This window comes from Heptranchias perlo, chromosome 32 (assembly GCF_035084215.1).
Source record: "Heptranchias perlo isolate sHepPer1 chromosome 32, sHepPer1.hap1, whole genome shotgun sequence".
NCBI lineage: Eukaryota > Metazoa > Chordata > Chondrichthyes > Hexanchiformes > Hexanchidae > Heptranchias > Heptranchias perlo.
The window spans coordinates 17,936,623-18,218,017 of record NC_090356.1 but is presented as its reverse complement, the minus strand read 5'-3'; the positions used below and the strand labels follow the sequence as shown (position 1 = coordinate 18,218,017).

The window sequence follows — 281,395 nt, the reverse complement described above, 5'->3', positions numbered from 1 at the left end:
GGGCACTACAGGAGAAGATGGGAAAAGCAAGAAATAAACCAATTTACACAACAACAGTAAAAGGCAGAATGGGGCAAACCTCCAGTCCGATGTCAATGTGCTGGTTGTTGTAGGAAGCAGTACTGGAGAAATGGGGGCATGTGTGGTGAAGGATTGCAGAACAATTTTATCCCTTTAGCTGTTTAAAGCCAAAGGAACATTTCTTTCTACAGTAAATAAATCAGCAATTCCTAAGGTCAGTTACAATATACAAATCTCCAGTGCCAGTAGGTAAAGAAATGGTTCTTCCAGTGAGATAAAATTAACCACGTCTGCTCCAAGAAAATCAGTCTCTGTTCGCCCTCACCTAATCTCAACAACAACAACAACTTGCATTTATATAGCACCTTTAACATAGTAAAACATCCCAAGGCGCATTACAGGAGCGTTATTAAACAAAATTAGACGCTGAGCCACATAAGAAGATATTAGGATACGTGACCAAAAGTTTGGTCAAAGAGGTAGGTTTTAAGGAGTGTCTTAAAGGAGGAGAGAGAGGTGGAGGGCAAAGAGGTTTAGGGAGGGCCTAGGAAGCTGAAGGCACGGCCGCCAATGGTGGAGAGAAGAAAATTGGGGATACACAAGAGGCCCGAATTGGAGGAGCGCGGAGATCTCAGAGGGTTGTAGGGCTGAAGGAGGTTACAGAGATAGGAAGGGGTGAGGCCTTACAGGGATTTGAAAACAAGGATGAGAATTTTAAAGTTGATGCATTCCTGGACCAGGAGCCAATGTAGGTCAGTGAGCGCACAGGGTGATGGGTGAACGGGACTAGGTGCTCATTAGGATACGGGCAGCAGAGTTTTGGATGTGGGAGGCTGGCCAGGAGAGCTTTGGAATAGTTGAGTCTAGGGGTAACAAAGGCGTAGATACGAGTTTCAGCAGCTGAATGTTTTAATTCATCTCATTCAGAAAAGTAAACGTCCCTTTATAAGTTCGGACAGGTTTGTAATCCGACTGATACCTTCTCCTAAAGTTTGTCGGCTGCTGCTGGCCCACTGTGAGAGTGATATTCTGGAGCTTTCTCTCTCTTTTTGTGCTCTCTTTTTCAGAGTCTCTCTCTAGTGTGGGTTCCTGTGCAACATCTGTTCAGCACGGGCCTGTTGGTGCGGGTCACAGAGCAGCTTGCTATGACTTGACTGGGTGTGGTGATGTTCTCCAGGCAAATGGCACTGATCCACAGAATCTTTCTTTCACATTGTAATATGTCTTTATTTACTGTGCGTTCGGCCCAGCTCTCACATGCACCGTTGCAGTTTTAAGAAGAAAAATCATGGCTCTGTCCATTCGCGCACAAAAAAAATAGCTTGCAGGCACAATACAGCGGTGTGCAACTCCCAGAGAGAAAAACAACTGTCTGGGGGTGAGGTCGATTCTCACTGACGGGGGGAGGAGCTGGGAGGTCTTGGAGTGCCTAAACATCCTTAAGTACTTCACACAATGAATTTGTTTTTGTCTGCAGAGACGGCTGTTTAGTAAACACAGTCCTACATTGCGGATTTGCATGTAACATCTACTTTCCATTTCTTGTAAGTGTGGTAGGAAATTATGTAAAATTAGTTTTGTTATTAATATCCAGCGGCCCACACATGTCTGAAGCACTTGATCAGCATAAGTTACGTGACATCTGGTGTCTCACCCACGCTGGGATAACACAAATAAAATCTGCACCTTTGCTGGGAAATTACGAGACAACTGCACCCAAACTGTGATGAGATCAGGGCTCCCTGCGACTGACTGCTGTCGTCGCTGTGTGTAATGGCATCATAAATGCTTTGACGAAGATTTTCTTTGGTAGGTGTTTCATGTTTGTGTTTAGGATTTCACTAGAAACACAGACCAGAGGATTTACAATGTCCATACACATAGCGGCCTCAACAATTCATTGGGCCACGGCTCACAGCGATCTATTGGCCCTCTGTCTCAGTGATCCATCAATCCTTAACCTCAGTGATCTATCGCTCCCCAGGGCTCACAGTGATCTGTCACTCCCGTTGCTCACAGTGATCAATCGTCCCCGGGGCTCACAATGATCCATCACTCCCGGGGTTCACAGTGATCCGCGGTCCCCGGGGCTCGCGGTGATCGATCGCCCCCGGGGCTCGCGGCGATCGATCGCCCCCGGGGCTCGCGGCGATCGATCGCCCCCGGGGCTCGCGGCGATCGATCGCCCCCGGGGCTCGCGGCGATCGATCGTCCCCGGGGCTCACGGTGATCCACGGTCCCCGGGGCTCGCGGTGATCGATCGCCCCTTGGGCTCACAGTGATCGATCGTCCCCGGGGCTCACAATGATCCATCCTCTCATCTACTATTATCTTCAAGATTGAACCACAGATCACAAAAAGAAAGGTTCAACAATATAAATACAAACATGTAAGGTCAGTGTGACACACGTACTTCATATATTCCAATAAACTCAAACTATGCCTTGCACAATCCATCAAACTAGCAGTGCCCAATATTTTTGTTTCCTTATGTTGCTTAGATGCGTTTCATGGAGACACAGGTCATATCTAAAGTTTACACCCATGTTCCCGTTAATTTGCACAATAACTGACTTTGATATTCTGATTTTGGATTTGTTCGTCAATGAGGCAACAGCACTAAGAAAAGCCCTTTCCAAACTTCCAGACTCACGAAATTCAAGCAGGTCAAGCCAGCGAGTAAGAAATACAAGCACAAATACAAACTGAGTTTCCTGGGCTTTGTCGGCTGGATTACTGGAGCTTGGTTCGATTGCCAAGGTTCAAGGCCGGATTGCCAGAACATGTGGGCTGGATTGCCACGGCTCAAGACTGAATTTTCTGGATTTGGGGACTTTGTTACCAGTCCATAGGCTGCACTAAACATAAACAAAAGAAACAGCAAAAACACAAACCATTGTCTATATAGTGACACTGGGACATCAGTAGTGTAGACCTCCCCACTTTTTACATTCACCAGTGCACTGTCTGTCCTTGTTGGAGGGCCAATAGGAAAGAGCACTGTGGTTTCTACAGCTCTGGGAATTGTTTATGATGGACCTAGGAATGGGTGCTGGTAGGAGCAGCACCTACCACCAACATAAAATGCTTTTATTGTGTGGAGGCAGCATTTGGTGATAACAGATAGGGCGCGGAGCCCTAGAATTTAAGAACAGTAAAATATTTGGGAACAGGAAAAGGCCATTAGGCCCAATAATCCTGCCACTTTCTCATAGATCAATCCCAATTACCCACCTTCTCACCATACCCCTCAATCCAACTCCCCATCTCCTCATGACATCCCTCTATCCCTTTTCCCTCCAGATAGACATTAAGTGGAAAGCAAACATAAAACGTTATCAGGATCTGGAAATCTTAATGTCTTATTCACTCCAACAGTAAAGCAGCCTGGTGCTAATGTAGAGCATGATAGTTATAGGTTTAGGTGTGTTTCAGTCAGTTTCACAGGATGTTCTCGAACCCTCTACTTCTGACCGCAATGAAGCATCGAGAATCTGTGTCTCATTTGGCGATCTGTTTCCTGTGGTCCCTGCAGCTTTTCCCAGCACATCTGAAAGCCCCACCCCGTACAGTTATTCCTCATGCTATTCCCATTTAAGTGAAACACTTTCACTTCTGACTTCTCATCTTACCCCTAACTTTCTCATTTTAACTTCTATATCCAATACTTGAATCCTTCACCATAAACAAGATCAATTTTGTCTAGTTCCCTTCTTAATCCTGAAAACTTCAATTAAACTACCTCAAACTCTCCTCATGAATGAATTAACAGTGAAATCAAGAGTGTTGATTTCTGAAACTGCAAACTACAGTTGGATCTATTCTGAAAGCTCAGGTTAGGATCAGCATGTAATCACAATGATAAGTTAAAATTGCACAATCACAGTCATCAGTCTATAGCCCTGCACCCGGTATTGGGTTGGAAACAGATTCTGATCATTCCAACCAACTTAACTAAAAGCAAGAATCATTAGGAACAGATTCAGGAGGTGCTACATTTGTTGTTGACTGGCCCGTCACAGAGGAAGTGACATAATGAATGGCACCAACTCAGAGACATTACACTAAACAAGTTAAAGGTTTATAAATAATTAAATGAAGGCTCCCCGAATTTAGGAGACAGAATATCTAAACATGACAGTTACTGGGACAATAGTACAAAGCATGTATACGATTCAGGGATGTCCACTATCGAAGACGAGGAAGATTTGACTGCTACTATTGAACATTTACTGGAAGTGTCCTGGTCAATCAACAAGGCCAATCATCTACTGAGGACCACTAAGTTCAGGCTTTTTCCCAACACTATTCTGATGTTACTGCCTATATGAAAGTTTGATAAATGAACCGAGTTTCCTATGAACCAAAATTTGTACCTTAATTTTCTGCCATGTATGGGTTAACATAGTCCAGATCTAACAATTACCTCCAAATCACAGTAAATCACTGACTGAAGAATATGTGGGGTGTCTCAGTGGGCAGAAAAAATATCAGACCGTTAAACCATCTCATCCAGACAAAAAAGCCACTTGTCTAGATTTATGTACAGATAAAATTATACACAAAAGAAGAAAGATTAGCAAGATACTAATACAGTACAAAAAAACAAACTTATACTAAACATAAACTAAGTTAACTCTTTAAAACGACACAAACATGGTCCAAAATTCTTACAGTGCCTATCAGCAAGTTTTTGGGAGCACAGTCTTAGAATGGTAAATTACATGAGATGATTCCTCACGGAGTTACTTTTAGGGAGAACAGCAAATTGAAGACCATAAGAGGGTCCCTGGATTATCAGAATGCCCTTTTCTTTTTTCTTTGAAGATCGATTTCTGTGCAATAATCAGGCAAAGTGTTCGTTTTACACTTGGGAAATCAAAATAGTAATAATTGATGGCCTCATTTATACATTCCATGAGATCAGGCTGCTCACCCGATGAGGACTAGAAATTATAGAGGCGATTTTCCTGGTGTACACTCAATTCCCTGGGTCAGGAAAAAGAGGTGGAGACCTAGATCACTGGTCTTAGCACCTTTAACATTGCCCGGGAATTTCCGGGGCTCCACTGGGCACGGGGGGAGGGCAGAGTCCGGCCTGCGGATGCGTCTATAGAAACATCCCAGTGGAGGGATGCTCAAGAAAGTAGGTCCTGTGGTCTGCTACTGAATCTCCATCGACTGGAGATGCCGTGGAAGTCCTGGAAGCAGGCTGAAGATTCGCAGGTAAGCCTCATTTCATTTTTAGACCCTCCCCTCCCCACCTTCAAGATCTTGCAGTTCCAATCTGGACCTTCTGGCTTTCAATGGAGAACAGCAGCCAGAAAATCCTGATCATTGTGGCCACACATAGCTGCCGCAAATGTTCCTGGTGCTAGACTAGAGTTGCCAACCCTCCAGGATTGCCCTGGAGTCTCCAGGAATTGAAGATTAATCTCCTGGATACTGCGGCTAGCAACCCTGGAGAAAAATCATAGGGGCATTTAAAAAATTAAGTTTTTTTCAATTTCTTTGAACACTTTTGTTTATTAGTTATAAAAATATTGGAGATGGGGGAAAAGGCTGCTTTACTGAGCGAGGCAGTAGGAGGCGGGAGGTCATGTGATGAAACCTCCAGGAAAACATGCAATGTGTACCATCCACAGGATGCACTGCAGCAACTCTCCAAGGCTTCTTCGACAGCACCTCCCAAACCCGCAACCTCTACCACCTAGAAGGACAAGGGCAGCAGGCACATGCGAACAACACCACCTGCATGTTCCCCTCCAAGTCACACCCAATCGCGACTTGGAAATATATCACCGTTCCTTCATTGTCGCTGGGTCAAAATCCTGGAACTCCCTTCCTAACAGCACTGTGGGAGAACCTTCACCACACGAACTGCAGCGGTTCAAGAAGGCGGCTCACCACCACCTTCTCAAGGGCAATTAGGGATGGGCAATAAATGCTGGCCTCGCCAGTGACGTCCACATCCCATGAACGAATGCAAAAAAAACATCCAACCAGACTTATGCTAGGCCCAAAGCTGGAAATGAAAGCGATCCCAGGACTGGATGGGAGCAACGAGCTTTGGATGTGCAGATTTTGTTTAGCACCCAAGAAAATTGCCCCTAATAATTATTCTTTGCTTTCTTTGGAGAACAGAAGGTTGAGAGACCACATGATCTACATTTTTAAAATGCTATTGTAATGTACAGTTTCGCCACAGAGAGTTCTCCTGTTGCCCTGGCCAACATTCCTCCCTTAACCAACACGACAAAAGTCAGACTAACTGGTCATTCATCTCATTGCTCTTTGTGGTACCCAGTTATGTGCAAAATGGCTGCTGTGTTCCCTGTCTAATAATTGTCCTGGCATTCAAAGTCATTCACTGTATGAAATGCTTTGAGATATTTCTGATAGATGTGATAAGGAGCTACATCACGCAAATCTTCCTTTTACTTTCTATGACTGTACTGTACTCTCTGTAACTGCACTGTACTATATAACCACCATACTCTACAACATCACACAATTACTGTACTCTAAAGCTGTAAACTAATACTGTAATGTACTCCATAACTGCACACTATTACTCTACCATACTTAATAACTGTAAGGAATCTTACAATACCAGGTTATAGTCCAACAGTTTTATTTGAAAATCACAAGCTTTTGGAGTTTTCAAATAAAACAGTTGGACTATAACCTGGTGTTGTAAGATTCCTTACATTTGTCCACCCCAGTCCATCACCGGCATCGCCACATCATACTTAATAACTGTGCTATATGACTACTATATTCTATGACTGTACTCTACAACTGTACTGTGTAACTACCATACTCTAGAAATGTACATTATTACTTTACTGTATTCTATAGCTGTACACATACTGTACCATAGTCTATTATTGTATTCTATAATTGTGAAATTCCTATTTGAAAAATAGACCTTTCAAAGTAGATTTGCTTGGTCAGAAAAGCTCATATTCAACCCCCTCCCTTAAAAAATTCTGCCTTTGCCATTGCTATAGGTGTGCCATATTATGCAACTGTATATTATTACTGTACCACACTCTATTACTTTACTCTGTTACTGTACTGTATTCTATAACTGTGTATTGTTACTGTACCATACCCTATTACTGTACTCTATTACTATACCATGGTCAATAATTGCACACTGTTACTGTACTGTACTCTATCACTGTACTGCATTCTGTTACTGTACTGTTCTCTATTACTATACTCTATTACTGTCATATATGCTGTTACTGTACCATACTCTATTAATGTACTCTGTCACTGTACTGTATTCTACAACTAAATACTGTTACTGTACTGTGCTCTATTACTGTCCTCTATTACTATACTGTACTCTATTACTGTACTGTATTCTATAATTGTATACTGTTACTGTACTATACTGTATTACTGTACTCTATTATTGTACCACACTCTATTACTGTACTCTGTTACTGCACTGTATCCTACAACTGCATACTGTTAGTGTATTACTGTACTCTATTAATGTACCACTCTTACTGTAGTGTGTTACTGTACCATATTCTATAGCTATGTACTGTTATTAAACTGTATTCTATTACTGTACTGTATTCTACAACTGTATGTCATTGCTGTACCAAACTCTATTACTGTATGCTATTACTATACTGTATTCTATAACTGTATACTGTTACTGTACTGTACTCTAATACTGTATCATATTCTATAACTGTGTGCTGTACTCTATTACTGTACTCTATTACTGTACCATATTCTATAACTGTATACTATTACTGTACATTATTATACTATTATTGTACTGTACTCTATTACTGCACCATACTATATTACTGTAATCTGTTACTGTATCATAGTCTATAACTATGTACTGTTACTGTACCATACTCTATTACTGTTCTCTATTACTGTGCCATATTCTACAACTGTATACTGTTACTGTACTATACTCTATTACCACACTCTATTATTGTATCATATTCTATAACTATGTACTTTCTTACTGTACTGTACTCTATAAGAACTCAATAAAGTACTGAATGATAAGAGCATTTGGCCCCGCCACCTTCCAATGGCCCATGCATTATTTGCTTTGTCATAGATTCTTCTTAAAATGGATTCAACCTGCTAAGTGAGACAATTAACTGCAGGTGAAACTCTCAAAAAAAACTATAGAATTCCTACCTTACCCACAAAACCAATCCAGTGAGAACTATGGGATACGAGTCTAACATCACTCAATCATGGTCACTCCATAACTAGACCTGACCACTGTTTAATCTATTTACATGGAAAACCATCACACTGTGTTTAGCCAGATATTTGTCCAGCTCCTTTTTAAAGGAGTAATTTGCTGGCAATTTCTTCAGGGCTTCTCCCGCTCTGTTGGCGTAACTTTGGCAAAAGTTCAGCGGAAGCCCCATTTATGGGCCTAAGTGGGATTTCCCCCCAAAGTTATGGCAGCAGGCTGGAAGAAGCCTCGAGAAAATTCCCGGCAATTGCGTTGTTTCTAGCTCAGCAGCTCACCAGATACGCTACACGAGGCATCACTATCAGGTTCTCTATGAATTCCGATGTCAAACCCTAACAAGGGCTATTGGAATGCTTTTTAATGTTTCTTGGGATGTGAGCAACACTAGCAAGGCAGCGTCCTTATCTGCCCCGAGGACATTAAGAGTGCACTAAATAGCTACATGTAGGCCAGACTGGGTAGAGGTGGCAGGTTCCAGAAACAAGGACATTAATGAACCAACTGGGCTTTTACGACAATCCAGCAACACTCGTGGTCATTGTTTCTGGTGCCAGCCCTTAATTTGCAGATTTATTGACTTCAATTTCACAACTTGTTATAGTGAAATTTAAACTCATGACCTCTTACTTAGAATTACATGGAATGTACAGCATAGAAACAGGTCATTCGGCCCAACAGGTCCATGCCGGTGTTTATGCTCCACACGAGCCTCCTCCCTCACTACCTCAACTAATCATATCAACATACCCTTCTATTCCTTTCTCCCTCATGTGTTTATCTAGCTTCCCCTTAAATGTACCTATGCTAATCCTTGTGGTAGCGAGTTCCACATTCTAACCACTCTCTGGGTAAAGAAGTTTCTCCTGAATTCCCTATTGATTTATTAGTGACTATCTTATATTTATGGCACCTAGTTCTGGTCTCCCCCGCAAGTGGTCAGTTGCTAGTCCAGCAGCATAACTACTAGGCTACCATATCCTGAATGTCGAAGGTATCACTCTGTCTTTGGGTCAGCCATCAAGAATATCACTCCTTTTCTGGACTGATTTGTTATGAAGCCAAATTGGTGAGACCAGAGAGCAGGAGGTGTGACTGAGACGGCTTTGTGCTCATTGCGATTTCCATGAGCTTGATGTGATTGGCAGTAGTGATGCTGATCTGTAGTTGGCAGAGGTGCACTTTGTGGGTAGGCACACTTCTTAGCTGCTTTCTGCACAGATGGAGCAGGGTCAAGAGGTACAGTTGTCGCACATCAATAAGAAGAATAAAACGTGTTACGTTATGCTGGGCTAGGCTGCAATGTTCTGGGCTAGGCCCTACATCATAGTGGGTTGTGTTATAGGGGGTTCTGCTGGGTTGGGGTGTATTATGTTATGGTGCTTACTGTATTATGCCCAGCTGTAAACTTCACATAGAAACCATGGTGAAGTCTTTATTTATTTATTTACTTAATTATAAAAGATTTTCTGAGGGTAAACAGTAAAAGATTGTCTCCAGTAGTTGGCGAATTGATAACATGGAGCCAAAGACTTGGGATTATCACTAGAAGAACAAAGGAGAAAGTTAGAAGAAAGTTTTCATACAGAAGGTTATTAAAACATGGAATGCTTTATCACAAGTGGCTATTGAGGCAGAAACTATAACATTGTTTAAAAAGGAACTGGAAAAGTATCTAAAAAGGAAGAATATAAAAGGTTACAGAGAAAGGGCAGGGAAATGTGATTAGAGTAGATAGCTCCAATTGAAGACCTAGTACTGGCACAGGCATGATGGGCTGAATGGCCCCCTTTTGGTGTACATTCTACGCAGCCAAAATTCCTAGGGTTGGGGAGGCCGAAAAAAGGTGAGTTCTGACCAAGAAAAGAGGAACCTGAATCCACTGGGTTTCGCCCGTTTCCTCTTCATCCCAGTAATAGAGGCACTATAATTGACCTCACACCGCTGGGCTAGGGAGGGATAAATGATTCAGAGGTTCCTGCTCTTGATCGCTATCTAATAACTGCTGCTGGAAGCACGTGTATGAACACCAGACAAGGACAGGGGAGGAAGGGCAAGTCTTCCACCTGCTCCCCTTAAATACACTTATTTGATTGCTTAGAATGTAGAAAAACATTTCCTCACCTTTTTTCTTCTGCCCTTCCTGGGCCTCAGGGTCTCTATCAGAGAGACAAAATGGTGCAGGCACCTCTGATGCATCTGTACAGGGATGGGCCACCTGCTCCAGCTAGCCCAGGAACATTGCAGCCTAGCTCAGTGTATTGTAACATTCTACTGTCTATTCTCGTTGATGTGAGGCAAGACTGACCAGCTTGCCTCTGTTACATCTGTGCAACGGCCATGGAATCCCATTCTACTTCCAGCAGTGGAGCAGGGACTCTGGAATTTCAGGGCTTATGAGTCTATCATTTTCCCAGTGTTAAAAGTAAATCTGTATCTTCCTTTGGTGCAGACTGACAGAATGTATCACACCATCAACAGCAAGACAAGAAGTTCTGGAGTTTGTTTCCACACAAAAAAAAGCAGCACTCATGGGCAGTCTAACACACAGGCAGGGCTTATTTCTTAGTAATATGTGGCGATGTGTAGGTGTATGTGATTCATTTCTGGTTTCTGAGAGAAAAAACAGATTGCATTTGCAGTGATCTTTGGCAAAGATAATCATCTGGCATCATCCTAATTTTTGTTATTCTGAGAATGAGAGAATGATTTTGTTCAGCTAAGAAAATAATAAATCAGTTCAGAAAATACTGAGAATGTTAAAAATGCTGCAAGGCCTTAACTTGTAGCTGCTCGACTCTGATGTCAGAATGGTGCGATAAGTGTAATATCCTGAGACTCATACAGTGTTACACTAACACTGGAGATGGGTGAGACTAATCCCTTGATGAGGCAAGTACAGAAACGCCCTAACCTGAGGTACACAATGTTGACCTATGACCTGCATTACCACAAATTACTGTTGTTGTCAATTGAGAGAGAGAACCAAATTGGGTAATTTTGCAGCAGAACACACCATGCGGGTGTTTCCGTAATTCAAAGAAAACATTTTTCATTATTGGAATTTTCTTCATTTTTATTGTGAGTAAAACAACCTGTGAGAGAGGCTGAGTGAGGGAACTAGCAAAGGACATCAACAATAATTTAACAAAGGGAGTGCATGACCAAACGTACGGCCAGAGAGGCAGGTTTTTGAAGGAGGGGAGAAAGGTAACAAGGCAGAAGGAGTTTAAGGCACAAAAAACACTGCAGTATAAAGAGTAGAATGAAGAGCATTGCCCTCATCAGGCTGAACCAGACTGTTGATAACATCGGCGTCCTACCCCATATCCTCTCCATCACCAAGACCATCTACTTCCTCCTCCGTAACGTCGCCCGTCTCCGCTCCGCCTCATCCCAACTGCTGTTGAAACCCTCATCCATTCTTTTGTTACCTCCAGACACGACTATTCCAATGCTCTCCTGGCCAGCCTCCCATCATCCACCCTCCGTAAACTTGAGCTCATCCAAAAGTTGGCTGCTCGTATCCTAACTCTCACCGAGTCCTGTTCATCCATCACCCCTGTGCTCACTAACCTACATTAGCAATGCCTCAAATTAAAAATTCTCATCCTTGTATTCAAATCCCTCCATGGCCTCGCCACTCCCTATTTCTATAACCTCCTCCAGCCATACAACTCTCCGAGAACTCTGTGTACCTCCAGTTCTTGACACCTTTGCACCCCCGACTTCCATTGCCCCACCATCGGTGGCCATGCCTTCAGCTGTCCAGGCCCTAAGCTCTGGAATTCCCTCTCTAAACCTCTCCGCTTCTCCACCTCTCTCTCTCCTCCTTAAAATGCCCCTTAAAATCTACCTCATCTGTCCTAATGTGTTCTTTGCCTCAGTGTCAATTTTTGTCTGATTACGTTCCTGCGAAGAGCCTCAGGATGTTTTACTATGTTAAATGCACTATATAAATGCAAGTTGTTGTTGCAATGCTCTTAGGCACCTTGTTGGGTGCTGCCAGGAGGCACTGCCAAGGATCAGGGTGTGCAGGAACTGTTGGGCGGGTTAGTGCAGACAGGAGTGAGGGCAGCGGGAGGTTCAGATAGTGCATGGAAGCCTAATAAGGTGGCAGCATTGCTGATCCCAATCCTGTCCTCCCCTGAAGTCCATACACTTGCTTCCAGCAGGAGTTATTAGATAGCGACCAGGAACAGGAGCTCTAAATCATTTATCCCTCCCTAGCCCAGTGATGATGAGGCCAACTGTTGTGCCCTGACTATTGCCACCCCAACTGAGGTCCAAAAACTCAGCACTGACTGAGGTTGGAGCCTGAGCCCTTCAAGCCTGTAAGGCTCAGAACCATATTGGGTGGTTTATTTCCTATTGAACCATCAGAAGAGCGTGACTAGAACCTCAAATAGTCATGTCTGCACCCTCACCAGTCCTTACCTAGTCTGTGTACCTCGCTATTGTACTGTATCATCAATGCCTTTACTCAGCCCAATGCCACAGCCTGCACACATTTGAAGAGTTTACACCCCTTTTTCTAAAAGCTTCCCAGCTGCTGACAAATGAAGTGCTCAGCGCAACCGATCTGGCTAGACAAGGGGTTGGGGAGGAAAATCATACATGACAACCAGCAGCGTTTACGGGGATCAGTCCCTTTGATGACCAGCCCCCTCACCGCCAAGTGCCAGCTGCTAATGGAAGTGATTCCGTCCCCTGCATACTGCAGGCGGGAATTTTCATGAGAACAGGAATTTTCACTTACATTACGCAGCAGTCAGAATCATTTCCATTAGCAGTAGCCAGGGGCGAAGGGGAGAGAAAATGAAGGAGAAAGGGAAGTGGGAAATGAATGGCAATTAAGGGGCAAGGAAAGGGGAAATGAAGAGGAGGGGAAGGACAGGGGGCTAAAGCTGTACTTTGAGGGGAAGAAGGGAGAAGCCTGGAGTGGTGCTTGGGTATGGGAGAGGAAGGAGAGCACCCGCATTAACTGGGGGGGGGGGCGGGGAGAGTACCAGTTAGAATGGGGTAGCGGAAGGATGGGATGAAGGGATTGTCAGGTTGAGTTGAGGGCGGGGAGTGGAGAGAGAAGGATTGAGATATGAACTGGAAAGGCTGGATGAAGAGAGTCTCTATGATATGGCGGAGAGTTGGATGGGATCCAGACTTTCAATGAACTGGATATGCACAGGGATAAAGAAATTAACAGTGGGAAAGTGATTGTTGAAGTAACTTTTGGGGAGTGGTGGTCTGTTTGATGTACTGAAAATACAGTTGTCACTTTGCTTTTCTCTTTTTTAGATTAAAAAATCTATAAATTGTGAAATCTAAAAGTACTTAAAATTAGCCACAGTGCATAATTTTTAATGTAAAAATGCAAAACCTTTGAGGGGAGTATGCTCCTGGACCCCACCATATAAGACCATAAGACCACAAGAGATAGGAGCCATTCGGCCCCTTGAGCCTGAGATCATGGCTGATCTGATTTTTACCTCAACTCCACTTTCCTGCCCTTTCCCCATATCCTTTGACACCCTTGCTGATCAAAAATTTGTCTAATTCAGCCTTGAATGTATTCAATAACTCAGCCTCCACAGCTTTTTGGGGTAAAGAATTCCAAAGATTCACGACCCTCTGGGAGAAGAAATTCCTCCTCATTTCCGTCTTAAACGGGCGACCTCTTATTCTGAGACTATGTCCCCTAGTTTTAGATTCCCCCACGAGGGGTAACATCCTCTCAGCATCTACCCTATAGAGTCCCCTCAGAATCTTGTATGTTTCAGTAAGATCTCCTCTCATTCTTCTAAACTCCAATGAGTATAGACCCAACTTGTTCAATCTTTCCTCATAAGACAACCCTTCCATACCCGGAATCAACCTAGTGAACCTTCTCTGAACTGCCTCCAATGCAAGTATGTCCTTCCTTAAATAAGGGCACCAGAACTGTACGCAGTTCTCCAGTATGCACCACCAATTTTGTCCCTACTATGTTTGGATTTTCCTCTTCAGTCTTTCAAGTGTTTATATTTTTTCTCCTCCAGTACGAGTGAAGAAATGCTAAGTATACCTACAATTTAAGGTCCAAACCCTGCGAAACTGCTGGTTTTCACTTGTGATAGGCTTATAATTAGTGAAGCATCAGCTTTTTGATGGTTGCATCAGCCTTTCTCAAGCTATTGGTCAGCTATCTCTAGTTTTCTAGGTTGGCATGTTTGGAAGATGCAGCTCAAGACTGCCACCTCTACTGTCCCAGCTACCTAGTTACACCTAGTCACCAGCGTCTTGGTGTTGTAAACCTGTTTATCATAATCTCTGAGCCCTGATTGAATATCTCAAGCAAATGTCCAGTAACAGTTTACACCCGGACTCAAAGCGTAAACCAGGGAATTGAACACTTTCCATATCAGGCACTCAGTGTCAGCTCAAGCACTACCAGGTCAGGCACAGCATGGGTTAGAAACAGAGTAAAGATTTGAATAAGTTGTTGCCTCCCAAGTGCCAGAACATGAGATGTAACGGAACAGGTACAAAAGATTTTGCAGAGGGAAGGAAAACGGCCAGATGTCATGGTTCACATTGGAACCAATGACATAGGAAGGAATTGAATTGAGGTCCTGAAAAAGAGACTCAGAAATTAGGAGATAGATTAAAAGACAGGACTTCCTGGTGCCACACACCAATCAGTAAAGGAATAAGGGATGTAAATGCAAGGCTGGAGAGATGGTGTAGAAGTGAATGGTTCAGATTCTTGGGTCACTGATGTTAATTGTATCCATATAATTTATATCAATTAGTGTTAATTTTATTCAGGTGAGGTGTATCAATTGGGGACTCTCGTGTCCATTTATATGAGAGTTTATCCAGGGTGTGGAGTGGGTAATGTGGATCTCTGTGAATAAAGGTTTGGAAGCAACTGAAGATCAGGCTGTAGTATTCTATCCTTCACCGTGCTATCCAATTTATTACAATTGAGACCAGTCCTAGGAAAGCAGAGCCTTCACCTGAACAGGGCTGGGACCAATGTGCTCACTGCGACAATAACTTGTGTTGTGAGGGAAGATTTAAACTATAATGGCACGAGGGGAGCACAAAGTGAAGAAACAGAGAGGAAAGCAAAAGGGGCAAGAGGTTTAGGTTAAAAAAAGAAAAACAGGAAGGCAATAAAGAACAGATCAAAAAGAGGAGGGATTAATACGGATGAGACAGCCAAATGGGCAAAGCCAGTTTGAGTTCTGATGGCTTGCATCCTAGAATGCCGAGAGACGTAAGAGCAGAGGCTCTGACCACAATCTTTCAAACGTCGTTGAGAGGAAGAATGAGGAGGAAGTTGTACCAGAGGACTGACAATGTAACATCTCTGTTCAAAAAGGGATAAATCAGTTAACCAGTCAGCCTAACATTGGCAATGGGTAAGCTTCCAAAGACCATAATATGGGATAAAATTAATACTTACTTAGAAAACGACATGGGTTAAGAACAGCCAGCGTGTACTTGTAAAAGGCAAGTCATGCCTGACAAATTTAATATAGTTCTTTGAAGAAATAATGGTGTGTATTGATAAAGGAAATGAAATAGATCTTGTGTTCATTGATTCTAAAAAGGTATTAGATAAGGTGCTGCATAGAAGGCTTGTTAACAAAATTAAAGTTAAAATACAAGATCTTAAAGGGAGTGTGGCAGCCTGGATAGGAGTTGACTAAAGGACAGAAAACAGAGGGTAGTGGGTAATAGATGTTTTTCGCACTGGAGGAATGCAAACAGTGGTGTCCTCCAGGAGTTAGCTTTAGGACAATTGCTCTTCTCGATACATATTTAGGTATAGGGGGCACAATAGCAAAATGTGCACATTACACAAAAATAGGGAGAATGGCTAACTGCGAAGAAGATTGTAAGCGACTTCAAGAGGACACAGATAGATGTTAGTTGAAATTTAATTCAGAGAAATATGAGATGATACATATTGAGAGGAAGAATAAGGAGGAAATAGACACCAACTGGTAAAACTAGGAGTAGAAAGGCAGAGAAACTTTAGGGGGTCAGATACACAAAGCTGCTTTTAGAAAAGTGAAGCAGATCCAAGGTTTTATAAATAAGAGCAAAAGCAAAGAGGTGATGTTAAAACAATAGAAATCATTGGTTAGACTACTGTTAAAATATTATGTACAGTTTTGGGTGCCCTACTTTAGGAAGGATATCAAAGTCATGGAAAGAATACAGAATAGATTTACCACGATGACACCAAGGATGAGGCAAGAGAAACTGGTTCTCTTTTCACTAGAACAGAGAAGGTTAAGAGGAGATATGATAGAAGTGTTCAAATTTATAATGGGTTTTGATAGGATAAATAAGGAAGGATAAATAGGGAACAATTACTGGTAAGTTGGTAACTAGATGGCATAAATTTAAGGTCATCACCAAGAGAATGAAGGGAGAGATTGAGAATTTATTTTTACACAGAGGGCTGTTAGGACATGGAATGTCCTACCAGAAACAGCAAGTTTATAATAGCTTTTAAATGGGAAGTTGATAAATATTTGAAAAATTAAATAAAGGGGATGGGGAAAGGGCTTGAGATGGCACAAATATGATTTGTACACTGTCCCATCAAACATTCCTAAATGCAGCATGCGTTAGATACAAAGTAAATCTCCCTCTACGCCGTCCCATCAAGGACGCCAAAGTTGGTTACAGCATAGGCTAGATGCAGAGTAAAGCTTCCTTTATATCAGGGACATCCAAGCTTTGTCTTTGTCGACTGCATAGGTGCGTACCAGGGAATCTTGAGTGTCGCACATAAACTTTAAACCTATATTTTCGTTAATTTGCATATATCCTAACTTGCTGCTACCAACAGATCTTAATATTCTGATTTAGGATATATCCACCAATGCAGCAACAACATTAAAAATAGCCCTTTCCAAACCTCCAGGCACACAACATTCAAACAGGGCAAACCCGGAAATAACAAATATAAGCACAAATAGGACTGAATTGTCTGGGCTTCACGGGCCCGATTGACAAGGTTGAGGGCAGCTTGTAGCCCCTACTCAATTGATCCATCAATACTCCCAGGTTGGATACAGAGTAAATCTCCAAATATTCTGCCCCATCTAGGACTCCAAGGTTCGGCACAACATGGGTTAAATACAGAGTAAATATCCCTTCCCACTGCCCTATCAAGGAGTCATAGGTCAGACACAGCACGGACTAGGTACAGAGTAAAGTTCCCTCTGAAAAGCCATGTCAAATGTTGTGCTCTGTGCCTATGTCCACTAGGAACTGAGTTGAAACTGTCTGAAATTATTGCACAGGTAAAAACATTATGCATGTTGGAAATCTGAAATGAAACAGAAAATACTGGAAATAAGGAGCTTGACCTCCAATACATTTTCTGTTTTTATCCAAAATTATTTTGGTTATAATTCTTCCAGCTGGCAGAGAGGACTGGGTCCTAGAAGTGAATGGACAATGCAGAATCCACTGCACCAGCCAGTCTCCTGGTACTGAATGATTTAATTATGTTGGCAATATAGGATTGGCATCCAAGGTAGGGATGGAAGCCAGCCACTGCTGAGCATAATGGCAGCTGCCTGAAGACTGATCTTCCACGTATGTCACCTGGAGACCCTACCTGGCAGCCTGTTCTCATGTAGAAAAATTTAACATTTTCCGTCTGCCGGTGGACATTCTACACTTATTTTTGTTTCCAATATTTGTGACAGGAATGCATTAAAGGGAAATGATTTTGATAGATGTCGCCTTACAGATGTGAGAGCCTCAGCTTTGTATTGCACCACAACATAATTTGAAACACCAGGTGCAAATGAGGTGTAAATAACCTTGTGGTTGAAAACTAACCATAAACACTGGTGCTATTGGTAAGATTTTACCAAGAAAACCTCTTCTATCTTATACAGCAACTCATACAAGAGCTATCCTTTCTCACTAATTTTTGATCATTGTTCATTCATATTCTGCAAAATAGATTTGAAATTCCTCCAACAGCTTGGCGATTATGAAATTTCCTCAGTCTTTGCAGTTTCCATCATGGAATCCTTATGAAAACAAGGGTGAGAAAAGACCATCAGGTCCATTAATGCCCCCACCTGGTTGGCAGTACGACCTTGTTTGTCACCCTCCCCAGTCACTTGTAATGCTAATTCTTGAAGGAGGGGAGCAAAAATAGAGAGGAAAAAACCGTGGCCAATTTCAGGAAAATTTCTGGGAAATCCCTCTCCATGAGGCAATCAAGGAATCTCCAGGAGCCCGTGGCTACCCATGACACATCACTAGATGTATTTAACTAACCCACACAGCGATACTGCGATAAATTAGATCTGTGCGATTAAGCCTGTTAAATGGCTCATAGTCCTCTGCAAAGTTCGCCTATATTTATTTTGCCCTGCCATGGACATTGTGTGGGCTGAGGCGCGTATCCCACCCTCCTCCCCACACCAACTGCACTTTGTCCAGGCCCAGGTATTAGAGTTTACAAGAATCAGGGATCATCCAGATGTCAAGTTCACTTGGGTGGCAATTCAGCAACATGTATTAGTGGAATATTCAATGGGTCATGATATTTCAGTTACTGGCAGATCAAATTGCCATTGGAAGACAGTGCTCATAAATCATAAGAATCTATATCACTAGGGTGATTCTGTTTTGGTTAAGGAATTCCCCATCCATGTCTCAGAGGGCTGCTTCAAGGTGGACCTCTAAGAAATGCTTCTCTTATCTGGGTGACATTGCCTTCCTAAGATCACTGGATGATCACCTCTGAGATCTAAAGATGGTGCAAGAGGTGTAGAGGGTGCATGGTTGGTCCCGTAACATGGAGAAATGCATTTCCGCACACAACGGGATAAAACTCATGTCACTGTCGGAGTAGAAGGAATGGATCCTGATTACAGGTCTATATGCTATCAATGAGTACCTAAGAACAATAGAACATGAGTAAGCCATTCAGCCCCTCGAGCGTGTTCCGCCATTCAATTAGGTCACGGCTGATCTGTATCTTAATTCCATTTATCCGCCATGGTTCCATATCCCTTAATACCCTTGCCTAATGAAAATCGAACAATCTCAGTTTTGAAATTTTCAATTGACCCCTAGCCTCACCAGCTTTTTGGGGGAGAGCTCCAGTTTTCAACTACCCTTTGTGTGAACAAGTGCTTTCTGACAGCACCCCTGAATGACATAGCTCTAATTTTAAGATTATGGCCCCTTGTTCTGGCTTCCCTCACCAGAGGAATTAGTTCCGCTCTATCTACCCTATTAACTCCCTCACTTATTTTAAACACTTCAATTAGATCACCCCTCAATCTGCACTGTACCCCTTCCAAGGCCAACAGAACTGAACGCAGTACTCCAGACGTGGTCCAACCAGAGATTTTTACAACTGTAGAATAACTTCCAAACCTTTGTATTCCAGCCCCCTTGAGGTGAAGGCTAACATTCCATTAGCATTTTTAATTATTTTTTGTACCTACCCACTAGTTTTTAGTGATTTCTGTACATGGACCGCTTAATCTCTCTGTTCTTCCACAGTTCCTAGCTTCTCACCATTTAGAAAATACTCTGATCTATCTTTCTTAGGTTCAAGTGGATTACCTTGCACTTCCCCATGGTGAAATCCATCTGCCACAGTTTTGCCCACTCTATCAATGTCTCTTTGCAACTTTTCCTCCCATCTACACTACTTACTGTACCACCTAACTTAGTGTCATCAGCAAACTTGGATATACGGATCTCTATTCCTTCATCTAAGTCATTTCATAGAATCATAGGAAGTTACAGCACAGGAGGAGGTCATTCGGCCCATCGTGTCCATGCCGATTTAAAAATATAGTGAAAAGCTGAGGCCCCAGTACAGATCCATGGGGGACACACTATTCACATCCTGTCAATTGGAGTACATACCCATTACCCCTACTCTCTGTCTCCTACCTCCTAACCAATTCCCTACCTAATGAAATTATGTTGGCAATTTTCCAATCCAAGGGGGCAGTTCCTGAATCAAGAGAGTTTTGGAAGATCATGACTAAAGCAGCTACAATTTCCTCACCTACTTCTTTTAATATCCTGGGGTGGAAACCATCAGGTCCTGGAGATTTGTCTATCTTCAGTATCATTATTTTCTCCATTACCATTTTATTAAACTTATACTAAATCTAGTAAGTTCCTCCCCTTGATTTATTTTCAGTTTTCCTCATATTTCAGGTACTTTATCCTCTTCCTCTACTGTGAAGACCGATACAAAGTAATTACTTAGCAGGTCTGCCATTTCCTTATTATCAATTACAATATCACCTGTGTCTGTCTTTAAGGGGCCCACATTACCCTTTTCCACCCCCTTTCCCTTAATATACTTGTAAAAAACTTTAGTGTTGTCCTTGATATCCCTCACAAGTTTTTTCTCATATTCCCCTTTTGCAGCTCTTACTACTTTCTTTATATCCCTTTGCTGTTCTTTATATCTCCCCAATCCATAGGATCTCCATTATTCTTTGCATTTGTATAAGCCCTTTCTTTTAATTTTATACTATCACTCATCTCTTTTGATAACCAAGGTTGTTTAAATATACAAGTAGAGCTCTTGCCCTTTAGGGGTATGTGCTGGTCTTGTATTGTACCAAGTACTTCTTTGAACACCTCCTTTTGTTTATCTGTAGTTTTATCCATTAACAGTTCTGCCCAGACTACCGCGGTCAATTTCTGCCTGATCCCTTCAAAGACAGCTTTACCTAAATTTGAAACCTTGGTTCGTGAATCATCGTTCTCCCTCTCAAATCTAATATCAAATTCAATCATATTATGGTCCCTGTTAGCTAGATGTTCCCTTACCATTAGATTGTTGACAAATTCGGGCTCATTACTCATCACTAAATCTAGTATGACCTATCCTCTTGTTGGTTCAAGAACATATTGTTCCAGAAAGCTGTCCCGAATACACTCAAGAAATCCTTGGGACTCGAGCTGTTCTGCTTCTCACAATCTATGTGAAAAATCTCCCTTTATAACCACTCTGCTTTTGCCACAAACTGATCTCCGTGTTTACGCATCCCGCTACTTTATCACTGCTATCAGGAGGTCTGTTGACAACTCCCACCAAAGTCTTGCATCTTTTTCTATTCCTCAATTCTACCCAGAGCTTTTCTGCTACCTACTCATCCTTACTGATATCCCCTCTTTCTAATGCAGTAATTGAGACCTTTATCAATATTGCTGCTCAATTCCCAGTTTCCCTGTCTTTTCTAAAGACCTTATAATCTGGAATATTTATCTCCCAGTCATGCCCAACTTGTAGCCAGGTCTCAGTGATGGCCACTACACCCTTTAAGCTGGATTTGTGCTTTGAATTGGTTTTATTCCTTATGCTACATGCATTTATGAATAGAACTATTATTTGGGCAACACTCCCTAGCCTGCCCTTTAGCCCCGATGCTGCTTTTCTCACACTTTTTAAATTATCACACTTCTTGTTTTTCATCACTCCTGTTGTATTTTTAATCAGTTATTTTGTTATTATTGCCTATATTTTTTTCTGAACCTGAAATACTTATATTACCTTTAACACTATTTATCATCTGGACTTTGTTCTCATCACTTTTTTTTTAATCTTTAGGCTATTTTCACTTTTATTATTATTTCTGCCTGAACTCTCCCCCCTATTTATCCTTTCAACTAGGACCTTGGTCCCAGACCGGTTCAGGTGCAGGCCATCCGAGCAGTACAGCTCCTTCCTGTCCCAGTATTGGTGCCAGTGTCTCATGAACTGGAATCCATCCTTCCCACACCAATCCTTCAGCCATGTATTTACTTTCCTGATCTGTTTGTCCCTATGCCAATTTGCAAGTGGCTCGGGTAGATTATTACCCTCGAGGTCCTGCTTTTTAATTTAGCTCCTAGCTCCTGATGCTCTCTGAGCAGCATCTCCTCACCGTTCTTTCCTATGTCATTGGTCCCGACATGGACCATGAAAACTGGTTCTTCACCCTCCCTTTCCAGGTTTTTTTCCAATAGCTTGAAGAAACCTCTTACCCTGGCACCAGGTGGGCAACACACCCTTCAGGACTCTCGATCGTGACTGCAGAGAATGCTATCTATCCACCTGATTATCAAATAAAGGCCAAGGAAATAGAGGAATTCACTGGCCTGTGTGATTAGTTTGGAGAATCTGTTCACAATTGGTTGAAGCTGCTGAAGTGACTAATGCACTTCATTATTTGGGAATTGATTGTGGAAGCAGAATGTGTTATGAGATGCCAAAATAGCATTAATGACATGAAGAATGCTGGACTTCACCAGCTTTCAGAGACCTCTTGATCTTTCCATTAGATGACAGTAATGTAAAGTTTAGGACAGTTCCATATCAGGAAGAAGCAGGATAGAAGAGAGTATAGCTGCACAGCAGAAAGGAAAGAAAGGTCTTGACTATAACATGGTCCATGTGAAGGTTCTGAACATGTGGAAAGCAGGTGGTGTCAGATCACTACTTGTTGAAGTAACTGGGCCAAGACACCATATTGGCAGACTGTGGAGTTTGACCCTACTATTACAGGAATGTGATTCAGGTCACATAACCCACTGTATGTTTACAAAGAATTTTGCTGTTTAGGTATATGGTGGAAAAACAAGTGGCAGAACAGGTGATGATGGTATGTAATATTGGTGGAAATATGTCAGTTAGAGTTCAAGCCATTCAGATAGGATAAACATGCTAGGAAACTAGTGATATTCCTAAGATGGAAGGAAGCCTAGATAGTATGCAACAATGTGAAGATCGAGGCAGATAATTAAAACCGACGGGTTTGTTGATGTACAGTAAGGCCCAAAATCTCTGGTCTACCTTGGCTTTGAGTTAAATCTTAAAACCATTTTTTGGGGATTGGGGGTCATAAACAATCAAATTTGTATTACCAGGTATGGCTTTTACCAGCAAGGGTAAGAGGGAAACAAGGTGGCTAATCCTTGGGTGACAAATATACTTCTCCAGGGAGCTGACTATAGAAAAAAGAGCAAAAGGACTTGCATTTATATAGTGCCATTCATGACCCCAGGATATTCTAAAGTGCTGTACAGCCAATGAAGTACTTTAGAGGTGCAGTCACTGTTGTAATGTAGATGAAAGGGGAACCAAGAACAAAGCCTTGCAATATTTCACCTTCTTCCACAAAACATTTGATTCGTAAGACTGCTCTGACGCAACTTGGGAAGAGCTCAGAATAAGCAATTGGCATATGACAAGAAGCAAAGGCAGGTCCAGCTGGACCCTCTAGCAACAGATGCCAACTGCTGCCAACCGGTAACTCAGCTGGGGCATAGCAGAGACAAAAAGCGTCTTTAGGAATATCCATCTTTCCTATTTTTAAAGGGCCAGGCACATCCAATGGCAAATTGGCTTGAATGGAATTGAATTCAGATCTGTACAAACAAACTTTAAAAAGCTTATTTTGTGGCTTTGTGTTTGAAGCTGCATTTTTTTGCCCTTTGACCCTCTTGCTTATAATTACGTTTCTTTCTGGTGGGAAGATTAAGTTAAAAGGTCACCAGTGATGAGTCAAACTTGGATAGATCTGAACTCGGCCAACTCAACCACAGACCGGGACCACAATAGGGCCACAGTAATCCTAATTGGTTTCAAAGGGATACCTCAGATACGACAAGCAATTTAATTAATACATTGATTAAATACATTGAGTCAGACACTGAGTCAATTTCTCCATAGGGAGGAGCTTAACCAGGGAGGATTAAAGAAAACTCAATCATAGTGATCAAAATCCTCATGAACGGTCCCTCGTTGAGCTAACTCAACAGCTCACTTTCTGGCGTGGTCCTTAGCCAGGTTAGGAAGGTTCCAGTTCAAACCCCGGACTGTGCTGAGTTAGCTAATCCTCAGCCAACTTTGGCGCCACTGGGTTAGGAAGGCGAAAACCAGCCAGGGTTTCTGCTCCTGAGAAGTGTGTGTGTGAATACGGAATGAGAATAGAATCATCCCGGCCGTATAACACATGCGTCTCTTTATACAGGGGAGCGGTTACCTGTCAGGTCCTGGCTGTATAACACATGCATTGTTTAGACAGGGGAGAGGTTACCTGTCAGACCCTGGCGGTATAACACATGCGCTGTTTATACGGAGGAGAGGTTACCTGTCAGATCTTGCCTCTGTGGTGTGCACATTAATCTTCCCAAATCTCAGCCTATACCAGCTCACTTCAAATTCGCCTAGTTTATTTTTTGGTGAGTAAGTGAATCGTTACTTTAGCTGAGTGAAGTTCCCTGGAATCACAAAGTAAGGAAATTGTCTCCATCCCAAACAAAGGCTCCTGCAATCAGTCACATTGAGTCATTGCCCATGTCTGCAGGCTGGAGATGAGAATGAGCTGAGCCGAGTCCTACCTACCGAGCTTCCTGATCAGCAGGGCAGAAGTTCATGAGTCCTAATTTCTTCTCCGACTTTGTATTAGCTGAGGCTGAAATAGGGCCATATTTTACACAAATTTCACCCCAATCCTCAGACCAGCTCCCCAATCCTCAGACCAGCTCCCCAATCCTCAGACCAGCTCCCCAATCCTCAGACCAGCTCCCCAATCCTCAGACCAGCTCCCCAATCCTCAGACAACTGTTGCAGCACAGTCTACAAGATGGGCTGATTGATCCTGGAGTGTGGCTGTCAGAAGGGTAATGACAGGGCCAATAACACGGCTAATATAAATGAATTACAGCCAAACAATGATACACATGGTCTCGCCTGGTTCAGAAGACTGGCTGCTCCTGACTGGGAATGATTAGTCTGTCTGACAGGACCCATTACTTCTGTTTAAAGGAATCCCTTCTTCACAACAGGGTAAATTGAAATGTCTAAATTTCAGTGATTGCTTACCTCTTAGACGCTGTCGTTTCCTGCCTTTCTTGATCTTCCTGTGCCCCAAGTCCATTTCATATCCTGTGCCTGGGGTATGTTGCGTCGATAACTCCTCAGCAGTTTTCCGTGTGATCCCTAAAAGTCCCCATACACGTTGCCGCTTTAGCACTCTCCCGACAAACAGCGAGACTGAAGCCCAAAACAAACAGCTTGACCGCCTCCCAGCAGACACTCTGACATTCCTTATCTACAGACTTACAAGATCTGTGTTCTCAGCACCTGCTGCTTGGTCCAAGGGGAGGTTCTCTCTGCCTGAGGCAATCCCCGAGCTCTGCTTAAGGAGCCGTTTCTCGCTCTTTGGGTTCCGCACAAGGCAAGAGACTTGGTTAGAGTGCTGTGCTGACATGCCTAGTAACCTCCCACTGAAGAGTTTCAAACAGGTTCTACTGGTGTGGAGCAGCACAGGCATAGAGAAAGAGAGAGGTCCTGTTAATACATAATTTGTAAGTAACATTCAGAGCCAATTAAAAGTCAATCCCCACAGGACATAACGTAAATAATGCAAATTAACTTGTCCAAATAAGTAATAAACACAAAAACTTGACTCTAACTCTGATCAAAAACTTGACTCTAACTCTACCTCCTTCCTCAGGTGAACCACATCGTTCACCTGAGGAAGGAGGAAGCCTCCGAAAGCTTGTGAATTTAAAATAAAATTGCTGGACTATAACTTGGTGTTGTAAAATTGTTTACAATTGTCAACCCCAGTCCATCACCGGCATCTCCACATCTGATCAATACAACTGTGGAATAATAATACATTCCACCATGGCTGCCAGATCAGTTCTTTGAATAATTTATGGACTAAACAAGACTTCACTTCACGCCCACTCCTGATTCTATTTGGTTGCCATTTGGAATTCTCCAGTAAAGAGTTTATACAGAACTATGAAGTTGTGGCTTTTATAGAACCACAGAAATTACAGCGCGGAAAGAGGCCATTCAGCCCATTGTGCCTGTGTGGTGCTAGCTCTTCAACTAAAGCTGTCCATCCTAATCCTTTTTCCCTGTGACCTTTTACAGCAGAATTTTAGCATAACCAACTGTTGCCTCTTTGATAGCAGTGCTCAGCACCACGCTGCAATCTGAGTGTCAAATCTGATCCTAGAACTGGTATCAGAGCATGAGTCAAATAGCTGGGAATTGGTTTAATTTGGAAATGCCAGAAATTTACAAACTAGGTGGAATGTGTCCCATTCGATGATAAGGAATGATTTGCATTTATATAGCATCTTTTAACATCTCTCAAAGCACTTCACATACTATTAATTACTTTTAAGTGCAGTGATTATTGTTATGCAAACACAACTACCATTTTGTGCACAGCAACATACCGCAATTAGCAATGTGATGAAAGACCAATCAATCTGTTGGTGTTGGTTGAGTGAGGACACTAAACTTGCCTGCTCTTCTTCAAATAGTGCCATGGGATCTTTTACATCCATATGACCAGGCAGCCAGGGCCTCAGTTTAACATCTCATCCAAAGGACAGCACCTCTGACAGTGCATTGCTCCCTTAGTACTGCACTGAAGCATCAGCCTAGATTATGTGTTCAAGTACTAGAGTAGGGCTTGGACCCACAACTTTCTGACTCGGAGGCAGAGTGTTGCCAATAGAGCCAAGTTAGCAAATGGTAGCCGGGACATAGGGGTGTGCATTTTATTTGATTCTGTCCCATAACAACAAGCTGCAGCAGGAGATAGCTGAGAGTCAATTCTCACAAGTTTGATCCTAGTAGTTGCTAGCCGCACAAAAATCCTTGAAGGAATTGCAACTTGGATATTTCCCACAGCCTAATGGAGGCTTCAGCAATCCTGGTCCCAGCAAGCAATTGGTGACTCTGATTAAATGTCTTCCGACAAGGGACAAGAGATGAAAGCGTCTGGGAGAGTGAGACAGTTGGTCAATGCTGTGTTGCTGGTTATTCCTAGTAGATTTTTATGGTTTGATGCAGAATACCGAGATGTAGCTGCTCTTGTGTTCCTGTTGTAAACCTGGAGGCTGGGCACAAGCATTGGCAACTCTTCAACTTCTGCTGGAGTCATGGACCTGTAGAGGACCAGGAGCTCCGGCACATCTCTCCACTGTTATAGAGGAGGGACTCTGGCAGAGCGTAAACCTTCTTCACCTAATCTGCTGGTCTCCACAGCTTTCAACTGTACTCAGGTTAGGAGCAAAAGGTAGGTTTGTCCGCGGCCTGTCACACAGGGCTGCAATATCCCATCACTGGACACGTATGGGTTTGTAAAACAATGACACTGTAATGGTGACCAGTGGGACTGAACTTTCTTGAGGATCTTCACACTGAGCAGCATTTTCAGGTCCTTTCCCTGGCTGTTGTGTTTGACCCAGTATAGCTCAGATGTAATTATTAACCTAAGGAGCTGATGTCTGTGAGATGGGTGGGCAACATCGCTGTTGGTTTTTATAGAGTTACTGACCTGATTGCAGTACTGAAGTTTTCCCCATTTACCTGCTCGATGCCCAGTTCTGTCTATATTTGGCTGCAGTAGCTCAGTCCCAAATTGCCCAACGGGTGAGGAGTTAACTCTTGTTCCTCCTAAGCTGAAAACACAGCATCCTATTTGATCTTCTACTCCCTACATCCTCACTGTGTTGGAATCGAAACTCTTTGCACTATCCGTTATTCTAATTCATTTTTCCCAGGACCTCAAGACTGTGGAACTTCTCACCTCCTTCATTCTTCCTTTCCTCCTACAATCTATGATGTGGAGATGCCGGTGATGGACTGGGGTTGACAATTGTAAACAATTTTACAACACCAAGTTATAGTCCAACAATTTTATTTGAAATTCACAAGCTTTCGGAGGCTTCCTCCTTCCTCAGGTGAATGTGGAAATGAAATCCTCGAACCCTTCACATTTATAAATCACAGAACAATACCTGGTGATTACAGAAAGTCTTTCCAACTGCCCGTTGCCAAGGCAATCACAATTTGCTGTCTTTCTCTTCCTTCCGGATGTTTCTATGTTTCTGCCTCTCTCTCTCTGTTTTTTTTTGGTTGTTTGTATATTCGGTGGCCATGTAGGTAACACCTTTCTGTCTGCACACTGTGATTGCCTTGGCAATGGGCAGTTGGAAAGACTTTCTGTAATCACCAGGTATTATTCTGTGATTTATAAATGCAAAGGGTTCGAGGATTTCATTTCCACATTCATCTGAGGAAGGAGGAAGCCTCCGAAAGCTTGTGAATTTCAAATAAAATTGTTGGACTATAACTTGGTGTTGTAAAATTGTTTACAATCCTACAATCTAGACCACTTTAAAATCCAAGAAGACCTCATGTTCTGTTCTACTCTTTTCAACATTGTGCTTTCCTGTTGGTCTTGATCCTTTACCCTGGATTTCTCAAATTAATTAAAAAAACATTCTTGAGGACATTTTCAGAAAAAGAGAACGATACTTTCAACAACGCATCCCAAGTAACATGGATGAAGAACAACAGACAATGGATATGAGAGAGCGTGAGTGTCAGTGTGAAAGTGTGTGAGTGAAACTGTGTAAGAAAGTACAAGTGAAGAGTGCTCATGATCGTGTGAGAGTGCGAGTGTGTGAGAGACAGTTTGTGTGAGAGAATGTACGTGTGAGAGAATGAGAAGGAGAGAGTGTATGTGAGAGAGAATGTGTATGTGTGTGTGCGCATGTGTGTTAGCGAGCACGAGAGTGTGAGTGTATGTGAGTCTGAGAGTTTGAGAGTGTGAGGCAGCATGAGTGAGAAAATGAGAGTCTGAGAATATGTGTGTCGAAGAATATGTGAGAGGGTGACAGAGTGATTGTGAGAAAGTGCATGAGAAAGTATGAAATACGACACAGCACAATACAACACAACACAATGCCCAGTGGCAATTCTACATTCACAATTTTATTCATTTTCAACATGAATTTTGGCAGCAGCTAAATTAGGTACTGATAACACACTAGTACACAGTAATATCATTTTCCACGTGTGAAATAAATTCTAACAGTGTACTGGTGAACAGAGAGCACCTTACAGAGAGAAAGACACAATGTGACAGTAATGAGTGAATGAGGAACTCCACACTCGATCTGATCAGTGTTATAGTGAGTGAATGAGGAACTCCACACACTCGATCTGATCAGTGTTATAGTGAGTGAATGAGGAACTCCACACACTCGATCTGATCAGTGTTATAGTGAGTGAATGAGGAACTCCACACACTCGATCTGATCAGTGTTATAGTGAGTGAATGAGGAACTCCACACACTCGATCTGATCAGTGTTATAGTGAGTGAATGAGGAACTCCACACACTCGATCTGATCAGTGTTACAGTGAGTGAATGAGGAACTCCACACTCGATCTGATCAGTGTTACAGTGAGTGAATGAGGAACTCCACACTCGATCTGATCAGTGTTATAGTGAGTGAATGAGGAACTCCACACACTCGATCTGATCAGTGTTACAGTGAGTGAATGAGGAACTCCACACTCGATCTGATCAGTGTTATAGTGAGTGAATGAGGAACTCCACACACTCGATCTGATCAGTGTTACAGTGAGTGAATGAGGAACTCCACACACTCGATCTGATCAGTGTTATAGTGAGTGAATGAGGAACTCCACACTCGATCTGATCAGTGTTATAGTGAGTGAATGAGGAACTCCACACACTCGATCTGATCAGTGTTACAGTGAGTGAATGAGGAACTCCACACTCGATCTGATCAGTGTTATAGTGAGTGAATGAGGAACTCCACACTCGATCTGATCAGTGTTACAGTGAGTGAATGAGGAACTCCACACACTCGATCTGATCAGTGTTATAGTGAGTGAATGAGGAACTCCACACTCGATCTGATCAGTGTTACAGTGAGTGAATGAGGAACTCCACACTCGATCTGATCAGTGTTATAGTGAGTGAATGAGGAACTCCACACTCGATCTGATCAGTGTTATAGTGAGTGAATGAGGAACTCCACACACTCGATCTGATCAGTGTTACAGTGAGTGAATGAGGAACTCCACACACTCGATCTGATCAGTGTTAAAGTGAGTGAATGAGGAACTCCACACACTCGATCTGATCAGTGTTATAGTGAGTGAATGAGGAACTCCACACACTCGATCTGATCAGTGTTACAGTGAGTGAATGAGGAACTCCACACACTCGATCTGATCAGTGTTATAGTGAGTGAATGAGGAACTCCACACTCGATCTGATCAGTGTTATAGTGAGTGAATGAGGAACTCCACACTCGATCTGATCAGTGTTACAGTGAGTGAATGAGGAACTCCACACACTCGATCTGATCAGTGTTACAGTGAGTGAATGAGGAACTCCACACACTCGATCTGATCAGTGTTACAGTGAGTGAATGAGGAACTCCACACACTCGATCTGATCAGTGTTATAGTGAGTGAATGAGGAACTCCACACTCGATCTGATCAGTGTTATAGTGAGTGAATGAGGAACTCCACACACTCGATCTGATCAGTGTTATAGTGAGTGAATGAGGAACTCCACACTCGATCTGATCAGTGTTATAGTGAGTGAATGAGGAACTCCACACACTCGATCTGATCAGTGTTATAGTGAGTGAATGAGGAACTCCACACACTCGATCTGATCAGTGTTACAGTGAGTGAATGAGGAACTCCACACTCGATCTGATCAGTGTTATAGTGAGTGAATGAGGAACTCCACACTCGATCTGATCAGTGTTATAGTGAGTGAATGAGGAACTCCACACACTCGATCTGATCAGTGTTATAGTGAGTGAATGAGGAACTCCACACTCGATCTGATCAGTGCTGTAGTTTATATGGGGAGGGCGTCTTGGTGTTGCCACAGAGGAGGTTACACCTTTCCCTGTCCCAGTTCTTGAGCTGTCGGGTGTGATGTGTTGACCTGGGTACATGACTACAGTATCCGCCTATGAGCCTCATTCTCAGTCTCCCAGGTAATTATAACGCATGAGCTGCCACTCTTAACATCTCTCGTTATCTTTCCTTCATGTCGTCTTAAATTTTGTAACAGCTCCATTCATCCTTATCATCTCTTTTGCTGATTGCGTGATACTGAGTAACATTGAGTAACCTCATACCGACAGTGAGTAATAGTGAGTAATTCTGAGTATCCCCAGCAACACCCAGCAATACTGTAGGATTTGGAGTGACCCCCCCCCATACCTGGTGAAACCCCTGGATGCTAAAACATTTGGATGGACATTAGATCATGCTACAGTCTAAATTAATTCATTCTATTATTACCCCCACCCCCAGGAATGGAAAGGTAGAGCAACATATGAATGGATGTGAAGGTTGAACATATCTGTATGATGCAAGGATATTCTTAGTGGAGAGTTCGTGGCTTTGAGTTGATTTACACAATGTTTGTAGATTTAAAAAGCACATTACTGTCAGTAACATCCAAGGTCTGGTTAGAAAGCACACTTCTGTAAGTGCCTGGATTTTTTTCTCGTTTCTGGGAGTTGATATTAAATAGCAAAGAGATGCCTGTCCTCCTCATACAGGCCTCAACAGGCAGCCAACAGATTAACTTCTGTTGTCTGGGTACCAGCCAAACTCTTCACATCACCACGTAACAAACAGGAAGGGCCGAGCAGAGCTGCTTAAACAGATAGCGGCAACGCGGACTTGGCAGATCCCTCAGAGCCAACTGGCAAGGCTCATTGAAGGCCCCAGTTTCAAGGAATTATTGATGGGACCAAGGCCTCAACCAAAGTCATGGTCCCGTCAATAATTCCTTGAAACGGGCTGTTGAAAACGATCACTCTGAATCCAACAGTTGAACACCCTTAGCTTTTGAAGGGCTGATCTGATGTTTCTTGCAGTGTTGCTGAGCTACAATTATAACGTTAAGTCAAGTGCAGCAAACATTATAAGAGTTTGAACATTGGGCTGATAGAAAGCAAAGTATCATCCAAACCCTGAGATGGTCCCTGGGGCCTTGCAGCTTCAGAGTAATTCCGTGTTTGTTTTAAAATGCCTGCCGTTCAACTCCTCAGTGACTCAGTGGGTAAATGTACTGCCTGTGGTACTGGCCATACAGGCCAGCAATGTCTCAGGTTCCACCTCTGTTCTCTAGCTGCTCGCAGGTGGGGTGACAGTTGGGGTACAAAAATGGGGAGGAGAAAAATTATCCAGGGTTCCCACTTCTGATCACCATAAAGAGATTGCTTCTGGAAAGTGCATGTGTGCGGATGTCAGGTGAGGCCAGGATCCAGGGTCAGCTGTGATGCCGCTTGTGGTAAAATATTCTGCTGACATTCACCGTGTAGTCTCACACATGAAGAAGCCTAACTTAGGTGAGGCACCAGAGAGAATTAAAATTCTGATCCTCGTGTGCAAATCCCTTCGTGGCCTCGCCCCTCTCCATCTCTGTAACCTCCTCCAGTCCTACAACCTCCCAAGATCTTTGTGTTTCTCCAACTCTGGCCTCTTGCGCAGCCCCCATTCCCTTCAAACCACCATTGGTGGCCATGCCTTCAGCTGTCTAGGCCCTAAGCTCTGGAATTCCCTCCCTAAACCTCACCACCTCTCTCTCCTCCTTTAAGATCCTCCCTAAAACCTACCTCTTCGACCAAGTTTTTAGTTACTAATCTATTAATATCTTCTTCTTTGGCTTGGAGTCAATTTTTGTTTGATTACGCTGCTGAGAAGCTTCTTGGGATGTTTTCTGACGTTAAAGGCGAAATATAAATGCAAGTTGGTTTTGTTGTTGCTGACATAGAAAACAGAAGTAGTTGGAGCAACCTGCACAAGTTTGGCTTTGTTGAGTTTTTGTTGGCTGTTGGTTCCTGGCTGTCAAAATTTGTGGTTCTTGCAGAGATCCCTAATTTACAAATGGACCATACCCTTCCCTCAGCTCACCTGGGCTCACAAAGGCTGTGACTGGTGATAGTTCAGCTCCTCAGAGTTCTAAGGAAATCAGGAAATCCGATGAGCAGCCAGAAATACCATCAACCTCCAACAGGACTTTCAAAGTCTGGCTGCTGAATGCCAACACAAAAGGGCAGAGTTCACTCGAATAAGTCGCTGGAAGTAAATTACGATGTTCTATCCATTCAAGCCCCATGTGAATCCCATTTCATAGAATCATAGAATCATAGAAAGGTTACAGCATGGAAGGAGGCCATTCGGCCCATCAAGTCCGTGCCGGCTCTATGCAAAAGCAATCCAGCTTGTCCCACTCCTCCACTCTATCCCGTAGCCCTGCAATTTTTTTCCTTACTGGTACTTATTCAGATCCCTTTTGAAGGCCATGATTGAATCTGCCTCCACCACCCTCTCGGGCAGTGCATTCCAGATCCCAACCACTCACTGTGTAAAAAAGTTTTTCTTCATGTCATCTTAGGTTCTTTTGCCAATCACCTTAAATCTATATCCTCTGGTTCTTGACCCTTCCACCAATGGGAACAGTTTCTCTCTATCTACTCTGTCTAGACCCTTCATGATTTTGAATACCTCTATCAAATCTCTTCGCAAACATCTCTGTTCCAAGAAGAACAACCTCAGTTTCTCCAGTCTATCCACGTAACTAAAGTCCCTCATCCCTGGAATCATTCTAGTAAATTTCTTCTGCACCCTTTCTAAGGCCTTCACATCTTTCCTAAAGTGCGGTGCCCAGAACTGGACACAATACTCCAGTTGTGACCGAACCAGTGTTTTATGAAGGTTCATCATGACTTCCATACTTTTGTACTCTATGCCTCTATTTATAAAGCCCAGGTTCTCGTATGCTTTCTTAACCACTTTCTCAACCTGCCCTGCCACCTTCAAAGATTTGTGCACATATACCCCCAGATCTTTCTGTTTCTGTACCCCTTTTAGAGTTGTGCCCTTTAGTATATATTGCCTCTCCTCGTTCTTCCTATCGAAATGTATCACTTCGCACTTTTCTGCATTAAATTTCATCTGCCATGTGTCCGCCCATGCCACCAGCCTGTCTATATTCTCTTGAAGTCTATCACTATCCTCCTCACTGTTCACTACCCTTCCAAGTTTTGTTTCATCTGCAAATTTTGAAATTGTGCCCTGTACACCCGAGTCTAAGTCATTAATATTTCTACACCGGTCCTCCTGAGACAGACGAGTTTGCAAAAGCTTTACAAAAAGGGGCACTGGACCATGACTGGGTGATTTGGAGCTCTTCAATCATGTGTGCTTATAGAAGTTTTGGTTTGTGTTTCCTAGGTCTTTGTTCTGTTCTTCCCTAGTTAAATTCCCAAGCAGCCCGTTTGATTGGCATCCCATCCACCCGCCCTAAACATTCACTCCCTTCATCACCGGCGCACAGTGGCTGCAGTGTGTACCATCCACAGGAAGCATTGCAGCAACTCGCTAAGGCTTCTCCGACAGCATCTCCCAAACCCACAACACCTCTACCACCTAGAAGGACAAGGGCAGCAGGCACAACAACACTACCTGCATGTTCCCCTCCAAGTCACACATCATCCCGACTTGGAAATATATCGCTGTTCCTTCATCGTCGTTGGGTCAAAATCCTGGAACTCCCTACCTAACAGCTCTGTGGGAGAACCTTCACCACACGGACTGCAGCGGTTCAAGAAAGCGGCTCACCACCACCTTCTCAAGGGCAATTAAGGATGGGCAATAAATGCTGGCCTTGCCAGCGACGCCCACATCCCATGAACGAATTTTTTTAAATACCCAGAATGCACCTTGGTACCAGACACTTATTTATCATGGTCGGTAAATTAGTCACCGAGGTAACTCCTCTCTGCTCACAGCAGAGGTAGTGGAGCTCACATAAGAACATAAGAAATAGGAGCAGGAGTAGGCCTACGGCCCCTCGAGCCTACTCCGCCATTCAATCAGATCATGGCTGATCTTCCACCTCAACTCCACTTTCCCGCCTGATCCCCATATCCCTTGATTCCTCTAGGGTCCAAAAATCTGTCCATCTCAGTCTTGAATACACTCAACGACTCAGCACAGCCCTCTGGGGTAGAGAATTCCAAAGATTCACAACCATCTGAGTGAAGAAATTCCCCCTCATCTCAGTCTTGAATGGCTGACCCCATATCCTGCAACTATGCTCACAAAGAAACTCTTCTCCTCTCACATACACTTTATACATAAAGGACTAAATTTTAGAGAAGAGGTTAACTTTTAATGTTATTGTTTACTTTGTGATTGTAGATTAACTCCGATATGTGACATGACCCAAACCATTATATACTTGCCCTGACACACAGCCAAACCTTGCACACAGTAATACTGATGAAGAGCTATTTGGATGCACCTCAACTGCTGCTTTTCATGGCAGTGACGTCAATTATAGAGCTAGGCAGCCATTACCTCAGGTTACAGTAAACTGGGTGAGGCCATTCGCAACTGTTAGGAGATTATCGAGTTCCCTTTGTGTCGCTCGAAATCACCAATCTGGACAATGACACACTGAAGGGAGATGATTGAATAATTTCAATGTACTTAAAAGATAGACAAAAATATCAACAGATTTTGAATGGTTAAACCATTGCTTAAAGGATAATTCTGACCTTGAGCAGAACATTTCTTCAAAGAAGGTTCTTGATCTCAGGTCTCATCTGGCCGAGGATGTGGCCTGTTCTTGGATTGTAACACAACTCTCACAGGGGTCATCACAGCCTACCCTGATTGTATCGTCACCCAACATTTAACTCTTGCAGGAGTCACTGGATAATGATCAGCAAAGGGAAATTAAGCTGATTTTTTTCCATCCTTAGCAAAGAGGCATTGAGGCCAATTCTAGACCCAACCCCACACACACACTCCATCTCCCCCCTCCTCCCCGCTGCTGAACAGCTAACTCAGCTTTGACCAGGATTTTATCCGGCCTCTATGGTTCGGTACCACACCTGGTGGTGGAAAACCCACCAAGTCATCGGGGAAGCATTGCTTGACCTTTAATACTCCCTTCCTGTATTGGAGAGACAGAGCCTGTGCAGACCTGTCTGTAGAACAGGCTGTAAAACCGACAGCTGCACCACACCTGACACAACACATTCCTGGCCGAATTCGCCACTCCTGCTCCATTTTGCACTGAACACTGGATTAAAACTTCTGCTTCTGGGGCTGGCTGACAGCATCAACCCTGTTGAATGCAAATCAAATCTCGCATTCCATTCTAAGATGTGTGCAAGCTTCATACTGGACTGCCCTGGAATCATTTCTGATGTGACAAGAGGAAAGCTGAATTTAAGTGGGGCTCAAACATAAGAAGAATTCTCCAGAATTACACTGTAAAGAATGGGTTGTGCTCAGCCAATTCCCATCATTCCACCAAGTGACAAAGTAACAACTTGCAAGCAGCCATTTTGACAATATTACAGGTTTAAATGCAACAGACTGCAACACACACCAGGACCCTGACAGGCTAGTGAACACTCACCAAATCTCCGAAATACTGGTGAACACTCACCAAATCTCCGAAATACTGGTGAACACTCACCAAATCTCCGAAATACTGGTGAACACACACCCAGACCCTCACACACTATACAACACACACCCAGACCCTCACACTCTATACAACACTCACCCAGACCCTCACACACTGTACAACACACACCCTGACCCTCACACACTATACAACACACACCCTGACCCTCACACACTATACAACACACACCCTGACCCTCACACACTATACAACACTCACTCAGACCCTCACACACTATACAACACACACTCAGACCCTCACACACTATACAACACACACCCAGACCCTCACACTCTATACAACACTCACCCAGACCCTCACACACTGTACAACACACACCCTGACCCTCACACACTATACAACACACACCCAGACCCTCACACACTATACAACACTCACCGGGACCAACACATACTATACAACACTCACCGGGACCCTGACAGACTGCTGAACACTCCCTCGGACCCTCATACACAGGTGACCACTTACCAAGTCTCCCAATTTCTGGTGAACACTCACCCTGACCTCCACCGCTATACGACACTCACCGGGACCGGGACACACTGGTGAACACTCACCAAGCTTCAGAAATACTGGTGTACCCTCACTTGGACCCTCACACACTATACACACTCGTCAGGACTTTCACAAACTGGTGAACACTTGCACTTGTAATATTCATCAGTGCATTCAAACACTAATAAACACTCACCAGCACTCTCACACAAGTGAGCACTCGCCAGCACTCTCACTCACTAGTAAACACTCGCCAACACTCTCACACAAGTGAGCACTCGCCAGCACTCTCACTCACTAGTAAACACTCGCCAGCACTCTCACACACGAGTAAACACTCGCCAGCACTCTCACTCACTAGTAAACACTCGCCAACACTCTCACACACTAGTAAACACTCGCCAGCACTCTCACACACGAGTAAACATTCACCAGCACTCTCACACACGAGTAAACACTCGCCAGCACTCTCACACAAGTGAGCACTCGCCAGCACTCTCACACACGAGTAAACACTCGCCAGCACTCTCACACACTAGTAAACACTCTCCAGCACTCTCATACACTAGTATACACTCGCCAGCACTCTCACACATTAGTATACACTCACCAGCACTCTCACACACTAGTAAACACTCGCCAGCACTCTCACACAAGTGAGCACTCGCCAGCACTCTCACACACTAGTAAACACTCGCCAGCACTCTCACACACTAGTAAACACTCGTCAGCACTCTCACACACTTGTAAACACTCGCCAGCACTCTCACACACTTGTAAACACTCGCCAACACTCTCACACATTTGTAAACACTCGCCAGCACTCTCACACACTAGTAAACACTCGCCAACACTCTCACACACTAGTAAACACTCGCCAGCACTCTCACACACGAGTAAACACTCGCCAGCACTCTCACACACGAGTAAACACTCGCCAGCACTCTCACACACGAGTAAACACTCAACAGCACTCTCACACACTAGTAAACACTCACCAGCACTCTCACACACGAGTAAACACTCACCAGCATTCTCATACACTAGTGAACACTCACCAGCACTCTCACCCACTAGTAAACACTCACCAGCACTCTCACTCACTAGTAAACACTCGCCAGCACTCTCACACAAGTGAGCACTCACCAGCACTCTCACACATTAGTATACACTCACCAGCACTCTCACACACTAGTAAACACTCGCCAGCACTCTCACACACGAGTAAACACTCGCCAACACTCTCACACACTTGTAAACACTCGCCAGCACTCTCACACAAGTGAGCACTCGCCAGCACTCTCACACACTAGTAAACACTCGCCAGCACTCTCACACACGAGTAAACAGTCGCCAGCACTCTCACACACTAGTAAACACTCGCCAGCATTCTCATACACTAGTGAACACTCACCAGCACTCTCACACACTAGTAAACACTCACCAGCACTCTCACCCACTAGTAAACACTCACCAGCACTCTCACTCACTAGTAAACACTCGCCAGCACTCTCACACAAGTGAGCACTCGCCAGCACTCTCACACACTAGTAAACACTCGACAGCACTCTCACACACTAGTAAACACTCGCCAACACACTCACACACTTGTAAACACTCGCCAGCACTCTCACACAAGTGAGCACTCGCCAGCACCCTCACACACTAGTAAACACTCGCCAGCACTCTCACACACGAGTAAACACTCGCCAACACTCTCATACACTAGTATACACTCGCCAGCACTCTCACACAAGTGAGCACTCGCCAGCACTCTCACACACTAGTAAACACTCGCCAGCACTCTCACACACCAGTAAACACTCGCCAGCACTCTCACACAAGTGAGCACTCACCAGCACTCTCACACATTAGTATACACTCACCAGCACTCTCACACACTAGTAAACACTCGCCAGCACTCTCACACACGAGTAAACACTCGCCAACACTCTCCCACACTTGTAAACACTCGCCAGCACTCTCACACAAGTGAGCACTCGCCAGCACTCTCACACACTAGTAAACACTCGCCAGCACTCTCACACACGAGTAAACAGTCGCCAGCACTCTCACACACGAGTAAACACTCGCCAGCATTCTCATACACTAGTGAACACTCACCAGCACTCTCACACACTAGTAAACACTCACCAGCACTCTCACCCACTAGTAAACACTCACCAGCACTCTCACTCACTAGTAAACACTCGCCAGCACTCTCACACAAGTGAGCACTCGCCAGCACTCTCACACACTAGTAAACACTCGACAGCACTCTCACACACTAGTAAACACTCGCCAACACTCTCACACACTTGTAAACACTCGCCAGCACTCTCACACAAGTGAGCACTCGCCAGCACCCTCACACACTAGTAAACACTCGCCAGCACTCTCACACACGAGTAAACACTCGCCAACACTCTCATACACTAGTATACACTCGCCAGCACTCTCACACAAGTGAGCACTCGCCAGCACTCTCACACACTAGTAAACACTCGCCAGCACTCTCACACACTAGTAAACACTCGCCAGCACTCTCATACACTAGTATACACTCGCCAGCACTCTCACACATTAGTATACACTCACCAGCACTCTCACACACTAGTAAACATTCACCAGCACTCTCACACACGAGTAAACACTCGCCAGCACTCTCACACAAGTGAGCACTCGCCAGCACTCTCACACACTAGTAAACACTCGCCAGCACTCTCACACACCAGTAAACACTCGCCAGCACTCTCACACACTAGTAAACACTCGCCAGCACTCTCACACACTAGTGAACACTCGCCAGCACTCTCATACACTAGTAAACACTCGCCAGCACTCTCATACACTAGTGAACACTCGCCAGCACTCTCATACATTAGTGAACACTCGCCAGCACTCTCACACACTAGTAAACACTCACCAGCACTCTCACTTACTAGTAAACACTCACCAGCACTCTCATACACTACTGAACACTCACCAGCACTCTCACACACTAGTAAACACTCACCAGCACTCTCACCCATTATTAAACACTCACCAGCACTCTCACTCACTAGTAAACACTCGCCAGCACTCTCACACAAGTGAGCACTCACCAGCACTCTCACACATTAGTAAACACTCACCAGCACTCTCACACATTAGTATACACTCACCAGCACTCTCACCCATTAGTAAACACTCACCAGCACTCTCACTCACTAGTAAACACTCGCCAGCACTCTCACACACGAGTAAACACTCGCCAACACTCTCACACACTTGTAAACACTCGCCAGCACTCTCACACAAGTGAGCACTCGCCAGCACTCTCACACACTAGTAAACACTCGCCAGCACTCTCACACACGAGTAAACACTCGCCAGCACTCTCACACACTAGTAAACACTCGCCAGCACTCTCATACACTAGTATACACTCGCCAGCACTCTCACACATTAGTATACACTCACCAGCACTCTCACACACTAGTAAACACTCACCAGCACTCTCACACACGAGTAAACACTCGCCAGCACTCTCACACAAGTGAGCACTCGCCAGCACTCTCACACACTAGTAAACACTCGCCAGCACTCTCACACACTAGTAAACACTCGCCAGCACTCTCACACACTAGTAAACACTCGCCAGCACTCTCACACACTTGTAAACACTCGCCAGCACTCTCACACAAGTGAGCACTCGCCAGCACTCTCACACACTAGTAAACACTCGCCAGCACTCTCACACACGAGTAAACACTCGCCAGCACTCTCACACACTAGTATACACTCACCAGCACTCTCACACACGAGTAAACACTCACCAGCATTCTCATACACTAGTGAACACTCACCAGCACTCTCACACACTAGTAAACACTCACCAGCACTCTCACCCACTAGTAAACACTCACCAGCACTCTCACTCACTAGTAAACACTCACCAGCACTCTCACTCACTAGTAAACACTCGCCAGCACTCTCACACAAGTGAGCACTCGCCAGCACTCTCACACACTAGTAAACACTCGCCAACACTCTCACACACTAGTAAACACTCGCCAGCACTCTCACACACTAGTAAACACTCGCCAGCACTCTCACACACGAGTAAACACTCGCCAGCACTCTCACACACGAGTAAACACTCACCAGCACTCTCACACACGAGTAAACACTCGCCAGCACTCTCACACAAGTGAGCACTCGCCAGCACTCTCACACACGAGTAAACACTCGCCAGCCCTCTCACACACTAGTAAACACTCACCAGCACTCTCACACACGAGTAAACACTCACCAGCATTCTCATACACTAGTGAACACTCACCAGCACTCTCACACACTAGTAAACACTCACCAGCACTCTCACCCACTAGTAAACACTCACCAGCACTCTCACCCACTAGTAAACACTCACCAGCACTCTCACTCACTAGTAAACACTCGCCAGCACTCTCACACAAGTGAGCACTCGCCAGCACTCTCACACACTAGTAAACACTCGACAGCACTCTCACACACTAGTAAACACTCGCCAACACTCTCACACACTTGTAAACACTCGCCAGCACTCTCACACAAGTGAGCACTCGCCAGCACCCTCACACACTAGTAAACACTCGCCAGCACTCTCACACACGAGTAAACACTCGCCAACACTCTCATACACTAGTATACACTCGCCAGCACTCTCACACAAGTGAGCACTCGCCAGCACTCTCACACACTAGTAAACACTCGCCAGCACTCTCACACACTAGTAAACACTCGCCAGCACTCTCATACACTAGTATACACTCGCCAGCACTCTCACACATTAGTATACACTCACCAGCACTCTCACACACTAGTAAACATTCACCAGCACTCTCACACACGAGTAAACACTCGCCAGCAATCTCACACAAGTGAGCACTCGCCAGCACTCTCACACACTAGTAAACACTCGCCAGCACTCTCACACACTAGTAAACACTCGCCAGCACTCTCACACACTAGTAAACACTCGCCAGCACTCTCACACACTAGTAAACACTCGCCAGCACTCTCATACACTAGTGAACACTCGCCAGCACTCTCATACACTAGTAAACACTCGCCAGCACTCTCATACACTAGTGAACACTCACCAGCACTCTCATACATTAGTGAACACTCGCCAGCACTCTCACACACTTGTAAACACTCGCCAGCACTCTCACACAAGTGAGCACTCGCCAGCACTCTCACACACTAGTAAACACTCGCCAGCACTCTCACACACGAGTAAACACTCGCCAGCACTCTCACACACTAGTAAACACTCGCCAGCACTCTCACACAAGTGAGCACTCGCCAGCACTCTCACACACTAGAAAACACTCGCCAGCACTCTCACACACTAGTAAACACTCACCAGCACTCTCACACACGAGTAAACACTCACCAGCATTCTCATACACTAGTGAACACTCACCAGCACTCTCACACACTAGTAAACACTCACCAGCACTCTCACCCACTAGTAAACACTCACCAGCACTCTCACTCACTAGTAAACACTCGCCAGCACTCTCACACAAGTGAGCACTCGCCAGCACTCTCACACACTAGTAAACACTCGACAGCACTCTCACACACTAGTAAACACTCGCCAACACTCTCACACACTTGTAAACACTCGCCAGCACTCTCACACAAGTGAGCACTCGCCAGCACCCTCACACACTAGTAAACACTCGCCAGCACTCTCACACACGAGTAAACACTCGCCAACACTCTCATACACTAGTATACACTCGCCAGCACTCTCACACAAGTGAGCACTCGCCAGCACTCTCACACACTAGTAAACACTCGCCAGCACTCTCACACACTAGTAAACACTCGCCAGCACTCTCATACACTAGTATACACTCGCCAGCACTCTCACACATTAGTATACACTCACCAGCACTCTCACACACTAGTAAACATTCACCAGCACTCTCACACACGAGTAAACACTCGCCAGCACTCTCACACAAGTGAGCACTCGCCAGCACTCTCACACACTAGTAAACACTCGCCAGCACTCTCACACACTAGTAAACACTCGCCAGCACTCTCACACACGAGTAAACACTCGCCAGCACTCTCACACACTAGTAAACACTCGCCAGCACTCTCATACACTAGTGAACACTCGCCAGCACTCTCACACACTAGTAAACACTCGCCAGCACTCTCACACACGAGTAAACACTCGCCAACACTCTCATACACTAGTATACACTCGCCAGCACTCTCACACAAGTGAGCACTCGCCAGCACTCTCACACACTAGTAAACACTCGCCAGCACTCTCACACACTAGTAAACACTCGCCAGCACTCTCATACACTAGTATACACTCGCCAGCACTCTCACACATTAGTATACACTCACCAGCACTCTCACACACTAGTAAACATTCACCAGCACTCTCACACACGAGTAAACACTCGCCAGCAATCTCACACAAGTGAGCACTCGCCAGCACTCTCACACACTAGTAAACACTCGCCAGCACTCTCACACACTAGTAAACACTCGCCAGCACTCTCACACACTAGTAAACACTCGCCAGCACTCTCACACACTAGTAAACACTCGCCAGCACTCTCATACACTAGTGAACACTCGCCAGCACTCTCATACACTAGTAAACACTCGCCAGCACTCTCATACACTAGTGAACACTCACCAGCACTCTCATACATTAGTGAACACTCGCCAGCACTCTCACACACTAGTAAACACTCACCAGCACTCTCACTTACTAGTAAACACTCACCAGCACTCTCATACACTACTGAACACTCACCAGCACTCTCACACACTAGTAAACACTCACCAGCACTCTCACCCATTATTAAACACTCACCAGCACTCTCACTCACTAGTAAACACTCGCCAGCACTCTCACACAAGTGAGCACTCACCAGCACTCTCACACATTAGTATACACTCACCAGCACTCTCACCCATTAGTAAACACTCACCAGCACTCTCACTCACTAGTAAACACTCGCCAGCACTCTCACACAAGTGAGCACTCACCAGCACTCTCACACATTAGTATACACTCACCAGCACTCTCACACACTAGTAAACACTCGCCAGCACTCTCACACACGAGTAAACACTCGCCAAAACTCTCACACACTTGTAAACACTCGCCAGCACTCTCACATAAGTGAGCACTCGCCAGCACTCTCACACACTAGTAAACACTCGCCAGCACTCTCACACACGAGTAAACACTCGCCAGCACTCTCACACACTAGTAAACACTCGCCAGCACTCTCACACAAGTGAGCACTCGCCAGCACTCTCACACACTAGAAAACACTCGCCAGCACTCTCACACACTAGTAAACACTCACCAGCACTCTCACACACGAGTAAACACTCACCAGCATTCTCATACACTAGTGAACACTCACCAGCACTCTCACACACTAGTAAACACTCACCAGCACTCTCACCCACTAGTAAACACTCACCAGCACTCTCACTCACTAGTAAACACTCGTAAACAATTTTACAACACCAAGTTATAGTCCAGCAATTTTATTTTAAATTCACAAGCTTTCGGAGATTTTCTCCTTCCTCAGGCAAATGTTTCAAGATCTTGAAACATTTGCCTGAGGAAGGAGAAAATCTCCGAAAGCTTGTGAATTTAAAATAAAATTGCTGGACTATAACTTGGTGTTGTAAAATTGTTTACAATTGTCAACCCCAGTCCATCACCGGCATCTCCACATCATAGTAAACACTCGCCAGCACTCTCACACAAGTGAGCACTCGCCAGCACTCTCACACACTAGTAAACACTCGACAGCACTCTCACACACTAGTAAACACTCGCCAACACTCTCACACACTTGTAAACACTCGCCAGCACTCTCACACAAGTGAGCACTCGCCAGCACCCTCACACACTAGTAAACACTCGCCAGCACCCTCACACACTAGTAAACACTCGCCAGCACTCTCACACACGAGTAAACACTCGCCAACACTCTCATACACTAGTATACACTCGCCAGCACTCTCACACAAGTGAGCACTCGCCAGCACTCTCACACACTAGTAAACACTCGCCAGCACTCTCACACACTAGTAAACACTCGCCAGCACTCTCATACACTAGTATACACTCGCCAGCACTCTCACACATTAGTATACACTCACCAGCACTCTCACACACTAGTAAACATTCACCAGCACTCTCACACACGAGTAAACACTCGCCAGCACTCTCACACAAGTGAGCACTCGCCAGCACTCTCACACACTAGTAAACACTCGCCAGCACTCTCACACACTAGTAAACACTCGCCAGCACTCTCACACACTAGTAAACACTCGCCAGCACTCTCACACACTAGTAAACACTCGCCAGCACTCTCATACACTAGTGAACACTCGCCAGCACTCTCATACACTAGTAAACACTCGCCAGCACTCTCATACACTAGTGAACACTCGCCAGCACTCTCATACATTAGTGAACACTCGCCAGCACTCTCACACACTAGTAAACACTCACCAGCACTCTCACTTACTAGTAAACACTCACCAGCACTCTCATACACTACTGAACACTCACCAGCACTCTCACACACTAGTAAACACTCACCAGCACTCTCACCCATTATTAAACACTCACCAGCACTCTCACTCACTAGTAAACACTCGCCAGCACTCTCACACAAGTGAGCACTCACCAGCACTCTCACACATTAGTATACACTCACCAGCACTCTCACACATTAGTATACACTCACCAGCACTCTCACCCATTAGTAAACACTCACCAGCACTCTCACTCACTAGTAAGCACTCGCCAGCACTCTCACACAAGTGAGCACTCACCACCACTCTCACACATTAGTATACACTCACCAGCACTCTCACACACTAGTAAACACTCGCCAGCACTCTCACACACTAGTAAACACTCGCCAACACTCTCACACACTTGTAAACACTCGCCAGCACTCTCACACAAGTGAGCACTCGCCAGCACTCTCACACACTAGTAAACACTCACCAGCACTCTCACCCATTAGTAAACACTCACCAGCACTCTCACACACTAGTAAACACTCGCCAGCACTCTCACACACGAGTAAACACTCGCCAACACTCTCACACACTTGTAAACACTCGCCAGCACTCTCACACAAGTGAGCACTCGCCAGCACTCTCACACACTAGTAAACACTCGCCAGCACTCTCACACACGAGTAAACACTCGCCAGCACTCTCACACACTAGTAAACACTCGCCAGCACTCTCATACACTAGTATACACTCGCCAGCACTCTCACACATTAGTATACACTCACCAGCACTCTCACACACTAGTAAACACTCGCCAGCACTCTCACACACGAGTAAACACTCGCCAACACTCTCACACACTTGTAAACACTCGCCAGCACTCTCACACAAGTGAGCACTCGCCAGCACTCTCACACACTAGTAAACACTCGCCAGCACTCTCACACACTAGTAAACACTCTCCAGCACTCTCACACACTAGTAAACACTCGCCAGCACTCTCACACACTAGTAAACACTCGCCAGCACTCTCACACAAGTGAGCACTCGCCAGCACTCTCACACACTAGTAAACACTCGCCAGCACTCTCACACACGAGTAAACACTCGCCAGCACTCTCACACACTAGTATACACTCACCAGCACTCTCACACACTAGTAAACACTCACCAGCACTCTCACACACTAGTAAACACTCGCCAGCACTCTCACACAAGTGAGCACTCGCCAGCACTCTCACACTAGTAAACACTCGCCAGCACTCTCACACACTAGTAAACACTCGCCAGCACTCTCACACACGAGTAAACACTCGCCAGCACTCTCACACACTAGTAAACACTCGCCAGCACTCTCATACACTAGTGAACACTCGCCAGCATTCTCATACACTAGTGAACACTCGCCAGCACTCTCACACACTAGTAAATACTCAACAGCACTCTCACACACTAGTGAACACTTGCCAGCACTCTCACACACTAGTAAGCACTCATCAGCACTCTCATACATTAGTGAACACTCGCCAGCACTCTCACACACTAGTAAACACTCACCAGCACTCTCACTTACTAGTAAACACTCACCAGCTCTCTCATACACTAGTGAACACTCGCCAGCACTCTCACACACTAGTAAATACTCAACAGCACTCTCACACACTAGTGAACACTTGCCAGCACTCTCACACACTAGTAAGCACTCACCAGCACTCTCATACATTAGTGAACACTCGCCAGCACTCTCACACACTAGTAAACACTCACCAGCACTCTCACTTACTAGTAAACACTCACCAGCTCTCTCATACACTAGTGAACACTCGCCAGCACTCTCACACACTAGTAAACACTCACCAGCATTCTCACTTACTAGTAAACACTCACCAGCTCTCTCACACACTAGTAAACACTCACCAGCATTCTCATACACTAGTGAGCACTCATCAGCACTCTCACATACTAGTGAGCACTCGCCAGCAGTCTCATACACTAGTAAACAATCACCAGCACTCTCATACAATGGTGAGCACTCGCCATCACCCAGACAGAGTCAATGAGCAAAGCTGCTGTTTTTTTTGTTAAGGATGATATGGTGCAATGGATGAAAAATCACAGGTTGCACACCTGCAATTTCCTAATATGTGCGGCCAAGGGGAAAAACTCCCTGCCAGTAGCACACACTTGTAAAATTGACCCGTGTGTGAGTGTGTGCATGCGTGAGTGTTTGTGAGTGTGAGTGTCTGTGAGAGTGTGTGTATCTGTGAGTGTCTGTGAGAGTGTGTGTGTGTCTGTGAGAGTGTGTGTGTGTCTGTGAGTGTCTGTGAGAGTGTGTGTGTGTCTGTGAGAGTGTGTGTGTGTCTGTGACTGTCTGTGAGAGTGTGTGTGTGTCTGTGAGAGTGTGTGTGTGTCTGTGAGTGTCTGTGAGAGTGTGTGTGTGTCTGTGAGAGTGTGTGTGTGTCTGTGAGAGTGTGTGTGTGTCTGTGAGAGTGTGAGAGTGAGAGCGTGTCTGTGAGTGTCTATGTGAGTGAGTGTCTGTGAGAGTGTGTGTGTCTGAGTGTCTATGTGAATGTGTGTGTCTGTGAGAGTGTGTGTATCTGTGAGAGTGTGTGAGAGTGTGTGTGTGTCTGTGAGAGTGTGTGTGAGTGTGTGTGTGTCTGTGAGTGTCTGTGAGAGTGTGTGTGTGTCTGTGAGTGTCTGTGAGAGTGTGTGTGTCTGTGAGAGTGTGTGTGTGTCTGTGAGAGTGTGTGTGTGTCTGTGAGTGTCTGTGAGAGTGTGTGTGTGTCTGTGAGAGTGTGTGTGTGTCTGTGAGAGTGTGTGTGTGTCTGTGAGAGTGTGTGTGTGTCTGTGAGTGTCTGTGAGAGTGTATGTGTGTCTGTGAGAGTGTGTGTGTGTCTGTGAGTGTGTGTGTGTGTCTGTGAGAGTGTGTGTGTGTCTGTGAGTGTCTGTGAGAGTGTGTGTGTGTCTGTGAGTGTCTGTGAGAGTGTGTGTGTGTCTGTGAGAGTGTGTGTGTGTCTGTGAGAGTGTGTGTGTGTCTGTGAGAGTGTGTGTGTGTCTGTGAGTGTGTGTGTGTCTGTGAGAGTGTGTGTGTGTCTGTGAGTGTCTGTGAGAGTGTGTGTGTGTCTGTGAGAGTGTGTGTGTGTCTGTGAGAGTGTGTGTGTGTCTGTGAGAGTGTGTGTGTGTCTGTGAGTGTGTGTGTGTGTCTGTGAGAGAGTGTGTGTGTCTGAGTGTCTGTGAGAGTGTGTGTGTGTCTGTGAGTGTCTGTGAGAGTGTGTGTGTGTCTGTGAGAGTGTGTGTGTGTCTGTGAGAGTGTGTGTGTGTTTGTGAGAGTGTGTGTGTGTCTGTGAGTGTGTGTGTGTCTGTGAGAGTGTGTGTGTGTCTGTGAGTGTCTGTGAGAGTGTGTGTGTGTCTGTGAGAGTGTGTGTGTGTCTGTGAGAGTGTGTGTGTGTTTGTGAGAGTGTGTGTGTGTCTGTGAGTCTGTGAGTGTCTGTGAGAGTGTGTGTGTGTCTGTGAGAGTGTGTGTGTGTCTGTGAGAGTGTGTGTGTGTCTGTGAGTGTCTGTGAGAGTGTGTGTGTGTCTGTGAGAGTGTGTGTGTGTCTGTGAGAGTGTGTGTGTGTCTGTGAGTGTCTGTGAGAGTGTGTGTGTGTCTGTGAGAGTGTGTGTGTGTCTGTGAGAGTGTGTGTGTGTCTGTGAGTGTCTGTGAGAGTGTGTGTGTGTCTGTGAGAGTGTGAGAGTGAGAGCGTGTCTGTGAGAGTCTATGTGAGTGAGTGTCTGTGAGAGTGTGTGTGTCTGAGTGTCTATGTGAATGTGTGTGTCTGTGAGTGTGAGTGTGAGTCTGTGTGTGTGTGTGTCTGTGAGTGTCTATGTGAATGTGTGTGTGTGGGGGTGTGTGTGTGTCTGTGTGTGTGTGGGTGTGTGTGTGGGTCTGTGAGTGTGTGTCTGTGTGTGTCTGTGTGTGTGTGGGGGTGTGTGTGTGTGTGTGGGGGTGTGTGTGTGTGTCTGTGTGTGCGTGGGGGTGTGTGTGTCTGTGTGTGCGTGTGTGTCTGTGTGTACGTGGGGGTGTGTGTGTCTGTGTGTGCGTGGGGGTGTGTGTGTAGAAGTGTTGATAATGAAGCTGTAAAATGATTTCCAAGCATACTGAAAACCAAAACAGCTGTTTGGAAATGGTTTTTGTCTGTTTTAGAGGTCGGAGAGCTTTGATCAAGAATTAGTCAAGTTAAGGGCTATTTTTGAACAAGAATGGATTATTTTAAATGCTACTTCAATGATAAGCGTCTCATGCAGGAATGTTGTTTGCAACTGTCGTGTGGCTCATGGCACTAGTGTCCCAAAAACATAGCCTATTATTTGATTGTGCTGGGACACATATCAACTAAGTGCCTTAGCACCATAGAACCATAGAAGTTGATAACATAAACCAAGGCCATTTGGCTCATTGTGTCTGTGCTGGCTCTTTGCTAAAGCAATCCAAGACTAATTCCAATGCCATTCCTCTCTCCCATAGCCTTAAATCTTCCTCTGCTTCAAATATTTATCTTCATTTAAATAATGCTCTGACTCAACTACTTTCTGTGGCAAAGCATTCCAGGCTCCAACTCACTCTGCAAAGCAATTTCTCCTAACCTCCCTCTTCAATCTCTTAGTGACAATTTTAAATTGATAATCCCTCATCACTGACTCCCCAAACAAAGGAAAGAGTCTTTCCCTAGTCACCCTATCAAAACCCTTCATAATGTTCAAAACCTCGACTACACCTCCTCTATTTCTCCTTGGGAATAGTTCCAGTGAATCGAGTCTCTCCGAATAACTATAGTTTCTCATCCCTGGGATCAATTAGTGAATCTAAGCTGTATACACTCTATGGTTCTAATGTGTTTTCTATAATTAGAGGCCCAAGAATACACAAATTTATTCTTACCTCTTTGCTCTTGTACTCAATTCCCCTATTTATAAAACTCAAAAAATGTTATAGGCCTTATTATGGCTTTAGTTACCTGCACACGCACGTTCAAGGAATTATGTTTTTCCACCCCCAGTTTTCTCTGCTCAACACACCCTTCAGTGTATACTCCCATTCCTTGTTTTCCCTTTCAAAGTGTATTACCTCACACTTCTCTGAGTTAAATTACATCAGTCACCTGCCTGTCCTCTCTGCTAGCTAGTCTATGTACGCCTGAAGGTTTTTACCATCCTCCTCATTTTTTGCCAAAACCTTTTGCTTTTGCTGTGTCATTGGTAAAATTCAGTATCTCGTTCCTTACGGCCAAGTCCAAATCATTGATATATATCAAGAGCAAAAGTGGATCCAGGACTGATCCGGGTGTACACCACTTCAAACCCATCTCCAATTTAAAGAATGCCCAATTACCCTAATTCTTTGGTTTCTGTCCATCAACAAATTTTCTATCCATGCTGCTACATCACTTCTTACACTATACACCTGAAATTTTGCAATAAGGTACCTGTGAGGCAGTTTATCGGACATTTTCTGAAAATCCATGTACACCACATCTATTGCATTCTCTTTATCTATACAATCAGTTGAATGTGTTTGCCTGTAATCTTGTCACTTCAATCTATTCAGATGTGTGCACTTTTAACTTTCAAACTACTGCGGATTGGGGTGAGACACCACCATTGCTTCAATGCTCGATGTAATCAGGTTGGATCAGTGATATCATCTTTGAAGAAACTGTTTGAATTTCAAAGGGGAAAATGCCCTTATAACCGAAGAATCTTGTAGTGCTCATCAGTTTCTGTTCATTGTTACCGTCATACATACAGAAGGTGGAAAGAGCTCTGTGAGCAGCATTTACATACTTATCATCAGAGACTATTGTCCAGAAGGAATTGATGGACAACAGACTCTGTTGAACGGCTAACACAATTGTAATTAGTGCAACTTACTGATTATGCTCTATTCTATACGATCACATTTTTGCTTCTGTGAATCATTTTATCCATAAATGCGAGATGATATTCTCCTGTCACCTCAGTAGACAGTTAGACCACTGTGTAAAGTCTAAAACTACTTGTCCAGATAAAATAATATACAAAAATAGAAATATCAGCAAGATGCTACAACGTATAAGACTTATTAAAGGCATTAGAGTTAATCTGCATGGATCAATGTACCTTTTCAAAAACTTGTTTCTTACAGTCTCTTGGCAAGTAACAGCTCCTTTGAATGAAAAAGTCAGGTTTCTCTTTCCTTGCCTGTGATTTTTTTGGGATGAACATGTTACTCGTAGTATAAATGCACTCACGGAGCCAGGATAACTCGAGCAGAACTAAAAACCAACAGCCACAAATGTAATATTTATTCCATGGAACTTCTTTCTTGAAAAACCAAATATAAACAGTTTTTGTGGTAGTGGCTTGTAACTGCTGGCCTCTTTTGCATATTTTCTCCGTCGCTCCCCTCCCCCAGCTGATCTTCAACTTGATCAAAATGAGAAATTACAGCTTCATTTGTCAAACTGTATACGTTAACATTTCAAACATGCTTAATTGGCATCAAAGTAATTTTTTCTCAGTTGATTTCCGAACACACAGCTTGCCCCGTTACTTCCTGACTGATGCCTCCTGCCCTCCGTTTGAGATGAATAAAGAGAAAGCAACCTCTCTTTAAATACTAGCGATTTAAAAAAACATACAAAATAAAAGCAGAAATTCCTGAGCTTGTCACAAGCGTCCCGTTGCACAACATGGTTTGTCATCTATATTTCATCTTTTCTCAGCAAATGAGCCGAAATTATGTTTTGTTTGCTCTTTGTATTCTGCTTGTCTTCATTCCAGTACTGAGGGTATTGCTGTATCGTACGTGTAAGGCAGAAATTTGGGGACTCTCAATTATCAATGAATTTCTAATAGAAACATAGAAAACAGGAGCAAGAGTAGGCCATCCGGCCCTTCGGGCCTGCTCCGCCATTCATAATTGATTGTCTAACTTAATACCCTGTTCCCGCTTTTTCCCCATATCCCTTGATCCCTTTAGCATTAAGTGCACTAGTATCCACTAGGAGGGCTGGGAACTTCCTCCACTAATCAAGGAGAAGCCAAGTCACTCAATTCAAATACAATCATGCTGTGCTATTTGTTCTGATGTGTCTGATTGGCAACTTTTTGAATTTAACAGTTATTGAAATTATACATAGTTCTGCATACTGTTTCAGGGAGACTTATCAGCTGGCCTTTCTCAAATCACTGAGTTTGATCAGGAGTCTTTGAGGAAAGGTTGTGGACAGGAAGCTCTGCTGAAAATAGGATAAGCCAGATAGCTTCCATAATTGGTGAGAAAAGGATAAAAAAATCTGCATAAAAACATAAACATAGTCATAATTTTAGCACGAGGTGAACCACTTATTTTCAACTATATAAGGAGTTAGAAAAGTATAACAATTATTGTTTTTGTATGTTTTTGCTATTATCCACTTATTAATTTACTATTTAATAAACTTGTTTGGCATTAAAAGACCAAAACAAGGTCTCGTGTAGAGTTATTCTGCAGTTTTTGAAGATGATGAGAATCCCATGGAGGTATGAGGAAGAACCAGTAACTGAAGGAATCGAAAAAAGGAGTTTTGTGTTCATTCTTCTGGACATGTGAAGAATTTTACCTGGACATGAGGGCAAGTGAAATAGTCTTGAGGATGTAGGAAGTGAAGGCTCACTTATAAGAGCAGTCTGAAACACATAAACCAAAAATATCTAGAATAAAAAGGGCAAAATAAGTAAAAAATGTAACAGTTATCTCAAAGCCCGCCATTGTATACCGAGGGGCTGCAATCAGGGAAACCCCCCCACCCCCGGGCAGAATGTAAAATTCAAATTGCTGTAATGTATCTGTAATGAGTCTGTAATGAACCTGTAATCAATAATCTGTATTGAGTATAATGCAATGAGACACCCCAGAGTGTCATGAACTGTAATTATGCACAATGTGTTCATTGAACTGTACTTGATTTAACCTGCAAATTGTATAATCTGTATTGTGTACGATTGGAATGTGATATGACAACTGTATTGTATGTTTTTGCTACAAATTTTATGAATAAAGTATATTTTTGGAGAAAAAAAAGCATCTGCACTGCTGTATACTAGGACAAAACAGGGAGAATTACAGAATAAAATGTGCAGTCTAACAATATATGAACACTGTTGGTCCTCAAATAAATTAACTCATAGAATCATAGAAGTTTACAACATGGAAACAGGCCCTTCGGCCCAACATGTCCATGTCGCCCAGTTTATACCACTAAGCTAGTCCCAATTTCCTGCACTTGGCCCATATCCCTCTATACCCATCTTACCCATGAACAAGGCATCAAACAAAGTGTTGGTATGAACCAGTTTATTCAACCAAATTAAATATATCCAGGCCAGTCTGCATCTGCAATCTAAACAATTCTGGGAACCAAACATACAACAGATCAAACCAATTTAGCAGTAAATGTATTATGCATAGTGTGATTTGTAGCAATTTATAACACAAGTTTCAGATAATTGCGGCTACATTAAAGAGACAAAAGAACCACATCTAAATATCTTTGTGACTCTTTCTCAGCATTGTCTGAGGACAATTTATTCACACATGATTTAAATAGGAATTTTGTCCTTAGGCTTCTGTCCGAGTGGATCTGCAATAATAATGAGTTGCCTTTTTTTCTTAAAGGATGAATAAGTCACGCAAAATGGCCTGTTTTATATTGATCCTCAAATTAATATTGGGCTTGGTGCAGCAGTGTTGAGGCCAAAGATGTAACAGTCAGAACAGGAATGGGCAAGAGGGGGACTTGAAGTAAGGAGCTGCAAAGAGGTCAAGATGATGCTTATGGGCAGAACAGAGATGTTCACGACAGTGGTCACCCAATTTGTGTTTGGTCTCTCCAATGTAGAGCAGGCCGCACCACGAGCATTACACAGTATGCTAGACTGAAGGGCGAGCTTGTAAATCACTGGTTTACATCAACGGTTGGGGGAATCTCGGCTCTTGACAGGGACATATTTTTCAGTGGGAACAATCATCGTTTTCACTTGTTCAGTAGCATCTCTCAAACCTCAGGGGTACTATATTAATCTGTCTCTGTATCAGCAGTCTCTCTTTGTCCCACTCATTGGACCAACATTACTGAGAATGTGTCATCTTAGCTCAACTGGTAGCACTCTCAGCTCTGAGTCAGAAGATTATGGGTTCAAGCCCCATTCCAACACCTGAGCACATAGGCTAGCTTAACACTCCAGTGCAATACTGAGGGAGTGCCGCATTGTCTGAGGTGCCACCTTTTAGATGAGACATTAAACCAAAACCCCATCTGCCAGTGGTTCAGGTGGGCTTAAGAGATCCCATAGCACTAATCGAAGAAGTGCAGGAAGTTCTCCTTGTGTTCTTGTCAACATTTCTCCCTCAATCAAAACCAAGACAGATTAACTAGTCTTCATTCCACTTGCTATTTGTGGGACCTTGCTGTATGCAAATTGGTTGCTGTATTTGCCTATATGACAATTGTGACTGCACTGCAAAAGTAAATCACTGGTTGTGAAGTGCTTTGGGTCATCCTGAGGATCTGATAAGGCACTAAATAAAAGCCTGCACATCATAAACAAAATATCAGCAAACATATCATAAAACAGACCGAAATGTAGAAACTCAATCCGAACACCAGAGTTCAGAAGCAATATGCGACGTGGTCAAATAAAATAAAGCTTACTCTACCCCAGGAGAAGGGTGGAACATGTGACTTCACAGTTATTGCTGAAGTGTCCATATCAACCTCCTTACAGTACAGAAATGTGCTGGTCTTTTGTTCTGAAATTTAAACATAGAAAATGTCCTGGAAAGAGGGTATGTGAGCATATGTATGTATGTGAGTACGTATATGTGTATATGTATAAATATTTTTAATTTTGAGTTAGAGTCAGCGACAGTGCAGTGTGTCCCGATTTTAACACACTGAACATACAGGATGAGGAAGTGCGTGTTGGACAGAGTATTTACAGCTTAGTAGGAACAAGGGGAAAGTTCAGAGTCATCAGTTCAGAGGGAATTAAGGAGTCATCTGAACTTTCTCCTTGTTCCTACTAAGCTGTAAATATTCCATCCGACACGTACTTCTTCCTCCTGTATGTTCAGTGTGTTAAAATCGGGACACACTGCACTGTCACTGACTCTAACTCAAAATGAAAAATATTTATACATATACACATATACGCATTAACCGTAGTAGTTTTGATAAAATAGAGAGACAAGAAAGGTTGCAATGGCTGGAGGGCAGAGGTGAGGGAGCCAGACAATGAGCTATCCACGTATGTTTTAGATTATACATCATTGCTAAGTATAGGAATCTCCACAAAAAAAATGCAGTTAGAATCAGGATCAGATTACACAAATCATACAGGATTGTTTTGGTCCACATTCTTCATGGAACAATTCTTCAATGTTTGTGATCGATGTTCAATAATGAGGCAAAGTAGCAGTGATACTTATTTGAATAGTTTGATCCTCTTCCTGTTGTCATGTGTCCAAGTGGGCCAGGGCTGCGCTGTTTCCTTGCTTGACTTGTAAATACCAGCCCAGCTTAGCTCAAACAAGACTTAATGCTGAAAGGAAAGTTCCCGCACAGCTCAGGCATCTGGCAGCATTTCCACTTGCATCTGTGCACAGCCCAAGAATGTGATTCAGCCTTTGAGGACTGCATCAGTCTGTTTTGGGGCAGGGCATTTAGAGGAGGGAATTAAGGAGTGGGATTGAGTGTGTTTTCAATTGGAGTCTTTTTGTTGTTGGATTGGAGTTTGAGTCTGGCCAGCTCCAAGACTCCAAGGTAGCTCACCTTACTGTTATTGTGGACATGGAACCCAAACTAAATAGACAAAAGACTTCAGTCAATAGCAAACAAACCCTGCCCAATCTATCTCTCGTCAAATTGCACTCTGGTCATGGTTTTGTTAAGTGATATTTGTTTACAAGAAGTATCCTTGAATATATTTTCTTTTCAGGTATTTTAAGATACTTTTTGTTCATGTCCATTAAGTTCAGTGTGAACTTAAGTTAGATCCCTTTGAAAGAATTGCGTAGTACAAGGCAGGGCTTTGGGGATCTCCATCCTTCCTGGGATTCAGCTACTAGAATATTTCTGGTTCTAAGTCATGCTCAGGGCGCAAAGGTTTAAGGATATTTGACGAACAATTTGCGTATCTGATGCAATGCCGTCCCTTTGGGGGATAGTTTGGCCAGTTGGAGTTATCGCTGGTTGATAATTGTGGGTGGTGGCATTGTTTACTCGCCAATGGATGACACAAAGGGAGAGCATGTCAGGCTGGACCTGGACAAGTTCAGGACAGTAAAGAGAGAGAGTCACTGTGTCAGGGAAATGGAAATCACACAACACAACCTGCAGATAAAACAGAAGTATTTGCAATCTTTAGTGGGGGAGTGTTGGGCGGGGGGGAGGGGCGTGGTGGAGCTCAGGCCTGACCCTTTTACCTGTTGCTAATATGGAGGTGCTGCACAGCCATGCACAGGCAGCTGGTTAGAGTACAACATGCTACATCTGCAGCAGACACCAAACCAAAAGCATTGACTTGTTGGAGCGAATCAACATCATCCTGCTATTCCATCTCCACACCTAAAACCCTTCGGCTGGCTGTATAATAATGGATTCAGCCAACAAGCTCCTTCTTCCTAGGAGAGGGCCAGGCTGCTACTTGCTGGCTTATGGTGCTGCAGGATATACCACTTCCTGTGGAGATATAATCGGTGAAATTAGAGCTAGAAAGAACAGTAAATCTGACAGGAGGTGAGCACAATGTTTGTTATTCCTGTCTCTGTTTTATCCATATTGCTGTGGACATTGCCCTTCCAAATTTTCCTCTATTGTTCCTTAAGCTGTAACTATGCCATCCAACAGGCTCTTTCTCCTCCCTGCATTCTCACTGTGCTAAAATTAAGACACATCACACCATCCCTTACTCATTTTTTTCACAGGACTCAAAACTGTTGAACTCCTCATCTCCCTTAGTCTACCCTTCCTCCTACAATCTACAAGCTTTTAAAACCCAAGACTGAAGTCAACCAATTGCTATTTTCTGATTTACCTTGTCTCATCTCCTACTGTTTTTAAGCTTGCTGGTGTCTTATACAATCGGCCTTGGCCATTCACTGAGACGTCTGAACTTTCAACAAAGTCAATATGGAGGTTACACAAGATGGAAACAGCCTCCCTCATCAGTGACCAAAGCATTCACGACTTCCACAATCACACTGAGCTAATCTCAGACTCAAAGGGCCCTCTTCCCTGTTACAATCATTTAATTCCCATTAGTTATTGGAGTTGAATCCAGGCTCAGTGCAGATTTCCATATATAAAAATAGGGTGTTTCACTATAGCTTTAATTTAACTGCAGAAAACAAACACTGTTACTCGCAGTCCCATACCCTGCATAAGTGCAGCCAGTAATAAGGATAGGAACAACAACATGCATTTATATAGCACCTTTAACGTAGAAAAATGTCCCAAGACGCTTCACAGAGGCTTAATCAAAACAAAGAAAGAGATATTAGGAGAGGGCGACCAAAAGCTTGGTGAAAATGGTGGGTTTTAAGGAGAGGGAGGTGGAGAGGTTTAGAGACACATAGGCAGCAATACACAGATATGATTACACAGGCTCTATCTAACTCACACACACACACACAGCCTGTGCAGGTCCAAATAAAGTGTGCTGATCCATTCAGAATTCAATGGAACAAATGTGGGACTCTCTCTCATCTGTGAGAGGCAGAAGATTTTAAAATAAGACAATAACTTGCTCAGCATTTTAAACCTTCACTTTTATAGTTTAATTGCTTTTCAAACGCCTCCTGCTTTTCTTCCCTTTTCTCCTCTGTTTGTCTGAAGATGCTGACTCACATTGGCGTACTGTTGCGTGACACTGGCCACGTCTCCCTGCCGCCCACTTGTCAGTATGAGCAGGGGCAGTAGCAAGACGAAAATAGTAAAAATAAACATACCGCCAGCTCCCTGCCCGAGCCCCGCCAGATGCCTCAGTTTAGGTGGCTGCCGCTCCCAGCAGGAAACAGGCAGGAGCTTCATTATTCAATGCAAATTGGAGTTCCTGGACGTCTTTTGGACCTCCCAAAGCCATTTTCGTCATCACCGGCAATGGAAACTCCATTCATTATTCATGGCGGTTACAGGGCGAGAAATGGCCAGGTCATGCAAACTTAAAGGGATTACTGGAAGCAGGTGTGGAAATATTATTAACGTCTTGATTTGGCAGTTTTGTGCCTTCAGGATTACCTGAATTGGCCTCTATTTTCCTTTCTAAAAGTCCTCAGCCCCTTAAATTAAGCCATCATTCGCCCCCTGCCTCCCCCCCATCCACCCTCGGATCTATCCAGCTCTCCCCTTTAAGATGCTGCTGCGGGCCCATGTTCAGCGGCTGCTCGGCCAGATTTCCCGCCCTCCCAAAATGTCGAGCGCTCGATTTGCAGGGGCAGCTCGCCAACTACATGTAAATGACACCCAACCATCAAAACGGTTTGAGCCTCTCGTCAGAAACATTGGGTGGGCGCCACGATCACCCTGCCCACCGCCAGCCCGACGTATGGAGTAAGACCAGAACTGGGGCCGTGTACTTTCCCGTAGGAATCACCGGACAGCGTTCAGGAGTGGAATCTCTGGCTGGTTCCCCGCCTTAAACCAGTAACGTTGGGGCCAATTGTAACTGCTGCTATGACTGAAATCAACCAACGCAGCACAGACCAGAAATCAAACCTGGAACCTTTGCAGGTCTCGACAGCTCAATTCGACATCAGGTGGGTGTGTTTGCCCATTGCAACTTATTTCGTATTTATTGAGCTTTATTTGATGCTTTTTCTGCTCACCTTCTTGATCAGTCAGGAGAGTTGTGCCAGAAATGAGTGGTTGAACAAGTCAGAAACAATTAGTACAACTGCAGTAAAATTGTTCAGATGCTTTGTGACTCATTCACTCCTTCAACATCCCTGACTAATCGAGGCACAGGATACAAATTCTAGGTGAGCTCCAGGGTCCACTAGTTGCAGACACACTTGCTGTGGAAGACACAGAATCCTTGCTTGCACACTATGGGAACCAGGAGTACAACCTACAGTTAATTATTAATACTTGTATATTTATGATACTTGTGTATTATCGATACTTGTGTATTATCGATACTTGTGTATTATCGATACTTGTGCCAATGAAGATACCACTCCTTCATGTGTGCCATAATTTATAGGCCATATTGCTGTGACTCTTAACAGATGGTTTATTGATTTTTATGGTCACATATACCAGGTAAACACCCTTATTTGATTGTTTGCTGCATCTAACAGACACACGGCTACATCCCCACTAACCTGGAGAAGCCGAATGCAGACTCACCGACAGAAAAACATCCTGGTTATCTGCTAACGCCTGCTTCGCCAGATACCGCTCCCGCTTTATTTTCACCTCGAGGGATTCTGGGATATCCGGTACCATCCAGTCAATAACACGGAGAATGAAAAACACCACATGCTGCAAAACCGAAACACAGTGATTCAATGACATTAACGACACCGATCCTGCAACAAAGGCAATAGGGTCCAGTAAGTTTAGGAGAGAACCAGCAGGAAGTGACGTCAGAAGAAAGTATACTGTGAAGGAGCATCGGAGCAGGGCCTACAGGGGAAGGGCATCTGAGGAGACTCTAATGGGGAGGGGCATCAGCAGAAGGGGTATTAGCAGAATATGATCAGTACACAGGGAAATTAAAATTAGAAAAAAAAAATTCAGAGGTATATTTCAGGTTTGCTGGGAACACACTCTGAGCTCTAAGTGTAAATATTTTATTGAATATTTTCAAGCCTTTGGATTTCAGAGCAGTGACTGAGGTGCGCTGGACTGTGATGAGATGACTGCACCATGACTGCGATATATAAAAAGGGACCCAACAAGTCCATTGGGCAGCAAATCAAGAATACTGCAATACTGAACACGACTAAAAGTTTCTTTTACTGAAATTACTGCTTCTTGTTACTGCATTACCTCAAAGGCGATGATGAATCCAAGTCGAACAGCCAGCAACTTCCAGTAGAACAGTGTGAGATTCCCATCTGGATCACGGAATGCTTTGTACCTGTCATTACATAGAATCACAAAGAAGTTACAACACAGATAAAGGCCGTTTGGCCCAAGCAGTCTGTGGTAGTGTTTGTGCTCCCCACGGGCAGTAGTATTAATCCCATGTGCCCAACTGTTCCAATATCCCCCCCTTTCCTTCAACACCTATCTAACTTACTTGAATGTTAACATGGTCTCTGCTTCAATCACTAACTCTGATGGTGCATTCCACAGCCTCACAATGCTCTGTGTAAAAAGGTTTGTCCCGCTCTCTGTCTTTATAAATCTCTTACATTTAGTCTTATATCCATGTCCCCTGGTTCTAGACCCCTCAATGACTGGAAATAGTCTGATTCTATCTACTCTGTCCCTTCCCTTCAAAACTTTAAACATCTCTATCAAATCACCCCTTAACCTCCTCTGTTCTAATGAAAACAGTCGTTCTTCATATTTGTATTCCCTCATCCTACACAGCATCCTAGTGAATCTGTGTGGTACCCTCTCTATCCTTCCTATAGCATGGAGCCCAAAACTGCACACAGTACTCCAACGGTGGTCGTACTAATATTCACCATCACATTTGACTTTTATATTCAATACCTCTTGCCACAATACCCAATACTCCATTAGCTTTTTTAAGGTCTTACCAACTTGAGTTGCTGCTTTTAATGTCTTGTTGCCTGAACCCCCATAACATCAATCAATAAACTCTTAAGTTGACTATTAGACCTTAGATTAATAATACTCAGCATAGAGTCAGGGCAGGTAGAGAGGGAGAGACTTGCAGATTGTTCCCCCTTTATCTGCAGCCCTCAAGAGAATTGTCGCTCACTGTGTCTCTGGGTCTCCATTCACGGCCTGGCCGACTGTAGGAGTTGACCGAGCTGGATTCAGTGCTGTATCCTGTCCTTATCTTGCTGCTTGTTTACCAGCTTCACGCTCACCTCTCCCACAATTCCCTGCCTACCACACCAAGACTGCCAGGTCAAAGTCACTAAAGATATTCTCAATGACTACAACTGTGTTATGTTAGCCCTCCCTGACCTCTCTGTGGTGTTTGACATGGTCGATTATGCCATCTTCTTCCATAACCTCTCCTCCTAGGCCTACCTCAGCGGCACTACCCTAGCTTGGTTCCACTCATACAGCCCCAATGCAGCTAGCACGTCTCCAGCCATGGAATCTCCTGTTACACCTTGCGGTCACCTCCTGAATGCCCCCAGATTCCATCCTTGGTGCACTCCTGTTCCTCCCAGCACCACAAAAAGAAAGAGGAACTTACCTCTGAACCAGGAAACTGAGCTAGCGTCATGGTGGGGTTGGGGCAATGAGCAGATGTCCCACCCCGACCATCCTGGGGTGGCTTGAGGGAAGTCCAGCCCCCAGTCTCCAAGACATCCGACACTTCACAGTTCACTGGAAACTGCCCAAGCTTCACCCCCTGCTGGTTTTTGGGTGAAACCCATCTGCACTTCCTGTCCTATCAGTAACACTCGAGTATCCCTGGTTGGTCTCACCTGCACATGGTATAGTTGCTGTTCACATAGCTGTAGGGAGAGTACGCCAGCGTAAAGTTCACGTATCCATCCAGGTTACCATTGTGTTCATACTGATAGAGCAGGCGGGGCAGGAATTCAGATGTGAATGCAATCAGGAAAGCCTGGAGGAGAAAAGGAAAGAAACACAGACAGAAGTAAATGGTAGGACAGTATGCTGAGAAATGTCACTTACTGCACAAAACAGGGCATATATACAAGCAACTGTGTCATGTTAGCCCTCCCTGACCAGGTATACAGAGTATCCACACAGCACAAGAGTTTCCTTCAAAGTATCTGAAATATTTCACCATAAGATGACTGTCATCGAGAGCCTTTTACCTGCAAGACAGACTCCAGCATTAATATTCATCCTATCACTAATTCCATTAATCAGTCTCTAGTATTTATATTCATACTTTCACTAATTCCATTAATCAGTCTCTAGTGTTAATATTCATCCTCTCACTAATTCCATTAATCAGTCTCTAGTATTTATATTCATAATCTCACTAATTCCACTAATCAGTCTCTAGCATTAATATTTATAATCTCACTAATTCCACTAATCAGTCTCTAGCATTAATATTCATAGTTTTACTGATGCTATCACTGAGCTCACAGTCTCATTAATGTTCCTCACCTCACTAGTCTTGCTAGTCTTAATAATATTTTGGCTCACAGTGCTTTTAGGGAAGAGATTTTCTCTGTTAATACTTACCAAAATTGTAAATGTATTTGTTATAAAAAAATTTAAGATCACACTACAAACTCTAGTGTTAAGGTTACTGGGTCTCATCAATGCTTCTAGCTCCACTTATAATGCTCCCAATGACCTACCTACCTGTGAGCCATACAGACCAGGAAGACCCCAGTTCTGATCCTTGGCCTGTGCTGAGTTAGCTGATCTCATGCAGGGCAGTAGTTGAAGTGTTACAATTGGCCTCAATGACCCAAGGTTGGGGAGAGAAATCAGCCAGGGTTGCTGCTCCTGATTATTATCCAGCTATGGATCAGTGGATAGCACTCTCACCTCTAAGTCAGAAGGTCGTGGGTTCAAAGTCCCATCAGAGACTTGAGCACAAAATCCAGGCTGACACTGCAGTGCAGTACTGAGGAGTGCTGCAATGATGTTAAACCAAGGTCCTATCTGCCCTCTCAGGTGGACATTAAAGATCACATGGCACTATTTCAAAGAAGTGCAGTGGAATTCTCCCCAGTGTCCTGGCCATTATTTTTCCCTCAACCAGCATCACTAAAACAGATTATCCAATCATTGCTGTTTGTGGGACTTTGCTGTGTGCAAATTGGCTGCTGCATTTCCTACATTATTACAGTGACTTCAAAAGTACTTAATGGCTGTAAAGCGCTTTGGGACATCCTGAGGTCACGAAAGGTGCTCTATAAATGCAAGTCTTTCTTTCTTTTTAACTCCTGCTGGAAACACTTGTGTGTATACACTGTGTGAGGACAGGATTGGGCATCCCCACAGTGAAATACTTTGCGAACACTCACTATCTAAGCTTATACATGAAGTGGATGAGCTATCAGAGGGCAGATGGAACTGTACCCCAGCAACAGTCACACCTTCAGGAGAGAATGGGAGAAAATTGGCAGAAAAAGGGTGAAAATGACACTGATACACACTGGGTTACCAATACAGACTGACTGATCCAGTTCTCTGTTACTCACATTAATAATGACCGAGAGCTGTGCTAGTGCTTCAAGGATGTTGAACCAGACTCCAATGTTCTGAGCGCGCTCAGCCACTGGCCTCCGGTATTCACAGACAAACTTCTGGGCATCCAGACGAATCTCCACCCAGTTGTTGAGCATAGCAAAGAGAGGAGCCAGTGGAAAGGCAGCCACGAAGATAGTTATGAACCCAAATTGTAGGACTGGCAAGAGGAAGAACGATAGAGAATCAGGAACTGCAGATCTTTATATATTACTGCATGCCCCTGTACCTCCCCGACACTCACTGTGCATCACTCAGAAGTTGTGCTATTTTCTTGCATGAACTAGTAAAGTAAATTCTAGAGCCATTTTTGTTTTAATCACATGGCAATCACACAGCCAATCACCAATTATTATCACCATGACAATCACATCATCACCTGTTGCCATTAGGAATAACTCACAATTTACAGTGTGTTACATGCAGTAATATAACATACTTGGGACTAGGATGATCATAACCTGCACAATATTCCCCCAAAGTTGGTGATACCTTCTCAACCCCTGTGCGTGTGGCTTGCTCAGTATTATTCTGTATAACACAGCACATTACTGCACACCACTTGCTATCAGGGAAAACCAACTGGACATCACTGGCTATCATTGGTTATCACTGGTTGTGATTCAGAAACCAACATTTTCATTCTCTCCAGATCTTTTTATGCAAAACTGTAATACTCAGGCAGAAAATTGCACCACATGATGTAAATGTGGAAATTTACTGGTTCTGTTACAGGATATGACACTGCGCCAAATCACTTATCCTTCTGGATACCACTGGATATTCTATTATCACCATCATTGGATATCGTTAGCTATCACTGATTATCATTATTACTGGGCATTGTTGAATATCACTGGGTATCACTGGATATAACTAGCTATCAACGGATATCACTGGACATCACTAGCTGTCACTGGATATCACTATGACTGGATATTACTCAAAATCATTAGCACCAGAAATCACTGGGTGAGATTGAATATCACCATCATTGGACATCACTAGCTATCACTTTCACTTTATATCACCACCTCTGGATATCACTCCTGTGCTGTTTCAATGGTATTGAACAAGTAATGTACATTTGATTAAATTATATTTGCAGCTGTAATACTCTAGGTAAAAGAATGGGTGTAATTCTATTTATATTTACAGTTGTATTTATAAATTCCATTAAGATGTGGACACTCCAACAGGTAAATGGTTTGTTCCATTCACTCACCCATTTCCAGATACTCCTCAAACAGCCCCTCACAATCGATTAGTTCATAGTCTTCCTCCCATCGCTTGGGCTCCTGACAGATCTGGGAGCCCCTGATGATGGCCAGTTTTCGCTTCTGCCACCAGGCCTTCAGCTTCCTGACAAGTGCATGCAACAAAAGAACTCAGAGTCACTTGCACTGCCCCTCCTAGCTGCATGAAGGTGAGATTGTGGGTTACAGAATGCTGCATCACTAGTGGGCTTGTATTGGCTGCAAAAGGCCCAAGACCTCCATCACTGGACTATCGCAGCTCACTGCCTCCATGGGTAAGATGCATCATTGTCAGACCACCACTGGCCTCCATGACTTGGCTGGACAATGTTCCTTCCTGAAGACTAAGAAATACTTTAGATCACTTCCTGACTTGTCCAGATGTTAAAAGTACAGTTTCAATGCACCCACTGTATGTTTTATAACCATCAGAGTAGATCCATTAATTGCATTATGTCTGTGCTTATAATAGTCCCAAGATTAAGCACCAGTCATGCTTTGAGACCAATATCTAGCCAATTTGAAACACTAACCATCCATGCACATCAAACATGAGTACTTAGAAAGACTCTAAACTCTTCAGTCTCCTGATATTTCTAACTCCCTGTTTTGTCTTCACTGAATTTCAAGCCTTCTCCCCATCTACTCCTCCACCCCAACTCCCCCATTCCATTTTGACTAGTTTTCCCTTTCTGTAATGGGTAACACTTTGTCCAGTTGTATGCAGAAAACAGAATTTTCTTGTATTCCTTCCAGTGTCCTCTCAGGTTATTCCTGGCCAAATGTTGTGTGTGACAAGGAATCAGAAATGTCCACTCACGGGATGACAAACTCCTGAATGTTGCTGATTATCTGTTTTCCCACCATGATGATGAAAAGTTGCTGAGCGAGTTCGATCAGACACCCTCCTGGGCCGCACTGTCAGAATCAAACAGGACAAGTCAATTCACACAGTCCTTATCAGGATGAAATATTACAACAGGCAGGTAGAAGAGAGAGAGGTGAGGAGCAGTGGCATGGAGCAACCAGAACAGGTAAAATAATAATGAGCCAACTCCACAGTTATTTTCCTAATGCATAAATGCCAAGAATCAAAAACAGCATCTTCCAGAGGCTTCAGTACATGCATCCTAAAGACAGGGGACAGTGCTTGAGTCTGGGGATTCAATGCTGTGGGAAAAATAAAAATCTCCTCACTCAATGGAACGTCCGCCCCCCACCCCACCCCGGACCCTCCACCCCACCCCGTCATTTGCCCCGCCCCCAAACCCCCCCCCCCGCCACTCCCTCCCACCCCCAGTCCCTTTCAGCCGGCTTCAGAATCTCCTCCCGCCTGTTTGAGATGCATTCATAATGCAGCATTTCTCCCTGCTGTTCTCACCCTCATAGTGAAAGAGATGATGGGAGTGCTATTGGGAGACAGGACAATCCTCGCCTCCCTTACACTTTCAAACTAGTCTTATCTACAAAGAGAAAAAGGAAAAAAATGCAAATGCTGAAGTAAAAGCAGAAAATGCTGGAAACACAGAAAAGGTCAGTCAGCCTTTGAAAAAGAAAAGGCAGCTTAATGTTTCAGGTGTGATTGCACATCAGTAAGAAAATCATGACACAGGCTCTTGATTTCAGTATATGGAGCACTGTGATGCTGACCACAGATCTAGGAACGGGAGGGAGGGAGTCTGAAGAGGGTGGTCCTGGAGTGCGAGTGTCTCTCTCCCTCTCTGTGGAACAATTTATCGACACAGTCACTACCTCAGAAAAGGAGGGGGAAATTTGGGGATAAGAAAAGATCCTATCCAGATATTCTGCTACTTACATCCTCGTTCCTCATCCCAAACAGCTTGCCATAATGTCCCGGGTAACCGACAAACCTCAGGAGAAACAGACAAGAAATTCTTAGAATGAAACATTCCACTCTCAGTCCTGAGCAACAACAACTTGCATTTATATAGCACCTTTAATGTAGAAAAAGATCCCACAGCACTTCATAGAGACGTAATCAGATAACAATGTTGCAAATTGTAGGGCTGGAGGTGGTTACAAAGATAAGGAGGAGTGAGACCATAAACATGAGGATGAGAATTTTAAATTGGAGGTTTAGGGGGACCGGGAGCCAATGTAGGTCAGCAAGGACAGGAGCAATGTGTGAATGGGACTTGGTGTAAGATAGGATAAGGGCAGCAGAGTTTTATATGAGCTGAAGTTTACATACAGTGGAGGATGGGAGACTGGCCAGGAGAGCATTTGAATAGTTGAGTGTAGAGGAGACCAAGGCACGGATGAGACATTCATCAGCAGTTGGGCTGAGGTAAGGGGGAGGCAAACGATGTGGAAGTGTAGAGGTGGAAGAAGATGATCATTATAATATGGAATTGGTAGCTCAGCTTGGGGTCAAATAGGACGTCAAGGTTATGAACAGTCTGATTCAACCTGAGACAGTGACCGGGAAGAGAAATGGAATCAGTGACAGGGTACAGAGTTTGTGGCGGGGCCAAGGATGGTTGCTTCGGTTTTCCCAATGTTTAATGGGAGGAAATTGCAGCTCATTCGAGACTGAATGTCGGATAAGCAGTCTGACAGCACAAAGGCAGTGAGGGGGTTGAGAGAGGTATTGACGAGGTAGAACTGGGTGAAACGAGCACACATATGGAAGATTACCTCATGTCTTCAGATAATGTTGCCAATGGGCATCATGTATATGAGGAAGAGCAAGGGGACGAGGAGAGATTCCTGGGGTCTCCAGAGGTAACAGTGTGGGGCAGGAAAAGAAGCCATTGCTGCAGATGGTCTGGATACAATTTGATAGGTATGAGAGGAACCAAGCGAGGGTAATTCCATTGAGCTGGACAACGGAGGGGAAGGATGGGGTGGTCGACCATGTCAAAGGCAGCAGAGAAGTCGAGGAGGAAAAATGCACCAAAGTCAGAATCACAGAGGATGTCATTTGTGACTTTGATTTGGGCTATTTCAGTAGTTTAGCAGGAGTAGAAACCTGACTGGAAAGATTCAAACATGGAGTTGAGGGAAAGATGTGATGTCATGTACCCCAAAACCATTATATAGGATAGCTCAGAGCTGTAAAATTAGAACCTCAAATGTATTACTGAGTACTTTGGTGCTTTTTGTAGTGAGAAACCAAGGTGATGGATGAGAGAAGTAGTGATTAGGTGAAACAAAGTTTGGGTTTTAAAACCATGTAGATTGTAGGGGAGGGAGTGAAGACCGAGAGATAAGGAATTCCACCATTTTCAGATACTGAGTAAGAGGGAATTAGAGTAAGAGATAGTGTGATGTGTCTTGATTTCAATACAGCGAAGATAGAGGAAGGACATATAGGACAGGGTATTTGGAGCTTAGGAGGAGCAGAAATATTGATCAATGCATCCCCACATTCCAAAGGCGTTTTCACTAGAGGCTGGACCCTCAGATAATGATATATCCAAATCTTTCTTTACTATCTGTATCTATTGCTCTGGGAATTCCTCACTATTGATTTTTAAATAGTGACGTGCTCTGGAAAAGAGCCAGTGATTATCTCCAAGGATCAATAACCTTCTCATTTGAACCCTAGAACTTTTAATTTCCATTTTTGACTCACCTGCCTTTGACAAATGCCACGTAGAACGGGGAGGAGTAGAAGTTCACAAACTGGAACACAAACACTTTAAAAGTGAAAGCATCATCGAACTGCGTCTGTGTGCGGTGCATCTCTGCACAAGACATAAAAGCAAGTATCAATATGTAGTCTGGGAGCAAGAATGAGCATGTGTGTACATGTGTGTGTAGGACAATTAGTGTATATAAATACACTTGCACCCACACAGAGTTGTACATCCAGTGTGTACACAAACAGGCAGCATACATTCTGACATGCACTATTACACCCCCAGTTTATTCACATACATTCAGGCTTGCATTCACACATAGTCTGCCCACACTCTGGCATACTATGTGGCTACAATATAAATATGATTTACTACTCTAATATAGATGGGTATGTAATTATAGACTCCCTGTTTAATCAGCAGCATTGTTCAGTCGCTTTCAGGCCAGTTTCAGAGGGCATTTTGAGCAGCAGGTACAGGTCAGCAAATCCCATTCAGCTTGTTGCTGATTGGCTTTAACTGGTCCTGTGCAAACATGATGATGTTGTACACTTGTCACTTGTGCAAACAAACTGCTCTTGTTTCAGCAAATTGACCTTTTCAATCACTTTTAACTTGTGAAAGCTTCATTTGTGCCAAAATATTCCACTTATGCAAATACACGTTTCGATTCCACATGCTCCATCCTTGGGGCTTCCCAAAGATCAGGGCTGAGTGCCTCATTTGAGGGCACTTTAAAGTACTGATATATTCCATTGGGAACTGGTAACAATCTAGATTGAAACTGGATAGAATGGTGTCAACTGGGATTTATAATGAACATCAAAGGGGCGATAAGTAACTGTGTCTGAGTTGCATCTGACTTGGTCCTAGAGCTGACAGAAAGGGGACGGAGCCATCAACTTGTTTACACAAGATGGAGACCGACTCCAGATTCACTGTGCAGGTGGCCTGTGATAGCTTCCTTACCCCATCTGGTGAGTTTTTCCGCCAGTGAAGTGTAGATCTGGCCCATCAGCAGGATGAGTACAAGGTTTACCATGGAGCTGCTGATGTTTGCAATGTTTCCAGCCTGTCAGAGATTAATGTGATGCACTGAGTACAGCCCCAACAATCACTACATGTTAGACACGATGTAACACAACAACTATACATGAGGAATGGACACTTGTGAGGAACCAGAGGGCTTCCACCACCAGTACTACCCCATCAACAGTCAGCGCCTTTAGGAGAGGAGGAGAGAAAATTGGATCTTAATGCTGTGTGCGAGGAGCTGTCCTGGTGGTCCAACCAGCAGGTACTTGCTGTTGCACTATTTGAAGACCCCCCGCAACTCCCACCAAAGAGTTAAGAAAATTCAGGATTTTCTGCATGGAAGTCAAATCTGGATATTATGAATACCACTGGCCACCACTGGGGAAACATCAGAAGTGACATTTATCATTAGCATGAGTGACACAGGTTGCAAACCAATTCACAAATGTCAAAATATATTACGTACTTAAACCAAATTGAGTTAGTGACCACCTGAGATTAATCTTCAACCAGTTCCCCACTACCGATCTGCACCTTTAATATTGAAGCCATGCGTTTCACCCAAAGGCAGGACATTTCCACTGTCTAATCAGAATGTCCACCACCACAGCTGGCTTGTACTTGTAGCTTTCTCACTCAAGTGGTACACAGTCTGGTTCTAAAGTTGTGAAAGGCCAACAGTAAAACTGCCTCAAATAGTGCTACATAGGGGTTGCTCTGGAGCACTAAATAAACCTGTACAAGTTCACTACAAGTTCATGTGATAGCACAGAGGAAAGAGCTGGTGTAGCAATAAGGTAGTGTAAAGTGAATAGGTGGAGCTTCAATGATTGATGTGTTTCTTAATAATGTCAAGATAGTTTTTTCAGACTTTCTTTTGTGAATTTTGTGCACATCAAAGTCCTGGATGAGACAGTTGTTCTCCCAGCTCAACATCAGCAATACTGAAGTGTCTTCAGCCTTTGCCACAAGCCCTGCTCCCATGCCACTAATTCCATCCCTCTTCCCAGCCACTTTCTCAGACTAAATCAGACCATTCACAGTTTTGGTGCCTTGTTCAAACCTGAGTTGAGCTTTACATAGAATTACATAGAACTTTACAGCACAGAAACAGGCCATTCGGTCCAACAGGTCTATGCCAGAGTTGATGCTCCACACGAGCCTCCTCCCACTTTACTTCATCTCATCCTGTCAATATATCATACTATTCCTTTATCCCTCTTGTACTCATCTAGCTTTCCCTTAAATGTATCTATGTTTATCGCCTCAACCACTCCATGTGGTAGCGAGTAAAGAAGTTTCTCCTAAATTCCTTATTGGATTTATTTATAACCCAGATTCCATCCACTGTCTGCAACATTGCCCACCTCCAATCCTACATCACTAAAACCCTTATCCACCCCTTTGTCACCGCTAGACTCAACTCCTCTAGTGCTCTTCTTGCTGGCTTTCCACGCACCACCCACTATCTGCTCCAACTTGTCCGAAACTGTGTCTCACGTATGTTATTCCACACTAAGGTTTCTTAGCGTCACTCCCTTCCTCACTGACCTACATTGGCTTCCTGTTCCCTAATGCTTTCAATTCAGAATCCTTGTATTTATGTACAAAATCTATTCATGGCCTGTCCCTTGCCTCATGTCATTTCTGAAATCTCCTCCCCGCCCTGTATCCCCCCCCTGAACACTCTGTTCCTCTGACTCTGGCCTGTTGTGCATCATCCTTCTCTTTGCCAAACCACCAGTAGTGGTATTCTTCTGCTGCCTCAATCCTACTCTTTGGAACTCCAACCCCAATCTCTCTCTCCCCTCATTTAAAAATCACCTCAAAATTCATCTCTTCAACCTAACCTTTGGTCATCCCTCCTAATCTCTTTCTTCCTGGCTCAGCAACTGTTTTCATTATACTTATTTGTGAGACTTCTTTTTACATGAGAGGTGCTCTTTAAGTGGAAGTAATTGCTGTTATTAGAGCTGGGGAACGGAGCATTTTCCATTTCAAACACTCAGTGTCAGCCTCGGTCATTTTCAGGCCAGGTACAGCATGAATTGAATGTACAATAAAGCTCCCTCTACACTGCGCCATCAAGCACAACCAGCATGAGTTAGATACAGAGTAAAGCTCTATGTCCCATCAAAGTCTCCCAGGTAGGTACAGCACAATTAGATGCAGAGTAAAACTCCCTCAACACTACCCCAACAATGTGCCTTTGCCTCAGTGTCAGAAGAGAGCCTCCTATTTCACCAGTGTGACATTTTCCATTTCTCACATCCAATGGCACCTGAGTGACATTGATAATTAGTGCTGTTAGGAGCAGTGGTCACTAGGAACTGGATTTTAGGTTCAAGACATTACAATAAGGTAAATTATTGTGTTTGGCTCCCGCAGCAGAGCTTCATGCACTGGGAGCATGAACATGCAAATTGACCCTAATTTTTTTAAACGGCGTACAGCAATCACTGTACAGGATGGATTACCCTTCTCTCACCTGGGTCATTAGAATGGCATTGCCTGTGTGGTACATCATCATACTGATAATCCCACGGTACATGATCACTGTCACCAGGAAAATCATCACTACAAACAACTGGGCAGGGCAGGAAAAATGTGAAATGGAAAGAGTGATAATCAAGGTCAGAATTAAGGGATAGAAAGAAAGAGAAAGGGTTGGAGGAGAGAGAAACAGTAACAGAGGAGATATAAAATAAAGAGAATGAGAAATGGAAGAACAAGAAAGACAGAAAGAAAGTTGCAAGAAGAATGAGAGAGTGAATGAGAAAAGAGTGGAAAGGAGAAACAAAAAGCCAAAAAAGGAGTGAAGGAGAGAATAGAAATAACTATTAGTATTTCATCAACATTTTTAGAAGCAATAAATCCCAGCTCAATTAAACCAGCAGAGCCCAACAAGCCCCCACCACTCCCATTAAACCAGCACAGCCCAATACCTCTTAGCATCCCCCAATAAACCAGTACAGGCTAGCACAACCCCATTAAACCAGAACAGCCCATCACCCTCATTGAACCAGCAAAGCCCACCACTCCCTCCATTAAACCAGCACAACCCATTATCCCCGTAAAACCAGGAGTGTTCTTTCCCAACAGTGGAAACACAATGTGAAAACTTTCTTATGCCCAGCACTGTCCTTGATCTTAATGAGCACCGAACAGGTCAGATTGCTCCTCTTTTGCATGAAACCCTGTGTGCTGGGCATTAGCAACTATTACAATTCACTTGTCAAGAGCAAGTGCAGCAGTAGAAGTGAATATGTGGCAAAAAAAAAAGACAAGTAATTCAAACCCTTCCCTGTGTATATTTGCTTACGCTCTACCTTCCATTTTAACATTCTGAGCCTGGTATTATTAGTATTTTGGGGTGTCAGTTGATGCATTTACTTTATGTACTGGTGCTAGTGCCAGCCCCAACTTTGGTTAAATGAGGTGGCTCTGCTACGAGCAGTTCAGGGGAAAACCACCTCTGCTAGAACAACAGTGGAAATACATGTGGCAGTCAGTATGGACTGCCACTATTTTATCTCTGTGCGAGTGGGCTGCTTACTTGGCCTGCCCATGTTTTCACAAGTTTTCTCTGTACAGACTTACCCCAGCAAATGGTGAAGGTCTGTAGTCAGGAATGAAAGTCATAATTCTTGGCTTTTAAACAACTGCCCATGAATCTGAGTCTGGACCCCAGGTTCTAACAGACAGGAGCACCCAAAGGCCTAGTTCTTTCTAATAAAATCTGTCCTCTCACCATAATTATAATAACCATGGACCCTGTGACGATCCGGGACACACGGTCTTTCTCAGGGAAATGCGGCTCCTTGATCCCAGTGATTGGATTTTGTTCCATCGCTGGTGCCATTGCTGCAAACTCAGGTCTGGGGCGTTCCTGCAGGAAAAGAGATTCTGTTACTGAGCAGATCTGAGTGCTAGCCTCAACTCTCTGATATCTGGTAATATCATCCTTCATTTCACCCTGTTGTTAACACCCGGTGCCACTACTGTACACAAACGTTGAAAAGAATGGTTCAACAATTGGTTTAGGGGATCATTGAGTGTAATCAGTGGTCCAAACCATGACATTTTTGAGCAGAACCTTTTGCCGCCAAATAGAACAAAGCCAAACAGCAGCTGATGGAAGTCAAGCATTTGCTTTCCAACTGCACGTGGCACATGGGAGAGGTGCCTCTAACACCCAGCTCTTCTTTCTTACATTGCAACCACTAGTGGAGACAGTCACCCACACAAACAACATTCCCTCCTCCTCCCTCAACACATCACTATCGCAGTTTCTGGATCTGATTGAATCCTTTCCTGTCCTTGCAAGGTATATTGTAAATTGGCAGAAATCAGAAATTATGCCATTTTGTCCCCATATTGCCTTCTTGGTATCATTCAGCACTCTCTATTTAGATGGGCTAGAAAGGCCCTGAGTAGCTGGGGATCATGTTTATATTTGGAGAGATTGATTGGGTCATTATCTCCAGGATGCAATGCTCAGCGTGGATTTGTATCAGTGCGCTGCCCCAGAGTACATCAGTTGTCTACAGCTGCTCAGAAAATCGACTATTTCATTAACACAAGATCATCAGCCGCCCCTGCTGGTTATTATGATTTTACGCAATGTTTTTATTTTAATTAGACTGATAAAGCCAAAGCTAAACAATGAGACTGTAACATTGCCCAGAGAGGGGGTAGCTTCCCAAACCACTATCTGCAGGCCTCATGCACCATCCTTCCACTGGGATTATTTTTGTGTCAGCCCCACATCATTGAAATCACCTCAGAAGATATGAAAAATTAGCTGATTTTGCTGTCAGAGGAAATGTTGAACTCTCATGTGATTTGCCTTTAAAGGGAGAATTAAGCTTTCAAGGATCTTGACCTAAACCAGACAGGACTGGACTGGACTTAGGGCTGGATCAGTTGATACTTCATACTTAATTTTTAGTCTCACCTCCTCCTCCTCAAAGTTCATGCAGTCCCAGTGATGTGCCAGAGTGGCATTCTTACGCTTCCAGTACTCCAGGAAGGTCACCGCCCAGAAAGACATGAAGATGCTGAAGAAAACAGTGCCAGGATGGTCAAAGAGGTAACCCAGCTGCAGAGGACAGAGGTAATGAGGCAACAACAGACAAGTCAGAACTATGGTATTTCCCATTAGGAATGTAAATCTTTAAGTAATGTGGTCAATATTGAATTATGTTCTATTAATTAACATAGAGATTATATCTATCAGGAAAGACTGAACAGGCTGGGGCTCTTTTCCCTAGAAAAGAGAAGACTGAGGGGTGACCTAATAGAGGTCTTTAAAATTATGAAAGAGTTCGATAGGGTAGATGTAGAAAAGATGTTTCCACTTGTGGGGGAGTCCAAAACTAGGGATCATAAATATAAGATAGCCACTAATAAATCCAATAAGGAATTCAGGAGAAACTTCTTTACCCAGAGAGTGGTGAGAATGCGGAATTTGCTACCATAGAGAGTAGTTGAGGTGAATAGCGTAGATGCATTTAAGGGGAAGCTAGACAAGTACATGAGGGAGAAAGGAATAGAAAGATATGCTGATAGGGTTAGATGAAGTGGGGTGGGTGGAGGATCATGTAGAGTATAAACACCAGCATAGACCCGTTGGGCCGAATGGCCTGCTTCTGTGCTGTAAATTCTAAGTAATAATGGGTATGAAGACCTGTCAATTTTTAATGGGTTCACAATCGGCATTGGTGATTGTTTGGTGTTGTACACACCTGAGGACAGACTGGTGATGAATAAATGGCAACTTACTTGCCCACAGGACTACCCTGAGGCGGCAATGAGCGAGTGACAAACTTTCTTTATTTTAGCTCTTTCTCTCCTTTCTCCTCCTTAGTATGAAGTGAGAGAGAGAACTCCAATGCCAGGCAACAGCCAGCACTTCCATATAGCAAAGGTGAGTCCATTCCTGTTGTGAGAGTGAATGTGTTATGTTACACAGATAGGGTAGTCCTGTGGGCAAGTAAGTTGCCATTTATTCATCACCAGTCGGTCCTCAGGCAGCGAACAGCCTTCTGTAATATCTGTACAACACGGATACTCCGTGGCACTGATGTGAAAAGCTGTGGGACTCACATCATCAATAAGATATTAAAGAATGTTGGAGCATATATACAGTTGACCTAATGTAGATACAAAAAAGAATAGTTACACAACCATAGGCACCATTATATAAACACATACATACAGTTACACAAATAATAACCACAGTTTTAAAAGACTTACTTCAGCCATGGAACAGATCTCTGAAATATTCCAGGTGTCACAGGTGTCACAGAGAGGACACATGAGGTACTGGCTGTTGATATTACAAATCTCTTCTCTGTAAAAAGGAGAACACATGATTAATGTACAGCTTTGTGTGCAGTCTCTCAGCCACACCACATGTATATTCTGCACAGGTCTTAATGAACAGGGTTGGTAATTGCTTACAGGGGCTGAATGCCTTCTCTTTTCCCCACGTTATTTTTCACCCCAGTTTTCTTCCAACCTTTCCTGAAGACAATGAATCAATCTGGGGTACCATTTCACAGCAGCCACCCTTGGGTACCTCACTCAAATGGCCAATCTACATGCACAAGATTAAATGAGAGTGGGTTACTTGACCACGGTGGACATCCAACCACATCCAAACCTATCCTCACCCAATATATATACACACAGAGCTTGCCAGATAGTGATCAGGAGCAGAAACTGGGCCTGATATTCACCTCCCTCGCCCAGGAGCATTGCCATTTGTAGCACCCCCTTTTCTGCCCCAAATTGGGGATCTGACCCTGGGGCTTTCCTGATCTGTTTGACTCTGTTCTATTCTAGGCAGTGCATTTATCCACTGAGTTACCAGGCACAGCTTTCTTACATTCATATTCTATTTGCCTGATGTTGTTCCAAAGTTTTCAATGTCTGGTAATCCAGGACACCTGAATCTTGTCTCTGATACCCTATATTTAATTATATAACTTTTATGATGTTAGCAAATTTGCTAATTTTACAAACCAATATGTGGTGCTTTCCATTTCTCAGCAATAAATGCTATTTGCGTTCATCTGCTCAGTTGTTAAGCTTTTTATTAGTAAATTAATATCAAAATTTACTACATCTAATAACACAAGTTACAACATCTAATAACACAATTCACTACATCCGCCTCGATTCCATGAGATTCCATTTTAAGTCTCGTGAGGAATTTTATCAAAGGCTTTCTGAAAATCATAATATACAAAATCCACCACACTACCATCATCCATCGACTCCATCACATATTCAAACTAGTTTAATGAATTTCTTGTGATGCCCTGCCTTTATTCTCACTAAATTTCTTTCAAAGGCTCTTCCATCAGAATCAGATCTAATATTTATCTAATTAAAAATGTTAAGCTGTAATTTATAGAACCTTGCTTTTGACCTTTTTAGAGTTTGTGTCACATTTGCCAACTTCTGCTGCTTTCGTACTAAATTTCTGTCTGATAAGATCCACCACAATTCCATCTCTCCACCGTCTCTACTTCTCATTTCCGTTAGAGCCTCGGATGCTTCTATGCCAGTGCTTTATGTTCTGCTGCTATTCACTAAATATCACTCTCATGAATTCACATTGAATAACGAGAGTGTAGGAAAAGTGCTGAAATCTTTTGTTATAGAAATGATTGTGAAAAAAATCATTTAAAAATTCCCCCAGCCTGTCAGCCTCCCAACTTTCATCTCTCTTATCCTTAAGGGGTCCTACATGTTCCTTCACACTTCACACACTTTGCACACACCCAAATAATCAGGTGTTCTATCAGTACAGTGATACCTGGGATATCTTGGTTTAATTCCAGAGCTCTAGCAGATTAAAAGCTGTGATACTTTAATTCTGCTTATCTGGGTTGATTTAGAATTAGTGCCAGTGAGAGTTGTTCATTCCAGTAAATGTGAGGCTATTTTGTTGGTAACTGCATGCAGTTTGGTGGATGTGTTGCTCCTGCAGCTCATTGACTTACGCTGGCTTGTTCGTATTCATTGACATCAGTCCAGAAATGAAAACAAACGTCCCAACTAGGGCAGCAGGGAGAAGCCAAGCGGTGTAAAAACCTGCAGAGAAAGACATGAAAGGTTCCAAGTACATTTGAAAATGTGGTTAACTTTCCAACTGTTCCCATCATCACTTGGATTATTTTGTGTCATAACATGGCCAGGTACTGATGGTCAATACAACCAGAAGAAATCTGCCCAGTTACCAAAAGTGCACTGTCTTCCCCACAATTTCATCATGTGAATTCTGCAAATACTTTCGGGAAAAGGGAAAAGTCACAAAGACTAAAGAGACTCCAGTGACTAAAATGGTCCTTGTGGTCTCTGGGATACAAGAAACACATATGGTAGGCCTTATCCTTCAATCTCTCCTCACCATATCCCTCAAACCCTTCTCTCCAAAAACACATCTAATTGTCTCCCGTCCACTTCAATGGCATTCCCCTTGGGTAAAAAATTCCACCTTACTTCCCTCCTTACTCTCACCTTCTTAATTTTCAATCAATCTCTCTCTGTGGTTGATACACACATTAGTTGAATGATGCTGCCAGGAGTGAGCAGATCTATGAAAATGTGCATTGATGACAGGTTCAGTAATACTTAGCTTCCATAACAAAGTAGCAATACCTGGCAGAAGTTTGTGGTGTATGGCTACAGGAACATTACCTTGATTCAAATTACCTTGCTTAACTCTATATAAAGTGGAGTCTGCTGAGCCAGGCCTTATTACATTTATTGTTCAAATTGCACCCAGTACAAGCCTGGCCCAGATGAGGACACAGAGGAGAGGCAGTTTTGGGCCCATCATTATAAATGTATAACTCTGACTGTTTCTTAGTCATTCCTTACACAAGAAACCATAGAACAAGGAACTCACCCAACCAAGCAAAGTAAATGGCAATCTTTTCTCCAAAGTACTCTCGGATGTGATCAAGTGGTTGATATTTACACCATTTGGACCAACGAGCCCAGTACATATACAGACTTTGTCTTGGATTCAGATCTTCTGGAGGTACTTCATACTCTGGCAACTCATATGGACCCTACAGACAGCACAAGATACATCAACATACAAAAAGAGGTTATGAGTATTGAGAGAGGTCATCAATGCACAACCATGCAGAGGCTATCAGAGAAAAAAAACTAACGGTGGAAGAAATGATCAGACTTAGATTCAGCCTGCAGTTGACAGGCAGCCACTCGCCAGGGATTAATACATTCCATAGTCCCTACTCTGTCACTCAAAATATATTTGAAATATACGTTTCCATTATCCCAATGTTTCTTACCTCATGAAGCGGGAAGGCAGAAGCAAAGACTCTTTCGTTTAGCAAGCGATCAATCCCAATTTCTGCTCTTTTCCTTTTCCCGTACACTGTTTTGGCCAAAATTTCATACAACTGAAACACAGAAAGATGCAGTGACTCACAAAACCTACATTCACATCACACCCCAGAACACCAACCCTACCCCAATGCCCCTCCGACATCTCAATGCATCCCTCTCAAATATTCCCACCAAGTGTCCGCTCTGGTTCAAGAAGGCAGCTCACCACCACCTTCTCAAGGGCAGTTAGGGATGGGCAATAAATGCTGGCCTTGCCAGCGATGCCCACATCCCATGAACGAATAAAAAAAGTCACATTATTTCTCTTCCTAACACTCCACCCAACAACCCTAAACAACTCCACCCCATCCAATACCCCACTCAACATCTCCAAAAAACACCCTACCCAGGACTACTACCCAATCCCAATCAACACAACCATCCAATACCCATACTCATATCACATCCACCCTACACCACCAAACACCTGCAGCCAATACTCACATTACCTAACTGCACAGCACCTGACCATTCCCTTTCACAACACCTCACTGTTCCATTCATAAGCCACATCCCCTCTTACCTACACACTAAACCCCTCAATCCCTCACTCTCCTTTACCACCTCCTCCAACCAACTCACTAATGCATTGCCACAACCCACCCATTGACTGATCTCCGCTCTGTCAGTCCTACATACCCTCAGTCATTCTGTCTCAAGCTGAAACGAATTTCAGACAGAAATATAGTAGTTTCATTATATGCTTGTGCACACACTGTATACACATAATTTTAACAACACAGTAGTTCTTAGGAACAGAAGGCGCCAGTCGGTTCATTCTTTTTTAATAGATCAACCCACCTACCCACTTTCTCACCACATTCCCCCCCAACCCCACCTACCCACTATATTCCTCCCAACCCCACCTACCCACTTTCTCACTATATCTCCCCAGCTCCACCTACCCACTTTCTCACTATATCCCCTCAACCCCACCTACCCACTTTCTCACTATATCCCCTCAACTCCACCTATCCAATTTCTCACTATATCCCCTCAACCCCATTTACCCACTTTCTCACCATATCCCCTCCACCCCACCTACCCACTTTCTCACTATATCTCCCCAGCTCCACCTACCCACTTTCTCACTATATCCCCCCAGCTCCACCTACCCACTTTCTCACTATATCCCCCCAACCCCATCTACCCACTTTCTCACTATATCCCCCCAGCTCCACCTACCCACTTTCTCACTATATCCCCCCAGCTCCACCTACCCACTTTCTCACTATATCCCCCCAACCCCATCTACCCACTTTCTCACTATATCCCCCCAGCTCCACCTACCCACTTTCTCACTATATCCCCCCAGCTCCACCTACCCAATTTCTCACTATATCCCCCAACCCCACCTTCCCACTTTCTCACCATTCCTCCGTCCCTTTGGTCTCCACAAACATATCCCTTGAATCCATTCATGCTGTCTACTTCAATGTCCATCCCTGGCAACTTACTACACAATTCATCTTCCCTTCTGCAGACTGTCATACTGTCGGCCCTTAAGAGGGTACAGAAGAAAACAACAAAGACAATTCTAGCTCTCCAGAATTTAAGTTATAGAGAAAGGTGAAGGAAGTTGGGAATAAAAACAGAAAATGCTGGAAATACATATAAGGTCAGTCAGAATCTGTAAAGACAAAAGACAGTTTAAGATGTTTCGGGGTGGAAATTCCTATAGGCCCAATTGGAACTTGGGCCTCATTAAAAATATCTGTGCAAGAAGCACCTCTGAGGGGAGCTCATGCATTTTAGGAAAATTAATATTGGGCCATTTGCCTTGGCTGCAAATCGAAGATAAGTCCTGGGGGGGGGGGTGCTGGGGTGTGGACCAGCAAGGGATGGGAGGGGTGTACTATGGAGTCGGATGAGCACTACTGCTCCTCCAGGCTCCAGAGCAAAGATTTTTTTTAAAAACTTACACAAAAAAAACTTACCAGCCACTGAAGAATCCCGAGCAAGCTTGGCTCCTGCTCCGCTCGTCACTATCCAATTTTGGTGAGGGAAAAGAAAAATTTTTGAGGTGGCCTCAATGAGGGGGACTGATAAAGCTGATCCAGGCAAATAATTCAAATAAATAAGTTCCCAGGGAAGGTAACTGATGCAGACAATATAAATCGGTTCATGAGACACCTGATGTATTTCTAGACAGAAAGGGATTGATGGGTATAGTGAGAAGATGGTGTCCATCTGTTTAAAAAGTCACAGGTTATTGGGGCCAATGGCCTTTTTGTGTTCCTAAAAATGTTTATGTTCTTACGTGCCACACTGTGAACAGCTCCCACACACAGATACCGTACTGTAAGTGTGTGTCACTCTCACACACACACACACACACTTGTGTCATTGCACATTTACATTCACATAAATTCACAATGAGACTTACAATCCGGTGACGCTGTGTGTTAGTAAAGTACACCTTGTGATTATCGCTTCCCAAAAACCTGTAAAAGCAAAAAGAAAGTGTAATTTTGTCTTGAACAGAAGTGCTAAATATTACCAAAGTCTCAGCACGAACACTGTGCACATGATACTAAAATCGTCACTTCATGGAATCACCAATTCAAATTGGTTTTCATGGCACTCTCTACTTCATAGGCAACAACTTGTGGAGACTTTGGGGAAAACAGGATTGAGCTGCAGCCCATATGCACCAGCCAAGACTGAGAGCTGGTATATAAAGATTCTGAGGGGGCTTGACAGGGTAGATGCTGAGAGGTTGTTTCCCATGGCTGGAGAGTATAGAACTAGGGGGCATAGTCTCAGGATAAGGGGTCAGCCATTTAAGACTGAGGTGAGGAGGAATTTCTTCACTCAGAGGGTTGTGAACCTTTGGAATTCTCTGCCCCAGAGGGCTGTGGATGCTGGGTCGTTGAATATATTCAAGGCTGAGATAGATAGATTTTTGGACTCTAGGGGAATCTAGGGATATGGGGATCGGGCAGGAAAGTGGAGTTGAGTTCAAAGATCAGCCATGATCTGATTGAAAGGCGGAGCAGGCTCGAGGGGCCTTACGACCTACTCCTGCTCCTATTCCTTATGTTCTTATGGTGTCCGGTTGCAATATTTAACCAACATCTTCCTAAAACACAGTGGAGAACAGTTGTAAACAACCTCAAAGCTGTAGCACCCAAAGAGATCAGAGACAATCTCCTTGCTCTTCTTCCTCAGCCTGGGTAGTCTCCAAACATCCACCTCCTCCCATAGTGTCAGGTCTAGTTCTCTTTCTCTCTCACACACACACACACCTTGGGGTCAGCCAACCCCACCTCATTCTGACTCACATTCTTGGCAGCTGGATTTACACACTATGTTGCGCAGTTGTCAGTGAGCGGACACTTCCTCAAAGCTACCAAGGCTTTGCTTTTTGTTGCCATGCAGTAGATTTGCTTGGAGGCAGGCCCCACAAAAACTGCAAAGCCTTTCATATCTGTGCTTTCTCCCATGTTTAGGTCCCATCCCCAAAGCAAACACAAGACAGTCCACTCCTAGATCTCTGCCAAAACTGCTCATGAACCAGTCACTGAGAAGTACACAACGGTGGCGGGACTGACTCAATCTCTTGCTTGAGGAGAAACGGGTTGATGCTCCACTTGGTTTCTCTCCCTGATAACACAGCTGAGACTGGCAACCCATGACAAGCGCAAGTTGCTAGTCCAAGTGTTGACTTTACAGCTCTTTGCACAATTCCACGGTGACCACAAGCACATTATGTCGAGGAACATATCAACATCACAGAATGGAAACACATCACAATAACAATCTCAAGGACCCTTTCCACTCATATATCTCACACACACGCTGGAACTGGAACTATACTGATAAACCCTTGACTGACGAGAAACCTTCTTAGCAACCACAGATCCTACTGCATAAGTAAATCAATTCCACTTCCTGGTGGTCATTGTCAGTATCTGTCATGATTGTCTCTCCTCCTGCTTCCTTACTCAGCTGTGGCTCAGTTGGTAGCACTCTTGCCTCTGAGTCAGAATGTCATGGGTTCAAACCCCACTCCATAGACTTGAGCATATAATCCAGGATGACACTTCAGTGCAGTACTAAGGGAGTGCTGCACCGTCGGAGGTGCCATCTTTCGGATGAGACGTTAAACCGAAGCCCTGTCTGCCCTTTCAGGTGGACGTAAAAGATCCCATGGCACTATTTCGAAGACAAGCAGGGGAGTTATTCCCAGTGTCCTGGTCAATATTTATCCCTCAACCATTGAGTTACGTCGAAACTACAGCACAGAAACAGGCCATTCGGCCCAACTGGTCTATGTCGGCGTTTATGCTCCACACGAGCCTCCTCCCTCCCTACTTCATCTACCCCACCATCATAATTCTTCTATTTCTTTCCCCTTCATATGATTATCTAGCTTCCCCTTAAATGTATCTATGCTATTTGCCTCAACTACTCCTTGTGCTAGCGCATTCCACATTCTTACCACTCTTTGGGTAAAGAAGTTTCTCCTGAATTCCCCATTGGATTTATTAGCGACTATTTTATATTTATGACCTCTAGTTTTGGACCAACATCACTAAAACAGATTATCTGGTCATTATCTCATGGCTGATTGTGGGACCTTGCTGTGCGCAAATTGGCTGCCGCATTTCCTACATTACTACAGAAACTACACTTTAAAAGTACTTCATTGGTTGTAAAGCGCTTTGTGACATCCTGAGGTCATGAAAGGCGTTATATTATTGCAAGTCTCTCTTTCTTCTTTCTATTACAGACTCCATGATGCATAGAGAGACGTGTCAATGATTCCCTCAATAAGGAGCATTCCCCCAATTACTTACTTGTCGAGCTTGGATTTGCGGAAGGCACAGGTGTAGTAATCCACTGGCCTGTTGGGGACATGCTCGGACAGGATATTAGGGATCTTGACCTTCCTCAGGATTTCCTCCGATGAATTCATGCAGGGATTGGGCTGTGCCTGTAGATAAAAGGGAAAATACTGAGCAACTGCAGAACATTCTGAAGCTGGAGGGTGAACAGCCGGAGGTCGTGGTCCATATCGGTACCAACGACATAGGTAGAAAGAGGGATGAGGTCCTGCAGGCAGATTTTAAGGAGCTAGGAAAGAGATTAAGAAGCAGGACCTCAAAGGTAGTAATCTCCAGATTACTCCCGGTGCCACACTCTAGCAAGTGTAGAAATGAGGAGGATAGAGCAGATGAATGGATGGCTGGAGAGATGGTGCAGGAGGGAGGGCTTTAGATTCCTGGGACATTGGGACCAGTTCTGGGGGAGGTGGGGCCTGTGTAGGCCGGACGGATTGCACCTCAACGGAGCTGGGACCAATGTCCTCGCGGGGAGGTTCACTAGTGCTGAGGGGGGGATGGGGAGTGTTTAAACTAATTTGGCAGGGAGGTGGGCACCAGGATGTAACATTGGAAAGGAGAAACAAGGTGCAGAAAGGATTGGGAGAGAAAGATAGCAGTAGAGCAAGAAATAGTATGGTAGTAGATGGGGCCAGACTAAGACAGAGTACAAGAAAGCCTAAAATAGGTTTGCAGTGCATGTGTGTAAATGCACGAAGTGTGGTAAACAAGATTGGTGAGCTGCAGGTTCAATTAGCCACATGGGAATATGAGGTTGTGGCGATAACGGAGACCTGGCTCAAAAAAGGGCAGGATTGGGTACTAAATATTCCTGGATGCAAGGTATTCAGGAAAGATAGGGAAGGGAAGAAAGGAGGAGAGGGGTGGCAGTATTGATTAAGGAGATTATTGCAGTGCTGGAGAGAGAGGATATCCTGGAGGGGTCAAGGACAGAATCTATTTGGTTAGAGTTAAGAAACAATTGAAGTGGCATTACATTACAGGGGCCAACAACTAGTGGGAAGGAGATAGAGGAGCAAATTTGCAGGGAAATTATAGAGCTGAACTTGGTTCTGAGGAATGAGGTGGGCCAAGTGGAGCAAGTGTCAGTTGAGGAACATTTAGGGAACAGTGATCATAGTATCATAAGGTTTAGAATAGCTATGGAAAAGGACATGGACCACTCTAAAGTAAAAATACTCAATTGGAGGAGGGCCAATTTCAGAGGGATGAGAACAGATCTAGCCCAGGGAAATTGGAATCAAAGATTGGCAGGCAAAACTGTAAATGAACAATGGGCGGCCTTTAAGGAGGAGATGGTTCAGGTACAGTCTAAGTACATTCCCACGCAGGAGAAAGGTAGGGCAACTAAAGCCAGAGCTCCGTGGATGACAAAAGAGATAGGGAGTAATGTGAAGCAGAAAAAAAAGGGCAAATGACAGATGTCAGCTTGATAACACAAGTGAGAACCAGGCTGAATATAGAAAGCTCAGAGGGGGAGTGAAAAAGGAAATAAGAGGGGCAAGGAGAGAGTATGAGGATAGACTGGCGGCAAACATAAAAGGGAATCCAAAAGTCTTCTATTGGCATGTAAACAGTAAACGGGTAGTAAGAGGAGGGGTGGGGCCGATTAGGGACCAAAAAGGAGATTTACGCATGGAGGCAGAGGCCATGGCCAAGGTACTAAATGAGTACTTTGCATCTGACTTTACCAAGGAAGAAGATGCTGCCAAAATCTCATTAAAGGAAGATGTAGTTGAGATACTGGATGGGCTAAAAATTGATAAAGAGGAGGTACTGGAAAGGCTAGTTGTACTTAAAGTTGATAAGTCACCCGGTCCGTATGGGATGCATCCTAGATTGCTGAGGGAAGTAAAGGTGGAAATTGCGGAGGTATTGGCCATAATCTTCCAAACATCCTTAGATGGGGGGGTAGTACCAGAGGACTGGAGAATTGCAATTGTTACACGCTTGTTCAAAAAAGGGTGTAAGGATAAACCTAGCAAGTACAGGCTGGCCAGTTTAACCTCGAAGGTGGGGAAACTTTTCAAAACGATAATCTGGGACAGAATTAGCAGTCACTTGGACAAGTGTGGATTGATTAGGGAAAGCCAGCACGGATTTGTTAAAGGCAAATCGTGTTTAACTAACTTGATAGAGTTTTTTGATGAGGTAACAGAGAGGGTAGATGAGGACAATGCAGTTGATGTGGTGTATATGGACTTTCAAAAGGCATTTGATGCCGCATAATAGGCTTGTCATCGAGATTGAAGCCCATAGAATAAAGGGTGCAGTAGCAGCATGGATACAGAATTGGCAAAGTAACAGGAAGCAGAGAGTAGTGGTGAATGTTTGTTTTTCGGTTTGGAGGGAGGTGTACAGTGGTGTTCCCCAGGGGTCGGTGCTGGGACCACTGCTTTTCTTGATATATATTAATAACTTAGACGCGGGTGTAGAAGGCTCAATTTCCAAATATGCAGATGATACAAAACTTGGAAGTGTAGTGAACAGTGAGGAGGATAGTGATAGACTTCAAGAGGATATAGACAGACTGGTGGCATGGGCGGACACGTGGCAGATGAAATTTAAGGCAGAAAAATGCGAAGTGATTCATTTCGGTAGGAAGAACGAGGAGAGGCTCTCTATTGCTCTCTATTCTGAGAACAGCAAACTCAACTAAGACCACGGGTCAAAGCTGGTGCCTTCCTGGCCTGTATGGCTCATTTCAAGATCCCATTGTGTTATTATAAGTCGTGTCTGTGAAATATGAGTGGTTGAAAGTGTTTTTGTGATATGAATGTAAAGTCCCCCACTGACCTGCAATGGAGCCCTCATACACAACTCTTCTGCGTAATACACCAGCACATCCCAGGGAGCGCACAGCTTCAGGTAATGGATGCTTTTCCTCTCACTGACGGTCTCATCCTAGGAGACAATTACATGAAATACCTGTAGATTATTAACCACATGGATATCAGCTAAGACATATAAACCAACACACATATTGTTCCCTAGCTGTACTTAAAGTAGATAAGTCATCCAGTCCAGATGGGATGCAACCTAGGTTGCTGAGGGAAGTAAGGGTGGAAATTGCGGAGGTGCTGTAGATACGGGGGGTGGTGCCAGAGGACTGGGGAATTGCAAATGTTACACCCTAATTCAAAAAAGGGTGTAAGGATAAACCCAGCAACTATAGGCCAGTCAGTTTAAACTCAGTGGTGGGGAAACTTTTAGAAACGATAATCCGGGACAGAATTAACAGTCACTTGGACGCGGGTGGATTGATTTGGGAAAACCAGCACGGATTTGTTAAAGGCAAATCGTGATTAAGTAACCTGACTGAGTTTTTTGTTGAGGTAACAGAGAGGGTAGATGAGGGCAATGCAGTTGATGTGGTGTATATCGACTTTCAAAAGGCGTTTGATGAAGTGCCGCACGGTACGCTTATCGTCAAGATTGTGGCCCATGGAATAAAGGAGGCAATAGCAACATGGATACAGAATTGGCTAAGGGACAGGAAACAGAGAATAGTGGTGAACGGTTGTTTTTCGGACTGGACGGAGGTGTATAGTGGTGTTCTCCAGGGGTCAGTGCTGGGACCACTGCTTTTCTTGATATATTTTAATGACTTGGACTTGGGTGTACAGGGCACAATTTCAAAATTTGCAAATGACACAAAACTTGGAAGGGTAGTAAACAGTGAGGAGGATAGTGATAGACTTCAAGAGGATAGAGACAGGCTGGTGGCATGGGCGGACACGTAGCAGACGAAATTTAACGCAGAAAAATGCGAAGTGATACATTTCGGTAGGAAGAACGAGGAAAGGCAATATAAACTAGAGGGCACAATTCTAAAAGGGGTACAGGAACAGAGAGATCTGGGGTATATGTGCACAAATCGTTGAAGGTGTCAGGGCAGGTTGAGAAAGTGGTTAAAAAAGCATACGGGATCCTGGGTTTTATAAATAGAAGCATAGAGTACAAAAGCAAGGACGTCATGATGAACCTTTATAAAATACTGGTTCGGCCACAACTGGATTATTGTGTCCAGTTCAGGGCACCACACTTCAGGAAAGATGTGAAGGCCTTAGAGAGGGTGCAGAAAAGATTTATTAGAATGATTTCAGGGATGAGGGACTTTAGTTACGTGGATGGACTGGAGAAGATGGGGTTGTTCTCCTTGGAACAGAGACGATTGAGAGGAGATTTGATAGAGGTATTCAAAATCATGAAGGGTCTAGACAGAGTAGATAGAGAGAAACTGTTCCCATTGGTGGAAGGGTCAAGAACCAGAGGACATAGATTTAAGGTGATTGGCAAAAGAACCAAAGGTGACATGAGGAAAAACCTTTTTACACAGCAATTGGTTAGGATCTGGAATGCACTGCCCGAGGGGGTGGTGGAGGCAGATTTAATCATGGCCTTTAAAGGGGAACTGGATAAGTACTTGAAAGGAAAAAATTTGCACGGTTACGGGGAAAGGGCAGGGGAATGGGACTAGCTGGATTGCTCTTGCATAGAGCCGGCACGGACTCGATGGGCCGAATGGCCTCCTTCCATGCTGTAACCTCTCTATGATTCTATGATTGTAAATCAGACACCCATCACACACAGAGGGCTTGTCACATATTGAGTATTTGCAGTGCTGCCATTGGGCCTCATACACTGAGAACCTGTCACAGTCACATTGCCCTGGGCCAAGTATACTGGCAAAATAGAATATATGGGTAAAGTCATCGACCCACACTCCAGTGGGGTGGGGGCTACTGTCAAAGGGAGCGCTGGATGGAGAATCAGCACTTCACTGTTGTGGTCCTATCTCCACCCCAACTCTCTTTGAGCAATTCTCCCCATTGAGACCATACAATCAGTGAGTTTACTCAATAATTTGTAACCATATCACTGGAAAAAAGATGGGGGACTGAGGGGGATTTGCTGGAGAGTTGCACTCATACGCCCACCAGGAAATTCCATTTTTTAATGATAGCACATGCTTCATATAAACTATCTGGATATGTACTTAAAAAGAAACTACCAACAGAAACTCGTACATCAAATCATAAGCATAAACAGTTTTATTCAACACTAGGTACTGCGTATTGAGTCTGTTTAACTACCCTTTGAACCTTGTTTCAGAGAGTTCTGGCGACTCTCTCAGTGGGGTTACATTTACCTTCCATTCCCAGCAGTGTTACACTCCTTGCCTTGCAGTTTGGTCGATGCTGAGTTAAGTCTGTTTCATTCCCCACGGACAAATCAGCTGTTTCTGCTCGTGGTTATTTTTTTGGAACAGTTTTTTTTGAATCAGGAGGTATTCCTTGGGCTGTTTGAAATAGGGTTGCCAACTCTGGTTGGGTATATTCCTGGAGGTTTCGTCACATGACCTCTTGCCTCACGCTGCTCCCCCCCCCAACCCCCACACTCCTGTCATTGGTCCACCCTTCGCCACATCACCTTCCCATGCCAGCTGGAAAGTGAACGGACTCTTTGTTACTAGATTGGATTAATCTTGACTGTTAGCGAAAATTTTCATAACTAATAAGCGAAAGTGTTCAAAGAAAATGAAAAAAAAAACATTTTTTTAAAATTCCCTTAGGATTTTTCACCTGTGTTACTTGCAGCAGTGTCCTGGAGATTGATTTTTAATTTCTTGAGACTCCAGGACGATTCTGGAAGGTTGGCAACCCCAGTTTAAAATTAGGAGGGAGTGGGATTGGGCCTGTGGGCTGAGCATCCCAGAACTAAAGTACAGCTGCTAATCTCCTGACACTGTACCACTACTCCTAGGGGCACAGGATGTTACTCCCTCACCTCCTCCATCAAGAGCCCCACATTCTGCAAATTATTCACGAACTTGTTCCTCCATTTCTCATGTTTGTTGAACACGTTTATTTTCGCCATGTCTTTCTCTTCTTTTTCCATTTCCTGATATGTGCACTTCACCTTCCGCTTTTTTGGCTTTGTTTTTTTCACCTCCCAAATCAGCACGAAATCTGAAATGAAGAAAATCACGCAGTGAGAGACATGTTAAACACGAGGTCCTCGTCAGCTGATGAATGCAGACCACGTACTGGGCACCTGTCTCAAGAGCACTCTGCTCTGATCCATCCAAGCTACAACTGCTAATCTGACCTTGGAAAGGAGTCCCTGGCAATGACTTTGCAGGTCTTGGATTTATAGCTATAGGTATCTGGGAAGATCTACTGGCAGGATCCCTGGTGATTTACTGACAGTATCCCTGGGGATTTACCAACAGTACCCCCTGGCAATTTACCAACAGTACCCCCTGGCAATTTAGTTAATCTGGCCTGTGGAATTTTTGGACTCTATGTTTAGACCCCAAATCCAGTCCATCACAAGACCTTCTATTTCCACCTCCACCCCATCTCACCCCCAATGTGCTGAAACCCTCATTCATGCCTTCGTCATCTCCAGACTCAATTCTTCCAATATCCTCTTTGCCAGCCTCCCAAGCTCCTCCCTCCATAAACTGTAACTGATCCAGAACTCCACTTCCACACAAAGTCCCTCTCATCTACCAACTCTGTCCTTACCAACCTCCATTAGCTCCCCATGCCCCAGTGCATTGACTTCAAAATCCTCATCCTGATTTTCAAATCTCTCCGCAGCCTCACCCCTTCCAAGCTTTGCAACCCTCTTGAGCTCTACAACCCTACCTGCAACCTCAACTCTTCCATATCTGGCTTATTCTGCGGCCACCCCTCCCTCCGCTGTATCATCAGTGGCATAGCCTTCAGCCATCTTTCCCCTACACACTGGAACTCTCCCTAAACCCCTCCCCCTTGCTACAGCTCTCCACACCTTCAAAAATCCTCATTATAACCTACCTCTTTCACTGCATCTTTGGTCACCTCCCCATGTCCCCTCCTACACCTGCTTGGGTCTGACCCCCAATTCTGAAGCACCTTGAGATGTTTTACTATGCAACGAGTTGTTGTTGTGTTGATAACATGAACCCCAAGAGCTGCAGCTTGCCTTTCTGTATCAAACCAAAAAAGTCTTCACAGAATGCCAGCTCTGAATTAAATCGAACTGGATCGTACTCTAAGCCAATGCTGCTCTTTCCCATGTGTGTGTCACATCTCAGAAACATCTCAAAATGCTTCACGTACAATGAATTACTTTGAAATTCAGTGTTGTATAGATAAAATTGGCAGTCAGCTTGTACACAGCAATGAGATGAATCGCAAGTTTGGTGGTGTTGTTTGACGGAGGAATGTTGGCCAGGACACTCAGAGGACTTCCTGCTCATTTATCAATAGTGCCATGGAATCCATCTGAACCAGTCTCATCCAAAGGGAATCTCCTCTGCCAATGCAGCACTGGAGTGTCAACCTAGATTATTTACTCAAAGGCCCAGAGTGGGACTTTAATCCACAACCTTCAAAATTAAAAGTGCAACCAACGGAACCATGCTGACACTGCAATGTAGGCAAAGATAAGGAATTGAAAGACATTGCTATATACTGTTTTATGCTGAATTTTTTGCTTCTTTTGCAACTAAAGAGGTTTTCTTACCCACATAACAGTAGTCACTGCACTCCAAAGTAATCCACTCTATGTGAAACATTTTGAGATGTTTCTGAGAGATGTGATGGTAAGCGCAAGTCTTTTTTAAACACGTGTGGTGAATTTCTGCGGGGGTTCTCCCACTTGTCCACTATTTTTCCAGGGTTTCTGCGGCTCTTCCCCGAAGTTGGAGCAGACAAGCAGGAGGACTGTTGCGAAAACTCACTCTCATGCCCACCTGCCTGACATAACCAACTGTATGTTAGCACACCCTGCTGGTCACAGAGAGCTGTGTATCACTGTAAACTCCATTTCCCTGCAAAAAGCTGGCTCCTGGGAACCAGAGACATTGGCATGAATTGCCATCTGTTTCAAACGGGCACACTGACCTGAGGTAAGGCAATCTTTACTTGAATATACATCAAACCACACCGACAATGCTTACTGCCCTGAGATATAAAATGCATATATTCAACCACCATGTCTACTGTTTCCATAATGGTAATAGGGAATTAAAAAACACAGAGACTAAGGAAAAGGGTCATGGCGGAGGCAGAAAGTGAATTGCATGAATCCAGACACAGTGACAAACAGGACAGGAATGAGACTGATTTGAAGTTCTTACCAATTTTTGTTGTTCCATCCCTGAAATAGTTCCCTCTGCAGCCAGGGCTGTTACCACTATTGGATTTAATATACAAGTCATCATTATCCTCGTTACCCTGCAACACAACAGCAGAGATGGGATTAATCACTTGACACAGCTACCAACATGGGCATGAACCAGAAAGCAAAGCTATTAACCAGTGAGAACAGGTATTAACAAGAAAGCACTGGTGCTAACTAGCCAGCACGGGTATAAAGGAGCATGCCTAAGCATCAATCAGCATTAATCTTGCATTAATCAGTGAGCTTTAGCATTAACCAGTGAGCATGGGGTTTACTCAGTTACCAGAGGCATTAACCAAGCGAACGCAGGTATTAGCCAGTGAGTATAGGCATTAACCAGTGAATATGAGCAGTAACCACAAAGCAGAGACATTAAAATAGCCAGGACTGACATTAATCAGCAAACTTCTACACTAAGCTATGAGCATAGGCATTAGCCAGTGAGCAAAGGCATTAACCAGTGAACACAGGCATTAATCAGTGAGCAAGGGCATTAACCAGTGAACACAGGCATTAATCAGTGAGCAAGGGCATTAACCAGTGAGCAAGGGCATTAACCAGTGAACACAGGCATTAATCAGTGAGTAAGGGCATTAACCAGTGAACACAGGCATTAATCAGTGAGCAAGGGCATTAACCAGTGAACACAGGCATTAATCAGTGAGCAAGGGCATTAACCAGTGAACACAGGCATTAATCAGTGAGCAAGGGCATTAACCAGTAAGCAAGGGCATTAACCAGTGAGCAAGGGCATTAACCAGCGAGCACAGGCATTAATCAGCATAGCCACAAAAGGCAATACACATCTGCAGAAGGAATGGCACCTAAAATTCCCACTTTACAGTTTGGGTGCCCCAGCTTATACAAGAACATACAAACATACGAAAGTGATGGACAGGAAAAGACCAGCTGGCCCACGAGCCTGGCCCACATGGTCATGATACCTTAAGCATCATGATTCACAACACCGCCCACCCATCAGCAGTCGTGTAATCTCCTGGGAGAGGCAAAAATCCAATAAAAAACCAAAGGCCAATTTAGGGGAAAACAATCTGGAAATTCCTCTCCAACCCACTTGGTCGATCAAAACTAGTCCAGGAAACCACATTGACCATAATTAAATTACTTCGTATTCCACCTACCTTTGGTATGCCGTGATCTCCAGCTCCAGCCAGGAACTGGTCCAGCTCTCTTTTGAAGGAGAAGCTGGTGCCTGCTCACAGCTTTTTATCTTTTTCCAGAGTCTAAAGCAGCAGATTTAGATTTTACAATAAAATACACTGCCCAGACCAGAAATATGTGTTGTTAGCTAATGGGGACATTACCATTAGCTTCAGTGTCCAGGGGCTAGAGAAAGGTGGCGGGCGGGCAGGGGGGGGCAGCGGTGGGGCTGGGGGGGGTGTGGGAGAGTGGAAATCAGCCCCTGTTTCTGATCCTGATTGCTGTTCAGTGACGCTTGCTGGGAAATGCATGTGGATGTCGGTTGAGGTCGCAATTGGGCGTGGCTGTTATGTTCTCCAGCCAAATATCCTGCCAACATTCATGAATGATGACTACTTGTCGAGGTACCAGGGGGGTGGAGGTACCTGTGGAACTATACCCCAACAGGTACCAATGCCTTCAGGAGAGGAGTGAGAAAAAAAAGACTGCAGGTTGATGAGGACCAGAGATTTGTCCACAATGACCATTAATGCCACCCACCTCTCTTCAGATGTCACACACACACACACACACACACACACACACAAACACATACACACACACGGGCTGAACTGCCAAACTATCTTCAACCAAAGTAATTGACATAGAGAGGAATCTTTGAGCGGAGGCAGAGAAGGAGTAATGAGGCCTTTGGATAGATGCAGAAAGAGCTAGATTGGTGAGAGGGCTGGGACAGAGGTAAGGAAATTGAACACAAAAACTAAGACTTGCATTTATATAGCACCTTTCACAACCCCAGAATGTCCCAAAGTGATTTACAGCCAATTTAGTACTTTATAAGTGTAGTCACTGTTGTAATGTAGGAAATGCTGCAGCCAATTTGTGCAGAGCAAGGTCCCACAAACGGCAACGTGATAATGTCCAGATAATCTGTTTTTAGTGATGTTGGTTGAGGGATAAATATTAGCCAGGACACCAGGGAGAACTCCCCTGTTCTTCTTTGAAATAGTGGGCCTTAAGAGTCTTGTGATTGAGGATCAAGATAAGAGGTCGCTACAGCACTTGTGTTGATGTCAAGCAGGAGGGGCTGCTACCCTGTGTCGGCCATTAAGAGGCTGGCAGAGGTCTAAAAGAGAGAGAACCAGGTTATATATGGAACAATGGAAAATTGCTGACTGTGCTTGGTGTGCAGTTGGTGAATTGTATGCAAGGAAATTTGGCAGGGAGGGGGAGGGAATCTTGTATTTAAATGCAATTTAAGAAAATAGATTTTTTTTTAACAAACGTAACAAAATCCCAAGAGAGCATCACGCAGAATTTTTAAAATAATTTATATTTTAAATGTTTTTTTCTGAGCTGTGCTGAACACATTCCTGAAAGAGCAGCACGAGAGGGGATCTGCTGTTCCCCCTCTATAGGGATCAAAGTTATTGCTTTGAAATAAATTACATTACACAAATGTACAGCTAATTAGCTCTGATTTTTAGAAGGTCGCGTACACACTGGGAGTAATTGTAAGGCCGAGAAACAGGGCTCTGTTAGCAGGATCATAATTAGTACCGGAACAAACAAGGTAACTTACATAGACAGTAGAGCGGTAGCCCCCATTCTGGACACTTCCGTACGTGTCCATCAAAACTCGGGATGCATCCTTCTCTAAATGCATTAACACGTTCCGGTTCTCCGGAGCCTCATAGCTCTCGCTCTGTAGCATCTTCCAGTCTCACAGCACATCAAACATGGCCGTGGGATCAAAACTGTGAAACACGCAGACCCTATCTTAATGCCTCCAGTCAGTAAAGAGAACTTCAGCTCTTTTACTGAAATGAAACCTCAGCATTTTACAGCCACAAATCTGGGGAAGTGGATCAATGCAACAGTGGATTCCTTTGCTGCTCATACAGATGTGCTGTGCACAGGCGCATTGAACTGCATTAAATCTTCAGCATTCCCGTTTACATTGTGAAAAAAACAGCCCTCAGGGGCTCTCGGCACCTTCAGATTCTGATGCAGTTCTGCCTTTAAAATTCAGCCTTCGCAATGCTGCTCTCCCTCCCCAATCTACGCAAATACTAAATATCCTGGGACAGTTGCTTCATGGGCACTGATTAAATATTAATAACATAATGTAAATATGTAGGAAGAGGAGGAGGCACAATGGAGCTAAGGAAAAAGCTGCCTTCTGCAAAGAGTCAACATGAGGCGGATCCATTGTATTTCCTCTTATTATGTCTCACTGACATAATTAATACTGCATACCTATCTGTCATTTCAACCCATCAATAAAACCTATTTACATTTTACTTTTCTTTGTGTCACATACACATAGCCTGAAACAGAGAGACACTTCTACAGACACACACAATTTCACAGAGACACAGACACACATAAAAATACACAGACACTCCCAGGTATCCACACTCGCTGTAATTCACTCTCAGGTACCTGTTATTTCATGTTTCACTTACTCACAGGGTTCATTACTCTCTCTGTAATTCACTTGCAGGTGTCTGTCACTCTGTGTAACTCACACCTAGGTGCCCATCACTCTCTGTATAACTCGTCACCTTCTGTGTAACCCACTTCTGGATGTCCATCATTTGCTGTGTAATTTACCCCTGGATGTCCATCATTTGCTGTGTAATTTACTCCTGGATGTCCATCATTTGCTGTGTAATTTACCCCGGATGTCCATCACTTGCTGTGTAATTTACCCCTGGATGTCCATCACTTGCTGTGTAATTTACCCCTGGATGTCCATCACTTGCTGTGTAATTTACCCCTGGATGTCCATCACTTGCTGTGTAATTTACCCCTGGATGTCCATCTACGTTTAATTATGCATTTTAGGTTGATGGTATTAAGATTTGAATAATTAAGGGATTTAATCCATATAAAGAGAGTGAGAGTCCAATGAGGAGATGTGGAGCAGAGATAAGTTTACAGAATATGGTGTTATGTTAAAAGCAGCTCTCCTACACAATATAAGAAAACAGAATAAGAACTCCCTCTACACATGATGGCTTGGAGATAAAGTCTGTGGCTTTCTTGAACTATAGAGACTAGGAAAGTCCCTGAAAGGTGAGCGAGGACGGGATTGGACTCAGTTTAGATGAGGTGAGGTTCACAGATGAAAAATGGCCACTTGGCAGAGAGCAACCATTGCCTGTGGGACCATATCCCAATAAGGAACACCTTCAAGAAAGAGAAAAACTCCCTCTAATGTTAATTATAAATTGGGAAACATTTGGTATTGTTGGGATAAAACAGAATTAGCACATTTATTAGAAATTTCATGCAATGAATCATTTCATGAGATTCCTTGCCTCAAGATTGCACGAGTGAAATGTGGTGGTTGTGTTTGTCTACTCATCTATTCCTCCCTACATTTCCCATGTGGACAGATGCAGAATTGGAACTGTTCAGTGAAAGAAAATATTTGGAATTCAGAGGGTGAACCAATAGTCCATTTAAATGAATACTTACTTGTTAACCAAAATGCTTCCTTAAGCGAATGAAATCTCAGTACACAAGTCCTTTACTTCTGATGCTCTGGGGCCAATATTCATCTCCAGCTTAAACAGGGGGAGACAGAGCATATGCCCTGTCCAGCTGATGACATCAGAGGTAGGCCCGATTGATTTTTGTGGTTGGCCTCATTAGCACTGACTAGGTGAGCTGCCAGTGCTGATTGCACTGATTTTTGGCAGTTCGGCCATTTGTGAGGGTGGGAAATCCTGCAGGGCAGACACTGGTCATGGGCCTGCAGCAGCACCTTAAAGGGGAGAGCTGGAAAGATTTTGGGATGTGGAGGTCAATGGAGCAGCTTATTTCAGCGTCAGAGAAATTTAATCAGCAAACCCAGCACCAAGGAGTTGAAATCAAGGAAGCCGTAAGGCTCAAAACTTCCAAAAGAATCAATGAAAAATGAATGACAGACCTGCTTCTAGCTTTCCCTTACTGCAACTACTGATCCCCTTAAGTAGCACTGGAAATGGCCAACTCTTGATCTGTACTATCCATAATTTGTGGGCAGGTTGAGGAAGTAGTGGCAGCAGTGCTAAGTGACATGAAAATTGCATTAATGTCTTAACTGTCATCTGACCCCTTTTAAAATATAATCATTAGACCCCTGTCTGCAGCTCTACAGCACTAGAAGCTGTTTCCTGCACGTGACTTGCACACTGATCCCTTCTCAAATATTTGTAAAGCAAATTAAATTGAGTCGTAAAGCTCCAGCTAAAAAGTATAATGAGAGATTAAATATCATGTAACATACACCACTCTCTGCAATGTTCATTTAAAGCAATCTGTTGTGTTATGTAATGTGGGCATTAACTTTTGGATATGTGGCTGCAATGCAGCTGTAGGATGATAAAATACTAATATGAAAATCTATTACAATAAGGACAACCAACTCCTGTCCTGCACGGATTGAAAGACTTTATTGAGCTTTTCAACAGACTCAGATCTCAAGCAGATTGTCCCACTGACATCCCGTACTTACAGCTACTTAGCCGCATGTAATTTCCATGTACAGCTGTGGCCAGAAGCCCTCAGCTGTGTCTTCACAAAGTACACAACTGTAATACATTTCCATTATCTAGCATGCTGTGTCGTCATTGGAACTTACTGTCAAATCTTTTTGGTAACCTGTTGAAATCAACTAACATTTCAAGCATCCCCGATTGCCTAATGGGTAAATGAAACATTGGTGCAATGCTGACCAATACAGACCAGGAATGTCCCAGGTTTGATCCTGGACTGTGTTGAGTTAGCTGATCCGAGGCTGGGCACAATTAGCCCTTGTCGCTGGGTTTGGGAGTGGGAAAAAAAAATCAGCCAAGGTCCCACTCCTGACCGCTATCGAGTGATACCTATGTGTACACATTAGGCAAGTACAAGATCAGGTTTGACTGTGATGCCCTCCACAGTTGAACACCCTACCAGCTCTCAGGCTCCTGCAGGAAGAAGGGCCACTTGGGAAAGTTATGGGCTATTTGCTGCTGTACCACCATTCCCCAACAAGATTCAGTGCCCTCAGGAGCAAAGGGGAGAAATGGAACCAAAAAAAAACTAGGATCTGAAGATAGTTATCCTTGAAAAAGCAGTCTCCCTTGCACCAGTTCATTTTACTTTATTTGTGTTTTTGTACTGATCAGCAATCCAAGGTCTGTACATTCAGGTCTCTGATAATTGCTGTGCACTCCTGGGTTATGCTAATCACTGAATAAAGTCCAGAGGACAATACAGTGGGAATATTTACCTTGGGACACCCATCTCACTCACCATTGTAAAAATGTTGTGTTTCCATGCAGATGGTGTGAGGGTTGCCATTTTCTAGAGATTGCAAACTTTACTCCTGGCTGCCTGTTTCTTTAATCACACAGCCCCTGTCCAACCCTGCACTTTTAAACTGGGCTTCACAGGTCTGTAACTTGCCAATGCAGGTACCAAACTGCATCTGAACTCAATCCATCCAAAATGTGGTTTGATGGGAAATTGAACAGAAATGGAGAACAAACCTCTTCCAGTCATGGCAATTCACTCTGCAGTTGGCAGATGGACTAAGACTGCTCGAGTGTCAGCATTCATCCATGCTGAACAGATTTTAAGTCATGTTGCCTCGAGATGAAACACTTCTCTTCCCCAGAGTTCTTGTTGAATGTTACCGGCTGAGGGAATGGAGAAAACTTTCACACACATTTGAGCACTGGCTGCCAATCGTGACACTGCAGGAGTAGGAGGATGGCAATGGCTGTGGTACCAACCAAACACATTTAGCCCAGTGTTTACAGGTCACTACCTTCAAGTAGACATAGACTAAGAAGAGTGTCCTCCAGGGGAGAGGCTGTAGTCAGCTCAGCCACGGGGGACCATTTGCTCTCATCGGTTGTGTGGTGCAGGGACAAGTCCTGCTGTCACTTGGTCTTGGTACCAGAGCTGTTCAGCGAGTCCATTCAGTATGTGCGCTACCTCCAGCAGCCCTGCTTTGCCATCAAGAGTCTTTCCATCTGACAACCGTGGACCATTGACGCTTTTTATTCTGAAGACAGGCAGATGCCATGTCTGCTGGAAATCATGAAGTTCCCTCTCGGTGACGTCTGTGTGCATATATTGGTCAAATCTGTTCATACTCCGTTAGAGAAAATTAATAGCTATTAAGTAATACTCTCATATACATCAACACAAACTATCAAAAAGTTATATTTACATTTCCCTAGGATTCTGTGGGTCACAGTGTAGTTACGGTCCAGAAGCCGCTCAAAACCATTATGAAACAGTGAGCTACCTTCCAGAAGAAAAAGAAACAGAAAAGCTATTGAAATCCTACAGCAGTGTAATGGGGGTGTTACAATGGGCTTCAGTGCACCCAGGCTAAGGAAAAAAAATCAGCCAAGGTTCCTATTCCTGATTACTATCCAGTGCCCCTTGCTGGAACAAACACAAGAAATAGGAGCAGGCATAGGCCACATGGCCCCTTGAGCCTGCTCTGCCATTCAATCAGATCATGGCTGATCTTCGACCTCAACTCCACTTTCCTGCCCGATCCCCATATCCCTTGATTCCCCTAGAGTCCAGAAATGTGTCCATCTCAGCCTTGAATATATTCAACGACTCAGCATCCACAGCCCTCTGGGGTAGAGAAATCCAAAGATTCACAACCCTGTGTGTGAAGAAATTCCTCCTCATCTCAGTCTTAAATGGCCGACCCCTTATCCTGCGAATATGCCACCTAGTTCTAGACTCTCCAGCCATGGGAAACAATCTCTCAGCATCTACCCTGTCAAGCCCCCTCATAATCTTATGTTTCAATTAGATCACCTCTCATTCTTCTAAACTCCAGAGAGTATAGGACCATTCTACTCAAACTCACCTCATAGGACAATCCTCTCACCCCAGGGATTAATCTAATGAACCTTTGTTGCACCGCCTCGAAGGCAAGTATATCCTTCCTTAGATAAGGAGACCAAAACTATACACAGTACTCCAGGTGAGGTCTCACCAAAGCCCTGTACAATTGTAGTAAGATTTCCTTACTTTTGTACTCCAACCCCCTTGCAATAAAGGCCAACATTCCATTTGTTTTCCTAATTGCTTGCTGTATCTGCATGCTAACTTTTTGTGTTTCTTGTACGAGGACACCCAAGTCTCTCTGAACACCAACATTTAATAGTTTCTCACCATTTAAAAAATATTCTGTTTTTCTATTCTTCCTACCAAAGTGAATAACCTCACATTTCCCCACATTATACTCCATCTGCCACCGTCTTGCCCACTCACTTAACCTGTCCATATCCCTTTGCAGACTCTCTGGGCCCGATTTTACCAGGCCTGCGGGTTTCCGGCGGGTTGGGTTTCGGGAGCGTGGTCAACACGCTCGGTGAAATTAGTGGGTTGCCCGCGCGATCGTAGCAGGCAATCCACTAATTGGATCCAATTACCTGCTCCTCCGGGCTCCACGCTGCTGGTCTGCGCGTCGGGCGGGCTGCGCATGCGCAGTACGATCTGTCAGCTGGAGGCTCTCTAGTTAAAGGGGCAGTCCTCCACTGACAGATGCTGCAACCAATAGAACACATTACAGCATGGAGCAGCCCAGGGGGAAGACTGCTCCCAGTTTAATGATGCCTCACCCCAGGTATCATCAGGTGGGGTGAGGAGAAGGGGGAGGACAGAGCTCTTCCACCCGGCGGGCGGGAGGAAGCGGCCTGCCTCTGCCACCAAGAAGGCCTGGCTCGAGGTGGCAGAGGAGGTCACCAGCACCACCAACATATCGCCCACCTGCATACAGTGCAGGAGGCGGTCCAATGACCGCAGTAGGTCAGCCACAATGAGAACACGTAGTCTTTCCCCTACACTCCGTCTGCCACAACACTGCCCCCACCCCACATCTCCTTCGGCACCGCCAACACCACTCTGTCACATCACCCCTCATACCCACTCAAACCCCATCCTCATCTTACCTGCACCTACTCACCTCGCGAGTACTCACCCCGCCACTAACACGCAACCCAATCCTCATACAATCTCATGGCTCTATCCCATACGCACCCTCTCGTGCATCTCCCTCACGGCCAGCCTCACTCAACCTGCCACCACCTGTGCTGCAGCCACAGGGCATGCATCACATATGTGCAGTAGGCAGCGTAAGGCAAACGTGTCGTGAGCATGAAGGGGATGCACAAGGGTGTTTGAGGGTTTGTCATGGGTGTTACCTATATTGAATTTCAGAACAACTCACATCACACATTATATTGGCACCACCACTGCCATGTCTCCGCGAATCCTGTCTGTTTTGTGCAATAATGCCCGCTCCTGGGTATCACTATGAGGACCCACCACTGATGCCACCCATTGTGTCACTGCAGAGTAGGTGCAGGTGTATTTGCAGGGCTCTTCCGCGCAGACGACTGAGAGACATCGGCGGTGTACCCGGCTGCACCCTGGAAGGATGCGGAGGAGAAGTTGTGGAGGGCAGTGGTGACTTTGGCAGCGACAGGTAAGCAGATAGTGCTGGGGCCAGCCAGGAGCAGCTCGGCATGAAAGAGGCTGCAGATGTCCACGACTACATGTCGAGTGAATCTGCGCCTCCGTGTGCACTGCTGCGCCTCGGTCTGTGGACCCTGTGGCGAGGGTAGTGCCCTCTGCGACGCGTCTCTCTCTGCGGTAGCCCTCCCTCCTGCTGTACAGGTGGATGTGTCACAGCACTCTGTTGTGGAGCTCCACGTGTCAGAGGTGGACGGCGTGGATGGCGAGGCTGGTGATGCTGTTCGCCCTCCGAGGGGGTCATGACTGCAGCTACGACGGCCCCCATCCGCAATATGTACATCTGAGGGGGTCCGCAAGGTAGGCACATGTCTCCGGACCCTGGGGTGAGAGTGCAGGTTGGTGACTTTGACCGTCAGGAGGGGGGTGGTGGAGGCCACACTTTGTCCCAAGTGACAGAGCGGCCTCCTGCAATGGCTGAGGGTCTCCCCCCACCCCACCTGTCAAATGGACCTTTGCAGCTGCCACAGGCTGACGGCTGCAACACGTCCAGTTCAACTAGGACTGTTTCCCCCAGTGTGTGAAACAGTCCCATGTTTCTCCAAAATCACACACAGTCCCTTAATCAGGTCAGTTAATGACCTGAACAAGCGAAATAAATACTCAAGTGGCATCCCGCTGGCTTTAATTGCCTGCGGGATTCCCACCAGCGGGGGCCACGCACGCACCCCCGCACGTCATCGGGGAACCTGGAAGTGGGCGGGATCGTGGCGCGATCCGGTCACGTGCCTGGATATCGGGATTTTCAGGGGGCCCCCCGCTGGAAACGCACAGGAAACCCGCCGGTAAAATCGAGCCCTCTGTGTCCTCCTCACAGCTTACTTTTCCACCTAGCTTTGTATCGTCAGCAAACTTGGATACATTACACTCGGTCCCTTCATCTAAGTCATTAATGTAGATTGTAAATAGCTGAGGCCCAAGCCCTGATCCTTGCGGCACCCCACTAGTTACAGTCTGCCAGCCTGAAAATGACCCGTTTATCCCTCCTCTCTGTTTTTTGTCGTTAACCAATCCTCTATCCATGCCAGTATGTTACCCCCAATCCTATGAGCCCTGGAAAGAACAAATGTGTGGGCATTAGGTTAGGACAGGATGAGACTTAGCTGTGATGCCTCCACAGTCAAGTAGCCTGCTGATACTCTAAGCTTGCATGTGAAGAACGGCCATTTAGGTGAGCAGGGCTGCTGGTTCCCAGCAAGAGTTGGTGTTTTAGAAGGGGGAGGGGGGCAAAAAAAGAACTTGGAAATAAAACCTTTATTTTAATGTGCAATTGCCCTCCTGTGATAGGTATACAGATTTGAAATTTAGTAAAAGATTAAAAAACACTTCAACGACTGATTAGAGAGCATACAGGAAACACAAGTTAGGTTAAAAATTTTCACAGATTAAGATCAATAAAACATTTGATAAATAATAACTGCGACTTGCTTCATAATCTGAGACACATCAAGGTTTTTCAAATATTAGCAGTCAGCGGAAGCAGTTAAAGTCTGAAGTGCTTTGATAATTAAAGGATACTTTGTACCAATAACAATTTTAACAATCTTCTCAGAATCATGCACGATGCGCGACATTTGACTTGGTAAATCATCGAATGATGACCGATCAGTGAAGGAGAAAAGGAACAAGATGGCATCAGCCTTGTCCTTGCAGGCCTGAGGGGAACAAAATAAACGATTCAAGAACTACTCACTACAAACAGTCAATACCTTAACATCCCACTTTTATGAGTGTACAAGGGCTGGAACATCATAACTAAAACAAAATTCACACAGTGACTTCTGTTCAAGTACACAAGGGAGGGAGTTTTTTTTTAAAAACTAGGAAATCCAGGTGAATAGTCAAGGTCCATAGCAAGGAACATAGAATGGTTACAGCACAGAAGGAGGCCATTCGGCCCAGTACATCACCAAGGTTAAAAATATTAGGAGGGAAGTTGAGGTGCTACGGCATTGTCACTGGTGGAAGGATGTGATTATATAGCAACACAGGAACAGGAGCAGGCCATTCAGCCCCTCAGGACTGTTCCGAAGGCATGCCAAGTTTACATAGGTAGTTTCCATTATAAAAGTGGGCATAGGAATTTATAAAAATAAGGTCAGAATTTATGAATTTAAAATGGGGACTTAATTGCATTAGTGTGCCTGGTCCAATTATGTTCCATCCTCTAACTACTTCACCTGAAAACTACATTGGGTCTTGACTCCGTGTGCAGTACTACCAAGGCCAGCTAGTATATTATTAAAAATCTTGCAGAGTGCAAACTTCCTGTTCATAAACCTTTTTTCCTGTTGTCACAATTTTTGGTTATGCTTTTCAATCAATATTTACCATTATAAATTGCATAAATTCTTATAAGCTGCATACAGAGTGTTAAAGGTTAGGCTTTAAGGTATAAATTGGGTACAAATTTTATTCAGGAAAAGGGAAACAGCAGAATGCTGAATGAATTATTCAAATCAGCTTTTAAAAAATTATGATTCAGTCAAAGTGCTTCGTGTACCTAAGTCATCAGACTGTGTGCTCTGAAGCTCAGTGCACTAATATGCACCAGCTAAACTCAGTTGGTAGCACTCCTGCCTCCAAGTCAGAAGATTGTAGGTTCAAATACCATTCCCAGGACTTTAAGCAGATAATCTAGGCCAACACTCCAAGAGAGTACTGAGGGAGATACAAGATATTAAATGGAGGTCCCTTCTGCCTGTTCCAGTGATTCAGTTGGACGTTGGAGATTCCATGCAAAGGCCAACATTACCTCCTCATCTACTACCACCTAGAAACAGATCAACTGGGTATTCATCTCATTGCTATTTGTGCATCTACAGGGTATCATCTAATACAGAATATGGTTTAAGCCGAGACTCATTGATATTTTTAGTTCCATAAATTCAGGAGCTCAAACCAAGGATGACGTAAAAAAGGAAATAAGGAGAGCAAAAAGAGGGCATGAAAAAGTATTAGCTAGTAAGATTAAAGAAAACCCAAAGATGTTTTATCAGTACATTAAGAACAAGAGGATAGCTAAGGAAAAGGTGGGACCTATCAAGGATGATAAGGGTAACTTGTGTGTAGAAGCAGAGGATTTGGGTAGGGTTTTAAAATGAATATTTTGTCTCCATATTCACAAAGGAAAGGGATGATCCGGATGTAGTAGTTAAAGAGGAGAGTTGTGAAAAATTGGATAAGGTGAACATTATGACAGAGGAAGTATTAGAGGGACTGGAATCCTTGAAAGTTGATAAGTCACCAGGGCCGGATGGATTGTTTCCGGGGCTATTGAAGGAAGCCAGTGAGGAAATAGCAGATGCTCGGAAGATCATTTTCCAATCCTCACTAGATACAGGGGAGGTACCGGAGGACTGGAAGACTGCAAACGTATTACCATTGTTTAAAAAGGGTACGAGGGAAAACCGAACAATTATAGGCCGGTCAGTCTTACCTCGGTGGTGGACAAACTATTAGAATCAATACTGAGAGCTAGGATAAACTGTCACTTGGAAAGGCATGGTTTAATCAGGGATAGTCAGCATAGATTTGTTCAGGGAAGGTCATGCCTTACAAATCTGATTAAATTCTTTGAGGAAGTGACAAGGAGGATTGATGAGGGTAGTGCAGTGGATGTTGTCTACATGGATTTTAGTAAGGCATTTGACAAGGTCCCACATGGCAGACTGGTCAGAAAGGTAAAAGCCCATGGGATACAGGGAAATGTGGTGAATTGGATCCAAAATTGGCTCAGTAACAGGAAACAAAGGGTAAAAGTCGATGGACGTCTTTGCGAATGGAAATCCGTTTCCAGTGGTGTGCCACAGGGCTCAGTGTTGGGTCCCTTGCTGTTTGTGGTATATATTAATGATTTGGACTTGAATGTAGGGGGCATGATTGGCAAATTTGCAGACGACACAAAAATTGGCCGTGTAGTTGATAGTGAAGAGGATGGCTGTAGACTCCAAGAAGATATCAATGGATTGGTGGAGTGGGCGGAAAAGTGGCAAATGGAGTTCAACCCGGAGAAGTGTGAGGTAATACACTTAGGGAGGGCAAACAGTAAAAGGGAATACGCAGTAAACGGGAATATATTGAGAGGAGTAGAGGAAGTGAGAGACCTTGGAGTGCATGTGCACAGGTCCCTGTATGTGGCAGTACAGATAGATAAGGTTGTGAAGAAAGCATACGGAATGCTCTCCGTTATTAGCCGAGGTATAGAATACAAAAGCAGGGATGTAATGATGGAACTGTATAAAACGCTGGTAAGGCCACAGCTGGAGTATTGTACGCAGTTCTGGTCACATTACAGGAAGGACATAATTGTCTGGAGAGAGTGCAGAGAAGATTTGCAAGAATGTTGCCAGGGCTTGAAAATTACAGCTACGAGGAGAGACTGGATAGGCTGGGATTGTTTTCCTTGGAGCAGAGGAGGCTGAGGGGTGACTTGATTGAGATGTACAAAATCATGAGGGGCCCAGATAGAGTAGACAGGAAGTACCTGTTTCCTCTGGCGGAGAGTTCAAGAACTAGAGGACATGGATTTAAGCTGATTGGCAGAAGGATTAGCGGGGACATGAGGAAAAATTTTTTTACCCAGAGGGTGGTGGGTGTATGGAACCCGCTGCCCGAATTGGTGGTAAAGGCAGGGACCCTCAACTCTTTTAAAAAGTACCTGGACCTAAAGTACTGTAAGCTGCAGGGCTACAGACCGGGTGCTGGAAGGTGGGATTAGAATGGGCACCTGGTTGTTCTCCGAGCCGGCGTGGACACGATGAGCCCCTTCTGTGCTGTATCTTTTCTATGGTTCTATGGAGGCTGGTAGCAGACTTCAGGAGGACATTGACTGACTCTTGAAATGGGCAGACACGTGGCAAATGAAATTTAATATAAAGTAGTGTGAAATGATGTGTTTTGGAAGGAAAATAGAGGAGAGGCAATATAAATTAAATGGTGCAATTTTAAAGGAGGTGCACAAACAGAGAGACCTAGGGGTTCACATACACAAATCTTTAAAGGTGGCAAGACAAGTTGATAAGGCTGTTAAAAAGCATACAGGATCATTGGCTTTATAAATATAGACAGAGTAAAAAAGCAAGGAAGTTATGGTAAACCTTTATAAATCACTGGTTAGGCCTCAGCTAGAGTATTGTGTCCAATTCTGGGCACCCCACTTTAGGAAGGGTGTCAAGGCTTTGCAGAGGGGTCAGAGGAGATTTACCAAAATGGTAGCAGGGATGAGGATCTTCAGTTATGTGGACAGACCTTAGAGGCTGGGATTGTTCTCCTTAGAGCAGAGAAGGTTAATGGGAGATTTAATAGAGTTGTCCAAAATTATTAGGGGTTTTGATAGAGTAGATGGGGAGAAACTGTTTCCACTGGCAGGAGGGTCAGTAACCAGAGAACACAGATTTAAGATAATTGATAAAAAAGCCAGGGAGAGAGGAAGAATTTTTTTTTAATGCAGTGAGTTATGAAGATCCGGAATGCACTGCCAATAGTAACTTTCAAAAGTGTTTAGACATATACTTGAAAAGGAGAAATTTGCAGCGCTATGGGGAAAGAGCAGGGGAGTGGGACTAATTGTATAGACACGATTGGCCGAATGGCCTCCTCTGTGCTGCATGATTCTATGATTCAATGGGTATATAACGAGCCAACAGAATTTTGGTTAGGCAACCTGGGCTGACTCTCTTTATAATTTCATTTCCTCCCCATTTAAAGAGAGGCAACTGACTTCACCAAGTACCTTCACACAGCTGGAATCGGTAAGTTAGATCAGTATATGTGGGGAATGGTAGGCACAACCCATGTTTTGAAACAATGAGCTAGTTACAAAATATTATGCCTTTAAAAAAATTAAATTCCCCCCTTTCAAAGCTTCTGACCCCTGGTAGGGTATGGGTTCCATGGCACCTGCCACCCTCCGTATCGTGACAGCTGGTCAGGCTTCATGCGTGAATCTACACAGTGAAAGTTGGGAGGCTTTTCAACTGTGTGAGGCATCACACCCACGTCTGATACTATTCTCATCTAACACTATGCATATGCACTTTTAAGCAGAGGTCACTGAACTACAATTAGCAGTAAGAAACTCACTGATTTATCCTCTTCCTAGCCTAGCAATGCTATGATCAATTGTGGAGCCCCAACTGCAGTCCCTGCTGAGATCAGCCGATTCAGCAAAAACCAGGAATCAAGCCTGGGACCACACCAAGAGATGCCTTTACCCACTGGGCCATTGGGGAGCATATTGCAATTCTTATTAGTACAATGATAGCCAAAGGGGACGTCTGTGCTGGTGGGTTTCAGAAGTCAACCACTAAAAGAAGATTATGCAGACTGGGTGGGAGAGTGAAAGAAGAGATTAGCACCTCACAATAGAACACAGACTCACAAAACTAGACAATTATTTACTGACATGGGGAAGGAAGGGGACCTCTGAGAATGCATTTCCAGCTGCCGAGTTATTTCTTTGCCATTGTTTAACAATCGCTTGTCCTTTTTGTGCATGAAATGAGGAATTCACCTACAGCATTCAATCTATACATTTCTTTTATAAGATGCTGTTGATGCTTTCTTACAGCAAGAATGTGGTCAAACTTCTTCAGTGAGGCTTCGCCACAGTCCCAGAACTGAAAGCGAAACATGATGACTCGGCCGCTCTCCACCAGCTTTCCTGGCCAATAAACAGTCCTTGTCTGAATTCCTGCATTTAAGACAATAATTGGACTTTATCTTCAAAAAACAAAAGTATGATCTTTCACCAGAATCCCAAATTTGTGCTGCTTTATTGATTTTATCAAGTCTCCTAAAAAAATTCAGGGCACAGTATTGTGTACATACATCAACACAGCCAATACAACAAAGTATTCTGTATATATACACACACACAGTCAGTACAATGCTGTATACAGCCAGTACAATACAGTATTGTGTACACATACATGCAGAACACAATACTGCATACACAGCCAGTACAGGCACATTGCTATGTACACACACGCATATAGTCAGTATGGACACATACATACACAAATATAGCTGATCTAGGCTGTAGCTTCACCTGTGGTCTCATGATGAACGCTGGAGATTTCTAAACCGGCGAGCTTGGCAATTGCTGCTGTTTTTCCTACTCCACTCTTCCCAGACAGAAAGATCTTGTAACTGGCAGTGTCAGCTGCAGCCTGTGGGGGGAGCACCGGCCGCTCAAGCAATCCTAGAGGCAAACACATTTCTATCACAAAATAGTGTTATCAGGTCAGACGCTGCCATTAATTGAACTGATTCCTTTACCTGGCAACAGATGATTCTAGCCTGGGCTACATCAACCCACACTTTTGAAAATTAAACTTTCATCAATTACTCAAATATTCCCAAACTTGAACTATCATAAGGACACCAGTTCCTAGGGTAAAATGTGTTCAACCAATACAAATAGCAGTGACACATATAATGAACTGAAGAGCCCATGTCAATTCCAACAAAACAGGATCTGAATGGAAAGACACAATGTGTCGACAACACAGTAGACTACCAGTTGTGTGTGTACTGTACTCATAATCACGAGAGAAAGAGGAGAGAGGGAAAGAGCGAGCAAGAGAGAGATTGAGATTCTCCTCTTGCCTAAGGATATGAAAGTATGCTAGACAGTAAACACCACCCTCCCTGAGTTTAAAAAAATCTGTGGGAAGGAATTAAACAGACTAAATTCCTGAACAGGGCAATCTTGCTGGAGCAGCTAATCTTTTCCTGCCTTTTTTCACATGTTTGTATGGAGACAGATAGTAATTAGAAATATGCCTGTGCTCTGTGACCCCTCTTCAGGTTTGAGGATGATAAATCTTTACTTACCAAACACTTTCCTCTTGTTTCTGCGCAAAATGCTGGCCAGATATTCCCGGCTTTCCACAGACTTGTACCAATCGGCTGTTATTAGAGATCCTGATTTCACAAGAACTGCCATTTTTGGGCATGGAGCTCAAGAACATCCAACTCCCATCAGACAGCAAGCTGTGAAAAATTAAACAAACTCTTGTTTTTAAAATTACATTTGTCGATATCTGCAATTCAAAAATGTAAACCCAGGGACTGGGTGGTGCAGTGGGTTGGATGCTGATTGTTCATCTCTTGGACCAGAGTTTAAATCTAGCCTAAACTAATGCGTGACAGTTTGTTCAATGTGCTGGCTGTAAGAGTCCTATGTGAAATGAGTTAGGGCAGTTCCCTATGGGCATGAGCCCACAGCACAAAGCTGCCCATCTTTCAGCACCAATTGGCAATTCCAGAGTGACCACAGGGATTGTAACATACCCAGGTGTCAAGTCTTATATAAGAACATAAGAAATAGGAGCAAGAGTAGGCCATATGGCCCCTCGAGCCTGCTCCATCATTCAATAAGATCATGACTGATCTTCGACCTCAGCTCCACTTTCCCGCCCTATCCCTATATCTCGATTACCTTAGTGTCCAAAAATTTATCAATCTGTCTTGAATATACTCAACAACTGAGCATCCACAGCCCTCTGGGGTAGAGAATTCCAAAGATTCACAACCCTCTGAATGAAGACATTTTCTCACATCTAGGTCCTAAATGGCCCACCCCTTATCTTGAGATTATAACCCCTAGTTCTAGACTCTCCAGCCAGAGGAAACAACCTCTCAGCATCTACCCTGTCAAGCCCTCTAAGAATTTTATATGTTTCAATGAGAACACCTCTCATTCTTCTAAACTCCAGAGAGTATAGACCCATTCTACTCAATCTCTCCTCATAGGACAACCCTCTCATCCCAGGAATCAATCTTTGTAGATCTCTTTGAATTTTATGCCTGTCCCAAATACCTTAGGCACTGTTCTTTTAATACTTTCAAGAATGTTTATAAATAGTGAACAACAGAGATTCCAGTGCCAATTCCTCGGGCTTCCGCTGGTCAATGCTGCCCTACTAGGACTACCACTGATCATTATCCTTTGGTCCTGAAGAGATGATTTATTATCCAATTTGCAGGTTGCATTTTTACCCTTTTTACCCCAAAAGCTTTCCCTTTAGCCACGAATCACAAGTAAGGCACTTCACCAAGATCTCCAACATCGACCACATTAAATTCTGTTACATCCTACTGGATCCTCTTATCAGCTCTGTGTTTTGGGCTCCTCTGAAGGCTCAGTGGGTAAATGTACCATCTGATGTAACAATAAAGCAGAAGGGCCCAGGTATGAAACCTGGTATATGGCAATCACCGGGTGAGCAGCAACTGGCATGATAACATTTGACCCATGTCCCTGGGCTAGGGAAGGGGAGAAGGGAAATCAGTCTGGGTTTCTTCTAATTACTATTCAGTGACCCCTGTTGGAAAGTGCACATGCACTGACATCGGCTGAGAACAGAAGCAGTCTTAACTAAGAGGTCTTCCACGATAAAACTGTCCGAAAAAATTTGGGTGAAAAAAGCGTGGTCCTTTAATCGCCTCCTTCCATCCCATAGTGGAACATTAGGCTGGCAGTGTAAGTGTGTGCAGGTCAGTGAGAAATACACACACAAGAAACTCTACAGGGTGCTGGAAGGCACTGGGAGAAACAAAAATACAGCAACTTACATTTATATAGCACCTTTAATGTAGGAAAACATCCCAAGGGGCTTCACAGAACTATGATCAGGCAAAAATTGACACCGAGCCAAAGAAGGAGATATTAAAAGCTTGGCCAAACAGGCAGGTGTTAAGAAGGTGAGAGAGATGGAGAAGCAGAGTGGTTAGGGAGGGAATTACAGAGCTTAGGACAAAGACGGTTGAAAGTACGGCCGCCAATAGTGGGGCGAAGGAAGTAGAGGAACGTGTAAAAGGTCAGAGTTGGAGTAAATTATCGGAGGGGCTGGAGGAGGTTAGAGAGATAGGGAGGGACTAGGCCATGAAGGAATGTGAACATGAGGATGAGAATTTTTAAAACAGAGGTATTGGTCGACCAGGAGACAACGTGGGTCAGCAAGCACAGGGGGAATGGGTGAGCAGGACTTGGTGCGGGTTAGGATACAGACAACAGAATTTTGGATAAGCTTAAGCGGGGTAGAGGATGGGAGGCCGGCCTGGAGAGCATTGGAATAGTCGAGTCTGGAGATGGCAAAAGCATGGATGAGGGTTTCAGTAACAAACAGGCTGAGGCAGGAGCAAAGATAGGCATGTTACGAAGGTGGAAGTAGGCAGCCTTTGTGATGGAGAAGATATGGGCTTGGAAGCTCAGCTGGGGTCAAATAGGACACCAAGGTTGCACACATTCTGGTCCAGCCTGAGACAGAGGCCAGAGAGAGGAATAGAATACAAAAACAAAAGACAGCGGTGGACTCACCGAGGGGGAAAATAAACTCAATGGAGGAGAATGTGAGAGGGACCATCAGGAACATAAATATAAAATAGAAATGCGATCAAGACAAACACAGTGATAATGTGAACTAAACAGTAAGTGCAGCACAAGAACAAGCACTTAAAGTGGTTCCAGCAGTGGCACCTATTTATAATTAATGCATGGAAACACAGGTGTGAGCCACCTAGTGTCACCCCTCTCCTCACCAACCCCCTTACTGTGTATCCCCTCAGTACTACCCTTTTACCCTCTGCTCCATACCAGTTCCCTTACTCTGTAGCCCCTCTTTTACACTTTATTCTTGTGCCAATCCCTTAACCGCTGCCTTAGGACCAGCTCCCTTAGCCTCTATCCCCAGCTTCAGCCCTTTTACTATCCATCCCCAGCAAAAGACCCTTTACCCTCTATTCCAGCGCCAGCTCATTTACCCTCCGTCCCCAGCAACAGGCCCTTTACCCGCCGTCCCCAGCAACAGACCCTTTACCCTCCGTCCCCAGCAACAGACCCTTTACCCTCCGTCCCCAGCAACAGGCCCTTTACCCGCCGTCCCCAGCAACAGACCCTTTACCCTCCGTCCCCAGCAACAGACCCTTTACCCTCCGTCCCCAGCAACAGGCCCTTTACCCGCCGTCCCCAGCAACAGACCCTTTACCCTCCGTCCCCAGCAACAGACCCTTTACCCTCCGTCCCCAGCAACAGACCCTTTACCCTCCAGCGCCAGCCTCCTCTCCAGCTCGACCCAGAAATAATCCTGTTGATAAATTGAGCAGGACCCACATATTTTGAGGCACTCAATGTGTGCGCACGGTCGATGGTTCTATCCGTGCCGCATTCGTCCTCCTCTCAGTGAACAGCACGTATTAAACGAAAGCCGAGGCCTGTTCGCAGCATTTCTATGGCAACGTCGGGCAACCCTGCGTCTGGCGTCAGCGTTCAAATTTGCCCCTGTCGACGTCATAACGCAGAGATGTTCCCTCGTACGTGCGCGGGGAAAGGGACGGTGGCGCGGTTTCCATGGAAACCCAAGCGGGCGCGACAGCTACTTGTACATCGGCTTGTTACCTTAAATTGCTTATTTGAAGCAAATATTTCCCCCTTGACATCGCCTACGTGTCAATTCATCCTAACCAGAACTTTTTATTTGTTTCAAGATAAATCATTCTCAGAATTAAAACAGCAAGAAATAAAAGGAACTTGTATTTATGCAGCGCCTTTCAAGTGCTCGGGATGAAGGAACCAATGGATTACTTTGGGCAGCCTTTCACCAAACAAGGCCCCACAGACAGCAATGAGTTAAATGATCGGTGGTGCTGGTTGCCGAATAAATGTTGTCAGGACCGAGAAAACTTCCCTGTTCTTTGAATAGTGCCACGGGATCTTTTACATCCACCTGAACAGGTCCTCTCTGGTTAATATCTCATCTGAAAGACGGCACCTCCAATAATGCAGTACACTCGTTCAATTGAAATGCCAGCCTCAATTTTGTGTTCAAATCCTAGAGTGGGACTTCAATCTTCTAACTTACAAAAGAGCTACCAGAGATTGAGAGTCATTTTCTAAATCCAGTTCCTGCTTTGGAGAGTCAAAGATCAAGCTGTTGGTTTACAATTAAGGACAGCTCAGTTAGACATTAACCCAAGGCTTCCTCGATGCCTTAGTTGTGCACAGGTAACTGGTTCTCTGCTGGGTTAACAGTTTGAGCACAATTGGCCTTAGTATCCCCGCGTAAGGGAGGAGAAAATCAGTTAAGAGCTCCACTGCTCAAAAATACAAACGTGTGGGACATCAGATGGATAGGATCAGGCTCAAACCCACCTTAAAACTTCCCTCTTCTGGTCACCTCTCCTAATATCTCCTCCTTTAGCTTGGTGTTCATTTCTTCCATATGCTTCTGTGAAGTGCCTTGAGACGTTTCTATGCTAAAGGCGCTATATAAATGCAAGTGGTGTTTGTCGTTACAATGAAGGGTATGGGTATGTCAGACTGTTGTAGTCAGGGGTATTTTTCATTTTAAGTTTGCAGCAGTAAAACACCAGACTCTGACAAAACACCTCCCAGCTTCCACCATCTTCTATCACTAGTGATTTTGTCAGCTGACAGCACTCAGCCAACAACTTAGACACAATCAAGCTGACAGTTGAATGCCCTGAAATTGCCCACATTGCATGAATTATTGGGTAGGACTTGGCATTTATCTGAAGTTTGACAATCTGTGTCGAGTAGTTATTTGTACTTTATTCTGCTTTTCCTACATGCTCCTATACTTGATTCTATCTTGCTCTTGGTAAACAATTTGAGTTGCTCATCAGGTTTTAGTGTTGAGTTGTTGTGGTGTATTACAGTAAGGGCTGCATGATATATTGAAGTGTCATTGCAAGAGGCTAGTGTATATTGGACATTGTTATACTGAAAGATTAGGGCAATTTTTTTTAGTAAAAGTACTAATAAAAACACAAGCAGCTGATAATTTTTTTTAAAAAAAGAAATGAAAAAATTTTAATGAAAGAAACAGCTTCTCTGTACCAAGATCTGGTCAGCACTTTACAGACACGAACACAGGACAGATACAAACTGAAGTCTCAACACTTGTCACATTGTTACCTACATCATGAGTCAAACACCTAATCATAAAAACTTCAAGTAAATTCGGAATGGCCTTTTTTTCCCCCAAAATAGAAAAAAATGGTTAGTGCACATTTAAATACAAACATTACAAAGCTCTGGAGTCTATCACTACTTGTATCATCTTGCATTGGTCAAGTCAAGTAAGAAAAGAACTAAGATCCAACAATTTCTGGCCTTTGTATTTGGACGTTTAAACAATTTTCAATACTTGGAACATAAGAAATCTGAATTTCTGTTAATATTTAGACTCCATGTGTATCTAATATGAGAACAGACAGGAAGCATCCTTCACATTATCCACTACCGAATATTAAATTTATACGGTGCATCAGGGCACTTTAATCCTTATAATACCTGACACTTGTATTGTGGGAACATTGGTGGAAACAAATAATGTGAACACTGTTTGCTTGAATTGAAGTACTTTATTCTAGTGATAATTCAAGTGGCATCACCCCCTTCAGTGCAGTACACACAAGCACTGCAGGTCAGATACAGGTGGGTTTTAGTGTTTATATACTCATCGAATCTATCATTTCTGAGATATTTATTTGTAAGATATTGACATTAGGTATTGTGTTGAAACCAAGTAATATTTTTTGCATATTTTCTAAGCAAGGCTGTGATTTCAATCTGTGATCTGTTCTGTACAGCGTGCAGGATATAGTCAGTCTGCGTTTATGAAAAAGTTCACCAGACACAATCCCAGATTATCACAAAGGCACCCAATCACTTGTTTTTACAGGCTCTTGGAGCCTGGATTCAGTAAAATGGTTTGTTTAGCAGTGTCTGCCCCATTTAGCAAAACACCAGCGTCACCAGTGTTTACTAATAAAATCCAGCTTGGATTTACTTCTGGCTCCAGATTCACACTACTGTTTGCTCCAGAATTTCAGGCTGACACTCCAGTGCTACACCGGGGGAGTGCTACATTGCCAGAGGTACTGTCCTTCAGATGAAACATTAAACCAAAGCCTCACCTGCCTGTCACAGTGGTTTAGACACCAAAAGAACCCACAACACTATTTGAAGAGCAGGGAATTTCCCGCAGTGTCCTTGGCAACATTTATCCCTCAGCCTACATACCAAAAGCAGCTTAACTGGTTATTCATCTTTGTTGTTTGAGAGAGCATGCTGTGTACAAAATGGCTGGCACATTTGCCTACATAACAACAGTCATTGCACATCAAAGTAGCTTATTGTATGTGAACCATTTTGAGCTGTTGGTGAGATGTGATAAGGTGCTATGTAAATAGTGTTCTGTCCACAAGCGTGACCCTGAGCTTCCGGTCACTTGCCACTTTAATTCTCCATCCCACTCTGATCTCACTGTCCCTTGGCCTCCTACACTGTTCCAATGAAGCTCAACGCAAGCTCAAGGAACAGCACCTCATCTTTCTACTAGGCACTTTACAGCCTTCCAGCCGTAACATTGAATTTAGCAACTTTATATCTTAACCACCGCACCCATTTTCTCTCGGCTAGCAAGTGCTGGTAATGGAGGATGGCTGCACCACTGGGAGTGGAGGAGGTGGTGCTTGGGGTGGGGATACCCTATTGGTATACGGCCAGCGGGGTGGTCCACACCCTGTGGTCTACCTACCTTTCCTCCTTTCCCAGGCCATGGCAACCCTCTCCGTTTTGCCAGATTTTCCTCGCTTCCCTCCCTCTCTGCTATTCTGTTGCAATCATTTACACCTACTCTGGACCCATCTTTTGCCTTTATACTTGTCCCAGTATCACCTCCTTTTGCCTTGCACCACCATGTTATTTAATCACTCTTGCCCTCCACCCTATCACAGAACTTTTCTTTTTGTTCTTTTTTGCCTCCCTTTTCCCCTGGCTCTATACTTGCTTAAAAGCTGTTCATCTCTAACATCTTCCAGTTCTGTTGAAAGGTCATCGACCAGAAACTGTTTCTCTCTCCACAGATGCAGCCTGACCAACTCAGTGTTTCCAGCATTTTCTGTCTTTATTTCAGATTTCCACCATCTGCAGTATTTTGCTTTGGTATTATGTAAAATACAAGTGTCTTTCTTTCTCACTTCATGGTAAACCCAGTAATGGGCAAACACACTTACCTTCCCCCAGTTCACTCACCTGGAGTGAGATTCAATCACTCGAACATTTCTATGTATCTCACTCTTGTAAATCAACCCAGTTATGTCTTTGCACGGACGTGTGATCTGTCTCACTCTTTTTGATCATAGGGCAGGGACTCTCTCCTGTTGTAACAGAGGCATTTCTTGGGATGAGTACCATTCGGCGTCAGAAACATGCTGCATGAACTGAATCCTGATATTAAATTCCAAAGTCTTGAGATTTTGATGCTCATTAGGGAAGGTACATCAGAAATAAACATATAATGGGAAGAGACTGCACTGATCAATAAGTATCAACCTCTTATTGTATAATCATAGAATGTTCCAGCACAGAAACAAGCCACTTGGCCCATCAAGTCTGCGCTGGATTTTTTTCCATGAGTTATCTAGTCGAATCCTTCTCTTGCTTGATTCCCATACCTTTATTATTCCTTTTTCAAGCAACAATAATTCCCATTTAAACACACTTATGAGCTCTGCTTCAACAAGTTTGTGGCAGAGAATCCCAGATTCTGTAATTGTGTAATAATTTTTTTCTAATCTCCCCTTTCACCCTTATTGTAATTATTTTAAATTTGTCCCTCTCATTATTGTCTCACTGACCAGCGAAAATCTGGTAATAATGTCATTATTTACCCCGTCATAACTTCCATTCCTGTTTTTAAGTTTCCTCCAATCTTCCCCTCTCCTCTTCAGAAGGTAGCTGCCCTCCAATATCTCACCCAACTCACACGTGAGCCTCGACAGTGAGTGTTGGCAGGTTGGTTAGGCTGTGAAGAGCATCATAGCTGAACACCACACACACACTTTCCAGCAGAGGGCACTGGAACAGGTACTTTGGCTGCAGAGTAGTGCTCCTTCCTTAAACCAGGAACACTGTCAATTGTAGTATCACAGCTAATGCCCCACCACAGATTGGTTAACTCAGCAGAGACCAGGTATCCAACCTGGGACCTTCTGGTGTGTGTGGCATAGTGCTATAGTGGGTGGTGTATTTAACCAGCAGGTCACTGGGTAAGCTTTCTGGTTGACAGTATTTCCTGTGCACGTGTATGTATTGTGTGCCTAGTGATGTGTTGAATTATTTCTGGAAACACCCAACAGGTCAGCCTGATGAGGGTTCAAACCCTGTCTTTTGTTTTTACAGATGCTGACAGACCTGCTACCTATTTCCAGCATTTTGTTTTTGTTTCAGATTTCCATCATTTGCAGCTTATTCTTTTTAATTCGTTAAATTATTGTGCAATTTTTCCATAGTGTCTTTCAGTGTCAGCAAGACACCTTTTGACCTTAGAGATATTTCAAACAACTATGTAATTAATTGTCCAACAGCTTTTACAAATAAGGGCATAGAGTATCAAAGCAGAGAAAAAACTAAATCCATACAAATCACTGATTAGGCTATGGTTAGAATAGTGTGTCTAGTTTTGGGCACCCTACTTTAGGAAGGTTGTCATGGCCATGGAGAGAGTACAGAAGAGATTTATTAACATGATACCAGGGATTAGAGGCATTAGCTATGAGGAGACACTAGAGAAACTGGGGTCTTTTCACTAGAACAGTGAAATTAAGAGGAGATCTGATAGAGATTCAAAAGTATGAATGGTTTCATTAAGGTAAATTGGAAAAAAACCTATTTCCACTGGTTGATGAGTCAATAACTGAAGGGTATGAGTTTAAGATCATCACCAAAAGAACAAAGAGGTTAGGAGGATTTATTTTACAGAGGGTTGTCAGGACATAGATGTCCTACGAGAAAGGTAAATGGACCAGCCACATCAACAATGTGGCTACAAGAGCAGAGCAGAGACTGGGTACTCTGCAATTAGTGGCTTACCTCCTCACTTTTCAAAGCCTCTCCATCATCTACAAGGCTCAAATCAGGAGTGTGATGGAATACTCATCACTTACCTGGGTGGGTGTAGCTGCAACACTGAAGATGCTCAACACCATCCAGGAAAAAACAGTTTACTTGATCTTTTGCAGTATGTACTATCTACAGGATGCACTACAGCAACTCACCAAGCTTACTTGGATAGCTCCTTCCAGCCTGTGACCTCTATCATTGGCAAGGATAATAGCAGCAATATCATGGAAGTAATATCACCATAAGGACTCCAGTGATTCAAGACGGTGACCTTCGCAGGGCAACAGTGGAAGAGTACTAATTGCCAGAACCACCCACATTCCATGAACAAATAAAAATAAATGAAACAATGGTGGAAGCAGAACCCATGTTAACCTTTAAAGAGAAGTGCATAAATATTTCAAAAATAATCATTTTAAAGGGTGTGAGGAAAGGCAGCAGACTAGGACTAAGTTCTTTCAGAGAGCTGGCACAGGTGCGATGGACTGAATACCTTCTGTAATGTAAAATTCTGTGGTTCTAGATTAGGTACTAATTAGTACCAATATAATGCATTTTAGAAGAATCAGTTACTTTTAAAAGAGTGAACACATTATTGGGGATCCCAGAATATTCAAATTCAAGAACATTTTTCACAAAATAGTTAGAGACTCTAACTTGTGGGCAACTTGTTTCTTACACCTCACACCATCTGAGTGTAAATAAGGAACAGTAAAAAGTAAGCATGGCACCTCATGTCAGCTGTTCATCCATTCATCAATGAGTCTGATGAGCTTGGTACTTAAACTGCATAAAATATTACCAATTAAAAAAGCACATCCTTCAGATTTGCCAAACGTTTTTTCATCTTTACTATTGCAACTACAAGGACGTAGTATCAGGAAACAATCTCAAAAATATTAAAGTATTCTACAAATTTATCATTGAAATGGGCAAAGAAATAGCAGAGGCCCTTGAAATTATATTTCACTGTTCTGTTGAGAGGGGATGTACGTTGAAAGACTGGAGATTAGCGAATGTATTACCCGAATTCAAAAAGGGAGGCAGATCTAACTCAGGCAATTATAAGCCGGTTAACTTAACATCTGTGGTAGGAAAAATTTAGAATCTTTAATAAAGATGAAATTACTAAATACTGCCTCTGTTATTTCTTCACCCATTTCCCTCAGGATTCTTGGATGTGTCCTGTCAGGTCACAGCGCCTTATTTAGTTATCTAACTTCTCTAATACTTTCCTTTTATTTATGATAATATCGCTCATCTCGCTTTTAACCAATTCAACATGTACCTCCTCCCCAACATTCTTTTGAAAACACTGAAGGAAAGTACTTGTTAAGAATACCTATCAGTCTCAGCTTGTTTTCTACTAACATGATCCTCTCAGAAATCTCCTCTCACATTTAACAATTCTCTTTTCACTGATAAGTTTGTAGAGTAATATTTTTTAAGATTCTCTCCTCATACTACCTCCTCGTTTTCCTTATCCCTTACTTATAGGACACAGTCAATGGCTGTGAAGAGAGAAAATGAAAAGAAAAAGATAATAGAATACACCGATGACACGACTGAAAATCTGACGAGGATTTGTCTGATGTTGAGTTTTGTGTCGCAACTTCTCTGACTCCCTTCCTCTCTCAAACTAACCATGTTTTACCAACAGAGCCTTTCAATGAATGTATTTTTCATAATACGTCTTCAGCCAATCATCAAACTCAACTCACTCCCTGAAATTCACCTGTATCAGGTCCAGTTGAGGAGCCTCAACTCAAACAATTACCTGAGCCAAATCTACATCAGGCTTCTTAGAACAATCATTTTTTGATAGAAATTTTGTGAAATCACGATACACAATCTTTGATTTACAACCCAATTCCACCTACTTTGTCCATATAATTTTTGAACCGTGAACTCAGGATTTCCAAGATGAACATTTAAGCTGCCAATTCCATTTTTACATGGTTAGTTAAGGACGTCAACCTATCAAAAAACTTCCCAGTGTCATTCATTACAAAGATATTCACAAAGAAAGTTGCCTGTAGGAAGATGCTGTTTGTGGATTCTTTGACCTCTGCTATTCTTCCGGCGGTTTCTGATTTTATGACGGCAGAAATGAAAGGTCCATCTCCTCACCTTCTACATATGCAGCAGCAGATAGAATTTAGTGACAAATGCTGGGCATGGAACCTTAGCAGTATAGCAGATGGATGCTGCATGGGATCAGTTCATGCTTGTGATTCCCATTCTCAGTTCTTTTTTAAATCAGGACAGGTTCAGAGCAGATAGCAGGCACCTTGTTAAACAGAAGGAGGAATAACCTGATGTAGCACCCCCATGAGATCCGGCGTACCTCAGTATGGCCAATGTCCAAGAGTGTGTTACATGCAGTCTTCTCAGTTGGGAGTGGTGTGGTACATGGAATTCGGTGAAAGTTAAACTGTAGCTTCACTTGTGCAATATTTCCTTGCTGTCATTAGTAACAAATGAAACTGAAATATTCTTGTCAAATTATGTTGTTGAGGTTTGATGTATAACTTGCAACAAAATTAATCCCTTACGATGCACTGATGTATGCTGAGTTCTGGGGTCTCTGAACCAGGGGTTCCAAAGCTAGCACAAGACCAATTAAGCCGGAAGAGCTGGCTCCATTCATAGCTTTTAAGTACCCTTGAGATCAGAAAAGATATTGGTGAGGCAGAGAAGAATTTGTTCTGCTATGATATTAACAAACTATCTAAGGAGATTGCTGTAGTTCCATCAGCAGAACATCAAGTTCCCAGTTTTAAGAAGTTGTGTCTAGGTAGCCTTGTAGGAAAAGGTTCTTGATGCTACTCAACATGCACTCAGGTGGGTACATTTTCATAGTACTCAATAAGCCTACACTATGGAAGAGAGTGATTTGAGTGCTGGCTGTAGCTGTGCCATATTTATAGAAGGACACAAATGGCCTAGCCTGAGCTCATCTGCCCAGGAAACATTCACCCCTCTAGTTAGGGAAGTGTCAATCACCAGTGTTTCTTGCTGTAAGGTTTGAAGTATGACTAGCCCCCAAGAGGTGTGACATGAGCTCCCATGAATAACAGGTTTTGTATTGACTGTAGCAGAGATTTTCTCATTTGTTAGAATATATGGAGGACCTGCTCAAAAACACCAGTTGTTCAGATAGGTAGATTTAGGTTGGTTTCAAAGTCTTAAAGCTGTTAATGCCAGGCAGTTAAATGAGGAACATGAGTATCCAAAAAAGACCTTGTATGCATAGCTTCTGATGGATATGGAACTGCAGTAACTTGCCATGGCTTCCCTTTATTGCACGAGGTGTACAGTTTCCAGCCAATCTACCAGGCACACTACTTGTATATTCTGCAATTGCATAAAGTTCAGGGTCTGTCTGTAACCTCCAACATAGTGGGACTAAGAAGCCTGTTTTACAGCCCAAGAAAGAAGCAAAACATGTTATTGAGCGTTGAGTCAACACTGGATGCTAACTGATCTTATCAAATGGTTTGAGGGAATTGCCCACAAAAAAAAAATCCAACTGCATGATCTCTTTGACAAGGGCATCAACTGTGATGCAGTCTGCTGGTTTACAGTTGCAATGGCTGTTGCAGAACATAGTACTTTTTTTTTTAAAAAGTGTCTTAACAAGGAGGGATTTCTCAGTACTTGTACTGAAGAACTCCTTTAATCAAGTCTATACATCTACAGGGAGATCAGAGATTCACTAATGATAACTGGTTGCTTAAATGGACAAACTAAGTTGTCTGTAGACAGTCTGTGGCTGACAGGTTTGCTGTCAAATCAGATTCATGGCCTGATCTTGCATCAACTCAAACAAGCCTCCCTTCAGAGATGGTTTTGACATAGACTGAAGATTCAGTGCAAACTGCTTTGATTGAGATCAATGATGAAATGCCAAACAATTACTGATACAACTGAAGAAATCTCAGATCAGAACTACCAAAATCACCTGCTTGTACAAAGCTTTGGCTGGGGTTCAGCCACTGGAAAAATCCATGCTGCTCTAAGTATCAAATCAAGAAAAGCAAAACTTGACCTTCTGGGAAAAAGCTCCATTGTTTCAGCCCTCGGCATCAGGAACCATCATGATTGTCCTCTGCCAAGTACAGTACGTCATCTGCTCACTGGTGTAAGATGAGGCAGCTTCTCAAACTTTCCTCTACATGAAAGGACATCAAGGCCATTACACCTTAGAGGTTGACCAAAATCAATTTACTATTCCAGTGAATGTTCGACAAGCAGCTAAAGTTTACTTGATAATTGGGGAAAACTGGAGTAGCTTGGAGTGGATATAAACATTGTGGGAGGTGAAGGGTCGCATCCAACATTAATTATCAACAAGGCAGTTGCCACGATCTCCACCTTTCCATCTGCGGAGGGTAATCATAGGACAGACATTCATCTGCTAAATATCATATTGATGCTTCCTTCCCCCCCTCTTCTCAATGCTGACCCTCGCTGGGTTACAGGTTCCACAAGGGCTAGGCATCCTCTAGTAACTTACGCAAATAGCCATTCAGCATATGTGAGTCTAAATAGAGTGTGTTAGCTATTTAATCATGAAGGATATCTATCGCAACTGAATTGGATCCTGTACTCATACCAACTTCCACACACATGCACTTTCCATCAGGGGTCACCATGTAGCAACAGGAGCAAGAACCCTGGTTGACATCCCCCCCCCCCCCAACCCAGGCCAGTGCTGACATTCCTACTGTTAATCTGGCTGAGATTGGTTAACGCAGAACAGACCAGGAATTGAACCTGGGACCTTCCTGTCTGTGTGGCTCAGATGCACAAAGTATTATGACTACCCAGTCAGGTTAGTACTCTGCTCAGCAGCAATAATAATTCCATTCTTTCTTTAAACAATATCTTTTTAATTAAAGGTTGGTTCAAACAGTTTTACAAAACACCTCCATTACACTCTAATTCATGGACTCAGGCAATGCACCTACTCAGCCCATAACACAAGCTACTGGTGCATCTGTGTAGGAATGCTGTGCAGATTTCACACAAGACCACTGTATTAGAGATGGAAGCTTCTGATATGAACAGAAGTCATTCTGAGGGGAAGAAACCTGGTTTAAGTACAGCTTTCCAAAGCTGATTCAATCACCTGTATTCCTCACAACAGTAATTTCAGCACAGAAGCAAGTTTTACAAAATTCTACTGGCTCACATTAAATTGACTGTTGTCGGAATTTGTCCAGATCATTTTAAAACTTTTTCCTTCCACTGAAAAAGATTGGCTTTCAAATTTAGAATCTTAATACAAGAGTGTTGAATGCCAATTTTGTTTTACACACCACCATTTTGTAAAAATATAAATGTGTTGGATTTGTACCTAAGCATTACTCTAGTGCCAGGCAATCTGTGGGGGTAGGGGAAAGAGGGGGGAATCTCAATTCTAACTGCAGCTCCAGCTATTTAATCAAACTGCTGAAGAAAGCTAGATAGCATTAAGTAGGTTACTGCAAATCATTTTGGTAATGCTGGAAAGAAATGACGACAAATCAAACAGATACTTTGGAACCAGCCATAAGGGACACAGCGAGGAAAACACAAGAGAATCAGAGATCTAGAACAATTTGTAACAGTAGCTATAAAAGATCCAGTGTAAGACCCTTCACTGCTGCTCAAAAAAGTTCATATCTTTATATTTCAGCAGGTGGCAGCAGCAGACCCCTTGTGTTTCAGTGCCTGATGACCTGGTTGTTGCTGTCAGGAAACTGCTCTCCCTCACTTGCCCAGCAGTTCTGCTGAAATCTCAGATTCCCTCCTTTCAAATTAATTTTATAATTCATACTTACACAAACATTCTGTATGAAAAATAGAGAAGTTGGTTTGTTCACTGCAAGTTCAGAATTCCTGCTCTACTCAAACTGCCAGTTGCATCTCAGGGGTTAAAAATCATTACTATAGGGACAGAGAGCAGTGACAACTCCCAGGACAAGGCCCTCAGAGGCTGTGCAGATAACTGAGTCCCAAAGGAATCCCCTCTGTTCATGCAGAATAGTTAAACGTAACATATGTTGCTACCAGAGACCACCCTGCTGTTTGACAAGCCCAGGAGGTAAATATAAACAATAAAAAGGAACATTTTGAAATTAAATTCCCAATAAATTTTTCTGAACTTTATCACTTGCTTCAAACACTGCATAAACTCCTGAATCATGAAAAAGGTAACAAGCTTTAAAAAAAATACAGCTGGTCCCAGCCCCTAACATTGAACATACTAAACTTGTAACTAAAAGTTGATCAGGTCTTGAGTACTTCTTAATCTAAGTTGACCCTTTGATGCAGTACCAAGGGAGCCTGCTCTATCAGTCTTGCTAGCTTTCAGACAAGACATTAAATCCAGGCCAGGTCTGCCTTTTTAAGTGGATGTTAAAGATTCCATGGTGCTATTCAAAGAGCAGGAAGTTTTTCCAGAGTCCAGCCAACATTCATCCCTCAACCACCAACACAAACAAGTTAACTGGTCATCTGTCTCATTTACAAAGTTGTGAAACTTTGTTGTGTGCAAATTGTCTTTGCCTACATAACAAGTGACTCCACTTCAAAAGTATTTCATTGGAATATGAAGTATTTTGGGACATCCTGAGGACATTATAATATTCTATTTAAATGTAAGTTCTTTTTTTAAACAGATTTCTCTCCCTAAATCTGCTAGGATAGTAAACCTTACATTTTGCAAAAAGAGGGGGATTGGATGGTGCACAGGGTCAGTCACTGACCTTTCATCTTAGGTCCTAGGCTGATGGAGTAAGTCTCCCAATATCTGCAGGCTATAAAGGTGCCATATGAAATAAGTTTGGCCATTCCAAGTAGGCAATGGTATACAGCAAAAGAAACTGCCTTTCGTCAGTAAGTTGACAATCCCATTCAGAGAGGCCACAGAATCCTGACTGGGGTAATGGAAAACTACTATATTGGTGTAATTGGGGGTGCTCTTCTGAGGCTGGGACAATGTAGAGGGTACCCGTGCTGTACCTGACCTGCGAGCTAGGTGTCCAAAATGGAAAGTGGTCCACTCTAATGTTGACAAGCACAAAATTCAGGAATTTTTTTTTAAACTGCAGCAAAAATTATATTAAGCAAAGCTGTGAAGCCAAAGGTGGCACAACAATTTAAATTGTTGACAGATAAACCCGTACACCAGAGAAAATACTTCCTGTTTGCATTCTTGATTAAAATTGGTAGAGGAAAAAGAAACCAATGCGGCCCTTAACCGCTCTGTTTAATATATCGATGGGCAGAACGTTCACAGGGAATCAAGAATAGTCACTGAATAAAGAGCTCACAGGCTTCAAGTAACATCACAACTTCCCTCTAGTGTTTGGAATTGTTTTGTACAAATTTGTATTGATGTTGAGTTTCACAACAGCTGAATATGTGAAATCATCAGATCTCATGGTAGCAACTGATCGCAGCAACTGATCGCAAGAAGCAAGAGACAATATTTAGGTAGTCTCCAAAAACAATTGGTTAAATGGCCAAGTGTTTTTTTTAACCATACTGAAATCAGGCCACTCGGACAGGTCAGACATGCAAAATGGAAAGGCTATGTACCGATAGTCAGGATACCAATACAGCCAGGTGTCTGAAACAGGGAAACCCATTACTATAATTGAGTCTCTGAACCAAACTACACCTGTGGAGTCTGTTTGTCCAAAATGATGTGGACACATTCTCCCCTTAGAAACACACCTCATTTATCCAAATCCTGAGAGCTTAGGCACAGGTTGGCAGAGCAAAAGATTAAGGGCCCTCAAGTGTATACAGGGATATTTGCTGCAGCGTAACTAGCTAAAACTGCACAACTCGCAAGCATGGAGTACTAGAGAGGTTCCCACTCTTTGTGCAGGACCACCCTGGCCATAAGGGTTTTCTGAAGATCAGTGGGAAAAATCCCAACCCCCAACAAAGATCTACCCAATCAGGTCCCAATAGTGAGAAAGGCTGGTCAATCATCAACAATGCCCTGGAGTACTGTGGACCTGCCTGGTTCAACTATCAGATTACCAACTCTGCTACAGAGGGTTTACTGGTTCAAAACTTCCATCACCAGCATATCATCCTGGAACCACCTCGACTGCAAAGAGACCTCGCTTACCTTCTCCCTCAACTGACACATTAACTGCATAACACGGGTTAGATAATAAAAGAAAAGTTTAGGAATCAGTGGAAGGATAAGCTGGAACCAGATTTGAATAGCTAACTTTTGGGGATGAAAGTATTGCATAGAATTTAATGTTCCTTGAATCAATAATATGATTAGGTGATTAGGAAAGAGGCTGACATAAATAACACCACAGCTGTGGTTTTACTTGGGGAAAATCACAAATACAAAATACATCTGCACCATAAACCTCATCAAACCAGGGCATGAATTCAATGAATTGAGGCATGAAAAGGATTCACCAGATATGTACCGACATATCAACAGTCTTGTCATATACCTGGAGCACATCAAAAAGTGAAAAGTTTTTCACCAGCTACATTTACTTGATTTTGAGTTTGAGCAGCATTTTAGTTCATCCTTACATTAACTAAAATCTGTAGAAAATAGATCAAAGCAGCAGGTCTGGCAAAAGGACCATATCTGTGCAATTTAAAGCCCTGTTACTGCCTTCAACACATTTGTAGCCTTGGGCAGCAGTGCACCACTGCATTCATTCTCTGCAGCCGAAACCTTCCAGCAAATCACAGCATTCAAAGCCCTCTCCAGAGTGACTTCCCTACATGCTACAGGGACTGCTCAGATTTCTCTGGTTTCAGGGTCAAGTGTCAACACTTTTTTTAAAAAAATGCAGTTCAGTAATTTAAAGGATCTGGCATTCATAGAGAAACCAAAACAGCATAAAAATCAGATCAGGTCTTTGTAGACTGTGTCACATTATATAAAATGTCACGCATTATAAAGACGCATTTGGTTGCAGCAGACTGCAAACCACCACATGCACAAAGACAGCTCAGGAAGCAGGTTTACAATGTGAACTGCTGTATCCATTAGCTGCCATGTACATGTGTATGTGCGCAGGGCTGGAAGCAGTTCCTCTATATTTCTGACTCCAGATAAACTTTATGTGGTCACACAAATGCACCTTTGTCTGAAAGCCTGTATTTACTGCCATGTGGTCTTGAAAGATGTAATTCTTCCTTTCTACTGCACTTGGACTAAATCTTACACAAGTTCTTCCACCCTTTGTGATCAACACTTAGTTAGATTTGAACAATTAGTGAAGTCTATGGTGCAAGAACAGTGCATTACACCACAAACTGTCCTACTTTCCAAGGCAATGGCACTCATAATACTGTGGGGTCTGCTCACGCCTGCCTTACTCTCCCCTCCGGCCCTAAATACAGCTCCTGTTCCATGTGTTCATGGGCTTCAAACACAGTCTGCCTGGTGTGGGATGTTGCCAGAGCTGGGGTTCAGTGCTGTTACCTCTCCTCTTACTATCAAGTGTGAGAGAGAGCGGAGAGGGAGAGGGAGAGGGACACACACACACACACCCAGGGTGCCACATTTGAACTAGGACCTCAGTGTGTGGGGGAATTACAGGTACAGCCCACCACTCCTTGGTGCAACGCACTGGAGCAATCCCGAAAGCAACGTTGCTGCTGGGAACTGTGGCTTGCAACAGAATGTCAGCAAATGATAGTGTCTTGGAGTCTGTGCAAGATTGAAAAATCAGCACAAAAATAATGGCGAAATAAAGTAAGTAGTTCAGGAAAATTCCCCGGCTGCAAGTTTGCAGCTCAGTACCCATTTCCCCCGACAACTTCATTCTGATCCTAGCCTTGGAAACATAGTTCGACAATAACTGGCAGTAAACTCTAACTTAGCTGATGATGGAATTACATGTAATATGACAAGTAAAAAAAAGTCTCAATATTATTTCATTAAAACAGGAAGCTGTTTATGGCTCAACTGGACGCCCATACAGAACGGATGAGCAAGGGCATCAGTTAAATCGCCTTAACTGATAGACTGGGAAAGGTGGAGAAAATACCAGAAAAGAAATGTAATTCCTGCAAATGTCTCTTAACAAGTTCCTTTAGTCACTGAAAAAAGCTAATTGAAGCCGGTGGGATGTGTGAGGTTCTCGATTAAACTATGACAGTTGTACCAACTAGCTCCCTGATATAGCCATTAAAATATACAGAAACGCCAGCTCCTGTTGTGCCCGGACTGAAATGAGGCAGACAGCTTTCCAAGTCAGAAAACAGGCAGACTTTCATGTAGTAAGCGATTAGCACAAGGTTTCTCTGATTACTACCACACTCAGTCAGTTTTCAGAAACAAAAAAGACCTCTTTTCCTTTGGATTCACTCTATCCCGTTTTACCAGCTGGGTGACGAAAGACTTGAGAGATGTAAGCCCCACAACTGTCTCAAGCATCTCTACATAAGGTCATTAAGACAACAACTTCAGAAACACCAACATTCCTTGGTTCACTGCCTCTTCCCCCCTCCAAGCAGTGGGAGAGGTACACTGACGACTTAGTGCCCCCTTCTACAATGGGACAGGTACAATGAGGACTTAGTGCTCCCTCCCCATAATCGGACAGGTATACGCCATGCTTAATGCCCCCCCCATCCACAGTGGGACAGGCACGGTGACAAGGACCAATTCTGTCCATGCCTATACTTCTCTTTCTCAATACAACAGCTACACTGTTTCTCTTTAAAAATAAATTAGTTTATAAACTGCAGTAAAGAAAAAGTTTAAATTCTATACGGCACCTTTCATTGACCAGAATGTATGTATCAACTCAACTGGCTTTGGAGTCAGCATGTGCAATTTTTGGAGTGTTTGGTTTATGTCAATTAGCTGATCTGGTAAAGAATCTTCACTGAGCAGATTAAAGGTTGCGACCAAAACATTGAAATCGCAAAATGAACCATCTCAATGAAGTGGGCATTAGCTCCTATTGATAAGCTGCAACTTCAAACCAGGCACTGCAGACTCCCATAGACTCATTGCGCCACTATCAATGCAGCTGCATTTGTTTATAGTAAGATCTCACCTAGCTAAAGCACGTTTGCTAACCTGTAGCATACGACACACGAGTTACTGCAATGGGTGGAAATATTCACGCGCCATTTCCTTATCCAGTCAGTATTGAAGGCAGCAGAAGCTTTTGAGAACATAGCAAGAATCAAATTAAGACAGATCAGTCCGAATGTAACAAACTCACTGGAATGGAGTAAAATCTGTGTTTTAACAAGCAAACTTTAAACCATTTCCAGAGTAGTTTTACAGATAAATGTTTTTTTGAATTCACAGCTTATGGGTGTGCATCAGGCAATGTGAAATACCTTGAGGCGGTGCATTATCTCTTAGCTCGCACAAAATACAACGCATTGGTTTTTGGATAGTACTTCACATTCTGTTTCTTGTCCATCAGCCCCCCAAAAATGATCAACTCGCCCCGGCCTTGCACCACAGTGTGGAGGCTGGTTTCTGGCGGGCCTACAACTGAGCCACTGTTGAATATTTTCCAACTGACTCTTCCCTTCTCTTTTGCATCTTTTATATCCAACACATACATTTGCATTGGCTTGCAGTTCATGCTCTGGTACAAGGGCTTCCCTACATTTAGGGACTGAGGTGGGTGGTGGCCTAACCGGCGTGCAATTGGTGGCAGAGTATGTCCATCTGCCTGGGCGGGCCCAGGGCGTTGTGGTACATCAGTACTGTTTGAACTTTGACCGTGGTTTCCTGGCAACACAGATAAAGGAGCTGAACTTGGGCTAGATGGCACAACAGACGTTGAACCTTGTGGTAAGAAATCCTTCACGGCCTCCAGTCCTCTTCGGAGTGCTTCTGGTGAGACTGGGCCTTGAGAAAGACTTGTAATGTGAGGTGGTGTGTGAATTCCATTTGTCTGCTCTGGAGCATTCCCAACACTAATCTCAGTTCCTGGACTTGTCCCATTTCCCTCTTCTCCATGGTTGCTGCTGGAAGAGGGCTTTGAGTCCCAGTTTACAGAGTCCAGAGACCTATATGTATCTAATCCTGAATCTACTTTCTGTTCCATTGGTGCACTTTGCCTAGTGACATGCGGAAGTCCTCCAATTGAACCTCGAAGATCGTAACCCTCCACCATAGCCGATGTGACAGGGGATCCTGGTTGCACTGGACTGTCCAAAGAACCAGCTAAGGATCCTGGGGATAACGTCCCACCATTTAAAACTGGTGACCTCTCCCCTTTGGCTGGAGATAGGCTGCCTTCCCGAGAACCAGATGTTGTCGGCCTGTGTGTCCTTGGCCGCAATGTACCCCAGCGCCCATTCACACACGGAACTTCTTCGGTACTCCGTACTGGGGACTGTGACCGATGTTCTCTCATTTCTGCACCGAGGGCTGGTGGTGTGGCACTGATAGGAGATGGGCGAGAATGCAAGCTGGGACTGAGAGGGGCTCGACCACTGGGTGCCTGGCTGAACACTACCACACACTGTCCAACCTAGAAATTAAATGAGAATGATTACTCAACCTTGTTCATATTTACCATGAACATTTTAAAATAATCTGTTAAACACAACAAATCCCATTTAAAAAATGAAATTTTACACAAACATAATTATCTCCCCGCCTCCCCCAACCGATGGATTAGACAACACTACAGAAAATTATTTTCATTTCCTTCTTGCCTCAGCACCAAGTTCACTCTCCTTCCCCCCACAACCTCACTTCAATCTGCAATTCTTTAGCCTGGTGTGCAATCACTGTGCTGGGTGGCAGTCTATTCAATCGAGTCCACAGTCACTGTGCTGGGTCGCAGACTGTACAATCGAGTCCACAGTCACTGTGCTGGGTGGCAGTCTATTCAATCAAGTCCACAGTCACTGTGCTGAGTGGCAGACTATACAATCGAGTCCACAGTCACTCTGCTGAGTGGCAGACTGTACAATCGAGTCCACAGTCACTGTGCTGGGTGGAAGACTATTTAGCCAAATCCATAGTTATTGTGCTGGGTGGCAATCTGTTCAAAATAATCCATTTTCGCTGTGGTGTGTGTAAGTTAATGCTGATTGTGAGCAGTTACTTCCTTTGGTATACTTAGCTCAAATTCACATCCTCCAATTTAACATATAGAATCTCTATACCACCTAGCACCTCAGGGATCCCCTTCATGATTTAAACATTTAGTTCATGATCTTCTCTTTTAGGGGTCTTTTCTACAGCAAGAACAGATGCAGCTGTATAAAGTGTCAGTATAACATGCTGAGCCTCGCACTCTATGGAACACATATAACGTGGTGACACTATCAATTACTTTTTTGCTGCTGATTCTAACTTCTACTTAACAACCTTGTCTACTTTTAGCCCTAATATGCACTGCTCAATATTAAATATAATTTGCCAGACGATTGTTGCCTCTGATTATTCACCTCCTTGAAAAGGGTTACTAGAATCATAGAAAGGTTACAGTATGGAAGGAGGCCATTCGGCCCATCGAGTCCACACCGGCTCTGTGCAAGAGCATTCCAGCTAGTCCCACTCTCCCACCCTATCTCTGTAGCCCTGCAAATTTTTTACTTTCAAGTACTTATCCAGTTCTCTTTTGAGGGCCATGATTGAATCTGCCTCCACCACCCCCTCGGGCAGTGCATTCCAGATCCTAACCACTCGCCATGTAAAAAAGTTTTTCCTCATGTCACCTTCAGTTCTTTTGCCAATCACCTTAAATCTATGCCCTCTGGATCTTGACCTTCCGCCAATGGGAACAGTTTCTTTCTATCTATTGTCTAGACCCTTCATAATTTTGAATACCTCTATTAAATCTCCTCACAACCTTCTCTGTTCCAAGGAGAATAGCCTAGCTTCTCCAGTCTATCATCGTAACTAAAGTTCCTCATCCCTGGAATCAGTCTAGTAAATCTCTTCTGCGCCCTCTCTAAGGCCTTCACATCTTTCCTAAAGTGCGGTGCCCAGAACTGGACACAATACTCCAGTTGTGGCCAAACCAGTGTTTTATAAAGGTTCATCATGACTTCCTTACTTTTGCACTCTATGCTTCTATTTATAAAGCCCAGGATCCCGTATGCTTTTTAACCACTTTCTCAACCTGCCCTGACACCTTCAACGATTTGTGCACATATACCCCCAGATCTCTCTGTTCCTGTATCCCTTTTAGAATTGTGCCCTCTAGTTTGTATTGCCTCTCCTCATTCTTCCTACTGAAATGTATCACTTTGCATTTTTCTGCATTAAATTTCATCTGCCACATGTCCACCCATGCCACCAGCCTATCTATATTCTCTTGAAGTCTATCCTCATTGTTCACTACCCTTCCAAGTTTTGTGTCATCTGGAAATTTTGAAATTGTGCCCTGTACACCCAAGTCCAAGTCATTAATATATATCAAGAAAAGCAGTGGTCCCAGCACTGACCCCTGGGGAACACCACTATACACCTCCCTTCAGTTAGGAAGAACAACCGTTCACCACTACTCTGTCTCCTGTCACTTGGCCAATTCTGTATCCATGTTGCTATTGCCCCCTTTATTCCATGGGCCGCAATCTTGATGACAAGCCTACCATACGGTACTTTATCAAATGCCTTTTGAAAGTCCATATACACCACATCAACTGCACTGCCCTGCATTACATCTACCCTCTCTGTTACCTCATCAAAAAACTTTATCAGGTTAGTTAAACACAATTTGCCTGTAACAAATCCGTGCTGGCTTTCCCTAATCAATCCACACTCGTCCAAGTGACTGTTAATTCTGTCCCGGATTATCATTTCTAAAAGTTTCCCCACCACCAAGGTTAAACTGACTGGCCTATAGTTTTTTTTTATAACTTATAACAAATAACTACTTACACAAACTGTGTAAACTCAGGTTCAATTTACAATACCTATATTAAAATCATTATTATGAACCACAGTTGCTCAGTCTTGAACTTGGGATACTTCCCATTGATAACTACCCTTCATTCCACCACTGCACCCTCTACTTCCACTGTCCCTTATTTGAATATTCCTAGATACATCCCATCTGCAGCTGCTGCTTTACAAACCTTCAAATGTTCTAGCTTCCCTTCTCCTCAGGTTTCTCCCCTCTCGAAGGCACTGACTCCTCCCTGGAATATGGTTCCACAGGTGCCGGCAGCCTCTAGTGGCTATTGTTCATATGTGGGCCTGGGCAGCGAGTGACATTTTCAAAGAACGAGGAAGACTTTACAAGGTAGGTAATCTCAATTTCTTCCTCATTCAGCTTCCTTTACATGTCACTGGGTTCTAACCTGACAAAACCTCAAGAGGATCTCTGGGTTTGAATGAGATACCAGATCTAGTGAATTGTTAGTCTGCTGATATATCTGAATATTATTTGGAGGATTGTTCTACCTGGAAGCTGTCCAGGAATATTTTTGAGATTTGCTTGGGAAGTGTCTGTATCTAGAATGATCTTGAAGGCTTTTCTCATGCAGCACCAGGCAGAAACAATGCAGATCCCTTTCACTAGCCATTTGCTTAGAGATGACATTATAACCATAAGTGTCCCATGGTACACAAACAACTATCATATGATGGTCTTTTAGTCCTTTAGAGCAAGACAAGGCTTTAACATCCACACACTAGAACCTCCAATAAAAACTGTTTCCAGTGCACCAGTACAAAAAAAAGGCAGAGTGAGATCTTGCCCCTTAAAGTGAAACGCACAGACCAAGCTTTACGGATTGTTCCGTTTCAGCAGCTTATGGAGAAGAACAAAAAAAGGAATAATGCAAGAGAAAACAAATGACTTTTAGAAAATGAAAAAAAAATTGAGCTGTGGTTTTTACAGTACCCAGGTTTAATGGAAAATGAGATGAGACTTCTGCAGTGCATTAACACACCTCCCATCCCAAAGCTATCTGGATAACTGTTGCTCATGGTGAGGAATGATGAATTCAAACGGAGGGTACGCATCAGTTTGTGTATATAGAGACTGACCCCTGTCAGAGGTGGAAGGTTCTTGTCATGATTAGATTTTCATACCCTCTCAACGAGGGATAAGTCAATGGGTGATCTCTTGCAAAGCAACCATGATAGGATAGTGAATGGCTGCAATAAAAGTTGGTTTCATACCAGGGTGCCACCATAGCATTGTAAATACCGATTTTCCCCATCTCTCCGCAAGGTGCTGACTCCTGGCTGGGGTACAGCTCCACAGGTGCAGGTCATTCTTCAGTACATTACCCAAGAGGTCATTCCATGTGTGAGCCTAGGCAGTGAGTAATGGCAGGCTATTCAACCACAGTGACTTGACCATTGATGCTGAAGTATGTGCACTTCTAGCAGGGATCATTGCATTGTAATCCAAGGCAAAGACCGTGGCTAATTTTCCCTTCGTTAACCCAGAAGTGCAGTGATCTACCAACCCCAGCTGAGATCAACTAACTTAGCACAGATCGGGAATGAAACCCAGTTCTTGGCCTGTTCTCAGTTACTCATGGGATTAACTAGCTGAGCCATCTAACCTCCACGTTTAACACAAAAACTTATTGTGAAGTCTTACCCTGCAGGCCGGATGGCACCATAGTTCTGGAGCCCCATGCTCCTCATTCTCCACTTTTAGCTGTTGCCATGTCCAAGGGGTCCTGTTCATGTGTAACAGCCAGGCATCCTTAAACAGCTGTTTCGGAACAGCAATTCAACAAGTTAATGTATACACAAAGGCATGCTGACTTGCTCATTTAGTATTGTGGACACAATCAGCCATTAATTAACATATAGCGCATACCACCCTCAGCCCCAACCATCATAGCTGGGGGCAGTCTACCAAGTTCATCATCAAGCGGAGGATTATATTCATAAAGTACTGAAGTGTAGCCTTTTAAATAGGATACAGTTCTTCCATGTTACTGAGATACACCCCTTACATGTGCACAAGTTGAACATGCACAATTCTATGCATATGTTCTATTTAGGGGATGACACTGCAGAAGTTTGGTTAAAATCTGTACATTCTCCAGGTTTCTACAAATCCCAATAGAATCTGAAATCAAATATATCTTTTCATGGCTGTTTCTAGTATCATCAAATAGCACTTATGCTGTCACGCATTAAAAGCCAGCAAAGTAGGACTGTAAACTATCTTTAAGTATAATACTGTAGCCCACAGATCTATAACAAAGCTGATGGCACTGTACGCTTACATCACTATTAGGGTCCCTGACTCGATTTCGCTCCCAACCATTTTTGTTTATTTTTGGCCAAATTTATTTTTAAGAAATCTTTTAAAAATGGTTTAAATATTACTATTCTCAAAACTAAATTTAAATTCAGAATTAGTAACAGGGCTTGAGATTACGCAGAGCTATAGTCTGTGCGTCTGCTTTTATCTAATATGTTAAAGTACAAACATATTAGCAAAAGCAGAGCCATTCAGCCTACAGAGCCTGCTCCATCTTTTTGTTAGCTGTAGCAGCTCTTAATCTTTTTAATCCCAATTTGCTGTTCTATCTCCAAATCCCTTAATATTCTTACTTCCCAAGTATCTATCTCCCTTTTAAACAACTCAATCAATTCTGCATCTAAGGCCTTCTGGGGCAGTGTGTTCTGCATTCTCACAACTCAATATGTCAAGAATTTTTCTTTCTAGATTCACTTTTAACTAAATGACTGAATCATCTTCGCCAGCCATGGAAACTCTGCATTATTGACCCATTCAAAATTTGCTCATTGCATTTACTAATTCACTGAATATCCAAATGTACAGAAAGCTTGAAACTTCTTAGAGGATCAAGTAATTGTTTTAAAGGCTGTTTTTCTTGGAATCAGAAGTAGTATTTTCTGTTCTCTACTCCCACCCCTCCCAGTTATCTATTTTGCAAAATCCAATTTGAGAATTTTCATTCAATGCTTTTTGGTTTGAGCTGAAAATCATAAACCCAAATTAACACACAGCAATCTTTGTAAATCCTCACTGCAATGCTACTGCACCAGTTGTAACTAGCCCAAACTCAAGGAGCAATAGGTCGGGAGCAGAAGTCCTAGTCTAGGCAGGAGATGCCGATACTCACTGCATTGGGTCCGCCACAGCCTCCCAGGATCAGGATAGTTTCATGATCAATAATAATCTAGAATAAAAGTTTTTTAAAAAACACAATATATTAAATTCAGGTCATTGTCCATTTGTGAATACCTCACAGAGGTTACATTACTCATGTTCTATTGACAGCTCCTTCCCAAAGATACCTTTAAAATATACATCGTTCACCTGACGAAGGAGGAAGCCTCCGAAAGCTTGTGAATTTAAAATAAAATTGCTGGACTATAACTTGGTGTTGTAAAATTGTTTACAATTTAAAATATAGGGCACGCTCCTTTGTGTGAACAAACTGACCCACTTGAATTAAAGGCAGAACTGTGTTTACTGTATGGCCACACACTAACACTGCAATCAGGACTCGTATGGTACCCGGAGCTTTGAAATTCTCTTACTTCTACAGGGATCAAAGCACGGAAGTGAAATATTCAGCATATATAATTAAACTAGTAAGAAAGAACTTATATTTATATAGATCCTTTCACAAACTCAGGACATCCCAAAGCACTTTACTGCCAATTAAGTCCTTTTGAAGTGTTTCACTGTTGTAATGTAGGGAAACACAGCAACATGTTGTGCACAGCAAGGTCCCATGAGGTAATGACCAGATAATCTGTTTTAGTGATGTTGGCCAGGACACCGAGAGAACTCCCCTGCTCCTCTTCGAATAGTGCTATGGGATCTTTTACATCCACCTGAGGAGGCAGACAGGGCCTCGGTTTAATGTCTCACCCAAAAGTCAGCACCTCCGACAGAGCAGCGCTCCCTCAGTACTGCACTGAAGTATCAGCCTAGATTTTGAGCTCAAGTGCTTGAAGTGGGACTTGAACAGACGACCCTCTGACAAGAGGTGAGAATGCTACCACTAAACCAAAGCTGACGCTTTCATACTTTAAACTATACCTGCTTTATTGGGATTGGGGGGGGGGGTTGGGAAAGAGAGGAGAAAGCACGCAGACAACAATCTGTTTTATCAGCAATGTCTCAAAACAATGATAATTTGTACTCATCATTTTTAGCAGAGACAAGACAGCGCGTGCTAAATCTGAGAGATTGAACCTGTGCTAACATATGTGGGTCAGAAAACAAGAGACATGGAAGAACAAGAGCGAGAAGGTGAAAAGACAACAGTGGAAAGGCAAGAATGGAAGAAAAGTAAATGGGAGGGACAAAAGTTAAGAATAAAACAGTAAAAGGAAACAAATTAAAGAAATTAAGCGTCACTAAGAACAAAAAGAAAAATCTTCCTGGCATTCTTATTGAAATGAAGTGAAACTAGGCTATGCCAAGGTCATGGTCAGGTCATTTTAGAACCTGTTACATCGGCACTATCCAACTGAATGAAGCCACCTGAATATAGACTTGAATTACTATCCAGTATAATATAAATTCACGATGCCATCTCATGTCAAACATTTATATATTTATACTTTAAGTTGTAATTAAAAGTCTTCTTGTTTGCATGAAAAAAAGACATGGGAATAGCTTACAAGTTAACTAGGACAACATTTCATATCGAGGGAAAAATGAAAAATCCTAAATATTCCACACTCGGGTTGGATTAGTTCTGCAGTTGAGGAAATATTTAACCTCAGACAGTTTGTGATATTCCAGCGTATCCTGGTCCCTCCCTGATAAATCAGCACCAAAACTTGGCTCACAGTGGCACCAAAATAAACACATCTCAAATGCATATTCCCCGTTGCACCAAGAGAAAACAGCACAAACTGAACAAAATGCAGCGCCATTGTCAGGCCTCTCTCTCACCTGGGACTGCCCACCCCTCGGGTGGGGCATACCACCCGATGCTGTCTGTTTGGACCAGGCCCATTGCTCCATATCTAAGATCCATACCTCATTACTCCTGAATGGAAGTCAAAACAGCACAGGTCAGGACGGAAATAAGCAACATGACTTCAAATTCACAAACTTTGGTGCCATAAAATGCTCAACCCATGTTAAGAATTGAAGTACAAACGGCAGAGAAATAGATTATGCAAAGGTCAAGAAAGGAAGAGCAATACATGGGTAAATCAGAAGAAGCAAAGGAGAAACAAAGTAATATTGGATCAAAGCAATAGTCCGAAGAGGACAACACTACCAACAGGATGGGGCAAAAATAGGGACCACATTAAGAGTAATGCAACAATGTCAGAGCGACACGATCACTGAACGTCAATGGTAGCAGAATGTGCACAATGTATAATGTTTAGATGGCCTGTTGTGCATCTAAATACTGACTGCATAATTTCAAGAGAGTGCATCACTGTATTCAGAGTGTGGGTCAGGGTTGAATTGAGAGCATTAAATCTGATCAAAAATAAGGGTACTGAGAGGCAACACATGCCTTTTAACCTTAACGATGATTTTGCTTACTGCCACATTCTCCAGATGATACGAGGCAGCTGGTCAGAGTTACATTGGTTAAAGCTGTATTCAAATATCCACCCCCTACACAGTTCTCCCAGTAGCTTTTAAAAGCACACCAGAAATCCTGACATCTGTTAAAAGCTTCTCAACTGCTGACATATTGATGATCTAATGTACCATCTGCAGCTGTAGGATGCAGGTTATACTTGTGATTCCACACACAGCAACCTCCTAATGTCAGTGGTGCCACCGAGAGTGAAGCATAGCCCCTCCCACAAAAGAAAGGGGTCAAAAATGAGGTGCGTCACCTCAAGCAGCTCTTGGGAACCTCTGGGAGTCAGCTCAAGAGCAGGTCTGCTCATCTTTATAAACCATGGAACAGTGTGCGTTCAACACACCTGGTAGGTGGATTAAAAATGAGGGAGGGGCATGATCTGAACATTGCAAAATCTCAGCACTGAACAGTTTTTGTCTGATTTACCAGTAAATTCCTTAAGTTATAAATACATACATCTGTCGAGAGCCTAACGACCCTCCAAATACAATCATTTTATCTCCTATTACAGAGGATGAATGGCCAGCCATCGGAGGGGGTCCGTGAGTTGTTACAATACAGTTCCACCTTCAGAGAGAGAAGACGACATTTATTCAAAAGAACACGGAAGCACATTCACAATCCAATCCCATGTTCAGGCATTCCCCAAACCACGGCAAAGGGATATTAAAAGCACTTCTCTCTAGTTGATCTCAACCAGGGCTGCAGCTAGGGTGCTACAATGGTACTCAGTGCATCCAAGCTAGGAAGAGAATCAGTGAGAGTTCCAGATACTATTAAGTGAACGCTGCTGCAAATTATTGGGTAAAGACTAATTTGGGCTCAGGTGCCTCCACAGTTCACTGCCTGGAAACACTTACTGTTCAGCCTCACACATGAAGAACGGCCACTTAATGAGGAACTGGAAGGTGGCTGACATCCCTGGAATAGGACCCAGAGCTGCCCCATCTCAGGAAGCTCTCCGTTGACGGAAGATGCAGCACTTAGTTGGTAAGATATATTGTGCATCTGTTACACTGATCTGCTGCCAGATTAAAAACTAATTTTCCCCTCCTTAGTGAAGAGGAGCTAAGGTCTCCAAGATCAGTCCATGGTCACTAGAAGCAGAAGTTCCTAAAAGAAACCCAAACTGTGACAAAGTGATATCACTCCCTGATAGACAACCCTTCTCTATATGTATGACTTCCTAGGTTCCCCCACTCTATAATTTATTTTCCTGTTGTGCTTAAAATAATCCGGTAACTATAGCAAAAACCTACATCCACTTGTCCAATCATGTGGGATGCACTGTACATGGCAGCACTGAATCTTTTGCCTCCAGGAAGGCTCCCTGGATGCGTTGCTGCGTAACAATTTATTTTTACTTCAGGGAAACACCATGAACTTGTGTTTAACTCTACTCTTCCCTCAGTTTGAGTTTGTGCTTGAACACTTTTATTAAATACATTTTTAAGCACAAACAGGAAAAGGGATTTGCCAAGGAAGCCAAAAGTAGCAGTGCCGTCACGTACAGTGAATCGAACTTGTAATTAAGATAGGCAGGGTGGAGGGTTTTGCCGTAGTTACTTGATTACTAGATTTATCTAAACCAGGAAAACAAGTACATTCTCTTAAGTTGAATGATGTTTGGCACAGTTCTTTCATTAAGTTCTAGCTTTAAGATAATGTCTCAGAAATATAGTAGTACATTAAACAATGATGAATTCTTTACCAGTTTTTGGAGGGTGAGTAGGTATGTATTTCATCAAAAAACCTCTCGGGTTGATGCAGAGGGTAGGGGCTTGGCCTGGTCCAGCCTCCAAACAACACGAGAAGGTCCTTGTACACAACTAACGTGGCTCCAGCCTTTGGAGAGGGATAGGAGCCTAAGAGAAAAGGGCAGGGAAAAATCATGTTTCTGTGTAAAGCATCTGACCAAGCCTACAGAAAAGCTTTTCTAATGTATCGTGTGCTGTGAAATTACAGGTTCAATGCCTGGCCTGTGCTGAGTAATCTGATTTCAGGGCCAGGAGTGGGGGTGCTGCAACTGGCCTGAGCACCCCATAACTTTTGGGAGGAGGAGGCAAGGAAAAAATAAAACAAAAAATCAACCAAGGTTCCTGTTCCTGATCACTATTCAGTGAACCCTGCTGGAAAGTTTACATGTGCAAACATTGAACAAGAACAGGATCAGGCTAGGCTGTGATGCTCTCCATAGTAAAATAACCTGCGCACTCACTGGCTAGGCTGACTTAGGAAGGATAGCCATCTGGGTGAGGTACAAGAGGAGACCTGTGGAACTGGACTCCAGCAAGAATCAGACCCTATGGAATTGGAGGGGAAAGGAGAAAAGGGAAACAAATCAACAATGGGAAGGAAACAATTTCAAAAATAGAAAGAGAAGTTTTTCTGTTGTACATGCGACACTACTTCTGTACTTAGAAGCAAATCTGAGATGGTAACTCAAAATTATTTTTTTTAAAAATTCATTTCCGGGATGCAGATGATGCTGCCAAGGCTGCATTTTGTACCCATCCCTAACTGCCCTGAGAAGGTAGTAATGAGATTGCACTGCTGCAGTCCTTGTGGTGATCCATGATGGTGTTACGTAATTCCAGGATTTTGATCTACCAACGATGAAGGAATGATACACGTTCAAGTCAAAATAGCATGCGACTTGGGGGTGACGGTGTTCCATGATAATGCTGCTTTTGCCCTTCTTGGTGGTCCAGGGTGCGGGGCTGGGAGGTGTTCATTGTATCATAGTAGGTACAACACAGGAGGAGGCCATTCGGCCTATTGTGCCTGTGCTGGCTCTTTGAAAGAGCTATCCTATTAGTCCCATTCCCCTGCCTTATCCCCAAAAAGCGACAAACCAGATGATCCCTGGGTAGACCAATTCAAAATTGGATTGGAAAGCTGTTTACTACCTTGTGCTTTCTAAGCCATGTCACAGTCTTCATTATAAAACACAGATAGACGAAGAAAGATGTGGTGTTACTTCCTTCATACCCACATATGGCATTTGTAAAATAGAGAAAGCATATAACATAGGTAGACAGAACCAGCATGACATGGCCAGAATGTCTCAATCATACTTGTAACATTCACAGGTTACATAGTCCAACCACTCATTGGTTCTTTTTCTAGAAATCAGTCTAGTTAAAGTGTATTGTATCTCTATCACATTACATGATTTTACAACATAAAGAGCATTTATGACAAGGACTTTTCAATATGTACCTTAGAATTTTTTTTTTTTAAATGAGTTACAGAAAAATCCCATCCCCTCCCCAATGCACACAATTAACAGATGTTTTCAGGGCATTGGGAGTTTGGCATCAGGCCTGCACTAGCAGGGAATTCCCACGCTGGGAATAAGTAAAAGGCAGTATGGAAACTTTTATCTGTAAGATGAAATGATTGCCTGTAAAGGAGTCTTTTTTATATTTTTACATACCCACATTAGACACAGAACTTCAAATAAGGTTGACGTTAAAGAACTGAGGAAACTGAGGTTTAACGGCACTTTCATGCACAGAGAATATTCATGGTTCCCAATGATCATGCATGCCCATTTGTTTGGTGCTCTTGTGCTAACCGGATTGCACTATAACACCATTTCTGATTTTTGCTGCAGGAAGGGAGAAGGAAAGGGTCAATGCGATCAAAGACATTTTAGGGTTCTCTCTTTTCAAATCCAAATGAATCGAAGACTGGCACCTTACAGACACAGATAGAATACAAAAGCAACAATTAAAACAATTAGAATCTTCCTAGTAACACTAGAAACTATGATGTCACTTCCTGGCTTGAGTCTGCAGCAAGAGGTCCACATACATCAATGAGAAGCATACAATACATACCAACCCCGGGAGAAACCCATGGAGTAAAGCTACTGAGATCAGATAGATAAACAGCACCCAACAACTGGAAATCAAGATGTACAAATGAAAAACCTCACTGGCTATCGGGAAGGTAACATGTATGAACTCAGATGTTGTGTATGTGTCTACAGAAACACACCTCTAAATTTTACCCTAGAGACGGCAGTAAACCCCACACAGGATATTTAATGTAGCTCACTGTTGTAGCATGGGATTCTTTTAAACAAGCATAGGCAGTCATGGATCTCAATTGCTCTTTAGTGAATAAATCAATGCCCAATGATTGACAGCAGAGTGCCCTCATCTGCATTCTTCCTTGAGACAAGAATCTCCTCTCAGGGTAGAGTTCTTGGTGTGTAGAGGAGCTTTTTCTTGTAGCATTTCTCAAACAGGTACACATGAGAATCCCCTGGAAATTGAAGTGATTTGAAAAATGGCATAAACATAAATAATGCAGAAATTGTAGTGTAGTGGGTATGTGACTAGACTAGCAACGCAGAGGCTTGGATTAATCAAGAATGTGAGTTCAAATCTCACCATTGAATTCAGTTTACGGGGATGGGGCGGGTGAGTGGGACTAGCTGGATTGCTCTTGCATAGAGCCGGCGCGGACTCAATGGGCCGAATGGCCTCCTTCCATGCTGTAACCTTTCTATGATTCTAACCCTCCCGTTAGGCATTCTGCACAAGCTAGACTTTAAAACTCTTAAGCCCTTTTTATAGACGCAACAGGTGCTGCAAATATGATTAGCAAGAGATTCATCCTCTGATTTCAGGTCACATTTATACACCAATTCATTCTCAACAGGTTTTTTTTCTGGGATCGGGTTGGGGATGGGGAAGAAGAAATTGAGGTTACTCTTTTAATGCAGAAAGCTCTGCTTGGGGAAGCAGTAGGATGCAAAAATATAGCTTCAGTTCTTTGTGGATGGAGGAAAACCGCTCTGTCTTGACATAATGGTTTGATTTATTAGGGGACGACAAAAAACCTAGCCTTATTGTTCTCCTACTGGAATCAAAGTTATCAGTTCTGAATGACCCAGGAGAATAAGAGTGCAGGAAAGAAAACAGGTGAAGAGGAACCACAGTGAGTTGCGGATAGACGTTCTGCTCCCCAATGGTCTGTTACCTATAGCCATAAAAAACAGAAGATCGTAGATTCGACTCGCAGTCTATGCAGAGTTAGCTGATCTCAGCTGGGGTGGCAATAATTGACACTACAAATGGCCTCAGTGCTCCGGAGATTGTGGTTGGTGGGGGGGGGGGGGGGGGGGGGGGAAGAATCAGCCAGATTGCTACTCCTGATGGTTATCAAATGACTCCAGCTAGAAAGAGTCGGTGTTTGGATAGCGGATTAAGACAAGATCAAGTTTGGCTGTCGCTTGTACAGACTTCCAACACTCACTGTCTAGGCTGACATACAAAAATAATGGTCACTTTGGCAGCCAGCACTTGTGGAATCATAGTTCAACACAAATCAGTGCTTTCGGTAGAGAAGGGAAAAAAGTTGGAGGGGGGAAAAATGGCCAGACACTGAAAATATCCAAATCCATTTGGGGTGCTCCCATGGCTAGATGGGTAAATGCATTGCCTGGCATAGTACCCATAGAAACTAGAACAGTCACAGATTTGATCCTTGTTCTGTGTTGAGTTAGCTGATCTCAGTCAGGAAGACGGTGGGGATTGAGCTCAAGAGAAGGGATGAAAAAAAAATCAGCCATGGTTTCCACTTCGATCACTATCCAGTAACCTCTTTAAAAAGTGTGCACATCTCAGGTGAAGAGTGACTCGGACCTGGCTGTGATACCTCCATGGCTGAATAACCTGCCAACACTCACTGTCTAGAGTCAAGCCTAAAATACTTTTACTTCGGCAAGATACTAGACAGCTGTTGGCAAGTCAGAACCATAGTCCGGCAACGAGTGAACGTCTTCAGAAAAGGGGAGAAAACTGGAAAAGTATTTAATTCTCATTGATAATGAGGTCCTAGTCCCTAAGACATCGGACTGTGGCCCACAATGATCCTGGGGGTGCATCAAGCAGCTGCATCTCACGAGTCAGAGCAATTTGTTTGTCTTTATCTACCCTGCTGAATCTCCTAAACATTTTAAATATCTCAATTAGATCACCCCTCAACCTTCTAAACTCAAGGGAATACAAGCCAAGTTTATGCAACCTGCCCTCATAATTTAACCCTTTAAGCCCTGCTATAATCCTGGTGAATCTGCGCCTTCCGAGGCTAATATATCTTTCCTGAGGCTCGAAGCCGAGAATTGAATGTGGTACTCCAGATAGGGTCTGACCAAGACTCTGTGCAACTGAAGCATTACCTCCTCACTTTTGAATTCTAATCCCCTTGAGATAAATGGGAGAACCCCCTGCAAAAGCAGCACTTTCCACTCCTTTCTGCGCCAGGTATATAATAGTAAATGCACTCATTTCTTATCACGCTTTCCTGTGCATTTTAGTAATAATGTTGAGCGAGTCCAGTGATCCTCGGACAACCTCCTAAAGAGGTCGGAAAGTCACCTCATCTTTATTTCAAGAATTTCCAGCCAATCTACATTAACATCTGAATTGGCAACTTGCCACCTCAGTCTGTGGGTATCACGTATACCAACAAGCCCAATTTTCCTATAAACAATACTAAATACTGACTAATGAGAAAAATTCTTTATTAAATTGAATACTGCTGAACTTTTTGCACTCAGATTGCTGAACAGGATGAGGTTATAGCAACAAGTATTCTCCACATTATTTATTGACTTTCCTCACAAACTGCCAGACGAAGACTTTTCAGATGTTAAAAAGTGCAATTAACTGACAAAATACATTTGAAAATCCCAAGTTATTTAACCTCCACTTTACCAAATTCCAAATCCATCTAGAGAATATGCAACAGGAAGTCAACATAAAATCAATACAACATAGCGTAACAACCCAATGCAGCATAAAAAGTGCAGTGCATCGTAAAAAAAACACAATGCAGCATAAAACCCAACATGGCATAAAAACCCAATGCAGTGCAAAGCAAAACCCAATGTAGCAGAACACAAAATACAGAGTAAAACCCAATACAACACAGAGCCTAAAACCCAATACAACAGAGCCTAAAACCCCATGCAGCATAAAATTCAACGTAATGCAAAATAAAACTCAACACAACGCAACATAAAATCAAATGCAAGTTGGCATAAAAACTCAGCCTAACAGCTAAACCCCATCACAACTTGGTATTAAAAACTCAGTACAATTCAGCAAAACACCCAAAGAGGGTAAAACCCAACACGGCACAACACTCAACCCAATAGTACGCAGCATAAAACCAAATGCTACGTTCAGAAAATCCAACACAAATTGGCATTAAAGCTCAACCCAACAAAGCATGATACTCAACACCACAAAAACCTAATGCAACGTAAAACCAAACACAACACGACATAAAAACTCAACCTATCACAATGTAGAACAACGCAAAGCAGCGTAAAACCCAGTGCAACATAGCATAAAACACAACACAAAATCCAATGCAAAGCAGAATCCTTACAATGTAGCGCAAAATCCAACACAGCACATTGTAAAATCCAATGCAGAATAAAATATAAGAATGCAGAATAGAAACAACTTAATGCAGTGAAAAACCCAAAGCAACACAGCATAAAAACGCAAGAAATTATTAAAGGGTGTTTGGGCTCCTTCCTTCCAAGAGACTACACACAATTTTCATTTTGTGAACTCTTCAACTTAAGTTCAGCTGCAGGTAAAACTTTCAAAAGAAAACTCAAATTCCTCTCATGCCCAAAATAGAGAACTCCAGGATACCAATGCAATGTTACAATCTACATTACTCAAACTCTGACCAGCTACATTCCAGATGAAATCCCCATGGGTCCCAAGAGAACTGGAATCATTGGGCTCCCTGCAGTATTTGACCATCTAGGCCTATACTTACTCTTAGAACCATCAATTCCATCCTTAACCAGATATTCAGCCAGCTCCTTTTTAGTATTTAGCGTTTGCTGTTTTTGATCAGAGTCTGTTCCACATTACATACTGCTCTGCAGTGGGGAAAAAGTCGATCTAATCTCTAGTTTCACTTCAGAATTTTGTATTTCTGTCCTCTCGTTCTGTAATCACAATTTAAATTAAATTAACCTGATTACACGCTTTTCAGCATTTTAAAATGACTTGTTCTCATTGAAGAAAGAGAGGTTTCAGGAGAAATGTAACAAGGTCAATACTGTAACTTTTGAGTCCTGGATTCATCCTTCCTGTCATCTCTCAGCAATATCAAGTGCATCAGTTTCCTTTTGAAGGCAGGCTGCCTAAAGATGCACAAATGTGGCATCAACGAGTCACACTGGGTTAAAATAATCAGTTTAAACCTACAATCAAATGGCTTTAGGATTAATTCTAGGACTGAATTTTCTCTTGGACAACAGTTGACTTTCAGTGAATGTTTAATAACCCCACCCAAATCTTTGTTTATCGACAGTAAATTCCATCTACCATTCTCCAACCCATCTACCTAAAAAAGACACTCATCATTAGTTACGGAGTTCAGCAAATACTGACCCATATAAACAAGGAAGGTCCCAGGTTCAATTCCTGCTCTGTGCTGAGTTAGCTAACTTTGTGTCAGCTTGGCTCAGTAGTAGCACTCGCACCTATAAGGTTCTGGGACTCGAGCCCCACTAAAGGACCCATGCACACAATCTAGGCTGACACTTAAGTGCAGCACTAAGAGATTGGATTGTCAAAGGTGTCTCTTTTGGATGTGATGTGAAACTGAGGCTCCACCTACCTTTTCAGGTGAACGTAACAGAACATTTTCGAAGAGGAGCAGGGAGTTGTCCTGGCCAACATTCCTCCCTCAACCAACAGCACCAAAACAGATTTAACTGGTTATTTGCCTCATTGCTATTTGTGGGACCTTGTGTGAAATTGGTTGCTGTATTTGCCTACAAAACAACAGTGACCATACTTCAAAAATAATTCAATGGTTGCAAAGTACTTTGGGTTGTCCTGAGGACATGATAGGCACTATCCAAATGCAAGTTCTTTCTTCCTCCTTTCTTTCAGCTGGGTCAACAGGGGGGCTACAAGTGGCCCACTGCACCTGGGTTAGGGAGAGGAAAATTGGCCATTGTACCCAATCCTGATCACTCTCCAGCGACCCCTGCTAGAAGGATGTGTGTGTGTGTGGACATTGGGCAAGGACAGGATTGAGCGTGGCTGTGCTATCCCACACAGTTGAATATCTTGCCAACAATCATCATCAAGGCTCACGCATGAAGAATGGCCACATGCATGAGGAACCATAAGCAAGAATCATTGCCGGGGGTAGAGGAGGGAAGAAAACCGACAAGAATTTTTTGAAAATCAGTTGCAAAGCATTATGATTAATATCCTTCTGTATTGTTCAATCCATTATGGTTGATTTTGCAAATGTTTTTAAACAGTGAATACACCCAGCATTACCAGGAGAACTTGCTTCAAAGGGTTTCAAAAATATATCACTGTCTAAAGTTATAAAAAATCCTCATTCATGCATAAAATTTCTTGACAGATATAGGATTCAACCCCACCCCACAACAAGAGTCAGTTCAATTCTGTTCTAACTGTCCCCGATGTAATTGAAATAAAGCCCACTCCTTTTACACATTTGGGAAATACCCAGTAGGTTCGGCTGTGCTTCTGAAATTCAGGAAGCAGTTGGAAATCTTCACAAGGATGAGATGCAGTTCTTTCTTGAATTCATCATCTCAGGTTAAGATATCCTCTAAGCTTTAAAGTGGTTTGAGTCCCAATGAAGAAAAGTTATTTGTTGCAGCGATGTTGTGGAGTTCTGGTTTTACGAATTTTATTCTTTACTCTCCTGAACATGTCAACTCTTGTTGCAGAAAGAGTTCCATGAGCTCCAGCAGCCCTTTGGGACTTCACCTAAGTGGCCAGTCTTCATGTTTGAGCTCAGTTGGCATACTGTTCAACTGTGGAAAGCATCATGGCTGACTCCAATCTGTCCTCACTTGGGCCACCCACTTGCAATTTCCAGGAGTTGTTAGATAGTGATTAGCATCGGGAACTCTGGCTAATTTTCACCGCCCTAGCCCAAGGGGTGCTGAGACAAACAGTTGCACTCAAACTGCAAGCTGTGCTGGCTGAGATCAGCTGCAATTGAACAGTCTTGTCTGTGTGGCTTAGTAGGATCTAGTTTATTGCATTCCCCACTAGGCCATTGAGGACAGCTGCTGTAACACTTTTGGTACACAGTGGAAGCTACTCCTCTTCGCTTGCAGCACCATTAACAAACAGCTTTTGTTTGTGTAGCTATTCACTATTTATTACTGATTGACACAGCCCAGTGGGTTATTAACACTGAATTACAACTATTCATGACCAACAATCTATCAAGAAATGTATCTAATCCTGCTTTTATCTGACACCTCTAGGCAGGCAGACGGATTCAGTTATTTTGATCAATGTTACATTTCATTTAGTTTGACACTCTTCACCTCCTCTTTGTTCTAGGACATACCTGATGCCAGAGGTCGGATCCATTCTTTGCTGTTGAGGTCAAGCCGCCAGAGGTCATTGAATGCTGCATTACAACTGCTTTGAGTGCAACCCCCAAAGACGTACATGGACTGATTGGCATCATAGTAACAAGCACCTGGAATTAAAGACATGAACGATGGGAGGCCTTGTTTCAGTGAGTGGGGGGAATATAACGCCAACAGCTACACTGCACTAAATCTAAACTGCAACAGTGCCCTTACTTAACACTCTACACTGTACCCTATCAAATATACTGTATCCTCAAAGTAGTAAATCCCATTAAACATGACTCCAAAATTACAAGGCGAAAATTGTAGTGTGGGCACACAAGGAATAAGAGATGGAAATATGTTTACTGTTAATGATGCTGCTACTATATCCAAGCTTACAATTAAATGAGATATGAAAAAAATCTTATGTCTGCACACACTGTCAACTTTTGCCGTTATAAATTCCTATGTTCACAAATATAATGGAAACTGCCAATGGAAACTTGTCATGCGGTAATTACATCCTCCTGTCAGTGGAGGCACTGCAGTGCCACCACTTGTGGAACGGTGTACATACAGCATGACAAGTTTATATAGGCAGTTTCCATTAAAATGTGGACATAAATTCCAATTAGGACAGAATGTATGATTTTGAAATAGGAATAATTACATCCGCAAACCCTGGTCCAATTATCTCTGCCCTCTAACCTTGCTTCACTTAAAGACTACAATTGGTCTTGACTCCCCATATGCAACTTCACATATTTTATATATTAAAAACAGTACATATGGCACATTCAGAAATCACACTTTGTTAGATGCAAAGCCACCTTAAAATGCTTAAAGCTTCTAAGCTGCAGCCTGAAACTGACAACTCCATTCCAATCTGCAAAGTTCCCTGACCACACAATTAACTTGGATTGATCTAACCTCGTATTTACTTAACAATAATTACTTTGTGCCCTTTACACACCTGTCCTTGTTAAAAAAAAGTGCATAATCATCTTAGTGATCTGTAAAATAATTCACTAAAACTTCAGCAAATTAGTATGTTCATATACAATTTTCACAAATAAAGATTGCAGACAAATTCTGCCTCCTGTCATTTTATCTCAGGAAACCATGACACAAGTACCTATCACTAAAGTGTGAAAAAAACACAAGGAATTAAATATAGGCGTGTAACCTGGACCAATTGGCATACGCTCCAGAATCCTCAAGAAAATAAGACAAAAATAGGTAAAACTGGTTAATATTTTTAGAAGTTCCTTTTTTTTTTATTAGGAGTTTCCTTATTTTTTTATTAGGAGCTGTCCCTGAATATTGGATGAAACAAGTGTTACTCTGATTCTCAAAAAAGGAGTGTGACATATAAACACAAACTAACCAGCCTAACATCAGTCGGGGGAAAAATGCTTGAGAGCAGTTTGCGTGATGCTATTGACGTCCATCCAAAGACTGCAGTGGCTGTAAGAAACAGTCAACATAAATTTAAAAGCAGCAAAGCAATGTCGCAAATCTACTGGAATTCTTTTTTGAGGAGGGAATTAAGATGGTCAATGAGGTGACTGTACTGGATGTGATCTACTTGGATTTTCAGGTAATATTTGATAATATCCCATGTATAAGGATCATTTAAAAAAAAGTCGAGGCTTGTCACTTGAGAACTGGCTCAGCAATAGGAAGTGATGATGAATAGAAAAGGTTCAGACTAGCTGGCCAGTAACTAATGGAGATCCATAAGGATCTATTTTGGTCCCTTCCTCTTCACGCTATTCACAAACAATAGAAGAGAGTATTGCTGATAAATAAAAGTTGATGATGACATAGAGCTAGGTGATCAGTACGAGAGAAATTAATAGCATTAATAGCATCTTGGCATGAAAGTACTAACAAACCTGGCCCTGTTTCGGACAAATGTTGATCAAGCAACCACAACCTCCAGATCTAAGGTTTATCTATTAGAACTACGAGTTGGAATACTAACTGGTTCCAGATCAGAAAAAGATCTGAAAATGTTTTCCTACTTGGAGAGCAGGACAACAACTGAAGACAAGAGAACACAATTTAAGGTCAGGCTGAAGCTGTGGGGCTCTCAAGGCCACAAGTCCCTGTGATTTCCCCTACTTGGTATATAACCTATCTTACTATATACATAGGGAAAATAATGAAATGGTTCTAGACCCCCTACTGAACAGCTCCCACTAATACTCAGATGAGACAAAAGAACAGTAATCTGGATTTAGACAGACTAAACTCAAATACTTTTTACAATGTACAAGTTGGAATGGAGTTAGAAGCTTTCTGTCAACTGTACAAGGCTTCAATTTCCCCACTAAAGAAACCTGTTGAGGCAAATAAAAAAAATTGGTTTGGAGCCTGCATTCCTGGTGCTGCAAATCAAAAAAAATTAAAAATCCTCCTGTGTAAGGATACTCAAAATCTCATGCAGCCTCAAACATTTCTCATCAACAGCTGTGTCTTCCCTCTCCTGAAGGTGCCAACTCTTGCTGGGATACAGTTCCAATAACATGTCTCACCCAACATTGACTATTTTTCAGCTTCGAGATCACATGATGGGTATTGATAGGAAATTTGTCTATGACAGCCATCACAGTCAAGCCCCATCCTGTCCTTAGCTAACATCCACCTTTCAGCAGAAGTCACTGGATAGAGATCAGGAATGCCAATCCTGGCTGTTTTTCTCTTCTCTAGCCTAGGTCAATTGAGGCTAATTGTATGTAACACCCCAAATTACAGTTTGATCGAGATCAGCTAACTCAGCACAGACTGGGGATGGAACCTAGGATTTAAGAATTTAGAGCAAAGAAGGAAGCCATTCAGCCCACCATTCCTGTGCTGGCACTAACTCTTCAACTGGGGCTATCTATTCAAATCTCATGTCCCTGCTCTTTCTCCTTCATCTATGATAATCCTGCCTATGCTCCCTTTTTAACAATTCACCAACCAGCGTAAACAATTTTTCACTGTTTACCCTCCTGGTACGTGTTATAGATGTGGATGACAGGAGAGGGCAGGATTGGCAGCGATGTTCTGCACAGCTGAACAGCCTGCTCACTCTCACTCGCTGTGTTCAAAAATCAGTAACAGCCATTACAGGAGAGGTGCTGGGGGCCTAACATCACCTGCAATCCATACTCCAGAATCAGCACCCATGGAACACATACCCCAGCAAAAGTCAGCACTTTGGGGACAGAAGGGAAGAAAGTGGAAGGAGAAGAAAGTGTGCAGCACTCAAGTACTCACCGAAATCAATGTTTCACCTTCTTCTTGGTAGATCCCCAAAAAACAATAAAAATAGATTCTGACAGTGACAAGCCACATAAATTAGCACAGTCCCTGTGGCTTTAGCACAGTAAACTGCAGTTATAATTCATGCAGAGCAGCAATACCAGTACAGTAGCTGCTTTAATAAATACCCTCCATCCAGCCCGAAGCAATGCCGTCAGGAAACTCTACTTACTGTGTGAGAAGCGCTGGGTAATCGGAGTCCCAGGATATGGATAGGTCCGGCTCTCCCACTGAATATATCCTCCCTGAACAGCTTTTATAAAACCATAGTAACACTGGTGAGCCACGCCTGGGAGTCAAAGAGACACAGAAGCTTAGTGGCATTTTTAAAAAGGGAATGAAATCCCTCTATTTGCCCCCCTTCTTCCTGTACCGATTTCACAGAGTCAGTTATCTCCTGCAGACAACTCACTCATTCAAACCTCTGACAATGGTACTTTTACCCAGCTGAGAGGATGCACGTTGCACTGACATGGCAATTTTATTTTTGATCCCTCGGTGATACAATTGAAATCGGGAATTCAGTGGAGTCATGAAACCCATAGGGCATTAAAAGTTGCAGCAGCAATTACAGGGTAGGCTATTGAACTGAACAGTATAAATGGGTTCAGGTGAGGTCCTTCCACTCACTACTGCTCCAGTGCATTAAGCCACCATACACCCTTCTCTGCAAGAGATCAATGAAAGGGTACAAAATTAAGAGCCTACTGTTAATGTTTCTTCAGTATAGGGAGGCCACATAGACTTTCTGCACCAGTTTAACACTAAGGTGAATGCAGTGCCAATACTGAAGGATACTACGAATCTTGGCTCCAGTGAAGGAAGGTAAATTCTGTGGGTCAGTTGAAGAGGGTGCACAAACACCCACAGCCTTACGTTCTTTACCTCATTGAAATTTTCAAGATTGTGAAGGGATTTGATATAGTTAATTCAGGTAAACTATTCATTGTGATGAAGGTTCAAATATCAGGGACACAAGTTAAAAATCAGGAAGTTATGAATAGGAAGGGAAGACAGGTGGAAAGTTGTCAAAGAGAAATATAGTTGTACAATGTTATCAGAGAAGGATATAACTAGGACAGTATAAACGGGTTCAAGACGCAATCAGATGCATTTCAGGAGACAGAATGGTAGGAGTGATCTATCAAAAAGGGAACAATTTATTGGGCCTAACGGCCATTTCCTATTCATAGAAGTTCTGTGTTCTTACAGTCAACTTATGATCAATTTTTTTCTTGCTGTAGTACTCATATTATATCCTGCACTAAAATAACTTTTTGGTCAAAATTTCAGATCTCTATCCTACACCAAACATTTCACCCTGAACCACGTTCCGTACCTTTAATGAGTCGATACCACTGTTTACAAACAAGAGCAGCTGTTTTGTGCTCCTGGTAGGGAGACAAGAAAGACAAGATGTATTCCAGCACCTCCTCAGGCAGCTCTAACATCGAGCGATTATGCTTCATTTCCTCAACTTCCAATTCAACATGAGGCTCCTCGTCCTGCTCCATGGGCCCATCCAATACTTCTTCTGTGTCCATGGCAATAAAACTGTCATCCTCGCTGTCTGACGAGCTGGCCATCGCATGCCACTCTATATTACAAATGAGAGAAAGATTTGTTCAAAGGAAGGATGTAAGTATGCCAATTCTCAGACATGGTATGCATCATAATTGAAAGGATTAAAAAAATGAACTCTTAACATTCACGTTAATAATATTAACTAGATGTTGGCAGTACTAGAACTGCTGGGGGTTCTGTTGTCAGACTCCCCTTTCTCCTCCCTCTTCACACAGCCTTGGACTTCACCTGTCATCCCAAAATATATACATCACATTGGAACCATAACCTGTCCAAAATGTAGGAGTCTATAACTGCACATTTGCAGGAGACATCACTGTAAGGTTCTATACCTGATGTTTCTTGGATTAGACCAGCAAAAAATTCCCCTTACAAATCTGGTGGGACTTTGAAGTTTCTTTTGTGGGTATATTATCAGCACCCCACGATTTGATAGCATCCATAATGTACTGTACACACTTTTAATAGATTGTCCTTGGAGCTCACACGATTTTCCCACTGGCTGGAATCGGGTACAACAGCAATCACTGCCAGACAGGAGGATTTTCCTTCGAGAAAGTGGAAAAATAAAAGGAGTAAAAGAACAAAGACTAGAAGGCAAGTCAAAGTGTTTAAGGACTTTGTCCATCCAGATGTATCAATCAAATTGAGGATCCCCAGATTATCTGATCTGTCCCATCCTGCCTTCAGCCATTTGAGGAACACCAACTGGTTGGGAAATTTTGGAAGGGGTCCTGTATTTAGTTTTTTTGGACACTTTTGTTATCCAGAACTCAATCAGTTCAATCAACTCAATAAGACACAGATCTCACCAGTGTTTTCACAAGATACTTAATGTATTGACATCAATAGGGTAGAGTAAAAATTGAACTTAAAACAAGAACATAAGAAATAGGAGCAGGAGCAGGCCACATGGCCCCTCGAGCCTGCTCCGCCATTCATTATCATGGCTGATCATCTTATTCAATTCCACTATCCCGGCCTATGCCCATATCCCTTGATTCCCTTAGTGTCCATAACACTGTAAAGTTGTGATAAGCTTCTTGTGTGATGCTCTTAACTCCATCTTAAATCGCTTTCACCACCAACACCAACGGCAGTGACAGATCTGTACTCACCAGTACCTCACTCCAGTGTCATTTAGCTCAAAATACTCTCTCCACACACAGCTCAGGTTTAGAAGGACAAAACCTATTACACTGCTGGATGTTTTTCACATTTCAACACTGCAAACGCAAAATGATTAAAGTTTGCCTACATAACAAGCATTGCATTTTGAAGCAATTCACTGCGTGAAGCACTTTAGGATGTTTCAATAATATGATACGGTGCTGTATAAATACATTTTTTTCAATACATCTAAGATGCAGCATGTAAAAGGTGATCAATGTGCATCCAACAAAAAAGAAAAAGGAGGAATAATAGAAAGAGTGAATGAAGAAAAAAAATGAAAGGGAATCTCAAAATATGTAAAGGAAAATGTTAGTCAGCTAGATGGAGATCCATGAAGAAAACTGCATTTCATATGACTAGCTACTAAAAACTAAAATCAGAGCCAACAGTTTCCAATGCACACTGGTCATGCACGAGTCACTTTCACCGATGTTAGTCATGTAAAAGTACCTTTGGGATAGTCTTCCTTCACTTACATTAGGAGTAACAGGTTTGGCTGGGATGCCCGAGTAACCTATTGACAAAAATCACTGACAAAGTTCACACGTGAAAAATGGCCCTTTGGAAGAGCAAACAGCAGCTGTAAAACCTCAATCCAACAAGAGCCAGCGAATTCAAGAGAGGAGGAGAGAAAATGTAAGAAGGGAGAAAGACCATTGACTTCAGAAACAGGAGGTGAATCCCAAAAGTGTTTACCATGTTCACCAGCTGAAAAGGATTCAGTGGAAAGTTGTCAGGTCTACGTTCAAGAATCGGCAACACTTCCCAAGCTTAGTCACTACTGGTACAAATTTAGCAAGGCCAAAAGGCTGTGTGTGAAATATCTCAATTCCTATAACCCACTACTTAAAGGCATATTTGTTATCTTGTTTAAGAATGAAATGATGCCAAAAGTAAACTATATAAAAACCAGATGGATTTCTAACCATTTTTAAAAGAACAGAATCTCCCCACTGCTCTGTAATCACTGAGACAGTATTGGGAGTTTTGTTCTGTTCCAGAACTGAACTACCTGCCCAGTCTCAGCAAAACACTGTGCTCCCAGGGATATGGGAAATAAAGCACATATTTTATTTTGTGTTACGCTGTTAGTTGTTTCTGAATTTTAAAAGGTCACAAAAAATAACCTGGACTTGATTTTCTTAATTTCAGTTACATAAAGCAGAGAAGTAAAACCCACACTGCCCGTTAGATCTATTCCTTCCACGGGCCATATTATTAAGCAAAACTCCAGAAATGTCATTTAACATCCCCATTGTTCAACCCCAGCCTGCTCCATGGATGACATTCACCCACCTAGAAGCAGAGAGACCATTCCATGATTATCTGATTACACTCTATACTATCTCAATGACCCCAGCTCCTTGCTGAGAGTTTTGATTAACTCAGTGTCAACTGCCTTTGTCATCAATAAACTTTGTTCCTGTTCCATCAGTTACCGAGATTCTTCGGTGTAAGGCCTGTTTCCCTTCAAATAAGCAGAACAGCTAAAAAGCATTGCCTACTGCAACTTATATAGTGTACTAACTTTTCAACAGCTTTATATAGGCTGTGTTTGGAGACTGAAGAGTCTGTATATGAATAGCAGCAAATACCCTTTGGAACATATGAACAGGAGTAGGCCAGTCAGCCCCTCAAGCTTGTTCCACCATTCAATTAGATTATGGCTGATCTGTACCTCAACTACATTTACCCGCTTTTGTTCCAAATCCCTTGATACTCTTACCTAGTAAAAATCTATCGATCTCAGCTTTGAAATCAATTGACACAGCATCCAGAGCCTTTTGCGGGGTTAGAATTCCAGATTTCCACTACCATTTGTATGAAAAAGTGCTTTCTGATTTTACTCCTAAACGGCCTAGCTCTAATCTTGTTCTGGATTCCTCCACCAGAGCAAATAGTTTCTCTGTATCTACTCTATCGAATCCCTTAATCATTTTAAATACGTCAATGAGATCACCCCTCAACTTTCTAAACTCAAGGGAATAGAAGCTAAATTTATATGCAACATGTCCTTGTAATTTAAGCCCTTGTATAATTCTGGTGAATCTGTGCTGTACCCTTTCCAAGGCCAATATATCTTTCCTGAGGTTCGGTGCCCAAAATTGAATGCAGTACTCCAGATGGGGCCTGACCAGGACTCTGTACAACTGAAGCATCGCTTCCTCACTTTTGAATTCCAATCCCTTGAAATAAAGGCCAACATTCCATTAGTCTTTTCAATTACTTTTTGTACCTGTGCACTAGCTTTTCGTGATGGGGCTAGCCAAATAGTTTATATGTTTTTTTTTTATTTGTTCATGGGATGTGGGTGTCGCTGGCGAGGCCAGCATTTATTGCCCATCCCTAATTGCCCTCGAGAAGGTGGTGGTGAGCCACCTTCTTGAACCGCTGCAGTCCATGTGGTGAAAGTTCTCCCACAGTGCTGTTAGGAAGGGAGTTCCAGGATTTTGACCCAGCGACGATGAAGGAACGGCAATATATTTCCAAGTCGGGATGGTATGTGACTTGGAGGGGAACGTGCAGGTGGTGTTGTTCCCATGTGCCTGCTGCCCTTGTCCTTCTAGGTGGTAGAGGTCGCGGGTTTGGGAGGTGCTGTCGAAGAAGCCAGTGTGCGGCCGGTGAAGGGAGTGAATGTTTAGGGTGGTGGATGGGGTGCCAATCAAGCGGGCTGCTTTGGTATAATACAACATACTATAAAGTGGCAAGTGACAGGATGTACACTGCACAGTACAAACTGTTTCCTGTGCAATACTCAATTCATCACATTAAGCTATTTCCAACACCAGGGAGACACCTTTAACAATCAGAACATCACCCTAGTGTTATTCAGCTCAAAATGTACTTTCCAAGTAGAACCCACATTTAGAAAGCCTAAATCTATAATTGTTCAGCTAGGTGTTGTTTTTCACAGTTCAAATGGACAGAATTTGAAAATTTCACACGCCCACTATTATGTTTTACTGAATATTACTACAATATTACTGAAATCCAATGAACACTGCAATGCACAGTCCCTTCAATAATTATACAGTTCAAAGCATAGCCATACTATACAGACGTAACTCCGATAACCACACATTAACAGCGATGATAATCAAACACTCCAAAGACACACTGTACAGATACTGAGCTGGTTGGTTCAAAACAAGATCGTTGATCTACATTCCCAGTCAGCCAAGCATCTTTTCTAATAACAGAACTGAAATAGGCAACCATGTTTGGTTGAAACAATTGAATTTTCCAACTTTTTCTCAAGGTACATTAATATGACTTTCACAGTGCAGATTTTGCAAGACTTCAGCCCCTATTTATTTGTAAACCAGTTTGTCAGGATAGAAAAGGAATTTCCATCTAACAGGACAGATTCAGTTTTGATGTTAAAAATCATGAGATTTGACCACACACCTAGAACATTCCAGGCTACGCTGAAACAAACGATTCACTCCTCCTCACCCTGTATAACTCAAGGAACTAACAGAACCAAAATAAAGTCAAATTCTGATGAAAGGTCATTGACCTGAAACGTTAACTCTGTTTCTTTCTCCACAGATGCTGCCTGATTTGCTGAGTATTTCCAGCATTTTCTGTTTTTATTTCAGATTTCCAGCATCCACAGAATTCTGCTTTTGATAAAGTCAAGATTTCCTGACTACCTGTCAGCTTCTCAGCTGCCTAGGCCCTAAGCTCTGGAATTCCCTCCGTAAACCTCTCCACCTCCTTTAAGACACTCTTTAACCAAGCTTTTGATCTCCCGTCCTAATATCTCCCTATGAGGCTCGGTGTCAAATTTTGTTTGATAACGCTCCTGTTAAATGCCTTGGGGCGTTTTACTACGTTAAAGGCGCTATATAAATGCAAGTTGTTGTTGTGTTAATCCTTCGTATACACTTCAGGAGTATAGTGACCTCTCCACTCCTCCTTAACTATATTATGGGTAGTGACTTAATTGCTCCATCTTACTCATATTATGGGGTACAGGAACCACACCATTACACTTAACTCATCTGTGTAGTTCCATGTCACCCCTTCTTACCCACATTATAGGGTGCAGGCACCATGTTGCCTCTCCTTACCCATAATATGGGGTACAAAGGCCATGCTGCCACTGTACTCACATTATAGGGTACAAAGGACTATGCCACCCCTCTTTACACACATTACAGGATGCGATGATATTGACCTCTTTGATTCACTGCCCTGTGGTTCTGGATTCAGCTCCACGTCTCAATATTGGGGCAGAGGGGCTCTCATCACAGGTGCAGTTTGTCGGTTTTGCACCTGACCCTGGTCCCAGGCCCTACAAGGATACCATTGGCATGTGGCCAATTCTCACTCATGGGCTCCGGGGAGGCTCCCAGTACAAAGGGCCGCATACCGTCCCAAAGCACCCGGAACCAGCGATGAGCAACCTGCTGAGCCCCCCCTTGACTGGGGCTGGTTCCGCAGACTCTGCTTTATCTCGCTGTGCGCACTGAGCTCACCCCGAGGTGGGCGCCACCCTGCCCACAGCCCCGGGGATGCTGGCACCTATTCCCGGGCCGAGCTTTGGGGTTACGGCCTCACTCACCGGCCTGGCTCGCTTCCCCTCTCCCTTGTGCCGGCTCGTTGTGTGCTAAAGGCCGCTGCTTGTGACTGAAGCCGTGGCTCTCGGCGCTTCCGTGTTTCCGGCAACTCCCGCTCTCAATCGCTAGGATCCGCCATCGCCGCCATCTTCCGCCAGAACCGACAGCGCCGCGGCGGCGCGCACGCAGTAACGGGCGTCACAGCCGCGCGCTCACGTGCCCCACCTGGTGTCCACATCAAGCGCATGCTGAGTCTGGGCCCAGCTATGGCCACCTCACTGCAAGAGCCTGTTTCCCTCCTAGGGCTCCCAATGGCCCAGTGTCACATCCCATTAAGTGTATGTACTTCATGTATATTATTATATGCTATCAGTGTGTTATATATCATATAGAAGCTATGATATTTTCTGTTTTTGGTCAGAAAGTGCAGAAACCCATCACCATGTTAAAGGGTCTTCAAACCAAACTACTGAGGACCCCATCCCACCACCACCACAGGTAGAGTTTCTGTTGTCTCAATTTGGAATACATACTCCCTCACCATAGGGAACACACCCCATATACCTACGGTCAAAGAGCTTAACAACAATTTGCATTTAATGTAGTTAAACGTCCCATGGCGCTTCACCAGAGCGTAGTCAGACAAAAATTGACACCAGAAATTAGAAAAGCTTGGTCAAAGAGGTAGGTTTTAAGGAGCGTCTTAAAGGAGGAGAAGGTTCCAAAGTTTAGGGCTTAGATGACTGAAGGCACGGCCGCCATTGCTGGGGGGAAGGAAGTGGGGGATGCACGAGAGGCCAGAGTTGGAGGAACGCAGAGTTTTTGGAGGGTTTTAGGGCTGGAGGTTACAGAGATAAGGGGGAGCAAGGCCATGGAGGGATTTGAACAAAAGGGTGAGAATTATAAAATCGAGGCGTGGCTGGACTGGGAGCCAATGTAGGTCAGCGAGCACAGGGGAGTACAGTTTGTCAGAGCCGAGACTTCAGGACTGACTGGCAACCTTCTGGATTGTCCAGCTAGGATCATCTTACCCTTTATTGGATTGCCAACAGGGCTATTTGGAACAGAGTAGGAAGAATCCCAGCTCCCCAGTGACAGGTGTACCTCTCCAGGTTGCATTATTGAGCCAGGTTGGCTGGTAAATCATCAACAGTGCCATGGAATACATTGGATCTATCTGGCTCAGGTATCAGATTACCAATTATACCACAGAGAAAGATGATTTAGTTGCAATCTTCCTTTGCCAGGCATGTTATCTAATCTGACTTCCCTCACCTTCCTCCCAAACTGAAAGTGATAGTCTCTTATCTCAGTAAAATTAATCTCCTTAAGACTGTTTCAGGTCCATCAAATCTCAATCTGTTAAAAATACAATCTATTTTGATGTAACACACTCTTAAAAATAAATAGTGTTCTTAACATTTCCCCAATGTTGACAGTTCTGCTGTTTTTCTAGCAACCCCAATTGTATATCCTTACAGGACTCTTGGGAGGATCCTGGATTATCTGGGCCAGCACTTGAAGATGCAGCAAACCTCCTGACTGCACTTCTTTAATTATAAAGGGTTGCAATGTGGACCAAACAGTCTACAAATTTCTAAAGTGAAAACCAGATACAAATTCTGTGCGGGTGAAATTCAACTTCAGCGGGGGCGCAAAACGAGCGTTGGCGAACGGCCACCCATTACTCTCCCATTAAAGTCAATAGAAAGGAGAATTGGGCAAGGTGTATATACTTGCTGTTACCTGCTGAGCTGCTGACTGTCCTACTGCTCCTACTCGTTTTTCAGCTTTATTTTGCAACAGTGTGGTTCCAGGCCAGAAATTCACCCTCCAATGGGCCTAAGTCCATTTCTCCGCCACTTCTGGATCTTATAGTGACCTCCAACATTGCCAGCATTTTTCAGCCCCACAATCAATTCTGCGCACTTCCTGGCTCTTCGTTCCCACGGAAATACCTCTAGCAGTGCGTCCTCCGATACTCTACCCTTCAAATAGCTTCTGGACTCACTCGCCCTCCACACCTGTTTCCGAACGTTGACATCAGTTCGTCGAGGCTCCAAGCTGACTTCACCCTATCTACGTCAACTTTATCCCACCACGGGACTTCTGACTTTAACTCTGGACTCCCTCATATAGTCTCCTCTCTATTCCCTGTTTATTACCAGGATATATGTATCCTAATCTTGCTATGTAACTACTCCTATGTAACTTGAATTTCCCTGTGTCCATTCGCTTGCACGTTTTGGCTGCTGCTCCAGACCTAAGAGCATCACTTCTATTTCCCTTTTTCCTTCTTTTCTCTTTACCCGTCCTAAGCTCCTCTCTCCTGTCATCGTGCCTCCTTTCATATCCCCCCTCTCGGGAACTCTGCCCCCCAAATCCCTACCCCAACCCTTTACCACTCCTCAACCTTCTTACTCTCCTGCCACCGTCTCTGGCTTGACTCCCTCTTAGATAAGCCTACAGCTTCCCTCTGTGCCTTTCTTGGCATCCTCTGAAGGGCCCATTGAGGCACCCGTCACTGCCTCCTTAAGAGCAGCAAACCCGACTGCCCCATCCTGCTCTCATTGATTTTCTCGCCCAGCGCACCTGCTCGGGGCTAATCTTGCCAATCTTCTTCCCGTCTATTCACCCCTCCCAGGGCTGACCTTGTGGACTCTGCCACCAGATCAGCTATCACCATCCCTCTCCACATCTCCCTCCAGAATGTTTGTTCACTTGTGAACCAGGCTCTTGCCATCCATGACCTTATTGTGGATGAGTGCATAGACATCATGGCCTTGACGGAAACTTGGCTGACAGGTGATGATACCTTCCCCTTAATGATGCCTCCCTGCCTGGCTATATCTTCCACCACTTGCCCTGCCCAGACCGCTGTGGTGGTGGTGTGGCCCTTATCATCAAATCACACTTTGGTCTGTCCCCCTACTCCTCTGGCACCTTCTCTTCCTTTGAGCATCTCACCTTGTTCCACCCCCTCACCTCTCCTTTAAAATCCTCATTCTCTACCGCCCACCCAAGTACCACGCCAAGTTTCTAACCAAGATACCTTCACTGCTCTCCTCCCTCAGCATCTGCAATGAGCGACTTCTCATCCTCGTTGATCCTCCATCTCAACTCATCATGCCCTCTCTCCTCTGAGTTCACTGCCCTCTTTTCCTCCCTTAATCTGTCCCCCCACATAAACTCCTCTACCCATATGCAAGGCCACCCCTCAACTCTGCCATCTCACGTGGCCTCTCTACTCCCATCATGTCAGGCCATTGCTGATCACTTCCTTGTATCCCTCTCCACTCACCTCCCCCTTCCCCCTCCCAATCCCACTTCCTTCTGTATCCTTCCCTGGAAAGAACTCCCCCCGAAGTCACTTACAACGGCACTTTCAAATTCCCAACTCTGCCCCTCCATTCACCACGACATTTCAGCAGCTACCAATCTGCTCAATCACACCCTCACCTCCACCTTTGATGCCCTCGTCCCCATTAAAACCGTTACTCTCTCTCACCCTGGTCGCTCCCCCTGCTACGGCCCTCATCTCCGCTCCGTTAAGTCCAAGAGATGCAGTCCAAGTCCAAGAATGTTTGTAATGGACAACTGGTTTAGCCATTCATCGCCAAAGCACTATCGGGTCCTGCTCTCCTCTGCCAAAACTGCTCACTATTCCAGGATCATCCTGGAATGCAAAGATAACCCCCGGCTTCTCTTCACTACAAACTGTCTTCTTAAACCCCTCTCCCCTCACATCCAACAAGTGTGAGGAGATCATGGACTTCTTTGTCACTAAGATTGAGACCATCCATTCAGCTGCTTCTGCCACTTCCCACCCTACCCCTACCCACCAAGCCAAACTTCCCCTAAGGTTCCCCCTTGCCCTAGCTCTGAACTTGCATATTTCTGTAGTTTCTCTCCTATCTCCCCTCATGCCCTCTCCGAGCTCATCTTATCTATGAGACTCTTCTCCTACTCCTTCGACCCTATTCCCACCAAACTGCTGACCTCCCAACTTCCCTTCTTGGCCCCCATGTTAGCTGATATTGTTAATGGTACCCTCTCATCAGGTACTTTCCTTCAAATCTGCCATCATACCCCCGCCTCAAAAAACCCACCCTTGACCCCTCCTCCTTGCAAACTACCGCTCCGTCTCCAACCTCCCTTTCCTCTCCAAAGTCTTTGAACGTGTGGTCGCCTCCCAAATCCGCACCCATCTTTCTCACAACTCCATGTTTAAACCCCTCCAATCAGAGTTTCAGCCCCTGCAACAGCACTGAAATGACCCCTATCAAAGTCACAAATGACATCCTATGTGACTGTGACCGTGGTAAACTATCCCTCTTCATCCTTCTTGACCTGTCTGCAGCCTTTGACACGGACGACCACACCATCCTCCTCCAACGCCTCTCCTCTGTCCTCCGTCATCCTTCTGGGTGTATCTAGTCGTAGCCAAAGAATCACCTGCAATGGCTTCTCATCCCACTCCCACATCGTTACCTCTGGAGTCCCCCAAGGATCTATCTTTGGCCCCCTCTATTTCTCATCTACATGCTGCCCCTCAGCAACATCATCTGAAAACACATCAGGTTCTACATCTTCACTGACAACACCCAGCTCTACCTCACAACCACCTCTCTCAACCCCTCCACTGCCTTTGATTTGTTACGCTGCTTGTTCAAGCAGAAATTTCCTCCAATTAAATATTAGGAAGACTGAAGCCATTGTCTTTGGTCCCCTCCACAAATTCCATTCCCTAGTCGACTCCATCCCTCTCCATGGCCACTGTCTGAGGCTGAACCAAACCGTTCACAACCACGGCGTTCTATTTGACCCCAAGATGAGCTTCCGACCACATATCCGCTCCATCAGCAAGACCACTTACTTCCATCTCTGTAACATTGTCCGTCCCTGCTCCTGTCTCAGCTCATCTAGTTCCTATTTTCAAAAAGGGACAAATCAGAGCCAGGGAACTACAGGCCTATCAGCCTGACATCCATTATTGGGAAGATGCGAGTAGGGATTGTAAGAGATGCCCTTTATGATCACTGGGAAATGGAAGGGCCCATTAGAAATTCACAACACGGCTTCTGAAAAAATAGATCGTGCCTAACAAATTTGATAGAGTTTTTTGAGGAAGTCACTAGGGTGGTGGATGAGAGTAATCATTGTCTACCTGGACTTTCAGAAAGCCTTTGAAAAGGCACCGCATATTAGGTTATTTCACAAGATAGAATCTTGTGATATCAGTAGAAATTTGAAAAGCTGGATTAAGAATTGGCTCCAATCCCGCAGCCAAAAAGTTGTAGTTAACGGATGTGGTTCAGTTTGGAGACATGTTACTAGTGGTGTCCCCCAGGGATCGGTCCTAGACCCGCTACTCTTCATGATCTTTATTAATGACCTGGACAGTGGTGTTGGGAGTGTGGTAAGTAAGTTTGCAGATGACACCAAAATCTGTACAAGGGTTAAGACGGTAGAGGAGTGCAATCAAATCCAAAAAGATTTAGATGTGCTAGGGGAGTGGGCCATACATTGGCAAATGGCATTTAATTTAGATCAATGTAGTGTCATGCAAGTTGGTAGGGCCAACACAGAATACACGTACCATTTGCAGGGAACAATACCAAAAGAGGTTAAGCAACAAAAAGATCTTGATGTTATTGTGCACAGATCACTAAAGGTTCCTGACCAATGTAGAGAAACTGTAGCTAAAGCTAACAAGGTATTGGGTTGTATTAATAGAACCATTCAATGTAAATCAACGGACACCATTTTGACACTTTATAGGTCGCTGGTCAGACCGCATCGAGAGTACTGTGCTCAGTTTTGCACCCCCCCCCCAACATAATGGGTGATATAGTGGCCTTGGAAAAGGTCCAGAGGAGTGCTACAAGAATGATTCCCAGCTTAAAGAACCTCAGCTACTCAGATAGGCTCAAGAACCTTGGTCTGTTTACTTTAGAGCAGTGCAGTTTTACAGGTGACCTGATAGAGGTCTATAAAATAACTAAAGGGCTGGATAGTGTACCTGTTGATAGATTATTCCAGTTTAACAGATTGGGGAGGACCAGGGAACACGAGTTTAGACTATGGAAGAGTAAGAAATCACTGGATGTTAGGCAGTTCTTCTTTTCCCATAGAATTGTGAGCCTCTGGAATATATTGCCAGCTGGTGTGGTGGGTGCTGACGCTCTGCCTTCAAGTGGGAGCTGGACCAGTTCCTGACTGGGGCAGAGGTCGCATCATATAGAAGGTAAGTGCCTTTATAGATAGCACTTGGTCCATGTAATCTCCTGAACTGGTTTTGATCACCTGAGGGGGTTGGAGAGACATTTTATGGACCACATTTTGCCTTATTGGCCCTAGGTTTTTTCTGATCTTTGCCTCTCCCAGGAGATGACATTGCTGCGGGGGTGGGTGTGAGAGAGGGAGGATGGGGGAGTGAAGACGTGTTTAGCCATGATGGTCCGGCCATCGTGGTGTGGGGCTTGATGGACCAGCTGGTCTTTTCATGCCTGTCAATTTCGTATGTTCATATGTGCTGCTGAAACCCTCATCCGTGCATTTGTTACCTGTAGACTCGACTATTCCAATGCTCTCCTGGCCGGCCTCCCATCCTCCATAACCTTGAGCTTATCCAAAACTCTGCTGCCCGTATCCAAACTTGCGCCAAGTCCCGTTCACCCATCACCCCTGTGCTCGCTGACCTACATTGGCCCCCTGTCCAGAAACTTCTCGATTTAAAAATTCTGATCCTTGTTTTCAATTCCCTCCATGACCTTGCCCCTCCCTATCTCTGTAACCTCCTCCAGCCCTGCAACCCTCCGAGATCTCTGCCCTCCTCCAATTCTGATCTCTTGTCCATCCCTGATTTTCATCGCTCCACCATTGGCGGCCGTGCCTTCAGCTGCCCAGGCTCTAAGCTCTAGAATTCCCTGCCTAAACCTTTCCGCCTCTCTACCCCTCCTCCTTTAAGATGCTCCTTAAAAGCTACCTCTCACCTTTCCTCATACCTCCTTCTATGGCTTGGTGTCAAATTTTGATTGATAACCCTCTTGTGAAGCGCCTTGGGATGTTTTAGTAAGTTAAAGGCGCTATATAAATTGTTGTTCTTGTTGCACAACGGGTGACCAATCCGCTACCACCAGTTTTGCGCCTCGCCAAAGTTGAATTTCATCCCTGTGTTTATCATTCTGTATGATTAATTATATGTGAAATTATTATTACGGTTTTCAATGAATTTTCATTAGCAGCAAAGTAAACCTGAGAAATGGAGCTACAATCACATTCTTTGCCTTTGCTTGTCTGGTTTTTGATTTGGCAAATGGCTGCCATGCCAAGTTGCTGTCTACCTCAATCCTTCTCTGCGTTACTTGAATTCACTACATGGATTGTGTCGTACTATAAGTATATTTTGTACAGTATCAATTATACATGTTATATATTATGACTATGATTCTCACTGATAAATGAGACATGTTTTGTATTGTAACTGTTTCTCAGATAAATACAAAATATTTTCAATTCAGCACTGTCAACTCAATCCAGCATGGACAGAAATGTGGGCTGAGATGAGGTTGGCTCAACAACAACTTGCATTTATATAGCACCTTTAACTTAATAAAATGTCCCAAGGTGCTTCACAGGGCCATTATCAAAACAAAATTTGACATCGAGCCACATAAGGAGATATTAGGACAGGTGACCAAAAGCTTGGTCAAAGAGGTAGGTTTTAAGGAGTGTCTTAAAGGATGAAAGGTGAAGAGGTTTAGGGAGGGAATTCCAGAGCTTAGGTCCACGCAGCTGGAGGCATGGCTGCCAATGGTGGAGCGAATAAAATCGGGGATGCGCAAGAGGCAAGAATTGGAGGAGCGCAGAAGTCTTGGAGGGTTGTAGGGCTGGAGGAGGTTACAGAGATAGGGAGGGGCGAGACCATGGAGTGATTTGAAAACAAGGATGAGAATTTTAAAATCGAGGCATTCCTGGATCGGGAGCCAATGTAGGTCAGCGAGCACAGGGGTGATGGGTGAACGGGACTTGGTGCAAGTTTGGATATGAGCAGCAGAGTTTTGGATGAGCTCAAGTTTATGGAGGGTGGAAGATGGGAGGCCAGTCAGGAAAGCATTGGAATAGTCGAGTCTAGAAGTAACAAAGGCATGGATGAGGGTTTCAGCAGCAAATGAGCTGAGGCAGGGGCAGAGACTGGCGATGTTACGGAGGTGGAAGTAGGCGGTCTTGGTAATGGAGTGGACATGTGGTCGGAAGCTCATCTCAGGGTCAAATAGGACACCAAGGTTGATAACAGTCTGGTTCAGCCTCAGACAGTGGCCATGGAGAGGGATGGAGTTGGTTTCTAGGGAACAGAGTTTGTGGCGGGAACCAAAGAAGGCTTTGGTCTTCCCAATATTTAGTTGGTCACTACAGCCAATAATCTAATTGAAGTATATTTTTAGACTTTATTTATCCAGGTATCTGTGATACAGGACACATTCCTCGGAGACTCAAACTCACAGGAGCATGTGCTGAATAAATAGATCACAGAGAGGAATCAGTGATGGAGGTGAGGAAAGAGAAAAAATAGGTGCGAAGAGAAAAACTCAAAGTGCTCTTTGTCTACAAGATGCCAGATGGTGTACACCATGCTGGATTTCACATGTATATTTAATTTATGACAGAATTTGCAATATAAAACTAGTATCTTAAACTTTAGCATTATGATTCATTGTTTTGCACCCTTCCTGCATGGTTTTCTAACTACTGTTGTGAATGGGAACTTAAGTAAAAGCTTAGTATTACAACACATTTGTGAAGAAATTGAGTAGCCCTTCTGGAGGTGTCAACAAGAGACAATGGGGGGGGGCAGTGAGAGTACAAAAATGTGAGCAGTTGTCAGGTTTTTAAAAAATAATAATTAAAGTTGTGTTTTATATTTATTTCAGTTTGGGGTTAGTATTATAATGCTGCTCCTGACATTTGAGTAGTTTTTAAAACTGTAATATTCATGTTTATTTCAGTGTCACATTGAGAGATGGAAACTTAAATTCAGCTAACCCAGAGAGACTGTCATTTCCTTCCAGTTGCCGGCAGTCTAAGGGTAGTTTTATATCAAACTTAGTATTTGCCAAATTTCATTGTTTTATTCTCATCTGCGCTCAGCATTCCATAAAATTCATCTAGGCGCAACTAGCTGACAGTTTACTTTTCCATCAGTATCTTATCCTCTTTTGATACATTTTTACATGCTGGAGATTGAATTGGTTACACCAGCAATGGTCTCTCTTCCCATCCCATACACTATCACCTTCCAACTTCCCTCAGGATCTACCCTTACTTCCCTGCTTGTCTGACATCGGCATAGATACATCACAACTTCCTCGGGAAGACCAAAACTATTGTTTATGACTCTCGTAATAAATTCTGCTCTTCTGTCACTGACTCCATCCCTAAGCCGACCACTTGCTTACGCTGAATCAGACTGTATGAAACCTTGGTATCCTGTCCAGCCAGAGCTGAGCTTCAAACCTTATCCATCATCAAAACTGCATCATTGCCTGCCAATACTCCTACGACAGCTGTTCTGTCGCTGAAATCCTTATTCATGCTTCTGTCACATCTAGACTTGATTTCTTCAGTGTCATCCTGCTTGCCTTTATTAACTCCAACTTGTCTAAAACCCAGTTGCCCATATCTTGTCCCACATTAAATCATACTTGATCATCATTACCGTTCTTGCTAACCTACACTGTACTCCAATGCATTAAATTTCAAATCCCTCCAGGGCCTAGCGACTCCCTACCTTTGTAACCTCGTCCAGCCTTATATCCCCTCTGTCCTCCAGTTCTGGTCTTTTGTGCATCCCCCCTCCCTTTGCCCCACCATTGGTGGCAAAGCCTTTAGCCACCTTTGCCATACTCTCTAGAACTTTTTCCCTGAATCCCTTTGACTCTCCACTTCTCACTCCACATGTGGAAAACCATAAAGAAATGCCTGACCAAATTAACTTTCTAATACACCTAAACCATAAAGCTGACCATATTAATGTAGAAATACTGAACAGTTACTTGACCATAAAAGAAGCAAAGCATGATGGATAAGTTGACCATGTTAGCTGACCAGCTGAATATAATAGAAAGCTTATGTTATTAGTTCTCACCAAAGACACACAGAAGAGCTATTGTCTGCTTATGAGATAACTGTCTGACTAATAGAAATGAATGACCATATAGCCTTGAGACTGAGTACAGAACTGATAATAAAGACAGTTTCTTAGGGGAAAGGCATTTTCCCAGGACAGTGTTCAACATCACGAGACAGGCATGGGAAACTAGAGGGTGGGTTCCCTATTTTTGATTGACTAACCACTTGAACCAATGAGAGTGTACATGTACGCCCATATTCAATGATAGACAGACATTACTGAATTAACTGTATAAAAGTTAACTGCTTTCTTTGTTCGAGGAAGACGTAGCCTCAACCATTGTTTGAGGTACACTTCCACTTGTACAAGTTTCTTAATAAATTCTTACTTGTCTGAAAATAAGTTTGGAGTTAATGCATTGTGTATAATAGGTAATTAAGTTTTCAACACACCATTAAAAACATTCTCAAAACATATATTTTTGGCCAAGCTTTCTGGCATCCCTTCTAATCTCTCTCTCTCTCGCATGGCTCAGCATTCAGGTCATCTATTTCTATTTATCTTTCTCCCCCTCTGGAAATCTCCTTGGGACATCTTCTACATTAAAGATGCTATATCAATGCAAGTTGTTTGTGCACCAAACACAGATGAGGTCGAAGTATTTTCACTTGGCATTATAAGCTTTTATGGGTCTTTCTGAAGGACAGCATTGTTGTATCAAATGATTACTGGGTCAGCAGTCCAGAGCCACTGCATTAATTTGCAGCAGAACCTCAGCAACTTCTTGTTCTGGAACGTAGGCCAAGAGGTCTGTCTCCAGTTAGCCCCATTTCTCAAAACAGGAGTTAGCACCTTTGAGTGAAGATTCCATTTGTGAAACTAGACCTTGATCCTGCTGGGACTATACACCAGCCCATTGTATGCTCCTGCTGGTAGATGAACTGACAAATTCACAGAATTCAGTTTGCACCATTGCCATATCTGCATGTTACTGAACCAAGCACTGAGTCCCACCCAGCTTTTCAATACAGTATACCACAGCTGTACTATCAGTATACATAGCTTTGCATAGTACTTGGCCCTTAAAGTAATTTAAAGTCTAGCCAAACTACTTATAACTATGAGTTCTACAGAAGGATGCCATATTCCTTGTGTCTTGGCTTCCCCCCAAGAGGGAGACATCTGTCACTAAAGATAATGACAGTGGAGAGGGCTCCAGCTGCAGTCTGGCTAGCAAATTGGTGCTTCATATCCACCACTAGCATGAGCAAATGCACTTTCATCTATATCTGCGATGAAAGTAACCATTAAATGTCTATTAATCTTCATATGAAATTTTAGATCAGCCAATACACTGTGAATTGTACATGGGCTTCTGTTACATAACTTCTTAAAAGATTTTCTGTGCCTTTGCAGGGAGGGGAAGTAAAACAATATACAAATATTTTTGGAGAGAGCTATTTGTTTTGGGGGAAGGCAGCTAGTTGGTTTCCTGGAGGGAAGCCCTTACATGTACTCACAAATTAATTGCATCAAAAATTCTTGTCTTTGAAATGTTAAATGTATGCAAACTTGTAGATGCCTGTTGGAACCAATCTATTTGATATTCAACTCAAGTGCCAAAAGAAAACAAAACCGACAGACCGCCAAGGGGCTGCTGTTCACCTTCTACTTAACTGATTGGTAAAATTGATTAATAACACGTTTGCATGCTTAGAGGGAAGGAAGCTGGCCAACACTTGAAAAAAAAACATCTGGAAAGCAGTCTTAGGATATCCGGTTTGCCGGCCTACATCTACATGTTAGTGGCAGGGGCTCCGTGGAGTTGAAGTATTCATATGATGTTCATCAAAGACTCAGTCAAAAGATTCTGAAAAGGACACTGAGATTTGGACATTTTATTATTTGAGAGTTTAAAATATAATGCAAGTATTGTATTGCTGATTACTTTCTGTATTATTTTGCTTCTGTGCAATTCGAATTCTTGTAAGTTTCAATATTAGTGTTCGCCTGAATGGTATGAGTGGTGTTTTACAAATTTCAGAGTAGGTAAGAGAGCAGGGTAGGCAACCTGTACAGTCTCTGTTGTGAAAGATTGAGATAAAAGGATAATTGTTAGTCCCATGGCATGCGATTCCTTTCATGTCATGCATAAACTTACAACTTTCACATCGTAGGAGACTCAGTTCTGCTTATGGAAACTGTCTTTTGCTGTGAATATGAGTGAAGGGGTTGGGAGCACCCAAATTTTTCATGGCATTGACGATTGTGCAAACAATGGGTTCACTTTTTAAAAAATATTAATTCCCAGGATATGGGCATCGCTGGCAAGACCAGCATTCATTGCCCATTCCTAGTTACCCTTCAGAAGGAGTTGGTAAGCCTTCTTCTTGAACTGCTGCAGCCCATGTGGTCAAGGTACTCCCGCAATGCTGTTAGGGAGTTTCAGGATTTTGACCCATCGAAGTCGGGATGGTGTGTGACTTGGAGGGGAACTTGGAGATGATGGTGTTCCCATGTACCTGCTGCCCATGTCCTTCCAGGTGGTGGAGATCACGGGTTTGGGAGTTGCTGTCGAAAAAGCCTTGGTGACTTGCTGTGGTGCATTCTGTAGATTGTACACGCTGCAACCATGGTGCACCGATACTGGAGGGAGTGGATGTTTAAGGTGGTGGATGGGCTGCGGATCAAACGGACTTGTAGGGACTGCATGGAGTGGTTAAGGTACCATGTACAGGGTCAAGTCAAGTAATCTGTCAAGAGCCTGTACCCTGCTTAAATCAGAGCATTCTGTCCGAGTCTGGTGTCAGAAATTATGCACTCCGTATTTGGTTTTACCAACTAGTTGTCTGGGTACAGATAAACATGCAGCTTTCTCTACTAGACAGACTGCCGCCATAAATAAGCAACTTGGTAAAGAGCCTGGGTGCATGGCAACGTGAATGGCAATTCTTCGTAAGTGGGCAAGGCCCCAATCGGACTCAGCTGTGACCTTACCCCTTCTCCCACCTTGGTGGGGAGGGGATTACAGAAAAAGAGATAAAATTGAAAAAAACGCTGGAAAAAAAGGCTTTTGATATCATTGAGTTCTGATGAAAGGTCAGATCTAAAATATTAACCCATCTTTCTCTTTTTGATGCTGACCAGCCTGCTGTTCATTTCATTTTCCTGTGTCTTGTAATTGAGGGCAGTCTCATATTGGCAATGTTCTAACAGAAACTGACCTGTCTACCAGAAGCGCTACTTTGGGAGTGCCCAGTGTCCAAATTTGCTTGAATAAAGTTGTAGACTTCACCAGGAGATCCTGAAAACAGAGGTGGGACTCCTGAAAAATCAAGGCCGAAAGCAATAGGATCAGGAGTAGGTCCTCGAGCCTGTTCAACCATTCAATTGGATCATGGCTGATCTGTACCTTAACTCCAGCTACTCGCCTTGGTTCCATAACCCTTAATACCCTTGCCATACACAAATCTATCAATCTCAGTTTTGAAATTTTCCGTTGACCTAGCCTCATCAGCTTTTTGAGGGAGAGAATTGTGTGAGGTGCTTTCTGAGATCATCCTGAATGCCCAGCTCTAATTTTAAAGTTATGCCCCCTTGTTCTGGACTCTCCCATCAGAGGAAATAGTTTCTCTATATCTACCCCAACAAATCCTTTAATATTCTTAAACACCTCAATTAGATCACCCCTTAATCTTCCATATTCAAGGGAACAGAAGCCTAGTCCATGTAACCTGTCCTCATAACTTAACTCTTTCAGCCCCGGAATCATTCTGGCCAATACAACCTTCCTGAGGTGCAGTGCCCAGAAATGAATGCAGTACTCCAGATGGGGTCTAACCAGAGCTCTGTACAGCTGTAATATAACTTCCACCCCCCTGTACACCAGCTCTTTTGAGATAAAGGCCAACATCCATTAGCCTTTTAAATTATTTTTTGTTCCTATCCACTAGCTTTTGGTGATTTCTGTACTTCGACCCCATAATCTCTCTGCTCATCCAGTTCCTAGCTTCTTGTCATTTGGAAAATACTCGGATCTATCTTTCTTAGGTCCAAAGTGGATGACCTCACACTTTCCCACATTGAAATCCATCTGCCAAAGTTTTGCCCACTCACTTATCTATCAGTGTCCCTTAGCAACTTTCTGCTCCCATCTACACTTTTTAATGTGCCATCTAACTTCGTGTTGTCATCAAACTTAGATATACAGCACTCTATTCCTTCATCCAAGTCATTTATAAATATAGTGAAAAGCTGCGTCCCCAGTACAGATCCCTGGGGGACACCACTAGTCACATCCTGCCAATTTGAGAACATACCCATTATCCCTACCCGCTGTCTCCTACCTCCTAACCAATTCCCTATCTAAGCCAATAGGTTGCCTCCAATTCCATGCACTCTCATTTTTGTTAACAGTCTCTTATGTGGAACCTAGTACAGTGCCTTCTGGAAGTTCGTATAAATAACATCCATAGACACCCCTTTATCCACCACGTTAGTTACCTCCTCAAAAAATTCAACTCGGTTCATTAGACATGATGTACCCTTTACAAATCCATGCTGACTGTCTCTGATCAGCTCATATTTGCCCAAATGCTCAGTCACTCTGCCCCTAATAACAGATTCTAGTAACTTCCCCACAACTGACATTAGACTAATAGGCCTATAATTTCCTAGTATATCTCTCTTACCCTTCTTAAATAGTGGAGTGACATTGGCAATTTTCCAATCCAAAGGGACAATTCCTTTTGGGTTTGGAAGATCATGACTAATGCATCAACAATTTCCTCACCTACTTCTTTTAATACCCTGGGGCGGAAACCATCAGGTCCTGGAGATTTGCCCATCTTTAATCTCATTAGTTTCTCCATCACCATTTAAAAATTTATATTGAATCTAGTTAGTTCCTCCCCTATTTTTACTTTTCCTTGTATCTCTGGTATTTTATCCCTCATTCTCTATTGTGAAGACTGATAGAAAGTAGCTATTTAGCAAGTCTGCCATTTTCTGATTTCCAATTACAATATCACCTGCATGTGTCATTAAGGGGCCCACATTACTCTTAGCCACCCTTTCTCTTAATATATTTGTAAAAATCTTTAGTGTTGTCCTTGATTTCACATGCAGACAAGCCAAGACAAATCCTAATACACAATGACCATTATAATACATCAATGACTGCATCATAACATCAACAATGTTGTTCATGAATCTGAGTCAACCAATGGCATTGGTCAAGAAAAGCCATTGTCAAGGGTACTAATGACTTGGTGACACTGAAGCCAACTGTCAATGGCATTCGATATTCATGACAACCTCCAAATCACAATAGCTACTTGACACTTAGCATTTTTAAAAAATTCAATTTGGGTCTTTGTGGCCTAGTAAAAACTGGTGCAGAGAAACTTAGGGTCTTTGATGCAAAAGCTAACTTATGACCAATAAATGGAGATACAGAGCTGATGTTTGGTATTAACTGATATCAAGATGTCAGGGAATCAGTCCTAGAAGGAGCATGACTTGTTCAGCTTTAATATAGTAGGTACAAAAGTTTAATTCTGATTCACTCTGAATTCTCCCTGGCTGATCCCATCTAGTGCAATGATCTTTGAAGATCATTCCCTCACACTATAGATAATCTTCCCATCTCTCAGATAGAGGTTAAGGCATATTAGATGGGTATACTTACCATGTCTTTTTGGAATCATTAAGGTTCTCTTCCAGATTGTGAATACCCTCACTGATGTTTAAAGCAGTATTCAAATTGACATGTAATATTTCAAAAGCATTATTATTTGTTAGCTTTAGAAACTAAAAAGAAATGGCAAGTTTCCAAAGTAATTCTCAGGAAAACCTCAAGCTGGCTAGAATAATATGACAGTCTGTTATTGATGAAGGCACCTTTATGTGTGTCAGGTGAGAGGTCATAAGAACAAAAGAATAGTCAAGAATGAGAAAAAAACATGTGGCCAAAGCTCACCCTTCCAGCCTTCAACTGTCCCAGCCTGGCATCCAGCTATGTTTTAACCACCTAGAATATATGTTTCTCCTTCCCGGCCTGGGACTGTCAGAAACCTTTCCCCTTTGTGTGAAGAAGTTTGTTTTGTTATTAGATTTACATTTATTTTCCATTAATTTATATTTGTGACTTCTGGTCCCATTAAGCAGCATTATTTTAACCTTATCCAAGCCATTTAATATTTCTTGTACTTCAGGAGGGTTCTCCCATAGCCATTTTCTCCCTAGACTGTGGAGACTGAGTTGTCTTAGGTTTTCCTTATAGCTCATACCCCTTTGGTGATGTTCCATTAGCATAATCTATATCAGAAAGCACATGTGATCCTCCCTATTGGTAAGCTTGGCTTATCCAAGTGAATGTGAGGGATGCAATGAAGAAATATAACTCCTCGAAGGCACAAACATTTGCTGGAATACAGATCCAAGGGGGTAGACGCTCTCCGGTACCACACCCATGTGGTCATTCTTCATGTGGCGATCTGGACAGGTGAGTTTAGGCAGGCTACTGGACTATGAAGTCCATCAGAGACAAGTGGGATCCTATTTTGATGTCCACATACATACACTTTTGAACAACGCTCAGTGGACAGTGATCAGGAGCAGCAACCCGACCTAATTTTCTCCTTCCTAGTCTTAGGATCACTGAAGCCAGTTGCAGTATCCCAACTGTTGCCCCAGTTAAGATCAGCAAACTCGGCAGAAACCAGCGATTGAACCTGGAATCCACTTGTCTGTATGGCTTGGTACCGACTAGGCTATCAGGGATGCCTGGCAAAATCTGTGTCAAAAACCTTCTCATAAGAGAGCATCACTGATGTGAGTCGCCCAGTCAGTAAGGTCAGCTTATCCCAACTGGTATGTACAGAATCCAAATGAAGAAACATAATTCTTTTGAACAGCTTTTAAGAAGAAATTCTGACTCAGAGACTCCAGACTATGGCCTTGAATAGCCTCAGAGGTTTCTATGGCAGTATGGAATCAAGGTTTACTTACGGCATAGTTCCCTTCCGCCACCCTCTACTCACTAAAGTGCTCCTTCGTCAGTGCACCTTTGGCTGAAATCAATTTTTAGAGGCAAGAAACAGTTCAAACTTCTGTCCTTCTTCAGAGAGATAGCTTCTTAAGTATTACCATCAGTCGACACAAAACCAGTATTTTGTTTGGCAATAACTTTTTTTTATTATTTGGTTTAAAAAAAGAGAAAATCAAAGACCAGAGGTTGCACTAAGCAGCCATTGAAGATTACAGCAGCATCACTACTGTCGCTTAAGAAAAAAATAGCACAAACACCTTCGTAAAACAATTTTTGCCAACTGTGAATACTGAATGTGCCTCAATTTCACAAGACAAATGTCCAGCAGAGGTGGTGTTGCTGTGTCAGGTTTGACAAAGGCTATAAAAGAGTAAAAGAATTCTAAAAATTTGTGTACTCAGAAGGTGAGATACATGAACTCTAATCTTTATGGAGGAAACATGATAGAGACTTTCCAATTCTCCCTAAGGTTAAACCTAACACCAAAACAAACCCCCAAATCTAATGTAGACAATTACTGACCTTGCACAAATTGTAAATCTAACATGATTCCACCATGAATACTGTATGTACACGTAGATCATCTTCCAAGGATTCAAACCTGCCACTTTTGTCCTTCCTTCTCCTTGCTGCTCCAAACCAGCTTTGAGAATATTCAATTAAAAATTGTAGGCAGTTATAATTCTAAACAGCTTTAGGGCCGATATTTAAATAGACTTGTATTGGTTGGGTTACGGGATACCGTTGAATATTGTGGAGTGGATTAATAACTCCAGAATGGCACTGAAAACACGAATACTAATGTTGCTGTAACTTGACCACAAAAATCATTTTGCCAGTGACAGATGATATCAACAGTTAAAACAGGTTATTTCCAACACTATCCAAAAATAATGATTCTGACTGAAACTTGCTTTCTTTCGAGTAACAGATACACCCATTTGTAGGCCCAGATGTCTAAACAGTGCCAGCTCATTACTGTCCTACTGACTCTAATTGGACAGCTTCAGACAGGAACCACAATTCTTCTGGCAAGGAGAACCAGAAGAGCCAGATCTGTATTGCCATGACAACGTTCAAGGGCCTCCACTGCTTCTTGCTGAGTAAATCCTGATCTTCTTATTCGTTCAACATTTGCAGCTGGGAAAGTGTGGGTTGATAAAGCTGGAGGACACAGTTCTAGAGAACTATCCAAAGAATGTCTATCAGGCTGATTTATGTCTGCTTCCATGGTCTCTTCCCACATCATCGGAGCAGCTGAAACCTCTGGGACCTCTGAAGAACAGACTACATTATCTATCATCACCTGCAAATGTGTCTCAGTACTTTGAGACATCTGGCTGCTTTCAGCTGCTGTAGTGTCAGGTGTATGTACCCTACTCTTTACTGATAATGCTTGGGTTTCCAACGATTCCTCAGCGGGGGAAACTTCCATTTCATTTGTTAGATCCTTGGACACAAGAATAAAAGAATCTGCAGCCTCATCCTTCGTTTCTTGTACAAAAACCTCCTCAGATTCATCTTGAGTCACATCTGAAGTTAGTTTTTCTGTAAATATATTGCAGCACTCCACACTGTTGTCTCTTTGAGAAAAAATTTCAGGATTAGCTGTTAACAAAGGTTCTTTTTCCATTTCCACACTATCAGGTTCCAGTTCTGCACTGACACACATCCTGCTCAAGGCGTCACTATCTGAACATTCTTCAGACACTTCCATTGGTTGAACACGTTCTTCCTGATTTGTTACTTCTGACTGACAGTTGTTCTCTGAATTGGCTGATATCTTCAAGGAAGCTCCCTGACAAGACGTGAATAACTCTCGATGCAGTTCAAATAAAGTAGCTACAGGGGAGAGGTGTGAATCGTACAGATCAGAGTCTGATGCCTGATCCTGCTGATAGGAAGACGGTTTAATCTCAGTAAACAAATGTACCTCTTCATGCTTTTCATCAGCATCAAGGGCAACATCAGACTTTTCTCTCGTGTAGCCGCTCGTAAACTTAACTGGCCTATCCATCTGAGGAATGAAGACGTTTGAACTTAAATGTTCATCCTCAAATTCCTGATCTGAAATATGGACTTTCCCCTCCTTTTGACCACTGCTGTCTGTCCTTGTTGCTCCTGCATGTCTAATCTCCTCTACCTGCTGCTCTGTAGAGTTTACAATTTCAGCATCACAGAACTCAATGTTCCCAGTTAAAGAATCAGATGATGGTTTTTCACCAGCTTCAATTTTCTTTTGACAGCTACACAGATCTTTTTCATCTATTTCAAGATCCATGTCTGATGGCTCAGTGATTTGCTGCAGGTGGATATCTGGATCATCAATCCCCTTTCCAGTTTCAGTGGGCTGCTGCACTTCATCAATGTTAGAAGAACCATTGCCAAAACCCAGTTCAGGTGAGGCTGCTTGGATTGATCTGTCAGCTACACCCAGATCAAATACAGAATCAGTATTTGGTTGTACAGTTGAAGAAAGCTCTCCAACTTTTCTTATTGGTGGCTCCTCCAAATCCGAACTTTCTTTGTCTAGGCTTTCCTGCTGGGGTTTTGTTCTTACATTTAGAAGAGAATAGTCTTCCTGTGTGACATCACTCTTTTCCATGCCAACCTCATGTGGACTCATGTCTGGCAAGACACGTTTTGGCAGAGACTCATAGTCAGTATCTGAAGTTGGATGTTTCAAAGGGTTTTGTGAGCTGCTATGGATGTTTTCATACGGTGGTATGTGCTTTTTTCCTAATGACGCCTGAGAAGGAGCAGACAGACTCTGAGGGGACAGAGGAGTCAACAGGTTGTCCAAAGGTCCTAACAGTGTCTGTTTTTCTGCCTGTATTTCCATGCATTCAGGGATCTGAAGGCTTTTTGCACCTGTAAATTCAGATTTGTTCTGGTTTTGTGAAGGAAGGCTAGCAGGGACGGAAAGCGAACGGTCCAACTGACTTTGGGTTTGGGGGGCTTGAGATACGACACTTCTTGTAATGGGAAGAGGGAGATGAAGATGATGAGGTGCTGGTAATGAAGGGCTTTCCAATGAGGTAGTTTTGCCATTTTCTTTTCCTAAAACAAAGAAAAAGGAAATGGAATCCCAGATTACAGCTATGCATACATCTTACTCCAAACCATTTTACAGCCAAATTACACAGCAGTCCCAATGCTATCTTCTGTTGTCCTATGGTTTCTATGCGTTGTACACGTGCTGCTGGTACAGCAACGCCAATGACCACTTTTTACAGATGACATTTTAATTCCTTTGTTTAAACCTCAGTAAGACCTCTCGTTAAACAACAGAAGTCAATTATAGTCCCTGGAGATCTCAGACCTCAAAAAAGATGATCCCCGGTAACAAAAACTACTGACCCAGGACATTGTAATAGGAGGGTTCAAGTGCACGGTGCTTAGTTCAATCGTAGTTACATGTAGTCAGCGAGCAACACTACTCCAACTTACTCAAGGACATCATTTCCTGAAAGCTGACGGTATATGTGGTAAGTGGAAGCTATATTGGACCTTAAAGTCACACACTGAAATATGTATTACTAGATTATGGAACACTTATTATAAAATGCACCTTGTTATTGTACATAAACTACTTATTATTAGGGTGTCACACAGTAATCACTCCTTTGTAATGCTGCAAACAATATAAAAAGTTTTCTAAAATGTTACAGATGATTTATGTATTTCTTGACTACTGAAGGAGCCACAAACCAGGCATTAAATCAAAAGTTTTCAAAACATGTTAACTTGATGCATCTGTGCTAACTTTATATAGCAACTGGTGAGCTGGGATTGTTCTCCTTAGAGCAAAGGAGGTTAAAGCGAAATTTAATAGAGGTGTTCAAAATTAGGAAGAGTTTTGATAAGAGTAAATAAGGAGAAACTGTTTTCACTGGCAGGAGGGTTGGTAACTGGAGAACACAGATGTAAGACAATTGGCAAAAGAATCAGAGGGGAGATGAGGAGAACTTTTTTTTACACAGCAAGTTGTTATGATCAGGAATGCAGTGCCTGAAAGGGTGGTGGAAGCAGATTCAATAGTAACTTTCAAAAATGAATTGGATAAATACTTGAAAAGGAAAAATTTGCAGGGCTATGGAGGAGGAGCAGGGGAGTGGGACTAATTACATAGCTCTTTCAAAGAGCTGGCACAGGCACGTTGGGGTAAATGTCCTCCTTCTGTGCTCTATTATTCTATGAAGACTGCAGTGAGCAGGTGGGCTTATGGAATACCCAGTTAGTTTGTGAATAAAGAATACTCTTATCGAGTTAGAAAGGTTAAAAAAATTGAAACATTCACTGGGATCCAACTGATCAATCAGAAAAACCGTGCAAATGAACAGATATGTTTCAAATATGCCACACTAGCAGACAGGAAGCCTAGAATTTTGGAGGAGGTGATTTAGTTTTGTGGCCTCCTAATGTCAAAGCTGATCATGAAGGCCATCCAAGCCCTAGCGGCAGTACAGTAAAGAAGAAGCCTAAATCCCAGTGTCCTTTGGAGGACACGTGGCTAGCTGCTTTTAGTTGTCTCTTCAAAGATCTCAGCCTTGGCTCAGTGGTAGCACTCTCACCTGAGTAAGAAGGTCATGGGTTCAAGTCCCATTTCAGGGACTTGAGCACATAATCTAGGCTGACACCATAGTGCAATACTGAGGGAGTGCTGCACTATTAGAAGTGCCGTCTTTCGGTTGAGACGTTAAACCAAAGCCCTGTCTGCCCTCTCAGGTGGACATAAAAGATCCTATGGCACTATTCAAAGAACCGGAGAGTTCTCCCCGATGTCCTGGACAATATTTATCCCTCAACCAACATCACTAAGAAACAGGTTATCTGGTCAATATTTCATTATAGTTTGTGGGACCTTGCTGGTGCAAATTTGCTGCCTTGTTTCCCTACAGTACAACAGTGACTAGACTTCAAAAGCACTTTCATTCGTTGTAAAGCGCTTTGGAGCATCCTTAGGTTGTGAAAAGCACTATATAAAAGCTCTTTCTTTCTCCAACCTCCCGCCCCCTCGGGAGGTTTTGTTGACATTCCAGCATTCCTTCAATCTGTTCCGTAGACAGGAGCTTTCCTTCCTCAAGCAGCCACTTTGCCATAAAATCCTCAGGAAGGTTTGAGCTATGGATCCAACTCACACCCGTGGAACCGGATATCCTTGGCAGCACAACACAGCTCTACCTCAGGAGCATCAATGGTGTATGTTGCAGCGTACAAAATGTTTATCCTCCAGTGAAATGTATTGTATTTCTCCAGAGTTTGGGCTGTCCTGGAGATAGGTTGAACCCGAGCTGCCTGCTGCTGGATATATATTATCCACTTCTGACATGCATCCGTCCCCTAATTTGTAAAATGTACTGAAAGTCACTAAACGTCAGTGGTAATGCTGAACTTTCACAGGTTGGGAGCAGCCATTTCTAAAGCAGAAATGATTGAGAACTTTTCCTTCTGTGAAAACAAGGCCTGGCTGCTGAGGGGAAAAAAAACAACAAACGGGACTATTCTGTGGTCTGAGTTTTTACAAAGGATCAGAGTGAGGGAAAAATCACAACTTTAGAGGGCATAAAACTACTGGAGTGGCCAAGGGTCTATCCTAAGGTTTGTCCAGGATGAACGAATGAGCAAGAAACAATTGAGCCAAAGTTGCAAGGCTCTGCTGCAGGCACCAAGTGCCTCTAGTGGTGAGCGCAGGTCCGAGAAGTGGGCTACAGTATTACATATCCCTATTATGGTGTTATAGCCCTGTCGTGTTGTCACTTCCCTATCAATGACCTAATCTCTAACAAGGCTCTGCATTGTGAACTTAACTCACAACTTCAGCCCTGATAAGTACACTTTATAGTGAAACATTGTATAGTAACAAGAATTGAAGTAGTATCTAGATATTATACAGTGAACTTACTCGTGACATGATATGGGAATTGGGGGATAAGATTGTTAGTGATTTTTCAGGTAGGAATGTCCCACTTCTGCTCAGGATAATGAAACCCCACAACATTGATGTGGAGATGGCTGGGAACACTTTAATCTGTTGGATGATTGAGATACAGGAACAGCTCACCTCAGTATTTTGTTTTTCACTGAAAGTAATGGGAGTGCAACTCAAAGTGACTCTCCTACTGCCCAGTGCAAAAGGCATTATTCATCTTCAGTACATGAAGAGGAAAATGAGAAGTTACATTATTGGAACAGGGCATATAATTCAACGCAAATATCTCCTGTATGAATGTTTGGCTGTTGTGCCGCACTCTAAGTTATTTAAAAGCAAAAGAACATTAAATACCTGGACTGTGATCATCTTCAGGGGCGGCACAAGTGCAACATGCATCAGTGATGCTGGCGTCCTGTTAGGATAAAAAAACCAAAACAAACCACAACAGCAAACTCAATTAGCCAAATGAGGCATGCAGCATGCATATACTATTACAAATCACCATGGATATCAAACAGGTTAACATTCCACACAAACACTCTCAGTGTAAGTATGAGCGATAATATTAGAGAGTATTCATTCTGTTAGCACACCCAGCTTCCAGATGGTGGTTGGACTGACCAAAACAAAAAAGCAGTGGAGTGGAGATATTGCTGTCTCGTTAATTATAAATACACACACAATGTTACAGGCACACTGAGACATATCAAAATGGAGTGGGGAAGAGAACAGGTCCACACTTCCCCTAGTAGATAGTGTGAATCCATGTGAGTCTAACTATAGATGGCTAAAGGCTCTGCCTGACATAGCACCTTCTAGTCTATGTGGCTCAGTGCTAAGTCCAATCTCCAGTTTGTGCTGATTCAGCAGATCTCATTTGCGGCTGTAATAGGGGCACTTAAATTGGCCTCCATGGGGAAATCAGCCTGGGTTCCTGTTCCGGATCACTATCCAGTACCTCCAGCTGGAATTCCTGCGTGTAGTCAGTAGATGAGAGCAGGATTGGCCTCAGCTCTGATACCCTCCGTGGTCAAAGGGCTTGCCAATGTAAACTGTCTAGGCTTACACAAAAATTAGCCTATTTTAAGAGATACGGGAGGCTGCCAGAGCCCGTGGGATTAGACCCAAGCAACAGCCTTCATAAAGTCAAAGGAACAAGACTGGCACAAACAAAGTTTGTGTAGGATGTGCAAAAGACAGAAAAGAAAAAGCTTCTACCTACCTTCCTGATACTGAGGGATCATGGGACCAGAACATCACCCACAGTCCATCATGTGCAACCTTTACTGTAGACTAACGGCACACGAATTTGGGTGGTGGGGACAGGGGACATCCTTCCTTAAGTAATCGTGCGGCCCACACAGGGGCACCAAATTTTAAATTTCTTCACACCACAATTAAATCTATATTTACACAATTCTGTTACTAACAAGAGACTTTTAGCAAATTACCAGATTCCTCTGCTGATCTGTGTAGTGCCTCAGCCAGCTCCTCATCTGCCAGCTCCTCAGGCTGAAGATCATCTCGTGGTACACCATATGCCAACCTGGCACACTCTGGCAGTTCTGCTTCAGGTAAAAAGCGGGTCTCTGTTCCTGTGGTGCCGATAACCAGCACGTTGCGCTTCAGGTCAATTGAACACTGCAAGCAGACAGGAATAAACAGCAACAGAATTACAAACAATGGAAATTAAAATAACCAGTGAACTAAACAGCTAGATCTTCAGAATTGGGTTAATTTTTTATAAATGAGACAAAAAGTTGTCTTATTATGCAAGAGCTTTTAATCATCATCGGGTAGAGTTCACTCCAGGTCTCTCTCCCAGGCTGTTAATTAGTTTCTCTGTGTCTTTGCTGGTTGGGACAATGGTTTGAGAGGTTTTCTCTGCCAAACTTTCCTCCTTTCGTGAAAGCACTGACTCTTGCTGGGTCATGGATTTCTCTCATGTCAGGCACCCTCCAGTACCTCACCTAAGCGGCATTCTTCATGTGAGCCTGGACACTAAAGCCCTGATTTTAACTCGTGGCGGCATTCATGCGGACGGTTGCCGATCCTGGCGACAAATCGGCATAACCTCGGCAGTGAGCGGCCCAGAAGATTTTAACTCCCAGGCCTCATCTGCATAGGCCCAGTCAGGTTCCTGCCCAAAACCAGCAGGAAGCAGCAGATGGCCAGTGGGCGGGAGCACAATGTTGAGTGGCAGGAGGCCGCCACCGGGGACCTAAACAACGGTCCCCGGGACTCAGGTAATTTATGAGGAGGTGGTTCGGGAGGGCCTCAGGATCGGGGGGTGGGGGAAGGGGGAGGGTTGGGAAAGAGAAGAAGAGCTTGTGGCAAGGGAGGCATAAACTTTCTTTGTGGGATCCGGAGGATAAAGGCTTCCCTGCGCAGACCTCTGGTTAAAATAACGGTCAGGTCCCGATGACGCATTGGAGCTCAATTTGCATATTTAAAGAAAAAACCTGACAGTTTCCAGTGGGTGTTCCTGCTCAGAAAAGCAGGTTAAAATTGGAGCCTATGGGTGGAGAGTGGGACCTCGGTGGGTAAGTCCCATGGGCAATTTTAACTGCCCACCCGGATTCCGTTGGGAAGCACACAGCAGGAAATTGTTGTTGGCGTTTACATCTGGAGCCTGTGACTTCTAAGTAATGGGTGAATGGCACAGTATGATCACAAACAGTGCTGATGCTTCATGGGATATCAGCTCCCAATTTTGAACTGCGCTATCCCCCCTCTCAGTGAGTTTGGCTCCACTACCTAGAATTGCCTCTTACCTGATGCCTTTTGAGCATGTCGAGTCCGAGCAACATATCCATTGGCTGGTCCTCCAGGATGGAGAAGGAGCAGGGGAGGAAGTCACCTTCAATCTGAACCTGGGCTGTACAACACAATACACCAACTAAAGCCAGCTGAATTGAAAACCAACAACAACTAAACACCCCCATGCTTTCTACCCACCCCCTTCCATTTTTGTGCCTAGGTATTTGATTTGGCCCATGGACCCCTTTCTGTGACTACTAACAACAGAGCCCCTTGCTTTCTGCAGTTGCTGATGACACTGCTCTGAAACTGTTGGGAGATACTCCTGTTCTGTCACTAAACCCAGAACAAAGAGGTACACATCCAGGGTCAGGGGTCAAAAAATAATATTTTTGGCTAGGACCAGTACACTTTTTTTGGCTATCTTTCACTGTATCGTTTCAGGTTGGGTTCCGTTTCCTCCTTCCATTTTTAATGCCAGTATTGGAACACTTCATCATTCAAATGTTACATCAGATCAACACAGATCAGAAATAGCAAGATGCCGGATAAAGCCCCCTCCACTAAGCATCTTTAGGACAGGAGGGAAGAAAACTGGCACAACCCCACCACCACATCATATCCATCACTGTCAGCTCTGCAGGAATGGTAGTTTGTATATGCAGACAACTGCTTGTGATCTCCTCAAACCCTTTAAAATTCATAGCACTACAGATATGGTAATGAAAGCCTGTTGGTAATTCTAAAAAAATCAGATAGGTGTCATGTTATAACTACTCACCCAAGTGAACTCTGCCAATGATTTTTTGTGTTCCAACACCTTTAGCGATCCCTGCCCACCGCCTATCAACCAAGCGCATGATGTTGCACCTCTCAGCGCACGCCTGGCTCATGATTGTCATCTGTGCTCCTGTATTAGTGACAGTATAGACTTATCAACACATTTGGGTTCACAATTGCACTGTTAGATCACAAAACTGAACTAAAGAGATCATGCCCATATGCAACGTCATGGCTGATGTGCCCTAAAGGTAATTTGATGGTTCCAATTTAAATATTTACTCCAACACTGTGGAATGTTTTGTCTTGGAAGTAGTGATGGTGAAATTAATGTCTGCAGGACACACAGATGGAACGGCCGTCACATAAGTAATAGGCATTAATGATTGTGCACTAATGTGTATATGGAGAATATGTGGACAAAGCAGCAATTAGGTATTTAATGTCCTGTATGGAGGATACCTGCGGGTGGCCAGTGTACATGCGTAACAAATACAGCAGTTACACATGGAATAATGGTGCACCAAACCTATAGATCCCATGTACTGTTGTCAAACACAGGGATCTTGTACATTTGATATTATTCAATTATATATTTTTCCTACACTTTCACCACTTTACTCAATTTGCTCCCCCACCCGGCCTGCTCCATTGCTACCAAGGATTTTACAATTGCAATTATTGTTTCAAATTAGCTCGGAATCCAATGTATAATTTAGTCATATTAGCACATATGAACCTACCTGAATCCACAAATGCTTTGACTGGATTCCCATTAACCTTGCAATTGATGTAGAGCATTACCACCTGACCAAAGCTCTCTGGTGATTCTTCCATTGCGATTGTCATGTTCTCCTCAATGTTCTGCTGCCTACAATACAAAGGCATCCTTCAGTAGGACAACAGAATAAGGAGGCAGTCCAGCCAATACCACAACTACAGGCCAGATCTAGGCACTCACCAAACAGAAGTTGCCAGCAGAGGTCATCTGAGGTGTAGGGCAAAAGTTAGCACTGCACTGTCAAAGCTACCCTTTTCCACCTCTTTCCTGTGTCTACTGTTATTCCCAACAGGAGTGAGGGATGTGGGGTGCTACTGAGAGGCTACAAAAACACCATCACAAGTGCTGTGAAACACATGGAGTGAGCATGAAAGCAGTGGTTGACCAATCCAAGAATTCCACACACCCAGGTAAATTGACACCAACTGTGGGTGCTGCCAAGTGGAGTACTGGTTGCGGGAGATTGGGAAAATCACGTAGTGCAAGGACAAAACTCTCCAGCCATTTCACAAGTGGAGTTGCAAAATTTGCACAAAATATTTAGGGCATAATTAATAAAAATGATCAATGACCTAGGAGTGGACTAATGTGGCAAACGCTACTCCAGCAACACTGTAAGCACAAATATACTTCAGAAATATTTTTCTTTCTAATTTTCTCCCCTCCTTGCCTGACAGCACTTGCTTGCTTGCCAGGGTATGATTCCGTGGGTTCTGATCACTCTCTGGTACCTTGCTCAAATAGCCATGGTTCATATGTTAACCCAGAGTGTGTTGGTTATTCAACTGTAGAGTGCATCACAGCTGAGCCTAATTCTGTCCTCACCCAACATCTACACATTTTCCAGCAGGGGACACTGGAGAGTAATCAGGAGCAGGAACCCTAGTCGATTTTCCTCTCCGTAATGCAGGGGACTGAATTTTGAAGTAAAGGAATACGCACATAAGCCACTCAATACAGACAATCTTAGGAGTTCTAAGTGTGTGGAAGATAGGAAGGAATGAAGGAAAAGAAATCCCTGCAATTACAGAGCACCTTATCAACATCGGAATGTCTCTAAGTGCTTCATACAAAGAGTTACTTTGGTGTGCAGCCTGCGTTAAGTAGGAAAACCCACAGCTTGAACAGCAATTGTTCTGTACCTGATGTCTTCCTCAATTTTGGCCTGTGCCTCCAGGTCAAAGGGGTCGGCATTCAGAAGTCGGATCCTCTCCTGTTCTCGACGCGCTCGTTCCAATTGCTGCTCTCGTAGCACCCTTATAAACTTATCTTATGGAGAGATAGCACAGACTGAACTCAAAAGGATTGCTTAACCATTGACACAGTGCGTAATATACAACAGCAGTGGACTGAGCAGTAATGAGCACAGCCATACACTTGGCTCAATTCTAGTTAATAATGTGGAGACTTCCTACCTCTGTTTCATGAGGTGTGAGGAGAGCTCTCAGCTAATGCTATCACACATCATGACTGTACTGTTGAATTTTACCTGACATTTCTTGGTTTTTGTGCAAATTTTCTTCCTCTTTTGAAGGCACTGACTCTTTGCTGGCTGCCCTATGGCAACTCATCCAACTAGCCATTTGTGGCCCATAATGAAATTTCTTGTGTCTGTCATGACCATCAAAGAAAGAACAAACTTGCATTTATAAAGCGCCTTTCACTTTCTCAGGACGTCCCAAAGGGCTTCACAGCCAATTAAATACTTTTTCAAATCTAGTTACTGTCGTAATTTAGGGAAACGCAGCAGCTAATTAGCGGTAGCAAGGTCCCACAAATAGCAATAAATGACCAGATAAACTTTTTTTTAAGAGATTGAGGGATAAATATTGGCCAGGACACCAGAAGAACTGCCCTCCTCTTCTTCGAATAGTGACATGGGATCTTTTACGTCCCCTTGAGAAAGCGGGGAGGGGGCTTCAGCTTAACGTTTTTTCCGAAAGATGACACCTCCGACAATTCTGGACTGAAGTGTCAGCCTAGATTATGTGCTCAAGTCTCTGGAGCGGGACTTGAATCCACAACCCTCTGACTCAGAGGCAAGAGTGCTACCACTGAGCCACGGCTACCACTTGTCAATTTTCATCCTCGTTGGTTAAGGGTCCGAGTCTTATTTTTAATTGGTGAATAATGAAAGTAGAAAATAACCAAACAATTTATGCAAAACCTTTCTCCCCAATTTTCCATCGTATTCTACAACAAAAAATTGAGATGATAGTTTTGACGGTATATAGTGAAGAAGTGAGGTGGGTGAGGAACTATCATTTATCATAAAGCACATAAAAGATCACAAACTCATCCCTAAGCTTGACTTCAATAAGTCTCCCCCTCACCCCTGCTCCCACTTCTAAGCAGCATGGCACATCCTGCTGAGCGTCTTAAACATCCTGCACTATGGTGTACCCTCCCCCAGTCAGGTAAAACTTGTATATCCAAGTTTGCTGACGACACCAAGTTAGGTGGCACAGTAACTAGTGTCGATGGGAACAGAAAGTTGCAAAGGGACATTGATAGGTTAAGAAAGTGGGAAAAACTATGGCAGATGGAGTTCAATGTGGGGAAGTGTGAAGTCATCCACTTTGGACCCAAGAAAGATAGATCAGAGCATTTTCTAAATGGTGAGAAGCTGGGAACTGTGGATGAGCAGAGAGATTTAAGGGTCAAAGTACAGAAATCCCTAAAAGCCAGGGGTCGGGTACAAAAAATAATTTAAAAGACAAATGGAATGTTGGCCTTTATCTGAAGAGAGCTGGTATAGAAAGGGGTGGATGTTATGTTACAGCTGTTAGACCCCCTCTGGAGTACTGCATTCAGTTCTGGGCACCGCATCTCAGGGAGGATGTATTGGCCTTGGAGGCAGTGCAGCGCAGATTCACCAGAATGATATTGGGGATAAAAGAGTTAAATTATGAGGCTATATTGCACAGACTAGGCTTGTATTCCCTTGAGTATAGACGATTGAGGGGTGATCTAATTGAGGTTTTAAGATGATTAAAGGAATTTATAGGGTAGATAGAGAGAAACTATTTCTTCTGATGGGACAGTCCAGAACAAGAGGGCATAACCTTAAAATTAGAGTTAGGCTGTTCAGGGGTAATGTCAGGAAGCACTTCTTCACACAAAGGGTAGTGGAAATCTGGAACACTCTCCCTCAAAAAACTGTTGAGGCTGGGGGTCATTTGCAAATTTAAAAATTGAGATTGATAGATTTTTATTGGGTAAGGGTATTAAGGGTTAAGGAACCAAGGCAGGATGATGGAATTAAGATACAGATCAGCCATGATCTAACTGAATGATAAAACAGACTCAAGGGGCTGAATGGACTATTCCTGCTCCTATATTCCTAAACGTGTCCATCAGCAACCACAGGACTACGATTCTAAGGAGCCATGACTGCATTGTACAAGCCGCCTGAAACTAATGCACATTGAAATCCCAAAGCTGATCTAGAAAATCTTTTTCTAACTAGGTTCATTGGTTAGATCATTATATTAAATAAAACGATTGAATTCAATTTCCTAATATTTTAATCAATTTAAACAGTTTAGTAAGCAAAAGCCCATACAGTTACACAGTGAGTAACTCATCACCCTGCTGAATAAGAATTCCATACAGATATTCTACAGCAAATTCAGAGTCAAAGGAGAGAACAAGGCAATACAAGTAAGTAACACAATTGAAAAATAGGAGTGAAGCAGTATAAACATGGAAGGGAGAACAGCATCAATAACAAGACAGAATCTCCATATTTACCAAGATCTCCGCTAAGAAGCGCCTCAGCTAATGGAGGATTCCGCTCCTTCAACAGCGATAACTCGTGTGGGTTGGCCAGAAGCATGTCCCGCAGTAACATAGGATTATTTTCCAAACTGTGTGGAGGTGGAACAGGGGGAGGAGAAGCAGTAGAGCTACTGGGAGTTGGCGTTGGTGGCTGCTGGTGAGCTACTCCAGACTCAGGCATTCTGGGCCTCAATGATCCAGGCACGGAGATACCACTGAAATCAATCCTAGGAAGTCCTAAAGGAGGGGAAAAGACAGAAATGTCAAGATAAAAAATACAATGACCAACAGGTAAACCCCGCACTATTGCCAGTGCTGAGAAACAGTGTGTACTATTGAAAACTTAGAGCCACTCATACCTCTGGAATTAATAATAAAAAAAACAAGTTTGTGAGCAAGCTACACCAAAGCCATTTTGAAGAGTAGAGCCTGTACCACAGGTATGAACAATGAGTCAACACATGAAAGTTAGATTCCCCTGGCAGGATCTTCATTCTTCAGCTAGAATCATCCTCCATGTACTGTACCATGGCAATAAATCCATCACTAACAGCGATATTTTCATGTCGGCACATCATAAAAGCAGGGGTCCACCCATTGGACTCTCCCTTCCCAACCTGTACAAAAGAATGCAAAAATATTTCCAAACCTGAAGTGATTAAGTGGTACACAATATGTGAACTGTAACAACTCTGGATAAAGAATAGTCTAGTTCAGACATTGTGTTGAGCATGCTCTCATTAGAAGAATGAAGAAAATGCTCCAATGGACTTTTTTTCGAAGATTGTTGCAAACCTTCTCTCCTCTCCTGAAGGCATTGACTCCCTGCAGAGTAGGGTTCCACGAGCGTTGAACACTCTCCAGTACTGCATCCAAGTGTCCATTATTTATGCATGAGGTCAGACAGTGATGCCCACAAGCTGTTTCAGGAAAATTAGCTGATTTTGTCCTCCCTAATCCAGGATTGCTAAAGCCAACTGTAATGCTAAATCGCCATAGACCAGGGATCTAAACCTAAAATTTTCTGGTCTGTATGCAACATTTCTTCATCTACATTCTCTGCATACCACTAGGATTCTGAATTAGTACGCTCGATGCAGCATGGTGGTGGAGATATTGAGTTGCATAAGACACCTGCAATCTAAAACAAATCTATGGAATAGCAAATCACCTCTAAATTGAAAAAGTAGGATTCATTAAAGGTGTCAAGATTGCACCAATTGCTTTACAAACAAACTCTAACTTTTGATATTATTTTTAACATAATCGAGGCTATACTCCAGTGCAGTAAGTACTGAGGGAGTGCTGCATTGTTGGAGGTGCTATCCCTTAGTTACACAAATGTCTGTTCAAGTGGTTCAGCTGGATGTTAAAGATCCCTTGGCAGAATTCAAAGAAGAGCAGGGAGTTCTTCTGATATCCTGGCCAAGAGTCCTCCCTCAAACAACATTACCAAAAGAATATATCATTGCTGTTTGTGGGACGTGCCTGCCTGCATAACAGTGATTACACTTCAAAATAACTGTACTTGAAGCACTTTGAGGCATTTGAAAGACACGATAACATGCTATATGAGTAAGTACAAACCTCTTTCAGTTAGGATGCAGGAAAGGGATGACTAATGTCCTGACACCATACAGTCCCCTATACCAAAACCACCTTAAAAGGATTAATCACCCTTGTAATTCTCTCTGCTGCCACAACAGTGTTAGGGGAGGATTCAAAGATGGACATTTACAAGTATGTGTATACAGGGCCTGTAAGTGAGATGGGTAATCAAATCACAAATACTATTGGCAAAATTACTGGTGAACTGTTCCTACAGGATCTCTCACCTGTTACACCTGGGAGTGGTAGACTAGGCTGTACCGGCGGTCTATCCAACTGTCGCAACACCAGTACATCACCATCTTTCAGTCCATACGCTGCCAGTGTCAGCTGATTGTCAGTCAATGGCCTCTCCGCAAAGATTATCTAACACAGAAAAAGCACTCAGATTTAACTAACATACAATGATTCTGCCATTGGCAGACACCTCACCCAGACATGTCAGCCACAGTCTCAACTACCCCATGGTGGAAATTGGTCAAGAGCCACGATAACATAGGAAGTATAAAGATTTGTGAATATGTTTGGAAACTCAAAGAGAAAGTTTTTTAATTTTAATGTTTTCCTCCTCTCCCTGCTACGGTATGAACCACGTGGGCAGATCATCCTCTGACACCTTGTCTAAGTGCCGTTCTTCATTTGTGAACGTTAACCACGAGTACTGGCACACTATTCGGATTGATTTCACAGGCGGAACCTAGCAAGGAGCAAGCAGAGGGAGATACTACTTGAGGGTCTCCATTCTGGTAGTAATATTGATGTTTTAAAAAGTCAAAAACATTTCAGGTAAGACCATTATTTTCTCAAATAAAGGGAGGATGTACTTTGAACAATTCGTATTGGCCCTGGACTTTCCCACTCCTTTAATCAGCTCAGCCATGCAGGAGTCCTGCAGTTGATTTTTGATACGCGCATTCTGTACTGAGTAGAGCATTTTCAGAGGAATGGTGATCCAATATATTTGGTAAAAATGTATTTAAGTATTTTCTTTGTCAAGGTTATAGGCCAGAGTTTATGGAGGGGACATGGGAGAAGAGAGAAAAAGTGGGCAGTGAACAGAAACATTGAGCAATTCCATTTGAAGTGGAAACTGCATCACCAGACATTGGAATCCAATACCTCTGACATAACCTCAGTAAAATTATTCATCAATTTGTGTCAGCTGTAGCGTATTACCTAACTTTCAGCTGCAGGGCCCTTACCCTCTGGCATGTACATAGTGTGGAAACACATTCTACGGTCTCATTGTTTCATTAAAAAATTATTGCTAATGAAGTGCAATCGTGCAGTGATTATACAAATTAAATTATTTGTTGTATGTGAAATAAAGACTGTTTATAAAAGATCTGCCTACCTAATCTGATAACATAATAAAAATAGTATGTCTGGCACACATTTCCTATCTGTCACAGTCAAATTTCTGTGCTGCACTTAAAAAAGTATAACACAAAAGCAGTCATTTTGAATATACTAACAAACTCCGCTGACAAGAGAAAATAGCAGAGCCAGATTGTCCACACCCTTTTAATTAATTTCTGTATGAACTCTACCAAGTTTATTTAATAGAAATGAGATTTTCTGGCCTTAAAGCGACACAGCTTTATTTCAGAAACAACTAATTGCATTTGTATAGCGCCTATAACCTAGATTAACATTCCAGGGTGCCTCTTCAAGAACATGTTTTCCAAAGATTTATAGCACTGGACAGGCAACTCAATGAATATGAAGGGTTTATGTTACTTTTAACTGTAAACTTTCAGCTGGGGGAATCAGACTAACTTCATAATGTTTTTGGAGTGATTTGATTAAGTTTTGGTTCAGCTTCTCTCTTTTTAGTAGTAGCTGTTTCAAGGGATGTATTGAAAAAAGTATATAAAAAGATACAAGGGCGGGGAAATGGAATTAGAGTACAAAACTAGTACCAGTGTTATGTGCGGTAATTTCTATGGTACTAACTGCCAATTTTTGATCCATAGTTTGATGATGATTGATGATTTTCATTCGTGCTTGGTAATTGGTACATGTTCAGTTGTTACTTGTTGATTTATGAATTTGACATTTCAGCTAATGAAGTGCAAATAGCTATAATATATTAAAAGTCTTGCATATATAGCAGACTTTCCTATGTCAACCTAGTTCCTGTCACACTGTGTTGATTTGACAGGCAAGATTTGACTTATTCAGTCACCATAAATCAGTGTCCCTAAAAATATATTGTGCATTAAATGGCACATCTCTTATCATTATAAAATGTATCCTCCAATTCAATGTGAGCAACACCATGGAAATCTGCTTATATACTTGTTTATTAGCAGATCTTCATTAAATTGCTCGTGGTAGGTTAGATGATACATTATTTTAAATGGGCAGGAGTGCTATACTGTGCAATGCACAATGACATTATGCTGATGGTAAGGTGGAACTGTGTCTTTTTAAGGTCATACAGTCTAATTCTTACAAAGACAATGTCTCATGGCATTGCCGTTAATTGTTGTTTGATCAAAGAACTTTGCAAGTTGGAATGTGGTGAGTTTCAGGCTCCTTCTGAGCACAATGCAGAAGCACAGTTGTTAAGGTTGTTGTGCATCTGTAAAAAGTATAACATCTGTGTATGCTGATTTACTATATTACTGGATTTCCTATGGTTCACAGTAAGATGAAGGATGTTCTACTTTCTAAAGTTCAGTGTTACACTATGTAACACACAGTATATTATTGCTAAAGTGGTATGTAGATCCTTATAAGTCCACAAGGTGCAGTTGCTCAGCATTCTTGAAATCAGTTACATACTGATTACTCAGCAAATCCTCAGGTCATTCAGGAGTCAGACTGGCTTTCTTTCATCATCTTTTTTTAAAAAGCATGACAGATGCGTGTGTGGATGTATATATAGACAGGTGCAGTTATATTTAAGGCTGTGGCTGCATATGGTTCCTGTTGCATATATCTGGATATGCGAGTACATATATATATCCATGTTTAGGAATGTATACAGCAAGGTGCAGGCATAGCTGAGGATATGGCTGTAAATATCTGGATTGGTGGGAATATATTCACGTGCGAATGTAGGTGGAGGCAGGTGCGTATGACTACAGATAGTGTTTCCGGATGTATATATCCTGTGTTTATGCTCTCAGCTGTAGAGTTTATACCCTCGTGTATATATCTGGGTGTATATGTAGTGAAATGCAGATATAGCAGTGCATTGAGTTCAGCCCAGGTCCACATATCCCAAAGCTTATATTCAAGTATAGATATGTGTTATTTGAGTAAATAGTTCATTTGGGGGGGGGGGGGGGAGAAGATATACACCCCAGTGTTTAGATGCCAGTGTGTGGGTGTGTATATATGGCCTGCAGATCTGCCTATGTATAGACTTATGTATATCCTGGTGTTTGTGCTCTTGTGTATATAGCTCTGGGTCTGTAGCATATATCTGTCTACAGACGTATATAGAGGTGGGACCAAGTGGGAATACCCATGTTGACAGATTCAGATGCGGGGTTCATATCATAGTATCTTTATCTGATATCCGTGTGTGGGTGTGGTTGCATATAGAGTTGGGTCTGCAGGTTTACGCAGATCGGGTATGATTGTATACCATGTTGGGTCCTGGTGTGTATATTGTGGCGGGGGGTATATACCCGGGTGTGGCGGTATATAGAGGTGGGTCCGGGGGTTTAAGCCTGTACATGTCCCTCCTGCTCTCACCTGGCTCTCGGCCGCGGGGACGCCGCTCTCCATTTCGCACAGTACCCGGAAAGTCTCCAGCTCCAGGCCGCCGTCCACCTGCAGGGTGAAGGTGATCTCACTCAAGTCTCGCCGCACACAGTACATGGTGAGCAACATGGCGGCAACCGGCTTCCAGTGCCAAACCCCAGGGCCTGACCGACTGCTGGACGGCGGCCCAGCACCGAACCCGAACCAACAGCGACTCCCGACCGGGCCCAGCACCGCAACCCGGACACAGAACGACTCCTGGACCGCGGCTCAGCACCGAAACTCGGGGCTTGATCGCCTACCAGACCGCGGCCCAGCACCGAAACCTGACCGACCGCTCAAACACACACCAACTCCGCGCTGCACAACCCGCCCAACCGCACCGCCGCAAACCGCTTTCGCCACTGTCGCAAAACAGTCTGAAACCATCCGCCGCAAAGCAGTACCAGCGACACGTGAGTACGTCACCATAACACGGCCATCTTGGTGAGGTATAACAGAATGGAAGCAGATTGAGTATGAACAGCAATAGACTGAGTTCCTCGTTATATAATCACCCAAAGTCTTTACACTTTCCAAATTATAATTACTAGTCAATTTTCAATGATGGCGACTTTATGAAAATGCATCTTCCCTTTTCAGAAATAAGTACAATCTATTAGTATCCTAAAAACAAACCACCTGTTGTTTCAACACTTTTTTTTAAATTCTCAAATGTTTGTCAACTGCCCCTGGTTTTGGGTAGACAGCATTCTTTAGTTTCCCCCCCAGTTAATTAAACCCCTGCTGAAATGCAGCCTCTTGGTACTCACACTATTTAGGAATTATTCCCTTATGTCTAAATACGTATTTATTTCAAGAAGCATTTTGTCAAATTTTCCCTGAAGATGTTTGTCCAGAAATTGAATTACTTTTGAATCAACAGCTAAAGGCACCACAACCTATACAGCTGGGATTGAATCCAATATTATGTGAATATGAATCTTTTCAAGTGACAGATAAAGTTAACCTGTCATCCAGTACTTACCACAAAGCACAGACAATTGAAGCAGATGCACTGTGCTACATCAGTTAATCAGCAGTAATTCTGCTTTTCATGCATCTGTACGACATTTTAAAAGCTTTTGCCAACATGAAAAAAAATGTACATTTTCTACTTTAATTTACTTTGAACCATCCAGTATCTTGAGCCATACAGAAAAGGTGGTCCCAGGGTCAATTCCCCACTAGTGTTCTCAGCCAAGATGTCAGTCAGGTATTAAATTGGTCTCAGCACTTCCAAGGCTCAGAAAGGGAAGAACAAGAATGGGCCCAGCCATTATGATCTCCCATCCTCCCTGGGGTCAAATAACCTGCTGACATTCACTGCCCAGCTGATATCTGACAAATGGTCACATGGGTGAAGTATGAGGCCGACTGGCACCTTCTGTATTGCACTCCAGCAAAAGTGGGTGCAAAAATAAATAAAAAATAGTTACCATCATATCTGCCTCCCAGAAGCAAACCCCTCTGCAGGCCACTCTGAACGCATTTAGCAATGATAGAAGGCAGGGTAGTTTTGCTGGACGCCAAGATGCCATCTTATGGGAGACAAAACTTATACAAGTGGACCTGACCACACAACATATTGGAAGCAAAAAGAAATGGAAACAACAATAGATGGAATGTTAAATTTTATTTCCGATGGTCTGGAAAATAAATTTTGAGCAGAAGTTACATCAATGTGGGTGCAGAGGTTGGGAGAGAAAATATAAATTAAAAAAATGTCATTACATAAATCTAAAAAGACATTTCTCTCAGCTCATTTTAATCTCGTCGGCCAAAGGGTAAGATCCCCCCTCCGAAGAGAGACTGAGTGGTTAAATTAACTCACAGACTCTTGATCTGAACTGGTGATGGGCAATACAAAACCTTCCAGCATTTCTTGTTCTTGTATTATGGAGCTGTCACTGAAACAGGTGAAGAACTTTTGAATATTTCCCCATCATCTGACCCAGTTATGGAAATTATGGATTTTATCCTCTGAATGGAAGATGAACAAATGGTTCTTTTAAACTTTTTTTTTTAACAAAGTATATTTATCTTCCAGAGGAAAATAAAAATAAGTACATGGATTAAACAATCAGCACCAGAAGGAAAACGTATACACCCACTTTCAGTAACCTGCAGTACACAACTAACCTCTGATCAACGGAGGGATCAACAATAAATGGGATTTGTAATCTAGTTGCACCCGAGATGGTATGGGCTCCAGGAAAATCCCATTCCCAGTACAAAAGACTACAATTTGCACCCATCGATCACCAATCTAAACAAACTTAAATCCTCAGCATTGGAGATACTGAGAACGTAACACACTCTGCGATCCCAGCTCACTCCGCCTTCTCTTTTTCTTTCATGTGCAAGAAGACCACAGAGAACAAGAAGAGTCCGACCATCATGGAGAAAGTGCTGGCGTAGTACGGGTAAGCAGAGGGGATGAAACGCTCATATTGAGTGTGTTGGAGGGGACGAACAGATACCTTGAACAAAAAGAAATAGTGTTGGTTGCATTCATGGTAAGAAAGCAGTCACTTCTCTACTCGTTATCAACACAGTCCTGTGGAAAAATATCTGGCAACTCAAGATCATACGTCACACATACCAAACAAGCTCCATATAGTCCATTCCTCCATTACAGATGACTGCTGAAAGGGCTGTGGCTACGAGGGAATCAGAATGGCTGAAGGCAGAGGAATAACCAAATAAAAGGGGATGTTCCGCCTGCAGCGAAATGCAGCCCTTCCTACAACAAACATGTGGCTGAAGCATATGCGAAACAGATGCCCATCAGAACAAATGATAATCAGCCTTTGCCTGGAAATGGAAAAATACTAAATCTGTTCAGGCCTTTTCTTGGCAGTTCACTCAGCATAACCTGCTTCCCATAAGCCACCCAACTGACATGACCACGAGTATGCAGCCCCCACCCCCACAAAACCAAGATGCTTCAACCCCCTAACTCTCACTGCTCCCAGCACATGCTAAGAAACCCAGATGCATCAACGTACTGTTCCCACAAGCACCATTGCATCAAAATGGACAATGATTTCATAAACTACATATGTGAATGTACATTGAGAATTCAATAAAGAATCTGGGACTTTCCTCAATTTTCCATCAGTCACTCCTAAAATACAAAGACTCCTTGGTTTCACATTGACTGCACTTATTCTACTGAAATCACTTACAGACGTCATGCTTCTCAATGGGGAGAATAGCACAGGCAGCATTCCTTTAAGACAAGTGAGGCTACTACTCACACAAGTCTGAATTTAGGAACATTAACAGCCCCGCGAGCCTGCAGTGCCATTCAATTAGATCATGGCTGATTTGCACCTAAGCTCCATTTACCCTTTGCTCCAAACCTCTCAATACCCGTACCTAACAAAAATATATCTATCTCAGACTTGAAAGCTCCAACTGTCCTGGCACCCATAGCCTTTTGGGGAGTGTGTTCCAGATTTCTACTCCCTTTGTGTGAAAAACTGCTTCCTGATTTCGTTCCTCAATGGCCCAGCTCTAATTTTAAGATTATGCCCCCTTGTTCTGGATTCCCCCACTGGAAGAAATAGTTTCTCTGTATCTACCCCATCAAATCCTTTTAACATTTTAAACACCTATCAGTTCACCCCTCGATCTTCTATACTTAAGGGAATACAAGCCACGTTTATGCAACCTGTCCTCATAACTTAACCCTCTAAGGCCCAGTATCATTCTGGTGAATCTGCGCTGCATCCCCTCCAAGGCCAATATAACCTTCCTGAGGTGCAGTGCCCAAAACTGAACGCAGTACTCCAGATGGAGTCTGACCAAGGCTCTGTACAACTGAAGCATCACTTTCTACCCTTTGTATTCTAGCCCCTTGAGATAAAGGGCTGTTTATGTTGTGTGGCACTACCACCGTGCTAAATGGGATAGATATAGATTCAGAACAGATCTAGCAGCTCAAAATTGGGCATCCATGAGGCACTGTGGGCCATCAGCAGCAGCAGAATTGTATTCCAGCACAATCTGTAACCTTATGACCCGGCATATTCCTCACTCTACCATTACCAACAAGCCAGGGGATCAACCCTGGTTCAATGAGGAGTGTAGAAGGGCATGCCAGGAGCAGCACCAGGCGTACCTAAAAATGAGGTGCCAACCTGGTGAAGCTACAACTCAGGACTACATGCATGCTAAACAGTGGAAGCAGCATGCTATAGACAGAGCTAAGCGATTCCACAACCAACGGATCAGATCAAAGCTCTGCAGTCCTGCCACATCCAGTCGTGAATGGTGGTGGACAATTAAACAACTAACGGGAGGAGGAGGCTCTGCAAACATCCTCATCCTCAATGATGGCGGAGTCCAGCACGTGAGTGCAAAAGACGAGGCTGAAGCGTTTGCAACCATCTTCAGCCAGAAGTGCCGAGTGGATGATCCATCTCGGCCTCCTCCCGATATCCCCACCATCACAGAAGCCAGTCTTCAGCCAATTCGATTCACTCCACATGATATCAAGAAACGGCTGAGTGCACTGGATACAGCAAAGACTATGGGCCCTGACAACATCCCAGCTGTAGTGCTGAAGACTTGTGCTCCAGAACTAGCTGCGCCTCTAGCCAAGCTGTTCCAGTACAGCTACAACACTGGCATCTACCCGACAATGTGGAAAATTGCCCAGGTATGTCCTGTCCACAAAAAGCAGGACAAATCCAATCCGGCCAATTATCGCCCCATCAGTCTACTCTCAATCATCAGCAAAGTGATGGAAGGTGTCGTCGACAGTGCTATCAAGCGGCACTTACTCACCAATAACCTGCTCACCGATGCTCAGTTTGGGTTCCGCCAGGACCACTTGGCTCCAGACCTCATTACAGCCTTGGTCCAAACATGGACAAAAGAGCTGAATTCCAGAGGTGAGGTGAGAGTGACTGCCCTTGACATCAAGGCAGCATTTGACTGAGTGTGGCACCAAGGAGCCCTAGTAAAATTGAAGTCCGAGCCCGCATGCAGCACGACCTGGACAACATCCAGGCTTGGGCTCATAAGTGGCAAGTAACATTTGCGCCAGATAAGTGCCAGGCAATGACCATCTCCAACAACAGAGAGTCTAACCACCTCCCCTTGACATTCAACGGCATTTCCATCGCCGAAGCCCCCACCATCAACATCCTGGGGATCACCATTGACCAGAAACTTAACTGGACCAGCCATATAAATACTGTGGCTACAAGAGCAGGTCAGAGGCTGGGTATTCTGCGGCGAGTGACTCACCTCCTGACTCCCCAAAGCCTTTCCACCATCGACAAGGCGCAAGTCAGGAGTGTGATGGAATACTCTCCACTTGCTTGGATGAGTGCAGCTCCAACAACACTCAAGAAGCTCGACACCATCCAAGATAAAGCAGCCCGCTTGATTGGCACCCCATCCACCACCCTAAACATTCAGTCCCTTCACCACCGGCGCACAGTGGCTGCAGTGTGTACCATCCACAGGATGCACTGCAGCAACTCGCCAAGGCTTCTTCAACAGCACCTCCCAAACCCGCGACCTCTACCACCTAGAAGGACAAGAGCAGCAGGCACATGGGAACAACACCACCTGCACGTTCCCCTTCAAGTCACACACCATCCCGACTTGGAAATATATCGCCGTTCCTTCATCGTCGCTGGGTCAAAATCCTGGAACTCCCTTCCTAACAGCACTGTGGGAGAACAGTCACCACATGGACTGCAGCAGCTCAAGAAGGCAGCTCACCACCACCTTCTCAAGGGCAATTAGGGATGGGCAATAAATGCCGGCCTCGCCAGCAACGCCCACATCCCATGAACGAATAAATTTTTAAAAAGGCCAACATTCCAATACTGTTTTTGATTACTCTTTGTATTCGTCTACTTGCTTTTTAATGATGTGTACTTGGACTCCCAAATCTCTTTGCTCTTCTAGAGTTCCTAGTTTCTCACCATTTAGAAAATACTCCAATTTATTTTTAAGTCCAAAGAAGTATGAAATGACACTTGCCTGCATAGAACTCCATTTGCCATAGTTTTGCACTTAATCTGTCTATGTCCCTCTGTAACTTCCTGCTCCCATCTGCACTACCTACTGTCCCTCCTAACTTAATGTCATCCTTCTTAGTGTTATTTCTCCTGCTGTAAGTGAAAGCTGCCTCTCATAGGAGTGATCAGCAGTTGCACAAGCAGTAGAAGAATAAATCGTACTCGAATGTAGGAATGATAACTAGGGAAAAGTTTTCCAACTTAGGACAGAATGGAGCAGTGAATGGAAGATGCTTTTGTTCAAAGAATGAAGACCCTACAAGGTAAGTAATTGACTTCCCTGGCATCTTCCATATGCCACCAGGATTGATGTCAGATGAATATTTTTGATCCTTGCAAGCCTTTTACTCATCTAATACACAATAAAGAAAACTAACACCGCTGCTCGTATGCTCAGCCTGATGCATACCTGGGTGGAAGAGTAAAGGTGGGTGTATCCAAGCCTGTTGTAATCTATTTTAAACTGGAACACGCCGTAGACATCGGGCAGCTTGAACTGCACGCTGTATTTACCACCTGGGAAAACAAAACATAGATTACAGAGCATTTTCACTCTCGCTGTGCAGTATGGATAAGCTGTGCATCAGTTAGTATGAAATTGATTCTCACGCTGTAGAGGTAGGAGGGAAACAGATAAACAAAAACTCGCGGGCAAAAGGAGAAGAGAAACAAAGTACTTAACATGGCAGGTGCTGACTCCCAGCAGTGTGCTTCCTGTCACTTTGCCCTTGCATTACTCTACTGAATTGTTCCTTTTGTGGAATCAGGTGACACCCAGTCTAGACATATGGGATAAAAGTCTCCTGTCTGAAAGGGTCTTCTGTGAATTGAGCTTGGCCGTTGCAATCCAGTTCCTAGTACGCATGCACCAATTGCATAAACTTGACCCTAATTCCGCACTAACTGGCAATCTCACTCATAGGCCACAGGATGGCTGGTATGGAAAGTGGAAAGACTATCACACTGGTGCAGTAGTGGGGTGCCCGTTCAGGTTGTTGGGACAGAAGAGAGTGAGTTTAACTCAGCATCTGGCTGTGCTATATCTGACCTGCGGGTGCTTGACGCTGATACAGGTGCCTGAAATGGGAAGAGTTTCCCAGCATTAACATCTCTCACCTTGAGCACAAAAATAACATTAAAAACTGTTCATTCTCATTCAAATTTTCTTCTCCACAGTTTAAATAAACCCCACTTATAATTGCCCTGCTTTTAATCCCCTTCACAGCTTGTCCCCAGATTACGAGCCTTAACTTTTGTCACCAGCATCTTCAAGGTAATGCATGACATCCCCTTTCCGTCACTAGATCTACTTAATCACATTCCAAAAGTGCCAAAAACATTTTTGACCTGGAATGTGTACTTTTTTTCCCTCCAGGGCTCAGGCAGGAACCCAGTCTATTTCTATTTATGCTCTAAGCAAAGTTTGACAACGGACTTACACTTCAAGATTTTCTGTTTCGAGGCGATGCAATCCATACGTGTGAAAACTCATTCAACACTTTACACTTACATCTTAAAGAGTTTATTCCTCTCAGAGAGCCAACCCGCAACCCCAATCACCTCCAAACCCCTCTGAACTATCATTTCTTGTCTACGAGAGCAGCACTAACATGCCAAAATCACCTACTTTCAGAATTATGGTAAAACACTAGATACTGAATACACATCGCAAGGTTGGACTCTGCCTTTCAGCCAATAATACCATGCTATACTCTAGCTCTTTAGGTCAAATACAGCTAAACATCATCGCCAGAGCCGTACAGATTCTACTCACCATTTTTCTTCAGATAAGTCCTAACAAAGGGGTCGATGCGAACAAACTCCAGCTGAATGTCATCTCCATCGAATGGGATCCATTTCCCATTGGAGAGCTTCTCAATAACAACGCTGTACTCCTGCATCATGATAGAACATTACAAATATCACAAATCAACCCTATTACTCTCGCAACATCACAGCTGAGTCCCGGATAATAAGCACAAATGTGTGACCAGACCTTAAAGAATCAGACTTGGGCACTTTACATTTGAATAATAATCGAAGAATAAAGTACAAAGACAGGAAGTCAATAAAAGAGTCAGTATCAGAGTCTGAGACTGATTCCCCTTTACATTTATTCCATCACAGTATTACTTCTTAGTGGAGTGTAAAGAGCCCATCTCTCACTCCACTCTTTGACCAGTAATTTAAATCACTTTAGAACTGTTGAAAAATCTAAATTACCTACTTTATAGGGTCCAACTATACACACAATTTGATTCCCAATCAATGGAGGTAGAATTTACTCAAACTCCTTAGTGGCAGTGGTATCGCTCTGTAGCCACTACAGGTTATAGAGCAGTTTCATTGTCAAAGAGTAGTATGAATAAAAGCAGAGTCCATTAGTTTGAAATGGACTCTCTTCAACCTCTGAAGGGAGTGAAAGACAGGCAACATGAACATAAAGCAAGCATGGCCACAATATCCTCAACCCTTCTACCGTGAGGTACTGTTAAGTCTTGTGCAGCAGAGAAGAAAAAAGAACCAGTCACACAGTTCGTAAATAGAAAATAAACTCGCTGTGAAATTAAATCAGACATCACACAGCCTGGTCCACAAATAGCCAAAAGAGGTCTTGCAGCAAAAATGCAGCAGGAAGTTGGTAGGCTGTTAGCATGTCAGCTTATAAGGCAAACTACACCAACAAAACATGGGATGCGAGAGTAAAAGGAAATTGAGGTGATTATGAAAGGTTTTTCCCAAATCAGATTACAAAATACCCACAGCAACAGTTTTAAACACCCCATTCCCCCCTCTAAACACACATGAAAGCACTAACTGTCCCCCCTCCCAACACACACAGACCAGAGAAAGCCACACCCTTTATGCATAGTGAACAGTCAATACTTGCAGTGGATGTGATTACTGAGAGAATACGGACTGGTTTTACTAAGGTCCATTCTGACTGCAATACGAGTCATGTAAATAATTTGAGGCAAAAAAAAACAGGGACCACTGGAAATGAAGCAAAAAGATAAAAAGCCGGGATGAGTGTCTCCACTGACTCAGTGAATTCATCTAGGGTGTAGCTGAACCACCCACACCAGGGCAAGGGAAAGGCAACAGTTAATCATTCCTGATAATTATCTAGTGACCTCATAAAGTGACTTAGTGTTTTGAAGGGGGAGGGTAAAGAGAGACTGAATGCATTATGCCCAGTTTTTAACCTCACTTCTCTTGCACATTGAATTTACAACAGTACTAGATAGTCAAGTTTTTTTTAAAACAGCAAAAAGTCAATTTTACAGGGAGGCTTTTCATGTCCACAATGAGAACTGGAAGTGCCGATCTGATGACCCAGCATATTGACTTAGAAATCCTAGTCTACAAATCCCTTCATGGCCTCACTCCATTCTACCTTTGCACCTCCTTCAGCAAACAGTCCAGCTCACCACCTCTGCTTATCAGAGTCTGCTGTAGTGTGCAGCCTCCCCGCCATAGGTGGCAGGGCGTTCAGCCATAATGACCCTGCTCTCCAGAATTCTCTTCCTAAACTCCTCTGCCTTGCTACATCGCTCCCTACTTTCACAAGCTTAATTCTTCAACTGCACTTTCAGTCACCTCCCCCAACACCTTTCCCAATTTCTGCTCGATACCTGAATTCTTACTCGCTCCTCTTTAAGCACCTTGGGGTGTTGCGCTACTTTAAATGCCCCCACCACACATTTATTTAATTCATAATATCTCCTAAAATAGCGACTGAAAAATAATTCTGATAATTTTGTAACAAATTTAACAATTAGTATCAGTTTCATTGCTACTTACCACCAGGTCAGTTATGGTGTAGGCATTTGGTGGACTGGTTTCTCCAACAGGGTGGTGAGACACCTTTCCAACACGGAGAACTCCTTCCTCTTTGAATACCCAGCGGGACAGTGCCACTGCCAGCTCATAGTTCCCAGTTGTTGAGAATCTAAATTCAAGAAAAAGTTGATATCACATCAAACACTTTAGCACAATCTTGTATCAGTGCCAAGCTCACAAAACGCAACTTGTAAAAAAAATTATGAAAAGATTTACATTTTTGGAGTACGTATGTCACAGAGGGAGGAAGAATTCTAGATTTTTTTATTGCAGTGACCTGCGCTCCTTGGTCTAGTTCTATGCTCTGTAATTTGGGAGAGCTAGATCCAAGGAGGACTAGTCAATGTTATAACTATCAAACTTTGCATTCCCAAATCTCAGTCTCAGCTCCAGAACTTCAGATCTTCCCAAGGAACATGGCTATTCCCAGGAGTGCTGTTCATTGCTGTTGAATGGCAGAATCCCATCAAACTTATCATTCAGCACACCAGATACACAACTGCTTTTGTTCAAATAACCCCTTGGGTTCAAAGATTTCACTTTTTAAAAAAAATCTCACATTCCCATTACCCTTTAGCCGAATTGAATAGTGATTGAAAGGTCTATGGATATGGACCATTCAACCATCAGAAGGCAGATGTTCCATCACATAGCAGAATATGTTGCAGTCTGAAATGAGATTAGAAACTATCCTGAGGCCAAAACATGCCCAAGATTAAGATACTAGCTGCACAATTTCCACAACCTTGTATTTAATAAAACTATTTATTATCACTGATCAAATTGAAGTAATAGCTTCATATGCTGTAATTTTGTATATATATATCTCTATACAAAATAACAGCATATAAAGTATTCACTTCATTAGCTTGCCAGACAACAATATATTGCCAAGTTAAAACTCACAACTCCTCTAATAATAAAGCAGCTCGTGCCATCCCAGACTTGACAAGTGTCAAATAATGACCATCTTGAACAAGAGAAAGTCCAGCCACCTCCACATGACCTTTAATGGCACCACCATCACTGAATCCCTCACCATCAACACCCTGGGGTTCACCACTGACCAGAAGCTGAACTGGACCAGCCATATCAACAATATGGCTACAAGAGCAGGACAGAGGCTGGGTACTCTGCAACGAGTGACTCACAACTCCTGACCCCTCAAAGCCCCTCTACTATCTACAAGACTCAAGTCAGCAGTGTGATGGAATACTCACCACTTGCCTGGTTGGGTACAGCCACAACAACATTCAAGAAGCTCAACACTAACCAGGACACAGCAGTTCACCTGATTGATGTCCCTGCCACCACACTCAATATCCACTTCCTCCACCACTGGTGCTATGTGGCTGCAGTATATACTATCTACAGGATCCAGTGCAACAACCAGCCAAGCTTGCTTCAGCTGCACCTCCCTCCCCTGTAACCTCTAACACCAAGAGAACAAGAGCAGCAATACTGTGGGAACACTATCACCTCCAGGTGCCCATGCTGACTTGGACATGGATCGCCGATCCTTCATCATCGATGAGTCAGAATCTTGGTATTCCCTATCTAACACCATTGTGAGAGTGCCATCATCATAAGGACTGCAATGGTTCAAGGAGAAGGCCCACCACCACCGTCTCAGTGCAACTAGGGATGGACAATAAATACGGTCTTGCCTGCATTGCCCACATCAAGAACAACTATTTTTTAAAATGACAAGTTTTCTTTTTGCAAAGTAGTGACAACAAACAGGTTGGAGTATAAGGCATTGATGAAAAATCTTATACTAGTCAAAGTAACTTTGTCCTTTTACATCTGGTCTTACCTCTCAGCTCCTGGAGTAGCTTTTTGTACAGGAGAGTTAAAGAAGGCATCACTGAAAAAATCAAGGGAGCCGCTGAAGACTACACGAGCATTGTTCCGGGCCTGGAGTCCAGCAATCAGTAAGGTGTTCTTCCCCACAGCATGAGGATACTAGTACAATGAGGAAAATGAGATGTTTATCACAATCAGGCTATTGATTCCCTTCCTGCTTTACATACGTATTTGGCTACCTGTTATTGCGAGTGTGCTATTGGCTGTCACTCACTGTGTGCAGTAACACTTGAGGTATGTTAAGCTCGTGCACACTAAACAACTTCTTTGAATTCAAAAGGAACTCAAAGAGCAACTGGGCTATGTACAATACACAGAGCACCCAGAACATGCCCCACAGAACATGCAGTATACATTCCAGAGTGCCCAATATACACCCACAGAATACCCAGTATCTACACTTAAAATATATCCCACAAGTACCCAGTATCTACACACAGCACAAGTTGCACGAAGCATGCCTATCACTTTCAGTCAAAGCTCAATGTCAAGTATGGTAGCTGTGAAATTAACCCAATAGTGCAGTATACAGTGGATTCAACACTGCAGAAATTACACAGGAAAATTAAACAGAACTGAACTTTCTTTTGCTCAATTGGCAAAGACAACGTCGCACTGAGCCAGTAAGCCCTGTTTAATCTGCAGTCTGTGCTGAGTTAGCTGATCTCAAAACAGGGCAGCAGTTGGGGCACTACAATTCACCTCAATGCCCTCGAACTAGGGAAGGGATGAATATAACCCACTCCTGACCTCTATCCAGTGATCATTTTGGAAAGTCTTAATGTGTACATATCAGGTGATGCTAGGATTGAGCTTGGTTGTGGTTCCATGGTCAGATAACCTGCTGACAACCAGTCTAGGCTCATGCATGAAAAATGGTCACTTGAATGTGGTACCAGAGGGTGCCCATTGAACTGTACTCCAGCACGAGTCAGGACCTTCAGGGGAGGAAGAGGATCATTCCACAGCCAGGAGATTAGACACGAGAGTTACCTGCGTTACAGGCTTGTCTGGGAAGAAGGAGTAAGAGCTGGAGGATCCAGTCAGAATATCCAGGACAAGAGGGTTATCAGGATCTGCGACCATTCTAGAAGAAAAAAAAAACGTCAAGGTCTGGAGCAATGGACACAAAGATAAAGCAAATAAATTGTTCCCATTGCAATTTTTAAACTAAATAAGGAGTTGGTCTGCAGAGAAAGTCCTATCATAATTTTCAGAAACACATAATGCTCATGCAAGTGCAAAGTGTTACCTCAGCATTCAAGCTTGTTTCTTGAACTGAGCTCAGCACCTGCCCCTCCCTGGGTGTTCTTGCTTGGTTCCTTAGTTGGTTACTTCCTCGATTCCTGTACTATAGTTCCTCCAGCTCTGCAATGCACTCTCCATTCTTCCACCTCTGCTCTACCGTATGTTCCCCCACCCATTCTAGCATTGGTGGCAGACCCTTCAGTCATCTCTCCTCCACACTCTGGAACTCTCCCCAAGCTCCCCGTACTGCTTTGCTATGTCTCCTTCCCCCTTCACAGGTTTCCTCAATACCTACCTCTCATCCATGCCTTTGGGCACTGTCCCCAATTTCTCTACTGCTCCTGTCTGATCCCCAACTGTGAAGCTCCCTTGGATTTTTGCTACATTAAAGGCTCTATATGAACAACTTTTCACAGTTGCTATCCTATATAAAGTATCAAATTCATTTCTTGCACAGGCCATATATAAAATATCCCATTCTTGACCAGTTGCCTTCCTTGATATAGCTTCAGCAATGAGCTATAGTTAGTTATATACGCTTCAGATGTGTCCTAACACTTGATCAGCCTTGTTGATAAGTTTCACAATGGCTAAATACTTTGTGGCTGATCAAATCACTCCCAAATCGCTCCCTTTTCCATTTTTGCTCATGGACATTCCTTACTCTCTCACTCCAGGTTCCAACATATCTAATCTTAAAACCATCTATATTAAACTACACCTGGTCTAGTTCATCCAGTTAATTGGAATAAATCCCTCTGAATGCTGCCAGCTTCTCTTATATTTGACATTTGCCCATATAGTTGCTCTGATTTTAACCTTTTTCTCCATCACTACTTGTTCTTGTTTTCATCCTATATGTCACCAAGACCTTATAACAAATCCTTAACCAATAATGTCTGCAAAACCATTAGTGCTCCTCAAACACAGCAGTTTCAAAATTTAATAAAAAACGAAACCACTGAAAGTAAAGAATAAGCATGCTTTGAGGAACAAAATGCAAATATCATTACACTGCATGATATCAAAGGCATCGCACTGCCTGTGGTTATCAGCCAGTGAAACCAGTTTGTTTCTCATTCAAGTTTACATAAATTGCCCATCTCAGATTGGTGTGGAAGATACTCTAAAGCCCTAGGACTGCAATTCACAATTGGGCAGTGTTTGATGGCCAAGTTTGTGACAAATGGCTGCAATGGTTGATTTTGTTCTGCTACAAGTACAGAGTAGAAGAGTGAGAAATCAACGGAATACCTTAGGACTTACCCAACTCCCCGAAATAAAAGGGGATTCTTTGGCTGTTTTCCCACAATAGCAGGAGCCTTCAGCAGTTGTTCATTGTCAGCGACGATCAGAGTGTGCTTTGGAAAAACAAAGGCATTTATAGTCAACTTTTCTTTCTCATAAATCAATTCAATCTTCTAGAATGTTTAACAGTTCTGTATGAAGCCACATTTCTTGGTTGCCTCACAAATATATTGAAATTTGTTGGCGTTTATTAAATATGTCCTTTTTATTATTCGTTCATGGGATGTGGGCTTTGTTGGCAAGGCCAGCATGTATTGCCCATCCCTAATTGCCCTTGAGAAGGTGGTGGTGAGCCGCCTTCTTGAACCACTGCGGTCCGTGTGGTGAAGGTTCTCCCACAGTGCTATTAAGTAGGGAGTTCCAGGATTTTGACACAGGGACGATGAAGGAACGGCGATATATTTCCAAGTCGGGATGGTGTGTGACTTGGAGGGGAATGTGCTGGTGGTGTTGTTCCCATGTGCCTGCTGCTCTTCTCCTTCTAGGTGGTAGAGGTCGCGGGTTTGGGAGGTGCTGTCAAAGAAGCCTTGGTGAGTTGCTGCAGTGCTTCCTGTAGACGGTACACACTGCAGCCACAGTGCGCTGGTAGTGAATGTTAAGGGTGGTGGATGGGTGCCAATCAAGCGAGCTGCTTTGTCCTGGATGGTGTCGAGCTTCTTGAGTGTTATTGGAACTGTACTCATCCAGGCAAGTGGAGAGTATTCCATCACACTCCTGACTTGTGCCTTGTAGATGGTGGAAAAGCTTTGGGGAGTCAGGAGGTGAGTCACTTGCCACAGAATACCCAGCCTCTGACCTGGTCTTGTAGCCACAGTATTTATGTGGCTGGTCAATGGTGACCCCCAGGATGTTGATGGTGGGAAATTCCCCGATGGTAATGTCGTTGAATGTCATGGGGAGGTGGTTGGATTCTCTCTTGTTGGAGATGGTCATTGCCTGGCGTGAATGTTGCTTGCCACTTATCAGCCCAAGCCTGGATGTTGTCCAGGTCTTGCTGCATGCGGGCACGGACTGCTTCATTATCTGAGGAGTTGCGAATGGAACGGAACACTGTGCAATCATCAGCGAACATCCCAATTTCTGATCTTATGATGGAGGGAAGGTCATTGATGAAGCAGCTGAAGATGGTTGGGCCTAGGACACTGCCCTGAGGAACTCCCGCAGCAGTGTGCTGGGGCTGAGATGATTGGCCTCCAACAACCACTACCATCTTCCTTTGTGCTAGGTATGACTCCAGCCAATGGAAAGTTTTCCCCCCGATTCCCACTGACTTCAATTTTGCTAGGGCTCCTTGGTGCCAAGCTCGGTCAAATGTTGCCTTGATGTCAAGGGCAGTCACTCTCACCTCACCATGTTTGGACCAAGGCTGTAATGAGGTCTAGAGCCAAGTGGTCCTGGCGGAACCCAAACTGAGCATCGGCGAGCAGGTTATTGGTGAACAAGTGCCGCTTGATAGCACTGTCGACGATACCTTCCATCACTTTGCTGATGATTGAGAGTAGACTGATGGGGCGGTAATTGGCCGGATGGATTTGTCCTGCTTTTTGTGGACAGGACATACTGGGGCAATTTTCCACATTGTCGGGTAGATGCCAGTGTTATAGCTGTACTGGAGGCCTGGCTGGTTCCGGAGCACAAGTCTTCAGTACTACAGCCGGGGTGTTGTCGGGGCTCGTGGCCTTTGCTGTATCCATAACTGACCTAGGAGCACTTGATGCTCACACTGGGTCCGAAAAGTGGAAACATGTTCTATTACTCAGCACTAACATTCCTCACTTTGACAAGGATAAAATTCACCAAATGTAAACTAAAAGTCTCGGATCTATGGCTCTAGATGGGAGGGTGGGGGAAAAAGAAATAAGAATGCTCAACTTCAACTGCTCTTACTTTGCAAAGATCGCTCATGCCATTTAAGCAAGTTGCCTTGTGAGGGATACGCTGTTAGATCAAGTGCTACTTCTTTCACCAATGTCTTTACCTGGCCAGGATCAGAAACATCGTAGTTATGATGGTCAATAACAGCAGTTTTCTCCTCATCAAATTCGATACCGCACTCACTACCCAGCTCTCGCAATGGGTCCCCTTTAAATAAGCACAGACAAAATTCAACTCATATTGGGGCTACTAGAAAATTCCAACTACATTCACTGCCGCCCTCCGGAGGTTGCAAAAATGATGCCCCCTCCCATCTCACAAAATTCAACACTACACCCTCCCCCACATTGTAAACATCATCCTGCCCCATTCATCGACTTGTCCCTCATTCTTGCTTCTGGCTCCTAACCATGCAGCTGCTTTGCTCCACAATCAAATCTGCAGAGTGCTGTTGGTGGGTGGAGGAGAAAGAGGGAGGATTCGTTGTAATTTTGCCAGACTAGGATTTCTTTAGGCCAAATGGTTTAAGTTTTTTTTAAAATTATGAAACTTTTGAGTTTCTGAGGAGCACTAATTGGTTTTGAAGTGGCAGACATACTGGTTGCCGAGGGTTTGTGATATAGTTATGGTGGGAATGCAGACAGGCACCAGTAGCGATGAGGAATAAAGTTGAAATCAGAGCAACTATATGGGAAAATGACAAGTACAAGGGAGATTGGAAGCATTCAGATGAATATGCACCAATTAAGTGGATAAGCTAGGGCAGGTGAATTTGTGTGTAGATAAATTTAAGTTTATTTTGAGCCTGAGGCTAACAAAAGCAAAGAAATGCCCAATTCCTTATTGGTACCAAACTAGCATCACCTTAAAGTATTGTATTTTTTGGCACAGGAAAGTACACTTAAACAAAACACACATCTATGAATTATAGATCAGATGAAGAAATATTACAGACCAGTTGCTCAAAGGGCCAGATTTCCTATTACTGTTGGTGCAACAATAAATCCAGGATATGACCCATTTCATGAAGGGAGGAAGTCTGGAAAGCTTGCAATGAGAAATTTGCTGTCCAAGGAGTGAGATTACAGTTGTGCCACAAAGATCTTTCCCCATTGAGTCCTGATTTCAATAGGCCAGTAAGAGGTGATGATGAAGCAGGCCACCAAAAGCAGGGTTGGCAAAGTATCTGCTCACAAGGAGAGAAGGATCACCACATGCTGTTATCTGTGTCCCTTTGCATTTAGAATAGAAAGGCAAACGCCTGGCACTAAATCAGCAGCCTGCTTTCAGATGCCAGTGAACCTGAAAAGGATGGGAGTAACGTATCGAAGAATTATGTAGCAAGTATTTTCCTTCTTTACTGTGTTCGAGGTGGAAAAATATGCCTAGGAAGGAGGGGTCAGGAAGGGCCCATGAAACGGATATGGTTTCCAGCTAGTTTGGTAACCTTGTTCTCCAGTTAATGAGAACAAGTTTATACCACCAACTTATGTCATATTTATTCCAAGAAATCACAACTTACAAATTTGTAAAAGGAAGATTTTGATCAGAGGGGGACATGGAACTTTCAATGGATATACAGACATCCCCATAACTTCTGTACAATGCGTCAGTTTTGACTCAGTGGTAGCACTCTCACCACTGAGTCAGAAGGTTCAAGCCCCACTCCAGAGACTTGATCTAGATTAACATTTAAATGCAGTACTGAGGGAATGCTGCACTGTTGGAAGTACTTTCTTTTGGATGAGATGTTAAACCAAAGCCCTGTCCGTCCTCTTAGTGGATGTAAAAGATCTCATGGCACTATTCGAAGAAGAGCAGTGGAGTCCACTGGGATCCTGGCCAACATTTATCCCTCACCCAACATCATTAAAGTAGATGATCTGGTCATTTATCTCATTGCTGTTTGTGGGACCTTGCTGTGCACAAATTGGCTGCCACATTCGCCATATTACAACAGTGACTACACTTCAAAAGTACTTAATTGGCTGTGAATCACTTTGGGACATCCCGAGGTACTGATAGGCGCTATATAAATGCAAGTTTGTTCTTTCTTTACTAAGAGATAATGCTTTTTAATTACTTAATATGGTCACATTTCGAACGTCACTACATTTCAGATGTAATATTTATTCCTTATTTTTACCAATGTCCGAGCTTGCAGCAACCAAGATGTTTCCACCTCCATCGATGAACGCGGCAATAGTTTCAACGTTGATGTTTCCGCCAAAATCTGGAACCAAAAGCGAATTTTTATTACTCCCAACTGCGTATCCTTTGTAGCTCCTCTACACCCTCAAGCAGAGCAGCTGCTGGTTCTAGGGAGAGCACTACACTAATCCGTATCAACCCTACGGGGTCAGGGTCTCAATTACAGCTTGTGGATTTTTTTTAGGAAATTCTCACTCATTGCCTGTTGCAGCACTCTATACACTCGTGATAAGTGCTGTGTCCATTCCATAATCCTTCCTTTCCTATTAGCTAAAAAGCACTAATGGCAATGGGCAGCAATCTCTTCAAAAAAAAAGTAACATTCAATTTGAGTGAACATACTGAACTAACTAAAGTAACTTCCATTTCTGTGACTTGCTTTTAATGGCTCCTGTCTTTTGTTTTTCTCACTCTTCAGGCTCTCTCCCTTTACTCAAATTCCTTATCTTATCCATTCATTATTTTATGTAATATATGGCTTTTCAGTTGGGGTTGGGGGTGGGGGTGGGGGGAAGAGAATGCCTGATCTGCTCCCAGGTCTCTGTAACAGACAGCATGAGCTAACATTTGTAATTTTAACTATTCCTTAACCTCTGCTCACTACCTTGCTAACTGCACAGCCAAAAATTAGGCCAGGAATGTTAAGATATCCAAGCTCCTTCAATGGCAAAGCTAAGCCATACAAACTGAAAAGATCCTAGATCCAACCCCCAGTCAATACTGAATTAGCTGATCTCAACTGAGGCAGTAGGGGATTTTTCACTGGCCTCGGTGCCCCTGATTAGGGAGAGGAAACTCCTGCAAGACGTGCCTTGTCACATAAGGATCAGATTGTGCTCGGTTGTGATGGCACAAATGATTAACTAGCCGACTGACACTGCCTTAGCCACTTTGGCAAGGTATTGGAGAGCAACCAGTGCTTGTAGATCCAAACTGCAGTTAATGTCTTTAAAAGAGGAGATAAAGTTGGTAATATATATTTCCTGGCACTAAAGGATAGCCCACCACCATGTTGACTCTACATTACATATAAAGCCCTCCAAGCTCACTTGCTGATACAATGCACTACATTGTTCCATTCCAAGCAGGCCACTGCAAGCAATCTACTAGTGAACCTTCTTTAATCAGGAAAGTTCAAGAAGCCTCCAAGAACAAATTGCAATTTCCAAGTGAAAAAACTATTACAGGAAAGTCAGACATCTTTACCTTCCACTGATGGAGAAAAAATGATGAGGTGATCATGCAGAAATTCTCCATGTTTAATCAGAGCCAAACCAGGATCATCCGAAATCTTGAATGTCAAGTTAAATCCAAGATCTAATTGGAGATTTCAAACAAAAGCAACAGGTTAGTGCATTTCAATAAATGATGAGAAGATGCAGAAATACACCAGAATAATGATATTTACAGTAAGACTTCGTGCGATTTGGCATGAATCATTTCCACCCTGGAGGTACGGTAGCTCCTTTTAGGAAAGTCACCCGCCACCCGGCTCCCACCTGTCAGGCTCCTGAAGAACATGGAGTGCGTCTCCTTCATGTTGATGTTCTCCAGAAGCACCAGCGTCCGCCCGGCCCCATCCACCACAGAGAGGAGAGAGACGAGCAGGAGAACCACAGGCACCGAGGCCCGCTGCACAACCATCGCGCTCTCCCTCCGACCCACCGCCATCTCCAGACCCACCGCCACACAGACCGGAACCGGAAATCCCCACCGCTCCTAGCAACCACCGTGCCATCGCATTGCTCGTCTCAAGCTCCCCATTATTATTATTAATAATAATAAATTTACTATTTATTTTTAGTTTTCGATTTCCGGCGTTTTTAAATCGCGAAAATCCTTCAATTTATAAATAAACCACGACCAGTTCCAGAAGCCAACCAATCAGCAGCGGCCAACTTGTCATTACAGCCTGCTGCATCAGTGAAAGGGGTCCCCGGAGAACGCAAGTACTGTCTGGTGTTCCTATGCCTTCATGTCAATACCAAACAGAAGCAGAATAGCAGGTCATGGTTTAATTTGTGATATTTTCCAGACTGATATGAAATTGTAATAATCTTAATAACTAAAGTCTCCAGTTCATAAAATATAATGTACTAAAATATTATTTTAAAAATCAGACTTTGGATGTCAAGTTTACATTTAGAAATTGCTAGACAGGTCCAAAACCAGACAGGCGATAACCCCAAAGTTTCACCAACACAGTTGTACAAAGTGGTTAATGTGTTGATTTGTCTTTGAGATGGTACAAAAATACATTTTAAAAATGTCTGTTTCTATATTTCTCCGATTTTGAAAAATAGCAAGGGAAGTATTTGATAGGAAGAATTTTCCGGGGTGTTATGTGAGTGAGTCCCTGAAGTTCAGTGTTGGGATCACAACATGACCTGGATTGAGAAACTCAATACAAAGTGATCAAAACTTACAGATGATACCAAATTAGAAAGAGGCAGCTCAGGAGCTAAAAGTCGCACTTGACCCTGACTCCACTAGGTGTATTGAGGATGCTGAAGCTTGTGGAGCAATCCTGTCCGAGCTGAGCCACCTTCGGATGGAATTTCTCATCGGCGCCAGGCCCCGAAACCTCCCCTGGAATCATCGTGAACGGATCGAGTAGCTGCCCTCTTGTACTGCTGGTTCTTAGTTTCTTTATTTATAATTATTGTTTTGCTTGTTATCTATGTTCATGTGCAGTTTATTCCCTCTTCCCACTGTTCCCCTTGCTCCCCCTCTCCACTATCCATAATCATGGCACTGCCTCATGCTGAGCAGCCAAATGGAGCTCACCCAAGTCAACTGGCCAGTCTCATATGTGAACCTTTTTGGGAGGTTTGACACTGGGCCCATCTGTGTTTTTTTTTTATTACTGATGCCTTCCTTTTAGGAGACGTCATAGTAATCATTGGTCTGGACAAAATAAGACAGTGGGCCCATCACAGTCTCGAGATGACTACTGAACCGTTGTAATGTAAAATGTCGGCAGGCTATTCAATTGCAAGGTACATCCCAATCTTGTCCTCACCTATGCAGTTCAGGTAGGGAAAGCTATATAGCAATCAGGAATTAGCACCCTATCTATTTTCCTTTACAGGCATGCTAATCCCATTTATAGAACCCTTACAGCTGCACCATCTGAAATAAACTAATTTAGCAGATTGGGATTGAACCTGTAACCTTTCTTGGTCTATGTACTTCACAGATACAGACTTAACCATTCAGCTAATGGGGAGTCCCAGGTATCAACATTTTAATAAACCATTGTGCGAGGTGAGACACCAAACCAAAGGTCTTGAACAGAACTGTGTACAAATGTCCCTTATCAGCCTTGTTTTCAAATGGCAGGCTGTAGAGTAACATAATGCAGTCGTAGAATCATCGAGCACAGAAGGAGGCCATTCAGCCCATCGTGCCTGTGCCTGCTCTTTGTAAGAGTTATCCAATTGGTGCCACTCCCCTGCACTTTTCCCATAGCCCTGCAAATTTTTCCTTTTCAAATCTATATCCAATTCCCTTTTAAAAGTTACTAATGAATCTGCTTCCATCACCTGAGTCAATAGTCACAACTTCAAGAAACTTTTTATTTGCACTTCAAAATAATTACATGGTACTAAATAAATACGATGGCTCGGGCAGCTTATCCGATCAGTAGCTGAGCTATACAGATCAGTAAGGTATTGGGACTGATTCCGAGTTTGAAAGACCAAGAATAAAGCATTGCTGCAGAGGCAAAATGTAACAGTAAAAAATTCTTCCATTATTGCAATAGCAGAGGACTGGTTGAGAAGAGGCAAGAACACTAAAATATGCAAATTGGCTTGAAATTGAGGATGAACATAAGATAGTTAATACAGTGTCATTATTTCCTCAAAGTATTCACAAGGGAAGACACAAAACACATCCTCCCAAAAAGAAAGTACAAAGGTATAATTCAAGACTTCAATATAAGTGAGAAGGAAGTCCTAGAAAAGCCTTAAACAAATAAATCCCCGTGGATAGATGTTATTTAGTGCTGAAACTAGTGAATGGATTTTCAAGACACCGACAATTATGAGGAAGTCAATACACAATGGAGACATTAAACAAGCTAACGTGGTGCCCATATTCAAGATGTGGAGATGCCGGTGATGGACTGGGGTTGACAATTGTAAACAATTTTACAACACCAAGTTATAGTCCAATGATTTTTATTTGAAATCTACAAGCTCTCGGAGGCTTCCTCCCTCCCCATATTCAAGGGTGACAGAGGCAACTACAGACTCATTAGTCTACAATTTCATAAAACATGGAATTAATTATTAAGAGTAAACGTGAGGATTATTTGTACAACAACCACCTAGTTAACAGCAGTTGATATAGCTTCAAGATGGGGGAGATCCTGCCTGATCAATTCCCTTGATTTCTTAAAGGAAGTGACAACTCTATGTAATTGTGGTAATCCCACAGTTGTGTACTTCGGCTTCCAAAGGACAAAGTTCCACACGAAAGATTACTAATTAAGCTCAAAGCTCTGAAGGTTCAGGGCAAAACTTGAGTATGGATAAGAAGCTGGCTGAGGTTGGAAAGTTAGAGGGCTAATGTCAGAGGTGGGGGGAGGGGCTAAGCACTGAGGGGCCCCAGAGCTCCGCGTTGGGACCACTGGTGTTTCTAGGGTACATCAACGACTTGGATTCAGAACCTCAATGCAAACTGATTAAATTTGTCAACAATATCAAATCTAAAAGGAGCAATGGAATCAAATCAAGCAACTCAGAAACTAGAAAACGAATAAACAAAATGTGTGAGTTGGCTGAAAAAAAGGTAGAAAAATAATTGCAGACAAGTGTAAAGTGCTGCACAGAGGAAGGAAATATGGGCAACATACAGACTTCATGAATGACGTTAAAATAGCTAAGAATGAAGTTGAAAGAGAATTAGCAGTTTTAGTGGACTCAACATGTCCAGCCATGCAGAGCAACAATGAACAAAGCCAATAGAATATTGAAGCATGTAATCAAAACAAATCAGAGGAAGTCATGGTTAAACTGTACAGTGCTCTGGTCAGACCACACCTCGAGGACTGTGTCCAGTTCTGATCACTGAGTGCTTGGGAATATAGAGAAAAGCAATGAGGCTGAAAGACTGGAGAGACATAGGCTTCCAGCCTCTAAATTAGAGGTAATCTTATAGTGAATGGTATGAAAAAGGTTAATGCAGAATATTACTTTAAAATATGGGAAGAGGACAAGGAGACAGATTCAAACTAGTAAAAGGAAACTTTAGGACCGATATCAGGAGTTAGTTCTTCGTGCAGTGAGATCAACACTTGGAACAGAGTGGTGGAGGCAGAAAGTCTGGAATAATTTAAGAAACAACTAGATGCAGCAATGCGAAGAATGTAGGGTTGGTCTGGGTGGATGAATTAAAGATGAGCCGACAGGTCTTCCTCATCCTTGCCCTTGTAAAAGCAATGACCTTGGTCCTAAGCCTGTATTCGGAGTTGGCTTGTATTTCAATATTATTTTCCTCTCATTACCGTCATGTTTTGCTCGCTCTCTCTTTCAGGAGGACTCAAGGCCTCTGCCGGGAGACTCAAACTCCTCCAGATCGCTGTGAAAAAAGTGGGGCCCGGAAGTCTTTCGGCCGCCATTTTAGGCGGGTCGAAGGTCGCGCGCCGGACCAGCGGCTCGAGTCGCTCCGCTCCGCTCGCTCGCTCGGAGTTGTGTCAAGATGGACGAGTGTCAGAGAAAACTTCTCCAGAAACATCGCGTGGAACTGGTGACAAAACTGCGACCCGAACCTCTCTATGATTTTCTGGTGGCGAAAGGAATTTTCACCGAGGACATGATAGAGGAAGTCGAGGTGTGAAAGGGAGAGAATCCGGGTCAGCGAGGGTCCCGGGCAGGGAGGTCAGCGGGGTCAATCGGTCAGGTTTTTCCTCCTCCATCTCCAGCCAAATGCTCCGACTCTCGCTGGGACTGAGTGTCACAAACTGGGTGCTGGCGAAGAGCGAAATTGGGCTCGACTGTGATGCTGCTCGCAGTTGAATATCCCAGTCCGTGTCTCGGCTCTTATATGGAGAATGGGCCCTTGGGCAGGTGAGGCACCTGCAGTCAGCTGGCACCTGTGGAATCCCAGCATGGTATCAAAGAAAAATAAATATATATATTTTAAAAATTGCAATTAATATGAAAACTGCAAGAAGTACAACAAATGCTAGGCAAATTACATAAAAATAGTAAGTGTTACTTATTTTTGCTTTAAGATCGGAACCTGTTTTGATATACAGTCGCACACTCCAAATAGCTTGGGAAACATTCCTGTTTGGATCTTGCAATAATTAACTGCCTGTGTATTAACTGTTCATATTAATTGTTTGTGCACTGCTGTATCAAATATTAGGCACTGCAACTGATACTGTACAACAAAATAATTTACATACAGGAAGTCTAATTGCTTCAAGAGAATCAAGTCAGTTTGAATAAAATGTTTTCAGAACTTCTGCCTGCTTGCCTTGTTTCTTCCCTATTTTCTCATCTATATTTACTACTTTATGTGTAAGACCTAAACAAATCTATTTTCTTGTGCCTTCACAGTCCTGCCCTCCATTATGAAGCTACTTTCCACATCTCTTAAATTTGAATCTCTGGCCAAAAACCAACGCGGAGACAGAATATTAAAGCTCGACACGATTGCATATCAGAGTACCAGGGTCAAACCCTGTAGTGATTTTTGTTCCATCGTTGTAAATGCAAAAGACTCCAGGGTTGAAAATGAAACCTAGCTCTACATGTTTAAATAGCTTTTAAATCATATTTTGTGGGGAAATACATTGCATCGTGTGGTACTGAGCCAAAAAATTATAAAGGTCCTGTTTTTAACCCCCGCTCTGTGCTATCAGTTAATCTCAAATGGGGCTATAACGTGGTGACACAATTGTCCTTAGGGGAGGGGAAGAGCAAATAAGCTTTCCACGGTCAAAATTGCATGTTTGTTGGTGGGGACAATATTGAGTCAGGACGTGTCCAAGAAGACAGGAGAACAATCGGGAGAGTGAGGGAGTGGAAAAGCATCGTGTTTGTGACCTAGTCAGCCACAGTTTAGGATAAGAATTGCAGAATCTGAAGGTTTATATAGGTTGTAGTAAGCTGGACTCTGTATGTGCTGAAGCTTTGCAAGACATTTTGGCTACTGTTTCCTATTACTGCCTGAAATCTGTCTTTGGTTTCTCTTTGACATGATAGAACTCTGGAAGATTAGACATTTCAATAAACCAAATGCCAGCTAACATTGTGACTATGTACAAATGTTGCTTAGTTTGAAATTACCGTACTTACATGATCATAGTCAAAATGTAGTTCACAGAATTTTTTTTGACTGTAGAAATCAGGCACACGCAGGGACCAAGCCCGTCGGTTGGTAATTGATCTGCAGACTCGTGGGAGAAGAGCATTCCCTGCTTTTTTGGAGAGTCTGGAGGAAACCGGGCAACATGAGCTTGTTGGTTTACTGAAAGAGGGGCTCTCCATCCAAACCAGCTCTTCCACCTCTGTTAATCCAGTCCAGCCCTGGAAAGGATACAAACCTGTACAGCAGGAGACCTGGACTCCTCACCCAGTCCAATGTATGTAAGGAATCTGGTTGTGTTTTCTTTAAGAAATTGGTAGCTTGGTGGTAATGGATTTACTTTAACCCTGTTCTGGCTACTATTTAGTGTCCATTTCAGGACCAGTTTGTAGCTACAGAGCTTGTGACTGAGTCCCAGCCATTGTGTTTGACCAGGGAATTCCAGAGTGTGGGGCCTAGAGGACTGAAGGCTCGGCCTCCAACGGTAGGGTGGCGAGGGGGGGGATGCTCAAGCTGCTGAGTCGGAGGAAAAGAGAGTTCTGGGGGTGTAGCTTGTAGGGCTGGTGGAAGTTACAGCGATAGGGAGGGGCAAAGCCATGAAGGGATTTAAACACAAAGATGAGCATTTTAAATTTTAGGCATTGAGGGTCTGGGAGCCAATATAAGTCAACAAGAACAAGAGTGATACGTGAGCAGGACCTGTGTGGGATACAATAGGAGAAGCAGAGTTTTGGATGAGCTGAAGTTTACAAAGTGTGGAAGATGGATGGCTGGCCAGGAGAGCATTGGAATAGTCAAGTCTAGAGGTGACAAAGGCATGGATGTAAGTGCCTGCCTCCAGTTGCAGAAAATGTTACAGAGGTGGAAGCAGGCAAAGGATATAGGATCGGAAGCTCGGCTTAGGGTCAAATAGAATAGAGAGTTTGTGAACAGTATGATTTAGCCTGAGACACTGGCTGGAGAAGGGAATGGAATCGTTGGCAAGGGTACAGAGTTAGTGGCAGTGACCAAAAATGATGATTTTGTTTCTCCCGGTGTTTAATTGGAGGAAATTGCGGCTCGTGACTGGATATCGGTAAGGCAATCCGACAGCACAGAGGCAGTGGAAGGGTCGAGAGAGGTGGTGGAAAGGTAGAGCTGGGTGTCATTAGCATACGTGTGGAAGCTGACCCCATGTCTGGATCATGTCGGTAAGGAGCAACTTGTAGATGAGGAAGAGAAGGGGATAGACCTCAGGACTTCAGAGGCAGTGGTGTGGGGATGGGAAGAAAGACATTGCTGGAGATGCTCTGGCGACCATTGGATAGGTAAGAGAAGAATCAAGAGACAGCAGTCCCACAGAGCTGCACAACAGAGGAGAGGCATTGGAGGAGGATAGTGTGAGGACTGTGTCAACAGCTGCAGAGGCCGAGAAGGGACAATGCACCTCAGTCACGGAGGATGTCTTTTGTGACTCTGTTTAAGGCTGTTTCAGGGTGGAAACTTGATTGGAGAGATTCAAATTTGTCGGAAAGATGGGCATGGATTCCTGAGGCAACAAGTTCAAGGATTTTGGAGGGGAAATGGAAATTGGAGCTGGTGTGGTAGTTTGCAAGGACCTAAGGATTAAGGGTGGTTGTTTTGAGCCAGTTTTGAAAAGTAGGGGAAATGGTACCCATGGAGAGGAAACCGCTTCCAATGTCAGCTAGCTTTAGGGCCAGGAAGAGAAGTTGAATAGTCAGCTATTTCTTGGGATGTGGTCAAGGGAGCAGGAGGTGGGACACATGGATAAAATCAGCTCGGAGAGCACATGAGGGGGAGATAGGAGACTAACTTCAGGAAGAAGCAGGATCATGGCAGGGGAAACCTGGGGGAAGGTTTGGCTTTGGGGGTGAAGGTAGCGGAGGTTGCTGAATGGATGGTCCGCTTTAGTGACAGTCCATGAGCTCCTAGCACTTGTAGGAGGCGAGGCTTGAGGGGACAGTGGAAGGGTGTTTCAGGAGACAGTTATTAATTGAGAAAAGAAGCCGGAGGTTATCTATGCACTCCAGTGGGCAGTTTTAGCTGAGGAGAGTGAAGCCTGATCCTGTGATGGATGCTTAAACCAGTTGTGCGCAAGTCACTCACATCTGCATCACTTGGACTTGAGGGAGTGAAGATGGGGCTGTACCAGGGGAAGTGATCAGGATGGGCGAGAGTAAAGGTTTTACTGGGGATAAGGGTATCAAAAGGTGGAGTATTAAGCAGATCGACAACTGCTGAAATATTGTGGCAGATGGAAGGTCAAAGGCCAGGCAGTTGGAAGTTTGAAAGTACAGTTGTAAATTGACTGGAAGAAGAGTTTTTTTCCAGGGATGGCTGCAGAAGGAAGTGGGATTGGAAGGGGATGGGGTATGTGGGTGGTGAGGGATACAAGAAAATGGTTGGAGATGGCATGAGACCATGTGAGATGGCGAGGCCGAGGAGGAGGAGGAGGCTGAGAATGTGACTAGGAGAGTTTATATGGAGGGAGGTGTATCACAATATTCTGTCCTCCTATTTCAGGCTCAGACACTGATCTCTTTGTTCCTAAAAAAATAACTACAGAAGAACGACAGGATGACATGGTGAGTGTTTATTTCACAGTGTCTGTACGAGCTGTTTACTCCTTGGGTTTTGTATAGGATTTTGGCTGGTGTGGCGGATTATTCAGTCCCAAGTTGGATTTGTGCTAATATAGTTGATGCAGAAGCCCTGTATATACAAACCCAAACCAACAAAGTACCCACACATGGATGGAATTTATACTTTGTTAAGATTTTAAAATGAGGACTGGCTGGTAACCATGCAGTTCTTTTACCCTGGGACATGAGATTCTATCGATTTTTAAATTGCTTCCCTGCACCTGCTGTTCCTGACCTGGTAGATCTTGAGTGTTCCATTCCCCATCACTGATATCCATCACTTTGATTTCCCATTCTCAAAAAAGATATTTTTTAAAACAACAAAATAAGACATCAATTTGTGTGCTGATACAGTCTACTTCTCTTAATTCAAAAGTGCTTAATTCAACGTATCTGGTAATTCTGTTTTTTTAAATCACCAAATTCCACTTTGCTGTGTTATTTACTTAGCATTACATAGAATTTACAGCACAGAAACAGGCCATTCGGCCCAACCGGTCTATGCCAGTGTCTATGCTCCACACGAGCCTCCTCTCACTCTATTTACTTTATCTCACCCTATCAACATATCCTTCTATTCCTTTCTCCCTCATGTACTTATCTAGTTTTCCATTAAATTCATCTATGCTATTCGCCTCAGCCACTCCATGTGGTAGCGAGTTCCACATTCTAACCACTCTCTGAATAAAAAGTTTCTCCTGAATTCCCTATTGGATTTATTTGTGACTATCTTATATTTATGACCTCTAGTTTTGGACTCCCCTACAAGTGGAGACATCATTTCTACATCTACCCTATCGAACCTCTTCATAATTTTAAAGAGGTCTATCAGGTCACCGCTCAGTCTTCTCTTTTCTAGATTTATGGTGCTTAATTTAAGTTGTTGGATCATTTAAAATTTTCAGTGCTAAGAAACAACATTGAATTATCAAAAAGAGACTGTATTAGGGGGGAAATTGCATTTCCATATTCAGAATCTGTTCAGGAACCAGTATCAGTTTCTGTGGATTTCATCTTTCCCTTTGCCTACCTCTAGATTTATAAAATGGTCGCTGATCCTTGTGGCTGTTGTTTGATCATCAACAATGTGGACTTCTATTCAAGCAGCGATTTGAGATGTCGCGAAGGCTCTGACATTGATTGTGAAAAAGTGCAAAAACTCTTCCAGAAATTGCACTTTGAGGTTATTGTTAAAAATAATCTGACCAAACAAGTGAGTATTTCCACACACAACCTTTGATTAGTCATTATAGCCCATATTGTGCCTGTAGAGTGCAGCACAGCCCTGCAACACCACCTATCAGGATACATTGATGATCAAATCCTTGACTGAATTCCCAACATTGCAAGGATAGCTCGGTCTATTATAAGAAAACTGTAGTTCAGAACTAACAGGTGTTCTGAAGAACCAGAGAAAGGGAACTATTGAGCATGGCCACCAAAACAGCGATTTCCCCCACTGTATGCATCGCGCACACTGTTACAGATACCCATCCAAATTTACTAAGAGTCTTGTACAATCTCTCGCATTTTCATTGAAGCAAACTTCAGTCTGGAAAGCTGATATGGTACCTGTACCAAATCATGTATTGTGCAAAATCTCTATTCCTAGAACTTAGCTGTTAACCTCCAGAATTTGGCAGACCCTTCTGCATAATAGTTTGGAGTTGGACATAATCTTTATGTAATGACTTTAACCATACCAGAAACTGTATGTGGTACAAGCCCTTAGAGAGACCTGCTGCCTTATGGGTTTCTTTCTCTTTTGACTCCCAATCACTTTTCACCTGCTGTAGCGAAACTGAACGACAACACTGTGACTCCATGTTCCCCTTGGTGACTTGATTTGTGAAAGTCTTAATTTTAACAAATGTTGCATCATGGATTGTTGGTGCTTCCTCATTCTGTTATGTGTTTCACTCCGACAGATGATGGAGACGGAGCTGGAGAGCCTGGCTGGCAAGGACCATTCGAATTTCGACTGTTGTGTTGTAGTTATTCTTTCGCATGGTAGTCTGGTGAGTCACAGTGCTGACTTCAGGAATAGATACAGTAGCTGCATGGCATAATATAGTCCTGTGAATCAGTAATATTTAAACAATAGGAGTGCCATTTTCCTGTTTTTTGTTCTACTTCTGATTTTGTGTGTTTTGGTGTCTTTCTCTTTGTTTTTAACTTTTACTGTCACCTAGCAACCATTTTCTTTCTGCTTTTTCTATCCTAGTTTTCCCATTCTGTTCCTGGTGAACCTGACTGGGAAACCTTTGCCTTGTGTGATGACAATGACTGTGCTAAATGTACATTTGACACCACTGTCTATGATGTGCTGCCCATGGGTGGATTTTACAAACAAGTTTGTGCACAACCTTTGAGCAGCTACACTGGTGAGGAAATGTTGGGTTTCCCAAAGACCTGCAGGTCATATAGTTCCTTTAGTATTGCTGCAAAGGACAGAGTCGCCGGCAAAGTCCAGTACAGTGAACCCTAACACAAGACATTTGGGGAGAACTGAGCAAAAACAGAAAATGCTGGAATTACACAGTAGGTTTGTCCGTATCCATCAAAGAGAAAGGACAAGTTAACACTTGGGGAAAATTGTTCTTTTCTCTTTTTAGTTGCTGACTAGATTTGTATTTCCAACATGATTGTATGTCAGATTTCCACTATTTGCAGTTATTTTGCTTATTTTTCCATTGATGACAAGTGCTGGTGGATGACATTTATTAGACCCCTACAGCTTCTAGAATGACTGAAAAGAGATGTAAGGACAGTTTGATTTTTGAATTCAAATTTCAACAGTATTATAAAAGGCTATAGAATAAAAGCACCTTAAAATCTTGACATTTATAAGGAAAATTTTATATTTTTGTTGTTTAACTGGAATGGGAAAACTGTAAAGTGCTTTTGACAAATGTAAATTGTTAAATGACAACTGATGAACTTACATGAAAAAAAATGCCCATTTTTCTTCATTCCATAGTGTGGTAAGTAACACAACTGACACAATCCAAATGACCACTGTAGTCTTTTTCAAACCCACGGGCTAAAACTTGTACTGTACAAACTCTTGTACTCTGAACTTTCAGCTGCTATGGATCTGAGGTAACTGTTTTGGAAGAGCATGCTGCTTTTTGTCTACTTAGAACCATAGAAAAGATACAGCACAGAAGGGGGCCATTCGGCCCATCGTTTCTGCGCCGGCTCGAAGAACAACCAGGTGTCCGTTCTAATCCCATCTTCCAGCACCCAGTCCATAGCCGTGCAGCTTACAGCACTTTAGGTGCAGGTCCAGGTACTTTTAAAAGAGTTGAGGGTCCCTGCCTCTACCACCAATTCGGGCAGCGAATTCCATACACCCGCCACCATCTGGGTAAAAAAGCTTTTCCTCATGTCCCCTCTAATCCTTCCGCCAATCAGCTTAAATCTATGTCCTCTAGTTCTTGAACTCTCTGCTGGGGAAACAGGTACTTCCTGTTTACTCTATCGGGGCCCCTGATAATTTTGTACAACTCATCAAGTCTCCCCTCAGCCTCCTCTGCGCCAAGGAAAACAACCCCAGCCTATCCAATCTCTCCTCGTAGCTGCAATTTTCAAGCCCTGGCAACATTCCTGTAAATTGCACTCTCTCCAGAGCAATTACGTCCTTCCTGTAATGTGGTGACCAGAACTGCGCACAATCCTGTAGCTGGGGCCTTACCAGCGTTTTATACAGTTCCATCAATACATCCCTGCTTTTGTATTCTATACCTCGGCTAATAATGGAGAGCATTCCGTATGCCTTCTTCACAACCTTATCTACCTGTACTGCCACCTTCAGGGACCTGTGCACAAGTGATCTCTCACTTCCTCTACCCCTCTCAATATATTCCCATTTACTGCGTATTCCCTTTTATTGTTTGCCCTCCCTAAGTGCATTACCTCACACTTCTCCGGGTTGAACTCCATTTGCCACTTTTCCGCGTACTCCACCAACCCATTGATATTTTTTGGAGACTACAGCTATCCTCTTCACTATCAACTACACGGCCAATTTTTGTGTCGTCTGCAAATTTTCCAATCAATGCCCCCAACATTCAAGTCCAAATCATTAATATATACCACAAACAGCAAGGGACCCAACACTGAGCCCTGTGGTACACCACTGGAAACGGATTTCCATTCGCAAAGACATCCATCGACTTTTACCCTTTGTTTCCTGTTACTGAGCCAATTTTGGATCCAATTCGCCACATCCCCTGTATCCCATGGGATTTTACCTTTCTGACCAGTCTGCCATGTGGGACCTTGTCAAATGCCTTACTAAAATCCATGTAGACAACATCCACTGCACTACCCTCATCAATCCTCCTTGTCACTTCCTCAAAGAATTTAATCAGATTTGTAAGACATGACCTTCCCTGAACAAATCTATGCTGACTATCCCTGATTAAACCATGCCTTTCCAAGTGACAGTTTATCCTATCTCTCAGTATTGATTCTAATAGTTTGCCCACCACCAAGGTAAGACTGATCGGCCTATAATTGTTCGGCCTTTCCCTCGTACCCTTTTTAAACAATGGTACTACGTTTGCAGTCTTCCAGTCCTCCGGTACCTTCCCTGTATCTAGTGAGGATTGGAAAATGATCCTCAGAACATCCGTTATTTCCTCCCTGGCTTCCTTCAATAGCCTAGGAAACAATCTATCCGGCCCTGGTGACTTATTAACTTTCAAGGATTCCAGTCCCTCTTGTACTTCCTCTCTTATTATGTTTACATTATCCAATATTTCACACCTCTCCTCTTTAACTACTACGTCCGGATCATCCCTTTCCTTTGTGAATACGGAGACAAAATATTCATTTAAAACCCTACCCACATCCTCTGCTTCTACACACAAGTTACCCTTATCATCCCTGATAGGTCCCACCTTTTCCTTAGCTATCCTCTTGTTCTTAATGTACTAATAAAACATCTTTGGGTTTTCTTTAATCTTACTAGCTAATATTTTTTCATGTCCTCTTTTTGCTTTCCTTGTTTCCTTTTTTACGTCATCCCTGTACTTTCTATACTCCTCTAGGCTTTCGTTATACTTGTTAGTGAATCTCTGCTTAAGTTGATGAGAGAATGGAGGGGAGCTTTGTCCATGACAAAATTTCCAACCAAAACTGGTACAAAAAAGTCAGAGATCAGTTCACCATGGTATGTCCCTGTGTACTTTCTCCAAGGAGCTGCCTTAAGCTGCATTGTCCCCTCAGCTGGTAAATGGTGCATGGTGTGGAAGTGCTTAGAAATAGAGAAATCAAATGCACTAACTGAGAAGTGGGCAGTGTAAATAAAGTACCTTTAGTGTGTGGCGTATCCCCTTATTTGACGAGTAAGAGCAACTACTCCTTTTGAACCAAGAACCTTTCTTTTCCCTTTGTGTTTGTGTGAAATTTTGTGCTCGTTGCTCTGAGGGATATTTGAGCTGGAAAATGGAATATTCTCCCATTTCATGCACTTATTGGAAGCATCGAGCTCTGCCAGATCTGGTACAGCATGGGTAAGATACAGAGTATAACTTCTTCTTCCTCACTCCAATGATGTACCTCAGTCCTATCCTCAGTAACATTAACATTAGCTGCATTTCCTAGGTATGGATGCATATTGCGGTGTTATAATGTTTAAAGCTATAGATGTATTTCTGTACACAGGCTCAACACAGAGAATTTCCTGGTGCAGTTTACGGAGTGGATGGGGGTCCCACAGTATCAGTTCAGCGTATTGTCAGCTTCTTTGATGGTTTGCACAGCCCGACACTGCGTGAAAAGCCCAAATTATTCTTCATTCAGGCTTGTGGCGGAGGTAGGTGCCACAATTGTTACTGAGTTATATAAATAGATTACCTATTGGAGGCATTAAAAAATAAATCAATGTAGTTACTATTGGCGTTTAATTAAGTGGCCAGTTACCATACTCAAGATTTAATCCAAATAATCAGCTATGTAAGAGTAACCAGAGTCCGTCCTGTCTCTTGCTTGAATCTCTAGAGTACACTGTTATCCTCTTATTGCCAAGCTCGCATGGATTAGTACTTTAACTCAGGCTTAGAAACAGTGTTCAAATCAGCACTAAAATATTTACCATCGGGGTACAGTAATGTAGTGGTTATATTGCTGAATTAGTAATCCAGAGAATGTGATTTCAAATCCCACCAGAATCAAAGATTGAGAATTTGAATTCGGTTTTATAAAAACAATCTAGGGATAAAAGGCTAGTATCAGTAAAAGTGTCCATGAATCTGTCAGATTGTTGTAAAAACCCAACTGGTTCACTGGTGTCCTTTAGGGAAGCAAACCTGCTGTACTTACCCATTCTGGACTTTATGTGACTCCAGACCCACACCAACGTGGTTGACTCTTAACTGTCCTCTGAACTGGCCAGCAAGCCACTGTTATATCCAATTGCTACAAAGAATAACAAGAATAAAAGGGGAAGGACCACTCAGCTGCGACCTAGGCAGCAAATCAGGACACAACAAAGGCACACTCAGCCCGGTTGACCCTGTAAAGCCCTCACTTCTGGGGACTGGTGCCAAAGTTGGGAGAGCTGTCCCACAGACTAGTCAAGCAACAGCCTGACCTAGTCATTATCAGCCAACATCCCAGACTCCTCCATCACCATCCCTGGGCATGTCCTGTTCCACTGGCAGGACAGACCTACCAGAGCTGGGGCACAGTGGTATACGGTCCTGGACTGGCCCTGGGAGTCTTCAACAATGACTCTGGACCCCATGAAGTCTCGTGGCTTCAGGTCAAACATGGGCAAGGAAACCTCCTGCTGATTACCACCTATCTCCCTCAGCTGATAAATCAGTCTTCCTCCATGTTAAACATCACAGAATGTACTCTGCGTGGGGGACTTCAATGTCCATCACCAATAATGGCTTGGTAGTACCACTACTGACCGAGCTGGCTGAGTCCTGAAGGACATAGCTTGCAACACGTGGTGAGAGAACCAACACGAGGGAATAATCTGCTTGACCTCGACCTCACCAATCTAATTGTCGCAGGTGCATCTGTCCACGACAGCATTGGTAGGTGTGGCCACCGCACAGTCCTCGTACAGACCATGTCCTTACTTCACATTGAGGACACCCTCCATCATGTCATGTGGCACTACCACCATGCTAAGTGAGATAGATCGGATCCAGCAGCTCGAAACTAGGCATCCACGAGGGACTGTAGGCAGCGGAATTGTACACCACCACAATTTGTAAACTCATGGCCCAGTCTATCCCTCGCTGCTTCACCATCAAGTCAGATAACCATTCCTGGTTCAAAGAGGAGTGCAGAAGAGCATGCCGGGGGTAGCGTAAGGCATAACCTGAAAATGAGGTGCCAACCTGGTGAAGCAACAACAAAGGACTACATATATGCTAAACAGCGAAAGCTGCATGCTATGGGCAGAGCTATGTAATCCCACAACCAACAGATCAGGTCAAAGCTCTGCAACCCTCCCATCTCCAGTCATGAATGGTGGTGGACAATTAAGCAACTAACGGGAGGAGAAGGGTCCATGAACGCCCCCATCCTCAACAGTGGTAAAGTCTAGCATGTGTGTACAAAAGACAAGGCTACAGTGTTTGCAACCACCTTCAGCTGGAAGTGCAGTGGATGATCCTTCTCGACCTGCTCCTGAGGTCCCCACCATCACAGATGCCAGGCTTCAGCCAATTCTATTCACTGCACCTGACATCAAGAAGTGACTGACTGGCTATAGCAAAGGGTACGGGCCCCCGGCTCTAGTGCTGAAGACCTGTGGCTCCAGAAATAGCCCCAACCCTAGCCAAGATGTTCCAGTACAGCTCCAACACTGCCATCTACCCAATAATGTGGAAAATTGGCCAGGGAAGTCCTGTCCACAAAAAGCAGGACAAAACCAACTTGGTAAATTACCTCCCAATTAACCTACTCCCAATTATCGGTAAAGTGATGGAAGGAGTTGTCAACAGTGTGGGACTTACTCAATAATAACTTGCTCACCGATGTTCAGTTTGGATTCCGCCAGGACCACTTTGTTTTAGGCCTCATTTCAGCTTTGACCCAAACATGGACACAAGAGCTGAATTCCAGAGGTGAGGTGAGAGTGACTGCCATTGACATCAAGGCAGTACTTGACTGAGTGTGGTACCAAGGAGCCCTAGTAATACTGAAGTCAGTGGGGATTGGGGGAAGACTCGAGTGGCTGGAGTCATATATATTCTGCTTCTCTCCTGAAAGACACAGCCCCTGACATAGTACGACTTTACAAAATTTACAGTTGCACCTCCAGTATTAATTACATGGTAAAGTCACTGGGTTAGTGCTGCCCTCTTGTATCATATTCAGACAGTTCCTTTTTACTCTTGTTAATGCATCTTCCACATTACAAGCACACCAAGAGGGGAAAAAATATGGGCACTAAAACTGAACAATTAAAGAAAGGTACCCTATTTCCATATTTGGTTTATTCTCCATTGTGTGCATTCAGGGAAAACATGTTTTGAATTTATAGCATTTGTATTACCACTTGCCTTTTTTTTTCATAGAATCATATAAATTATTGTACAGGAGGAGGCCATCATGGTTATGCTGGTGCTAGTTCTTCAACCTGAGCTACTTAATCCCATTACCTTGCCCTTCTCTACATCCTTTTATATTCTCCTTTTTCAAAACTTATCCAATTCCCTTTGAAATTCTTTGCTGCTTTTCACTACTCCCAACCTCTTTGGTCATCTCCTGCCTCATCCTCTCCTTTTTTCTTATGTGCTTTTTCTCTTTCTGCTTTTTATCAGTTTCACTTGTCTCTGTCTAAAAGATCTTCTGTTTCTCTCATTGCTTGGAAAAGAGTGGTCGGTGCAGCATTGAGACAGAGAAAGAGGGTAAAAGAGAACATGAGTGAGAAAGTCCAACACTGCAGAGAGAAAGGGAAGAGCGGTGCAGTATTGCGAGGATCTCGGCATCTGAGTTAGCTGAAGGACACAATATACAGGTTTGTGTACTTTCACAGCACTAAAGTGAAACTTTTTCATTCTTACAGATCAGAAGGATACAGGATTCGAGACAGCTGAGGAGGTGGACAGTGCTCCTGATATACCCTATGATACCATTAGCTTGCAGACAGACGCTACTCCACGTCGAGCAGAAGATGAGCCAGATGCAGTATCGAGCTTGCCAACCCCCAGTGACATCTTGGTTTCATACTCTACATTCCCAGGTATCTTTACTTGCCCAGTTACTCTCTCTCGAGTGATGTGATCCATGTTAGGTACACATCCAAGTTAATGTCAACACTCTTGCATTTTTCAGGGCTCAAGCAGCTAACTAAAGTATGCATGTCAGTTTATATAATTTTTGCTGTTCTATTTTTATTCCTTTCTTGTGATTTTCGTACTTATCAAAATGATGAATATTATTGTTGGGCAATTAAGCACGTTCCAGTTCAGGCACCCCGACTACAGCACTGTGACATTTTCCATCTCCCACTTCAGTCAACTTAGTAGCCTCTTTGAGTGAGATTACTATCTCTTACCAATTAGCAGCAGAAGATTGTGCTGTACACCCACCTTATAAGAAAAAATAATATTAATGGGGAAAAAAAACTAAGTTTCCAAAAATAACATTTGTAAGGAAATTGTGGTTTAGAAAGGAAGTTAGGGAAATTGAAGAGAACACAGTATTACTCAGATGGGTATCCCTTATGGTGTGGAGCCTAAATATTTAGTGCTCGTTTACATTTGATGTATTCCCAGTGATGATCCTTAAAGTTCCTAGTCCTTTCCTGATTTGTACCAGGTAATTTAATTAAAGGGTTGTAAATACATTTAAATCTATTATTTTTGCAGTTATCTTATTGCAGCTGTTTTCTAGTTACAATATATTGCTATTATATTCATAATATATATTATGTGTAATAGTTAGTGAACCATACTGAGTAGCTTGCAATTGCTGAGACACTGGGGAACAGCAATAATACTGGGTTGTCCTGCTGTACTCAGCTATTGGGCCAGTACTTGATGGGTTTTGGATGTGCAGTCACAACTTTGAGAGTTACACAGTGACTGTATTGTGGGCTGTGATTGGGAGTGTAACTTGACTGAATGCTGGGGCTGCACAAACAGATTAGTGATTTAAGATTGTTTTCTCTTATTATGACAAGTAGCAATGGGTTATTTAGATGTTTTTGAACCCTTCCTTTAGGCTATGTGTCCTGGAGAGATAAAAATGCGGGATCTTGGTACATGAACGCTCTAGTGCAAGTTTTCAGTGAATATGCTCATTCAGATGATCTAGTAACACTCCTAACAAGGGTGAGTTGTTTTATTTTAAACTGAGCACAATACCACTGGTTGAGACGTAACACTTGGGGGTCATCACCTGAAAACTGCATTGTAGTTGGCACAGGTTCTGGTGATTCACTTGCTTAAAAATTCACATTTACCTGTCACAAGCGACAACACCTCAGCTCTGTGTCAGATCTTTGTTAACTGGAATTAGCTTTTTAAACTAGTTTTTCTTCTGAATCAAAACAACAATTTGGAAAGGGGGAAACTCTCTCTGTTGCCACCAGTAATGCTGGCAGTTTGTGGATAATGCAAATCTAGAGAGCTGTTTCTGAATTGATCAGTGTACATTGTTCTCATCAAACTTACTTGGTATGTTAGTGTCAATATAGAATAGAATCATAGAAAGGTTATAGCATGGAAGGAGGCCATTCGGCCCATCAAGTCCAAGCCGGCTTATGCAAGAGCAATCCAGCTAGTCCCACTCCCCCGCCCTATCCCCGTAGCCCTGCAAATTTTTTCCTTTCAAGTACTTACCCAGTTCCCTGCTGAAGGCTGGGCACTACATTCCAGATCCTAACCACTCGCTGTGTTTTTTTAAAAAAAAGTTTTTCCTCATATCACCTTTGATTCTTTTGCCAATCACCTTAAATCTATGTCCTCTGGTTCTTGACCCTTCTGCCAATGGGAAGAGTTTCTCTCTATCTACTCTGTCTAGACCCTTCATGATTTTGAATACCTCTATCAAATCTCCTCGCAACCTTCTCTGTTCCAAGGAGAACAATCCCAGCTTCTCCAGTCTATCCATGTAACTAGAGTCCCTCATGTCCCTCCCTATGTTATAGGGAGCAGTTGTTCTTCATACATGATACTCTTCTAATGCAATACTCCTTTCCCTCAAAATGCTCCCATCGTTACCACTACATATGATAGACCTATGCCTACCAGTACTTAAATGTTATACAGCTCAAATTGTCCTCTCCAGACACAGCCCAAGTTTAGAAGGACAAAATCTATAAATTGTACTGCTGGATGTTTTCACAGTTGAAGTGGACACAGTGTGGAAATTTCATACACCGACTGTTTAAGTTTTATTGAAATTCTATTAACAACACCAGTTAGTTGAAATGTAGTTTGTACCTGGAACGTCAACAGGAACAGGTTCAGTAGGCTGATAATTTTTTCTTTTTTTCTCGCTAGTTCTTTTTTTGAAGGTACTAATCTTGCTGGAATATGGTTTAGAGGTATTGGGCACCTTGCCTGAGTGGCCATTCTTCATGTATGGAGCTGTGTTGGCGAGTGTTGTCAGGCTCTTTGATGCTTCACAGTCGAGCCTGATCCTATCCTCGCCCAACATCCACATAGGTGCACTTCAGGCACAGGTCACAGAAAGCGATTAGGGGAGGGGCCCTGACCAGTTGACCCTATGTTAATCCAGCAGCACTGAGCTGAATTGCAGCACCCCACCTGCCACCAGGGCTGCAATCAGGGAACTCGGCACAGTCCAGGAATCAAATCTGAGACCTTCCCACGGCTCAGTTTCAGGATGCCATGCATTTTGGCTTTTTAACAGTATATTTTCAATACAGAACCGTCTAAGCCTGTGCATCCTCTTGTTGTACTGTTGAGAATTTTGAGCAAGTAGTTCAGAATTTGTCTGTTTTTCAGGTGACGAAAAGCATTTCAGAAAATGAGAAAGCTCAAGGAAAGTACAAGCAAATCCCTGGTTCCTTCAACTTCCTTCGCAAACGACTTTACTTTTTTAAGAAGAAGTAACCATTTCGTATTATGGACTGACGATATGGGCTGTCATCTTGGTGTTATTCACTTTGAAAAATCTCAAACAGCTCAGTGCTCTGGTTTTAAAAGGAATTAATTATCACTGAGTACTGATCAGCTGCTGGCTTCCTGGTTGTATATTTCTATTGCAGCTCATAGAAATTTGTATCAGATTTGTGAAGTGTAGTGGAGGCTGTTGGATGCAGATTAATCATTGAATGTATTTTAATGTGTGGATGACTGTTCAATGCATAATTAGTGTACTAACCAGCATTAATACAACTCTGTTCATACATACAAACAAAACATCTTTTTGGGGAGGAAGAATATTTAAATTTTCCTTCAGGACACTTTAATTGTTCAGTTAGGGTCACAGAAAACAGGGCTTGGTTTCAACACCTGAAATTTACCTGCCTCTATTGGACATTTGTATTGATGAAAGAACAGTCGTGTTCACAGTAGAACATAAATACACGGGACCACTGAAGATCAGTGGATGGTGACATGAGGCAATTATGGTCAATTAATCTTGCCTTACCCTGCCCCTGAGATGAATTGTGATGTAAGATAATTGTATTTGATTAACACCTTGCTCTTCCTTGCCCCAATCAAGATGTGAGAATGGTATGGAGACCACGTAGATCTTTGTGTCTGAGTTAGCTGATCTTACCTGAGGTGGCAATAGGGGTGCTACAATTGGTCTCAGCCCGCAGGGATAGGGAGATAAAAATTGTCCAGTGTTCCTACTGTTGATCCCTGTCCATGACACCTGCTGGAAGTTGAATGAAGACGTGATTGAGCTCAGTTGTGGTGCCCTTCATGTTTGAACAGCCCATCAATACTCACCGTCTACACTTGTCCAACTGACCTTTTTCATGTCTAAGTTACTAGAGCGCGATTGGCCCCCATGGAACTGTATTCCAGCATGGAGTTAGTGCCTTCAAGAGGGGGAGGAAAAGGGCAAGATAACAAAATAAATCAGTATTTGCAACAGCTGTCTGATATTTCAGTTATGGTGTGAATTAAATAAATTATGAAGACTTGTAAAAATATTTAATCTCCCATGACTTGTAACTTTGTTATTGCACAGGCACAAAAGAAGTCATTAATGGTGTATTTTATTTAAAAAGAAAAATCCTTCTTAAAGATTTATACGAGAAGGTGCTCCATTCCATTGGCCCACTCTCAACCACAGTTTGTGGTATTATTTGCATTCTTTGTGGATCCCTCACCGACACAAGACTCCCAGAAAATAATGTCCCTGTAGCCCAGCCCTCGCTGCAACATCATTTTGTTTCATAGTATATTTGTTGTACAACAGCACTAGTTCTGTTTGTAGCACATAACTTGGATCATTATTTTGTACAATAAATTTTTATTTTCAATTCCACTTGTAGCATGCTGGATTCCCTCATTGCATGATTTTTCAAGTTGGAAGCCCCCCCTCAAGCTTCAGCACACAGATTCAAGGAGACTGACTCATTTGCTGAAGGGTTTTCCTGACTACAAGAATGCTGAAGCTTGAGCTCTGGACGCAGCGACAGTGAAATTCTTTCGCTTAATATTTTTAATGAGAAAGTTTGTGTGAGTACAAAACCAAAATCATTGATGGGAGGAATCACGGGGATACCTCAGGTTTTGTTCTTCATAGAATCGCTCCCCCATTGCAAGTCTTAGAAACATAGAAAATAGGAGCAGGAGTAGGCCATTCGGCCCTTCGAGCCTGCTCCGCCATTCAATATGATCATGGCTGATCCTCTATCTCAATACCATATTCCCACTCTCTCCCCATACCCCTTGATGCCTTTTGTGTCTAGAAATCTATTTATCTCCTTCTTAAATATATTCAGTGACTTGGCCTCCACAGCCTTCTGTGGTAGAGAATTCCACAGGTTCACCACCCTCTGAGTGAAGAAATTTCTCCTCATCTCAGTCCTAAATGTCGCACCCCATATCCTGAGACTGTGACCCCTCCCTAGCAGGGACTCTCAACTGATTTTCTACATTGATTCCTATGAACAGTGATCAGATTAAAGGATTTTTATACCATCAGTACAGCCTACCCAAGCCTTTTTTAACTGAACAAATGATTTGTACTTGTAGAGCAACTTTCACATCCTCATCTAATTAAATACTTTTGAAGATCAGTGACTGTTACATAGGCAACTGTAGCAGCCAATTTGCACACAGCAAGGTCCCATAAACAGTGAATTTGACCAGATAATCTTTTGGTGTTGGCTAAGTCTTGGCCAGGATTCCAAGAGAACTCTCCTTCTCTCTGAATAATGCAGTGGGATCTTTTATGTGCACCTGACCAGGCAAATGCGGCCTAAGTCTCATATGACTGATATCACCTCTCGTCAATGCAACCCTTCCATACTCCACTGAAGTGTCAACCGAGATTACATTCTCAGGTCTGTAGTGGGGCTTGAATCTACAACCAAAGGTGAATGCTACCACTGAGCCATGCTGACACACTGAAAAAGGAGCTGGAGTACTCAATCTTTGTACTTTCTAGCAATACGATTTGTTTTATTAGCAATGTTTAAGTCATGAATCTTTTTAATTTTCCATTAGCCAGTTTGTACTTTTTTACTGTGTGGCACTACTTGCTGAATTATTTTAGTAAAAAACATATCTACGTCATCATTGTAATACATTTATATCACAATTTAGTCATGAGTTTTACTGCAGCTAAGATGCTCATTTCATTCCATTGACTATATGGAAGTTTTGACACATGTTGAGCTGCAGTCACAAAATCCACAATGATATTGATTGATGGAGTTTTAAAAAAATGTTCTTTGTAAACCTAGATGCTCACGCACATACTGCACTCATGCACATTCTAGTGGTTGGCTCACAAAGGGCACTTGGCAGGGGCCTGGGTAGCACTCAGCTCTGAGCCAGATGTCTGTGGGCTCAATCCCACTTCATAACTTGAGGACATCATCAGTGATGTAGGGGTGCAGGCAGGAAATATTTTGGAGGTGCAAATAAGCAGTCTTGGTGATGGACAGGATGTTAAGTTTAAAACAGTTCAGGGTCACAGTTGTAAATAATTGGATTTAGCCTGACTGAGTGGCTGGGTAGGGGGATGGAGTCATTGAGTGAGGGCAGGATTTGTGGATGTAGCCAAAGATATTGGCTTCCTGATGTTCAATTGCAGGAAATTGCAACTCACCCACAATTGGATGTTGAACAAAAATCTGACCGCACAGAGGCAGTCCAGGGTTTGAGAGAAGTGGTGGAGAGGTAAAGTTGGTGCCATCGGTGTGTGGAAGCTGACTCTGCATTTCTGGATGTACTACATGCAGTTCATATGGAGTACTACATTCTCAGATGCAAATAAAAAAAAACCTAAGAAAAAACCTTCCCCCTTCCTGATGTAACTGTCTTTGCTCCTGGTCCCTGAAAAACTGCAACTTCCTTCACTTTTGAACTGAGTGAGATGATCTGTGTGTCAGAGAACACTGATTAAAAATCAGGGCTCTCTTAGCTTCCATTTCTGTGAAACCGTTCTATTCTTAGAACAGAGAATATGCTGGTTTCACATTGCAGAGGCATGTAGGCCAACAGTTAGCATTTCATGGGAGCCATAATTGCAGGAACAGGAATTCCTGCCTAGAGTATGCAGCGACTAGAATCACTAACCAGCCGGACTCAGGTAGGATCTTTGCTGAGGGTAGAGGGAAACGGATCACAATGAAAAGGGAGGAAAGGGAACAGCAGCAGGGAGTGGTGTTTGGTGGTGGGGGGGGTGGGCGAGGGGAGGGTGAGGGGAGAAGCTGGGAGCAGTGCTTTGGGCTCAAGGGTGGAAGAGGATTACCAGCATTTGGGTGGGGGGGGGGGGGGCAGAGAATTGTGCCAGCTTGATTAAGATCGGCCATGATCTCATTGAATGGCGGAGCAGGCTCAAGGGGCCGTGTGGCCTACTCCTGCTCCTATTTCTTATGTTCCTATGTTTCTTATGTTCCTATGTTACTTATGTTCTTGAAAGAAGTTTGGAAGTAGAGTATCAACATGAAGTGAGTTGGAGGGAGATAAAAGTGCCAGCTTGAATGTGGAGATGGAGAGGTGAAGAGTATTAATTTGAATATGGGGAGGTGGGGGGAGAAAGTAATAGGTTGAAATGACAGGCAAGGGAAAAGAATGTCAGTGTCAATGGGGGTGGAGGGGGTGGCAGGGTTGGAGAAGGAGAATTTCTCTGTTGAAGGGGCGGAGAGTTGGATGGGATGTGGTGTCCGTGTGGATTGGGATATGTTGGAAAGTGACCTTTGAGATAACTTTTTGGGAAGTGATGGTCTGGTTGGTCTGTTGGGAATCCAAATCTCACTTTGTTTTTCCTATTTTTAGATTTAAAACCTATTAATTGTGAAGTGTAAAAATACTCCAAATTAACCTGAATGCATCATGTTTAATGTAAAAATTCAAAGTTTTCTGGGGGAGGTGCTCCCCAAGAAATACATCCACTAATTTTGTACCTTCAAGATTTGGAGTTTCCCTTTCAGACATAGTTTTTTTTTCCTCCAATACAAGTGAAGGGATATTGACTACACCTACAGCTTAGGTTACAAAACTCATGTACTTATTTTTACATTTCATAGACTTATAATTAGGACCATTCTTGAAATGTCACTTTTTGGGGGCAAGTGGTTACTGTAAATTTTTGAAGTTATTGATCAACATTTATTAGTTTTCTAGGTTGGCCTATGTGTAGAGGGGAGTATGTTAGTCCTATCTTTCAATAGCATTACCAAGGTGTCAGCTTCAGTGCAGTGGTTGCACCCTCACTTCTGAGTCAGATGTTTGTGGGTTCAAGCCCTACTGCAGAGACTTGAGCACGTAATCTAGGTTGACACTTCAGTGCAGTACTGAAGGAGTGCTGCATTGTCAGAGGTGTTGTCTTTTGGATGAGACAATAAACCAAGGCCCTCTCTGCCCTCTCAGGTGGGCATAACGATCCCATGGCACCATTTGAGAAGAGCTGGAGTGTTCTGGTATCTTGGCCAACATTTATCCCTCAACCAACATCATTTAAAAAAGATTGTCTGGTCATTTATCTCATTCCTGATTGTGGGACAGTGCTGTGTGCATGATGGCTGCTGCGTTTCTCTAAATTACAACAATGACTACACTTCAAAGCACTTCATTAGCTGCGAAAAGCTTTGGGGTGGCCTGAGGCCGTGAAAGGCGCTAAATAAATGCAAGTTCTTTCCTTTTTTTTTTCTTCGTCACTCTTTTCATATGTGAGAATAAATTGGACAAAATAAGTGGGCAGAACAATGCCAGATGAAATTTAATACAAACAAATGTAAAATGCTGCACATAGGAAGGAGAAATAGACGACATGCATACTCCACAAATGGTGTCAAGCAGCTAATGATAAATTTGAAAGAGACCTAGGAGTCTTTGTAGATTCTATGCTAAACATGTCCAACCACAAAGCCAATAGGATGTTGAATTATATAGCCAATAGAGTAGAATATAAGTCAAAGGAGATAATGATCACATTTTATAGTGCTCTAGACAGACCGCCCCTTGAATACTGTGTCCAGTTCTGGTCACCAAGAAACAAAAAGAGACGTTCAAGTGTGGAAACAGTTCAAAGAAGAGCCATGAGGTTAACCCCAGTATTAGGGGTCTGCGTTATGAGAAAATACTGGATTAACCCGGGCTTTTCAGCCTGGAAATTAGGCATCTGCGAGATGATCCTATAGAAGTATATAAGATTGTTAAAGTTATAAAGTTATTTTATATTAAACCGCAGGAGTAGAACAAGAAAGACAGAGGTTCAAATTTGAGAAGGGCACTTTTAGGACAGATATCAGGAAATTCTTCATCACACAATGGGGTAGATCTTGACTTTGTACCGTAATGTAAAACGGGTGCTAGCAAGTCAGCAGCCCGAGATGTAAAATGGGTTGCTATTATCACTCGTTTTACACTGTCACACCAAACTCAAGATCTATCCAATGAGTGATATAGTCAAAACCCTAGAATCATTTAAGAAACAGCTGGTTGCTACAATCGAGTAATGTTAGGATCTCTCTGGACGGATGAATCAAGACTGGCTGAATGGCCTTTCTCACCCATAATTATCTTGCGAGCGAGAGAAAGCGTGTTTTTCAGGGGTAGAGCTGTCAACACTGTAAAATGCTGACAGCGTTTACTGTCACCAAAACGTCACACAATTTGAACAGAGCTGATTGACATAAAAAAGTAAGATTTTAAAATCATAATGGTACTTAAATGACACTTGACATCTTTTCTTGGATCAGAGTTACATTTACAGCGTTACATTTCTAGGCTTTGATTGTGCTTATTTTTGACGTAGGCCTCGAAACCATAGCAACCCGTTGGGAGTGGGTCGAGGAGCGTCAGCGCAAAACCGGAAGTGCACGTCAAGGAGGAGAGCGGTGTTTATTTTCTCCAATTTTGCGGCCTTGCGGCTCAGTTTGTGAGAAATGTGACCGGTTCCAGGATTGATTTAGGTTTAGGCTGTGATCAGTGCGTGTGACCGGCACAAGGAGAGTCCGGGGTAAGTCGGCTTCTCCATCAGACCAGCACCTAGCTGGTTAATGTTAACACAATGGGGCAAATTACAGGCCAGAAAATAGCAAGAGGCAGAGCATTAAATGGGACAATATTAGAGGAGCATTAGCTTAACACGGATTCTAAACTCATCAAAACAAATATTTCTTAAGTGAATTAATTATTTCATCTTGGTTCTTATTTTTTTTAGTATATTGAATGATCCAGGAATATATTTTTATTTTCCTGCAGATTTTCTTCCCTTCTCTGCTGGAAGCTCGGGTACGCATCAATGGCTGCTGGTTACCTCTGGTTCTTTGCCCAAGTGGTCTTTCTTCATGTGTGAGTCTAGACTGTGAGTATGCATAGGCTATTTGACCTTAGAGGGTATCACAGCTGACCCTTCCAACCCTGTCCTCATCCTCACTTTCCAGCAGTTGCCACTGGATAGTGATCAGGAACCCAGGCTGATTTATTCCCCATCACTAACCCAAGTGCACTTGTACTGCTACCACCCTGGCTGAGATGACCTAAATTAGCACTGTCTGGAATGAAACCTGGGACCTTCTAGTCTGTGTAGCTCAGCTACCTTTGCTGACTGAGACATTTGTCATTTTAAATATTTTTGATGTATTGGATGATTTAAAAATAATATTGACATCCATGCCAATCATAGGGCTCCTGGCCCCCTATTTTGCCAGTGCGATAAGATACCACAGACTCTTCACTTGGCATAATTCAGGTGAAGAACTGAGCAGAACAGGAATCAAATCTGCGTCCAGCTCTCCTGATGACTGAGTTTATCCAGTGAGTGGCTGAGCCATTGTATCAGGAAGGTCCCAGGTTTGATACCGAGTCTTTATTGATTTGGCTGATCTCGGCAATGGTGCTACAGTCAAGCTTGGTGCCCCTAGGCTAGGGAGTGGAAAATCAACCAGGGTTCCTAAACACTGGTTCCTAAACACTGGAAAGTGTCAATATATGAATGTTTGAGAATAGGATTGGTCATGGCACTGATGGCCCTATAGTTGAATAGCCTGCTGGCACTCACTGACTGGCCTCTCGCAGGAATTAACTATAGGAAGCCGCCTGGTGCTTGTGAAACCATATCCAGCAAGTAGTCAATGCAGTTCAGGAGAGGGGAGAAAATTAGAAGAAAACCCCTCATTCATGCCTTACTCTGTAGATCTAAGTGTTAATCCTCCTAAAAGTTAACGTCACTGCAACTACATCCTCTTGGGTGCCAATTATATTACACTATGAATAGTTGTGTCATTTTTTTAAAGGTGGAGGATATTTTTAATTTCAACAACTTTTCTGCTTAAAGTTGCAATTGGCAAAGATGGTTATTCCTTAAAATGAGGAATTAAACTGAAAGCTGCAAGCAGTTTTCAAATAAATGGTTTGTTTTGAGCAAGTTGCTACTGTTTCATTTTTGTTCTTTAAAGCCTCTATCCAGATTCCTTGGTTAAGTCCTTCAACTCGTATTGGTTACCCTGAAGGTACCGTGTGCCTGCTGCTGTTCATCATTTTTCATGAAGTGTCACTATGATAAATGTATTAGACAGAAAGTGGCAAATTGATTTGTAACTCAGCATCTGAATAAAAAGATGTTTTTTGAGGGCCCAAGTCATTTTGTCCTGCTGGTAGACGCTGCAGCCTCTCCTCAACATGGCTCAAATTGGAAAATGAAGGAGGATTTATTTTTTCACTCTTGTATTCATTTTATTATGAACCATTGTTACTAATCTTTAATATTTCAAATCACATTATTTGAACATTTTCAGAATGGCTGGTTTACAGTTGGCTTCTTTTGGAAAGTTCCTGGTGGTTCTAATCTTTCTGCTGAACACTCCTCTCCACCATGGAATAGAGTTTGATCCTTACAGATTACTGGGAGTTGGCAGAACTTCAACCCAGGCAGAAATAAAGAAAGCTTACAAGCAACTGGCTCGGGAGTGGTGAGTTTCTGTCTGTACTTTACTTGTCATTGGGGTGGGGAATAGACACGTGTATGGACTTTATGTCCCGGGACTGTATTTTTTTCAATGAAACATATTTCCTATTATCTTATAAACCTGGTCTGACATCTTAGTCTTGTGTGTTTTAAGATCTGCCTGTGATGTGGAACAAAAACACAAGATATGGTTTGCTGGCCTTATCTTGCAAATACAGACTCCAGCAGTAAACTTGGGTAGAAAGTTTGAAAACAATGAAGATCTGTGAATACTTTAAACAAAAATGTGTTGGTGTGTTAAGAGATTATACCACTTGTGAAGTTTGAATGACTATTTGATTTCACCTAAACAGCCTTGTAATCAATTCACAGCTGCTTATTATTCTCTGTGTAATGGACTGAGTTACTACTGGCTGCGAAACTAAGGTACTATTTAGTATTAAAAGATTAGGTCTAAAACTTATCCAAAGCTGCTGTAAATATTCCTAGCTCGCTGGTTGCTGCAAATTGTGTGTCACTGGGGCTCCCTGATGGCTTAGTGGATAAATGCATCACCGATTGTAAAGCTAAGCCATAAGGATCAGGAAGCTCCCAGGCTGATCTGTGCTGATTTCAGGCAGGGCAGCAGTAGGGACACTGCAATTAACCTCCACCCCCCAGGACTATGGAGGGGAAAAATCTGTCAGGGTTCCTGCTCCTCATCGTTGTCCTGAAGAATACTTATGTGTGGACAGGATGGGGCTCACCTGTGATGCCCTCTACAGGAAAATAGTCTGCTGACATTTAATCTAGAGTCACAAATAAAGAATGGCCACTTAGAGTTGAAGTCTTCAGGATAGCTGGGGACCCGGGGAACTGTACCAAGCAAAGGTCAGCACCTTCAAGATAGAATAAAAGTAGAAGGAGATATGAAAATTATTTTTTTTAAATGTACTGTTCAGTTTTATAGAATAGTGCTAGTTTAAAAATCCTTTTATGCCAGAATTTTAATGATGCTGAACAATACATTGAGACTGTTTTATCTTTGTGTCATTGTGGGGGAAATCTTATTAGTGCTTGTTTTTCTTTTCAGGCACCCTGACAAGAATAAGGACCCAAAGGCACAAGATCGGTTCATTCAGATTAGCAAAGCGTACGAGGTACTAAAAATCTTTTGAGTGGAAATAAAATAATAATTCACTACTGGATTTCTTCTGTATAGGGTAATGCCTGAAGTCCCTTACTATTAGTTTGAGTTTTGTCAGAATTTTCTGAAGCCAAATTTTTTTTCTATTATTGAAAGAAAGTGTCATTTAATGGATATTCATAAAGTCTTGTGTAGATAGAACCAAGGACATCTGTCCAATCTAAGCAGTTCTTTGTGTCATTTGGTAATAAAGGGTCAGGTGAACCCATCACAAAACACTGTCTGGTCAGGTGGGATATACAATATATTTTCATTATTATTCCTTGGCTGCTTGGGAACCGGCAGGAGAATTAGAGTTCATTCTACTCCTACTGTGGTCACCTCAAGGACCAGCATGCATTGGGTACTTTTTCATACAGTCTGCAAAGCTACTAGATGGAGTAATACACGTTTTTAACAAGCATTTATTGACAACTCTGAGCCCCTCTGCTTTCGATACTATTTGACATTTACTTACTTGTATGTGGGGGTTAAATAAATCAGGATAGTGTTACATTACCTACTTCAGGTGTGATACTTCACATTCTTTGAACGTAATTAATCTTTATCCACACAAAACTCCTTCCCTAGTTGCCCCTTCATCCTCTATCTGAGCTGTCATAAACTTGAAGCTTCTGTACTGTTGCCTCTTTTTGAAAGAATTGAGGTGTGTCCAGAGTATATAAGTGTCCTGTGTATAGAGTGAGGGTTGGGAAGGCCATATGACTGTCATTGCCCTTGTTTGGCAGAAGGCTCTGAAAAGGACACTGGTCCCAGTTTGGATGACTGTCTATCCATCTTATATGTAAAGATTGAACTACATTCAAAGAATTAAGACGATCATACCTAACATTATAAAGTCTGGTCTGTAGGGTTCACAGGTACTCTCTAATTTTTTATTGAGGAACACAGTATTGAGCATTGATTTGCTTGAGACCCAACCCACAGACCAACACACCAAATACATGTGTTTTTTTTTATTTTATTTTTTACATTGTAATCTTGATGCAACTTCCTAGAGCTTATGAATTCAGGTCTACAAAAAACATAGGTTTTCTGAGGGTCACAATGGGGAGGTGGTGGGAACAAGTGGCCCCCAGGCTGTAGTTTGGGTACCATTATTATAGCACATAAATGTGCAAAGCATCATATGAAGTTACAATGAAAGCCATGCTCACTGCACTAATTGATTTGCTCTTTTCTTGGTTCAGATTCTTTCAAATGAGGAGAGGCGGTTGAATTTTGATAAGTATGGGGATGCTGATGGACAGCCAGGGAACCTCCAACAACCACAGCAGCACTTCCGGAATTTCCATAAATACGACAGCTTCTTCTTCGATGACTCCTTTTTTCACTTTCAGTTTAATACTGCCCGTGACTCATTCGATGATAAGTACCTGCTGCATTTCTCTCAGTACATGAGTGAGGTTGTGCCAGACAGCTATAAGAAACCGTACCTCATCAAAGTGACTTCCGATTGGTGTTTCAGCTGTGTTCACATTGAGCCAGTCTGGAAGGAAGTGGTGCAGGAGCTCGAACCTCTTGGTACGTCAATCTCTGAATAGTTCATTACAGAGCTTATGTTTGACGAGGGAAACTCTTTAAAGTCAAGGAACACTGGTGGCTCAATGGCTAATGGTGTACTAAGATGTAGAGATCAGAAAGGCTTTGGATGCAATCTATGGTCTCTGTTGCATTAACTGGAGTCGGCTGCATACTATAATTGGCCCCCATGGCTCTGAGCTATCGAGGCGTTAGATCAGTTGTGTGTGGACATTGGGTGAGACAGGATCAGGCTTTGCTCTGATGCCTCCATGGTGAGTGATGTACACTGTCCAGACTCGTGAAGAATGGCTACTTGAGCAAGGTGCTAGATGTGTGCCAGAGCCTGTGGGACTTACCCCAACAAGGATCAATGCTTTCAGAAGAAATGGGGAGTAAATTGGAGGGGGGAATAAAGTACAAACTAATGCAGCATGGCAGTGTTTGTGGAGTGGCAGGGAATAAATGATCTGTTGTCTGATTTTCTTTCAGGCCTCGGGATTGGAGTAATAGATTCAGGGTATGAGCGTCGCCTGTTAAATCACCTTGGGGTGTATCAGCATCCGGCAATAGTGGGAGTCATTAATGGAAAAGTAACATTCTTTAAAAATGCCATTGTTCGAGAAAGCTTAAGGCAGTTTGTGGAAAACCTTCTGCCCAGCAAGCTTTTGGAGCAGGTATGTAGTCAAATAATCACAGTCTGGAAAAGGCAGGGCCTCACTGATTTTGTTACTTTCTTTCATGTAAAATTTGATTGCACTGACAATTTTGAACATTTCAATCATTATTTTGATAGGTTTGCTTTGACTTGAGTTAATGTCTGGTGTGCTTTAGCCTATTATGTGTAGCATAATTTATATGTGTGAGTCCAAAAATGTGTGTGGGATATCCTGTACAAGTGAGTCCATAAGAAGCCAAAATTCTCTAGCCTTCTCATCCCATAGTTAGTACCCCTTTAGGCTGAGCCACATAGTCATTTCATAACTTATTAAAAAAAAGGATGCATGATAATGAGCAGTTGTGATAATTTGAAGAAAAGATGACTTGGGAAATGACCAAAGAAAAGGAAAGCATTAAGAATAGAGGGGTAATCTGGAAAAAAAACCTACCCAAATAAAGTAAAATATCAAATATACTGACACAATCAAGGAATTCTGACAAATTGTGACAATTGTTAAAAGGTCATTAGAACCTTATGATTAATGCTACCTATAAACACACATTCTCCAACAGATACAGAAATCCCGTACCAAAAAATTATACGCTGATATTAAGCCAATTGAAAGTGCAATGGGGATTTGTTCAATTGACGCAGATGCCAAGAATATTCAGGTCAGGTTTGCACAGTGTTTGAAAAGAAAAAAGAAAGCCTCTCATTTTTATAGCGCCTTTCACAACCTCAGGACATCTCAAAGCGCTTTGCAACCAACTAAGTACTTTTGAAGTGTAGTCACTGTTGTAATGTAGGAAACACGACAGCCAATGTGCGCACAGCAAGGTCCCACAAACAGCAATGAAATAATGACTAGGTAATCTGGTTTGGTGATGTTGGTTGAGGAATAAATATTAGCCAGAGCAGCAGGAAAATTCCCCTGCTCTTCTTCAAAATAGTGCCATGGCATCTTTTATGCCCACCTGAGAGGGCAGATGGGGGCTCGGTTTAACGTCTCATCTGAAAGACAGTACCTCTGACAGTACTGCGCAGCGGTATCGGCTTGGATTATGTGCTCTAGGCAAGAGTGCTACCACTGAGTCAAGGTTAAAGGTTTGGATTCTCACCTTTTTGTCCTTAGATAATGCAGTAGTTTAGAGTCAAATCGTCCAGCTAGAATACATCAACAGAATACTAAAAAGGTGGGCTATAGTCTCCAGGGATTTAAAAGTGTAACTAGATATTTGTGTTACATTTTTAGGTAACAAACAAGAATTATGTGTATTTGTTGTCTGCGTGGGAGCAAGACAACAAGCCACGTGCATTAATATTTCACCAGAAGTCCATAGTGCCACTGTTGTACAAGGTAATGCATTTTGAACAGTTCACTGTGAATGGCAGCATATAGTGGTGAAGCTCTGCAGTTATACGTTGCATATTCCTTTCGTTTGTGTCAAGTGCTCAACAGCATCTACATTATGCTGAAAAGTTTTGAATGAAAATTAACGGGTTTGCAAAGTCTTGATTTTTAAGGCGCAAAACACGTCTGCTCCGTGAATTGTTTTCCACGTTTGACGGAGGTGATGTTACTGTTAAGGACAGCCAACACTGAAGAAACCTGTCGCAGTAATGTTGCCAGAGCCATTTTAGAATCCATTCATCAGTTTCTAATGAAGACACATTTAACTTGTTTTAATTTTAATTACTTTCCCTACACGGTATGAATAGATCACTCAATGGGGAGCTGTGGGTATGATCCATTTGTCACACTGATCAGAACACATTCGTAGTTGTTGCTTGTGATTACTGGGGCAGTCCATTTGTGTACATAAATTGTACCAATGGCATGTTATCGTGTGATCTGGAGAATTTTTTCTATCCTGTGGGTCTTGCTATTAACATAATGAATTAGTGATGATTTGATTTTCTTCATAGCAACACTGCAGAGTCCAAATCATTTTGAATCTTATACTTGAACATTGCTGTTTGTAAAAATTGTTGCAGTCAATCAATCCGTACTAGTAATATATTTAAACACCCTCTAAATCGTACATCAGGTTCCCTGGTGCTAGTGTCCAGATCCTTTTGTAGGTTGTGTTCAAAGCTGCTTATTACAGGATTTAAATTTCAGTAATATTCTTATTACTTTGTGCATGCAATACAGGGGTTTGTCTCTGTCTCTCGACTTTGGAAAACACAACTCAAAAAAAAATCACAAGTATTTAAGTGATGACCATTGCTCGTGAACCATTTAAAATCGGACTGGTTCATGCACTGAGAATTTAGCAACTGCTCTCCAGTCACTGGAAATCGTCCCTTTAACCCCTAAAGTATATTTTTAAAAAAAGAACATCTGCCATTTTTTTAGTTTTAAAACATGCTTTTTTCTCTAAATAAATTGGTTTGATCTGTTTGTTTTGAAAGTGGTTATGTTCAGTTCTTTATATAATGATGATTAACATTCAAATACAAATTATTGTAATTACAGAGCCTCTTACAGGGCTGCTGATTCTTTAGTCCCACATGTTTCATATTTGTATCCTGTGTTGTGCGATATTCAGTATAACCTGCAAAATGCTTGGCTTCCAAGGTCCTATTCACATAATAGAATGTGGTGTGAATATCTGCAAGCTGTTGCCAAAATGTCTTTTTGATCGCAATTAACTGGTTGTGTTGATGCAGAGATTGTGGGAAACGATTAAGCTGCTATTCTGACATACATTTTTCTTTCCAAAGCTGATTGCCTTCCAGTTTAAAGATTATGTTAAATTTGGTTATGTGGAGATTGGGATAGAGAAGACTGAGGAAATCCTGGCTCATTACAGTATAAATAGTTACACCTCTACCATAATGATTTTTAAGGAGAACGTAGACAAAGCAGCTGATATCATCCAGGTATGTGCCGTATCTGTGTTCATTTTTTGAATATTTCTGTTGAAGGTGAGGAAAGATGTTGATGGAGAACGCTGTAGCTTTCTCTGGCATTGTATACCAAGGGCTAAGAATAGTCTCAAGCTTTGCCTCAACATTGGTCTGAAAAGAATTACATTTCACTTCCACCACCACATCCAATGCACACATTGTAGCCAGAGGAAAATTCCTATTTTTTTCGCTATTTTCTCTTTCCTCTCTGTAAGTGCTGACACTTGCTGGAATATAACCCCATTGGTCTTGGCTACCTCTCGTATCTCGCCCAAGTGGCCATTCTTTATGTATGAGCTTAGACAGTTAGTGTTAACATGCTTTTCAACTGTAGAGAACATCACAGCTGAGTCTGATCCTGTCCTCACCTGACATTTGACATACCAACTGAAGTAGCAATGCAGTTTAACAAAGACATAAAAAGTGCAAACAAAGCACTGGGGTTCATTTCTAGGGAAATAGAATTCAAAAGCAGAGATGTTACGTTCTATGTAATTCCTTTAGCTCCTTCCAGAGCTACTGTTGTGACTGACAAATAACACCAGATAATTGTAGGAATATTTGCATAAATCACAGCAGTCCTGTCAAAGCAGATATTTTGCAGCATCTGAAACTATTCACAGGAGATGTCAGAAATCACATCAAATTGGAAAGGTTCCCTTTTATATTGTGCAGTTTCCTTTTGGTTAGCTCACTGCCAAAATGTTTGAACACCATGAAAGGAAATGATTTGCAAATTGGCTGAACTTGTGGATAAGAAAAGTAGCTTTGTCTGAGGACAGTTTTATATCGTTGTGCAGCTGATTCCTGACATAGGTGTCATGCAATTAATGCCAGTCCATGGAGTCAATTGCCTGTTTTCCCTTTTCTGCAGCAGCAATAGATACTCACTTTTTCATACTGCCATTTGAGTTACTTCCTATGTGTCCCGCAGGAGCTGACGGCAGACTTCAAATCTAAAAGCAAGAGTGTGATGCAGGGAAATGATTTTGGAGACACTCTCCCATGACCCAGAATGTAAAAACACCTTTATTACATTGTACATATACATAGGAGGAAGGAAAAAGCACCTATAACTATTAAACATCCAGTTTTTGATGGTCTTATGCTGTGCAGTGATGTTTTACTGTAATACTCCATTTTTAAATTTAGAATAAGTTGCGTCAGCTGATCTCAGCCAAGACAGGAATTGGGGAGGGGAGAGGAGGAGGAGGAAGGGTGGGGAGGGGATGAACTCGCAGCAGTTTGCCAGAAAGAAGAAAAATCAGCCAGGGTTCCTGTACCTGATCACAATCCAGTAGCCCCTGCTGGAAAGTGTCTGTGTGTGTCCACATCCAGCGAGGAAAAGGTGGGGCTAAACTAATCCCACCCCCTTTTCTATGGTTCTGTAACCTGTCGACACTCACTGCTTAGGCTTACAGAAGAAAAATGACTATTTGGGCAAGATAGCAAAGAGTGAACGTGAGCAGCAGCCCAGCAAGAATCAGCACCTTCAGCAGGGAACGGGAGAAAGGTGGGGGTGGGGGGAAATTTAAAAATTAAATTACATACATATATGTTCTTGGTGCTGGAAACGTAGTTAATAGTTTTACAAACGATTTCTTACAGGCTAAAGGGATGAAAAAGCAAATAATAGATGAATTCATTTCTGGTAACAAATTCCTACTGGCTCCTCGTCTTACAAACCAGAAACTTTTCGAGGAGTTGTGTTCAGGGAAACAATACCGTCGTCAGAAAAGGTAACTGACTGGTCTCACGGTGATTATAGGTTTCTTTCTTTTGATGTTGGCCACATTGTAGGTTGCATATATTTTCCTGATGTTACATCTAGTTGGGTCCTTCTGATTACTGGTCTTGTAGGAAATGTGACTAATCCTGTATGTTTTTTGGTGGTGGGGGGATGAGCAGGATGGAAGTGCCGCTATTATCAAGCTTCCAAATCAGGCTTCAAAAACTGTTCTAAATGCTTGAAAGCATTTATAGTGACTGGAGGCACTTGGGTGTTATTGATGAAACGCAACATGTGTTCTTGCCAAATCTGCCAGGTCTTCTCTACAACAAGGTGTATTCTGTTTCAGTAATGAGAAGCCATCCTCTCAATTCTGGTATTGCAGGTTCCCCAATGGCCTGGTGGTGGAAGGTAATGCTGAGCCATAGAGATCAGAAGGGCAAGATTTGATGCCAGATCTGTGCTGCATTTGGTTGAGCCCAACCATGGCAGTGGTAAGGGTCAGAGAGGGTAAGAATCAGCTGTGGTTCCTATTGCTGATTGTCATCCAAGTGTCCCCTGCTGGAAAGTGCACCTGCATGAAAGACCGGTGAGGACAGAATCCAGGTTGGCTGTGATGTCCTGCATGGTTAACTAGCCTGCCAATACTCAGTGTCAGCACTCCCACATGAAGAATGGCTACTTAAGCAAGATACCAGAGGACATTCAACCCCTGTGGAACTGTAGCCCAGCAAGAGCCAGCACCTTCAGGAGAGGAGGGGAGAAAATAGTAAAACAAAAAAAAATCTGATATACTGCAATAGGGAGCCCAGGGACCCCACAGTGAGCATGGGGACCCCACAAGTAAATCAGTGCCAACCAGTGAGCCCCGGGACATCATAAGTAAATCAGTGCTGATGGAGACTGGGTCACCGCATGTAAATTAGTGTCAACAGCACCATGGACCTTCCTGTGCCAGTGCAGAACAGGTACTCGTGGTCTGATTCAAAAGTTATAGATCCATCCTCCTCACTTTAGTAGAACAGGGCATTCCAACATGGCACTGGTCTATGCTGCTTGTAAGGGCACCTGACAGCAAGTATCATCCATTCTTCGAGACATGTACTCTGCTTATTTGATTTCACTGATTGCAAATATTTTGAGAACCCTTCCACCAAGTAGCATTGCTGATGGATGCCAAGGTGAGAAATTATCTACTGATCCAAGCGACTGTTTGACTTGCCATATATCTGTTAAAATTTTAAAGGAATGTGTTCATTTTGTATACTTAGTTTATTTAATATTTCATGCTAGAGATGTATTCTCATCTCATGTTAGTTACATTTTCAGTCGGTAGTTTTGTCCAGGCTCCATAGCAGGTGGTGATATAGGCTTGATTTCATTTGTATATTTCTGTAGATACTGTGTCCTACTAATCATTGGAGAGGAAGATGGGCTGCAGGCTCCCTACCGTTCCTTTGTCTCCTTTGCCTCCATGAATACTAAAGAGTCTTTGAGATTTGTTTACATCTATCCAGAACGTCAGCATGCATTTATTAATGCCTTACTCCCGCCGGCACTGAGAAGCAGTCCGACACCGAATGTGAGTAGAACAACCTTTACTGTGCCCACTTTTAAGCTGAGTTACTGCTTGATACATTTGTCAATGTTTGTCATTTCCTTCTGCATGGGCCATTAGTCTTTATGGAGTATTGAGGATAAACTCTAGTACCTACAGTCATAAAATCAACTGTCCATTGAGGAGTGAACCATTCACATTTTATGTGTTAGATTATTGTTAGTGATGTGGCAGATGAGCACAATGCATTTGTATGTTATTCCTCTGTCTGCTATTTGAACAGAGGCATTGATCTGTTTAAAATAAATGGGTTGATGCCTCCAATAAAAATAATGAATGACTGACTGTTGTACAAACACATAAAGCGTTGGTTCGCTATTATCAGCAACATTAAATTATAGCCGTATATACCTAGAAATCAGTAACCTTTGTTTTGAAGTTTGTTGTCCTATCCATCTATCACAAGATAGTATTTAGCTGGAGCAAGTATTGTAAAATTAATAGGAAACTTATTAGTAGGAAACTTCATGGTTTATGTGTGGACACTGGTACGGGTACGGTAGCATAGTGGTTATGTTACTAGACTAGTAATCTAAGCCCGGACTAAAATCCGGAGTCATGAGTTCAAATCCCGCCACGGCAGCTGGCGAATTTAAAATTAATTAATTAAAATAAAAATCTGGAATTAAAATACTAGTATCAGTAAAGGTGACCATGAAAACTACCGGATTGTTGTAAAAACCCATCTGGTTCACTATTGTCCTTTAGGGAAGGAAACCTGCCATCCTTACCCGGTCTGGCCTATATGTGACTCCAGACCCACAGCAATGTGGTTGATTCTTAATTGCCCTCTGAAATGGCCTAGCAAGCCACTCAGTGGTAAAATCTCGCTACGAAAAGTCATAATAAGAATAAAACTGGACAGACCACCCGGCATCGGACCACTAGGCACCGGACACGACAACGGCAAACCAAGCCCAGTCGACCCTGCAAGGTCCTCCTTACTAACATCTGGGGACTTGTGCCAAAATTGGGAGAGCTGTCCCACAGACTAGTCAAGCATCAGCCTGACATAGCCATACTCACAGAATCATACCTTTCAGCCAACGTCCCAGACTCTTCCATCACCATCCCTGGGTATGTCCTGTCCCACCGGCAGGACAGACCCACCAGAGGTGGCGGTACAGTGATATACAGTCAGGAGGGAGTGGCCCTGGGAGTCCTCAACATTGACTCTGGACCCCATGAAATCTCATGGCATCAGGTCAAACATGGGCAAGGAAACCTCCTGCTGATTACCACTTACCGTCCTCCCTCAGCTGATGAATCAGTCCTCCTCCATGTTGAGCACCACTAGGAGAAAGCACTGAGGGTAGCAAGGGCACAAAACGTACTCTGGATGGGGGACTTCAATGTCCATCACCAAGAGTGGCTCGGTAGCACCACTACTGACCGAGCTGGCCGAGTCCTGAAGGACATAGCTGCCAGACTGGGCCTGCGGCAGGTGGTGAGTGAACCAACACGAGGGAAAAACTTACTTGACCTCGTCCTCACCAATGTGCCTGTCGCAAATGCATCTGTCCATGACAGTATTGGTAGGAGTGACCACCGCACAGTCCTCGTGGAGATGAAGTCCCGTCTTCGCACTGAGGACACCATCCAACGTGTTGTGTGGCACTTCCACCGTGCTAAATGGGATAGATTCAGAACAGATCTAGCAGCTCAAAGCTGGGCATCCATGAGGCATTGTGGGCCATCAGCAGCAGCAGAATTGTATTCCAGCACAATCTGTAACCTCATGGCCCAGCATATTCCTCACTCTATCATTACCAACAAGCCAGGAGATCAACCCTGGTTCAATGAGGAGTGTAGAAGAGCATGCCAGGAGCAGCACCACGCGTAACTAAAAATGAGGTGCCAACCTGGTGAAGCTACAACTCAGGACTTACATGCGTGCTAAACAGCGCAAGCAACATGCTATAGACAGAGCTAAGCGATTCCACAACCAACGGATCAGATCAAAGCTCTGCAGTCCTGCCACATCCAGTCGTGAATGGTGGTGGACAATTAATCAACTAACGGGAGGAGGAGGCTCTGCAAACATCCCCATCCTCAATGATGGCGGAGTCCAGCACGTGAGTGCAAAAGACAAGGCTGAAGCGTTTGCAACCATCTTCAGCCAGAAGTTCCGAGTGGATGATCCATCTCGGCCTCCTCCCGATATCCCCACCATCACAGAAGCCAGTCTTCAGCCAATTTGATTCACTCCACGTGATATCAAGAAACGGCTGAGTGCACTGAATACAGCAAAGGCTATGGGCCCCGACAACATCCCAGCTGTAGTGCTGAAGACTTGTGCTCCAGAACTAGCTGCGCCTCTAGCCAAGCTGTTCCAGTACAGCTACATCACTGGCATCTACCCGACAATGTGGAAAATTGCCCAGGTATGTCCTGTCCACAAAAAGCAGGACAAATCCAATCCAGCCAATTACCGCCCCATCAGCCTACTCTCAATCATCAACAAAGGTGTTGTCGACAGTGCTATCAAGCGGCACTTACTCACCAATAACCTGCTCACCGATGCTCAGTTTGGGTTCCGTCAGGACCACTCGGCTCCAGACCTCATTACAGCCTTGGTCCAAACATGGACAAAAGAGCTGAATTCCAGAGGTGAGGTGAGAGTGACTGCCCTTGACATCAAGGCAGCATTTGACCGAGTGTGGCACCAAGGAGCCCTAGTAAAATTGAAGTCGATGGGAGTCAGGGGGAAAACTCTCCAGTGGCTGGAGTCATACCTAGCGCAAAGGAAGATGGTAGTGGTTGTTGGAGGCCAATCATCTCAGCCCCAGGACATTGCTGCAGGAGTTCCTCAAGGCAGTGTCCTAGGCCCAACCATCTTCAGCTGCTTCATCAATGACCTTCCCTCCATCATAAGGTCAGAAATGGGGATGTTCGCTGACGATTGCACAGTGTTCAGTTCCATTCGCAACCCCTCAAATAATGAAGCAGTCCAAGCCCGCATGCAGCAAGACCTGGATAACATCCAGGCTTGGGCTCATAAGTGGCAAGTGGCAAGTAACATTCGCGCCAGATAAGTGCCAGGCAATGACCATCTCCAACAAGAGAGAGTCTAACCACCTCCCCTTGACATTCAACGGCATTACCATCGCCGAATCCCCCACCATCAACATCCTGGGGGTCACCATTGACCAGAAACTGAACTGGACCAGCCATATAAATACTGTGGCTACGAGAGCAGGTCAGAGGCTGGGTATTCTGCGGCGAGTGACTCACCTCCTGACTCCCCAAAGCCTTTCCACCATCTACAAGGCACAAGTCAGGAGTGTGATGGAATACTCTCCACTTGCTTGGATGAGTGCAGCTCCAACAACACTCAAGAAGCTCGACACCATCCAAGATAAAGCAGCCCGCTTGATTGGCACCCCATCCACCACCCTAAACATTCACTCCCTTCACCACCGGCGCACTGTGGCTGCAGTGTGTACCATCCACAGGATGCACTGCAGCAACTCGCCAAGGCTTCTTCGACAGCACCTCCCAAACCCGCGACCTCTACCACCTAGAAGGACAAGAGCAGCAGGCACATGGGAACAACACCATCTGCACGTTCCCCCCCAAGTCACACACCATCCCGACTTGGAAATATATCGCCGTTCCTTCATCGTCGCTGGGTCAAAATCCTGGAACTCCCTTCCGAACAGCACTGTGGGAGAACCGTCACCACACGGACTGCAGCGGTTCAAGAAGGCGGTTCATCACCACCTTCTCAAGGGCAATTAGGGATGGGCAATAATTGCCGGCCTCACCAGTGACGCCCACATCCCATGAACGAATAAAAAAAAATTTTAGCAAAATGTATTTTTCATGTTTGCTGGAGGAAGGCATGAACTATTTCACTGGTACAAGTGAAGCTTGTTAGGTTAATTTATTCCATTCATCAAACATGGTAGAAATTAATGTGCTACGAAGAATGACTTCGAGGCCATTCAAACCTTTTAGCTTATTCCGCACTGAGCCAATCCCTTGGACTTTTTTTTTAGGCAGTCATCTCTGATCAAAGCCTTCGCAGCCAGTGAAGTACTCTTGAAATGCAATCACTGTTGTAATGTAATAATTCAAATTACTCCAGTAAATGGAGGCACATAAAAGGACTTTTCAAATGACTCATCTGCTGCACTTTCTTCCTTCAGTTCACAGCTCCCATGTGAGAAGCTATTTAGCTACTTGTTTCCTGTGGCTAAAATGATCCCCTGGTTCAGTACAGAAGCCTTTCCAGCTTCCATGTCTGGTTCTTCCCTTCAATATTAGAAAATTCAATCATGCCACCATTTTCTAATGAGGTTTCTGAGTTTTCTAAGCCAGTCCTCTTAACCAATATAAGTTCTTTAAAATCGTATTATTGCTCCTAAAACCCTTGTCCAATATTGGGTATAACCTAATAAACTCAATAACCAGAAGTCATCACAACTGAATGAAATAATAAAAGGCATTAAAGGAACTGGAAAAGGCCTTTAGTCCTTTTGTCGTAGATCAAACACAGAGCTACTGGCTCTGAAAACGATATCAGTAAAGGAGTACCTCCTTTCTACTGTTCTACTGATGCTACTTATACCTGTATTTCATTGTGCTCCTTGCATTTCACTTTCACCTTTTTACAGAGGTCATGTGTTTATTAAAAAAATGCTCACTATTTATTTCTTTTTCTTAAAAAAAACTATTGAATAGATTGTGATTCTACAGCAAAGCAGCACTCCAGGGAAAGTGTTCTATAAACTACTTGAAAATGGATGGAATGGGAGTGAGGACGACAAAATCCAACTTTTTAATGAGCTGAATCAGTTACTGGGATTAGGAGACTACACGTTCCTCTCACGTGATGTTATGTTACCTGAACTAAATGATGAATTTGCTCCTGTAAGTATTTTAACTACTGCCTACACGAAAGGTTGTGTTAGTCTCTGTTACATTATCTGTGGATATCGTAAGTTGTTGGACCAAGAAAATGAGATGACCATATCTTTGCAACATCAGTTTGTATGGTGGGTTAATGTGGAAGTAATGAGCTAGATTCTACTGCCCGGTAAAACTGATAGCAACTAATATTCCTGTTAGGCAGGTTTCCTGATGTCTGGTAACTGAACTGTGGCATTTAGTCACATGACATTCGCTGCAGTCTGCAAATGTTATTGCATTTACTTTAATGGCTTGATTACTGTGCTCTCAAATGTACACTACAAGTCGCAAAGAGAACAGTAGCAAATTTTGTTCCATGGGATATTACTGCACAGGTTGGTCTTGACAAATTGGTACTACCGGGCACAATGTAATTGTATCATGATGTTGGTCCATTCCGTCATGACATCATCACCAGACAGGCAGGTGAATCTGATAAAATGCATGTGTGGGGGTGTACTCTCAATCATCAGCAAAGTGATGTAAGATGTTGTCGACAGAGCTTTCAAGTGGCACTTACTCACCAATAACCTGCTCACCAATGCTCCGTTTGGGTTCTGCCAGCATCGCTCGGCTCCAGATCTCATTGCAGCCTTGGTCCAAACATGGACAAAAGAACTGAATTCCAGAGGTGAGGTGAGAGTGACTGCCCTTGACATCAAGGCACCATTTTGACCAAGTGTGACACCAAGGAGCCCTAGTAAAATTGAAGTCGATGGGAATCAGGGGGAAAACTCTTCAGTGGCTGGAATCATACCTAGTACAAAGGAAGATGACAGTGGTTGTTGGAGGCCAATCATCTCAACCCCAGAACATTGCTGCAGGAGTTCCTCAGGGCAGTGTCCTAGGCCCAACCATCTTCAGCTGCTTCATCAATGACCTTCCCTCCATCATAAGATCAGAAATGGGGATGTTCACTGATGATTGCACAGTGTTCAGTTCCATTCGCAACCCCTCAGATAATGAAGCAGTCTGTGGCCGCATGCAGCAAGACTGGACAACATCCAGGCTTGGGCTGATAAGTGGCAAGTAACATTTGCACCAGACAAGTGCCAGGCAATGATCATCTCCAACAAGAGAGAGTCCAACCACCTCCCATTGACATTCAATGGCATTACCATCGCCGAATCTCCCACCATCAACATCCTGGGGGGTCGCCATTGACCAGAAACTTAACTGGACCAGCCACATAAATACTGTGGCTACAGAGGCTGGGTATTCTGTGGCAAGTAACTCACCTGACTCCCCAACGCCTTTCCATCATCTACAAGGCACAAGTCAGGAGTGTGATGGAATACTCTCCACTTGCCTGGATGAGTGCAGCTCCAACAACACTCACGAAGCTCGACACTATCCAGGACAAAGCAGCCCGCTTGATTGACATCCCATCCACCACCCTAAACATTCACTCCCTTCACCACCAGTGTACTGTGGCTGCAGTGTGTACCATCCACAGGATGCACTGCAGCAACTCGCCAAGGCTTCTTCGACAGCACCTACCAAACCTGCGACCTCTACCTAGAAGGACAAGGGCAGCAGGCACATGGGAACAACACCACCTGTACGTTCCCCTCCAAGTCACACACCATCCCGACTTGGAAATATATCGCCGTTCCTTCATCGTCGCTGGGTCAAAATCCTGGAACTCCCTACCTAACAGCACTGTGGGAGAACCTTCACCACACGGACTGCAGCGGTACAAGAAGGCGGCTTGTCACCACCTTCTCAAGGGCAATTAGGAATGGGCATTAAATGTTGGCCTTGCCAGCGATGCCCACATCCCATGAATGAATAATAAAAAAAAAGTACAAGTTTTACGATTAGGCCATCTCATGTCAGGGAAACAGAAGTACAAAAAAAAACTAAACGCCCGAACAGAAGATTATGAGTATAATCTTCTGTTTGAAAATCAGAATCAGGTACATTTATATAGAGAGTTCAGTTCAAGCCCTTTTGTTTGTTTTAATAGATAAGACACAGTTTAGCACAACTGCCACTGTATCTTATGGTAATTCACCATGTGGGAGTGTGCATGTTCAGCTATGACAAAGCTCTAAATACAAGCTGCTGTTGTAGTTTCAGGAGTGATCTTTGCATTGTCTGTGCGCCAGGGAGTTGTAGTTTTAGTTAATGCTGAGCTGTTTTGTAAAACTCGAACCCAATGTTCTCTCTGCAGATATTCCTCCTTCGCTGGCTGTATGCGATAACAGATTATGCATCTCAAAGCTGGGAATCTGGGTTCACTCAGAACTGGTATGTACCTGGTGTCAATTCCAGTCATCATCTAATATGGCTTGTTGCTAGATGTTGAGTAGATGACCGGGAGCTGTGAGAAAGTTATGGTAGAGCTAAAGTGCAAATCCACAAATATTAGCGATCTGAAATAACAGAAAATGCTGGAAGTGCATAGCAGGTCAATCTGACTCTGAAAAGGAGGAGACTGATTAATGTTTCACTTGGGATCTTCGTCATGTTTCCTCTCCTGTGACTTTCCCCCCCACCCTCCCCCAGTAGAAAGTGTGCACGTGTGGAAGTTGGGTGAAAATAGCACTAGGTTTGACTATAATGTCTCTTGTGGAGAACCTGATGATACACAATGTCAAGGTTCACACATGAATAATTGCTACTTGGACAAGGTACCATTGGGCACCTGCAGCCTATGAACCCTACCACAGAAAAGAGTCCATATCTTCAAAAGGACCCTGGCTGATTTCCCCTCCCTAACCCACCTAAACGGCGACATGAGGAAACATTTTTTTAATGCAGCGAGTTGTAATGATCTGGAATCTGAAAGGGTGGTGGAAGCAGATTCAATAGTAACTTTCAAAAGGGAATGGGATAAATATTTGAAGGGAAAAAGTTTACAGGACTCTGGGGAAAGAGCAGGGGAGTGAGACTAACTGGATAGCTCTTTCAAAGAGCTGGCACAGGCACAATGGGCCAAATGGCCTCCTGTGCTGTACCTAATACGATACTCTGATAACATCTTGTGGAATTGTATGTATGTCTCCAGTTTTTTTTCGTCGCTAACTTATCTGAAGTTAGTACGTTAGGTGGGGGGCTTGATCAAGAAATTTGCAGATGAAACAAAAGTTGGTTGTGTGGTTGATAGTGAGGAGGCATGCTGTAGACTGCAGGAAGATACCAATGGACTAGTCAGGTGGGCAGAAAAGTGGCAGATGGAATTCAGAATAGAGATGTGTGAGGTAATGCATTTGCGGAGGGCAAACAAGGCAAGGGAGTATGCAATAAATGGGAGGATGCTGAGGTGCGTAGAGGAACAAAGGGACCTTGGAGTGTACATCCACAGATCCCTGACGGTAACAGGACAGGTGGTTAAAAAGGCATACGGGATACTTTCCTTTATGAGCCGAGGCATAGAATATAAGAGCAGGGAGTTAGGCTGGAACTGTATAAAACATTGGTTAGGCCACAGCTTGAGTACTGCGTACAGTTCTGGTCACCACATTACAGGAAAGATGTGATTGCACTAGAGAGGGTCCAGAGGAGATTTACGAGGATGTTGCCAGGACTGGAGAATTTTAGCTATGAGAAAAGATTGGATAGCCTGGGGTTGTTTTCTTTGGAACAAAGGAGGCTGAGGGGAGATTTAATTGAGGTGTATAAAATTATGACGAGACTAGATAGAGTGGATAGGGAGGATCTATTTCCTTTAGCAGAGGGGTCAGTGACCGGGGGCATAGATTTAAAGTAATTGGTAGAAGGATTAGAGGGGAGCTGAGGAGAATTTTTTTCACCCAGAGGGTTGTGGGGGTCTGAAACTCACTGCCTGAAAGAGTGGTAAAGGCAGAAACCCTCAACTCATTTAAAAAGTACTTGGATGTGCACTTGAAGTGCCGTAACCTACATGGCTACGGACCAAGTACTGGAAAGTGGGATTAAGCTGGATAGCACTTTTTCGGCCAGCACAGACACGATGGGCCAAATGGCCTCCTTCTGTGCCGTAACTTTCTATGATCTTCTTGGGGACCCTTTTTAAAAACAAATAACTGTCTCCCACTCCTTTATATCTCATTCTCGTATTTGCTCTCTTCAACTTTAAAATCTAAGCTTGGTTTGACCTGACCGCTATTTCCTAATTTATAACTTCTGTCCTATTTTGAAATTCATTGTCCAGCCGTAGCCCTTCAGCTGGGTTTCTCAATTAAAAAAAAACACATTTAGTAACAGGCTTCATTTAAAAAAAAAAGAAAACGGGTTTAAGGTCCTATAGTATAGTTTGCAGAAAATGTGTTTTTGTCAAGATGTTTGATGCTGGGGTTGCTGTTCAATGCTGGGATCAGTGCTGCTGGGGTGGACCAGCTGTTTCGTGCTGGAGTTGCCTTGTCATTCGTGGTTGGGATCAGTGCCGTTGTTTGGTGCTGTAGTTGCCCTGCTATTCCATGCAGGCGTTGCCTTGCTGTTCTGTGCTGGGATTTCTCTGCTGGGATCAGAACTATCATCCTGTGCTGGGGCTGCCCTGCTGATGCGTAATGGGGTTGTGCTGCTATTATTGTACAACAATGGATTAGAGTTTGATGTTACTTTGTTGTGGTTGAAAAATTTGCCTTCACCTGCCCAAAACATTCATTGGCTGTTAAACCCAATGAGGGAAAGGAAAGGACTTGGCTCATTATAAGCTGGATGTAGTGCTTTTGGATTCTTACAGCTATTCCTTGTTGCCCAGTGGTCATATTAATGTTACTGTGCATCAACTGGTCAGTACATTTCCACTGTTAAGCATATGTTTGTTTGTTTTATTACCCAGCAAATGAATGCTCCCTGCTAACTATTTGTTTTCTGTCTCAGGAGGGAAATGATGCCTTTGATTTCTCTGCTTTTTTCTGTGATTTTCATTCTGTTTGGAGCATTCGTCATTCAAGCCTTTGGGTAAGAAACATGGAGCTTCATACCATATAATTACAAAAAAAACTGAATACTGGAAGCACCCAGCAAGTCCATCAGCATCTGAAAGAGAAATGGTAGGTTAATGCTTTGGGTGGAGAACTGGGAGTTGTGAGGAAGAGTCTCTGCCCAAAACATGAACCTGTCTTTTTTTTCTTTCAGATGCTGATGGACCTGCTGTGCATTTTTTGTTAAATTTATTTTTGGGCTTCATACAAAAGTGGGTGTGAAATATGTGATGGACAAGTGTCCAAGCGATGCCCAGTGATAAGAGGCCTCGTCCGTTCACATCTGTCCTCCTCAGCACCTGTGAGTTTCATCATCCACTGCGGGGCATTAAGTGCAGCAATCCATGTGGGGGTTCAGGATTGTGTCTAGCCAGGCCAAAAAGGGGTATCCCTAGTCCACTAGCAGCCAGTTATCCTTCCTGGAGAATGGTAATAAACATTGCCAGGTTATCACATCTCCTGTTAGCGGAATACACTCGTGCAGCGGTTGTGTAGAAGTGTATGAACTGGACAGTTTAACATCTCAAGCTGAAAGAGGATATGTGAAGGAAAAGTGCAAATTTTCAAACCTTGTTTCACGGTTCTCTTCCTCCTACATCACATTTTACTTCATTTAGTGCATAGTATTTTTGTTTTACACACCAGGGGATCTCCCATCGCTCATGGTAAGTCAGGGATAGGCTGTTTTAAATAATGACTGGTGTGTTATACACTGTATTGTATAATGCATTGTATAATCTTTCTAGGAACAATAGCCTAGTTCAATTTGAAGGAAGGATAGCTGGCTTCTGGTGGACCAGGAATACCCCTTGCTGGCCTGGCTAGACACAATCCTGAACCCCCACATGGTGTCCTAGTGGTTATAATAGTGGACTAGCAACCCAGAGAACATGAGTTCAAATCATACGGTGACAAATTGTGAAAATGAATTTTAAAAAATCAAGTAATTTGTGTACTAACACCAGAAAATGACCATGAAAGCAGCTGGATTTTGTAAAATCCCCACCATTTACACTGTCCTGCTTATCACAGGCAGCCGCCTATATCAGGCAAATGGTGCTAACCATTTTCTATTGCCTTAGGAGTGAATTACAAAGGCTCCGTTTATAATGTTGGAGTGAATATTGCCAGGGAATAAGAACGTCCGTTTTTCAAAGTTTTCGCTGATGCGCATGATCGGAGTTCCGCACATGTGTATTGCAGATCATCACCCACCCACGCGCACTATGCCGGACCCCCCTTGTCGCTGTTCACCGAAAGCGTGGCCCGGAGCTCTGAGCACAAAACACAGCCAATGCATGTAACCATAAGTGGGGGAGGGAGCAGAGCACCGGGCGGGGAAACAGAGCAAGGAGGGGAGAAGTTGGGTGGGGGAGGGGAGGAGATCGGGGGTGGGGGGGAGGAGAGCGGGAGCAGAACCTGGGGGGGAACAGGAGGACGGAAGCAGCAGAGCCTGGGGGGGGGAGCAAGAGCCCGGAGGGAGAAGAGCATGGGGAGGGGAGCAGAGCACGGAGATAGCAAGGGGCTGGGGGTGGGAGAACGCGATCCAGATGGGGAGATGGATCACGTTCTCCCTCCCTCCCTCCCTCACCCCCGTTAGACCTGGATCACACTCTCCCTCCCCCACTCCCCTTAGACCTGGATCACGCTCTTGGCGAGCAGCAGCGAGTTGATTTCTGAGCCTGGCGCATGTGCAGCAAGTGACACCATTGGACAGCCTGAATTCTGGAAGTTTGGACACAGTGTCACTATTCACTTTGCAATGTAAAAGCTGAACCCGATACCCCCCCCCCCCCCCCACTTTCTAGCCAGTAAACCTGAAAACAATAAAATAATTCATGGCCCACACACAATGCCCCATCAATCACTACAGCCCTCCCAGAGTGTTTAGTTTGATGGAGTGGTTAGTGACTGTGTGGGTACTTTCAATTTGCGGTTGATCCGTGACGTCATCCTTCTGCACGTGTCTGGCCACCCGATGACATCACTGAGCATACATCAAGTCATCCAACGACATCACCGACCATGTTAAAGCTACGTCTCTGCTAATGACATCACTTTCAATGATGTCATCCTCACCCGATCTCGTTGAATGAAATGCACCTCACTAAACCAAAATTGCAGCTCAAATTATGTAAAATAGTCAATGCTGTGGATTTGTCAAATTCAGCCTCTGAGAAACGGCTACAGCACCCCACATGAGCTTACAGTGTCCGTTCATGGGTCATATTTGAAGGAGCCCACAAGTCAGTTGCTGGGTTGGGCTGTCGTCCAAGAGTCAAAATGAGGTGGGAGGCTGCTCAATGTGGAGGCCTCACTCCCCCAGCAGACAGGGGAGTTCACTGGGAGTTTTTACAGATCATGCTGATAGTGTGCCATGCGTGACTCCAGGTTCACAACGACTGGCACAAATTGGTGTAATTCAGCCCTCCTATTGAGTGGAGCCTGGCTTGCCAGACCGGCCAGTCCTCATAGCTACTTCATTCACCTGCTTGTCCAGAGAAGTAGCTGCTCTGCCGCTCCTCTGCCTGGACACAGAACTAATTTTGTGCCTCATCTCTATGTTCTCTTAGTATCTTGATGCACTTCAACGATTACCACCCACCTCCGGATGGGCAAGGGCCAAAATTCTGAGAATCACAATGCAGCCTTTACAATGGCAGCAGTCAGCTCTGGACGAGGTTCAGGGAAACACTACAATACTGGAGAGCGGCACAACCTTATGATGCACAAGTGAATTGGTTGTCCTTTGCATCCCTCAAAGGTGCTGAATGCTTAAAGAAAGAAACATCTGAGCAGCATGGTGCCTCCAGAAGGACCCTACCTGCACCAGATCTACCCATTCTGTTTTGCCATCTTGTTTGCTCAAGCAACAGCTCAGATCCACCCATTCAGGGAGGTGGTATTACTGACACAGAGCAGATATTAATGGGTGGATCCCAGAGCAGCAGCGAGCAGGAGCAACTGGTTGGCAACTTTGAGGAGACATCTGTCTCTTCCCCCGAGGTGACATATGCAAGAGGCCTCAGCTGGGAATTTCAAGACCAAGATCTCAGGGGCCTGGGTTGTTAAAGATCAATGAGTCAGGAGCATTGGTCTCACATGAATGCAGTGGAGACAGTCTCTTCTCATGGTGCTGATGATGGGACAATCATCTACAATCCAGAACCCACATCTGCAATGCAATGAGGGAGGCAGGACATGAAGTGAGGAAGACCCCGGTGACTGTGACAGACCAGGAAATCAATGTAGTTGCCAGCCAGATATTAGGAGGTGGGTATAACAGCTGTTGTCACTTCTGTAGTAGCAACAGTTACTGCTTCTGTAGATGGAAGTCTTACAAAGTAGCCTTGACTGCTCAAACTGCAGGTTCAACATAGTAGACGTGACTCCCAGTCAAATCTGTGTTCCAGAATCGGACCCCTACGTGCTTACATTTAGCCCCTCCAACCCCCCCCACCCCCCAACCCCCATGTTTATTTGATTCCAGTAGTTGCACTGCCAGCTGAATGATCAGGACCATAGAGGGGTCATGGGAAGGAAATCATGGCAGAAATCGAGGTGGCCAGTTCTGATATAGAGTTTTTATTGAGAGGCCCTGCTCCACTTTACTTGCCAGACCACCACCCAGAAATGGGTGGTTTTCATAAGGAGGTTTTCGTAAGTCAGAGGAAGTTGTAAACAATCCGCTGGTCAGACCACACCTTGACTCCCTTGTGCAGTGTTGGTCACTGGGGCACAAGGGAGCTATTGATGTGCTATGACCAGTGCAGAGAAAAGCCACAAGGAGGATCGCTAGTGTAGAAGAAAACAACGTAGATTCAAATGTAGGAATGATATCAAGAAATCAGTCTTGACACAAAGAGGGATCAACACTTGATCCAAGGCAAGCCAAATGACCTTGCGCATCCATAGTTATCTTGTGATTTTTTTTTTGAATGAAGAGAAGGAGCAATGGAAGGAAGATGAACAGCGTTCACACATAAACATAACCCAACTGGCAGAGCAGCTATAGGAGTGAAGAGAAGGCACCGTGCAGTTTGTGTTGTCTGCAATTCCCAACAGCTATTGCATGTATTCCAAAAGACACTAAGCGTTATCTGCAGCTGTGGAGTAAAAGACAATGCAGCTGTCCGTTGGCTCCATTCCTGTCTGTCATCTTTCCCACAACTCCATGTTTGAACCTCTACAATTAGGTTTCGGCCCTAATCAAAGTCAATAATGACATCCTCTGTGACGATGGCCGTGGTGCACTATCCCTCCTCATCTTTATTTCAATAGCTTTTAACACGGTTGGCCACACCATCCTCCTCCAACACCTCTCCATTGTCCAGCTGAGCAGGAAAGCCCTTGCTTTTGTTCCACTATTAGAAATCCAGTCATAGCCAGAAAATTTCCTGCAAAGGCTTCTCTTCCGGCCCCCGCACCATTGCCTCTGGAATCACCCATGGACCTATCCTTGGCCCATCTTATTTCTCATCTACATGCTGCCCCTTGGCGATATAATCTGAAGACATGACATCAGGTTCCACATGTATACTGAGGACACCCAGCTCTACCTCACTCGACCCCTCCACTGACTGTGGTGTCAAACTACTTGTCCAACATCCAGTCTTGGATGAACTGCAAATTCCTCCAATTAAACATTGTGAAGGCCAAAGACATTGTCTTCGGCCCCCGCCACAAAACTCCATTCGCTCGCTACTGATTCGATCCCCCTCCCTGGCCACTGTCTCAGGCTGAAACAGACTGTTTGCAACCTCGGCATCCTGTTTGAATCTGAGCTGAGCTTCCGGCCCCATATCCTCTCCATCATAAAGACCACCTACTTCCACCTCCACAACATTGCCCTGCCTCAGCCCATCTGGTACTGAAAACCTCATCCATGCCATTGTTACCTCCAGACTTGACTATTCCAAAGCTCTCCTGGCCAGCATCCCATCTTCCACCCTCCTTAAACTTGAGCTCATCCAAAACTCTGCTGCCCATATCCTAACTCGGAGCAAGTCCGATTCACCCATCACCCTCGTGCTTGCTGACCTACGTTGGCTCTCGGTCCACCAACACCTTGATTTTAAAATTCTCATTCTCGTGTTCAAATCCCTCCATGGCCTAGCCTCTTCCTATCTGAACTCTGTAGTGATAGCGCTGTATGTTCTCAGAACTCTAGTGTTAGCGCTGTGCGTTGTCTGAACTCTGTAGTGTTAGTGCTGTGCATTCTCTGAACTCGGTGGTGATAGCGCTGTGCGTTTTCTGAACTCTGGTGTTAGTGCTGTGTGTTCTCTGAATTTGGTGGTGTTAGTGCTGTGCGTTCTCTGAACTCTGTCGCCTGCCTGACACTGACTGGATCAAATTACACATTGCAGCAAACTTGAATTACTGTACAGCAGACTGGATCAAATTACACATCCCAGACAAAGAGTATTGTCCTCTCACTTCCTGGTGGTGAGAATAAGCAATTCCTTTATTTACACCACAGTGGTGTCACTAAACTAAGGGGCTTAAGACTCTTTACTGTATTTACCAATTTAAAAGGCTCTGCTGATTTCAGGCAAAGTCCAGTCTTCAAGCAGTTTCAATCAGCTAGTCACAGCTCGTTAAAATGCGATTACCTTAGTGATGAGATTCTGGATGAAACTGCTAACAATTAGTAGAGGTAATTGCTAAGTGGAGATTGCCTGTTTTTAAAAAAATATGTTGGTTACTTCGCTCTATGGTTTTACCGTCCATAGCGTATAGCGGGCAAATCACATTCACACCAACACGCCCACTATTAGCAGTGAAGACTGTATTTACCATCACTCTGGAACCCTCTACTGCCTCTGTATTGTCAGACTACTTGTCCAACATCCAGTCTTGAATGAGCCGCAATTTCCTCCAGTTAAACGTTGGGAAGAACAAAGCCATTGTATTCAACCTCTTACCCCCCCCCCCCCCCCGCCACAAACCCCATAACCTTGCCGCTGATTCCATCCCACTCCCCAGTCACTGTCTTAGGTTGAACCAGATTGTTCGCAAACTAGGCATTGTATTTGACCCTGATTTGAATTTTTAGCTCCATATCCTCGCCATCACAAAAACGGCCTACTTCCACCTCTGTAACATCACCTGCCTCCATACATGCTTTTGCCCATCCGCTGCTGAAACCTTCATCCAAGATTTTGTCACCGCAAGACTTGACTGTTTCAACTATTTCAGTGCTCTCTTGGTCAGCCTCCCATCCTTCATACTCTGTAATCTTCAACTCATCCAAAACTCTGCTGCCTGTATCCTAACCCGCACCAAGTCCCACTCATCCAACAACCCTGTCCTTGCTAATCTGCATTGGCTCCAGGTCCCCCAACCCCTCCAATTTAAAATTCTCATCCATCATGACTTTGACCTCCCTATAACCTCCCCTAATCCTACAACCTTGCCAGAACTCTCCATTCGTGGAGAAGGCTTGATGGACCAGCTGGTCTTTACCTGCCCGTCATGTTCATATGTGCCTCTGAATCTGGCGTCTTGTGCATCCCACCTTCCAATAGTGCCTATGCCTTCAGCTGTCTAGGCCCTACGTTCTAGAATTCCCTCTGTGGACTTCTCTGCCACTCTAACTCCTTTTCCTTCTTTAAGTCTCCTTAAAACCTACCTCAGTGACCCCTCCTAATATCTCCTCCGTTGGCTTGGTGTCCATTGGTGTCTGATCACGCCTTAGTGACGTTCTTTGGGGCGTTTTCTACATTAAAGGCGCTATATAAATCAAGCTGTTGTGTTAAGGTTGTTCAGCTGTAATTTGTTGCTGTTTCATGAATATGATTTTTGAGCCAATCTCATGTAAATGTGACTTTCAGTTCATGTGTGACACGTTGAGGTTTGACAGGTATGCTTGGTGTAGGATATATTTATATGTACTAGTTGATTTCCTGTGGCTTTGCACATAGGAGTCAAGGTCAATTGGCAAAAATACCGCAATTTGGGAAGTGGAGAAGTGCATTTCTGGTCTGGAGAAAAAAGGTTTCCACAAATCGATTCAATTTATTTTAAAATTTCAGGGAACCAAGTGACCTGGAGAGGAGGTCCGAGTCTGAGAAGGAGGAAGAAACAGCAACAGCTAAGGTTCAGGATCCATCAAAAAAGCAGCAAACCAACATCACCAGGAGTTCAAGGTATGGCCATCTGAACAATTAAACTGTGCAATTCACTTGCATGTTTTTCTATCTGTCTCTGACATGCAGCACTTGGGACTAGTGGCCTCGTTATACCCAACCTACCGCTCTGAATGAAACACATTCAATAATGTCTCCTAAGTCATGCCCTGTACAGGTCATGCATGCACTGTTAGGTGCTCTGGCTTTCTCTAAACCTTGAAGCACAGCTATACTTACACAGGAAAGTGTCATATGTTGTATATGTACCTCAATGCTGCACAGTGACTCTTGCTGGAAAGTGTGGGTGTCAGGTGAGAACAAGTTTGGGCTCAACTGTGATACCCATCATAGTTGATTAGCCTGTTGACACTCGCTGTCTAGGTATACACATGAAGAATGGGTACTATTGGCAGGTACTAAAGGGGTGAATTTATACATGGCATGCAACTTCTTTGACATCATGGATATCAAAAGTCTTAAAGGGACATCATCCTTCATGCTATTTTTTCTTGAAACCTACTGGACAGGCGGGGGTTACTCAAGCTGTACATGAAGGACGTATCAGATCTGAAGAATGAAAAAGATTCCACTAGTTAGATAATGAATCCTTTCTTTACTATAATAGATCCCCGGAGCAGAGTTTTGTGGAAGTGACTGAACTGACCTATATCAACTATCACAGCAACCTTGTGCGGCTGATGCCCGGACACATCAATGTGCTGGTTGTGGTTACTGATGCTACAAAGAATGCTTTAATACAAAAGTTTGCACACGAAGTCTATCCTGTTACCTGGTGAGTGGAAAAAATTACAGGGAGGCTTTGCTGGGAGCACAACAGAAGGTCCAAGGTTCAGTTCTTAATCTATGCTGGGTTACATGATCTCAGCCAGCGCAGTAGTAGAGAACTCTACAATTGGACTTAGGAGCCCCAGAGAGGAGAATATCAGCCAGTGTTCCTGCTCCTGATCACTATCGAGTGACCTTTGCTGGAAAGTGCATGCCCGTGGATGCAGGGCGAGAACATTATTAGGCTTTAGTATTGTTTATCCCCTACCCAGTCTGGCCCCCTCACTACCATACACATGGTTTATCCCCTACCCAGTCTGGCCCCCTCACTACCATACACATACAAGAGGATCCACATTCCACTGATCAGGTTTTTTTTCTTGGCATTAGCAACTACCAATTTTTTTTGCTTCTTTTGCCATTTTCTCCCTTCTCTCCTGAAGGCCTTGACTCGTTGCTGAAATACAGTTCCACAGCACCCGTCACCCAAGTGTCCTTTCTCCATGTGTGAGCCTGAAATGGTGAGTTTTGGCATTAGTCAACCGGAGGGGTTAACACAGCCGATCCTGGTCTTGCCCTCACTTGAGGTGCACACATCCACATGTCAAGCAGGGGTTACTGAATAGTGAACTGGAATGGGAACTCTGGCTGATTTTTTTCCGCCCCCCCCACTCCTTCACTAGGGCACTAAGGCCAATTGTAGTGCCCCCACTGAGATCAGCCAACCCAGCATAGTCCTGGAATCAAACCTGGGACCTTTCTGGTCTATATGGCTCAGCTACTCATTGCCTTAATCAGTTGAACCACCGTGGAAGCTAACATTAGTCACATTATGTCGCTTGTTTCATGAGAAAATAATTGGTTTCACTATTGTTAAATTGATATATTTCTGTACCTTTATGCCACAATTCAAGTTCATCCTTATTTGTTCCACCTCCATATACAAATAAGGATTGCCTTCAAGGAGATAGGCAAAATCACAAGGATACTGTCCATTTAAGAAATTCACAACCTTGCATTGCCCTTCTCATCAGATGACCTCCCCTCTGTTGTATGAAATAGCTCCTGAAATGAAAGCCTTTCCTATTTATCTCCTCCTCAAAGATGGGAGGTTCCTTTGTACTTCTGCAAAATATCCAGTAATCTTGGAGGATATAGTGAACACTGGGACGGCTCATCGCATTGGGTGACACAGAACCTGACCTTGGCAGAGAAGCTCTATGGGACAGCCTTTCTTAGGTTGGTGGCTTGGCTGGAGGTGTTGCCACCATTTTAAGAAAACACACTATATATTGGGATAAGCCTTCAGTTACTGAGGACATAATGCTAAACAATCCCTTTTAGGAAGCTCCTGAGGGGAGGCTCCTTCACTAACATTGTGACTTTCTCTCACACTTGATGACTTGGTCTCAGGCTACTTCACTTTGGGATTCAAAGTCACATAACCTGGACCAACACCAGGTCTGGAGTTGAGATGACTATTTGATATGATGATGTGCCAGAGCGATGATGAAATCACCTGAGGTCCTATACGTGACCTGGTCACCAAATCACTCAACTAGAACCAATGTACAGTGGATCAACGTTCTTGACAGGACAGTGTCCCTAGTTGATCTTCCCCATGGGATGATGGAAGTTCTAATCCATAAGTACTAGCAAAGGGGGGCACAGACACGATGGGCCAATTGATAGCCTCCTGTGCTATAAAATGTGGTTCAATGATATGCAGTAGTAGAACTTAATTCAAAGAATAATGAAGACAATACCAAAGATAGATCATCTAACACTCCACAGAGAGCTTTCCCCATCAGGTCCTTAAATATTATTTTTCTCTTTTTGTTGATTAATCAGAAAAAAAAATCAAAATACTGAAAAGAATCATCAACCATATAGTTGTAACTCTTTTGTTTACTGGTTGATTGCACATTTAACTCTTAAACAGTTTTTTCAAATAGCTATAGATCTATAATAACAGAAAATGCTGGAAATACAGAGCAGGCCTGTCAGCATTTGAAGGTTAATTTTGTTGGGAGTGGATGAAATATTAACCTGGTTATTCTCTTTACAAGTGCTGACAGACCCTGCTGTATATTTTCAGCAATTTCAATTTTAATTTTAACTTCCAGTATTTGTTTTTATCCTTGGGGGATATCTATATTTTGTTGATGAAAATACTGTTTAAGCTCTGTGCACTTTTTGCAACTCTAAATATTTTCTTATTTTAATTTTGCTCCAGGAATAAATCGCTACATTTCTCTTTTTTAAACTTATCAAAACATCGCAGATGGCTGGAAGATCTGTTAGAGTTTGCCCAGGATCCTGCTCGAATTTCCAGTGTACAAGATGAAAGTAACCACAACCAGAACTACATTGGCTATGTATTAGCGTTAAATGGACACCGGAAGTACTTCTGCCTGTTCAAACCCGAACTCTGTAATGGAACTGAGAGCAGCAGCACACTAAACAGCTTGGAACCAACACAAGGTGGGACTGGGCCAGATGGCGGAGCTACTGCAATGGAAACGAATAGCCCGCATCAGTCTCCACCCAGCTCTAATTCATCTGTGAAACGGACCAAGCAACTGCTCAACAGACTTAACCTATGGATGGACAGGCTGCTTGAAGGAATTCTGCAACGATACTACGTACCCTTTTGGTCTGAGCTGGATTGATAGTCTGTGGTTTCGCTGGTAGAATTTTGTGCCGAAACTCATCTGAGCCACATTGTGACAGAGCAGGAATATACAGCTCTCTTTTATTTTTCCAGAATATTTTCTCAGTCTTGTTATTTAGCCTCTGTGATACAACAGAGCCATGTAAAGTGGAGCAAAAGGACCAGGTGAATCAACAGGTGAAAAGCTGTGTTCACACAAACCCTTTGTTGCCTGGATAGAAAGAGAATAAAACTCTTTTTAATTTGCACAGCAACAAGTGAGGGAGTTGGTGAGTGAGTGGAGTTTAAAACCAGACGGGACGCTGGTAATGGTATGAAGGAGTCTGAGTCATTGTTTTCACTAGGTTTTGCATAAATACTTGAATTATTGTACCTCAAGGTTTAGTTCCACTGGCCCTCACTTCCCCCGTCTTCCTTTGGTATGAGAATCCTTCTTCCATGACTTGTGCATGGCATATTTTTCCACAATATTGGGGGGAAAGGAAGAAAGACAGACTGGAATCTCCCCTCCCACACACACTGCTGGGAAGAGGGAAAGAAACTCTCATCCCCATGTTGAAATCAAGTGCAGGTATCAGACTTTTCTGAAGTTAAGTGTAACAAGTTAGTCATTCTGAAGTTTTACTTTGCTGCCTAATGCACTTTTCAACTGCGTGTCCTCCCCCATTTTCTCCATCCTCTCCTGAAAATGTTAACTTTTGCTGAGGTACTGGAACTGAAAGCCATCACCCAAATGTGGGAGTCTACACAGCATATCAGCAGCCTATTTTGCTGTTGAGACACCACCGCTCAGCCAGACACTGTCCTCATCTGATGTCCACAGGCACATACATGGACTTTCCTGGAGCAGTCACTGGATCGTGATCAGGAGTGGGAACCTGGCTGCTTTTTTTCTTCTCCCCCTTTCCCCAGCACAAGATGTTGAAACTATTTGTGATCCTCTCTATTCCCCCCACTGTACATGCTGAGATTTGATATTAGGACAGACCAGGGATTTAACCTTCTGAACCAGGACTCTCTGATCTATATGGCCTAGTGCAACACCAAGAAATGGTTTCATTCGAGGCATTAGAAGCATTTTGCAACGGGAATAAAAAATTTAATTGTAGTTTTTGTGATCTCAATTGCAGGAGGCCGGGTTAAAAGTTGCAGGAGAATATCACTGAAGCGGGGTTCAGATACTCAGTTTGTGACTGTATTAGATTAGATGAGGTGCTAACAGACTTGAACCATAAATGTTAACCAGCGAACTGAAATAATCTACCCTGCACCTTTCTGAAACAACACCTCTCCAAGATTGTGTTTGGTTGCCCTATAGCAGTATCTAATGCAACTAATATAAACTGTATTTAATGTATTTATTAAATGTTAGAAGTTTAGGATTATTTATAGCTGGCTTGCTGTCTGTATATTCCGTCACAGCAAGTTCAGAAGTCTGAAATAAAGGAAAATAATACTGAAAATGCACAGCAAGTCTATCAGCATCTGATAGGGAAGGATAGGTGAAGAGTGCACCTTAAAGATAACGACCTAAAAATTGATCCATGCCACACCCCTTTTTCAGATGTTACTCGGACTACTGAGGACCCAATATGGCGGACAGGAAAAGTGCGCACATTTCCAGCTGGAAGAGCGCCACCCGCCATATTCGGTAAGGACACAAAATATGCATTGCTTTACTCACCCCTGAAGCAGGCGATAGGTCCTTTACGTATCCAAATAAGGGGCCTAACGCCAGTACGAGGTTCCCTCTCCAAGATTGGTTTGCCCTGAGGCAGCCCGCGACAGCACTGGCGCCACTCAGGGAAATCATGCTTAGGGGATCGCCTGCTTAGCCTAACTAAGAAGGTTAAGTAACTTCCCCTGGCCTCCGGATCCCTGATCTCTGGCCCCCGGATCCCCGTGTTCCCTGGCCCCATGTTCTCTGCCCCTGATCCTTGGCCTCGCGATTCCCAAGCTGTGGCCCGATCCCAGACCCGACGCCCTTACCCGAGGGCCGCTGTGATGTCAGCAGTGGCCCGATTTTCCATTACTCTGCCGGTGGGCTCTGGTGCCACATACAGGCACTCTGCACGCCCTGCCCGAATTTCTGGGCCAACCTGTCCTTTCGCGCTCCGATGCTGACTGAGTGTAGTTCCAGCATTTTAGGTTTATTCAGATTTTCAGAATTTGCAGCTTTCGTTTCCCTGATTTTACCCATCCTTTGTGCAATTGCTGCTATTGGCCAGAAATTCTTTTTATGTATCCTCCACATTCTTGACTCATTTCTCTTTAAATGAAATGTGTTATTGAAAATGTTATTTCACACAATGAGGGTAAGTTTACGAAATCACGCTCCTGACATGGAGCCTCACCCACTAGGACCGTATACGCAGTGTCTGTGGTTTTTGTCTTAATGGATGGGAAATTGTGGGGAGTGCATGCCTGAATTGCCTGTATATACTTTTGGCAGACGAGGCTCCAAACCCAGGGTGTGATTTTTGTAACATCCCTTGAGTGTCAGCTTTACGTGGGGCGATTTCAGTGAAATGACACTAACCAAGATTGTGTGTTCACCAGTTCACACAACTTACCATTTAACACAATTGCATTTTTCTTCCAATTTTCTTCCCTTCTGTCTTTGCTGGGGTCCAGTTCCACGGGCACCGGATTGCTCTCCAGTACCTGGCGGCCATTCTTTGTGTGAGACCAGACTGATCCGGTCCCCCCCCCCAACATCTTTCTAACTGCAATCACTCAATAGTGGTCAAGAATGGGAACCCTGGCTAATTTGTTTCTCTCTTCCCCCTAGCATTGGGGGCCTAAAATCCATTGTTGCTGCCCTACTTCTCCCCCAACTGAGATCAGCTAACACAGCACAGACCAGGGGCTGAAACCTGAGACCATCTGGTCTGTATGGTTTAGTGCTATACCCTGGTGGTGCCTTTTACACATTCAGCCAGTGGAGGAGCCTGTACAAAATTAGTTCACAAAAGAATTCCTGGTATTAATTTTGCAACATGTGCTGTTAAATTGGATTTGCAGTTCTGTGTCAAAGTTTATTGTATGCACTGCTGAATGTTTCTGACACTAAATGTCACTTTAAATATGCAAACTGTAGGCATTTTTAAATAGTAGAATAAAATTTATATTCCTTCACACGTGTTTAGCTGCACTCAGCAATAACGTAAAACAAAAACCTGCTCAGCTGATGCCTTTAGAAAGCTGCATATTATAGTCAGCGAGGTTTTAGAGTGCTTTATCAAATTAAAATTGTGCAGTTCATGCCCACACTTTTGATGAGGTGTGTGTTTGTATTACCCCATAGATAGGTTTCCCACAATGACACGGTTCCTATCCCGAGCAGTGCCTTCAGCAGCCCAGGAGACCAGTGATTTAAATTTCCCGCTGCAGTGAGTCCACATGAACGTCAGACACTTAATGTTAGGTACTATGTAATGACTAACTGTTAGGTTTGCATTGGGAGTCAGAGCAAGGTGAAACTGCATTAATTTTAAACAGAATTATTTCCTAGCCTTTTCCACTGAGCCTGCTGCTCAGAACCGGCACCTGCAGAGAGCCATGCCTGGCCGGGGAGGGCAGTGGGGGGGGGGGGGGGGGGGGGGGGGAGAGAGAGATGGGAAATGGGAGCTTGGGAAGAGAGGAAGACTGAGGAATGGGGGCTCGGGGGAGAGGGAGAGACTGGGGAATAGGGGCTCGGGAAGAGATGGGGGCTGGGGGAGAGGGAGAATGGGGGAGACAAGGGAATGGGGGCTCGGGGAGAGGGGTTGGGGAGAGGGCGAGAGGGTTGGGGAGAGGGAGACTGGGGAAAGGGGGAGGGGGATACTGGGGATTGGGGTTCGGAGGAGAGGGGGAAACTGGGGAATGGGGCTTGGGGGAAAGGAGACTGGGGAATGGTGGATCAGGGGGGAAAGATGGGGGCTGGGGCGAGATGGGAATTGGAGCTCGGGGCCTCAAGACTGGGGAATGGGGAATAAGGGAACAGGATGTGAGATGGAAGCTGCAGAATGGAGGAGAGGGTGACTGGGGAATGGGGCTGTGGGTGGAGAGAAAGATGGGAATGGGGGCTCGGGGTAAGAGATGGGGATGGGGAGACTAGGGAATGGGGGCTAGGGAGAGACTGGGGAATGGGGACTCGGGGAGAGATGGAGACTGGGGAATGGGAGCTGGGGAATGAGTGCTTGGGGGGGAGGGGGAGACTGGAGAATGGGGGCTCGCGGCAGAGATGGAGGGAATGGTGTGGGGCCCAGCATTTCCTGCAGAAACAGGAGCAACAGCAACAAGATGGTAAGTGGGAATGGCACTGAAAGAGAAACAGCCAGTAAAGTGGTAAGTAAAATCTGGGGACAGAGTGGGTAAACAGTGAAAGATTATTTCCACTGGCGGGTGAATGGGGAACTAGGGAACGGAAACCACGGATTCTCACTGGAAGAAACGAGGAGGAAGATTCTTGAACTGAGGGCTATTGGACCGTGGGATCCTTCACCACATGTGGCTATTGAGGTAGAGACTAAAACTTTATTTCAAAGGGAATGGGATAAATATTGATCATGTGATCAGATGCCTCATGATCAGGCATCAGATGTCACGCGATCAAACCTCCAGGAATGCGTCCAACCAGAGTTGGCAACCCTACACATACATGAAAGGAACTTTTATCAAATTTATAAGTTGGTTATCACTTGATGGTAAGTATGTGCTGGGTCTGTATGATTGCTCTACACCCATAGCCGAAGTACCCATGTTAATGACTTAATGGTCCATACATTCCAGTTAGGTATAGATTTATCTTATGCACATAATTACAGAGAAGTACAGACAAGTCAACACAATTCTGTACATTGTGTGTACAGAATGCTGGAAGTGGAGCCCAGCCCCCATATGCTGCAGTGAGTAAGGACCCAAACTGCAATACTACCCACCTATCTTTATTCCATTACCTCATTTATTTTGAACCCCATCCTCAGTGGATTATTCCACAGATTCAGATTGAAACTCATCTGCTTTCTTCCCCATTATCTCTCCTCTAAGGCACTGACTTTTGCTGTGGTTTGACGGAGCAGGAACCCTTGCAGATGCTTTTCTTTCCCTCCCTAACCTAGAGGCGCTGAGTACAATTGTAGCCCCTACCGCTACCTTGGACAAGATCAACTACCTAAGTATAGGCCAGTGATTAAACC

At 43.4% G+C, this 281,395-nt stretch overlaps 7 protein-coding genes across 10 annotated transcripts; 2 read left to right on the top strand and 5 right to left on the bottom strand.

Moving 5' to 3' along the window:
- Positions 1 to 55,914: 55,914 nt before the first annotated feature.
- Positions 55,915 to 95,352, bottom strand: ano11 (anoctamin 11). Its single transcript, XM_067970053.1, has 25 exons — positions 95,221 to 95,352; positions 92,434 to 92,530; positions 90,090 to 90,271; positions 87,096 to 87,203; positions 84,255 to 84,391; positions 81,839 to 81,896; positions 79,356 to 79,466; positions 78,944 to 79,109; positions 78,036 to 78,126; positions 76,279 to 76,375; positions 74,978 to 75,121; positions 73,772 to 73,909; positions 72,553 to 72,607; positions 71,762 to 71,791; positions 70,595 to 70,605; positions 69,955 to 70,057; positions 68,979 to 69,090; positions 67,197 to 67,251; positions 66,201 to 66,298; positions 65,368 to 65,486; positions 64,079 to 64,299; positions 62,369 to 62,511; positions 60,777 to 60,867; positions 60,132 to 60,266; positions 55,915 to 57,464 (listed from the first exon to the last, which is right to left on the bottom strand). The coding sequence occupies exons 1-25, from the start codon at positions 95,350 to 95,352 to the stop codon at positions 57,438 to 57,440; spliced, it is 2,661 nt and encodes an 886-aa protein (XP_067826154.1). The 3' UTR covers positions 55,915 to 57,437.
- A 2,712-nt stretch (positions 95,353 to 98,064) lies between these two features.
- On the bottom strand, positions 98,065 to 113,461 carry cplane2 (ciliogenesis and planar polarity effector 2). The gene is made up of 6 exons (XM_067970525.1): positions 113,305 to 113,461; positions 110,025 to 110,183; positions 109,237 to 109,389; positions 108,755 to 108,879; positions 103,704 to 103,840; positions 98,065 to 99,765 (listed from the first exon to the last, which is right to left on the bottom strand). Exons 2-6 carry the CDS (start codon positions 110,134 to 110,136, stop codon positions 99,525 to 99,527), a joined length of 768 nt encoding a protein of 255 aa, XP_067826626.1. The 5' UTR covers positions 110,137 to 110,183; positions 113,305 to 113,461; the 3' UTR covers positions 98,065 to 99,524.
- Positions 113,462 to 123,992: 10,531 nt separating this feature from the next.
- On the bottom strand, positions 123,993 to 160,826 carry fbxo42 (F-box protein 42). 2 transcript variants are annotated; one of them, XM_067970523.1, is made up of 10 exons: positions 160,674 to 160,826; positions 154,686 to 154,943; positions 153,519 to 153,635; positions 150,025 to 150,159; positions 141,332 to 141,485; positions 140,077 to 140,187; positions 138,963 to 139,059; positions 137,170 to 137,226; positions 135,663 to 135,779; positions 123,993 to 131,618 (listed from the first exon to the last, which is right to left on the bottom strand). In XM_067970523.1, exons 2-10 carry the CDS (start codon positions 154,930 to 154,932, stop codon positions 130,482 to 130,484), a joined length of 2,172 nt encoding a protein of 723 aa, XP_067826624.1. In that variant the 5' UTR covers positions 154,933 to 154,943; positions 160,674 to 160,826; the 3' UTR covers positions 123,993 to 130,481. The 2 variants fall into 2 exon arrangements, with proteins under 2 accessions (XP_067826624.1, XP_067826625.1); XM_067970524.1 differs by lacking the exon at positions 150,025 to 150,159.
- A 17,146-nt stretch (positions 160,827 to 177,972) lies between these two features.
- On the bottom strand, positions 177,973 to 197,597 carry ddi2 (DNA-damage inducible protein 2). Of its 3 annotated transcripts, XM_067970521.1 has the most exons (10): positions 197,207 to 197,596; positions 193,723 to 193,861; positions 191,861 to 192,124; positions 189,250 to 189,376; positions 188,070 to 188,197; positions 187,328 to 187,456; positions 186,561 to 186,664; positions 185,238 to 185,427; positions 184,138 to 184,198; positions 180,825 to 180,911 (listed from the first exon to the last, which is right to left on the bottom strand). In XM_067970521.1, the coding sequence occupies exons 1-9, from the start codon at positions 197,342 to 197,344 to the stop codon at positions 184,182 to 184,184; spliced, it is 1,236 nt and encodes a 411-aa protein (XP_067826622.1). In that variant the 5' UTR covers positions 197,345 to 197,596; the 3' UTR covers positions 180,825 to 180,911; positions 184,138 to 184,181. The 3 variants fall into 3 exon arrangements, with proteins under 3 accessions (XP_067826621.1, XP_067826622.1, XP_067826623.1); XM_067970520.1 differs by lacking the exon at positions 184,138 to 184,198 and having other exon boundaries at positions 177,973 to 180,911; positions 197,207 to 197,592; XM_067970522.1 differs by lacking the exon at positions 180,825 to 180,911 and having other exon boundaries at positions 184,137 to 184,198; positions 197,207 to 197,597.
- Positions 197,598 to 198,875: 1,278 nt separating this feature from the next.
- On the bottom strand, positions 198,876 to 217,353 carry ddost (dolichyl-diphosphooligosaccharide--protein glycosyltransferase subunit (non-catalytic)). Its single transcript, XM_067970518.1, has 11 exons — positions 217,152 to 217,353; positions 216,859 to 216,969; positions 215,588 to 215,674; positions 213,545 to 213,648; positions 211,525 to 211,619; positions 210,004 to 210,097; positions 208,961 to 209,109; positions 207,106 to 207,253; positions 205,076 to 205,196; positions 203,711 to 203,817; positions 198,876 to 199,737 (listed from the first exon to the last, which is right to left on the bottom strand). Exons 1-11 carry the CDS (start codon positions 217,321 to 217,323, stop codon positions 199,588 to 199,590), a joined length of 1,338 nt encoding a protein of 445 aa, XP_067826619.1. The 5' UTR covers positions 217,324 to 217,353; the 3' UTR covers positions 198,876 to 199,587.
- A 3,351-nt stretch (positions 217,354 to 220,704) lies between these two features.
- On the top strand, positions 220,705 to 238,731 carry casp9 (caspase 9, apoptosis-related cysteine peptidase). The gene is made up of 10 exons (XM_067970519.1): positions 220,705 to 220,806; positions 221,194 to 221,490; positions 223,012 to 223,252; positions 225,499 to 225,560; positions 226,654 to 226,830; positions 227,546 to 227,635; positions 231,291 to 231,441; positions 234,658 to 234,834; positions 235,818 to 235,927; positions 237,569 to 238,731. The coding sequence occupies exons 2-10, from the start codon at positions 221,359 to 221,361 to the stop codon at positions 237,674 to 237,676; spliced, it is 1,248 nt and encodes a 415-aa protein (XP_067826620.1). The 5' UTR covers positions 220,705 to 220,806; positions 221,194 to 221,358; the 3' UTR covers positions 237,677 to 238,731.
- Positions 238,732 to 241,278: 2,547 nt separating this feature from the next.
- Positions 241,279 to 279,353, top strand: dnajc16 (DnaJ (Hsp40) homolog, subfamily C, member 16). Its single transcript, XM_067970517.1, has 17 exons — positions 241,279 to 241,346; positions 244,017 to 244,220; positions 244,466 to 244,568; positions 246,001 to 246,174; positions 247,243 to 247,309; positions 248,547 to 248,880; positions 249,370 to 249,554; positions 250,791 to 250,895; positions 252,266 to 252,424; positions 254,060 to 254,190; positions 255,579 to 255,762; positions 260,485 to 260,673; positions 262,889 to 262,965; positions 265,522 to 265,602; positions 272,660 to 272,773; positions 273,381 to 273,548; positions 275,778 to 279,353. Exons 3-17 carry the CDS (start codon positions 244,552 to 244,554, stop codon positions 276,211 to 276,213), a joined length of 2,421 nt encoding a protein of 806 aa, XP_067826618.1. The 5' UTR covers positions 241,279 to 241,346; positions 244,017 to 244,220; positions 244,466 to 244,551; the 3' UTR covers positions 276,214 to 279,353.
- The last annotated feature ends 2,042 nt before the right edge of the window (positions 279,354 to 281,395 follow it).

Coding starts and splice junctions, on each gene's coding strand:
- ano11 (XM_067970053.1), bottom strand. CDS start 95,352: ATGCTACAGAGCGAGAGCTATGAGGCTCCGGAGAACCGGAACGTGTTA. Junction 71,792..72,552: donor CATGTACCGTGGGATTATCA/GTATGATGATGT, acceptor TCCAAAGAGTAG/GATTGAGGCAGCAGAAGAAT. Junction 65,487..66,200: donor ATTCAGGAGTTTGTCATCCC/GTGAGTGGACAT, acceptor TGCACTTGTCAG/GAAGCTGAAGGCCTGGTGGC.
- ddost (XM_067970518.1), bottom strand. CDS start 217,323: ATGGCGGTGGGTCGGAGGGAGAGCGCGATGGTTGTGCAGCGGGCCTCG. Junction 213,649..215,587: donor TGCTGCAAGCTCGGACATTG/GTAAAAATAAGG, acceptor GCTTATTTAAAG/GGGACCCATTGCGAGAGCTG. Junction 199,738..203,710: donor ACCTTTACTCTTCCACCCAG/GTATGCATCAGG, acceptor TTTTTGTTCAAG/GTATCTGTTCGTCCCCTCCA.
- cplane2 (XM_067970525.1), bottom strand. CDS start 110,136: ATGGCAGTTCTTGTGAAATCAGGATCTCTAATAACAGCCGATTGGTAC. Junction 108,880..109,236: donor CGTTCATCATGAGACCACAG/GTGAAGCTACAG, acceptor TCTTAAATGCAG/GAATTCAGACAAGGACTGTT. Junction 103,841..108,754: donor AGTTTGACCACATTCTTGCT/GTAAGAAAGCAT, acceptor TGTTCCCCTCAG/GCCTGCAAGGACAAGGCTGA.
- ddi2 (XM_067970520.1), bottom strand. CDS start 197,344: ATGTTGCTCACCATGTACTGTGTGCGGCGAGACTTGAGTGAGATCACC. Junction 193,862..197,206: donor TCCCCGCGGCCGAGAGCCAG/GTGAGAGCAGGA, acceptor TTTCTGTGTTAG/ATAATCTTTGCGGAGAGGCC. Junction 187,457..188,069: donor CAAAGCATTTGTGGATTCAG/GTAGGTTCATAT, acceptor TCACTAATACAG/GAGCACAGATGACAATCATG.
- casp9 (XM_067970519.1), top strand. CDS start 221,359: ATGGACGAGTGTCAGAGAAAACTTCTCCAGAAACATCGCGTGGAACTG. Junction 221,491..223,011: donor ACATGATAGAGGAAGTCGAG/GTGTGAAAGGGA, acceptor TTTTGACTGTAG/AAATCAGGCACACGCAGGGA. Junction 234,835..235,817: donor TTCATACTCTACATTCCCAG/GTATCTTTACTT, acceptor CCCTTCCTTTAG/GCTATGTGTCCTGGAGAGAT.
- fbxo42 (XM_067970523.1), bottom strand. CDS start 154,932: ATGGCCAGCTCGTCAGACAGCGAGGATGACAGTTTTATTGCCATGGAC. Junction 141,486..150,024: donor GATCCGACCTCTGGCATCAG/GTATGTCCTAGA, acceptor CTTTTCTCTTAG/GCTCCTATCCCTCTCCAAAG. Junction 131,619..135,662: donor GGTGCCATCCGGCCTGCAGG/GTAAGACTTCAC, acceptor TTTAATTTCTAG/GTTGGACAGTGTGTGGTAGT.
- dnajc16 (XM_067970517.1), top strand. Junction 249,555..250,790: donor CCAGCAAGCTTTTGGAGCAG/GTATGTAGTCAA, acceptor TTACATTTTTAG/GTAACAAACAAGAATTATGT. Junction 250,896..252,265: donor TAGTGCCACTGTTGTACAAG/GTAATGCATTTT, acceptor TTCTTTCCAAAG/CTGATTGCCTTCCAGTTTAA.